Source organism: Acanthopagrus latus, chromosome 20 (assembly GCF_904848185.1).
Source record: "Acanthopagrus latus isolate v.2019 chromosome 20, fAcaLat1.1, whole genome shotgun sequence".
NCBI classification, from domain to species: Eukaryota; Metazoa; Chordata; class Actinopteri; order Spariformes; family Sparidae; genus Acanthopagrus; species Acanthopagrus latus.
In genome coordinates, this window is record NC_051058.1 from 17,930,145 (window position 1) to 18,193,637 (window position 263,493).

At 40.4% G+C, this 263,493-nt stretch overlaps 23 protein-coding genes, 7 non-coding genes and 2 pseudogenes across 45 annotated transcripts; 15 read left to right on the top strand and 17 right to left on the bottom strand.

Annotated features, from left to right (window-relative positions):
• Positions 1 to 3,192: 3,192 nt before the first annotated feature.
• LOC119010470 lies at positions 3,193 to 3,306 on the bottom strand. The gene has a single exon (XR_005071980.1). It is a non-coding gene; the product is annotated as a U5 spliceosomal RNA (small nuclear RNA).
• A 668-nt stretch (positions 3,307 to 3,974) lies between these two features.
• On the bottom strand, positions 3,975 to 4,090 carry LOC119010462. Its single transcript, XR_005071972.1, has one exon. It is a non-coding gene; the product is annotated as a U5 spliceosomal RNA (small nuclear RNA).
• Positions 4,091 to 4,626: 536 nt separating this feature from the next.
• Positions 4,627 to 4,742, bottom strand: LOC119010468. The gene has a single exon (XR_005071978.1). It is a non-coding gene; the product is annotated as a U5 spliceosomal RNA (small nuclear RNA).
• Positions 4,743 to 5,365: 623 nt separating this feature from the next.
• LOC119010463 lies at positions 5,366 to 5,481 on the bottom strand. The gene has a single exon (XR_005071973.1). It is a non-coding gene; the product is annotated as a U5 spliceosomal RNA (small nuclear RNA).
• A 648-nt stretch (positions 5,482 to 6,129) lies between these two features.
• LOC119010467 lies at positions 6,130 to 6,244 on the bottom strand. Its single transcript, XR_005071977.1, has one exon. It is a non-coding gene; the product is annotated as a U5 spliceosomal RNA (small nuclear RNA).
• A 647-nt stretch (positions 6,245 to 6,891) lies between these two features.
• LOC119010464 lies at positions 6,892 to 7,007 on the bottom strand. The gene has a single exon (XR_005071974.1). It is a non-coding gene; the product is annotated as a U5 spliceosomal RNA (small nuclear RNA).
• Positions 7,008 to 7,598: 591 nt separating this feature from the next.
• Positions 7,599 to 7,714, bottom strand: LOC119010469. The gene has a single exon (XR_005071979.1). It is a non-coding gene; the product is annotated as a U5 spliceosomal RNA (small nuclear RNA).
• Positions 7,715 to 9,881: 2,167 nt separating this feature from the next.
• On the bottom strand, positions 9,882 to 16,258 carry LOC119009478 (alpha-N-acetylgalactosaminide alpha-2,6-sialyltransferase 1-like). Its single transcript, XM_037080795.1, has 10 exons — positions 16,068 to 16,258; positions 15,901 to 15,935; positions 15,666 to 15,817; positions 15,241 to 15,403; positions 14,254 to 14,416; positions 12,952 to 13,090; positions 12,760 to 12,863; positions 11,377 to 11,460; positions 11,026 to 11,125; positions 9,882 to 10,510 (listed from the first exon to the last, which is right to left on the bottom strand). Exons 1-10 carry the CDS (start codon positions 16,166 to 16,168, stop codon positions 10,301 to 10,303), a joined length of 1,251 nt encoding a protein of 416 aa, XP_036936690.1. The 5' UTR covers positions 16,169 to 16,258; the 3' UTR covers positions 9,882 to 10,300.
• A 66-nt stretch (positions 16,259 to 16,324) lies between these two features.
• On the bottom strand, positions 16,325 to 22,303 carry LOC119009481. Of its 2 annotated transcripts, none has more exons than XM_037080797.1 (4): positions 21,871 to 22,303; positions 19,976 to 20,189; positions 19,766 to 19,871; positions 16,325 to 16,879 (listed from the first exon to the last, which is right to left on the bottom strand). In XM_037080797.1, exons 1-4 carry the CDS (start codon positions 22,135 to 22,137, stop codon positions 16,765 to 16,767), a joined length of 702 nt encoding a protein of 233 aa, XP_036936692.1. In that variant the 5' UTR covers positions 22,138 to 22,303; the 3' UTR covers positions 16,325 to 16,764. The 2 variants fall into 2 exon arrangements, with proteins under 2 accessions (XP_036936692.1, XP_036936693.1); XM_037080798.1 differs by having other exon boundaries at positions 19,976 to 20,009; positions 21,871 to 22,296.
• Positions 22,304 to 23,441: 1,138 nt separating this feature from the next.
• srsf2a (serine and arginine rich splicing factor 2a) lies at positions 23,442 to 27,037 on the bottom strand. 4 transcript variants are annotated; one of them, XR_005071740.1, is made up of 4 exons: positions 26,303 to 27,032; positions 25,479 to 25,827; positions 24,445 to 24,534; positions 23,442 to 23,908 (listed from the first exon to the last, which is right to left on the bottom strand). XR_005071740.1 is itself a non-coding variant. In XM_037080802.1 (3 exons), exons 1-2 carry the CDS (start codon positions 26,656 to 26,658, stop codon positions 25,503 to 25,505), a joined length of 660 nt encoding a protein of 219 aa, XP_036936697.1. In that variant the 5' UTR covers positions 26,659 to 27,037; the 3' UTR covers positions 23,442 to 25,070; positions 25,479 to 25,502. The 4 variants fall into 4 exon arrangements, 3 of the variants coding, with proteins under 3 accessions (XP_036936697.1, XP_036936695.1, XP_036936696.1); XM_037080802.1 differs by having other exon boundaries at positions 23,442 to 25,070; positions 26,324 to 27,037; XM_037080800.1 differs by having other exon boundaries at positions 23,442 to 25,070; positions 26,303 to 27,035.
• Positions 27,038 to 28,602: 1,565 nt separating this feature from the next.
• On the top strand, positions 28,603 to 54,957 carry rnf157 (ring finger protein 157). Of its 5 annotated transcripts, XM_037080792.1 has the most exons (20): positions 28,604 to 29,181; positions 33,244 to 33,362; positions 35,685 to 35,773; positions 36,518 to 36,667; positions 38,534 to 38,651; positions 38,737 to 38,803; positions 38,900 to 38,943; positions 39,785 to 39,832; positions 39,991 to 40,062; positions 40,187 to 40,346; positions 42,378 to 42,490; positions 42,581 to 42,813; positions 43,275 to 43,377; positions 43,516 to 43,624; positions 45,577 to 45,791; positions 45,876 to 45,938; positions 46,031 to 46,079; positions 50,311 to 50,421; positions 51,428 to 51,462; positions 52,776 to 52,902. In XM_037080792.1, exons 1-19 carry the CDS (start codon positions 29,094 to 29,096, stop codon positions 51,460 to 51,462), a joined length of 1,986 nt encoding a protein of 661 aa, XP_036936687.1. In that variant the 5' UTR covers positions 28,604 to 29,093; the 3' UTR covers positions 52,776 to 52,902. The 5 variants fall into 5 exon arrangements, with proteins under 5 accessions (XP_036936685.1, XP_036936687.1, XP_036936684.1 ...); XM_037080790.1 differs by lacking the exon at positions 51,428 to 51,462 and having other exon boundaries at positions 28,603 to 29,181; positions 45,676 to 45,791; positions 52,776 to 54,957; XM_037080789.1 differs by lacking the exon at positions 51,428 to 51,462 and having other exon boundaries at positions 52,776 to 54,957.
• Positions 54,958 to 57,028: 2,071 nt separating this feature from the next.
• Positions 57,029 to 61,525, top strand: LOC119009901 (annotated as a pseudogene).
• Positions 61,526 to 64,193: 2,668 nt separating this feature from the next.
• LOC119009958 (5-hydroxytryptamine receptor 3A-like) lies at positions 64,194 to 69,814 on the top strand. The gene is made up of 10 exons (XM_037081719.1): positions 64,194 to 64,259; positions 64,982 to 65,142; positions 65,864 to 65,908; positions 66,064 to 66,173; positions 66,971 to 67,140; positions 67,247 to 67,404; positions 67,774 to 67,984; positions 68,088 to 68,255; positions 68,604 to 68,689; positions 68,784 to 69,814. The coding sequence occupies exons 1-10, from the start codon at positions 64,211 to 64,213 to the stop codon at positions 69,024 to 69,026; spliced, it is 1,401 nt and encodes a 466-aa protein (XP_036937614.1). The 5' UTR covers positions 64,194 to 64,210; the 3' UTR covers positions 69,027 to 69,814.
• A 2,490-nt stretch (positions 69,815 to 72,304) lies between these two features.
• On the top strand, positions 72,305 to 76,162 carry LOC119010222 (5-hydroxytryptamine receptor 3A-like; the record flags this gene model as incomplete). Its single annotated transcript, XM_037082196.1, has 9 exons — positions 72,305 to 72,475; positions 73,206 to 73,250; positions 73,377 to 73,486; positions 74,096 to 74,273; positions 74,368 to 74,505; positions 74,878 to 75,088; positions 75,315 to 75,461; positions 75,633 to 75,706; positions 75,926 to 76,162. Coding segments are annotated over 9 exons (1,311 nt in total), but the record flags the coding sequence as incomplete, so codon positions are not given.
• Positions 76,163 to 79,590: 3,428 nt separating this feature from the next.
• Positions 79,591 to 86,099, top strand: LOC119010223 (5-hydroxytryptamine receptor 3A-like). Its single transcript, XM_037082197.1, has 9 exons — positions 79,591 to 79,794; positions 81,282 to 81,326; positions 81,440 to 81,549; positions 82,222 to 82,391; positions 83,013 to 83,173; positions 83,957 to 84,167; positions 84,273 to 84,446; positions 84,642 to 84,697; positions 85,875 to 86,099. Exons 1-9 carry the CDS (start codon positions 79,591 to 79,593, stop codon positions 86,097 to 86,099), a joined length of 1,356 nt encoding a protein of 451 aa, XP_036938092.1.
• A 2,170-nt stretch (positions 86,100 to 88,269) lies between these two features.
• Positions 88,270 to 101,043, top strand: LOC119009323 (5-hydroxytryptamine receptor 3A-like). The gene is made up of 10 exons (XM_037080444.1): positions 88,270 to 88,370; positions 89,721 to 89,875; positions 90,054 to 90,098; positions 91,267 to 91,376; positions 91,827 to 91,996; positions 92,143 to 92,303; positions 97,943 to 98,153; positions 98,258 to 98,431; positions 98,974 to 99,059; positions 99,422 to 101,043. The coding sequence occupies exons 1-10, from the start codon at positions 88,331 to 88,333 to the stop codon at positions 99,653 to 99,655; spliced, it is 1,386 nt and encodes a 461-aa protein (XP_036936339.1). The 5' UTR covers positions 88,270 to 88,330; the 3' UTR covers positions 99,656 to 101,043.
• A 2,217-nt stretch (positions 101,044 to 103,260) lies between these two features.
• On the top strand, positions 103,261 to 114,009 carry LOC119010227 (5-hydroxytryptamine receptor 3A-like). Its single transcript, XM_037082201.1, has 10 exons — positions 103,261 to 103,305; positions 106,067 to 106,226; positions 107,266 to 107,306; positions 107,407 to 107,516; positions 108,210 to 108,379; positions 110,014 to 110,174; positions 111,580 to 111,790; positions 111,896 to 112,066; positions 112,283 to 112,320; positions 113,433 to 114,009. The coding sequence occupies exons 1-10, from the start codon at positions 103,261 to 103,263 to the stop codon at positions 113,655 to 113,657; spliced, it is 1,332 nt and encodes a 443-aa protein (XP_036938096.1). The 3' UTR covers positions 113,658 to 114,009.
• An 8,062-nt stretch (positions 114,010 to 122,071) lies between these two features.
• LOC119010229 lies at positions 122,072 to 133,211 on the top strand. Its single transcript, XM_037082203.1, has 14 exons — positions 122,072 to 122,149; positions 123,608 to 123,652; positions 124,892 to 125,001; positions 125,108 to 125,277; positions 125,445 to 125,605; positions 126,195 to 126,405; positions 126,510 to 126,683; positions 127,220 to 127,305; positions 127,597 to 127,719; positions 130,376 to 130,444; positions 130,543 to 130,810; positions 130,918 to 131,097; positions 131,213 to 131,304; positions 132,987 to 133,211. The coding sequence occupies exons 1-14, from the start codon at positions 122,072 to 122,074 to the stop codon at positions 133,209 to 133,211; spliced, it is 1,992 nt and encodes a 663-aa protein (XP_036938098.1).
• A 2,042-nt stretch (positions 133,212 to 135,253) lies between these two features.
• On the top strand, positions 135,254 to 140,468 carry LOC119010230 (5-hydroxytryptamine receptor 3A-like). Its single transcript, XM_037082204.1, has 10 exons — positions 135,254 to 135,290; positions 135,991 to 136,142; positions 136,815 to 136,859; positions 138,343 to 138,452; positions 138,635 to 138,804; positions 138,971 to 139,131; positions 139,211 to 139,421; positions 139,526 to 139,699; positions 140,233 to 140,318; positions 140,400 to 140,468. Exons 1-10 carry the CDS (start codon positions 135,254 to 135,256, stop codon positions 140,466 to 140,468), a joined length of 1,215 nt encoding a protein of 404 aa, XP_036938099.1.
• Positions 140,469 to 145,181: 4,713 nt separating this feature from the next.
• On the top strand, positions 145,182 to 154,983 carry LOC119010231 (annotated as a pseudogene).
• On the top strand, positions 154,387 to 159,480 carry LOC119009468 (5-hydroxytryptamine receptor 3A-like). 2 transcript variants are annotated; one of them, XM_037080767.1, is made up of 6 exons: positions 154,387 to 154,424; positions 155,453 to 155,595; positions 156,947 to 157,104; positions 157,914 to 157,958; positions 158,514 to 158,599; positions 159,006 to 159,480. In XM_037080767.1, the coding sequence occupies exons 2-6, from the start codon at positions 155,556 to 155,558 to the stop codon at positions 159,022 to 159,024; spliced, it is 348 nt and encodes a 115-aa protein (XP_036936662.1). In that variant the 5' UTR covers positions 154,387 to 154,424; positions 155,453 to 155,555; the 3' UTR covers positions 159,025 to 159,480. The 2 variants fall into 2 exon arrangements, 1 of the variants encoding a protein (XP_036936662.1); XR_005071739.1 differs by lacking the exons at positions 154,387 to 154,424; positions 155,453 to 155,595 and adding an exon at positions 156,101 to 156,375.
• Positions 159,481 to 161,055: 1,575 nt separating this feature from the next.
• On the bottom strand, positions 161,056 to 164,089 carry LOC119009465 (gastrula zinc finger protein XlCGF57.1-like). 2 transcript variants are annotated; one of them, XM_037080764.1, is made up of 2 exons: positions 163,748 to 164,089; positions 161,056 to 163,032 (listed from the first exon to the last, which is right to left on the bottom strand). In XM_037080764.1, exons 1-2 carry the CDS (start codon positions 163,839 to 163,841, stop codon positions 161,633 to 161,635), a joined length of 1,494 nt encoding a protein of 497 aa, XP_036936659.1. In that variant the 5' UTR covers positions 163,842 to 164,089; the 3' UTR covers positions 161,056 to 161,632. The 2 variants fall into 2 exon arrangements, with proteins under 2 accessions (XP_036936659.1, XP_036936658.1); XM_037080763.1 differs by lacking the exon at positions 163,748 to 164,089 and adding an exon at positions 163,504 to 163,712.
• Positions 164,090 to 164,268: 179 nt separating this feature from the next.
• Positions 164,269 to 169,262, bottom strand: LOC119009462 (zinc finger protein 540-like). The gene is made up of 4 exons (XM_037080759.1): positions 168,936 to 169,262; positions 167,543 to 168,735; positions 167,259 to 167,418; positions 164,269 to 166,324 (listed from the first exon to the last, which is right to left on the bottom strand). The coding sequence occupies exons 2-4, from the start codon at positions 168,692 to 168,694 to the stop codon at positions 165,270 to 165,272; spliced, it is 2,367 nt and encodes a 788-aa protein (XP_036936654.1). The 5' UTR covers positions 168,695 to 168,735; positions 168,936 to 169,262; the 3' UTR covers positions 164,269 to 165,269.
• A 14,704-nt stretch (positions 169,263 to 183,966) lies between these two features.
• LOC119009460 (zinc finger protein 260-like) lies at positions 183,967 to 188,153 on the bottom strand. Its single transcript, XM_037080755.1, has 2 exons — positions 187,868 to 188,153; positions 183,967 to 186,265 (listed from the first exon to the last, which is right to left on the bottom strand). Exons 1-2 carry the CDS (start codon positions 187,929 to 187,931, stop codon positions 184,110 to 184,112), a joined length of 2,220 nt encoding a protein of 739 aa, XP_036936650.1. The 5' UTR covers positions 187,932 to 188,153; the 3' UTR covers positions 183,967 to 184,109.
• A 1,225-nt stretch (positions 188,154 to 189,378) lies between these two features.
• On the bottom strand, positions 189,379 to 203,344 carry LOC119010232. Its single transcript, XM_037082205.1, has 7 exons — positions 202,732 to 203,344; positions 201,228 to 201,521; positions 199,129 to 200,607; positions 197,230 to 197,430; positions 196,306 to 196,548; positions 191,451 to 192,632; positions 189,379 to 190,770 (listed from the first exon to the last, which is right to left on the bottom strand). The coding sequence occupies exons 1-7, from the start codon at positions 203,132 to 203,134 to the stop codon at positions 189,737 to 189,739; spliced, it is 4,836 nt and encodes a 1,611-aa protein (XP_036938100.1). The 5' UTR covers positions 203,135 to 203,344; the 3' UTR covers positions 189,379 to 189,736.
• Positions 194,428 to 197,566, bottom strand: LOC119009467 (gastrula zinc finger protein XlCGF26.1-like). 2 transcript variants are annotated; one of them, XR_005071738.1, is made up of 3 exons: positions 197,274 to 197,566; positions 194,928 to 196,548; positions 194,428 to 194,844 (listed from the first exon to the last, which is right to left on the bottom strand). XR_005071738.1 is itself a non-coding variant. In XM_037080766.1 (2 exons), the coding sequence occupies exons 1-2, from the start codon at positions 197,353 to 197,355 to the stop codon at positions 195,392 to 195,394; spliced, it is 1,239 nt and encodes a 412-aa protein (XP_036936661.1). In that variant the 5' UTR covers positions 197,356 to 197,566; the 3' UTR covers positions 194,428 to 195,391. The 2 variants fall into 2 exon arrangements, 1 of the variants encoding a protein (XP_036936661.1); XM_037080766.1 differs by having other exon boundaries at positions 194,428 to 196,548.
• A 1,247-nt stretch (positions 203,345 to 204,591) lies between the features above and the next one.
• Positions 204,592 to 208,166, top strand: LOC119009461 (zinc finger protein 260-like). 3 transcript variants are annotated; one of them, XM_037080758.1, is made up of 3 exons: positions 204,592 to 204,906; positions 205,583 to 205,831; positions 206,127 to 208,166. In XM_037080758.1, the coding sequence occupies exons 1-3, from the start codon at positions 204,702 to 204,704 to the stop codon at positions 207,842 to 207,844; spliced, it is 2,172 nt and encodes a 723-aa protein (XP_036936653.1). In that variant the 5' UTR covers positions 204,592 to 204,701; the 3' UTR covers positions 207,845 to 208,166. The 3 variants fall into 3 exon arrangements, with proteins under 3 accessions (XP_036936653.1, XP_036936651.1, XP_036936652.1); XM_037080756.1 differs by having other exon boundaries at positions 204,600 to 204,906; positions 205,538 to 205,831; XM_037080757.1 differs by having other exon boundaries at positions 204,600 to 204,906; positions 205,571 to 205,831.
• Positions 208,167 to 209,391: 1,225 nt separating this feature from the next.
• Positions 209,392 to 212,217, top strand: LOC119009466 (zinc finger protein OZF-like). Its single transcript, XM_037080765.1, has 2 exons — positions 209,392 to 209,692; positions 210,259 to 212,217. Exons 1-2 carry the CDS (start codon positions 209,398 to 209,400, stop codon positions 211,404 to 211,406), a joined length of 1,443 nt encoding a protein of 480 aa, XP_036936660.1. The 5' UTR covers positions 209,392 to 209,397; the 3' UTR covers positions 211,407 to 212,217.
• A 784-nt stretch (positions 212,218 to 213,001) lies between these two features.
• LOC119009459 (zinc finger protein 2 homolog) lies at positions 213,002 to 228,494 on the top strand. 3 transcript variants are annotated; one of them, XM_037080753.1, is made up of 5 exons: positions 213,009 to 213,283; positions 215,315 to 215,686; positions 219,454 to 219,837; positions 222,958 to 223,128; positions 227,372 to 228,494. In XM_037080753.1, the coding sequence occupies exons 1-5, from the start codon at positions 213,193 to 213,195 to the stop codon at positions 228,400 to 228,402; spliced, it is 2,049 nt and encodes a 682-aa protein (XP_036936648.1). In that variant the 5' UTR covers positions 213,009 to 213,192; the 3' UTR covers positions 228,403 to 228,494. The 3 variants fall into 3 exon arrangements, with proteins under 3 accessions (XP_036936649.1, XP_036936647.1, XP_036936648.1); XM_037080752.1 differs by lacking the exon at positions 227,372 to 228,494 and having other exon boundaries at positions 213,003 to 213,283; positions 222,958 to 225,666; XM_037080754.1 differs by lacking the exons at positions 219,454 to 219,837; positions 227,372 to 228,494 and having other exon boundaries at positions 213,002 to 213,283; positions 222,958 to 225,666.
• A 6,775-nt stretch (positions 228,495 to 235,269) lies between these two features.
• Positions 235,270 to 240,411, top strand: LOC119009464 (zinc finger protein 84-like). Its single transcript, XM_037080762.1, has 2 exons — positions 235,270 to 235,980; positions 236,095 to 240,411. The coding sequence occupies exons 1-2, from the start codon at positions 235,509 to 235,511 to the stop codon at positions 237,120 to 237,122; spliced, it is 1,500 nt and encodes a 499-aa protein (XP_036936657.1). The 5' UTR covers positions 235,270 to 235,508; the 3' UTR covers positions 237,123 to 240,411.
• Positions 239,548 to 243,459, bottom strand: LOC119009463 (oocyte zinc finger protein XlCOF6-like). The gene is made up of 2 exons (XM_037080761.1): positions 242,716 to 243,459; positions 239,548 to 241,848 (listed from the first exon to the last, which is right to left on the bottom strand). Exons 1-2 carry the CDS (start codon positions 243,254 to 243,256, stop codon positions 240,473 to 240,475), a joined length of 1,917 nt encoding a protein of 638 aa, XP_036936656.1. The 5' UTR covers positions 243,257 to 243,459; the 3' UTR covers positions 239,548 to 240,472.
• A 3,194-nt stretch (positions 243,460 to 246,653) lies between these two features.
• Positions 246,654 to 262,050, bottom strand: st6galnac (ST6 (alpha-N-acetyl-neuraminyl-2,3-beta-galactosyl-1,3)-N-acetylgalactosaminide alpha-2,6-sialyltransferase). The gene is made up of 10 exons (XM_037082317.1): positions 261,576 to 262,050; positions 260,082 to 260,467; positions 255,781 to 256,135; positions 253,206 to 253,371; positions 251,435 to 251,609; positions 250,827 to 250,965; positions 250,637 to 250,740; positions 249,497 to 249,580; positions 249,185 to 249,284; positions 246,654 to 248,749 (listed from the first exon to the last, which is right to left on the bottom strand). Exons 2-10 carry the CDS (start codon positions 260,228 to 260,230, stop codon positions 248,579 to 248,581), a joined length of 1,443 nt encoding a protein of 480 aa, XP_036938212.1. The 5' UTR covers positions 260,231 to 260,467; positions 261,576 to 262,050; the 3' UTR covers positions 246,654 to 248,578.
• Between the last annotated feature and the right edge of the window lie 1,443 nt (positions 262,051 to 263,493).

Below are 263,493 nucleotides of genomic sequence, written 5' to 3' on the forward strand. Positions count from 1 at the left end.
GACTTAAGGTGCATTCCATATTACTTTGGTCAAGACTGGATAAAAACTAGCAGAGGGCTGGGTCACTTTATGATGGCAACAAAACAAACAACATGATATTTCATTCTGGCAGTGCTGGAGGAAGTGTTCAGACCCTTTACTGAAGTAAAAGTGGCAATGACACATCATGAAAATACTCCATTACAGGTACTGCATTAGAAATGTAGCTTCAAATGCAAGGTAGAAAAGTGTCGTTAGTGAAAAAGTAGGAAAAGTATGTATTAAACAGAATAACAGTGAAATATAATGAATTAGCTGACTGACAAGAAAAATAATTTAGCAACTACTTTGATGATCAATTAATGGCTTTATCATGTTATTTTCAAAGCAATAATGTCTCAAAATAAAATTGATTTGATCAACTCCAATGTGATCATTTACTGATTTTCTGTGCTTTTATGATTTCAAACTAAATATTGCTCACGCTTGGTGAAACAAAACAAGACAGTTGATGACACATTTTATGAGAGACTGACTGATATAGTTTTGTCAGGGTGTATACTGATACTGATTATTATTAATCAGGAAGACTGATGGCTGATATTGGGAACAGTGCAACTTTATTTCCTCTTAATTTTGTTGAAACTTCAGTTACTAGTGACTTTGCAGATTCTGATTATTCAGTGTTGATACGCTCGTGACATGTCACCAATCAGACAGTCGTGGGCAGATGCTGAGTGAGGCCACAGAGTGGGAACTACCGACACAGACAGACGGCTGCATCAGAGCCAAAGTACTGCATTTTTTATTTAATTAATAACTTTCTCGATTATAAGACACAAAAAATATTTGCCTATACCTTCTTTTCACTATTTTCTGACATTTTATAGACTTTATTAATGGATATACCTAGAAAATAATCAGCAGATTAACTGACAATGACAAAAGTGTTAGTTGGAGCCCTGCACATAATGTTTCCTCTCAGAGCATTTCTAATACTGCAGCTGGTTGAGGTGAAGCTTTGTTCTATCACCTTTATCTATTTACAGCTGGATAGTTTAATCAGCATCATAACGATGTTTCTTATTTTGGAGTATGATCACAGTTGTGTTTTGTATGTAAAATAATAATCTGCAATACAACTGTAGCTGTCAATATGATGTTCAGAGAACAATATTCCCCTCTGATATGTACAGGAATTAGAAATAAAACTTGGAATACTGTATTTTAGTAATGCATTAGGTTACTTTATACCACTGGATACTAATTTAGTGGTTGAAAAATAATAAAGTAAAAGTACTAATTCCAATGTAATAGATCTTAGTAAGAGTCCTTCATTGAAGACATGTCTTATGTAAAATATGTCAGTATTATGAGCTAAATTTACTTAAAGGATTTATATTAGGGCTGCATTAATGTGTATGTTACATTTTCCTGCTGTAGATGTTGAAGGTTGAGTTCATTTAAACTACTTCATCTACTGTTGGGTAGTTAAATCCACAGCAATGCATCATATTTAATAAGATCATCATATATTTGTAGGACACATGACTTGTGAGAACCACTTATCTCTCCAAAGTCAACTTTTCAAAAACCTGTTTTCAGAGGGTTTTTAAATTGTTAATTTAGCTTTATTAAGAGCAGGAACATTTTCTAGGAGAAAACACTCCATGCTTCAACACTTCAACACTGTGGTTTTCACAGGATGGGAACGGCATGAACTACCGATACTCATGACTGCCTTCCTTATAACTGACAGGTAAATCTTTAAAAAAAAGAACGTGATAAATACAGAACAGTAGTTTAATTATCCTTTTACATTAGTCATTGTTTACATGGATGAAGAATAACACACTCATTTACACTGTTGCTTCACTCACTCACTGACTGTTACTAACTGTATTCAGCTCAAAAGCAGTGACTTTGACTGTAGTCCAACAGATGTTCCAACAAATTCAGAAGGGTTGACTAAACTGTGATAAAATTAGTTGACTGGGAAACTCCTTGAACTCCAAAATGAATTCCTTGAACTCCTTGAATTTCCTACGGGATCAATAAAGTAGCTATCTATCTATCTATCTAAAATGTAACTGTTAGATTACGGAAGCTGTGGTGGAAGAAATATTCACTTCCTTTGCATAAACTGGCAGTAAACAAGTTTTTTTTGTTTAAAATTTCACTTTTAAGTACATGCTAAGTAAAATAGAAGCACAAATACAGAGTTTATAAATATTTCCATTTTGATATATTATTATTGATGCATTAACATATAAGCATCCTTGTAATGTCAGAGCAGTTTGAAACAGACCTATGTATAACTTTTTTATACAATTATATTGTTGGGTAGTTTAATCTGGTGGGTTTAAATTGTTTTGTTTTAATCTTACTGTATGTGTTTAACATTTGCTATGCACCTATATATGGAGAATTAACTGATGTGCTGCACTGTGTTTATAGCTATTGTTAAATTTCAACTCTTGTCTCTAGTTGGGGTTTTATATGTAAGACGTAAAACATACAGCTTTCAATGGTCAGCATCATAAAATCACAATACAACTAAAGACACATAGCACACTACAGCAACACACATATAAGCTACATCAAAGCACAAGAGGGCAAAAATGGGCACAGCTTTGGTTTGCTTTTAGCCAGTGGTGAAAGGTTTAATATCTGAGTTAGTCTGATTGCAGTTGATTCCAGAGTTAACAGATTTTTATGTAGAAAACTGATCATCTGAATTTACATATACGATTGGGTTTAACAGTTGCCACTCAATGTGCTCCTCTGTTACTGTCTCATCTTTGAATATATCCGGAAAGAGGCTCCGAGGTAAGACTACTGGTACACTGATGTGTACAGTTCTCAAAGCTAAGTAGATTGTGTCTTTTGAGTATCTGATGGTAAAGCGACCAGATGGACTTCTTATCCATTATTTTCAGTGCTGGATTATATAAAGATTTAATGAATCTCATTGTGGATGGTGATGCTTAAGCCCCGCTGTCATGCAATATAAAAAATTTGAAATATAATTGAGTGCATAAACATAGGTCCTGTCTGTCTAGGAGTATATGTAGTCTGAAATATGCAAAAACAACCTACATTGACTTGTGTTCACATGTGCAACTGATGTATAATAGCTATATATCAATCACCATACATTTCTGATATCTTTCTACTTCATAAGCTTTAGTTTTGATTTTCACAGTCATAGGAAGCCCCACAAACGCAGGGCATCAAAAAATTGAGCTAAACTCTTGTTGCTCCACTCCACGGAAATCTTTAGTAAAAGGCGAAAGATTTATACGATCTGAAGTGAAGCAAGAGTGATCTACTCTACTGTCGGCAGACAGACGGACCACATTTGCGACAACAACACTTTAAGTGCTGGTTGAATGTAACATGTACACTGACTCATCCCAGAAACACAATATCTAACTTAAAACACGGGGATAAACCACTTTCGGATTCCGATGTAAAGGAAACATTACGGTTTAAAACGTTACATTAGATGACAATTCGTACTGCGGCGAAAGGCACGACGGGAATGCGTTTTTACTTCCGGGCTTCGTAGAATAAACTCTTAGTTTTAACACGTTTCAGTGACTTACACTGAGATAATTTTAATCCTGCGAACAAAAAGCAACATTGCACCGCTCAATATCGTCAAGTCGGTCGTGTTAGTATTCTAACTTTCAGATAAATCTTTTATTAAGTTTCGGAAAGTGCCGCCCCCGACCTGCCCCCCCTTCACACACACACACACACACACACACACACACACACACACACACACACACACATCGTGCACCTATTGTTGAGGTTTGAAGAGCATATCGGAGCATGTAGAAAAACAGTAAATAAGGGAATTAAAAATATATATATATTGCAGACGTGTATGGTCGTTCGGATGACACGCATAATGCGATGCGATTTCACTCATACGGCGTATTCGATTTAGTAAATCACTTGAAAATTTACATTTTAACACAGCAGCAAGCCCCGCAGTAAAGCAGGGCATCAAAAAATTGAGTATAACTCTTAATGATCCTCTCCACGGAAATCTTTAGTAAAAGGCGAAAGATTTATACGCTTTGAAGAGAAATCAGAGTAATCTACCCATACAGCGACAAAGTGGCCGACCACTTTCAAGGAGACATGTACTTTATCACTGGTGCATTGTTGGTATCACAGCAAAAAGACATTGTCATGTTGTGGATACAAACAGTGCTGATTTATGTTCAGCACAAAATGCGTGTGTTTCTAATGCTGTGATACTAGGCATGCTGGGAGTAAAGCACTTCGTGTGCGAGCTGGGTATTATTGAGCACTTTGGCGACAACTAAGAACAGATTAAACGGCGCAAGGCATGACGGGAATGTAGTTCCGGGTCACGTAGAATAAAATCGATTTCACAATGACATTATTTAAAGGTGTGATCAATAAAGCAAGACTGCACTGCTAAATATTTCGCAGTCACACACAAATGGGATGGAACCGAAAAAAGTCAATATGACGGAACGCGTAGTATTGGTTTATAAGAGGACAATCGCAGATATGTGCATCATCATTCAGATATAAAGCAGTGCGTGACCTGGTTTATCATATAAACCAGACTCAAGTTAGTTATTTCACTTGTACATATCAAGAAGCCCCGCAATGAAGCAGGGCATCAAAAAATTAAGTATAACTCTTAATGATCCTCCCCACGGAAATCTTTAGTAAAAGGCGAAAGATTTGTACGATCTGAAGAGAAATCAGAGTAATCTGCTTTTTCACAGACAAAGAGGACGACCACTTTGACGGAGACATGTACTTTATCACTGGTGTATTGTTGGTACCAAGGCAAGAAAAACAAACAAAACAACACAACACAAACTCATGTGGTAGACACAAACAATGCAGATTTGTGTTTGACCGTGACGCTTGAAATGCAGCTGTTTTTTATCCAGTTTTAATGTTGTGACACAAAGCATGCTGGGAGTAAAGCACTTCGTGTGCGACCACTTTTGGCGACAGCGCAAAGCATGATGGGAATGCGTTGGCACTTCCGGGTCGCGTAGAATAAAAGCTTAACATCGCTGTTTTAGTAACCTACAATTAAAGAATATCAATCCTGCGAAGAAGAAGCAAGACTGTACTGCTAAATATGGTAAACTAGTCCGTGTTGGTATTCTCACTTTCAGATAGATCTTACATTAAAGTGCCGGCCTCCACCAACCCCTCTTCACACGCACACACGGGATCAAGCAGACCACTAGTCAATGAGAGGTATTGATAACAATAATTAGAGATAAATTACAGACGTACATACGATCATATAGGTGAGACAAGCACTCGTATGTAATTTAATAACCACGCTGGCACTTTGTATTTATACATATCAGAAAGCCCCGCAATGAAGCAGGGCATCAAAAAATTGAGTATGACTCTTAGTGATCCTCTCCACGGAAATCTTTAGTAAAAGGCGAAAGATTTGTACGATCTGAAGAGAAGTCAGAGCAATCTAGCCTCTAAGACTCAAACAGGACGACCACTTTGACGAAGACATGTACTTTATCACTGGTGTATTGTTGGTACCAAGGCAAAAAAACAAAAACAAAACACAACACAACACAAACTCATGTGGTAGACACAAACAGTGCAGATTTGTGTTTGACTGTGACGCTTGAAATGCAGCTATTTTTGTATCCAGTTTTAATGTTGTGACACAAAGCATGCTGGGAGTAAAGCACTTCGTGTGCGACCACTTTCGACGACAGCGCAAGGCATGACGGGAATGCGTTGGCACTTCCGGGTCGTGTGGAATAAAATCTTAACATCGCTCCCGCAGCTGTTTTAGTAATTTACAATTAAATAATTTCAATCCTGCGAAGAAGAAGCAAGACTGTACTGCTAAATATGGGAAACTAGTTCGTGTTGGTATTCTCACTTTCAGATAGATCTTACATTAATGTGCCGGCCTCCACCCGCACACACACGGGATCAAGCAGACCACTAGTCAATAAGAGGTAGTGACAACAATAATCAGAGATAAATCACAGACGTAAATACGATCACATAGGTGAGACACGCGGTACAACAGGTTTCCACATCCTACTCGTATGTAACTAAACAGCTACGGTGGCAATTTGTATTTATACATATCAGGAAGCCCCGCAATGAAGCAGGGTATCAAAAATTTGAGTATGACTCTTAGTGATCCTCTCCACGGAAATCTTTAGTAAAAGGCGAAAGATTTGTACGATCTGAAGAGAAGTCAGAGTAATCTAGCCTCTAAGACCCAAACAGGACGACCACTTTGACGAAGACATGTACTTTATCACTGGTGTATTGTTGGTACCAAGGCAAAAAAACAAAAACAAAACACAACACAACACAAACTCATGTGGTAGACACAAACAGTGCAGATTTGTGTTTGACTGTGACGCTTGAAATGCAGCTATTTTTGTATCCAGTTTTAATGTTGTGACACAAAGCATGCTGGGAGTAAAGCACTTCGTGTGCGACCACTTTCGACGATAGCGCAAGGCATGACGGGAATGCGTTGGCACTTCCGGGTCGTGTGGAATAAAATTTTAACACCGCTCCCGCAGCTGTTTTAGTAATTTACAATTAAATAATTTCAATCCTGCGAAGAAGAAGCAAGACTGTACTGCTAAATATGGGAAACTAGGCCGTGTTGGTATTTTCACTTTCAGATAGATCTTACATTAAAATGCCGGCCTCCACCCGCACACACACGGGATCAAGCAGACTAATAGTCAATAGGAGGTAGTGATAACAATAATTACAGGTAAATCGCAGACATGGACACGACCACATAAATGAGACGTGAGGTACAATCGGTTTTCACGTTCTACAGACACATGACTTCATAATTTCGCTGATATTTTGCACTTAAACATATTAGGAAGCCCCGCAATGAAGCAGGGCATCAAAAAAATTAGTATAACTCTTTGTGATCCTCTCCACGGAAATCTTTAGTAAAAGGCGAAAGATTTGTACGATCTGAAGAGAAGTCAGAGTAATCTACCCCTTCAAAGACAAAGAGGACGACCACTTTGACGGAGACATGCACTTTATCACTGGTGTATTGTTGATACAAGAGCAAACAACAAAAACAAAAAACAAGACAATCTCACATTGTGAACACAAACAGTACTGATCAGTGATTTGCGTTAAAGTATTTGACTTTGACGCTTGAACGCAACTTTTTATCCAGTTTTAATGGGGTGATGCAAGGCATGCTGGGAGTTAAGGACTTCATGTGCGACAACTACACTCTGGGGGCTGGTTAAACGGTGCAAGGCATGACGGGAATGTATTTTTACTTCCGGATCATGTAGAATACAATCTTATCATCAGTGCCTCAGCTGTTTTAGTGATTCACAATTAATTCATTTCAATCGTGTGATCAAAAACCAAGACTGCGCTGCTATGGTGAAGACCCACACACACTCTAAGCAGAACAATAGTCAAGTAAGGACACACAACAAATTAAGATTTTTAAGGAAAGTTACTGATTTTCACATACAGAAGTTGATACCCACAGACATACCTGGATGTATCCATACATCACATACTTCAGATTTTAATCTTGTTTTTTTGACATTTCAGGGAGCCCCACAACAAAGCAGGGCATCAAAAAATTGAGTATAACTCTTTGTGATCCTCTCCACGGAAATCTTTAGTAAAAGGCGAAAGATTTGTACGATCTGAAGAGAAGTCAGAGTAATCTACCTTCACATAGACACAGAGGACGACCACTTTCACGGAGACATGTACTTTATCACTGGTTTATTGTAATATATTGTTAACGCCACATCAGAAAACGCAACACAATCACATGTTGTGGACGAAAACAGTGCAGATCAATGTTTACGTTGCAGTGTTTAACTGTGACGCTTGAAACGCAACTTTCTATCCACTTTTCACGCTGTTACGCAAGGCATGCTGGGAGTTCAGGACTTCGTGAGCATATGATTGATTTTATTTTTATGGTCCAGTATGATTTATTTAATTTTAACGACATTTTATCTTAAGTTGTACACCTGGCACACATGCTTGCAGCAGCGAAGGTAACCTACTTTATAAGGTGTTTTTTTTAAGAAAAAAAAAATAATAATATGATTCGTATACTGGCTGTTGATGGACGAGAACCTGCAGATTTCATGCAGAACAACGACGCCCTGTGGTGACTGCTGAACTTAACCTGAGGAAAAATCAGATGGGGGGATGAAACTACAACCACATACGAGTTCTATACTGTTTCTACTTCTTTTATATAGCTTTTATCTTTCCATCTTTCTTTTACTGCTCTTAGTCTATTTGTCTGTTTTTAATCCCTCCCTTATTATTCCTTTTACTTGTAATGGCTGTAATGGTGTAGTCTCACCTTAGACTACACTTCTTTATGTTTGGCCTGACTGTTGAGTGTTTTATTCTGTAATATTGTCTTCTTGAGTTTCCTGATTTTGAAAGAAACACTGTTTTTAAAGGTGCTATATGATTAACGTTTATTATTATCATGATTTCTATTGCCTCCATTAAATTTCAAGGATGTTTAGAACTACATAAAAACACCAGGCGTCACAAAAGCACAATTAAAAGCGAAGCATGTCCGGAGCACTTTTTTTTATACCCGTTTTCTCGAGTTTTACCCAAACGAGGATGACAGAAATATGAGTAGTGTCAGTAGACTAAAACCACAATAACAACTCAGGTAAACTTGCTAGCCCACTCTACATTAACGTTTAACAATAACACAAACAGTACAGATGAAATAACTCTACATCAAGTAGGACAGGGAGACGTAACGTTACCTGTGGGGAAGGTATGTGACGCAGAAAAGCTGACAAAAGGTGAGTAAAATCCTCTTTCCAAACGCAGGACGAGTTAGATAATTGCACTTAGATAAGTTATTTTAAACGGTCTTCTTCTTGAATGACAGCAGTTGAAGCGTTGTGTTCCTCTCACGGTCCTTCAATTTGTTAAGTTTCCCTCCTGCTCTCCATGACAGTTCTCCTTAAATCCGCCATGATGATAGTAACCGTTAGCTAACTAACTCACTCACCTCTGACCCCTGCTTGACCTTTGGCCTCACCCCAAAACGGTCAAAAACACACCAAAACGTAAAATTACGTCACTTAAAAACACCGCTTTCGAATGAGTTGTTAAAAATTCTCGCTATGGATATTTAATCAATCATTTTAATTTATTTCTGTGCTCCCGAGAGCTCGTAGCCGCTTGCAGCACAGGTGTTACACCGTGTTTTGTTACCCTTAAGGATTCTGTGCCCTAAACAGTAATTATGACCCTTCCGGAACCCCGTAACTTCGTTTATCGTATCATAGGCTTTATTTCAAGACGTATTTCTTTTGGTTCACCAAAAATAGTGAATCTTTACTTTCAGATATTAAATACAGAGTCAGACTATTTGTATATCACCAATTTAGCACTGACTTAGCTTAGCATACAGAGTGAGAGCAGGAGCAAACAGCTTACAAGAGCTCTGTCTGAACACAACATATTCGGCCTTCCAGTAACTTTAAAGCTTTAGAGGAGCTGTGGCTAGATATTTGTAATTCCTGCGTCAAAGAATCATAATGTCATTATGATAAAGTTATTTGTAGTAGCTCTAATAAGTCAGCAGATGGTGCTGTTTGATTAAATAACTTTAAGGGAAAGCTCTTAAAAATCCACATTTCTAAGTTTCCTTCTCACTATGTTGCCGATCCTGACGTCCAGAATCCAGTTAATAATTTGGGGTTTGAAGATTGTTGGGAGACTATATTATGTCTCAAAGGTTTCTGTGGTAAACTTTAAGGTAATCCAACCAGTAGGTATGGAGACACGTCATTCAAAACCAACAAACAACAAAGAATTGTATAACAGAGAAAGAATTGTGAAGCTGAATTTCTTAAAAAAACAAACACCAAAGAGAAGGAACTATTTTTAGCCGATTTAAAACATAAATAATAAACTCCATAAGAAGAATAGAAAAAGAATAATAGAAAACATTCAAAATCCCATTTTAAAATGGCTTATTAAGGTTAAAAAACACCTTAGCAAGAGAGTCAGACACACCCCATCCCTTTAAGTAGTTGAACAGAACCGTAAAAAAACTGGTATAAACCATATCAAGCCCTTTATCACAAACCTAATCAGGGCAGCGTCACGTAAACTGGGTTTGGTTTTTGTTAATAAATAAATTTACCTCATCTGGTTTTCCAAAAAAGGAAAATAAAAATAACAAAGATATATGTTCTTCTAATATAAAATGACCTAGATTCTTGATGCCGTTACTACCATCCTCAGTGTATCAGTGTGGCTTCAGCTCTTCTGTCCCTGTTTCTGAGTCCGCTCTTTGATAAAGCCGTATTATTTTGCTGTTGTGGAGTTTTGTCCACAGATTCTTCTCCAGGATATAGTCGTGGTTGAGGTAGAAAACAACACTTGTTTTAGCAGTCCTTTCAAAATAGTAGTTAGAGTATTTCTTGTAGTCCTCAGTCATGAATCCATACGCTGACACCTGCAGTGAGAAAGACAATTAAGAACAGCTTTGAATACAAGTTCAACATTTAGAGAAATAAATGTATTCAGTGTCTTTTCGAGAATTAGATGGTACCACTTGAGTGTCTGTCTGAAAAATTGGAAGCAATAGCCAGCAAGTGATTAGCCTAGCTTAGCATAAAGACTGGAAATAGGGGAAAACAGTTAGCATGGCTCGGTCTAAAGGTAACAAAATCTTCCAATCGGCACATAAAGCTCACTAATTTACACATTAAATCTCAAAGGCTGAAATCGCAATGACAGTGTGTGGTGTTTGGAACTATTTGAAAAATCCCTGCACCCGTCCCAAAAGATAACACGACACATAACCCCAAGTAAAACACGTAAACAAGCAAGATATAATATGCTAATTAGTGAGCTTTAGAGCAGCTATGTTCCCTTGTTTCCAGTTTTTATGCTAAGCTAAGCTAATCGCCTGCTGGCTCTAGATGTGGATACCTCCTGATAACATGTTGACAAGTCATATTAACTTACAATGTCACAGGTGTGCAGAGCCAGGAACAGAGTGAACGCCCCGTTGGTCGGTCTGACCATTGCCCAGGATGAAGTGTTCAGAGTAGCAGACATTAAGAACCTGAATGACATCAAACAATGAGAAACACACATTAAAAAAGTCTTTTACCAATGTGACAAGTCAAACTACAGACTCCAAAGTGATTCAATTTAAATGACCACAGCTTTATTAAAGATTGTAAACGACCTGAGAATTTAATTTGCCTCACTTAGGGATTTATCTGTGCATGACAATCGCTATAAAAGTAAAGTTATTATCATTATTATCATTATCTGTCTTAATAAGTAAAAAAAAATTAAAAAGAGGACGACCTGTTCCGTACGTATCTGAGGAAATCCTGGTGCAGAACATAGAAGCGGCTCTCATTGTATTGCCCGCCGTAGTACATCCTCGGCCTGGAGGGTTAAACACGTGAGTCAGTATAATGATTATGAAAGAATGTTGTGATGAAAAGTGGGCTTTGTTAGTTCTTGTCTGTGCTGCACCTTGTGGCAAAATGAGGATGAAGTTTGCCACTGAAGTTACAATTTGGTTGGGATGACTCAGGACTTAATCTGCTCTTGTTATTGTTGGCAGCTATGAGCATGTGGGAGGTTGTCAGCACTTAAATACACAGTTTTGTCTGAAGATGTCAGGTAATGATCCACTTTATTGAGTTTTGAGGGGACCACTTACATTTTTTATCCTCCATTTACCCTCTTTTAAAAGTAAATTAAACACGGCTATTATCTTCTTTTCTGTGCTAAAACACTGACATTTTACTACATACATACATGTTTTAAATCAGTCCAAACACATAGTATCAAATGTATTCAGGTTTTTCAAAATGTATTATTCAGATACAAATGTTAACAATACAAATGTATGATGGTTTTTATAATATGTATCAATTTCTTAGTTTATTGTAATTCAACAACAGAAATGGCTCTTATTGTTGCAGTGGCACATTACAGACTCCACACACCACCACCACGAGCGGTAACATGATGAGGGAAGTCCCTCTTAAAGTTCACCCAAAAATATAAATTCAGTCATGGGTGATGTTTTGTAGAGATTTTATTTACATCCTCAATATGTGGTTAATCTTCAGACGGGATTTTGTCTTAAAGAAGGGGGTAAAGAATGTCTTTCCAAATCAATATGAGGGTACTGGGCTTAAGGGGGCTTGGATGATGCCTGACGAGCTCTTTTTCTGTTGGTTTTTGTTTTTGTTTTTTTTGTTTTTTTTAAATTTCTGAAACAAGTCCCCATCTACTTCAGCTGTGTCTTAGAATGCTGCAGCTCTGTTTTGCTGCGAAGCTCCTGAAATGTTTTGTGGACTATGAAACTTCACCTGACTTTCCATTGGCCTGGGGTTGAGTAGCTGAGGACAGAATTTGTGGTTTTGGGTGAACTTTTCCTTTAAGAAGGTGAAGTGTGCACAAGGAACAACGTTATCAAACTTCCACACACAGTATGAGTTTAAATTGCCTGATTTTTGAGTGAACCACAAAGGAGCGGACATTGTATCTTAAACTCCATGTAATGTACAACCTGATGCCTGCTTGTCATCCTCCTAATATAGTAATCAACAGGTAAAATGATTGGACTGAAAATAAATATATTAGTTTTTTAGACATTCTGTATAAGTGTATCTCTGTGTGCATTTTACCCTCTTATCATAATATATATGGAGAGAGTGAGTTGATATTCACTGTTTGTTGTGATATTGTCCAGCTGAGACTTTTTCTCCTTTGAAAAGACCCTCGAGCCAATAGAAATCCCTCATTCCCTCTGGAATCATCACGTATTTTATACCCTGCAGGAACAGGCAGATGACAGATGAGTGGAGTTTGTATGCGTGGGGTTTAAACATTACTTCATTACTGCCGGCTGAGTTTGAGTACCTCGTCATTGGGGGTGGATGTGTATCCATACTTCTTGAGCAGACTCAGCGACCTGGTGATGGCGTGGGCCGTGTGAACGTACACAGATGTTCTGTTTCCTACGTCCTCCTCATAACCCTTAGTGACCGCACCGTTCATCCTGCAGCACAAACACATCATAAAACTGGCTCATAGAATCGACATGTGGTTGAATAATCATTAACTTCAAGACTAACTGATATGATACAAACAGTCAGAGTCAGGTTTATGATGGAGGACTCTGACTGTCAAACAGCCATTGATCAAAAGACAGGTTATCCAAGCACATCTGTATTGAGTGTTGTCAAAAGATATGGTGTTATAATATGGGGAATATAATACTTAGTATGGTATAGTTATTATTGAGGTGTGTGGAAGTGGACTCATAGCTCCGGGTTGGTTAAAACTCATCTGCAGCATCAACGTCAGTCAGTCTGTGTTTACTGTTCACTTCACCAAGTCATTTGATTACAGTACGCAGCGCCAGACAGTTAAAGACGGATTGAGTAAAGTGTTTGTGTGAGACGATGCAGCAACTCTCAGAAGCTGGGTCTGAAAAAATCCCCTCTGACAGAGGAGAAAAACATAAAGTAAAAATGGTACATTCGTTAATTGACAAAATGCTTCATAAACCATTTATGAAACTATCTTAATAATGGCCAATATCCTTAACACATATGATAATATTGTATGTATGCAGGAAAATTTGGCCCTGTGAAACTTTGGTGTCTTTATGAGTTCATCAGGTTGCCTTTTTAACTTGTGCCCTCTTTCTCGACCTCCTTATACTTGTCATTAGTTCAAATGTATGAATTTCTTTATGTATTATTTACACAATTTATTTTAGTATTTTTAAAAATGTATTAATTTGTTTTTTATGTTTCTTTAAGCATTTCTGCTGTCAATACTTCATAATACAACATCAGAGGGAATAGATCAATGATATTTATTTCTTTTACATGCTTTATAAGTTAAAGACATGGGGACTTCTTCGAACAGTTTTAGATTGTGAAGCCTGTGGGTGACACTGAGGGAGCTACTGTAGCTTTGGTCAACATGTTATGACAAGAAAGCATCTGTGCACATACGCAACACTTTGTTCCTTTCCAACATTCAGCATTTCATGGTTCACCTGATGTTAAAGGCTCCTGAGAACACAGAAAGTGTAGCAATGGACTGTGTAGAGTACACTGACGATTAAAGTAAATATTTTTAAATACACAGAAAAGTTAAACTAACAGCAGAAAGACACGTCGACAGGCTTGTTCTCGCCTCCTTTCTCACCTAAACACGTAATCGTGAGCGTCGATTTCTTTCCCCATTCGAGAGCCATTGAGGATCCCCGCAGTGCCCACCACAGCACAGCGCACACACCCGTCACCGCCTGGCTTTGTGTCCAGCAGGGGCTCCTTTGGCTTTGGGATCAACTTCACTGAAGCCATCACGTCTGCAGACCAACGTAGGAAAACAAAACACAAGATGCAAAATAGTTTATGACAAATATATGTGTTTGTAGAAGTGTTTTGTATTCTCAAATTAACAATATATCAAGTCTGAATATGATTGGTGGGCGTAACATTAACATATTGTCACTCATAAAGTGTTAGCAGTCTGCCTGAGTCCAATATGTGAGCTCTGTTTTGGTCTCCACTTTTTTTTAGGTGCTCAAAGCTCTGCTCTGTTCACCAGCCTGTAAGTAAGCCCGTCTGTCTGCTCTTTGGCAGTAGCTACAGTGGGTTTAGGCACAGCAGCCTGCTGCATCTGGACACAACGCTGATCAGAGTGTTGAGGGTGAAACAAAACTATACAATTGTGGGCATGGGACCAAAACAGTGAGCTGAAGGATGCCAGAAAAGCTCTGTAAACTGCTGATATTCAAGTGAGGGTTCTCTGTGGGCTTATCGCTCTCTTTCACGTGTTAAAGATATTATGTGTAAGACATGGCCAGGATTCAAAGGTATAACTTAAAATGTATTCTTACACTTTGCTATCTTTGACTTCAGCTAATGAACTCCCTCGGCCGTGGCTGTGGCCTTCCATCTCATGATTTTGACTTTTTATCTCATAACTTAGACCCTTTTCCTCATAATTATGACTTCTATCTTATAATTCTTCTTCAAGCATAGTTTGCATCACATTGTTTTTCTTCACACGACAGAAACAGACTCCCCTAACACTGTGCACAGCAACCACACAACCACACTGATTACCACATACTGAAACAGTCTTGACTCACTTGGTGTCTGTCTCACACAGACAAACATCACCCACCGTCATGCTTGAATCCCATAAATCCAAAAGGGTTGTTGAAGTGTGAAAGTCGGTTCCACTCGCTCATGTTGATGTCGTCTTTGTGCATAAACAGGCGAATGTTGGGAAGAAATGCCTTCCTGAAGCTCTCGTCCTCAGAGTTTTGTACAGACTGAGCACACGCCTGAGAACGTGGGACAGAATATGGAATGGTTTTATAGAAAATGTGATTTTCATCCTGTTCATCTGTCTGATGAAGATAAAATAAGGTCTTCTGAATGAAATGTAAGGAAGATAAAGACAGTGATGAGCAAAAGCACTAAAGCTGAAGGCAAACAGACTTAACACACAACTGAATATGCTGACACAAGCCACAAATACCCACTCCCACTAAACTAACACATTTCTTTTGAGACCAGACTTAAATCTTGCCATCACATGCTTACAGTGTGTCTGGGTGGAGCATCCCTGTTATAAACATCCTCAAAGTCCCACTGAGGAAACTTGCTGAAGGATTCTCTGGAGAGGATGGGCATGGGAGTCTCACCCGCGGCGGCGTGCGTGGCCGCTGTCGTTTGGTCAGTTTTTGCTTTTTGTGCTGTTGTAAACACAGATGAAGTTGGAGCTGAATTTCCCTTTATATTCCCAAATGTGTTATCACAGTCAAGCAAACTGTCTCACCTCTGTGTGTAGCTTCTCTTGCCAAAGTGGTCCAGCTGACATGGAAAGAATTCGACAAAAAAGCAGCAGAAGCAACACAAATGAACTGTGCTGATATACAGGAAAAATCAACAGAATCAGCAACTGATTAAAAATGTTAACATTTCCCTGGAATAAATACAACTTACCTGATGTTTCTTGACAAACGTCCCCATGATAAAACTAAAAATACAGTAGCAACTATGCTCACAAGCAGCAAAGTAAAAATCCTGGAGGTCTGGAGCACCATCCCCAAGAACTGGAGGTGTGAGCGGATCAATGAAACAGAGTGTGTTTGCGGTTTGTGCTCCGGCTGAAAAGCCACATGAGATTCTTGTCATAAAGAGTGAATGGGCTGGGCTGTTACATTTACTGACACAGAAGTACACAATGAAACACACACGCCTTTTACAATGGTGCATTAGTGGTTTATTACACAACCCTGGAGACGTTTTGCAGATGAAGCTTTACAGGATTTTGTCCCTGTTACAGATTCAATGATAACAATGTTGAATTTTTTATAAAAGTTACATAATAAATTAACATTTTCTTCTTTTATTATAATATAAAACTAATGTAATCCCTCTTAGTCCTTTTTCTGCAGCTAGAATAATCCTGCTCTGTGCTGGGAAAAGTCCAGCTTCTTTGGTCTTCATGTAGACGGGACGGCAACAAAACAACACAAAACAACAAACGAAGGAAGTCATATTAAAAAGGATGCTTGTTGAGTGGACTGTAGAGCCGTGTGGAACACTGTGAACGAGTTTATTAAAGTCTTTCAGTAGCGCTCGGGGTAAAGAGTGCGATCGGAGGCTGGATGGCAATGCGGCGAGTCAGAGAGGAGACTCAGATGGAGTAGAGCCGGAGCTGCTCCTCCATGTCTCCCTCCGACAGGTCCCCGAACGTCTCCTTGTTTTCTTTCAGCAGCTGGAAGATGGCGGCCAGCTGCTCGCGTTGCACCCTGGGAAGACAGAGCAAAGATAAAAAAAAAAAAATGATTTGAACAATGTCCTTTAATGATTTAATCTGATGTCTGATGTGCTTTTCCTTCTATGGTAAAATAAAAGTAGCCAGCCATGACCTACACCTGTACAAAGAGTAGCCATGAGTTGTGTTTGACAATGAATGATTGGACTTTGTACAATTATAAAACAAGCCAGCCGCCAGCAACCAGTAGCGGACCCCCCTCACCTCCCCCCGAGCAGTATTATTACCAACATCATCAGAGCTCCTCTGTGAGTTAACAAGTTGGGTGAAATATAGAGAATGCAACCAATCAGAGGCAGAGCTGGGCGGGTCTGAGAAGTATGATTTCATCTTCTGCTGTTCAAATAGAGATACAGAGATACTGCGACGTTCGGTTTATCATTGCATCCCTGATAGTCTCTCAGTTAAGATTTAGTTACAACTCTGGACTAATAAAAGATGTATAGAAATGGACTGTCATTGACGACTGATTACATATTTGATTAAAATGAGTATTAACTGGACATAGGGCAATACGGATGCACATCTGTCAGTAAATGATAACAAGCAACTTTTGGATTTGATCTTGATAATGGTGTCAATCTTTTGGCCGAGCTGCCCTCCAGAAAGCAAATGAGCATAATTCTCAAAATGTCAAACCATTTCTTTAAATGTGGAGTTTTCAAAGTGTTTACCTGACGAAGGCCCCAGGAGGAAAAAGTCCAGCGATCAAGTGATCAAGACTGTGCAGGATTTTTGTCTCTTCAGAGTTTCTGATCTCATTCAATTTTCAAAAAGACTCAACATCGCGCAGGAACATGTTTAGAAGCACAAAAGCAGCAAAACGCCATCTTTACTGTCACACTATGACTAAAAGACGAGGGAGGCAACAAGAAAGAGACTGACATGACAAAGTGTGTCCTCAGACACTGTTTACACCTGACATCAACATGCAGCTTACGTGGTCCAACCACAGGCTTCTTCTTTGTTGTCTACAGAGAAGTCCCCAGACTCCCTTTATAAAACCTGAGATTTCATGAGTTTTTGGGTTTAAAGAAACTTTATAAACTTTGTGAAACCGTGTCCATGACAAATTCTTAATTTTTTTGGTATTCTTATAAATTCTGCATCAAATGCAATACATTAAGTTGTTTCCTTTCCTGTGAAATGTGTCAGTTTTTAAGTATGTTTCTGACAGATTTTGAAATTTCAGCAACAAATATAGGTTTATTCTATGTCCCAAGACTCCATTTAAATATCTCTAAAGTTTGTGAGTTGCCGGGTTCAGAGAAACTTCATGAACTCCATGAAACACTGTCTACAACAAACTTCTAATTTTTTGAGCCTTCTTGTAAATTCGGCAAATGTTATACAATAAACTCTTTCTTTATTACAGTAAAAACCATTGTGCCTGTTGTCCAAGCTCTGCAAGTGTTTACTTGCATATAGAGTGGGGAAGTGAGATTGGATCACGAGCGGTCCTTGTGTGATTGGATAACCAAAGTCGGATGTTAACGTCAGGTGTAAACATCACCTGAGAGACCTGACATGTAAAAGTTAATCATTCTCCCCTGTGCAGAACAACACACGATTCCACACCCAGCAGAAACAGCTAATAGATACGGGCCACACATCCAGCAGGAATCTGATGGAATTGAGGGGCCTGTTTAATATTTATTAATAAACAGTTTTGTTGATTATTAGTCAGCTCACCTCCACATTAAATATGAGGAATATCGAACCTCTAGCAGTGCTGCCCAGATCAAATCACAACTGTCTATCATCCTGACATCAGTTACAACAAAGCTCCAACTCTCCCGTCACCCTCTCTATTCCTGAACCGTTCTGGAGGCGCCTGCCTTCATCAGCTCAGGTCCCACTGGTGCATTACACCGACTCCTCCTTGTGGCAGGACAGAAGAGAGTCCTCAGAGGATTAACTAACACTATCACAGAGGTGACGACAATCAACACCTGCTGTGACACCTGAGAATCACACATCTAATGTGGAATAATGGGGGCAGCAGGGGGTGGGTATCAGGTAAGCAACACTGCACAGTTTACATCGGTCGCTTCACGGCTAAAAGCGTATAGTTTTCGCACAACGGCCAGAAAGTGATCCCATTTTGATAAAGAGGGGGGATAACTCATATAGACAGTAAAAGTCGGACAGTACCCTGCGATGATAAGAGCACATTTCTGTTCTTCGTATTCCATTTTTGTCACCCAGCAGCCACCAAACGTTCCGAGTGGTTTCCTTAAGTCTCGTGTCATTCATCCTGCAGCTAATGCCTGGCACAGAATCAATCTGGCCTTACTCAGTCTAGCCCGAAGAGAACGGATGACACAGCGGCTAAACGTGGAGGACGGCTCTGAGTGAAACGCTAACAGCACACGAACACACGTGAAGACAGTGTTGGGGAGATTAGACGGAGCAAGAACAGGTCAGAGGTTAGAGCAGCTACGTGGGAACACTCAGAACTTCATTTAAATTTTGATTGATTAAATAGAAACTTTCGATTTTCAGGGAAGCTTTGGCAAAGGAAACATTTTTGTTCTGTCTTGGGAGAACGGAGGGGGACATCGAGCAGATCAGGGAGCAAAATAACCACGAGTACTATCTTGCTGTGCATTAGAGGGACATGTACCAACAAATTGGTCAAAATTAAATTATTTAAAAGTAAATTAAAATGTGTTATTGGGTGCATCTGCATGAAAAAATGAGGTGCAACCAGTGTAAAAAGTCAGTCTGAAACCCTGTTATAAATCATGTTCAACACGTCATTTGTTAAGAGCAGGTTTTAGGTTGCCAGGTTGTTGAAAATCCTCCTCCAGCCTAACACTTGTGGAAAGTGGCCGCCAAATTTGTAGTTTTCACTGACCTCTGCTCCTCCTCCAGCTCCTCTGTGGACATCATCATCTCCAAGTGGTGGGATCGCGCCTTTCCAGGGATGTACTTCAAGCAGTCGTTATCTGGCTCCAGTTTGTCTGATGAAACAGAACAAACGCTGATTAGAAATCTGCGTGAACCAACAAATCTGCAGCGTATATATTTCAGAAGTTTAACTCACTACTCTTTCAATCATGCTCACCGTTGATGTCTGGGCTCTCTGTGGCTCCTTCAGTCTGGGGGTGAGAGAAAGCACACTTTAGGAGTTCCTTATCAGAGAGCCCGATGAAAGACCGACGGCTCCGCACCGAGGAGGCATCGGACGACGAGTCTACGTCTAAGCTCATGGAGGTGGAGGAGGAGTGCTCCCCTGGTGTCTCCTGCTCTTCGGAGTGATCGTGGGGCTGCGCCTCCTCCTGTCAGAGAACGAAGCGGTCAGGTGACGACACATTAAACCATCAGTGCGACTAAACATTTCCAGTGGTTGCACCTGTGAGCCTCATATTTAGCAGGTCAGATTAGGAAATTAATGATTTTTATGTATTTCAGTTTGTCCAGCACTTTGTAACTTTTAAATAATCGAGGTTATCTCAATTGGTGTGCTGTGAATCGTCAGGGAAATGAGTTATAATGAAGAAAAACATTCATCTGCACCTTTATTTCTGTTAAAAATTCAATCAAATTAAATTTAAATGTAGGATACTATAGGATGCAGGTGAAAAAGGTGTAAAAAGTTAGTCTGGAGCCCCCGACTGTCACTCATCTTACAGGTCTGAAATATGTGTTTGTCCTTAGATAATCATTTAACTCCTCATGTTACCTGTGTTTCTCACCTCTCCTGGATGCTGATCTGGCCTACGCTTGGCGCAGCTGTGCTGTAGAAAGACCGAGGTTATCTTTTCACACTTTGCTCCCCTGGGTGCTGATTTGATCTCCCTGTCCCTGGCTTGTTTTGTTCAATTTTAAAGACCCTCTTCATGCATCCTCAACCGGCCTTTAAGAAGCTAAAAACAGGTCAAGGAGGGTCAAGCTGACAGCTGCCTGAGTGGAGAAGAGGTCGCTCCTCCAAAGCCCCCCTTTTCAAAATAAGGGTAAAGCTGCATTGCTGCTTTTCTATTCATTGACAACAGAGTAAAGATGCTTAATTCCTCCTCGCTGCTCTCAGTTATTTCTGTGCACGCCTACACAGCTGAGTGGGACGTTGATCTTTGGGGTACTTCACTCAAGCAGCTCCATTTTATGCTATTTTACACTTCTACTCCACAACACTTATTCAGCAGGTAAAGGTTGAACCTTTGGTTCGACAGCAACAGTTACCAGTTATTATTTATGCCACTGATCGATCAGCTGACAGGGAATCAAAATCCCTGTGAGACGTCTTCAGATATCTTGATCTGTGGCATCCAAACAGTCCAAAACCAACCAAAATGTACAAACTTTATAGTGGAGTGAGATAAATGAGGAAAAAGAACTGCAACCTGTGAATTTTCTTCCATTTTGGCTTCAAAAAAACAACTTTTATCGAAAGTCTTGCTGACTAACTTCTATTTTGATCATCTTATTAATTAACCTGCATATAAAAAATATGATGAAATTTTGAAAACAGTAGCTTGAGAGTAACATGTAATAACAATAATACGTATGATCAAATATAGGAGCACTTCTGCTATGTACTTTTAAATACAGGACTTGAGTATTTTATTGTGGAATTTCTACTGTTACTTCCTGTTTAGGTACAATTTTGAGATATTTCACTTGTTTTTCCTCCAATAAATGAACTTCCTCCTACACTAAATGTACCATATCATCAGTATGCATATTCAGATGTTGGTTTACATAAGATTAACACATTACAACACACATGTTCATGATTCCTCTGCAGGTTTTTTTTTTTCCTCCATTCCAGCCCTGCAGCTTTTCCTCGAGGATTACTTGCTTCCTCTTTGCTCTGACTGGACATGCAAACTGTCTCTGAGTGGGGAGGGAGAGCCAGTAAACGCAGATTAAGACAGATTTAGCTGGTCAAACAGTGAAACAAACACACGTTAACCCTTCTCAATGGCTGTGTGTGTGTGTGTGTAAACAGACTTGACTTACTGACTGCACAGATTTCACCACATCCCAGTGGTCGTGTGAGCTGCCGCTGAGGTCGCACCAGTCGTCCTGCACCTTCTGCTTCGTCTTCGTCTTCTTGCTGGTGTCGGGTACATGGCCGTTCTGCTTCGGCTGCTCCGATCCGGAACCGAAGTACCGCCGCGCGCTGCTGAAGTCCGCCGAGGACGTGGACCCGTTCAGGAGCGATGTGGCGACCACGATGGCGAGCAGCGTGAAGATGGCAGCGGAGAGAATGAAGGTGAGCTCCATGGCTGGTGTCCGGGGCTCCGCTCGTCTTCACTGTGTCCTGGCTCACACGCTGTCCATCCCCGCCGCCCTGTGATAATCCTCGTTAAACATCAGCGTTAACGAGCAGCACTTACGGGATATGGACGAGTCTCCCGGCGCGTGACGTCACATCCTCCGGCCCCGCCCCCTCCCTCCTCCTCCCTCTCCTCTCACAGGACTGCCAGACACGTCAGGTGTGGCGGCCACGGCTTCCTGCAACGTGCCTGGCTCCTCACTTTTCCTGTTAATCCCATCAGAGGAGCGTTGGCCGCCTCTGAGATTAAGATGGTTTGTGACATGACTCGTGGCCCGCAGCTGCAGGGACGACAGAGTCAAATCAGGATTTTCACAATCACAGGGAAGTTGTTATCACCTGAGGACGCCCCCTTCCGGTCAGTCTGAAAGCCTGCAGGAGGGGTTAAGGAACGCTGTGTAGTTTCAGGAGAGAGAGCTCTTCATTGAGCTAAACAAACTAAATAAACTCAAACTGACCTTAAAGAACAACAAGATCTCATACTGCTTTACTTCATTTATGTGGCGGACCCTGCCACCCTTCTAGCTTCAGTCATGCAGGGACTTGTTTTGGGGGACCCACTTTTTCAACTGTCATCTAACTTTTTTCTTCATTATTTGAATTTTTGATGAAAAAAAAAATGTCCCCAGAGCCCAATGTGACAACTTGAGATTCTTTGTTTTGTCTGACCAACAGTCCAAAACAAAAGTATTTAATTATCAGAAATTCACATTTCAAACCAGAAGGGAGGCTGAAAACCTGTTTTTTTTTTTTTTGCATTTTTGCTTCAACATTTTTTGTCCATCACTCTTATTAATATATGTCTACAAATGAAAGCTTGGACAGATTCTTTGATCTGTGATTCTTTGACTAAAATCATAATTTTGCTAAATGTACATGGTGTAATACGATTCTAGAGATGCACTATTAAGTTCTGAAATTCTTCAAAACATCATAACACTATTACTGGAGTAATATTAACCCAGTCTTAATCTACTAAAACAGTCAAACTTTACTGCAGAATGAAGACTTTTACTCCTCAAACTTTAAGTACATTTTGCCGATAGCAATACTGTTATTTACATGAGTCTTTTTATACCACTTTCTGCTTCTACTTCTAAGTACGATTTTACTTTTAGGACTCACCCCGAACAAAAACCACTTAACAATCGTCTAACTAACAATTACCCCCTGAGAAACACAGTCTCTGCTGAATAGCCTCACTGCAGATTACATAGTGTAAGAAAATGAAGACAAAATTCACATCAACAACTTCTTTAGAACAAAGATGTTTATTCGCATTCACCTGAAGCAATTACAAGACAATTGAGAGATTCACAGGAATGCAATACACAGAAATTATTCATTTGGCAGTCTGGACTGCCTTTAAACCCTTCACTAGGAGTCACACTGGACCCAATTTTCAAAAAGCGAGCAAAACCAATTATCAACAGTGGATAAACCACAGAGGGGGGTAAGAAGGAGAGGAGGGAGAATAAAGAGAAAAAGGAAGGAGGAGAGAATCTGTACAGCACATGGAGGGAAGGAGAGGTCACAAGACAGGAGAGGATGGTTGATCTGCCACACCTGTGAGCTTACAAACCGGCAAACGGCAGCGGAGGGTCGAGCCCCGGAACAGCGCCGGGCACTCAGCACCGCAACACGCCACACCATGTCACCACCGCACTGCACCGCATCTTAACAGCTAACCAGCATTACTCAACTGCTACACAACTGCGCCTAGTGCACAAAAGATACACAAGAAAGAGGGTTAGAGTCATAGGAAAGCAACTTTTACTAGACAGAAAAAAAGAGATTTGACAGAAAAGAAAATTGCTATACTGCTGGATTAGCAAGTCACAAATTAAGTGGCACTACGATACTTTAATTTGTTTTTTTTAATGTAACTGTACAGTAAGCCATTTTCCCCCCATGAGTGGTATTAACATAGCTCTAACGGTCTGAACATCCCAACATGACGCCCTTTTCTACATCAAATCAAACTCTTTCATATCCATCTAGAAAGAGTAAACACGGGATTTTGTTAAATCTATTTTAATCCCCAAAAATAATTTATGAACGTGTACAAATTTAATCAGAATGGAAAAAAACCCAATTTAAAAAAAGGGAGGAAAAACAAAACAAAAACAACCTTACAAATCCCTTTCAGTATGCTCAGCTTTACAAACAATGACCACATAAAAAGTTACAGAATTTGTTTAGGCAAATTAAGTCAAATGAAACATTAAAAACACTTTAGACCAAGCTCCAATAACCTTTCAGTCTGCATTCAGTGGTAATAGTGGAGTCCACTTGCTCAATGTGAGACTCTTCCTGATGTCCTCAAAGGCTCAATCATCTGAGATCTGGAAGGAAAGAGAGAGCAGAGTTGACAAGAGCAAAACAAAAACAGCTACCAACTCCTGCAGCTCACACTGGATATTTAATGTAGTACTGGTCTGATCTTTTCCCCTGACGCTAACATTTATGGACAACCATCTTATTGTAATATACCTAACATTTCTAGAAATTTTCACAATTGTTTACAAACCTCTCTTGGTCCCCTCTCCCCAAAAAGCTAGGTCTAAACAGACTCTTACACTCGGGCATATGTGAAAAACAAACCTCGGGGTCCATACCCTTTGTGAGAGGCGGAGGAAAACCACAGGCACAGGTGGGAACAGTGCTCAGTGCATCTGCCTGTGATCCCCGTGAACGTACCTCACCACACCACCTCATACACCAACTGACAGCCCGAACCACCGCTGCCTTTGGTGACCTGCTCCTTAGCAACTGCCATCGCTCTCAGCAACAGGCAGGTCACATGGGTGGGTCACACACTAACTGCTCTCACACTGCCACACCCCCATCTCCTCCTCCCTTTGCAAACAGGACTCCGCAGCTTGGAGGAAAGAATTCCACATTTAGGTGAACGTTTTGAAGGAAGCACTCCCCCACGTCCCTCCCATGCACACTCACATTGAGTACAAATGTGATTACAAGCCCCCTATTTTTTAAAATTTATGACAAAAATAGGCCACATCAACCCAAATCTGCTGTTGCCTGTGTGTGCTTTAGTTTAGCCATAAAGGTAGGCAAAGTAAAGCACACACAGAAGTTAAATAACATCCGTCCAAATGTTATTTTAATTTCTAAAACAATTTCAGGATTCTGCAGAGTTTGTTGCTTGAGAGCAAAGGACTGAAATGTAGCAACAAAACTACAGAATACCAACCCTAGTGATGACAGACTGCCATCTCAGACATAATACTTAAAGTAAATAACATAATCCACCCGTTCCCGTGAATACCGTCATATTGTGTCCAAGTTTGGGTTAACACTCTGCTCCGTTGTCCTCTGGGGATTTAGGCCTACTCTTGGATTTGGACCTGGACCTGGATTTGGATCCTCTGTTGGATTGTGGGGTTCGACTCCTCGACTTGGACCTGGAGCGGGACCGTGACCTGGAGGGAGACTTCGACTTGCTTCGCCTGGGGGTTCTGGACTTGGACTTAGACTTGGACCTGGACCGCGACCTGGATCTGGAGTAGGAGCGGGACCTGGATCGGCTGTAGTGGCGGTGGCTCCTGGACCGGGAGCGGCTTCGGCTCCTGGAGCGACTGCGGCTCCGTCTGCGGCGGCGTGGACTGGCTGAGCGGCTGTGGATGAAGAGAAACACTTCAGTGAAACAGTAAACAAAAACTAGATGGAAAACAAACAGATGTACAGATCCATAACTTCCTTATTAAACTGCATCTGACGAACCACCCACATAAACATCAGCTCAAAGACACATAGCTGCACTGTAGATGGAAAAATACTAATCAATAGATTAAAGTCTGCAGTTTAAATATTAACAGACCTATAAATAATCAACCCTGACTTGTTATACAACCACAGAATTCACTGCAAAGTTTTGTAGGCCTGCAGTTCAAGATAAATAGCTGGGTTATAATGATTTACGTGTAGCTTTTACCTGAACGTGTTGGTACACTGAGAAAAATGTTATTGTTTACACAATGGCATACGGGGGAATGAGCGGGAATAAATTTCAAGCTACTTTAATCTTGTAGCTGCTAGCGTACACCATGTGCTCGGCTACCCTGACAAGTCCCTCAACTACACTAAAATTACCTCCTGCTTCTGCGCCCATACCCTCCATATCTGCGTTGCGGAGCCCCTCTCCGGCTGTACATGGAGTCCGGAGGTCGTCCGTATCGGGCCATCTGCACCCGGAGCTCCCGCCCGTCGAGCAGCGCGCCGTCCATAGCGTCCATCGCGTCCTCGGCGTCGCGCTTGTCGAGGAACCGCACGAAAGCGAACCCGCGGCTCTCCTTGGTGTACCTATCCCGGGGGATATACACATCGCCCACACGGCCGTACTTCTCGAAAACGCGGCGCAGAGTCTCCGGCGAGGTTCGGTACGTGAGGTTGTCCACTTTCAGGGAGGTCATCCCCTCCACGTCTGGCGGCGGCCTTCCGTAGCTCATTTTCTTCGTCTCCGAGCAACAGAGCAGGCCGGTAAAGACGAAAACCCGTAAGCCCTTCTGTTAGCTAAACGGGTTAATGCTAGTTTACAAATCTCCGGCTAGTGTGGTTCACTCAAAGTCAGGTTTATTTTTTAATTGTTTGGCCCTGGACGTCGTACCAACCGCGCTACATTCACGTGAAATGGCGGCAATAACGCTTCCTTTTCCCCTCTCTTTGCGCCCCTCGCTGGCCTCCGCTGATTGGCTGCTTGGCTGTTCGCCTTTCTCCACATGAGCACGTCACACTGCCCCCTAACGGCGGGGAGTCGCTACTGACGGCAGGTTGCATCAGTTATTCTGCTATTGTTTCACTAAAAGTCATAATACAAGATATTTCTCAAGAATTAAAGCTCATGTGTCGAGTTTAAAGTCGTTGTTTTAATCACTATCACCCTGCTTATGATATGATTCGTTTTAGGACGATGAAAACCAGCAAATGTTTTGATGTTTTCTTCCATGTTTGCTTCTGAAAATTCTGTAAATTATTTATTTATATATTTATTTATAGCCCTTATAAAAACCCACCTGGAATGGACTGCTTGGTCAGATTCTTTGATCACTGTGTTCTTGACCTAAATCTTAAGGCAACACTCACTGTAAAAACTTCACTGTTTTGTTCTGATCCTGTGTTTATTTAAAAATTGTATGTTTCAAGTATAAGTGTAATAAAGTATAATGTGTCTGTAGGATACATGACACAAGACAGCAGTAGGCTAGTATGAAGTGGTATTAAAGGTATTTCAACAGATAAAAAGGAGTGAGTGGGCTATAATCTGTCAAATATAACCACCAAGAGTGAAATCAATCCAATGTCATGCAGAAACAACCTTTCAGTCACAAGGTAGGACATGCAATCCCTTTTTGGCAGGTGAAATACAGCCTTTTATGAGTTGTATTGGCCCTTTAAAGGTATTTCAACAGGTAGAAAAAGGACTGGATTGGTTATAATCTAGGGCACAGGGCAGGTAAATTAATGGACAGTCATACGAATAATTGCAGTAGAGATCAATTTATTATTATTTAACTTAATTTATTATTATTTAACTTCATGTTATATATAACCCATCAGCAAATCATGTTTATAACAGTCTAGATTCCTAATATATGGCCTAATTAATATTAGACATACAAACACATAATAACACTGTAAATATTGCTATTGATTGAAATTATTCAGTTCCAAGAGACATTAAAGACATATCTTTATTATAACCACGGACATAAAGTTATTCTGTAAGTGTAGTTATGACTGTTTGACTAAGATAAAAGCAGCTGTAGACCCCGCGGACGGAATTCAGTTTCTGGCGGACGGACACTTTTTGGCAGCCCACCAGCCTCCTCTGATTGGCTGCCTGTTCCTGCACACGATCACGTCACACTGCCCCCTCTCGGCGGGAGGACGCTACTGACGGCAAAATAGAACCGCTATTCTGCCTTTGTTTGGTTTATTTTCACTAAAAAAATACCCCGCAACCTGTTTATTATGAGTTAACACTGATTTTTCTGTTTCAAAGTCGTTTTTTGAGTCATGTGTGGTTGTACAGCTCACACAGAGTGATTTCTATCACCCTACTTGTTGCAAAAAAAAGAGCTTCAGTTCGCTTTTTATGTCGTCTGTTGTTTTAGGCTAGAAAATGGTTGAAGTTGGACTTTAATCTGGTTGCTGTTGGGGGCGGGTGACCGGTGCCTCTGCTCCACACGGCCGTCCCCTCTCTGCACTGCAGTCAGCGCCACTCGCACATTTGGTGGAGGAAGGTCACGTTACAAAGCGGGTCGGCACTGAGAGGACTGCGCAAAAAAAAAAAAAAAAACACGGCCCGGATTTGTGCCTGGCTGACGTCATGTGGAGCCACAGACCTCTTTGACAGGAACGAAAAGCACCAGGGGGGTGAGGAGTGGAGGTGGTGGGCGGGCGGGGGGGGACATGATCGACATCCAGCGGGGCCGGGAGATGTCGACGGCAGCCGCGTACTCGTAGCCCGTGAGGCGAAGAGAAGCCGGGGCACGGAGAGATTTTTCACCCGGGGCTCGGACGGGGAGCGATGAGAGCGCTTAACGGTCATTGAAGCGACTCGGACGGCTGTTTTCTTTCTGTTTAGAAAAAACAAAAACAAAAAAACAAAAACGAGCTGTTGACAAGGGAGGGATAAGCAGAGAACAACCACTAATCCCCCTCCTCCTCCTTCTCCTCCTCCTCCTCCTCCTCCCCCTGCTGCTGCCGCTGCTGCTGCTCCACGGACGGTCACATTCACGGCGGGGCTCGGAGCCGACAGAAAATGGACAGGGCAGCACGAACTGGATTAAATGGTCGGACTCGGGAGTGAAGGAGACGCCGCGAACAAAGCCGAGCTCCAGTGTTATGCCCGTTGACCCGCGTGCTCTTCACTCGGCTGGAAATGGGCGCTTTAACGAGCAGACAGAACATAGGCGTGGAAGAAGTGGACATCCCGTCCAACTCGGTGTACCGTTATCCACCGAAATCTGGTAAGTCACCCGACAACAGGTCACAACTGGTGGGGGAGGGAGAGGGAGAGGGGAGGTGGGGATGGGGGGGCGGGAGAGAGAGAGAAGGGCTGCGGGCACCACATCCATGTCTCCCTGCAGATGATTGATTGTGTGATTTATGAGGGGAACCATCAGAACCAACAGATTACAGTCAGGCCTGCAGGGCATCAGAGCCTGTAACCTGGAGGAGCTACCTGTGGAGAGAGAGAGAGAGGAGGAAGAAGAAGAGGAGGAGGAGGAGGAGGAGGGCCCTACATGATTTTTCCTTTTCCCCCCTTAGAGGATAACTTTGCCTTTACTCCATGTTTATTCATCATATTTATCACGTATTCTAGTGTATTTCTGGCACTGCAGCACCTGTCTAGTCCATGTAGGTACATGCCAACACATCTGCACTGTGGCTCCACAGCTTTATATTCATCTGATGGCTGCTGCTTAGATTTTTGCATGCCTTATATTGGTGCATCCACTAGGAGCATCTAGTTGCAGGGAAGCCAGACTGCCTCAGTCTGTCTGTAAGATAAATAAGTCATGGTGGATCCCAAGAGGACGCGAATAAAAAGACCATCATCACCATCAGCAGTAGCAGCAGCAGGAGAAAAGTTCCATCACATCTAGAAGACATTTGGTTGCAGTCCTATTTGAAATCCAAAAAAAGCAAAACAAAATTTGTTGATGAAATTGTCAAAATAGTAGCAAAGTAAATTAATAGTTTTCCAGATTTGAGGCCGATGTCCTGAAAGCTGTTATTTTGTCTGACGATGAGTCCCGAAGCCAAAGATATTCAATTCATAATGATAAAAAAAAACAAGAAAATGTAAAAAATATTATATTATTATAATAATATTATAATATTTTAGACGCTGGAATGAAAATATTTGCTTGAAATCAATTAAATGACTGTGTCATTTGTGTTTAATTTAAAAACTAAAAAAACACACTGGCAGCAACAAATGCAGGGAAATATTATCTGCATTGTGAATCGTCATATATATTCATTTTATTATTTTATTATTTATGACTATGATCATCTATTAGCAGGGAGCCTTGTGTTGACGGCATCAGTATGCTTCATTCTGTCTGTCAGATAAATAAGTCATGGTGGATCTCAAGAGGATGCAAATAAAAAGCGTGATCACATTCATATCTGAGAAGCTAGAAAATATTTGGTGCATTTGCCTAAAAATGATTGAAATGCTTAGTCATTAGTCAAAAATGTTGATAAATTCTTTGTTAAGTGTGTTTAATTTAAAAACAGAACACACAGTTCTTATTTTACTTGATTATTTACTCATTTGGTCATTTAAACTGTAGAAAAATAATGAAAAATGTTCTAATGTTTTGTCTGACCAACAGTCCAGAACAGAAAAATATTAATATTATTATCAGAGGTTATTTTAGATTAAAAACATGCAAAATCTCTCATTTGGAATCAGAAAGGAGGCAGAAACCTGTGATTTCTGGACATTTGTGCGTCAACATTTTTCACCCATCAGCTCTTCCTAAAATCTGTCCACAAACGAGCACTTGGTCAGACTCTTGGAATAGTGATTTTTTAAATAAACTCATAATTCTGCTAAATGTACACATTGCATTATTGGGTCAAACAAATATACACATGCATTTGAGAGGTTTTGCTCATTTTATGAACATGTTAAAGGTGCACAAGGAAAAATTTAACCTGAAGAGAAAGATCTTCACAATCTCATACTGTTTTGACTTTGTTTATATGTGGCGGACTCTGCCACCTTTCTTGCTTCAAGCAGTGTTCAGGGGACTTTATTTTCCTCCGAGAACAACTTGCTTAATCACTTATGGAAAATGTTTGATACATGATTTCAGGTATCGTTCCGGCACCTGTTTCAAAACCCAAACCTGACTCAGTTTCACGTGACTCACACTCCGCACCTCAGACTGACCCGTGTGTTTTCAATCCGTCTTGTTATTGTCCCTCTGTGAGACATTTCATGATTGCAGCGCCGTGCTCGGGGGGTGGGGGTGGGGCTTAGCGGTAATCCAATATTACGTCAAAAAAAAATTGCATCGAGGAGAGACAGGGCTGTTGCTTTTCAATCACATGGCCAGCAGACACATAAAGTAAATTAAAAATCTGTGACAAAATGCGAGTGGGAACAGAATCAGCACATGTAAGTGCAGTTTTATGACAATCAGACCAGATATGTTAGGATATATTCTGATCTCCTGATAATATTTGAGATTTATAGTGATATTACGTGCTGAAGGAAGGATGGAAGGGAAGAGTAATTGTTGACTTATGGCTGCCATCAGCACCCCTCTCGACACAATTCAGGCTGTGTGAATTTATGATAACAGTCCTGGTTGCAGCCTGCAGGAGTGGCGATGGTGGTGTCGGTGGCGATGGCTGCTGGTGAAACCGATCTGTCAGTCCCCAGTTCCTGTTTCTGGGATCTGGTGACAAAGCCTCATCACCAGCTCTCCTCTCCCACCTGCTGTAAATAATAATAAGGTGATGAAGAGTGAGAGAAAGAGGAGGGGAGCGTCAATAACGGGGGGCTTTTTTTTAGCTTGTGATTTGTCGTGTCATGGAGGTTTTCTAAAGCGTGAGCGGCTTTCAGGTCACAGCATCCGAACCGATCCTTGTCTCCGGCATTAATACGTGCGAGAGGAGACGGAGCAGGCCGGCTGATACGTGACCAGCCTCTCCAGCGTGTATTTAAAGACCATGAGCCACCATTACAGTCTTATGATAACCGCTCACCCTGTGATTAAAAGGTGGAACGTCTATTTAGCCTTGTTGTCATCTACCCAAGGTCTTGGTAAACAGGTGGACAAGCTGCAGGCCGATTACAAACCCAGGAAGTTTGTCCTTTTGGAATAAGTGAAGAAAACAGCTTGCTTTGTGATGTAATTTAGTGTCATAAATTACATTTTTTCTTGACAATTTGAGGATAAATCTTGTTGCTTTTGGTGGTTGAGATCAGGCAGTTTGAGATTATTTGGCTGTTGCAGAGACTGGAGGTATTTTGGGTGATGGTGCAGCTAAATAATTCAGTTTCTTTTAGGGAAAATAAATGTTTTATGCCAGGTGGGTAAAATAAGCTGCACAAAATTTCAGGTTTTAACAGTGTTTTTCGCTGTTATTGGGCCCTAAAAGCCAAATAATTTACTGCCAGGGATGCACGATTTTGGATTTTTTTAAGTCGATAACGATAATCAACGATCACCTGCTTCTCAGGGCTCAGGGTCGATACGATCATCTGAAACTGTGAAAACAAAAGTCCACCTTTCGACAACATGTTTGGCTCTCTGCTTTAAACCTTGTGGCTCCTCCCAGCTTCTTCATCTTCTTCTGCTCCCTCTGTGCGTAAATGCAGCACTTGCTAAATCAGTGACATCAGTTTGGCTTCATATCATTGGATATCATTGGCTCCATTCCTCAGCTATAATATCACTGATAATGATATACATATGGTCATTGATAGAAATTGGGCTGATCATTTATGGGACCATTATTTATTGTGCATAGCAACTCATATCAACTGAAACAGAGTAAGATACTTGCAGCATAATAAGGCCGTGTTGCCATTTTGTTAACTTCTCTTTTTGAATCGCTGAAAAACGTTGGTTAAAGGTGTAAGAGTTTGGATTTAGAATAATACAAATGAACCGATTTTATTGAATATTCTGGACACATGATACTTTTACATTCATTTCCAACAAAGAAATTAACGTAAATGTAAAAAAACAAAAAAACAAACAAACACCATATCTTGCAGTGTTAAAGAAAGTGATAAGAAATTCCTCAATCCGTTCGAAAACTGACTTGGGTCTATTCTGGACAGAAATCCATCCTCCATTAAAGTTTCGTGGAAATCGATTGTGTAGTTTTTGCGCAGTCCTGCTCACAAACCAACAACCAAACAAAACCTCCTCAATGCTGGTTCAGATACGCCAAATTAACCACGTTCTGCTCACCTTTAATCTTTTATCCTAATCTCGGCCGATGTGAGGTATTTTCAAGTTAAGTGTGTCTGAAAAAGTGTGTCTGTCTTCGTGCAGGGAGTTACTTCGCCAGCCATTTCATCATGGGGGGAGAGAAGTTTGACTCAACCCATCCGGAGGGTTACCTGTTCGGGGAAAACACGGACCTTAACTTCCTGGGGACCAGACCTGTGGCGGTAGGTGTCCTCACACACAAACAAGCTCTGCCGTTCAGGAGCTTTTGGTCCCGTCACATGATCTTCCACAGTGGATGGAGATTGGCCAGTTGATGCTCAGATTTGAATTTCTGATATAAAACAGAAAAAGCAGCAAACCCTCTCATTTAACAAGAAAAAGAACAGCGCACTTTTTGACAGTTTTGCTCGATAGATGTCTTGGTTGTGCAGTTTTGCTTCGATCGACCGACTGATGAACCGTTCCGGCATCACAGAGGTGTCAGATGTCTCGTCCTCGTCGAACAGGAGTTGATACATCTCAGCTGCTCTGACTCCTGCAGTGGCAATTAACAGGCTCTCAGACTGTGACTGATTTCTTTCAGTGTCTCATCCTGTCAAACTAATTAAAAGTGAAATGACAGTCTGCTCGCTCCTCGCTTGGAGAGGATGATAAGTGGCGTTTCCTCCCGGAGGGTTCGTTTGTTCAACCGATTCGCGAACCTGAAGGTCAAACTAATGAGAGCCGCGGATCAAAAAAGAGCTCAAGTCCGGAGAGGAAAGACAGAATTTGACACAGACCAAAAAGGCTTGAAGGGAGCCAAAGTATTTGGCTAAGAGGAGCTGATATGGAGGAAACTCTGCTCCATCCCTGTGCTAATCTCAGTCGCACTGCTGTTTCTGTCTAGACTGGGGCTAAAATTAGGAGTGCAGTTTTTCTGCCGATTATGTGGGTGTTTAAAATCCTCCTGTGGGGACAGAATTCAGCTGGTGATGTTTTTTTTTTCTTTTTTTTTTTTTTCTCTCACATGTGTGACCGAGCTTTACCAGCATTATATAATGTTTGGTGGTTTCCAAGCAGATGGTGCCATTGAATCCGACCGCAATTGTTGTTCTCGGTCTCCTGCTGCTGCTCGACAAATATGATAATGGTGGAAGCTATATTTAGGGGTTTTCAGAAGCTCCTGCGTGAAGCAGATGGATATACCGAATGGATTTTAGCCAGGCTAGTGCCTCTGTGGACGGAAGTGCCAGTCGGTCCACCATATTGGTCTGGACTGAAATATCACAACAGCTTTTTCTGCAGATATTTATGAAGTCCACTGACACTGACCCAAAACGCTACTGCAAGATCGAATTTCTTCTTTGGATGTGGGATTGTATGAGGTACTTATTCCTAGTCAGTGACCATCAACTCTCCGGCTGTGTGGAGAAGCAGCACGTAGAACCAACAGGGAAGCATAACATTTTACTGCAAAGTGGTACCGACAGCAAGACGTAATTTAGCCCACCTTCAATAAGGCCCAATTAAAAAAAACAACACATCTATACATTTAAATGTATGCTAGATTTGATTAGATTAGACTATATTACAGCCTCACATGGCTAGCGCTAACATCAGTCGTCCCCGAAGTGATGTTTTCAGAAAACATCTACTCACGCTCGCCTGCATTTAAAAATGGAAAAAAAGGAAAAAAAACATTTTATTTTAGTGCGAGCATGTGAGAAGAAACACGGACTGCTGCTCTGATGTTTCATGGTTCTTAATGTGTTACCAGACCTGCAGTGCTGCCTGTGAGTTTCCCTAATGAATGGTTCTTTTCAGCATCCCTGTGTGTGTTTGCGCAGTTTACAGGCGTGACTCCCGCTGAGCCCAGATGTGTAATGGCGCTGAATATGGTGCCATTCACCGCCACACAAACATACTTACACATTACAGACAGATGAGGGGTTGTAGTGTGGAGGTATCTGACCACATCCTGCGTGTTTCTCCTCCACTGATCCTCAGACCAGCTCGGCTCTCCCTTTACGCTCAGTCAGCAGCTTCACAACAAGCTGAGCAGTGAACCGCACGTTGGGTCGAGTTTAAAGGTTACGTCTCAAATTTTTTAAACCGGGTTTATATCGCTGAATAATGATGAAGCCAATCACAGAAGGTGTGTCACATCCTTATCAAAAATTCTCCTGATGCGGTAAAAATTCACCCATCTGGTCTTTTAACCAGCTTCAAATAAAGTCAGTGACTGTTTGACCCTGAACTGTTTCACACTCCTGCGGTCCCTGTGTGTGCATAAATGTGCCAAAACACTGTCTGAAGTGTCAGCCTCGTCCCTGGAAAGACACAATCTGAGCAGATTTTTTGCCCCGGCTCAGCACTTGTCAGCACGGATCTCGCTGGTTGCTGACCCAATCGAAACGCTGCTAAGGTTAAACTTTCTGTAACCCTGAACGCTCTGTGGTGAGGAGAGGAATGTAGGGGCGGCCGAGGGGAAGATGAATGCCGCTACTCTTCATGTCTCATAACATGTATTTTACATCCATAAGTTGTTTTCTTTTTGTTTTCAGTTCCCGTACGCAGCCCCTCCACCTCAGGAACCAGTCAAGACGTTACGAAGCCTTATAAACATCCGCAAGGACACGCTGCGGCTCGTACGGTACGCACCTCTCATATACATACATAACCCCTCATTACATTACTGCTGTCTAATGTTATGTCCACTGGGCTATTTTTAGGGAATGTGCCACAACAGCCAATTTAAGGTGTGGCGTCAAATCATGCATGTTTTTCTCTGGTGTGATTCAAACTTCCATTTTCTTGAGGCACAGTCGTGGAAAAAAAACACAACAAAGTATAGAAATGGAAAATGGAAAAACAAAATAAAAGCACAAATTGTCCCTTACTCCTGAAAACGTGACAAACACATACAAGAAATATGCTCACACTTAAATGCTTAAAGGTGTAATATGTAAGAAATTTAGTTGAAAACATTAAAAGAAGATGTCTGTGTATCGAGTTGCAGCGCTATCAGCTGAAGTTAGCATGCTAACAAGCCAGCAGCAGCCTGTTCCGTTACAACATTCCTGTGTTAGTCGTGCAGACACCAACACTCCCCTGGTTCTCCGAGATCCAGGCTGGACCACTAGATGCACAGCTAATTGAGCTAACTTGCTAACAGCAGCTACAGATAGCAGCAGTTAGTGCATAGCTACTCTAGGGATAGGCACACTTGCTGCCTCCTGTTTTTACATATTTCCCCTTTAAAGCACTTTATAAATACTCTCTATGATTCAAACACTTCAGTTTGGCTCTTGCTCAGATTTCTGTTCTCTTCTTAAAGAACATTCTCCCTCGTCCTTGTCTCCTCGACCCCCGCCACCCCTCCTCTTCCCCCTCACAGGTGCAGCGAGGACCTGAAGCTGCCAGGTGACGAGGCGGCGGTGAAGAACAGGGCCTGCTACAACATAGAGTTCACCTTCGACGCTGACACGCAGGTGGCCATAACCATCTACTACCAGGCCATAGAGGAGTTTCACAATGGAGTGCCAGTGTGAGTTTTAATGATCCCCGAGTCTTTTCCTCTGTGTCTGTGAAGGTTGTGAAGCCTCCTGAAATCACAGCCTCATTACCGCTGATTTGTTGCTGAACACTGAAGTGCCTGCAATCAAGAGTCTGCAATCACTGCGGATGAGCACGAACGTTTAATTTGGTTAATTTAATTCAAAATATTTTCGCACCAGCAATTTGTATGCGGCAGGCGCATCCTTCGAGGCTACCCTGCAAGACATCTGCCATCACACTCTTTCTGTAAAAGACAGCAAGGGATGCCTCGGTTGATGGTGACCTTTGTCAAAGCGGCGCTGCGCAGATTCTACGCATCAATGTTGAGTCGTTTGAAGCCTTTTGAGGCTCCGGAGGGAGCTGAGCCAAGTGTGATCAGTTGTCTCAGGGTTGATTATTGCTGAAGATGAGTATAAGTAGATGAAAAAACATCTGTTGTTGTGCGGTTAGAAGAAGAAGTGATCCCATCAGACGTCTGTAGCTTGCTCCTCATCTCTGCTTGAGACTACATTAGCTGCAGCTTTCATAACGCGTCTACTGCTGCATTCCAGACAACACGGAGTTGAAAAATCTCCGATCTCCTACGAGAAAAAACGATCAAAGTCGATGGTTCTACTCGTTAACTTCCCTCAACTTCACGAGGGAGCAGTTGTCAGATGTCACACAACAATGGCAGCACCTGAGGGGACGGGGTGGGATGAATTTTTAGATGACAGCATTAGTGTAAGTTCAGTGAATGGAATATCTAGAAGGATTTCCATGCATAGAAGTGATGTAGAATAAAATGTTTATTGGCATCTGTCTTTTTTCTTTTGTCTCTTGTCCTGCTACATCCATTTTGATCTTCAAACTGTCTATGGTGAATCTGACAATGTTGTCAGAGTGCAGTACTTACTCGTTTAAGCTGATTTGGTATCAGACAGACATAACTGATGCAGATTAAATTCACATCAACAAATTAATAGATTTTGTTCGGAGGCTATCAGCAGAATTAATTCGGTCACAGCGGGCTGATGACTCAGTGTTTAGTGCCACAGCGATTCTTCGCCTCCAGTCATGTCACAAATAATGATCCCGATGAGTTCTGTGGCACACGTATTCCAAATCTGGAAAAAGGGAGTGAGTTCGTGTCTGTAGAGAAAAGGTTGAATCATGCCCCTTCTTGTGGATCATCATGGGACCTGATTTCAGAAAATATGTATGGAAGTGAACGACAAAATCATTTTTCGATCCCGTTTGAACTGTGCCACGACCATTTTCTGAGAAAGTGTCAGTTTAACACAAAACTAAACGATTTTTAATCTTTGCAATTCACGGCACTCTTCAAACGGTATCAAGAAACGATATGTCTCTCTCTGTTTAACCACTCCTTTTTCTTTTCTGACACACGGCCCCACGAGGGGAAGCCAGAAAGGCAGGGACTATCACTCAGTATTACACTCCTAGTGAATATCAAAAGAGGGACATCTGCTACCTTCAGAGGGGAGAAAAAGAAATACAGACTGGTCTGGAAGAGAATAACCTTTTCATAAATATTCATGCTGACATTCACGAGTCATGCCAACTGCATATCTCACACATATCTTGCGTTACATGTCAGTATTTGCATATCTTGCATAAAGAGATGTGTGTGATTGTAGTGCTGTTCAGACACGATGCATGCTGCAAGCTGTTGCTCATTCTCTGCTTCAGAAAATCACTGGTATCTGCCCCTTTTAAACAGAAATAGGCTGTTATGGTTTATGCAAGCTTCTGCAGCCATATGTTAAACAATCTCCTGATACCGATAAGCCAACTGGTCTGTCGTTCACCTCCATCATGTGTAATAGTGTGACTGTGCGTGTGTTTCCTGCAGTTACCTTCCCCAGGACAGCTCTCTGCAGTCCGAGACGGTGCACTTCAAGAGGGGAGTGTGCCAGCAGTTCTGTCTGCCCTCGCACACCGTCAACCTCAGCGAGTGGGCTGATGAGGAGGTGGGCCCAAAACTGTTTTTTTTATACACACCGCTGATGGATGTCTAGTTTGTTCCTCTCCTCACCTTCTTGCGTTTCTCCTCAGCTGCTGTTTGACATGGACAAAGAGATTTTCCCCATGGTGGTGCAGGCCGTCGTCGACGAGGGGGAAGGTGAGTTACCGTGTTTACCACTCCTGATGGTCTGACGCGAAGGCAGAGCTGCAGAATTTTAAAATAAAAGGTGTGTCTGCTGTCTTTTCTCTGCAGAACATTTGGGCCATTCTCACATTCTGCTGGCGACATTTGAAAAGGTAAGAGAGGCTCTGTATGAGAGTAAGAGCCAGTGAAACATGGCAGGCGCCATATGTTTGCAGGGATCTGCTCTTAATATTGCTGTTATTAACTTTTCAAGCTAAAATGCCCAAAAAACACTGATACCAGCTTCCAAAAATGTGGATATTTTCTTCTTTTCTCTGTTTTATATTACTCTAAATTTGATATACTTGATATACTATATAATGTTGTGGATAATTGATGACAGTGTAAAGACTTGCACAGACCACTATTACAAGATTTTTTTGATGCTGAAGAAAACTTAAAAATGTGACAACAACAAGTTCTGCTGTTATACGAAGCAAACTAAATGTTTTGCCTCTGTGCCACTGCTGCAGCTCCAAACGGGCCAAATCAGTTTGACAAACTACAGAAACCAGCCTCTGATTGTTTTTAGCCTAGTTTTTTTTTTCTCCTCCCACATTATTCTTACCTCATATCTCTCCGTATGTGCCTCGCCTCATTGAAATCTCTTTGATTTAAGCTAGCTTCATAACACAAAGGACGGTTAATAGTAAAAAAAAATGTTGGTTTTATTAAGTCATCTCTTTATCTTATGTTGCCCATTTGCGAGGGCTCTAGTCCCTCACGTCTTTTAAGTTGCGGCAGCAGAGACAAAACTGATTTATTACCTCAAACATGAAAATGTAGGAACATCAGAAATTAAATATAGACAGTGCAAAAGAATAAAAAGATGAAGATCCCCCCGGCCCCTGAGCATAAATATGAAGGGCTTCATGTGTATGAAATGATGTTAATGAATACAAACTTCGGTTCATTCAGGGTGAATTAATATCCAACTGTTGCTTTCTTTGTCAGCACATGGACGGGAGCTACTGTGTGAAGCCTCTGAAGCAGAAACAAGTGGTGAGTACTCCTGCCTTGTCCTCTCTTTCTTACTTCCTCCTTTTGTGTAACATCTTGAAAGACAAAGATACACCAAAGCTTGATTTCCCTCTTGAACACGACGCCCGCCACATGAGACCGCCACCGCCTTTATTCTTCTCTGTGTTCCTTTTCCTCAGGTGGATGGAGTGAGTTATCTGCTGCAGGAGATCTATGGGATTGAGAACAAATACAACAGCCAAGAATCAAAGGTAAACATCAGACGGCACGAGAGTGTTTTTCTCTCCGCGTCTCTGTGACGGCATCAGATGTGACGTGACAGTTTGGTAAAAAATGAATCACGGACTTGGAAATCGTTCCTCCTTTTATCTCCAGGTTGCAGACGATGAGATCAGCGACAACAGCGCTGAGTGTGTGGTGTGTTTGTCGGATGTGCGGGACACACTCATCCTACCGTGCAGACACCTGTGTCTCTGCAACGCCTGCGCAGACACTCTGCGCTACCAGGCCAACTGCTGCCCCATCTGCAGACTGCGTGAGTTCACATCAGTGATGAACACTGCAAAGTATTTTTGTCTTATTTCTGGTCAAAAAAAGGAAAGATCAAATCAACTTAAGGCATTTATTGTGTCTATGTCTTTGTAAATATATTGTGTATGCGTTTGTCTGTCGGGACTACTTACCCACTTAGGAATTGATAGATATAAAAGATAATACAAGTAAATTATTTTCTGTTCTGTCCTTGAGTGAGATCAATGGGACTTAGACAATGTAGACAATGTGCAATTGTTCCACTGGCAGATTTTTTTGTGCTTATTACAAGCTGATATTTTACTTATTTTTGAAGTGCCATTCTTTCCAATAAAAGATAAAGGAAAAACACTCATAAGTGGTTCCCTGTGCTCTAAAAGGATTGTTATGTTGGTGAAAGCTGACGCTTATAATGGAGTATTCAAGCCACTGTAGCTTAAAAGACAAATCTCAAACAAACAATACTCCGGAGCCAGAGGAGTGTGGTAATATTCTGATTAAAAACACAGAATTTCTAAGATTGAAATAGTACATTTATGAAGAAATCTCTCAATTTATGGAGAAAAAAACTGAAATACTATCTGAAATTACAAGGTCATAGCTTTGGGCGGAAAAAAACCCAAGAGTCTCTGTGATTATAAAGTCAAACATCTACGAGAAAATACTCAGAAATTCTCTCAACATATTATAATAAGCATCTGAACTTTAAAGACACGTGTCTTTGAACTGGGCCTGTTCAGAAGAATCTGGTCTGGATGAGGTGAAAGCTTTCAGGGGCCACTACACGTAACGATATCACTGTTATATAGCTAGAGGCAAAGTCTGGATGCTTATGATAACCTGGCATCAGTGCAAAGTACAGTTTGATAAAGCGATCAACACGAGGCAAGCGGTGCCGTCTGTGATGCAATGAGGTTGGTCCGACCTGTGAAGTGAAGTGATGTGGCAACTTGAAAGAAAACAAAAAACCCCACACATTTGCATATTTTTCACCAGGGTTGTTACAGTATCACTGTATTTAGGATAACAGTTATATGCAATTGTTAGATATTGATATCATCTGAGTTTTTTTCTCTGAATATTATCCACCAGGTTTTTTAAACCCCACAATGGTCCTAATGACGTTTATGTCCACCCTTTTAAATTATTATTTTTTTACAGTAGTAATAGTACAATGGTTAATTGGCTCTTCATTAGGTTCAGAGGAATTGAAATGAGACTCAGGTGTGTCACCATTTAATCTGCAAACTCTCTAAAATTGTTACCAGACAGGAATCACAGTCGCAGCTTTGCAACACAAAAAAAGAAGCACATTTTTGTTGCACATTCTGGGTGATTTTTAGGAGCTAAACCAGCAATTTGCACTCGTTTTGATTTGCCAAAAGACAGTACTGATGTTCAGAAAAAGAACTGAAGTGGCGCCGTCTCATGCAAGACGTAGCTCAAAGCGGCAGAGAGAACTGCATCTGAAATCTAACATTTGGGAGGCGCAGGTGTAAAACCTGCAGCACTGTTTTAACGAGTACACAGAGGCTATTAGAGCGAGTAAGAGAATCCAGATTATTAGCCAGTGATGTTTTAAAATGGACATGATATATTATTTCTTGTCTTTTTACAGTACTCCAGTTAAATTGGTTCAAATGTTTTACCTGAAACTCTCCCAGTCATTATTAGATAAGACGAGCTCTTCTGCGTTCCCTCACATATGGCCCTGACATATGTTCAACAGCAGGAAACTTGTTCTTTTATGCTCCAGTTCTTTTCATTTCTGTACAACATGTCACAAAACCGATTATCTTACGCAACAGCACTTAATTCTTTTAGCCTCATTTGACTCTGTGGTCTTCACAAAAATCCAGCTTAATTGAGGAATATGACTGATGTAAAATGTTTAATCCTCATTTTTCATTTTTAATTAATTGTGTCCTTGAAATATGTCTGGTTTGCTCCGTAAGTATGAATGTCATTGTCAGTGTGATTGATGTTGGATATCTCTGGTTTGTTTTAAATCTCCTATATGATTTCTGTCTTTCAGCGTTCAGGGCTCTGCTGCAGATCCGAGCCATGAGGAAGAAACTCAGTCCTCTCTCACCCACCAGCTTTAACCCCGTCATCACTTCACAGACGTCTGACTCAGAGGAACACTCGGTGAGACACAAAAAAACACACCAGAAAATATAAGAATGATACCCTTTCCCAGTCCCAGTAGACTCAACAGTGTCCTCCCCTCGTCTGCAGGCGTCTGAGCACATCCCTCCAGGCTACGAGGCCGTGTCTCTCCTGGAGGCGTTGAACGGCCCCCTCAACACCTCCTCCCTGGCCCCTCCTCCTCTGCACTCCGGTCCAAGCCACGTCACGGGAGCACTGCCGCCGTACAGCAGCGAGCCGCACCCGGCGCCAGCCCGCTCCCTCTCCCCTCTGGACCACTCCAACTCCAGTCAGGGACTCAAGCTCAAGAAGAGTGGTTCAAAGTGAGTCTGCCGGACATCATTACATTGTTTTATTATTAATGATTATTTAATGATGCTGCTTGGATTAGCAGATGTCTCAGGGAGATAATTGAGAAATCAGAGGGATGTTTTGGTTTTTGCTGGTTTTGGTCTTGTTTATTTTAACCAAACAATAAAAATAGAGCAGCTTAGGTTTAATATAAAGTGTAATATTATTTTTTTTTAAATGAAAGTATTTTTTCTGAATTCTACAACTTCATTAATATAAACATGAACATTTAAATGTGATATTTGCTCAGTAAATGTTATAGGAAATTGATAATAACCTGTTGTTAGTGCAGCAGCATTGTTCTAAAACTAAACTCTCTCTTAACATGTCAGAAGCTTCCAGTCGTGTGTCTCTGTGCTTCTCAACCCGCTGCAGATAAGATGATGCACGATCTTCACAAACCAACTAATCAAATGTCAATCATTTATTTTAGGTCACTTTCCCAGAATTCCTCTGTGCTTCCCGAGGAGGAGGATGAGAAGTCTTGCAGTGAATCGGAGGCCTGTCGCCACAAACTCGCAGTGGACCAGCAGGAGGTGTGTGTGTGTGTGTTTGTATCTGTGTGTGTGTGAAACAGAGACAATACATTTTCTTGTATCTGATATCTCAGATTCTGGGTTTGTATATGTTTGTTTGCGAGCTTCTCTCTCACTGCTGCTCTCGTTGTTTCACAGAACGGAGTGACTCCAGACAGCGAGAATCTGACTCTCTCCTCTTCTGGAGCCATCGACCACTCATCCTGCACCGGGACCCCGCTCTCCTCCACCATCACCTCGCCTGAAGGTACACACACTCACACTCACACACATACATACACACACACACGTTTGTCTTCCTGTACTTGTCAGGACCGTTGTTGACACACTGCATTCCTTTCACCATTGCACATTATCACAAGTAAATCCTGAATGCCCAAATGTACTCATTACCAGGGCCTGAACAAACAATTATATCTATGATCAAATATTCTCTTGATTATTTTCATGATTAATTGATTCATCTCGTTGTCAATAAAATGTCCCAAAAACTATGAAAAATGATCATCACATTTTTCAAGAGCCCAATGTGACATCCTAAAATTGCTTCCTTTGTCCAACCAACAGTCTAAAACTCAAAACCTTTTATTTACTATTTTAAGCCTGTAAAAGCCTCACATTATCCAAAATGGATTCAACAATATTCAAACCTAGAGATATAATTGACTTTTATTCATGGTAACAGGGTGCTTCATTTACTCAGCTCTTACTGTAAAATAGGAGGAAACATCAGACGATGCATCAGAGCTTGAGGAAGGAAGTTGGGGAACATGACTATGCATCACTTCAGTAAAATGAGTCACTTCAGATAGATTTTCAGTAGCGCTTGATCACAATGAGAACAACTACAACAAACACAAATAGGAAGTTTAGATAAAAATGAAATCAAAATGAATTAGAAATGAGCACAGTAAGAATGTCTATTATACACAAGAACAAGAATTGTGTTTTTTGGGGTGTTGGTTTATTGTCTTTTGTAAATTCAAAGTGCGTCATTGAGGTCAAAATCTCCTCCGCAAATGTGCATTGCCCTGCAGCGATCCCACCGCATCTCACACACAAGGTGATAAATATCACATGAGCATGTGGCCCTTATCCCAAAAGGAATAAATAAATAAAACAAAGCCATCACTGTAACTACTCGAAGAAGCCTGTCTTTAGTGTTCTCATTTGTTTTAAAGTCATCTGTAGTACGCAGCTGTTCTAGTACCTCATTTTTCTTTGTGAAGTTATTTCCCTTAAAGGGATAAATACAGTTATCTCACTTTAATTTGAGACAACAGCTCTCATGCTGTTTGTTTCTCCTTGTTTCAGGGTCTTTTCAAAAATGAATTTGTGGAAGAAAGTGGATGAAAGTGTGGTGTGCAGTATCTCTGAAGATTGGCTACAAAGCTTAAAGCAAAGAGCTCCAGGTGCTGCATGCAGCATTTTAATATAAATAAATCATAAGCTTGAGCCACCTCAGTGTTTTATGTTGGTGCCAGTGGGTCTGATTTTATGGGAAATCTCCTGGCTGGCTTTTCCGCTCAAAACAGGAAGAGAGGACTGTTTTTCCAGCTGGAATGAAAGACTTAATGAAATAATGACTTCAAACATGTTTATCCTCCCCTACAAAGCTAATCCCCGCGTAGTCTGACTTCAGCTAGTGTTGCTGACAGAAGTCTGGAGAGAACTGTTACACAAACAACTCTTGAGCTTTAGAAATATTTAGTCAGTAATGACATTGAAAAGAGTTGGATGAAAACCACTCTTATGTGTCCATGTTTCACTGGAAGTTGTAGTCAGGAGGCAATTTTAGCTTAGCATAAAGACTAAAAGTAAGAAACATGTGTCATGACACCGTTCGAGTAAAAAAGGTACAGCCACCAATACCGTTAAACTCACAAATTAACTGCACTGGTTTCCAAAATAAGCCTGCTTGTATGTAAGCTTATGAGAAAATGACCCCACTTCTCACTTAATTTATTACCTCAGTAAACAGTTTTCTAATAATTTTTTGAGTTTCTTTACTCATCATTCATCCAAAAGGCCAACAATTTGTTCAGTTCAGTTGTTCAGTTCCCTACTGTTCAGTTCTCTGCCAGTAGGGATCACATTTTTTTTTTTTAATGTAAACATTGGAAATCTCCCCTGGCAACAAACAAAACAATCCCCCGACCCCGAGCCGGACCGTGATGTGTGTCTCCGTCTGTCTGCCAGACCCAGTGAGCAGCAGCCTGGTCCAGTCAGTGATGTCCATGGCCTCGTCCCACTCGCAGCACTCCCACATCAGCACTGACACCATGTCCTCCATGTCAGGGTCCTACCTGGCCGGGGCTGAAGGCGAGCCCGGGGGCGACGACGGTGGAGACGTGGAGGGCGAGGAGAACCAGGACGCCCCCATGGAGAGCCGAGGACCGTCGCAGCAAGATGGGGTAAGGAATCGGGTGATGGACGGAGGAAAAACTATTTTTAAATGTGTTCTTAACTCCTAATTATACCGTCTCTGTTTCTTTCAGGAGCTTTCCCAGGAGCCAAAGGAACAAAACTACTCAGTGGCTGTAGAGGAGCAGGACTCAGAGGTGACTGTTAACACCCTGATGTTTCCATAACAGGCAGTGATTAATGCTCATTTTGTGTGTTTATCTCATTCATCGTTTTCCTGTTTCTCCAGGGTAATGATGTCACTGAAGAGGACTGCTCCTCCCCATCTAATGGGAAAGGTAACTATGGCAACCATTCCTCACCTTTTACCGCTGACCCCTCACCTCCCTTTGCATTGTTGCTCTCAGGCCATGTGAAAAAGACCTTTCATACAAACTTTATAGTATGGATTGATAATTTGTTGCTGTCCATAAATCTTTTTGAATCATGGCTGAGTGATGACACCCAAAATAAAAGGAATAAATGTCAGATATTGTCCTCTAGATGGGGCAGTCCCTTTTGAAATGCACGTTGGCTGAAACACGGCAACATGCAATATCTGAACTGGAATGAATGGCTTCTCATGCAGTGTGTGTGCACTGGAACCTCAGTCTACTTCACAGTGAGGACTTCTTCCTCTGTAGTCTTCTTTTGTGGGCACGATACAGAACTGGATGTGAGAGATCTGGCTCCTTGACCCTGACCCCGAAGTTGAAAACTCTTAAGACACCAGCAGCCCAAAGAAACTACAGCGGTTCTTGTCTTGAAGTTGTGAAGTGATAGATTGGAACATAAACTGCCTCAAGCTGTGACACAATTCAGAGATGAGATTCTCCAGAGTCTGTAGTTCCAGACGGAAAGAACAAAAACGATTCTATTTTTCCTCCAAGTATAGCAGAGCGATCCAAGTTTTATTTTGTCCAAACTTCAAGGACAAAACCGTTGTATCCTCTAAACTTACGTTAGACACATTATATTAATTTCCAGCACATTGTTTCGATGTCTCATCCATAACTTTACTGTTGTGGTTTGCTTTCACCACTCTCGTAGTTTTCAGCTGCAGCTGTTTTCAGAGAAAAAGTGTTGTGAATCACGTTGCAGCGAAGATATTTCCCTTCATGAATTGGTACAGTGGCCAGAAACACTCATGTTAATTAACTATAATGTTGCTTCATAACTGCTGCATGTGTGAATAAGCTGAATGTAACTTGCTAATTTGCGAAGTTCACCATATCAATTTAAAAGCAATGTCAGTGTACTACACTCCTTGCTTTAGTTACCCAGGAAAGCTTTGGAAGTATTTTCTGACTGCCAACATCTATCTTAACTTCATCCCACATGCCGAAATTAAAGGGGGGTTAACCCTAACCCCTTAGAAATAGAAGAGAGCTGTCCCCCTCCATAGCCTATATAATTGTATATATTTTTGATTATTATAACAATATGCATTGAAAACACGAAACTTTTTAAAGATTGGGTTCATTCATATTCCTCACAGTGGTTTGCTCCGCTGGCTACCAATCTGCACCTCCACACACATTAGCAACACATTTACTGACATTTTTATTTACTTATGTCTGAATAGAACAAAACACACTCACAGTCATAACCAGACTGCATTTTTCTTCCATTATCTCACAGTGAAATCTTATGGAATCTTTTAACATGATGGTGCATCGCTTAATTTAGTTCAACTTTCATTCATCCAGTAAAGTTAATATTAGTCATCAGCAGTTATTCCATATACATTTGATACAACAGGGCTGAAAAAAAACCCCCCAAAAAAACCCTCTTTCATCCCTTTGTCCTTCAGATGATCCGGCCTCTGAATTGATCCACAGCTGACCGGTCAGGCAGTGAAACGTCTGTTTGAGTGAATCTTATTTATGTGCCTCCTCTGTTTTACAATCAGTGTTTCCTCATTGGTGAATTTAATGACCGGTAATCAAGCAAATTAGCAATAAATATCGACTGATTCCAATTGATAGGAGCGTCCTTTTCGTTCACAACAGGAAACGAGCACATACAGGCATCCTGTGTTGTATAGACCCGGTTCTGCTGCACACCCAGGCTCCTGGCTTGCATTTGCATGATTTGCACCTCTATTTAAACGTTTGTGTGGTTGTGTATCTACTGTTTGTGTACGAGGAGTGTCATTTTACGTGTGCTCACTCAGAAAAAAAGCTCTGCACGGTGAATTTGCTTGTTTTTTTTTTAGCTGCTGCATCATGAAGTGCAAGCTCTCTCATGCTCCATCTGTGTGTGAGTGTCTGAGTGTGTGTGTATGTGTTTGTGAGTCACCGAGCGCTAAATAAAGTGTTGTGGCGTACTGAGAGTGTGAGTCAATGAACAGTAGGGCAAAAAACAACAAGGTCACCCTCAGCAGACAGTTCAAAGCTTGTAAATGTAAATTAGTTTCTCTGTGGATTGTGTGTGTGTGTGTGTGTGTGTGTGTGTGTTTGGACACCTCGGGCCAGACTGAAACGATACTCTGAGCACCTGTGAGTTTACTGAATGACCTTTCAGTTCTTTAGGGGACGAGCAGACCTGTGCCTGCTGACAGACTGTGAATGTGCACACGCGCTGTATGTTTGCACGCACATGTGTGTGCGCGTCTGAACCGGCGCTGCCAGGCAGCTTCTGTATGTGGCCTGTCCGTGTCTCTGTGCTCAGCTGCCAGTCATCCAGTCATCTCTGCCAGTTTTCTCCTCATTAGCGCACGCACACATGCACACACACACACTTACAGGCTTGCTGGAGGCATGAGGCACTTGCACATTTAAAAACATGCCAGTATCTGTTTTCTGGCCATGCTGGAAAAAGGCAGGAAGACGTAGATCTGGAGAGTTTATAAATATATAAACATATATATATATATATATATATATATATATATATATATATATATATATATATATATATATATATATATATATATATATATATATATATATATATATATATATGTATTTCAGTCTTGTTTGTCAGTTTTTCTGATAAATGTGAAATAGACACCAAAATCAATGATTATTCCCTCCAGTGCGTCTTGCCAGAGTATCAGCAAACACTGTGTTGAGTGTTAGCTAAGAAATTAAGGGAACAAGAGTGGCGGCTGTAAAACAAAATAGGAGGTCAAGTCTGGTGGTTTGGTGTAAAGTAAGTCAGTAAAATTCAGATCATGTAGTATATCATAGCTTATCTGATTGTGCTTTATATATTATATTGTATATTACTTTAATTTATTTAACATTCAGACAGTTAGTATTACTAGTTTAGCTTCCATATAGAGTGAACGTAGTGAGCTACCAAAGCTAAATTGCAGAGAATCGATGTAGTTTGTGTTGCAAATATTAGAATGTCAAATGTTTTTAGAAGAAGTGAGCAGTAGAGTAAAAACCCAATCAAGATATTATTATGAAGATATCAGTAAAAGAAAAATATCAGTAAATTTAATCACCTCTTTTCTCCGTTAAGTGCTGCTTTAAATTGAATTAGTGCAGACTTATACATAAACCTTATGAGTTTATCCAATTGTTAAATATAAAGTTTTAATTCCAGTTTTCTACATAACTGACTGCATTTTAAATAGTTGTTTTATTGTCACCATTAATAAATCTCATATGCAGTTATTTCATTTATATACATTGAATCAACCTGACAGAAAAACTTTGAATGTGACCCTTTATATTAAACTTATATAACAGAATTAGATCACTGTTTAGGCTATTTTTGTATAGTGCTGTTTCTACTGTTAGATTTCATTATGAGTTGTTCTCAAACTTGCCTCGTTTTTGGAGGCAAAAAATATCGTCATCTGATAAATCAATGTAAAAAATAAACTTTTTCAGACTGAGAAAACACAAATCCCGCCTGCTGTATTAATAGCGAACAAGAGAGTGAGACAGGCTGACGCGATCTCTAAATTAGCATCATTTTCTTCCCTGTACATTTTGTACACGTTGTTCTATCTGATTAAATCTTGCAGATAAAGCCCTGTGAGCATCGGAGCACACATGTAGAGTTTGTGAGTCAGATTCCTGGATTTCAGATGCTCAGCTCAAAATGTTATATATCCCACACGTGAAATATATAATTCTACTAAAGACACTGAGTATGAGAGCAAAATAGGTGGCAGTGATTGCTCAGATTTTGGTGTCAAAAAATCTTACATTTGAGTCAGATACATGTTGGCAAAACGTACTTTAACTATAAATTTACATTTTATTATTGATAGCTAAACTTAAAAATAGTCGTTATTTCACTGTACAGTATGAAGCATTTCATTTTTGTGAAATAACTATTGACTAAGTTAACCATTTATTAAAGATGGGACACAAGACTTAGCTGCAAATTGAATTTATGATTTATTATTTTATTATTGCCGTTCCAGCATGGCCGACCTCACCCCTCCACCTCTGACACCCTCCTCCTCCCCTCCCCTCACCCCGCCTGCCCCGCTCCACTCCCCCCACCCTCCCCCACCCCTGCTGTGCCTGGCTGCTCTTGTTTGACCTTTGCCCTCGCTTGCAGGTGGGCGGAGCAGGTGTCCAGAGTTGGCCAATAACAATCAGGGCGTCGCCCTCTGTGACACGCCCTCTTTGGGGTTGGATAATGAGCAGGCTCCCGACAGCCGATTCGCCGGTGAGTGGCAACCTCTCGAACACGGACCAATGAGAGCTGAGGACTTGGCATGAGAGTGAAGGGGGGGTGGGGAGGGGAGGGGAGGGGTGAGGAAGACGAGGTGGGGTGACGGAGGCAGAGTGCATGAGTTGGCTTACATTAGCTTGCTGTGCTAACATGCTAATACAAATTAAAGCTGTAAAAGAAACAAGAAAACAAATTGAATTTGTTATTTCAGTGTCAGTTTTAGTGAGCAGAGAGGAGGTTTTGTTTGCCCAGCATGAAGATCTGGCGCCCTCCTTCTTCTCTTCATTCCTAACCCTTTGGTGTTGTGGTGCCTCATCGCTTTTTCTTCAGTAGCGGTTAGCTGTGCACTCTCTCCCTCCTCTCCCCCTTGTAGCTGAAGCCCTGGTGTGTGTGTGTGTGTGTGTGTGTGTGTGTGTGTGTGTGTGTGTGTGAGTGCATCCTTACCGTTTGCGTGTGTGCACGTTTTTCTGTTTGTGTGAATGTGACAGAGACGAAGAGTCTGGTCCTTCCCAGAGCTCATGTTCAGCTTCTGCCAGCTCCGAAGCTGCTTTGCCAAAAACATCCTGCAGCTCATCCTCACGCCCCTCCATCCTCCCTCCTGTCCTCCACCCCTGCTTCCGAACATTTGGTTTACTGCGATGAGGGCTAAAGCTGTGTGTTTATCAAAGTTGCGGCTGTCTAATCGGTAATCGATCACAGCCTTTAGCTCGGCATCACCCCCCCTCCCCTCTTAACACCCTGATTTACCTTCCCTCCCTCGACTCACCCCTTTGGTCTGTTATGGTGGATGTTGTGACATGTTTTTCTCTTTCTGTGTCGTAAAAGTGTTCTGTTATCTCTCTTGTTTCTCTCCTTTCCCTTTCCCCGTCATTCTTCACATCTTCTGCTGTCGTTTTCCGGACATTTTCCTTCCTGCCTCTTTCTTTCTTTCTTTCTTTCTTTCTTTCTTTCTTCCTCCCTCCGTGTCTCTTTCTTCTCTCGCCTTCTTTCGGATGGACAGATGAGGAGTCGTGCCCAGTGCACATTGAGGACTAGGTATGAAGTTATGGCGAGATGTTAAAAACAGTCACCAGGGTCAAATATAATATGGTTTATTGTTATATAATTTTTTTTCTCTTTTCATCTGTTCAGTATTATTCAATTTAATGTAAGATCACACCGCACAGTATTTTTCGTTTCTCAATAACAGCACAGACTCTTCCTCTATATTTTTTTTTCCAATATGCACATGAGGTTAGGTAGCTTTGATTGCTGATGTTATCCATTATTTATATGCTCTCTGCGGTATTATTTTGTCTATTCAATACACGAGACATTCCCTTTGAACTAAGTATAAGGTCATTTAAGAGGAGTTGAGCCTCATTGCAGCAGTGGAACAACTCAAGCAAGTCTGTTTGGTTTTTTTACCCAGATATAGATATTGATGTTTGTCTAGCACCTGCAGTGTCCCAGTTTCTCGTCTCCTGTCCAAACCAGACTGCAGCATGAGTCATCAGAAATATTTGACTGATTTACTGGAAGAAAATAAAGAGAGATTTTGATTTATGAATACTAAACTAAAATGCTTTTCCATACATAGATTCTGCACATGCAAAGAAATAACCAAAAAGTTCATTTAGGGACACGAGATAGGAGTGTGCCAAATGTGTTTTACATTTTAAAATGTCCTTGGTGTGTGTGCAGCCTGGTAGCAGCGCATGTTGATTAATTAATTTGCTTTGCATTAAGAGTAGCACTCAAGTCCATTAAAGCAGTGAAGGCACGCTTAACAGCATCAGACCACAAGCTGTGCCAATATGTCATATTACATAATATCTGCGATCTGTGTGTCTAAATTCAGGTCAACTCTCAACATACCCAGCACTCATTACAGACTCTGGTCCTCCCCTCTTTTCCCCTCTCTCCTATCTGTAATGTAAAGTAACATTTCCCCTTCAGCAGCACTTCACAGTCAAAATTACAGAACTTACAATAATAGGGGGTCACCTCCACAGATTGCTGCTGTAGTCAGGATGATAAACAGGAGTGAAGATGAATATGTTTTTCTCACAACATATTTCGTTTTGATAGACAGACCCCAGTGGCAAGCTGGAAACACAGTTATTGCCGTGTACGTTGCTCATTATTTATTTGCTACGTGTGTTTCCAGTCCATTTTGTCACATTTTGATTTTATTGATGCTCCAACTTATCCACCTTAGCTGAGCGAAAACACCCTTTTTTAAAAAAAAAAAAAAAAATACATATCAACTTCTCTTTTACTCTGGTGAGAAGATTTCCTCCGGATGATAAATGTTGCAAGATGACCCTTCTCTCTCTCTCTCTTCTCTCTGTCTTCCTCCCCTTCAGGTATGATGTACCTTGGGGGCTACAGGCCTGTTTTGGAGCCCCTCCCCCACCACACCTCCACCAGCAATATCAACCTGGAGGAGCAAGGGGCTGAGAACAGGGACGGCCAGAGTCCTAAACATCCTCGCTGCGGACCACTCATTGTGTAACACACTCAAGCAAACACACACAACAAAGAAAAAACAACACAGACTTCTCCGTCCAGAGTCAGCTCTTCTTACCCTGCCATAGTGCTGCATCGCTGGATACTGTCCTCACTGAACAGGGAAACCCTCCTCGTCGTCCTCCTCATCCTCCTCTTCCTCCCCCTTCATCTTCCTCCCCCTTCATCTGTCTGGATTGCCTTTGCTGGCGCTGAAACTCCTCTGGAGCGGAAAGAGGAAGGAAGAGGAACAGAATCACCTGTCTGTTTGTCATCTGTGCACTTTTTATCTCACAGCAGTTTCTTTGTTTTTTTTGTCTGTGACCTATAACTTGTTGTGGGAATGATCCGCCGACTGCTACATTATTATTTATTACCTGTAGGTCTAACCAACGAGAGCTGTATATTGTGACACTATCTTTAGAAAAAAGAAAAAAAAATTACATGCTGCTCCTCTCCTTTCCTCTCCTCTATTACCAGCCAAACAGTCAGGGGCTACTGTGATCGGCAATCGGATTTATTACTAATTATTCTTCTCTGTTGTAAACTGTATGTTGAACGAGAGGTCGGACACTCTTTCAAAGTCAAGCCTAGCGACAAGCTACCGAGCTAAAACGTGCCGACTCCTCTCCTCGGATCAGGGAGCTCCCGTCTTCGCATGCAGCTTTCGACTTCCGCTAATGTCTCCTCCTGTCATTCCCGCCCATGATTTATCAAACACCTCTGCTGAATGTGAACACAGAAGAAGTGGTCGGACTCATAAGGTGGCGGACGAGCCAAGAAATGGCGGCCAAAATGAACAGAAATGGACTGAAAATGTAAAAAAAAAAAAAAAAAAAAAGACACTACTCGCAGAATGTAGGACGACGATCTCTTTAGAAGGGGAATGTAAGTGACATTTGAATTGTCACCGAAACTGGAAATAAACTGGTTCTTCAATAACACACACACACACTCACATGCTCACCACGCCACCCTCTCCTTCTGCAGCTCCATCTCAGCATGTCAGTATTATCAACTGGAAATCAACACCGAGCAATAAAGACGCCGAAGCTGCATCTCCTCCTGAGGATGCTCATTCTCAGTTCAAGCAAAAACTGCGTTTGCACTGGCTTGTTACATCCAGATCCAGACATCTCGATGTGTTTAAATGTTATTTTTAATTTTTAATTTTGCCATTGTAAAGGGATTTATTGTGAGAAAAATATACAGTGAATTTGAGCTTTAGGCCACGTTGTGGTTAGCTGGCATTTTTTTCACCATCATATTTCCTGTTAATAGACCTTATTTCAAACGGTGACCATTTTCCTCCAACATTGCTCTCAGGGTGGAAAGCTTGAAGGCTGCTGTATTGTAATTTTACAGATCAGCGACTGAAAAGATAATGGATAGTGAAAATCTGGAGGCACATTTTGGCCTTAACTTAAGGTAAAACAATTTATTTGATGACCCATCAGCTGAAGTTGGCATTAAAACACTTCTTAGCTAACAATAGCGTTTGATTACATCCTGTGTGTTTTACTTTCAGTTTTAGACAAACATCACCAAGATGCATGTTGGTATTTCAGATTTTTTTTTTTACACCATTTGTATTGTATTGTGTCTAACAGTACTGTTAGCTAGAATGTGGTTGAATGCTAACATTAGCTGTCGTCTAACGGAAACTAATCAGTTATTAAATGTGTTGTTTTACCTTTAAATATGATCAGTAGAATGATATCAATTGTTCAGATTGCTTACATTTATACGACTCAGAACGCAGCAGCACGACTTTTGAGCACCATGTCAGAGGAAAATGGCGGCAGTGTGAATACACGGCCTATTATCACCCCGATGGGCCCCTTTTTCTCCTCATTTGTGAAGCTTTTAGTTGTTTCGGTTTCGTATAACTCCAGTGTATAGCTCACCTCGTTGTTGATGTTCTCCGTTTCTGTGTTTTAATTTGTTGCAAAACACTGTGTCGTTTAATAGAATGTGGATGAAAAATATGTGAAAAATTTGTAAAGGTTTACACATGCGCTCACGTTAAAAAAAAAAAAACAAAACAACTGAAAAGGGACGATATCAACATTTTAATGCACTATTAGCTGTTTCCTAGACAACACACTTTGCGGTGCATGAGGCGATAGTAGAGTAAGCATGTTAGTCTAGGTCAGCCTGCACCCTCCTGTAGAAATACTTGATGATGGATCACTGCACACACGTAAAGATGTTCCATATCCTTCTGCAGTGTTATGTATCGGTTGCTGGCTCCCTATTCCCTTGGCCCGAACTGTTACGGTCAAGAGTACTGCACTACTATATCCAAGCTGCAAACAGTCACATGATCACAGTCCGAAGGTGTCGATGAAGCCGCTCTCTGGCACCAGTCGCAGTATGATATCAAAAGGAAAGGGTCCCGACCCCACTTTTCTAGAATTACGAGTTAAAATGTCAAAGAAAACATCAAACGGACAATAAAGTTTTTGCATCTAAACAGCCTCTGAGTGATTTGCTGTTGACATGAGAGGGAAAGGTTCATTAATCAGAGCAGTGTTGTGTTTTGGTCAGTGTCTCTGGCATGTTTCCTAACATGGTCTCCCTCTCTCTCCTCTCTGCGCCGTACAAACATTCCCACCACATAGCTCAATTTGTATTTTTGTCACCAGTAAAAATAACCTCTCAGAGCTCCTTCTCTCCAGATGCATCAGTTCTGTTCCCACTTTGAGTTAAGAGTAAGAAATCTAATTCAAAGAACGTAAAAGGAAAAAAAAAAACTTTATTAAAAGCTGCACCAACTAATCTAATTGTGTCTTTAACTGATCAACTGACTGTAATATTTAAAGGGAACAACAAAGAGGGACTTACCGTTGACACTATAGTCCTCTCTTCACTTTACTGACTCTTTTAGCCTCTTGCAGCTAATTGTTTTGGTTTCACAGCCGTCACTTTAATGTTTTTCATTAAGTCTCACCGCCAATACCATTATCAGTGCCTGTTAAAGAGCCAGATCCTTTTAGCAGAGACCAAAAACAGAGCTAACCACATCATTTATAATGGGTAAATGTTTTCCAGATTCCCAGACACCCAGTTTACCCTTTTAGTTTTCTCCAGTTCCCATGTACTGTTTCATTTCATAACTCAAGTATCAGTGTAAGGTTTATTCTCCAGTTGGGTTTGCTTGCAATATAGATTTTGTACTCTTTTAAGACGGGACAAGTAGACTCAATGTGCAGAGTGGCAGTCACAGTATAGTTGAGTAAGATGTGGTGACCAGAATGCTAAAACTACTGAGTTGACTTTAGCGCTGCAACAATTAATCAAGTACTTGAGTCTCTCAGCTAATGGACAGCTAAAGGAAGAGTTCATCCAAAAATGAAAATTCAGACCCTCATGTTTTACTGTGATTTTGTGTGTTTCAGTTGTTTTTTGCATTTCAAGAACTGCTAATATTTCATTAGGAGAGCGCTACAACGCCGTTTCACTGTGAAGCTCCAGGAAAGATTTGCTGACTACGAGACATCACTCGACTTTCAATAATGAGTAAGAATAATCGTAAGCTGCAGCCCCACCTAACCGTTCACAAACTCCAGCGTGATCGAAGGAGTAAATTAAAACATAGTTTGATGAATTCAAACCAGCATTAGTGAAGCCACTTACTGCACAAAAAGAAACATAATCTTTAATTTGTAAACATAAATGATATGAAATTATCTGTGATGCTCGGCTGTGAGATGGGCAGGGGAGGAGAATGAGTGGGTTTAAATGGCATCATTGTTCATAATGTCATTACTGCGTTACTACATTACCACCTAATTGAATTTAACCTACTCATTTGTCGTGTGCTGTGCACTCACATGTGCAGGCTCACACCCACTATCAATCTGTCACCAGTGTCAAATAAGTTGTGAGCACGCTGTAAATCCACGTTATCTCTCCCTGGAGACACCTAAATCCTCACCACCTGCCTTTCCCAACAGTTTTATTATTTGTTACTCGATCAGCTTCAATCTCACCTGAAGGTCTTATGTGTTCCCCTTCCTCTGATAACAAATTACGTCAATCCGTGGCGTCCACTGTGGGATGGGTTTCTTATTTCAGCCGGTTGACAGAGGTCATTTGTTCTGCCCAGCCCTCCTTGTCTCAAATCCGAGGACAGCAACACACTGTTGGTTCTGGTCTCACAGCAGGGACACACACTGGACTAGAAGCTGTGAGCACACACACGCACGTAACATCTTCACATCTGCAGATATGATGCACGTTGCCTTTTTACTCCTCATCGCCTTCACAGGTAAGACTTTGTGCTGTAGGAGCATGTTTTTTTCTTTCCTTTTTCAGAGTCAGAGACAGAAAAGTGTTGGTGATAACTTCCATCGTACTTCACAGTGTTTATATCTGATGTGTAAACTGTTTGACTGCGTGTAGGTGTTGTCACAGAGTTACTTCAGAGCAAATCTTAAACCAAAAATGGTCAAATCTGTCTGTCTCAAAACCATGACTGCTGTTTTTATCTTTTATTGTTCTCAGTGAGGCAGAAGAGAAACCAGTGGTTCAATCAAAGGTAGAAAAACCGAAGCTGTTCTCTTATTGTGGCATCTACACTTGACGTCTGTCAGTCAGATGAGAATATAACAGTGCTACTGTTTTATAAACTTGATTTTTTGAAAAAAAAAAAAAAAAAAAAAAGGTAAATCAACAACAACAAAAAATACTCTATAAAAAACATTTACTGTACACTGACTGACTTTTCTTTATGTCAAAATTTTACTTAAGGTTTAATTTTCTGCTTCATTTTGTGGCAACACTGTACTTAAGATCTGGTCAGGTTTAGGCACTTATAAATACTTAGAGTAGAAAGAGTTAGGAAAATATCCTATTTTGGTTTGAAGGTCCTAAATCCTCACCACCTGCTGTTCCCAAAGTTTTATTATTTGTTACCCTCCTCTGATAACAAATTACATCAATCTGTGGGATGGGTTTCTTATTTCATTAATTAATTAAACAGGATTTGGTTGCCCTATTAAAGGTGGTAAAGTTAGCTGCAAAGTTCAAGAGCTGTCAGAACAAGATGTGTTTGACAGAATGGAGCTTTATTTTACTTCTGGAGGAGGTGGGGCATCAAACAATGAGTACCAAAACTGTTTCAAATATTCAGAAGCAACACACGGATATTTCTGACAACACTAATACTCACCGATCTGACATCACAGCTGTTGTGATCCCAACGTTAGATAGTCTCTCTTTTTTTTCTTTTTTAAGAAAACAAAAACTTCTGTCTGGTAACTGTTTCTATGTACAGTAGCTGGAGCTCCGTCTAAGAAAGTGTGCAGCTACCAGGACATCCTGGACTACCTGAACCTCACCAAAGAAAACAGTGTGTTCAAAGTGACCCGGCCCGTTCTGGACTACACACAACCCACCATTGTAGAGCTGGACATCATCCTCTATGCCATCCTGGCTGTGGTGGGTGCTGATTACTGTGTTGGTGTGTGATTCATCGCCTGAACGCTGCCATGCAGAGTGATCAGCTCTTATGTGTGTGTGTGTGTGTGTGTGTGTGTTTGTTGCCAGATTGAGAAAACACAGACTTTCATTCCCTTCATCTGGGCGACGATGGTGAGTAAATCTTTGTAGCTTTCATTCTGACGATTGAAAAACAACATTTTCTTATAACAGTAGACACTAATGCTCTGTTTATTTCAAATATTATTTTTCCTGGTAATTCACCTTTAATTGGCTGCAGATTTGGAAAAATGAACGCATCTCATGGGACCCCGATCAGTTTTGTGGAATTACCCAGATTTCGGTTCCTACGGACATGCTCTGGAAACCAGACCTCTTCATCTATGAGATGTGAGCCTGCAGCACACACAGACACTAAACTTTGTAAGCTTTGGTAGAGAATAGGTGGCAATTATTTATTGTAAATGTGAAGTTTTTAGCTAGCATTTAGTAGGCTAATTAACTGGCTTGATATTTGCTGATGCCACACACCCTGTGTTTGTTTAGAAGCTAAATGACTTTACCACACGCTCATGTTTATGTGTAGTTCACATAAGAGGTTTTTATTCTATTGTTAAGTGAAATAAAGTGCAAATACACGACCCAGGAAGAGCGCCATCGTTTACTGATTCAGTTTGAATGCTCCCCAAACAAGACGTTGTGTGATGTCTCAGGATACAAAAGGACGACTCCCCTCATAATCCCTACATGTACGTGTCGAGCGATGGGGAGGTCATTCTTGAAGAGGACATGAAGGTGGTCAGCACCTGTCGGATGGACGTCCACAAGTTCCCCTTTGACACGCAGCGATGCAACATCACCATCGGATCCGCGATACACTGCGGTGAGGGGAGGGAGTGTGTGCGCTGTGCGACTGCCTGTACTGACGCTGCTACCTCCACCTCATTTTTCCCACTCTCTCCTCAGCTGATGAAATCCAGCTCCACGCTTTCTCCAACTCTTCTCGGGCCACGCAGTTCTCCAGAGAGATGATGAAGACGCAGGGGGAGTGGGAGTTCCTCCAACTGTCCGTGTCCAGCTCCAACTTCACCTACCATGACAGACTGTGGGAGCAGCTCGTATATACTGTATGCATCAAACAGACGGGTGACAAAATAAAGGAAAAACTTGAATGTATGCATGGAGAAACATAAGAGCTGATACTTTTATACAGCGCACCACATGAGGTAATATCTCGATATTCATTTCTCCAGTTGAGTCAAGACAATTGTAAAATCTGTGCTGAGAGCTGTTCTGGAGGCTCCTGGTGTCCCAACATCTTAACAAAACACCACACGTTTTTTTTCCCTTTAATAAGTCACCCATCTGTATATTCTTCTCCCAGTTCTGGGGAGCACACAGACTTTATACACAAGGTGAACACAAAGGGAAATCACACAAAGGGAAGAAATGAAAAGCAAAACATGACACATGAGGGCAGAACTTCAAAATAAAACAGGAAATCACCACAAACGCAAACTATGCTTCATCCTTTGTTTGCACCTTTTTTCCCCCCAGTTCACCATGAGGAGGCGGCCCCTCCTCCATGTCATCAACTTCCTGGTCCCCATCCTCTTCTTCCTGACCCTCGACCTCGCCTCCTACTTCATTGCAGACCACCGAGGAGAGAAGCTGGGCTTCAAAGTCACCGTGCTGCTCGCCATTTCCGTCCTGCTGCTCATCCTGAACGAAATCCTGCCCTCCATGTCCAACAAGACTCCACTCATAGGTACACACTCCTGCAGAGAGATCCTGGTTCGTACAGTCAGGAGGGTCACGTTCAGAAACAAAACGTAGTGACAGCCTGTTTTTCTCCTCTCAGCGACCTACTGCATTGTGATTTTTGCTCTGATGCTGCTCAGTCTGCTGGAGACCATCTTGGTTACGTATCTTATGGAGAAAAGCTCCCCGACCCAGGAGAAGTTCAGGCTGAGGGGCGACCACGAGGACACACAGGAAAAAGCAAAAAACGATAATTCTAAAAAAGGTGAGACCCAGATTACAGGCAAGTTTGCACAGAAACTTATCAGATACTTTATGAAGACAAACAGTGGCTGCTGATTCTTGTTTATAATCTTGACGGCCTTAAAACTTAATTTCCCAATCAGCTATTCTCATGCATGAGTCGTTGTTCAAGATATTTTAGAATTACACGCAAGCACAACTGTGCTCATTTTGTCTGTGCAGTCACTCTTGTAACAAGCCTGCTGTGTGCTTTCAGAGGAGAAAAGACGGAGCTGCTGTTCCTGCTTCTGTGAAACGTCTGATGGTGAGAGACAGCACGAACTGCTGCCTTTGGCTGAAGAGGTACACAGAAAGTTCTAATGCATAACAATTATGGCAAGTCAGGTGGACAAAAGTAGCAGTGGAAACATAAGATCTTCAACCTCCATCCTTTGCGGACATGTCGCTCTTTATACAGAATTCCTCTTTTGTTGATGTAATTATTACTGCAGCCACTAGAGGTCGCAGTCTAACCAGAAACATACACGTGTCGCGATAACTTGCTTTCACAGTTGACCTCTGTGGTCTTGACAGCCTGGAGTCAACCAATTAAAAAGTGATTAGTTCAGTGAGAAACATAACAGTTTTGTCCACCTGGTTTGTAACCCATCATCGGTGTCAGCAGACCATCTGTAACGCGACTCTGACTCCTGATGTGTGCAGGTTCACAACAGCGTTCAGTCAGTGGAGTCTCGCGTGTTGCTGTTGATACTGGACGAGCTGAAGGAGCTGCAGAAAACTCTGAACCTGCACTTCAGCTGCAGAGTGGGAGAGGGGAGGTCCGTCCAGTGGGCGGCACGGATCAACAGAGCCTTCTTCATCTTCTACGTCACCACCGTGTCGCTGTTTCTACCCCTCATCTTCGTGGAGTGGAACACTTAGAAATTGCTTGGAAACTGTGTTGTGTTTGGTTGTGAATCTGTGTTATGTGGTCAAAGTGTGATGAACTACAATAAAGTGAATAGCTAAATGTTGAATTTGAAAAAAAAAAAAAAGAAAACAGTGTCTGCCAGAAACCTGGAAAAAAATGTATGACACCAGCAAAAAACGAATTAATTATTCCTAAAAATGTGTTGAAATTGAATAAAAACACTGGAGACTTAGAGAGCCACAGTAAACAAAGCCCTAAAAAGGTTTGGATTATTGCAGATTTAAAGGTGCAGCTTTGTCTGGTGGTTTATGATGTAGGAGATAAATATCGACCCCGAGCTGAACCTCAATATTCTCACAACCACCTCCTAAAATCATCATGAAAAATCTGCTCTGATGTAATGCAGTCAGGACAATCAATTGTCAAAGAGGAAACTTTCCTGCTTCATGTTTTAACACAACAGTATTTCACATTATCTCTCAGTCCTTCCTCTTGTCATCTCATCTGTCACTCAAAAGCTTTTAAACCAATCACGTCCATCCTCCCTGGCCTCAATAACCCTGGATGATATAAACTCATCATCCAAAGGGAGGAGGAGGCGTCTCATCACTCGGGCTGCTGCAGAGCCTTTAAAATGTCCCCACAGGACTTTTACATGTTTTATCGTTTGACCACATTGACTCACACTTGATTCGATTTGCTGCAGATGTGCCGGATGGAGTGGCTCTACGGACGGCATCGTTGATCTCTTGAATATCATATCTCAACGACTTCTGGATGGATTGCAAGACAAAATATATGTGGCCTCCACATAATGAATCTTTATAACCTCAGTTTATTCCTTAAATTATCCCTACATTTTACACACATTTAAGGATTGGAGTCCATTTCTGGGGCAGATGGAAGGATTGTCACAGGTTTGAACCTCTGACAGTGTCTCTGTGCCGCCACAAGATGGTGTGCTTTACACTTTTCAGCTTTGAATTTTATTCTTATAATTACAAATTTAGTCAAAAAGCAATGATTTCACTTTATGGGCAGCTCAAATGGCTTTGCCTACAAATTCCAAGTTTGATCTAACCACCCTATATTACCCATCACTCTACAAGTATAGAAGAATAATTTGCATCAACATGATTTAAATGTCACTGTATATTTAAAAATAGGTGATTACTGTCACATAATTCTCTCCGTTGTCTCTCCGTTGGACCGATTTCTAGTTTGTACTTTTGAGTTAACTGCACTTTGTATTTGTATTTTTACCTCATATTCTTTCAATCACAACTTTTAATAACTTTTCTCTATACCTGAATTTGTCCTCTGAGGAGGAATAACTAGCCGAAAACTCTAACTTTAATTATTAGAATTACTTTTAGATTTGAATTTTCAGTGTAAAGGGACACATGTAATCATGTGACTCAATGTTAAATCAATAAGTAACTTAGTCTGATTAGTTTAAATAACACAGGCGTACATTTTTTATTTAATCATTACAAGTACATTTTAGGGGGACTTCTATACAAACATAATATGTTATTCCAGTATAACTGAATCAAGTGTAAGTAAATTAAAATACTTAAAGTGAGACTCTCGCCAAAATGCAACTTAGGCCTTTTTTTGTGAATGTCCATGAGTCAAACCTTCGCGTAAAAGCATAATTACGACAAAAGAGGCACTTTTAAGATTTACCCTATTTTCGTTTTCAGATCAAGCTCATTTTCAGTGGAAGTGCTACGGGCACTTTTACAATAGCGTCAAAATCGCTATTTTTAGAACAATAAGAAGGCTCAACACAACATGAAACTTTGCTCGTAGTATCACCAAGGTCTCCACACATGAACACGAGTGTTGAGAACATTGTGTACAAAGAAATTACTAAAAAGAAAGATTTTGATCAACTCACCTTAACAGTTGTTTGCTCTGCTTGCTGTTGTCATGGCAGTGGAGAAGTGTCGGAATGTGATGTGACATGGAGGACAGTTAAGGTAGAACATTCCTAAAGCTTAGTTCTATATAATTGCACGTATAATTTGTTGTTTTGTCGTTAGCGAAAAACAATATTGAACTTGAAGTTGAAAAAGGAACCTCATATAAGAAACAATACTAAAATTAAAAGCTGGAAAAGTCACATGGGATATCACGTGGATAGTTGTTGCCAGAAGACAGTAGAGTTCCACCTGAATTGTCCTCCATGTTATGTCGCATTCGGAGATCGATACTTCTCGGCTGCCATGACGGCAGCGAGCAGAGAAAACAACTGCTAATGTGAGTTGTTCAAAATCCTTTTTTGTAAACTCTGTGTACACAAACAATGTTCTCAACGCTCATGTTCATGTGTGGAGACCCTGGTGATATTACGAGCAAATTTTAATTTTGTGTCCAGCCTTCTTAGTGTTTTAAAAATAGCAATTTTGATGCTATTGTAAAAGTGCCCCTTGCACTGAGAAAATGAGCTTGACCCGAAAACGAAAATATGGTAAATCTTAAAAGAGCCTCTTTCATCGTAATAATGCTTTTACATGAAGGTTTGACTGATATACATTCACAAAAAAAAAAAAAAGGCCTAGGTTGCAAGTTGGCGAGAGTTTCACTTTAATGTCACCCTTGAGTGTTCTGACTGATGTATCTTTCGCCTGGATATGTCGGGTTTATGAGAAAAACGCTTCTTGCTGTACTTACTTTCACCATTAAACAATCATTACAGCCCATTTCTGCCTCGAGGGGCCTTCCCGCATCTCTGAGAGATGCTGTGGGAGTGACCACAGCGTCCGGATGGCTGTCAGACTAATGCCTGTATCAAAATTAAAATGGTCATTCAGTTCGCCTGGCCCTCTTCCAGTATGTGGCAGTGGGCACATTACCGCTCCTGGTGATATTTACAGACACGGTGGAGAGGGCAGGGATTCACACAGACTTTTGGATTCTCACTTTCTCATGGCAGTCACAATGCTGTCTGGTGTCATCCTGCTGCTCCTCCTCACAGGTAAGCTTGGGCAAATTATTTCCTGGAAACTCTTGTGGGCTTGATAATTAAATCAAACTTCTTTCCAACTTAAAGGACAAAATATTACTTTCACATTTTCTCTCACATGTTTTTTTAATTTTATGCATCTGTCTGGTGTTGATATTGAAGGGATTAATATGTGTAATTATTTCTTGTTTACAAATGAGAGTTCCCGAGTAAAACAAAAATGTACAAAAGAAGAAAAAGGAGCAATGAGACAAGAAAAGCACACTTTTAACAGTATTATTATTATTATTTTTTAAAAAGTGTCCAGGGAGAACTTTTGCTGATATAATCATGTTTTTAAACACAGACTTGCTCGCCTTGTTGGGTAGCATAAATAGCAAATATGTATCTCATACAGCAATTCCCTTTCTAAACTTGAATGACCTCAAAGACGCTCACAAAAAATAAATAAATAAAAAAAATCATTAGTGAACTGGTGAGATAAAACCAAAAAGTCAACGCCCATCTCATAATGGCCTTTCAGCGACCACAACCACTGGGTATTACTGCAGAGATCTGCGAGCTGGTGCTTTTTTGTGGTTTGATTACCTATGCCAGAAGCAGTGGATACCAAACCACCATGTTTGTCTCGTTTTATCTAATTATAAGTAATTAAGAGAACACACAGTAAATCTGATTTCCCGTCAAGAGGTATTTCTTGTCATACAGGATGTGTCCTGATGTTTCTGCTGTAGATGTGGTGAACACTGAGGGCAACTGCAGCTATCAGGATGTTTTAAATCACTTGAATGTGAAGAAGGACAATGAGCTGTTCTTCATGACCCGACCTGTGAAAAACTTCAGACGGCCCACGCAGGTGTCCCTGGAGGTTCTGCTCTATGCTATTCTGGATGTGGTGAGTGATTGTCACGTTGTCACTTCTTTTGCAAACACTTTTTTGGGCAAAAGTAAGCAAAGTACGTTTTTCTGCAAAACCACAGTTACATTGAAACCTTATTTTTCAATACGTTGTAGGTCCAAAATGTTGAACATCAGTTCACAGTTTTGCTCATCCAGTTCTCTTGTCTTTGAGTTTTTTAAAATCGATCTCCAGTTAAATGCCTGAAATAAGCTCTGTGGTAACAACAGGCTGAAGATACATACATGTTTTGCTCTATGCCATAAATACCTCATTAATGTCCAACAATTTAATAATAAATGATTACGTGTCTTAAAAACGGTGGTTGCTAACAAGTGGCTGATTGAGACTACAGAGCTTGTTGGGGACATTAAACGCCATTACACATCATCTACTCACCTGTCTGTCTATACAGGCTGACTTTAGTTACAAACTATTCTAACTTTAATTTCACAATTTCGATCAAAGTATAGAAACAAGCATGACTGTGTAATATGACACTTCGTGGTGGTGACGTTTAAGCCTTTTGACTGCAGTGTCGTTAGCTTTTCACTCCTAGCAATTTTTATTTAAGCTTAATAAATCTGACAAGTGGTGTTCATATGTGAAGATTATGTTGTTTATTGTTCTGCACATGCAGTTTATTTCATAAGCTCTGTGCAGATGATGTGGAAGTATGTGTTCTATGATATTTTCAGGTGTATTTCTTTGTTTACAGGTTGAGAAAGACCAGAAATTCATTCCTTATGTTTGGACCGTCACTGTGAGTTTTGAGGACTAAACTTTTTTGACAAATCTCCAAAGTCTTTCAAAGTCTTTTAATCTGTGTCACTCTCTCCTTCTTCCCTTTTATTTTCTGTCTATATTATTTTTTTTGCTGGTTATGTTTGTTGGTTGACTCCTTGTATTCCTCTGTAGAGGTGGAACAATGAATACATTTCCTGGGATCCAGATCAGTTTTGTGGAATTAATAATGTTTCTCTTCCCACTGAAGTTTTGTGGAAGCCAGATCTCACTATTGAAGAAATGTAAGTGCAAATGTGCCCACATCACCACACACACACACACACACACACACACACACACACACACACACACACAGCACAGTGCTTATAATGAGTTTTTAAAATTAGAGCTAATAACAGCTAATTGAAAGAGCATAATTCAGATGTCTAGACTGTCATAATGGCTCTCAGACTCAAATGCAAAAGCCACCATTAGTATCAAATGTCCTTATTTTTTGTGGCTCAACACTTTTGATGCTATTACATCCATGCTATTTTGATGGCAATTCACAGATTAAAATTCAGTCACTATCCACTCAGCCCCAAGTCAATATAAAGCCTGGTGACGTTTCATAGTCAACAAAACATGTCTAGAGCTTCACGGCAAAATAGTGTTCGCCATTCTCCCCAAAACAACTGAAGAAGGTGGCGACATAAAAAGAAAAAGAAAAAAAAAAAAATCCTAAAAACTTAAAATGGCTCCAGCTCTTACAGTGTAAACTCGGTCAGTGGAAGCCCTGCAATCTCAAATTGATTTGAAAACATATTTACACCCTTTTTAAAGCTGAAATCATCATTGTAGCCGCTAAGCTAAAAGCACACACCTCATGTGACATGGATGAAGCTCAACTGTGTGTTGTGGATTAAAACAATAAATAATTAGTAGTATTTTCAAATACATCTTAGATCTACATTATTCTCCTTTAAGTTGTTTTTTCTTTGTATGTCAGAACAGTGAAAAAACTAGACTGAGTGTATGTTTTTATAAGGTGTCCTGTAGTAATCACCAGCATGTGGGTTTCACATATTTTCTCATACAGGACAGAGAAGGACAAAGCTCCTCCGAGTCCTTATCTCACCATCAACAATAAAGGTGACGTTGAAGTCCAGAATGACCAGGTGCTGGTCAGCACCTGCAGGATGCACATTTACCAATTTCCCTTCGACACTCAGAGCTGCAACCTGTCCTTCAAGTCTGTCATTCATGCTGGTGATTGATGCATGAGCTGAATATTAACATCATGAGGAAAACATATCATATTTCAATACATGTGTGTATACTTCCTCAGTACCTCTTCTTTTACCTCCCACCTCAGCCAAAGACATCCGTCTCCAGGCAAGCGACAACTCCTCAGAGGCCACCGAGTGGTCTCGTGAGGTGATGAGGACTCAGTACGAATGGCTGTTCATCAACATGACAGTTACCACCAGAAACGCCACTGATTTAGAGGACCAAGACATCATTGTTTACACTGTATGTTTAACTAGATACAGAGAGACACTGTGTCATCAGGCACTTTATCTCACTACAGATTGGCTGTGTTTGAGTATTGCCATTTTGAAAAAAAAAACCTGTCCTCATTAGCATTTTGGAGGAAAAAATCCCACTTTTAAACTACAGTGAACATACTGCTAATATGTGCATATATGCAGCGTATTGCAGACCATTTACAGGGAAATGGTACAATATGTAAACACTGCTGTAGTGACAACAATGGAACAAAAATAGTGTAAAATATACACATTGCTGCCCTCTACTGCTTGTTATTAATGCAGTTATTTAGATATTTTTTGTCCAATCCTGTGCTGACTCTACACTTGACCCTTTAACAATATTTCTCAGATCAACATGAAGAGGCGGTCCATCCTCTACATTGTCAACTTCTTGCTGCCCGTCCTGTTCTTCTTGGGTCTGGACTTGGCTTCCTTCCTGATATCAGACAGCGGCGGTGAGAAGCTCAGCTTCAAGGTCACTGTGCTGCTTGCTGTCACTGTGTTGCAGCTTATTCTGAATGAAATTCTGCCAGCCTCGTCCAACAGGATCCCTCTTATAGGTAAAGAAGCTCCTTTAATGATCTATAGTTAAGATGAGTAGAAACAAATGTACTCAATGTTTAAGTATTGCTCTGTATTAATGAAGCGCCTTGTCCCACTCAGCGGTCTACTGTATTGGGATTTTTGGTCTGATGCTGCTGAGCCTCCTGGAGACAATTTTCGTGATGTACCTGATGGAAAGAGACTCCCAGGACAACGAGGCAAACAGAGACCAAAGCGGGAGTGAGGACTGTGACAGGCAGGATAAAGCACTCAACAACTGTGACAGAGGTGAGACCAGGAGACCGTTTCACCACGAAAAACTACGACTCCTTAGTGGTGTAGAGCTGACCACCAGTCATAATTAACCTTGTAAATATACTGTAGGACCCATTTACTTTTAGGTTGAAGAGAATAGAAGGAAGCTAAGGGAATATGGTCCACAGTGTTACCCAACACTTTATAACCATGTAACCTTGATAGAGTTCATTTACCTGAAATTACAAAACAAAGATTTTACCCAACAGGGTATAACCCAGAATAACAGAAAAGCTGCTCTTTTAGTTATTTTTCTATTTCATACATATTTGCTAATTCTTTGGTTTTGACGCCGTCTTTGTGTCAAACTTATCCTTGCAGAGGTAAACAAATGGACCCGATGTGCCTGCATCTATGATGTGTCTACTGGCGAGACTCCAACTGAACAGCTGCCTGTGGCCAAAGAGGTTAGAACTAGGCTGTCCTTTAAATTTTCATCGCTATGGGCACACAATGATGAATGTCAGATGTTTCAACCCAATCAATATTTGTATAAACCAGGTGCAGGGCAGCAGCAGCACCAAGCTGAACGAGGAGTACCAGACCTTGGATAAGCTCTCACATGAGCTTAAGGAGATGGAGAAAACACTTTCTCAGTTCCTCATCAACAGCAAGGTTGAGGAGAAGCCCGGCTACTGGACCAGAATGGCTAAAAGAGTCAACAAATTCTTCTTTATCACCTATATAACACTGATTTTTGTTTTTTTAATTGTCATCTTTTTAAAATGGCAGAATGTATTATGATGATCATCGCTGCATGATGAAAACATGATTTTCTTAAGCTTTACTGAATACATAGCTGGTTAGCACTTGGGATACAGTAACTTACACTGGCCAAAAAAAGTATTGTAACTTAAATATAATATTGAAACATTAAAACATAAACTAAACTTAACAAAATGTGAAAAATAACAGTTCTGAAGTTAAGTCGAAGTGAGCTATGTATTGTGTTGCAGAGACAAAACCCTCTTTACTCCAGCACTCAAACACTGCTCTGTTAGCAATGTTATCACACCTATTCCCACCTGGACTAGAATAACAGTGTTTTTGATTTAAAATCTTTCTCTGCTGGAAGATTTGCACTCATGATATCTTTGTTTTCCACACTTTGGTTTTAGTCAGACTGAAGAGGAAATGTTACCTATACAATCGATCTGTGTATTACAGCTACTGAGGTGCTGTTTTTGCATGTACACTATGCTACAATGATCTGCTTATATTGTAGAATTATAGTGCAGTAATATGGCATCTTATATGTCTGTAGCATGTAATATACACAAACTCTAAGTGTTGTAGGTGCCAGTTGTCTAGATTCTTATTGAAAATTTCCTGATCTTTAAATATTTGCATCAAGTTTTGTTCTGGGGAAATGCAGTCTAGCTAATATTATGGGATTTACCCAATATGTCATGATGTATTCATTTGATGAATGAAAAGTCCTATGATCTGTTGGATGTTATGTACTGGCTTTAAAAAACATGTATCAGTATGTTTGTATTGCACAAATAAACATCTGAATAATAAATATTCTTGCCCGAAAAACACACTGATACTTGTTTGTGTACATTTCGGGGACCACCATTTTCACCACTTGTGAGGACCACCTTTTTTTAATGGACACAATGTAACTTAACATTTCTGGCATGCTTGTAAGATATGGCCTGAATAAACACAAAAAACAACTTTATTTACAGAGTGTGAAGAAACAACAGTGCTGATATTTTGTCAAAGAAATGTATTGTGTACTTTGTACCTTCAACAGGCGATAGTCTAAGTTATACATGACTTAAACAGACTCACAAAATGTCAACAAATTTAATACTGTCACTTCCATTTCCTTCTCCAATTTTTTGTTTACCAAACCAAGACACATTAATTCATGAAACACATCATTCAAACTCAACATTAATGAAATAAACTCACTAACACAGTTGTAACATGCCTTTCTGTTAAATTCAACTTCAACTCAACTTTTATCAACTTTATTTAACATTTATCTTGAGTGTGCATAACCATGCTCTCTGTCGCTGAGCACTTAAATGACAGCAAAAATGCTCACATTTTAAAATTGTTAGTGGACTAATGAGATAAAACCCTGCAATTCTGCCAACGCCCATCTCATAATGGCCTTTCAGTGACCACAATCACTGGAAATTACTGCACATATTTGTGAGTTGGTGCTTTTCATGGTCTGAAAAAAATTAGGAAGCGTAACAAACCACAGAGACTAATGTCCTTCATTTTGCCTGAATTATGTGCAATTAGGAGCTCCTATCAGAAAAACACAAGAGCCCTGACCGGGATGCAAAAATAAGTGCGTGGAAGTCAGTATCTCTCAATTTTACCCCTTTGCCTTGACAGGCAACGTGTCTTGATATTTTTGCAGTACACTGGGAGCACACTAGGGGTAACTGCAGTTATGAGGATCTGTTTAGATACTTGCACCTGACCACAAGCAATGAGCTGTTCACCATGATCCAGAATGTTAAACACTACAATGTGATAATGTGTGTGAGAGCTTTAGAGAGAGGTAACCATGTGTGCTGGTCTGGACTATTCACCCCAATAGTATTAACTTGGATAAACTGATCATTTCATTCTCATTGTGATGGACATACATTTACAATCATATGTGGTCCACAAAAAACTTGCGCATGGAGGCAGCAGCCAACTGATAGAGCAATCCCACACCTTAGAGAAGGTCTCAGATGTGCTGAGGGAGGTGGAGAAAACACTGTCTATGGTCCTCAAAAGCAGGAAGGAAGATTGGAAGCCTGCTGGCTACTGAACCAGAGTGCTACTGCATTATAAAATAATTATATCTAGTCTGTCTTAGAAATTCAAATTTACAAATATAAAAGATAGAAGGCAACTACACCACGAGAAAATACCTACAAGCTACTCAGTTTATGCCTTTACTCAATAGCACCAGTAGTCAAATGACAGGAAACAAGGGACAGAGTTGCATCAAGGGTCCTTACCCAGGCTTGGGGACATTTGTTACATATGGTTGGCGTCTTAATCCAGAGGCCTAAGTCTTGATTACCAGGCTTAAATCTACAACATTGTAAGCACACTGTAAATTGCATTTATTGTGACAGTAAAGTCAATCTGCTGACAGTGTGGCAGACATTAGTGGCTCCTGGTGTTTCCTGCATTCGATGTGTCACCAGTTGAAAAAAAAAAAAACAAAGACACAAAGGGTTGGTCACCCAGTTTGCCCAACCCTCTCTCAGAGTGAGGAAATGGTTTTTTTTTTTTTTTACTGCAACGTAATATTATTAGACAGTAAGAAGACTGCAGGGATGCTCATTTGCTGGGTGGATCTCGTTAAGATTTTTAACTCATGATGCTTGTTGGTTTCCTCATTTTACTCCTCACAGGTAAAGTCTCCTATGTCTTTAAGAGAGCTTTCATTGGAAATACTTCTACCTATGGCTAATCAAGAGTAAATGTTTTAATTTTTTAATTTTCATGCTTCATGCCACAAAAAAAAAAAAAAGATACACCTCAGTTGAATTCACATAGAAGTAGAAATGAAACCTATCTGCATGGCTGATGCTGTGAGTTTAAAATTCGCAATGCATGTCATTATTTAATCAAAGATGGACATACGCTTGATAAGTCCTGGGAGAGCTGTTGCCATCACCTCTTTAAGTTGCTGCAAATGAGTCATATTTTCAGACACTATTCTGAGTGCTGCTGGCAATGATTTTATTAGCATGCATTTGGTAGTATGTATATATAAATATATAGCGGATGGATCTGAAATGGAGAGCCTATTTGGACTCAGATGATGTTAAAAATCATTTAGTGGTTGAGTGGATGAGCTGGTACTCACACAGCCTGCCAGCATCCATCTGAGACCACAAGCATCGGATATTACTGCTGCTGGTTTTTGATTATGGACACTAAAGTGCTCAGTTCAGAAGCTGTGGATAACCAGATATTCATGCAATAGCTCAGAAGAGGTATAATCCTGTATTTCTTCTTTTTCTCATCGTGCATGTGTCTTGGTGTTTTTGGCAGTGGATGGAGAGTCCTCTGAGAAAATGTGCAGTTATCAGGATGTTTTAAACTATATGAACTTGAGCAAAAGCAATGAGCTGTTCTTCATGACCCGGCCTGTTAAAGACCACAAACAGCCAACACGAGTATCCCTGGAAGTGCTGCTGTATGCCATTCTTGATGTGGTAAGTTGTAAAAGCTTGCATTGTGTATCATGTATCTGCTGACTGGCAAGAGATTTCAATGAATGTTGAATGAACGTTGCAGTCTTGGCATTTATAAAGCACTGAGCATCTTACTGAGATCTGTGGCATCTGAAAGGTTGATGGGAAAACTATGACACTGGCACCATTTGATTCTTTTCTGACTGTCGACAAAAAAAACTTTCCACAGAAAATCTGAAAAAGTCTGTCTAGCTCTTATCTTTAAAATCTATTTAAAGATAAATTCATTAAAAAATAATAGCTCACAAACTTTTTCAATGGAGCCACTTTTGAGACACAGCCAGAGTTATGGTTTAAAACACTCTAAAAATTATATTTTATGTTGCAGAGATGTCCACGGAAATTAGCATGCTGACCAGCTATCCTCTTTTTGTCCTGTCTTGTAATACCACTTTGTACTGAGGTCTGATAGCCCCCACAGCTGTTAGAAGCAACCTTTGAAGCTTTGCCATATATTACAAATTATACCTTTAAAGTAGAATGTGGTTCTGTATTAATACAAATTCCAGGTCACTTCACTCCGCATCAATGTTTTTTTCGATTATATGACTCCTGTGGGTAATGTACAAATATTGTCTTTAGAAAGTTGATTTGAGATTTTAGGAAAGTTCTGCTGTGATGGGTCAGCAGTGTTGGTGTCATGTTCTGTGGTTGGAAAGATTTTCATGCAAATTTCTTTGCTCGCTCATAGAGAGAGATCGACCAGATGTTCATTCCTTATGTTTGGATTATCACGGTGAGTTCAGCAGTTGAATTAGTCATCACTTTGCTCTCTGTTAGGGCACTCAGCATCTTTTTGTTCCTACCTAGATGTTTATTTTCAAACAGTGTCTCCTGATCTCTCCTTCATTTGCCTCTGTAGAGCTGGCAGAATCAACACATTGGATGGAAACCAGATGACTTTTGTGGCATTAAGACGGTTTCCCTTCCTTTTGAAGTTTTGTGGAAACCAGATATAACTATTGAAGAAATGTATGTATGTATGAATGTACATTCATGTGCCAACATTTGCAAAACCACAACAGTAATTAGAGTAATTGGTGTTATAGGGATTCATGTTACGGCTGGGGCATTAGGCTTGGACTGTTAGAAAAGTAATGATTATAAAATGGCTTCTTGCTCCTACCGAACCGTAACATAAGCACTCCATATTTACAGCAGATTATAGAAAACTATTTCACAAAGAATTTGAAACAAAACCAGTCAGTCACGATTCCTGACACAATTCTAAGACTTTCCTGTTTAGGGTAATAAAGCTGTTGCACAATTTACGGAAACGCTCACTGGAGTACTCATAAAAACTGAATATATGTAACTTATTTTTCTGTCGACTGACTTATCAATTAATAGCCTAATTTTTTCAGCTATATACTCAAACTAATCTGTTTGAGAAGGGCCTGTGTGTCCATATGTCTCATAACTGAGGGCAGTTTGAATGACAGGGTACATCAGTAAGAGAGAATATTCCAGGAAATGACAATTAAATTATGCCCAAAAGTTCATCTTTGAAGAATATGTACACATCATTTTCACAATTGACTTTTTCTGTTGTTGTGTATAATTCATGTGTGTTTCATACAGGACAGAAAAAGATAAAGCCCCTCCGAGTCCCCTTCTCACCATCCACAGTAACGGTTTAGTCAAGATTCAGAATGACCAGGTGCTGGTCAGCACCTGCAGGATGCACGTTTACAAATTCCCCTTTGACATCCAGAGCTGCAACCTCACCTTCAAGTCTGTCGTACACTCTGGTGAGCTTGTAATATGAAACTAACTTTTCTCATCACATGAACAGGCGCCACCAGAAACCTCACAGTCTGTCTTTATCTCCCCCATCAGTCGATGAAATACAGCTTGTTCACAATGTCCAGTCTTCAGAGGACACACACACAATGATGCGAACCCAGTATGAGTGGCTGTTCATCAACATGACTGTCATCAACAAAACTGTTAACATGTTCGGCCTCAAGCAAGATGTGCTTATCTACACTGTAAGTGTTACTGGATACAGAACAGTGTTTGAAGCTGGAATGGTGGCTACTTTAAAAAAAAAAATATATTATTGTATATTAGATGGTCCTGCAAATATAAACAAAGCAAAAACATTTACAATTAAAATGTGTTCCCTCTCTCTGAGTCAACTGTGTGCATATTCAAAGGACAGGTTGAGCACTGTCCACAGTACAGAACTTTATCACAGGAAATGTTGACATTTCACAGTAGAAACATGTCAAAAACACTAGAAACACTTCTGATTTTCCAGTCTTTTATAAGCAGATCGATTGATTATGTTGTTGCTACAAGCTGTGTATTGTGTGGTTGCAGTCATAGGACAATCTATCATGTGACACATAATTCAACAGATTTCCATGAAGAGGCGTTCTGTCCTCTACATCGCCAACTTCATGCTGCCCATCCTGTTCTTCTTGGCTCTGGACTTGGCCTCCTTCATGATCTCAGACAACGGGGGCGAGAAGCTCGGCTTCCAGGTCACTGTGCTGCTTGCCGTCACTGTGATGCAACTTATTCTGAATGATATACTGCCTTCTTCTTCAGACAGGATTCCACTCATAGGTAAAGAAGAGTCTACAGCCATGCTAACACTCTGTGGGGCTGTACAGGCAGAGTGGTGCTTTGAGCTAAATGCTAATGTTAGCACACCAACATGCTTACTATGCTAGCACTCTCATGTTTTAAAGGTTTGATGCTTTACACTGATTCCCAAAAAGTTATCACCCCTGGTCGCTTCGCGTTTGAAGCAGTCCAAACTGATTCAGCACAATTATTCTCTCTCCTTTAGTGGTCTACTGTATTGGGATTTTTGGTTTGATGATGCTGAGCCTCCTGGAGACGATTCTGGTGCTGTATCTAATGGCGAAAGACTCCCAAGACAATGAGATGGATAAAGAGGACTATAACCAACAGGATGAAGCTGCCTGTGAAGGGGGTGAGGCTCATTGCAGCCAAGAGGGATGTTTATACCTGAATTTGAACTGACACAATAGTGTAATGCTACTGTGTTATAATTGTACTAATATTGTGCACATCAATGAATTCTAATACTGGTTTTATAATAATTCAGTATACGCTGCAACCGCCCTTTGTGTCTAATGTGTCCTTCCAGACAAGAAGAAATGGACTGCGTGCATCTGTGATGTTTCAACAGATGAAACGCCAAATGAGCCGCTGAAGGTTGGGTTTACTTTTTACTTTAAAGGGATAGTTTAGCTGAAATTATAAAGAAAAAAAAGGTAGTTTTCTCACAGAAGTAGTCTATCTAGCCATGGAAATAGCTTCAGATTTACTCATTTAGAATTTGAGATTTACTTTTCGGTCAATGCACTACAACAAGAAAACATTTGCAAATCATAATTACTCTAATTAAATACTATCTTCTACCCCCCTCTGCAGGGGAGCAGCAGCCAGCTGACGGAGGAGTCCCAGGCCTTTGTTAAGCTCTCAGATGAGCTGAGGGAGGTGGTGAAAGCACTGACACTGCTCCTCAACAGCAAGAGGGAAGGAGGGAAGCCCGGCTACTGGACCAGAGTGACCAAAACAATCAACAAAGTTTTCTTCATTTTCTATGTCATAGCTGCTGGCGTGTTTTTACTCTGTATGTCTCTCAGTTGGAATAACACACTAGACTAATGGTGCTTCATAATGACACAGAGTGCACTTTTTGATAACCTATCCTTCATCATCACAAATTTTAAAAAGGTAGAAAGAAGTCCTTCAATAGTGATGTTTGCATGTCCTACACATAGCTACATCCCATATCTAACACATACTCGGTATGACACTGGTCGGCATGTGCAATGCTAATGTTCAGTGAACCCACCAGATGCGTAATAAAAATAGACAAAATAAAGCATGCAAGTCATTCATTTCTGGTGTTTAATTGACTGATTCAACGGTTACATTGTCCAGGTCAGAAGGTTGTCGATAAGAAACATAGTGATGCTCATCCTGTTTAGCCAGCTGCAGCAGTGTTTCATAGATAGGTTGCTTAATATATATCATGTCACATGTTTTACTGCTGCACATAAAATGTCTCCTCCGTCAATCCATTTCCAGTGTGTGTGCGCTGGAGGCTGTGCGTTTCCGCATCACACTTGTGTATGCTGAATATCAGACAATAATTGGCTGTAAACCATCTGAGATGTCACAAATCATGCTTTTTGTCCCGCCTCTTACAATCTGATTTTCAGTGAGAACAGAGGAAGTGTAGACTTTCAGCAGTGAATGAGAGCACAGCCCTCTAGTGTCGACACAGTGAACCTAAAATTCAACTGCAGGAACAAGAAGAAAAAAACATTTTCAACTAAAAACAATTAGAAAATATGCAAACAAGGAAATTTATGTTAAAAATCACTAGACAAAACCAAAATACGATGAAACAATTACAAGACAATTAAAAGGCTGTTTACTATCTAGACATTGTTAATTATTTCACACAAATTCAATCCACTGCTCAAAATAGTCCCACATAAACTTAACAGCTAACATTTGATAAAAGCTACTTTGGCCAGTTGTTGATTTATTTAAAAGTATTGATACTAATTATGAATTCATGACTCAATCGGTTGGAACCAGTGTGCTTGATGAGAGGAAGGGAAGGACAGTAATAAGAGATGGACTGGGTGGATGGAAGACATTTTTGAGTCACCAGCCGCTACTGGTAAAAACCCTCTTGATTGGAGAATGCACTCACACCACTGAAAACTCAGCCATTAAATCTTTCCACTTCCTTGCAGAAGTGCACTCTGGAGTACAGCTACATGTGGTTGGAAATCACTTCCTAGATTACGGAGATGAAAACAAGTAAAAAACAAGGATTGGTCACTGAGTTTGCCCAACCCTCTTCCAGTGTTGGATTGTATTTCAGTGCAGAGTGGACAGCGATGCACATTTGCTGTACAAACCTCTCACTGACTGGATTCTTGCTGGTCCTGCACTCATGATTCCTGCCGGCTTCTTCTTCCTGCTCCTCCTCACAGGTGAGGTTTCTCTCGTCCTCACAGCTCTGGATAATTCACAAACCTCAGTATGAACAGCTTTATTTTAGATTCAAGGCTGCTGATTTTAGATACCATTTGGGTTTCCAGTTTATTTGGCATGGTTGCTAAAACTAATGCAGTCAAATACAACATTGCTGTAATAAATCCAGCCCTCATGAATCTTATGATGTTCAGTTTTGGAGAATATTGTAGCTCATGTCTGTATGGTTGTTGTTTCTAATATTTTACCTGCCCTGACTTACCAGGACATGGTGGACACAGTATTTAGAAATGCCTTTCATTATAATTTAAAGATAACAACAATGACCAAACTGCTGTTAGATTGTAGAAAGTGCTCTTTGCATCTCCATGTTATTTAAATGAAGGATTTGCAAAAATAAGTAAAGACCCATAAGAGCAACAGTTATGTTAGTTATTTATGCTTGTTTTTTTATGCTTTTCTGGACTGGATTTAAAATTGAAAGATGTTTGGAGGTGAAATATCTTCTCCCTTATCACACAACACTGTGGCAACATGGAGTTACTTAAAGTTTTACTCAATTAATTATTCTTCCTTTTGGGCCCAACTTTAAGATATTAGAAAATACATTTGGTTTCTGCCTTGTATATATATTTTTTGATGCTGAAAATAAATAAAAAGTGTAAACATTCAAACCACAAATGGTCTTTAGTTTCTTTTGTATCAACATTTCCAGCTCCTCTCAGATCAACGTTTTTGTTGTGCTAAAAGAGGAGCTGGAGGATTTGATGGGCCCTCCTGTCTCATAATCTAAAAGCAATTGACTGGTGAAAGGCCACATAGTGCCTCATGAACTAACAAAGTAAAACAGCCTCGGTATACGTCATGTATAATGATGAGAGAGTTTTTGTTAAAGGTTTTCTAAATGGCTGGAAGTGAATTTTGGTTCAGACACAATGTGCTCCTGGCCATGATATTATCAACACGCATTTGGTGGTGGACCACAGATGCATCTCAAGTTGAAAATTAGACTCAGTGTACTGTAACAATCATTCAGTGGTTGAGCAGAGCTAGTCCGTATGTCTGCCAGCTCCGATCTCATGATGACATTTGTGTGACCACAACCATATGACTGCTTATATTCATGAGCTGGCTTTATGAGCTTGATATTAATGATTGTTATTACTATTATTATACATCAGTCATGTTCAAAAACAAGAGAAAGATAAACACACATCATAAACTGCCAATATTTAGTTGCACAAATAAGTAGTATGATAAGTACTAGGGGCGCAGCTTAAGGTACACCGGTCTAATCAGCATCTTGATATGCCACACCAGTGAGGTGGGATGGATTATCTCAGCAAAGGAGAAGTGCTCCCTAACACAGATTTAGACTGATTTGCGAACAATATTTGAAAGAAATGGTTCTTTTGTGTATATAGAAAATGTTTTAAATCTTCAAGTTCAGCTCATTAAAAATGGGGGCAAAAACAAAAGTGTTGCGTTTTATGTTTTTTTTCCAAAAACAAAGACATTTCAAACACACTCATCTAGATTTTTGCCCAAACGTATATACAGAGAGCCAACTGATGGTATTGACTCCCTGAAGACACACAACCAACTGAGCACAGGAACTGCAACCCCCTTATATAATCTCCCAGCTGACTGATTGCAGCCAGCTGTAGGAGAAACATCACAGGTGCATCCAATAGCTTCTGATTACCTGTGACCTACATCTTGAGAGATCCCTGTTCACATCAGGACCTTGGGGAATCTCTGATCTGTCCATGGCAGGTAGTGAATGGTGAGAGATAAATATATTTACATCTTCTGAATCACACGTGATGTCTGTCAGTGAACCACATCATCTCACTCAACATGCTAGCATGGCTAAAAATCCCAATACATCTGGCCATATTGACAGCCACAGTGTTTTCGTGAACAAGCTTACATACAGGATCGGTTCTACAAGTCACAGGTTTTGGTGGCAACTATTTATTTAGTTTTATGATGTTCGGAGGCGGTAGATGCACATAACAACTCTAACTAGCTGAGATGACGATAATCAAACATGTTGAAGGAGCTCAGAATTGCAAATGATTTGTTGGTGTTTGTGTCTCTTTGTTTCTGCTGCAGATGTTCAGACATCTGATGAACATAACTGCACTTATCTGGATGTTTTACAGCACTTGAACTTGACCAAAAACAAAGAGAAGTTCACCATGATCCGGCCTGTTAAAAACTACAAAGAGCCAGTAACAGTAACACTGGATGTGCTACTCTATGCTATGCTAGACGTGGTAAGTGGTTGCTTATATAACTTTATTATAGGTTATATTGGTTTAATTTCTCTCTTGTCCAGTGACATAACAGGATGTCAAATTCATGTTGTATTGGCTTTAAAATCAGGACATGAAACATTCTACGTGAGGTGTCAGCTGCCTAGCTCTGATTGTACTCAGCCCCTAATATTCCCGGAGACCAGATTTTGTCATGATTATGAAAGGAGGACGTAAATGCAAAACACTCAAGGCAGGTAGGTAGAAAACAAAAGCAAGCGTTAATAAGCTGGCCAAAAGAAAAAAAAAAAAAAACACAGGCAGGAGCAAACCAAAGTAGCATGGGGAAGACTTGCAGGAACACAAGAAGCACTACAGACACGTTCGAGACAAGGGATGGACATGACAAAGAGTGAGTGGACAACACAGGCTTGAATACAAACTGAAGTAATGAGGGGATATGTGCAGGGTGACACACACTGGGAACAGGTCGGTGTTAACGAAGCTGATGTGAGACGTGAGGCGTGTCGGAACAATCAGACTGGGGAGGGGCACAGGAACACAGGAGGGAAATAGGACCCTGGGAGCACAGGTGAGAATGAAGCAGAAAAGTATCGAGAAACGACATAAAACAGGATATCACCACAAATTAAAACAGGAAATCAACAAACCAAGAAGCCCAAACCATGACAGATATTCTTTTTAAAGCATGGCAGCCATCAGACATTGACAGCTGATCCAAATCCAGTTTAAGAATGCAGAATAGTTGATTAAAAAAAATTAAAAATCTAACGTAGATATCAGAGGTGGTGAAAAAAAAAAAGATTATTGATTAATTGTGATTACAATATTGACGATTGTGAGTCGATTATTAAATTTCCAAAGATTGATTTCTTTTTTTTGAAATTGCAATACAAACCGCCTCATATGTGACCATTACAGCTCATTATGTCAGCAGTTAATGGAAGCTAATATCCTATGTACTTCAGACGAAAGCTATGGATGATAGCCACACAGGCAGAAATATCTGTGAGTTTCTCAAAGCAATGGCAGACGAGTGGGGAATAGAGAAACACGACCTGCTGAGCTTGGCAACTTTCTTCATTTAAAACAAATTAAATAATGATTTTGATATTACAGTTACACTATAACATACCGGAGGTGCTGTGACGTGTTACTCAAAAGAGAAGTAAAATAATTCAGCAGTTGACTGATGTTAAATGGAAGATCATTAATTGTTAATAATCGAAAATCGAATTGATAATTGTTAATAATCGAAAATCGAATTGATAATCGTTAATAATCGAAAATTGATTTGTAATGGAATCGAATCGAATTGGGAAATTGGGCTGATTAACCAGCCTTAGTAGATATACTTGGCGGAGTTTTTGTGCCCTGAGTGCTTTTTGGTTTGATTTGCATAACTGAAGTTCTGTTGATTACTCATGTTGGTGATTCTAGTGTGTCTGTTTAAAACTGTGTCAATTAAACGTCTTCTTTGCTCTTAGAGAGAGAAGGACCAGCAAGTGATTCCTTACGTTTGGATTGATATGGTAAGTTGTGTCTGAAAGAATAAGGCCATGAATACATTTCCACTCTAACTCACTTGGAAAACTCAAAGTGCAATTGTTTGAAAAAACATTTCTTTCCTTGTTTTTATCCACAGTGGTGGAAAAATGAATTCCTTTCTTGGGATCCTAATGATTTCTGCAACATTACCAATATGTCTCTCCCCACTGAACTGTTGTGGAAGCCGGATATAACTATTGAAGAGATGTAAGTTTGAGCGTACGTTCGTGTTCTGACACTCACAACTGTAACCTGTTACTCGTCATCATGTTATCATTAAGAAATGACACAGAAACCGAATCATCTAGATGCCAAAACATTCGTCAGTTTAGCAACAGGATTGAAACATGTCTTGGTTATTACTCATCAGGATCAAACTAATATATCTGAGCTGGGCAGATTTGGACAAAACATTTAGAAACTATATCCATGTTTGAGTTGGTTTTGATCACGATCATCTGCCTTTTTTCTGTGCTGCTTAATAGTGAGAACCCCAAAACTGAGACAACTGCCACTTTAACAGCAGAATTAAACATCATAAAGACAGAAAACAACACAGAGATGTACAAACAATATGAAGTAGAGCAGCTGCAGCCACAATCTTATGTTAGGATGTGAACATTGACTTAGGAACTGTTCATCTGTGATGACGTTGTGAACACTGTTTGACCTGAAGATCCAAGTGAGAATCAAAATGTTGTGTTTATTAACGTTATGTGGCATGAAGTTTACAGGTGCTATTCTCTTTACATTCACACATCCAGCATTTAACCAGAGACATTGTTGTTACATTTATGTCATAAACCTTTGTAACTCCCAGTGTTTAATGGTATAATAAACTATGTGAAATTTAAAGTATACCACCGTGATTCCCCACAGGACAGAGAAGGACAGACCCCCTCCAAATCCGTTTCTCATCATTCACAGTGATGGTGAAATTGAAATAACGGACGACCAGGTGTTGGTCAGCGCCTGCAGGATGCGTGTTTACAAATTCCCCTTCGACATTCAGACCTGCAACCTCTCTTTCAAGTCTGTCGTACACTCTGGTGAGTCTGTTGCATTTGACAGTTTCATACGTCCCAGAGGGGAAGTAGCACCATAATTTATGGCACAACATGTGTTATCAAAACCCATTTTCAAACAGAATGGAGGCTTTCAACAAACTGCATCATACTACATCATTTTCTAAACCACTGCTCACTTTGTCTTGTAAAATACACCAAACACACACATAATACCAATAAACAAACACATACTGGAAGTTGAATATCCTACAGCAAAATGAAAAGCATTCTGGTCACATTTGAACCTTTGAAGAGCTCATCACTGATGACATCAGGTGAAAGGTCATCATGTGACTTAAACTCTACAGTCAGTTCATTTAATTCATAAATAAAACTACTCTGTGACCTATTTCAAACTGATCTGCTACAGCAACAAAAAAGCCCAAACTATTTTTTCGCTCTGTAAACACATTTCTGATGAATGAAATGCTAAACTCTCTCAACACACAGCCTACGTCACAATAAAAGTCAAAGTGAGTTTGAATGAATGTGTGCTTTAATGACTTTTACAGTTTTTCCATCAGCTGATCGTTCATATTATACGGTCCTTATTTGTTAACCTGTAAGGAAATGTCACATTTTTATTTTTATTTCTCACCTCAGACAGGGAAATAGTGCTCAATGAGCATTTAAACTCTTCAGAGATTGTCGAGGGGACTCTCAAGTTGATGCACAACCAGTACGAGTGGCTGTTCGTCAACATGACGGTTCACAGAAAAAACATCAATGTCTTTGACTTCCACCAAAGTGTGATCATTTACACGGTGAGTATTCCCAGACACAGACACACAGGCGGAAAGTAAATATTTTCCATGTACTTTTCCACCTCTTTTTCTCAAGTGATCTAAGTATTAACATTTTGTAAGTCTTTATACGGTTTACCATGTCAATACATTTCTAAGGGGAGCACTGATTCATTTATTATTTCCCCTTGACTTTTCTGATGACAGGCTTGAAGTGCAAATGCAAAACTAATTTCAGTTTTTCTATTTAAGGAGTTAAATAGGGATTTCCACTCCCCATTTTGAGTTTCACATTTGATGTTTTGCTTATATTCTTGTTTCCATTTCCCTTTTTGGATTCATCTCATTTAAGCCTCCAGTTTCTATCTATTCATTTCTATTTAAGATTTTTAAAATCTCACTTGTAAGTTGCTTGTGTTTTTGCGCTTATATGCAAAAGACTTTGTTGCACATTTGAGCGCACTGTCATCAAATCAGGGTCTCTGTGTCTGTGTGAAGTGTGAGGCAGCTTTCATGCCTCTTGCACATCGCACAGATGACAAGAACATGAGAGAAAGTGATCTATGATTTGAATTAGCAATGAAAGACAATGATTTATTAATCACATCTTAACTTCTCCAGCACTCACCAGAATGATGATCCCCTTCATAACTCAGGTGCACCACTGTAGATGTGGACAGATTAGGAGTGACTAGCTGGATTCCACCTGCTGCCTTTATACCTGTAACACCTGTTGCTTTAGTTCAGCCTCTGCCAGATGTGCAGTACAGGTCAACCACTTGACCCTTGAACATCATTTCACAGATCTCCATCAAGAGGAGAGCTGGCCTCTACATCATCAACTTCATGCTGCCCATCCTGTTCTTTGTGGGTCTGGACTTGGCCTCCTTCATGATCTCAGACAGCAGTGGTGAGAAGCTCAGCTTCAAGGTCACTGTGCTGCTCGCCGTCACTGTGATGCAGCTTATTCTGAACGATATACTGCCTTCTTCTTCAAACAGGATTCCACTCATAGGTAAAGAAACCCATTCTTGAGTCTTATATGACAGCACTTTATATGGGATTTTCTGACACTGTGTAGTTATTTGTCCACATTAATGATGATGCCTTCCCCCTTTAGCATCCTACTGTATTGGGATTTTTGGTTTGATGATGCTCAGCCTCCTGGAGACGGTTTTGGTGATGTTTCTGTTGCACAAAGACACGAAAGAATTGGCAGAAAAAGAACAAAGCATGATTGAAGACTTTGGGTATAAAGAGAGCGATGTCAGCATAAAAAATTACTACACAGGTGAGATTCATGACCATAGGAAAGTCACACATCTGGTGAAGTTGCAAAGCAGCATATAAATTGTTCCAGATGTTCATTTCTTTGGAAACAGTCACGTATGCAATGTCTCATACAAAGCACTTGTGTTATTTTGAATATGCACTAACCATGTTTTGTGTGCATCTTTTTCAAAGTTGATAAATGTATTCACTGTGCCTCTCTGTGATGTTTCTCCAGGTCAAACACCATCTGAAGTGCTGCCGGTGGTCAAAGAGGTCAGGGTTAAGTTTCCCCTTTTTTAAATCTAGAGGGTTATTTTACACATGATTAGAAAAAAATTGTTGTTTTTTTTTCATCAGGACTGCTTCTTCCTGCAGAGAGCGTGCATTTAAAAAAGGTGTTTATATGGTGTTTTAAGTGAAAAACAGTGAATCAAAGATGACTTTATTTTTTAAGTGTTGTACCACCAGGCTACCAGAGTGTCTTCTATCCTCAGGCGGTGAGACTCCACATTGTCCTCAGCATGCTGCCATAAAAAATAGACTCAGTGACAGATATTAAGAAGAACTTACCAGAAGTCATAAAAGTAGAGATATCATACAAAAATGTTACTTTCGTAAAACTTTAAGTTACCCATATGAGTTGTACTGAGTCTTAAAGTATCTGATATTCAGTGTAATGAAGTATCAAAATCTAAAGATAAATTATCCCTGTATTTACATGCAAGTAGATACTTTATTATGTGGGTGTCCTGGATCTGATCGGATCTGATATTCAGCATTTATCAGCAATTATCACAATCAGTCGGGTTTTATAGTTGTTGTTTTTATTGTAAATTACAATGTGCTGATTTGGCTCTGATGCAGCATACAATCTGCAAAGTAACTTCTAGCTAAAATTATCAAATAAAAGTAGCAGTGTAGAAAATACAATATTTGCCACCAAAGTGTAGTGAGGACTGTGGTGAGTGTGCAGAATGCAGAGGCCAGTTCAGGTCTGACTAAGGTGTGTACATGAAAGAGTAAATAAACCAACATGTTTGCATGAACTTCAAAGTCTGGATTAAGTCGGACTAACACAGTAGTCCAATCATTTAAATGCACTGACTGTTGAGCTGTGTTCAAACATGTTCCCTCCTGTCTACTCTCAGTCCAGTTCTCCCTTAGGGTGTGATTTTTACAGTTCAAAGCACAAAGCATGGAGCAAACAGCACAAAGCATGCAGGAAACAACACAAAACACACAGCAAACAACACAAAACACAACACACAAAGCGCTCAGCACACAGCACAAAGCACACAGCACACACATTTATCAAAACATTTATATGATGTCTGGGGTTGAAACAAGCGCAAACATTACATCTGAAACAAAAATGGGTATGTGTGTCAAATGTAGCAGCTTAATTTACAAAAATCACATACTTTAATCAAAGTTTATTAAACCTTTTCAGGAAAGCAGCAGCCAGCTGATGGAGGAGTCCCATGATGTTGAAAAACTGTTATATGAGCTGAGGGAGTTGGTGAAAATGCTTCTGAACAGCAGGATGGAAGAAGCAAGGCCTGCTGGCTACTGGAAGGGAGTTTGTAATAAACTCAACAAAGGGTTCTTCATCTTCTATATCATCGCTTTAGCTCTGTTTTTAGTCTACATGTTTTACAGGTGGAATGCAGAATAATCACAGTACAATAATTTAGTGATAGTTACCAGAAGTTGTAAACGGTCACTGGGTCACATTCATCACATGTTGTACCATCCCTGTGCACTACCTTGAGTAGTATGTTGTTAATCACAGTCCTTATGTAATCCACCTCTACAGACATTAAAAAAAGTATAAAGTGCATGCAGGTGTTTTGGTGTCAAAATATGCATGTTATTCTACACAAGTGTATCTTTAACATGTAATGTGGGTAATTCTTATAATCCGACCAAAAAAAAAACTTGACAACATTTACTTTAGTACAAGCAATTAACAGCATAACATCAGCCACTCGATGCAGCAATATATCACCACACCGCGCTTAAAATGTTGGCAGCCATAGCTAACAACGCTAACCTGTGTACACTGACAATACTGAAATTTTGATGTGATTTTGTGGTAGTCCTTCCAAAGGTTTGCCAGACATTCTACACACGTAGCAGTCCCATTGGGTAAGACTTGCGGTCTGTTTTTGTTTTGGGCTGACTTTTACAATCCCTCTGGACAGATTCATACATTTTATTTCCTCCATTTTCCCTTGATAATGAGTTAATTTCATTTGTTTTCCTGAGATAACAGAATAATTTCCTTGAGATCTTGAGATAACAAAACTTTGTTTTCTCGAGATAATTATATAATTCATTTGAGATCTTGAGATAATGACTGTGATATGATAGGCCTGAGATTTCCATCACACACAAGTGGCACGGCATGCTGACTGATGGGTTTACAGATAATACACACACTGGTGTGCATAATCTAAAAAGACGTAGGAAGGTTAGGAAGGCTTCAGCTATATTGGCGGTGCAATCTAAGTAAGCCTGATGTCGTCTTTAACAACATAGCTGACCAGCTATGAGGTCCCAGGCACTTGTTTATTATCCAGTTAGTTGACATTGGGCATTCCCCTGTAGATACATTCCCTTGAAACACATAATATTCTAAAATACATAAAATGTGTCCTTCTAAAGAAGTTATGGAGAGATGTATGAGACTCTTTTTAATGCAGAAATAAACAAAAACAAAAATATTCTGTCTGTTTTGTCCATATATGTGTTTGTAAGAGTGATGAGAGTGAACCGAAACGGTAAAGATGCTGCTAAAAAACCAACATAATGAACTAAAAGTGATAAATTGCTCCCCAGAGCCGAGGAGAGCTGCAGAGTTTCTCTCCGTTCATCAGTCTGAACAAGCACCTTCACATAAGTAACCATAACTGACTTGATATTGGAACACACTTGTTTATTTTACAATTCATTCTGAAGTCTTTGTTCTTTGTGTTGTTGGTTTAATCACAGCATTTCATAACTGTGTGAAGTACACTGCGTTTAAGCCATATAGCCAAATATCGCTAAATTTGTTGCATCATTGAATGAAAATTGGCCAGGTTAGGTTAATTGTGAAAGACATTAACTATAAATGAGCCAGAAACAATTATTTTGTATCAGTTTAATTTGGATACAGGAGTTGGTTTAAATTGTTCAAGTCCAATAGGTGTTTAACCTTAATGATTTCTGTAACAAAACAGAGGTGTGTTTCCACAACTGAATGGAACACATGAAAAATTATTGTTCTACTGACAGGAAATAAGAGTACTAAAAGAGTATAAAAGTACTTTATCTTTACTATAATATAAAATTCTGGTTGTTGGTGTGAGTTATTCTTAAAGTAGGGATTAAGAAGTGTCAATCTGTACATCACTGTTTCATCATGGACAAGGACAAGGAATATTATCTGGACCAGCAGCTTTATTAATATTCACGCTCAGCAGGATTTTTCTCACCTCTGCTCTGTTTACTGACAGCAGCTGGTCCACTGGACCCAGACCAGGAGTAGTCATACTTTCTTTCTTTCCCGCTGAAATTAAAGTAGAAGAAGCAGCAAACTCTATTAATATAAAATATTTTCCTCTCACTATAATATAATATTCTGGAATTTAATGGAAGTGATTGCACTCACTACAGTTTGTGCATCAACCAAAAATGGCTCTCTAATATTTCCACAAACTCCATTAAAACCTCTGTGATTCAATTATGGAGAACGATTGCCGTAGATTACTATCATGGACAAAGTAACACGAAGGGGGTTGGTCATTCTGTTTGTCCAGCCCTCTTCCAGTTTTAGCTGATATTTACAGACAGCACTGAGGTGACAGGGATGCACAGCAGTTGTACTCTGACGGACTTTGGGTTCTCACTGGTCCTGTAGTCATGATGCTTGCTGGCTTCCTCTTTCTGCTCCTCCTCACAGGTAAGGTTTCTCTCATCCTCACAGTGTCTCTGATGCTCTGGATAATCCATAAACCTCGCTGCGAACAGCTTTCAGTGGAATCAAGTTTTACCAAAGAAAACTGACTGAATGAAGAGAGGTCTGGCTAATCAAGAGTTACAAGGATGCAGTTTCTGAAAAGAGGTGTTGTGTAATTTTTCAAACATAATGCTTCATGCTGTAAGCAACAGCAAAATACTGAATAATTATATAATTATATAATTTATTATACACTTATTTTACCATTCACGGACTGTATGTCCTGTGTTGTGTAATGTTCCTGTGTAATCTTGGAGCTTCCTGAGGATGTGTGTAGGGCCGTACCCCACATATCTCAAACAAGGAGAAGCCTGTAGGGAAAATCAAAAGCCTAAATACTAGGGCCTTATCAACCTGAGGAATTTAGGTCTGGCAAACTGTAATTTGAGTTACTGTCCATCCACCCATCCTGCAGCTTACTCAGTGCTCACATCCAAAATGAGTTGGAGTTTCGACTAGGATGAGACACATGCTTGTCACAACGAGTGACACAAGTCAAGGGCTTCTGTTTAGGCAGAGACAGATAGTATATAGCGTGTTTTTATTTTGCTTATATTTGTGGTGAATACTTTTATGCTTATTTTGTTAGTGTTGTGTTGTGTTATGCTAATTATGCTCTCTAGGAGCTCACTCATGCTGATCCACTCAGTGGATAGCTTGTATGGTTTGGCCACTGTGTGTGATTACAGTACTTCTTATTCCGGCTCAATCAGTGGACGATAAACAAAGCTCTCTCTTAGCTTCTTTCCTTTTACTAACTCACACACCCACACACACACTTCCATACATATACATCCTGGGTAAAATACGCACATAGTCTTATGAGTGAACTATATACTTAGTTAGTCTATAGACTATAGTTAACGACCCCGCTATAACATAAGATACGTGTGTCTAGTGATATTCCCTCTTATTGACTTCAGAGGCAGACACCTCTCGGTAGCATGACTACCCTTTTTGGAACTGTGGGTATTATCCCACCAAGTTCAACTTGTATGCAAGCGACGACGCAACCATCATCTTTGTTCAAATTTTGTGTGTTCGTGTAGTGATGAGAATAGATTATGAACATTTTCAGCAGGTGTGACATATATTCCAAGTTTGATGAGTTTTGGGGTATGTTGAGGCAGTGAAAAATACGATCATTTGCGACAAAAAATCGTCATTACAAAAACAACAGGGACCTCGCCAGTCAGGACCTATAACTTCACCCAAACATCACATTTTTCTGATTGCTTTTTGTTTAGAATGAACCTCTCTCGCAGTTAACATGCCTCGATGCTTTCTCTGCAGGAGAATCGTCCAATGACAGCTGCAGCTATAGAAACCTTTTTATGCATTTGTACCCTGAAGGTAAGGTGCAGAACACCATGACCCGGCCTGTTAAAAACCACACAACACCCACTCAAGTAACTCTGGATGTACTCATCTATGCCATCCTAGATATGGTAAGTTGTATATTTAGAAACTACTCCCAGTGCCGACTAGTACCGACCACCTTAAATTTGTTTGACTGTTGTTGAGTCACAACAAAGTCTTCAGGCCAATATACAGAGTTTGGCTCAGTGTATATTTCCATAACACTATATATTAACACTGAATGTGGACATGTTTCTTTACTTGCAGAACGAGAAAGATCAGAAATTTATTTCGTACGTTTGGATTGACATGGTGAGTTCTCTCTGGGAAAGAAAAAAATGTTTGACTGATGTGAAAATCAAATGTTCTTTTTTGTGTAACAATTTAGATAAAAAAAAGTATCTATTTAAATATATTTTTACAGTGTACCTTATTATTACATGTAATGTATGTCTCTTGGGCAATAATCTAGACATTTGAGATTTACAGAGAATTTACAATGAAATTACTACTGGGAACTTATTCCAATGTCTGGACATGGAGTGATGACTTCTGCATCACTCAAAGGCCTAAATCTTATGTGATTTTATGTCAAACAAGCAAGGTAAATTAAACTTGGGTTACTAAAATGAATGGGGTGGTGTTTACTTCATAGTAAATGTCCAAAAGACACAGTGTTGTCATTGATACTGTCAGCATCTTTAAACTGTCTCACCTCAGCTTCATTCATGGTTGTTTGTTTATGGCCACTCAGCCTACATCTTGTAGTTACCATATAACTAAATGTAATAAAGACTTACTTACACTTACTCTGTAACTAAAGAGAACAGTAGGAGAACATTTTATTTAGACATTACTTGCCTCAATACATGGAGAACAAACTATATCAACAGAACAGTTTGCTGTCAGGAGAGTATGTAAAACACACATGAGAGATATGATTCATATTTAGTGTTTCACCTTGGGCTATAGTTGTATTCACTTCCTGGGATGAACACATGGGTGGGAGGCCATAGACCCAAGTGACAGTGAGACGGGCTAAAGACACTGATGGTATCCATGACAATACCGTGTCCACTGGACATTTATTGTGAAGTAAATACACAGATGTTACCCTCTAGTTTCCTCAAAGTTTTACTTTGGATGAATGACATAAAATCTGGGCAATTGAGTGATGCAGAAGTCTTCACTCCATCTTCACTGAAACATCAGTTTAATGGAATAGGTACCCAGTGATAAAAAGTTTTGGAATAAATTCCCTGTAAATGAATCACAGATTACTGCTCAGTAGAAATACAAACCTTGTAATAATAAAAATGGGCACCCAGTTTTTACATCTTGTTCCCAAGTAGCTACATACATGTGTTAGAACATACAGTACTAGTACACCATGAGTACAAAAGATTACATCTTATATCTCTGAAGTACTTTACAGTTCGCTGTTATGCAAATCCAAATTTCTCCCTGTTTTCCTCTGTAGCTTTGGCACGATGAGTACATTTCTTGGAATCCTGAGGATTTCTGTGGTATTGAGAACATTACAATCCCTACTAAACAATTGTGGACACCAGACCTAACCATTGAAGAGATGTAAGTCTGAATGTGTGTACTCTCATGCTCACAAATATATATATATATATATATATATATATATATATATATATATATATATATATATATATATACACACTCACAACAGTTATCGGCCTTTATTACCGTTGAGAAATACCACAATATTACAGTGTCTACATCCTCTCAAAACCTTGTTCTGCTGACAGTTTGTTTAAAACCATTATTAACAAATTTGATGTGTAATATTATCATACACATGTGTATAGTGTTTTTTATACTTAAAGAAATAATTGTAAATTGCAACAAATTTTCCAAACCAGTATTAAACAGAGATCTTGCAGTTATACAGAATGTGTTGTAGTTTATTTTATACTTTCAGTGTATTTTACATGAAGTTATTGTGTTTAATATATTTGGTGATACACAATGAAAATTCAGTGTAAAGGACACATGTTTGTTCTCATTCAGGACAGGGAAGGACAAGGCCTCTGCGAGTCCTTATGCAATTGTTTACAACTATAGTGAAGTCTGGCTTAGGAATGACATGATGGTGGTCAGCATCTGCAAGATGAATGTTTACAAATTCCCCTTTGACATTCAGAGCTGCGACCTCTCCTTCAAGTCTACCATATACAGCAGTGAGTCATTCAGATGTTTCATTTAAAAGTTTAATAAAATTCCTATTAGTTGTTCATATTTTCTTATTTTCTTACACACATATACATTCCTTCTTTATTTTCTTGCAAGGAAACCTCAGCTAATTTTTTTTAATCTCCCACTTCAGACAAGGAAATGCAGTTTCTTCCATGGGTGAACTCTTCACGGAGCACTAATTGGACTCTTACAATGATTCGTTCCCAGTCTGAGTGGCTGCTCATCAACATGACCATCACCAACAAAACTGTCGACAATTTTGAACTCAAGCAGAGCATGTTGGTTTACACTGTAAGTTTTTATGGTTACAGACACACAGAGATGGACAGTGAAGTTTTTCCATTCCACCTCTATGTCTCAAGGCAGTACAAGTACTTTCTTTAAAGGTCCCATATTGGCTAACTAGTTAGCTCCGCTTCGGTCCACTATGCAGTGGTGTGTGAAGCAAGTTTGATCTTAATAATATTACGATGGAGCTTGGTTATCACATTAAAAAGTCTGAAAATGTGCAGACTGGAGACAGAGATTATGCGAACAGTGTCCAAGAGTTTGGAGACTGTGTTGGAGACAAACACAAGCTGTTGTAATACTGGGCCACCAATTGGCTGTCCTTTTTGCGGCTACGTCTTTGGATTTAGACAGAAGGCAGCAAATTGGGGGTCTGTTTTGGTCTGCCAATTTGACGCCTTGGAGGGAACACTTATTTCCGCCTCCATTGCTATCTAAATCCAAGACGTCAGTGTGCCGGCAATTGCGTGAGATGGGCGGAGGTGTCGATGACCTGCACTGTTGTGCAACCCACAGCTGGGAGTTTTAAAACCCGGAAACAGCTGATCACAGCAGTCAGTTCATCACTTCATCCGCGGGCCTCAAGATGAGCAACTGGAAAGCCACTGAGATCCAGAGGATGCTAGTGTCTCCTCTGTCTCTGTAGCTGTTTGGTTGTGTCCGCTTGTTGTGTAGCGGCAAGCTACAAATGGTTGCTACTTTCAAATTAAAAGCTGAGAACCCAGTTCTAACCTCCAGTAGGGTGCAAGGTAAAGCCCTTATTTTGAAGACAAATTTGTTGTCACTGTTCACTGCCCAACTTCATACTTCACATCATGTAACATTATTCAGACACACTAACCATTCTGAAACATCCTGCTGCAGCCACAGAGTCTGTACTTCTTCAGGAGCCTCTCCTTCTGGGTCCGATTCTGGGTCAAATTGGTATGGTTGAAGCATCTCAGTGAGCCATACCTATACATCCACCGTAAAACATTAGTGCATGTAGCACCGTGTCCCTGAGAGGGTCGTGTAGCAGGCAAGGCAGGTGTTGACAGATGGAGCTCATTAGCATTTAAAGGTGAAACAGCCTACTCTCAGTAGAGCTCACCCGAGCGACAACTGAAATTCAGGACCACGGAAGGGTTTGGGGCAATGCATTCCGAATACAGTGTTGTTGGACCTCTGACAGACGTGAAATTGATGAAAAATAGTATAATATGGGACCTTTAAATATTTCCATTTAGTGATTCTTTATATTCTATTTCATTACATTTCAGAGGGAAGCATTGTTTTGTCTCTCCACAAAAAATACCTGAGGTCAATAATTTGCAGGTCAAAATATTACTGGTTGAGCACAAAGGGTTCTTACATTTTAACATTTTGTGTTCATAAGCACCAGTGTTGATAACTGTACCTGCTGTAACTGTCTGACTTCATGACTCAATGCGCAGTGTGGAAGTAAACACAGTTCAGCTCTATGCTCGTGCGGTTCGTTCAGCAATACATTACATGGTGTCAGAAGTCTGAAGTGCAGATGCAAATAAACATCAGTGATGGCTACAACCTCACGCTGTCCAGAGCACAGCTTTCAGAGTGCACCCCAGAGATCAATGGACTAGAGTGTGTCTCCATGCTCAGCTTTGTCTCAGTCAGCAACCAAAAATACACAGAACTGATGGAGCACCCACAAGAGGATCTAAGCTGTCTCCTACAGACTATTCAAAGTGGCTGGCCTGAATGCAGACGAGATGCACCCGTGCCTGTGCAGCCGTACTGGGACTCAAGAAGTCAACTTGTTTCGTCTGATGGACTAATTTACAAAGGATTATGCATTGTGGTTTCCCCCACCGGAGCACATGCTGAAACTCATTCACCAGTCTCATTTGGGGATAGTGAAAAGCAAACAGCGAGCACGTGAAGTGCTTTACTTGTGAGGCACGAGTGCAGAAATTGAGGAGGCGGTCAAAAATTGCAGCAACTGTGCTGACTTTCAAAACAAACTCAGACATCCCCTCAAACCGACAGAGACACCAGAGATGCCATTTGAAAAGGTGGCATCAGATCTGTTTGAGTTTGATGGAAAACAGTACATTCTGCTTGTGGACTACTACTCAAAGTTCATGGGAGTGCATGAACTAAAGGACACGAGAAGCTGCACCATCATAGAGACTCTGAAAGCTCATACATGGTATCCCATCCTGGCTCCGGTCAGATAATGGCCATCAGTACTCCTCAGAGGAGTTCAAAGACTTCTGTGAAAGCTACGGAATAGCATACAAAACATCTTCACCCCACACGCTGCACTCAAATGGTGAAGCAGAGGGAGCAATGCAAATAGTGCAGAGACATTGGAGTGGAGCAGCAGACAAACACCTTGCACTGATGGACTACAGAACTACTCCACTTGAGTCAGTAGGGCTGTCACCTGCACAACTGTTAATGGACAGGAGACCTCGCAATAAGCTGCCAGCTGCTCGAGCCTTGCTCACACCAACAGCTTACAATCCCCTCAAAGTTAAGCGCCTGCTAGACAAGACAAAAGACACTCAATAGTTCTACTATGACTCCAAGAGAGTTACAAAGTAACGCGTTACTAATCACATTACTTTTTTCAGGCATTACTGTTCTGAATGTAGTAATCACATTACAGTTCGCCAAGCTCGTTGCTTATGTTACATTGCTAGGTTATCAATTTCAACAGCATAGTCGCACACGTCACACACAACGGGCTGGGGGGGAGGGTTTGGCACAAGGTATCTTTCACCATAACTGATAGCTGCATAAAGCCACTTTTGATGGTTGGAGATACAAACATTACTTTGGATTTGTTGAACTAAGGTATATAAGTTGACTGTAAGGTGCACACTTTGCCTGTTTTGGAAACTTCTCTCCATCGCTGCTAACACTACCTCAAACTTAACGAAGCACCTACAGAGACAGCATGCACACACAAAGCTTGTTGCTAAAGAACCGTGGAGCAACATGAATGAGACACCAAGCAAGCATGAATGAGAATGTAACGAGTAATGTAACTAATTACTTTCTTCGAGGAGTAATCAGGTGACAGGTCAGACTAAGATCGGTTCAAAAGCCCCTAATGATAGACACAAAATCAAGGACCCTTACGTCGCCCGGATTGGCGTTACCGGCGCCCCACCCTGGAGCCAGGCCTGGGGTTGGGGCTCGCAGGCGAGCGCCTGGTGGCCGGGTCTTTGCCCACGAGACCCGGCCAGGCACAGCCCGAAGGAGTGACGTGGGCCCAACCTCCAGTGAGCTCACCACTCGCAGGAGGGTTCAGAAGGGGCGGGTGCGGTGTGATTTTGGTGGCGGTCGTGGGCGGGGGCCACAGCGACCCAATCCCCGGACAGTGACTCTAGCCATGGGGACATGGAATGTCACCTCACTGGGGGGGAAAGAGCCTGAGCTGGTGCGAGAGGTTGAGCGGTACCGGCTAGAGATAGTCGGGCTCTCCTCTATGCAGAGGGAGGCTGGACTCTCTTCTATTCTGGGAGAGAGGCGGCAAGCTGGTGTGGGCTTGCTTATAGCTCGTCGGCTCAGCTGCCATGTGTTGGAGTTTACCCCAGTGAACGAGAGGGTCGTTTCCCTGCGCCTTTGGGTCGGAGATAGGTCTCTCACTGTTGTTTCGACTTATGGGCTGAACAGCAGTGTAGAGTACCCGGCCTTCTTGGAGTCCCTGGGAGGGGTACTGGAGAGAGCTTGGACCTGATACCAAGGGAGGCTGGGGACATTGAGTCCGAATGGACCATGTTCTCCACTTCTATTGTTGACGCGGCTGTCCGGAGCTGTGGCTGTAAGGTCTCCGGTGCCTGTCGTTGCGGCAATCCCCGAACCCGGTGGTGGACTCCGGAAGTAAGGGATGCTGTCAAGCTGAAGAAGGAGTCCTACCGAGCCTGGCTGGCCCGGGGGACTCCTGAAGCTGCTGATGGGTACCAGCAGGCCAGGTGGGCGGCAGCACGGGCAGTCGCAGAAGCAAAACCTCGGTCAGCCTCGAGGAAATTCTTGCAAACCATCCGGCGCCTCAGGAGGGGGAAGCAGTCCTCCACCAACACTGTTTACGGTGGAGGTGGTGAGCTGTTGACCTCGACTGGGGACATTGTCGGGCGGTGGAAGGAATACTTCGAGGATCTCCTCAATTCCATAGAGGAAGTAGAGGCTGAGGACTCAGAGGTTGACTCATTCATCACCCAAGCCGAAGTCACTGAGGTAATCGGGAAGCTCCTCGGTGGATGAGATTCGCCCTGAGTACCTCAAGTGTCTGGAAGTTGTAGGGCTGTCTTGTTTGACACGTCTCTGTAACATTGCATGGCAGTGTCCCTCGTGGCATTCTGTGGGAGGTGCTCCGGGAGTACGGGGTCGGAGGCCCTCTGTTAAGGGCCGTACGGTCCCTGTACGAGCGGAGCAGGAGCTTGGTTCGCATTGCCGGCAGTAAGTCAGACCTGTTCCCGGTGCATGTTGGACTCCGGCAGGGCTGCCCTTTGTCACCGGTTCTGTTCATTATTTTTATGGACAGAATTTCTAGGCGCAGCCACGGGCCGGAGGGGATCTTGTTCAGGAGCCACAGGATTTCATCTCTGCTTTTTGCGGATGATGTGGTCTTGTTGGCTCCTTCGAGCCGGGACCTCCAGCATGTCCTGGGACGGTTTGCAGCCGAGTGTGAAGCGGCTGGGATGAGAATCAGCACCTCCAAATCCGAGGCCATGGTTCTCGACCGGAAAAAGGTGGCTTGTCCCCTCTGGGTTGGGGGAGAGCTACTGCCTCAGGTGGAGGAGTTTAAGTATCTTGGGGTCTTGTTCACGAGTGAGGGAAGGGTGGAGCGTGAGATTGACAGGCGGATCGGTGCGGCGGCCGCAGTAATACGGTCGTTGTACCGGTCTGTCGTGGTGAAGAGAGAGCTGAGTCGAAAGACGAAGCTCTCGATTTACAGGTCAATCTACGTTCCTACCCTCACCTATGGTCATGAACTTTGGGTCATGACTGAAAGAATAAGAACCCAGATACAAGTGGCTGAAATGAGTTTCCTCCGCAGGGTGGCAGGGCGCTCCCTTAGAGATAGGGTGAGGAGCTCTGTCACCTGGGAGGAGCTCGGAGCAGAGCCGCTGCTCCTCCACATTGAGAGGAGCCAGTTGAGGTGGCTCGGGCATCTGTTTCAGATGCCCCTGTGACGCCTTCCTCGGGAAGTGTTCCTGGCATGTCCCGCCGGGAGGAGACCCCGGAGAAGAACCAGGACACGCTGGAGTGACTATGTCACCCAGCTGGCCTGGGACCGCCTTGGGATCTTCCCAGAAGAGCTGGAGGAAGTGTCCGGGGTGAGGGAAGTCTGGGTGTCCCTGCTCAGACAGCTGCCCCCGCGACCCGGCCCTGGATAAGTGGAAGAAGATGGATGGATGGATGGATGGATGGATGGAGGAGTAATCATGTAATGTAAGGCATTACTATTTTTGAGAGTAATATGTAATGTGTGATATATTACTTTTATGAGCAATGAGCCCCGACACTGCTACAGAGTGATTTGAATTTTTCCATGCACCAGTGTATATGTAGGGGATTACCATGTTGTTGCAACTTGTGTGCGGCCATATACCTTTCACACCTGTAGTTGCTTCAGTTCCGCCTTGAATCAACCACCTGACCCTTCACAGATCCACATGAAAAGGCGCTCTGTCCTCTACGTTGTCAACTTCTTGCTGCCCATCCTGTTCTTCTTGGGTCTGGACTTGGTCTCCTTCCTAATCTCAGACAGCAGCGGTGAGAAGCTGGGCTTCAAGGTCACTGTGCTGCTTGCTGTAACTGTGATGCAACTTATTCTGAATGAAATCCTGCCTTCTTCTTCAGACAGGATTCCACTTATAGGTAAAGTAGCTCAGAGTCACTGAACTTCATATGAGCCAGAACAGCACATGCTGAATCAGTGTGTAGTTATTTGTCCACATTAACGATGATGTTCTCCCCTTTAGCGACCTACATTGTTGGGATTTTTGGTTTGATGATGCTCAGCCTCATGGAGACAATTTTGGTGATGTACCTGTTGGAGAAAGACTCCAAAGAAAATGAGCCAAATGGAGACCAAAACCTGAGTGAGGACTGTGGAGACAAACAAGGCAAAATCAGCCTTGATAACTGTTTCAGGGGTGAGATTTACAACAACTATTATGGAAGTTTGAATGAAATTCATGATCTCAGAACTAGTTTAAAACATTCAAAAATAAACAAATTTTATCAACAGAATGTGAAGAAGGAAAATAAGAAATATTAACATTACATGTTTATCCAAAGCTGCTCCTCATCAGTGTTGTCCTCCAGTGCCCCGGGTCTGAAAACCTCCTTCCAGCGGTCTAAAGCTCCTGTGCTAGCATCGTAAACACCAACAGTCCCTCTGAGCTCTGAGCTCCCAGTCTGGGCAGAGTCAGCTAAGAACCACAAGCTGCACAGCTAACTCAGCTAACTAGCTAAGGGCAGCTCCATTTAGCTGCAGCTATCAGTTACTCTAGTGATATACTGTCCCCTAATTGTCTGTATGATTTCCACAGGTGGTCAGTTCTTACGTTGTGCACCTTTGTGTTACCTTATGGTTTCTCTGAAACAGCAATATGTAAAATATCGGTACAAATGAGATAGCTGTGTTATTTTAAATATACACTTACCATCTTTTGTGTCTAATTCATCATTTCAGGCATAAATACATGGATTCACTCTGCCTGTGTCTGTGATGTGTCTGCTGGTAAAACACCACCTGAAGTGCTGCCATTGCCCCAAGAGGTCAGGATAAAGTTTTACCTTTTAATATTTTACACAAATTGACTACCTTATCCTGCTGAAATATTGTGGCTTTGTTATTAGGCCAACATTTTGCAATTACATTCAGAGGAAGTGCCCCAGGAAATGTATTTGAGGATATAAAAACCTAAAAATATAATAACTAATTCAAAGCTTTGTGGCACATGCTCATGATATACCTTCTTTTTTTAAAAAGACATTGAAGAAAAGCTGAATTATATGGGAAGTTAATTAGTATGACTTGTGCAGTTTAAAACACAAAAATACCAATTGCCACAAAAATGTGAATGTCAAACTTGATAGCAGATAATAATAGCAGTATTATCATGTTTTTTAAACCACAGTTATTAAGTCATCAGGGAAGCAGCAGCCAGGTGATGGAGGAGTCCAATGACTCCAAGTTGGGGGAGTTGGTGAAACCGCCGTCTCTGCTCCTCAACAGCAAGAAGGAAGAAGCAAAGCCTGCTGGCTACTGGAGGAGAGTGTGTAAAAGAATCAACACAGTTTTCTTCATTTTCTATATCATAGCTGCCAGTGTGTTTTTAGTCTATATTGCTGTCTGTTGGAATGAAGACTAGTGCTAAAAAATGGCACATCAAGAGGGTGTTGGTTTTACTCTGAACCCACAGGGGAATATCAAAACAAAATGTCTTCAGATGAGTAACAATGTGTCACCCTGCAGCTCAATGTGAAGCTGTTGTGATTATAAAGTCTCTGCCCCGAACTTTGGTGTCTGAACTTACGTCACTAACCAAACATGTTGCGCTCACTCCAGCCAGTCCAAGTACACATCCCTCATAATCCCAAATAATAAAACTTGTAGACTTGTATGTCTTTGCTATGTGGTAATCATAATCATTTTAGGAATCCACCAATACACATATTAAATAAAAAATGAATCTTGCAGGTGTAAACAAAATTGCATGTTGACCTACTTAAGTATGTATTTACTGTTTGATATGGGCAATCTTTATAATCCACCAAAAAGCATGTTAACATATAAAACTTAAAGTTAATAAGGTCATAATATGCTCAGTTCAGGTTCGTACTTTTCTTTGGGGGGTCCTAATAGAATAGAAAAAAAAACATAATTTTTCTCATATGGTGCTTTGCTGCAGAATCCCTTTTCCCACTGTGTCTTGAATGCTCCATTTTAGCTGCTGAGTGACACATCTTACCTGTTTAATCTTTGTAAGAGCTGCACAAGCACATTAGTTAACGGGCAGATGTAGCCAATCAGAGGCAGAGAAGAGCAGGTCATGTCGAGCGAGGTAGTGTGATCTAAAATAACGCCGCTACAGCAGTTGCAACTGTATGTCTGCTGACCGACTGGAGGATGTTGTTACATAGTGACACACGTAAGTTACAGAAGTAAAGGCTCGACTCTAAACTGGGCGTTCCAGGCAGTGCAGGAGAAGTGTTTTCTTTTGGAGAGAGTGACTTCCTTTTGTGTGGACTTAGAAACTTTTTCACTCTCCAGACCTTTTACATGCACAAAAATGTTACATAACAAAATAAAGGAAAGGCAAAAACCTAAAAAGCATAATACGACCTCTATGACCTCTCAGCAAAAGCTATCATAACTTTTTTGACCTCGTACAGTATAAATCAAGCCACCTAGTTTGTGAAACAGGTTAAAAGGTTGTAGTCTACAAGTCAGGCTAAGATAATAGGTGATGCACTGGAGTAATGTATAATATGAGAAGAAAAAATGACTTTGATATGTACAAATTGTTCAACTGACCCTTCAACAATCCTGAAACACATCTATTCTATGCTGAAAGTATTATACATATTTTTGTATATGTATTTAACAATATCATTATGCATTTCTGTTCTGTTCACGTTTGCATTTTTCAACTTAATGTGTTAATATTCACCTAAAAGTCCTAATATGTGATTTCTATACTGGCTCTGAGGAGATGTTTGAGACCCCTTTTAATCCTGAATGAACAATAAAAACAAATAAAACCTACTCTGTCCATGTTTCAAGATGCATGAGTATATTAGAATTATCTGTAATCATCTTGAAATGTAAAATCTCAAAAACAAATTCATGATAGGCTAGAACAGGTTTGAATTATATGCTTAAAGGTTGGTTTTCATTTCAATGCATTTATAGGCAGCATTGTAGGCCACTTAAAAGTCATACTTGAATAAAACTAAATATATTGCAGAATAACATTGGTAAAGTCCCCCATACAAATAGTGTGACATGAATATCTTGATTTACTGGAATTAACAGGAAGTTATTTACTGTAGTTTGACCTGCGAAGTCCACCGATTCATCAATCACAATTCAAGGCAGCAATAGTTGACACACAGCTTATGGAGTCAACTGAGGTAATGAATGAATGAATGAATGAATGAATGAATGAATGAATAAATAAATAAATGAATAAAAACCGTAACAGTCAATTATTATAACTCAAAAATCTAAACAAACAGACATGATACACATTATTTCAAATAGGATCCATAAATTCACATAGAAATAAAAAAGGAGCTTTTAATAAGTGCAGAACTTGGATGAAAATCATCATGTTTTTAAGTTTTCTTCAATATTAATCTATTGATCTATTCAGGAGTACATTACAAACATAATAGCAGTCGTGGGTGTACAGCAGACCTGTTAAACTAGCAGCCCGTGGGCCACATGCCAAATTTGACTGCAGGAGGAAACCTGGAGGGGGGCAATGAAAACTGGGAGTCTACTGGGAAAACGGGAGGTTTGACAAGTTTTACAGATTTTGTTGTGGTTTCTTTCTGTACTTTGCTTCATCCATTCTGGACACAGGGTAACAAAGAAGTGAAAAGTTTTTGGCATTTCCTTTTTCTTGTTGTGTAAACCCTGGCACTGCAGAAACAGAATGCATTGTATGTGTACTGTTTACTGGATAATATATATGGAGAGAATGATGATAAATTCTAGCTGCAAGTGCAAAAGAGTGCAGTGGCCATACAGGAATAATGAAGTTCATGATGTCGCTAGTCAAGATCGTTTCTATTGCTAGCTGACAAGAATTTGAGAATCTGGAATTTAGCCTTCTCGAAATTACTCTGAAGGCTAAATCTCATTCCACAGTCATCACAACCAGATGGTTTCTCTCCTGTGTGACGATCTGGATCGAGGTTCCTTGCAGGTTCAGATCCTCCACAGTCGTCTCGTTCAGTTGTTGTCTGCTGGCTGAAGGCTCTGCCTCACTGTTATCATCAGTTTGGCATCGATGAAGTTGTGAAGACTGAGGTTTCTGTTCATCCCAACTCTTCTTAGTGACAGCAGTGAATGGGGACCTGATGAAACTGCTCTCCATCCTGACTGGTCCAGAGTTCCTCCTGTTTCTCTTATGTGTTGTGGCTGATGGTCCTTCTGGTCCAGGCTCCTCTTCTTTAAACACCAGTTTAGACATCTGCTGGAACAAACAATAAAAACAACTATGATGTAAGACATATTCATCCGAGTAGCTCACAGACGAACACACTCTCCTTTAACTTTTTTGTTTATGACAAAATTAGATGACATTTTAATTCAGTTATGACAAACTGTACCTTTCTAATCTTTTAGATTGTCTTGAAATTGTTTTGCATCTGGGCCTTTAAACACATACGCTTTCATTTATGTTGCTTTGAACTGACATACAACATTCTGCTGCTAGAAATACTCACTTGAGTGTCCAGTGTTGATCAATCTACTGCTCAAGATAGTCCCGCATGAATTTAGCAGCTAACATTTGATAGAAACATTTGATAGAAACAACATTGGCCAGCTGTTGATTTATTTAAAAGTATTGATAATAATTATGAATTCATGACGGTTGGAACCAGTGTGCTTGATGCGAGGAGGGGAGGAACAGTAACAACAGATGGACTAAGACATTTCTGAGTAGCCAGCCGCTACTGTTAAAAACCGTCTTGGTTGGAAAATCCACTCACACAGCAGAAAACTCGGCCATTAAATCTTTTCCGCATACCACATTCCGAAGTGCTCTCTGGAGTACAGCTACATGTGGTTAGAAATCACTTCCTAGATTAAGGAGATAAAACAAGAAAAAAAACAAAGATTGGTCACTGAGTTTGCCCAACCCTCTTCCAGTGTTGGATTGTATTTCAGTGCAGAGTGGACAGCGATGCACATTTGCTGTACAAACCTCTTACTGACTGGATTTTTGCTGGTCCTGCACTCATGATTCCTGCCGGCTTCTTCTTCCTACTCCTCCTCACAGGTGAGGTTTCTCTCGTCCTCACAGCTCTGGATAATTCACAAACCTCACTATGAACAGCTTTATTTTAGATTCGAGGCTGTTGTTTTTAGATACCATTAGGGATTAAATGTGAAATGGGCTTTCATTATTATCATCTTCTAACCATGTGTCCACTCAGTTTCCATTTGGCATGGTCGCTAAAACTAATGCAGTCAAATATAAGAATGCTGTAATAAATCCAGCCTTCATGAAGCTTATGATGCTCAGTTTTGGAGAATATTGTAGTTCATGTCTATATGTTGGAGGTTTCTGATATTATGCCTACCGATCAAGACATGGTGGACACAATATTAGAAATGCTTCTCCGTATGATTTTATGGCAACAACTGTCATGGTTCGAGATTCTTTGTCTTCTTGTTCTGTCTTGTGTTTTGAATTCATGCCCTTTTTGTGTCTCTTTTGTCTTTTCAGTGTGTCCTCCATGTTGTTTTCCTCTGTGCTTTCCCCTCTGTGTTTCCCTTCATTACCTAACCTGTCCTCTTCCCTCCCCACTCTCTTCACCTGTTCCTGATACTCTTGTTAGCATCTGTATATTTAGTCTTCATTCTCCCTGCACTCCTTGCCTTGTCTGTTTTGATTTATGATATCCTCCTTGAAGACTGTGTTTCCTCCTATGTCCCGTATTGTATGTTTATTATTTTAGCTTCTGGTTCTATGTTGATTTGAACCTGCTTGTCTGATGCACTTTGTTTAGCTGTTTTATTTACTACTTTATTTTTGGTCTTTGGATGCATTTTCGTTTGTTCTCCTGGTTTTTTGTATATCTCAACTTTTTAAAAAATAAAAGCTCACCTTTTGTTTCCCCAATTTCCTGCCTCCTATGTTTGGTCTGCATTTTGGGTCCTAAATTACAACTTCACCCTAACAAACAACAAAGAATGAACTGGTGTTGGATTGTAAAACATGCTTTTCTCATCTCCATGTTATTTAAATGAAGGGTTTGCAAAAATAAGTACAGACACCTCTGAGCAACAGTTAAATAAGAATATAACAAATCTCCAGTCATTTTGAAAAAAAGGAAAAGCTTAACATCAATATATTTGCAGACTGACACAGGAACAGGTTGCTGTTGTGTTCAAATGCACAGTAATGCCTATAACAAGCTTGAATTAACAGACCTGTTAGAGTTAGTACGACTGGATTTAGATCACAGAATATCAGATTAATGTACTATGAACTGTCAAATCCCACTTTGAACCAGTTCAGTGAACCACAGGCAGACAGGTCCCCAAAATTTTTAAGAGCCCAAATGCAACATTGTTTTGTTTTTGTTTTTTTAATGCTTTTCTGGACTGGATTTAAAAATTGAAAGATATTTGGGAGGTGAAATGTTACAACAGTCTACTACCTTATCATACAACATGGAGTTAAAGTTTTTCTCAATTATTCTTCCCTTTGGGCCCAGTCTATTTAAAATATATTAAAAACTACAGTTGGTTTCTGCCGCATGTGTATATTTTTAAATCAAACTTTATTCATATACCACCTTTCAAACTAATCGAAGTGCTTTACAAGTGACTTTAGAGAATTTAGAGACTAGTGCACACCAAAAATAAATATCAACATTCAAACCATAAAAGGTCTTTAGTTAATTTTGGTATAAACATTTCCAGCTCCTCTCAGATCAACGTTTCTGTTGTGCTTAGAGGAGCTGGAGGATTTGATGGGCCCTCCTGACTAACAATCTAAAAGCATTTGTGGGATGAAGCCTGGTGAAAGGCCATGTAGTGCCTCATGAACTAATAAACTAAAGCAGCCTCGGTATACATCATGTATTATGATAAGAGAACTTCTGTTAAAAGCTTTTCTTGATGGCTTGAAGTGAATTTGGTTTCAGACACAGGGTGCTGCTGACCAACATGCGTGTTATATCAGAGATGAATCTTCTGTGTGACCACAACCATAAAACCGCTTATTTGTTAGCTGGCTTGATATGAATCATCATCATCATCATCAAGAAACAAGAGAAAGATAAACACACAGAAACTGACAGGAATGCCAAGCAATATTCACCATGTCCATCTTTGTTAAATGGGCTAGCATGCTAACATTTGAAACATTTTCATATAAATACATAAACCGAAGCACTAGATAAATTAACAGAGAAAGTGGAAGTCACACCCTTTCGGTGGACCCCATGGGATATTATTTCAGGCAAAATATGTACATTTCCCCAGAAAACAAAACCTGAAATGAACGAAGCATTGTACAAATCAAAATGACAGATGAACAAACAACAATGGACCCAAAAACCGAGGGTGAATTACTTTGTATAGAAATAGAATAGAAATACATAGAATAGAAAGACATCTCAAACACATGCAAAGCAGACTGATGGTGTTGATTCCCTGAAGAAACACAACCAACTAAGCACAGGAACTGCAACCCCCTTATATAATCTCCCAGCTGACTGATTACAGCCAGCTGTAGGAGAAACATCACAGGTGCATCCAATAGCTTCTGATTACCAGTGACCTAGATCTTGAGAGATCCCTGTTCACATCAGGACCTTGGGGGATCTCTAATCTGTCCATGGCAGGTAGTGATTGGAGAGAGATATATGGCCTTTCAATTTATGATGTTTGGAGGCGGTAGATGCACATAACAACTCTAACTAGCTGAGATGATGATAGTCAAACATGTTGAAGGAGCTCAGAATTTCAAATGGCATCACAATTCCTGATTTGTTGGTGTTTGTGTCTCTTTGTTTCTGCTGCAGATGTTCAGACATCCGATGAACGTAACTGCAGTTATCTGGATGTTTTACAGTACTTGAACTTAACCAAAAACAAAGAGAAGTTCACCATGATCCGGCCTGTTAAAAACTACAAAGAGCCAACAATTGTAACACTGGATTTGCTACTCTATGCTATTCTAGACGTGGTAAGTGGTTGCTTATAATAACTTTATTATAGGTTGTATTAGTTTAATTTCTCTATAGTCCTGTGACATAACAGGATATCAAAGTCATATTGTATCGGCTGTGAATTCAGGACATGAAACATTTTACTTGAGGTGTCAGCTGCCTGGCTCTGATTGTACTCAGCCCCTAATATTCCCGGAGACCAGATTTTGTCATGATTATAAAAGTAGGACCCAAATGGAAAACACTCAAGGCAGACAGGTAGAAAACAAAAGCAAGCGTTAATAAGCTGGCCAAAACAAACAAACAAAAAAAAAAACAGGAAGGAGCAAACCAAAGTAGCATGGGGAAGACTTGCAGGAACACAAGGAACACTACAGACACGTTCGAGACAAGGGATGGACGTGACAAAGAGTGAGTGGACAACACAGGCTTAAATACAAACTGAAGTAATGAGTGTATGACGTGCAGGCTGAGACACATTGCGAACAGGGAAGTGTTAAGGGGATATTCTGGTGTAAATTTAATCCATGGTCTAACACACCTTGACATCGAGTACGACCCCCCCACCCCCCCGAGAGATAAAGTTTGCGGACCGCTAGCTTACGTAGTTTTAGCTCTTCTCACCACACGAGAAGCCTCCTTGTTGTGGGGAAGCCCTGCGAGTCGATTACCAAGTGCAGTAGAGTCCCGCAGCAATGATATTCACTGAGCTGCAGAACTGTACTGCAAGTAACAAGAGACGACATAAAACAGAATATCACAAAAAATAAAACAGGAAATTAACTAAGAGAGCCAACAGCCCAAACCATGACAGATATTCTTTTTAAAGCATGGCAGCCATCAGACATTGACAGCTGATCCAAATCCAGTTTAAGAATGCAGAATAGTTGATAAAAACACCCAAACAAACGTAGATATGGGCTACTTGGTGGAGGTTTGTGCCCTGAGTGCTTTTTGGTTTGGTTTGTGTAACTGAAGTTCTGTTGATTACTCATGTTGGTGATTCTGGTGTGTCTGTTTAAAACTGTGTCAGTTAAACAACTTCTTTGCTCTTAGAAAGAGAAGGACCAGCAATGGGTTCCTTACGTTTGGATTGATATGGTGAGTTGTGTCTGAAAGAATAAGGCCATGAATACATTTCCACTCTCACTCAAAGTGCATTTGTTTTAAAAAGCATTTCTTTCCTTGTTTTTATCCACAGTGGTGGAAAAATGAATTCCTTTCTTGGGATCCTAATGATTTCTGCAACATTACCAGAATATCTCTCCCCAATGAACTGTTGTGGAAGCCGGATGTAACTATTGAAGAGATGTAAGTTTGAATGTACGTGCGTGTTCTGACACATACAACTGTAACCTGTTACTCACCATCATGTTATCATTAAGAAATGACACAGAAACCGAAGCATCTAGATGCCAAAATATGTGAGAGTTTTGCAACAGGACTGAAACATGTTTCGGTTATTACTCATCAGGATCAAACTAATATATCTGAGCTGGGCAAGTTTGGACAAAACATTTAGAAACTATATCCATGTTTGAGTTAGTTTTGATCATGAGCATCTGCCTTTTTTCTGTGTAGCTCAATAGCTTAATAGAGATAACTTAGACAATAAGAAAACTGAGACAACTGCCAGTTGAACAGCAGAATTAAACATCATAAAGACAGAAAACAACACAGAGATGTACAAACAATATGAAGTAGAGCAGCTGCAGCCACAATCTTATGTTAGGATATGAACATTGACTTAGGAACTGTTCATCTATGGTGACATTTTGAACACAGTTTGACCTGATGATCCAAGTGAAAATAAAAATTTTGTAATTATTAACATCATGTTGCATGGAGTAAGTTTACAGGTGCTATCCTTTTTACATTCACACATTCAGTATTTAACCAGAGACATTGTTGTTACATATATGTCATAAACCTTTGTAACTCCCAGTGTTTAATGGTATAATACACTATGTGAAATTTTAAGTATACCCCTGTGGTCTCACACAGGTCAGAGACGGACAGAGCCCCTCCAAACCCGTTTCTCATCATCAGAAATAATGGTGAAATTGAAATAACGGATGACCAGGTGCTGGTCAGCGCCTGCAGGATGCTCGTTTACAAATTCCCCTTCGACATTCAGACCTGCAACCTCTCCTTCAAGTCTGTCGTACACAATGGTGAGTCTGTTGCATTTGACAATTTCATATGTCCCAGAGGGGAAGTAACAAAATAATTTACAAACACAATATGCAGAGTTATCACAACCCGTTTTCAAACAGAATGGAGACTTTCAACAAACTCAGATTTCTCAGATTTTAAAGCGGTCTGAATCTGAAACTGCATCATACTACACCATTTTCTAACCACTGCTCACTTCGTCTTGTAAAATACACCAAACACATGCATGATACCAACAAATAAACACATACTAGAAGTTGAATTTCCTACAGCAAAATGAAAAACATCCTGGTCACATTTGAACCTTTGAAGAGCTCATCACTGATGACGTCATGCACGAGATCATGTCATGCAGACTGTTCTACAAACATTTGTGAAAGAATGGGTCGCTCTCAGGAGCTCAGTGAATTCCAGCATGGTACTATGATAGGATGCCACCTGTGAAATTTCCTTGTTCCTAAATATTCCACACACAACTGTCAGTGGTATCATAACAAAGTGGAAGTGACTGGGAATGACAGCAACTCGACCACGAAGTGTTAGGCCGTGTAAAGTGACGGAGCAGGGTCAGCAGATGCTGAGGCGCATAGTGTGGTTGCCAGCTTTCTGCAGAGTCAGTCACTACAGACCTCCAAACTTCATGTGGCCTTCAGATTAACTCAAGAACAGTGTGTAGAGAGCTTCATGGAAGGGGTTTCCATGGCCGAGCAGCTGCATCCAAGCCATACATCATCAAGTGCGATGCAGTGGTGTAAAGCACGCCACCACTGGACTCTAGAGCAGTGGAGACATGTTCTTTGGAGAGACAAATTGTGCTTCTCCATCTGGCAATCTGATGGACTTGTCTGGGTTTGGAGGTTGCCAGGAGAACAGTACTTACTTACAGTACTACAGTCTGACTGCATTGTGCCAAGTGTAAAGTTTGGTGGACCGGGGATTATGGTGTGGGGTTGCTTTTCAGGAGCTGGGCTTGGCCCATAGTTCCAGTGAAAGGAACTCTGAATGCTCCAGCATACCAAGAGATGTTGAACAGTTACATGATTCCATGCTCCCAAATCTGTGGGAACAGTTTGGGGATAGCCCCTTTCTGTTCCAACATGACTGTGGACCAGTGCGCAAAGCAAGGTCATTCATAAAGACATTCATGAGAGAGTTTGGTGTGGATGAACTTGACTGGCCTGCACAGAGTCCTGACCTCAACCTAATAGAACACCTTTGAGATGTATTAGAGTGGAGGCTGAGAGCCAGGCCTTCCTGTCCCACATCAGTGTGTGACCTCACAAATGCACCTCTGGAAGAATGGTCAAAAATTCCCCCAAAACACACTCCTAAACCATGGAAAGCCTTTCCAGAAGAGTTGAAGCTGTTATGTTATGCAAAGGGTGGACCGACGTCATATTAAACCCTATGGATTAAGGATGGGATGTCGCTTAAGATAAAATGCGAGTCAAGGCAGGTGAGCGAATAATTTGGGCAATATAGTGTGCGTCACAATAAAAGTCATAGTGAGTTTGAATGAATGTGTGCTTTAACGACTATGACAGTTTCTCGTCAGCTGATCACTCATATCATACAGTCCTTCTTTGTTAACCTGAAACGAAACGTCAGTTGTTTTTTTCATCTCCCACCTCAGACAAGGAAATACTGCTCACTGAGTATTTCAACTCTTCAAAGATCGTTGAGGAGACTCGCAAGTTGATGCACAACCAATTCGAGTGGCTGTTCGTCAACCTGACGGTTCACACAAACAACATCACTTACTTAGACTTCAACCAAAGTGTGATCACTTACACTGTGAGTATTTCCGTACACAAACACACACAGGTGGAAAGTAAACATTTTCCAACTAATCATATCTAAGTATTAATAGTTTGTGAGTCTTTATATGGTTTATCCTGTCAATACATTTCAGAGGGAAGCACTGATTCATTTATTATCTCCCCTTGATTTTTTTTTAAAGACAGGCTTGAAATGAAACCGTAAAACTAATTTCAATTTTGCTATTTAGGGGATTTCCACTCCCCACATTGAGTTTCACACTTGATGTTTTCCTTATATTCTTGTTTCCATTTCTATTTTTGGCCTCATCTCACCAGTTCAAGCCTCCAAATCGAGCATTTGCATTCAAGCATTTTTTAAAAATCTCACTTTACAATTTCAAATGGTCATTTTACATTGTAAATTTGCATTTTCAATTTCCCCTTTCTCTTTTTAAGTTTAATTATGGATTGTTTGTTCTTACTGGTACAGTAAAATATCATTCTTCTTAATTTTCTATATGACCAAAAATAACCTCTGTTCAGATGCCAGAAGCGCTCTAAAAATAGAACTCCAGAACAGCCATTTCTGGATTTAAGAATGCACCCTTGTTTTTGCAAAACCATTAGTGGGCTAATGGTTACTTTTAATCATTTACTCATGTTTGTACACTTTACTCTGTGTGGGCTCCAGCCTACATAACATACATGAGGTAGATGGCAGGGGCAGTTCTAGGGGGGCCAACAGGTGCCAGTGCCACCGTAACTCTGAGTCTGGACCCCCCTGTGGCCCCCCCTACAGGGAGTCTGCATTAATAACACATTGATAGATTTCTTGCAATGATTTTGTTCTGAAGGGAAAGGCGGAAATAAAGTGTCTCAGCAGTTTACTACCCAATGAAAAATGTTGAAACACTGTTTTAAGTCCAATTTATTCCTTGTCTGAATGAGGGATTTGTCTTTTTTGGTTGTATGTGCCCCCTAACAAAAACACCAGCCCCAACCTGGCGCCCCTATTAAAACTGGTCTAGAACTTCCCCTGGTGGATGGGGAAATGAGAGCTGAGCAATGAGCATTCTGTGCATTTTTTTCTAGATGTTTGGAATAGTTGCTTGTGTTTTTGCTCTTATATGCGCAAGACTTTGTTGCATATTGTCATCAGACCAGGATTTCTGTGTCTGTGTAAAGCATGAGGCAGCTTTCATGCCTCTTGCACATCAGTACCAGCAGTACCCTATGTTCATTCCCAACTTCTACCCCAGAATGGTGATCCCCTTCATGAATCACTTGCACCACAGTAGATGTGGACAAATTAGGAGAGACTAGCTGGATCCCGCCTGCTCCCACCCTGCTTTATACTCGTAAAACCTGTTGCTTTAGTTCAGCCTTTGCCAGATGTAGAGTATAGGTCAACCACCTGACCCTTGAACATCATTTCACAGATCTCCATCAAGAGGAGAGCTGGCCTCTACATCATCAACTTCATACTGCCCATCCTGTTCTTTGTGGGTCTGGACTTGGCCTCCTTCATGATCTCAGACAGCAGTGGCGAGAAGCTCAGCTTCAAGGTCACTGTGCTGCTCGCCGTCACTGTGATGCAGCTTATTCTGAACGATATACTGCCTTCTTCTTCAAACAGGATTCCACTCATAGGTAAAGAAACTCATTCTTGAGTCTTATATGACAGCACTTTACATGGGATTTTCTGACACTGTGTAGTTATTTGTCCACATTAATGATGATGCCTTCCCCCTTTAGCATCCTACTGTATTGGGATTTTTGGTATGATGATGCTCAGCCTCCTGGAGACGGTTTTGGTGATGTTTCTGTTGCATAAAGACATGAAAGAAGTGGCACGAAAAGAACAAAGCGTGATTGAGGACTTTGGGTATAAAGAGAGCGACGTCAGCATCAAAGTTCATTACACAGGTGAGATTCATGACCATAGGAAAGTCACACATCTGGTGAAGTTGCAAAGCAACATATAAATTATTCCAGATGTTCATTTCTTTGAAAACAGTCACGTATGTAATGTCTCATACAAAGCACTTGTGTTATTTTGAATATGCACTAACCATGTTGTGTGTACATCTTTTTCAAAGTTGATAAATGTATTCACTGTGCCTCTCTGTGATGTTTCTTCAGGTCAAACACCATCTGAAGTGCTGCCGGTGGTCAAAGAGGTCAGGGTTAAGTCTCACTTTTTTCACTTTTTTAAATCTTACATCTCCTGCAGAGATAGTCCATGTAAAAAATGTTGACATTGTGTTCTGATTGAAAAACAGTGAATCAAAGATTACTTTGACGCCGCCATAAAAATAGACTCAGTGACAGATATTAAGAAGAACTTACCAGAAGTCATAAAAGTAGATATTTCATGCAAAAATGTTACTTTTGTAACATGAGTTGTACTGAGTCTTAAAGTATCTGATATTCAATGTAATGAAGTATCAAAAGAAATTTTCTGGCAAAAAAAGTAATGTATGATAGTATCTGAAGTACAAGTAACAGTAAATTATACCTATATTTACATGTAAGTAGATACTTTATACTATGGGTGTCCTGGATCTGATCGGGTCTGATATTCAGCATTGTCCTAATTATCAGAATCAGTGGGGTTTCATAGTTGTTTTTTTATATTGTAAATTAAAATGTGCTAAGTTAACTCTGATGCAGCATACAATCTGCAAGGTAACTTCCAATAAAAGTTCTCAAATAAATGTAGCAGAGTAGAAAATATGATATTTGCCACCAAAATGTAGTGGGGACTGTGGTGCATGTGCAGAATGCCGACTGACTAAGAATGACTGAGGCATATACATGTAAGAGTAAACTGACTCTGCATTAGCTGGGTGTGTTTGTTCGATTTTGAGAAATTCGACCAACACGTTTGCATGGACTTCAAAGTCTGGATTAAGTCGGACTAACACAGTAGTCAAATCATGTAAACATACTGACTGTTGAGCTGTGTTCAAACATGTTCCCTCCTGTCTACTCTCAGTCCAGTTCTCTCTTAGGATGTGATTTTTACAGTTCAAAGCACAAAGCATGGAGCAAACAGCACAAAGCACGCAGCAAACAGCAAACAACACAAAACCCAAAGCACAAAGCACACAACAAACAGCAAACAACACACAGCAAACAGCACACACATTTATCAAAACATTTATATGAAGTCTGGCTTTGAAACAAGCACAAACATTACAACTGAAACAAAAATGGGTATATCAAATGTAGCAACTGAATTTACAAAAATCACATACTTTAACCAAAGTTTATTAAACTACTTTTTCAGGAAAGCAGCAGTCAGCTGATGGAGGAGTCCCCTGACTTTGAAAAGCTGTCATATGAGCTGAAGGAGTTGGTGAAAATGCTTCTGAACAGCAGGACTGAAGAAGCAAGACCTTCTGGCTACTGGAAGGGAGTTTGTAATAAAATCAACAGAGGGTTCTTCATCTTCTATATCATCACATTAGCTCTGTTTTTAGTCAACATGTTTTACAGGTGGAGTGCAGAATAATCACAGTACAAAATTAAGTGATACTTAACAGAAGTTGTAAACGGTCACTGGGTCACATTAATCACATGTTGTACTATTCCATTGCACTCATATAACCTGAGGCAGTATATTGTTAATCACAGCCCTTATGTACAAGAAATCCACCTCCACAGACATTGAAAAACACAAGTAAAAAGAGCATGCAGGTGTTTTGGTGTTGAAATATGCATGTTATTCTACATAAGTGTATCTTTAACATGGAATATGGGCAATTCTTATTATCCAACCTAAAAAAATATTGACAACATTTACTTAAGTACAAGCAATAAACAGCAGACCATCAGAAGCTCTACATGGCAATCACGCTTATGCCATTTTGTGAGAGAAGGAGAAACTCTGGACTGTTTAGGCCCCTCTTGAGATTTCTTTGTTTCCCCATTTCATTGTAGCCACCAATAAACTAAGCTTCTTGCATCAAGTTTGTCAACTGTGGATTTTCTTTTGTTTGTTCATACTAGTGCATTGCCCGTAGGAAGTATGTATTCCTGTAGACAAGTGGGAGGTTAAGTAGCTTCCTCATGGATGGCCAAATGAGGCTGTGTTTGAAGGTGGGACGTCAGGGATATAATTGGCCGTTTTTTACTGCTTTTGATTTTACCATTATATTTCATTATATTTACCTTGCATTGTTTGGTGTTATTATTTTCAGCACAACCTCACATGTGTGACTGAACAGTTGTTTTTTCATTTTGACATACTGCATGAACACTATGGACCTAAAATCACAAAAAAACATAAAAATCCGAGTAGGGAAAAGTTAATTTTTTTCTGTGAAAACCACAAAAATGTTTAACAAACCATTTTTTATTACATATAATACAAATATAAATTGTTTGCTAAATTTGAGTTTTTGAAATATACAAAGTTTTTTGTAACTATTTACATTTAAATGCAGACAATGCCTCAGGCTCAGGCCTCCCTCAGCTCCTCCCTGCCTGCTCAACATTCAGCCATCTCCTCATTGTTTTGACTCACAAAACAAATGAACGACTACACTACACACTAAACACACTACACTACAACGCACTAACTATACACACTTTAAGTCACAAATCTCTCAACTCTCAAAACTCGTTGTCTCTGTCACGTCATTGCTGCTGTCAATCTTCCACCGACGTCCCTCCCACAACTTCCCCTGTTCCTCAGCAACCAAATCATGTGGTTTGCCATACAATTTTGTCTATTTGTCTTTTGTCTTTTGCCTTTTTCCACCAATAGGAATGTGTTTTTTTGCTTGCGGACATTATTTTTCGTAAAGTCCGGTTTTGGACACGGCGGCGCGTCCATCCATTCAGGAGGTGCGCTGTAGGGGGTGGGCTAGCAGCTAGCAGCTAGCTACACACGAACATCCGCAGATTCTGATTCCAATTGTTGTCCTTGCATATCCGGACCTCCTCAGACCAGGTCAATCTGATCCTGATCTGCAGAGATATTTGAGGCACACACACAGACACATAGACAGACACAGACTCCTTGTTTTCATAGAGCGATTATCTCAACTGAACCACTTGAAACCCAAGTCCCTATTCACCCCTACAGTTTATAAAATTTTATTTCATTGGAGACTTTGGAGCTTGTAAATATGGAGGAGTAAAATTAAATAAATACATACACCATTAGATAATTAATTACATGTGTCATTAAGTCATTACATGTGTCATTAATTTGTTGAAATACCAATTCAATTCATGTAAAAATATATAAAATTATTTCACTATTTAATTAATCATACCATGGCCCTGTGTTGCAGTGCTTCATGAATGTATTTTATCTGTCAAACTCGCCCATCAACGTCAGTGGGCAGGGTTAAAGCAAATTTAGTCTAATCCATTGCTTTGGTCTGATGTCTTGAAATTGAAAGAAGAAGAAGAATTCTTTCAAAACATGGCGGCTACATTGATTGAGGATCCCCATGAACTTTCTAGTGAGGGCAAGCTTTTGACATTTTGTCCTGGACCTAGCACGCTGTATCAACATTGGGGCTAGCAGGAGACCGAGCCTTCCACTTGATTTTTAGTGGTTGCCAATAAAGTTTTGATTGCATCAATCCATTCTCTGGAATCTATTTGCCTTGACTTGATGTGCAGGGTAACCATTCAGGTATTAGGATCCGCCCACCACCTTTGATGGACAAGTTTGTCAGATTAAATAAATTCGTAAAGCGCTGCAACACAGGACCATGAAATAATTAATTAAATAAATAGTGAAATAATTATGTTTTGTTTTTTTTTACATAAAATGAATTGGTATTTTAATGAATTAATGACATTTAATAACACATGCATGTATTTAATTCCAATTTTGATAAATTAATGACACATTTAATTACTTATTGTATGGTGTATTTATCTACTTATTTATGGAACTTTTAGTTCTACATATGTAAAAGCACATTTCAGTTTGATTGTCCCTGAAGGAGCACTTGTTTATTATCCAATTATATGAAATTGGGCATTCCCCTGTAGATACATTCCCTTGAAACACATAATATTCTAAAATACATAAAATGCATCCTTCTAAAGAAGTTATGAAGAGATGTATGTATATTTCTAAAGCAGAAATAAACAAAAACAAAAACATTCTGTCTTTTTTGTCGATGTATGTGTTGGTAAGAGTGATGAAAGTGAACTGAAACAGTAAAGATGCTGCCAGAAAACCAACACAATGAGCTGAAAGTAATAAATTGCTCCCCAGAGCCAAGAAGAATAGAAGAATAGAATAGAAGAATCTCTCTGTGTGTTTGATTTTTGTAGTGATGATTGTGGCTGTCTAAAAGCAGGTGGGGACAATCTCCTGTAAGATGATGCTATTCATTTATGGCAAATATACCATCAAATCAATATGTAAAGAGTTTATCTCATCACTGTCTGTGAGCCAATAAGTAAGCACTTTTCTTTTGAGCCAAGATCTATTAGTGCTTGTGATTGGTTGTCTCAAGGCACACAGGAAAAAAAACCCTGTCACACAAAGAGAAGTGCTGGTATAAAAACTGGTATAAAGATTCAAGATTCAAGATTCAAGAAAACTTTATTTATCCCGAGGGAAATTGTCGTGCAACAGTAGTAAAACAAAGTGAGAAAGGAATACAAAAGTAATAAATAATGGTAAAGTAATAAATAAACAAGTTACTAAGTACACCTAATGCAATCCAACAGTGAGCAGCATAAAATAAAATAAAAAGTACACAATAAGATTGAATAAAGTGACAAGTGGTATAAAGTGAAAAAAATAGTAAATTTAGCAGCAGCATGAAATAGCAGCAATTTACTAAGTCCAGTGCAGGAGATTTACAAGGTCCAGTGCACACTCAATAAGTGATGGAAGTGATAGGGAATGATATTGATTTGATTTGGCTCAGGTGACAGTGTCTCCACTGTCCCTCCCGCGACCAGAGGTGGATGCATTAAACAGTCTGATGGCCTGAGGGAGAAAAGACTTCCTCAGGCGCTCCGTGTTACATCGGGGTGGGATGAGTCTGCTGCTGAAGGTGCTGGTGTGTTAGTTTAGCACCTGATTGAGAGGGTGAATGTTGTTGTCCAGGATACTATGCAGTTTGCACAGCATCCTCCTTTCAGACACCACCACCAAAGAGTCCAGTTGGACCCCCAGGACGGAGCCAGCCTTCCTGATGATCCTACTGATCTTGTTGGCGTCTGCTGCCCTCAGCCTGCTGCCCCAGCACACAACCCCAAAAAAGATGGCACTGGCTACCACCGACTGGTAGAACATCCTCAGCATGATGCAGACATTGAAGGACCTGAGTCTCCTCAGGAAATAGAGTCAGCTCTGGCCCCTCTTGTACACAGCCTCTGTGTTCTTGGCCTAGTCCAGTTTGTTATCCAGGTGGACTCCAAGGTATTTGTAATCCTGGACCACCTCAACAGTCACACCGTTGATGGAGACAGGTGTGTGTGCGGCTTTCCTCCTGCGGAAGTCCACCACCAGCTCCTTTGTCTTAGTGGTGTTAAGATGCAGATGGTTATTCTCACACCAATCGACGAAGGAGTCCACAACGCCCCTGTACTCCTCCTTCTCCTCACTGATACAGCCAACAATTGCAGAGTCGTCCGAGAACTTCGGCAGGTGGCAGGTCTCAGAGCGGAACTGAAAGTCTGAGGTGTACAGGGTGAACAGAAATGGTGAGAGAACAGTTCCCTGTGGTGCCCCGGTGCTGCTGACCACAGTGTCAGACACACCGTCCTGCAGTCTTACATACTGTGGTCGACCTGTCAAATAGTCCGTGATCCAAGAAACCAGGTGAGGGTCCATCCGCATCGCCGTCAGTTTGCTCCCGAGCAGGGCAGGCCGGATGGTGTTGAACGCACTGGAGAAGTCAAAAACATGATTCTCACAGTGCTTCCTGATCTGTCCAGATGGGTGCTGGCGCGGTGGAGCAGGAAGATGATGGCGTCCTCCACTCCTAGTTTCTGCTGGTAGGCGAATTGAAGAGGGTCCAGTGACGAGCTGACCAGGGGCCGAAGAAGTGAGAGGATCAGCCTCTCCAAAGACTTCATCAGGTGGGACGTCAGTGCCACCGGTCTGTAGTCGTTGGGGGTGCTGGGACGCGTCTTCTTCGGTACCGGAACCAGGCAAGATGTCTTCCACAGCACAGGGACCCTCTGCAGAGTCAGGCTCAGGTTGAAGATGTGCTGCAGGACTCCACTCAGCTGGGATGCACACGCTTTGAGGACCCTCGGGCTGACACCGTCGGGACCTGCTGCCTTGCCTGGGCGGAGTCTGCACAGCTCCTTCCTCACCAGCTCTGCTGTGAACGTCAGTGTGCCATGTGTGTTGGTGGGGGTGGGGGGAGATGATGGTGGGGTAGAGAGGACAGGTAGGGTAGCAGGGCCAGGGGTTTGGAGGTGGGTGGATGTGGAGAAGCTGGGGGAGGGGTAGTTCGGAGCCCTCTCGTCAAATCTATTGAAGAACAGATTCAGCTCGTTGGCACGTTCAATCCCCCCCCCCCGTTGTCTGGCTTCCAGGTGGTTTGTAAAAGTGTTGTTTAGGAACTGGTATTGAAATCAAGGTATTGAATATTTTTGAGCAAAATGGACAAGATATATTATCTGGACCAGCAGCCTTATTAATATTCACTTTCAGCAGGATTCTTCTCACATGCGCTCTGTTTACTGACAGCAGCTGGTCCACTGGAACCAGAGCAGGAGTAGTCATACTTCCTGTTCACATCCTGACTCTCTAATCTTTCCACAAACTCCATTAAATCTTCTGTGGTTCAATTATAGAGAACCACTGCCTTAGACTACTAAGATCAAGGACAGATTAACACAAAGGGGGTTGGTCATTCTGTTTGTCCAGCCCTCTTCCAGTTTGAACTGATATTTACAGACAGCACTGAGTTGACTGAGATGCACAAGAGCTGTACTCTGACAGACTTTGGGTTCTCACTGATCCTGCAGTCATGATGTTTGCTGGCTTCCTCTTTCTGCTCCTAATCACAGGTAAGGTTTCTCTTATCCTCACGGTGTCTCTGATGCTCTGGATAATCCACTAACCTTGCTGTGAACAGCTTTCAGTGGATTCAAGTTTTACCAAAGAAAAGAGAGAGCTCTGGATAATTAAGACTAATATGAATACAGTTTTCGTTGCTTCATGCAAAAACTGAATCTCTTGATAGCCTTGTAAAATACTTACCTTTTTGTTGTTGAGCCACACCTGAGGTGTTTTTGACCTTATGCTAGGTGTTACTGTGCTGCTGAAGGTGAGGTAGGTTTCAGTTTTTTTATAGGCTAAGGCCATACTTGCCAAACCTGACTTGAAAATACGAAGGTTTTGGGGGACTGACCTGCAAATATTTGCAATTCAAGGACTGTAATTCCTGTGTTCTGGTTCCTTTAGAGAATGAAAATGACAAAATAAAAAGGTAAAATGAAACAGTATTTTTTGTCAATTAAAATTTTACTTAATTCTCTGAAAACAGCGAAGAATAACTCGTAAGAGTAAAAATGCTTAAATCTGAGGCTTAAAGTGATACTTTCATCACTTTTAATTCATTTACTCATTATTGCCCTTGCATCTTTGCATTAGATTTACAGTCGGACCAAAAGGTATTTAATGTTTCACAGCTGGAGGCCAATTGTTTCCTCATTAAGGCAATGTACCATTGTCAAAATAATCTACCATTGTCAAAATAGCACCCTGTGTTATAATGTCTTAAAATGCCTGAAAATGTATTAAAATGTGCACTTAAGGAGCTATAACCTAGGCCAACGTGTTTTTTGCCTATAACTCCCACACCGAGCTGAATCACTTTGCCATTGGCCACGCCCACTTCCACCTAGAGAGTTTGTTTGCAAAACCGCAAAAAACTGGAAAACCTACTTTTTCGAACTCCTCCTTGGGATTTTGTCCGATCTGGGTGAAACTTGGCATGTATGCTCTTCAGCTGGACCTGATCTAAAGTTATCAAAGAATTTTGGTCAAAAAAAGCACAAATTATTAACGAACAAATTTCTGTAGCTAGCTATAGAAATGTAAACTATTTGATGTCTCGGTCAAACTAAATGCTATTAACACCAAATATGAGATCCAACCAATCCTTGGTTGCCATGACACTGGGAAGGGATGAGGCAAATTTGGCGAATTTTGGCCACTAGGGGGCGCTGAAAGTATGGGAAGTTTATATCTCTTGAACGGCTACACTGATTTTTTACGAAATTTGGTCGGTATGATGTAGGGCCAATCCTGAGGCCACATCTTGAAGGTGGTCATGACTGGTTAATGTGGGCATGGCTTATTACAAGATAAACAACAAACATTAATTTCAGCCAAACTATTAATGCTGAGAGCTTTGAAATTTATATGGTCCATGTAGAATAGAACACAGTTCCTCCATACCAAAAATTGCATATGTACTCCACTAGGTGGCTCTATAATTGATGCAATCGCATTTTTGCCTGTAACTTCCACATTTTAAATAACACATTCGTAAAACCTTTTATCCATATGTTCCCTGAATAGAGCTGGGTTTTCTGACATAAGACACGCCCACTTCTGATGCACATTTTGTTTGCTAAATTGCCACATATGCAAAACCTACTTTTTCGAACTCCTCCTACAACTTATGTGCCATCTGCCTGCAACTTTGCACATAGAGTCTCCAGATGTGTCTGATGAAAAGTTGTCAAAAGGATTTTGGCACTCCAAAAAATCTGCTTATCATGACCAAACAATCTTTTTTGCTAGCTAAAAAACACATATTGTTTCATCTTTCGGTCAAACTAAATGCTTTCAACATCAAAGTTAAGTCAATTGTTCCTGAAGTCATCCAGAGGCTCTGTGCAAATTGGCCTATAGGTGGCACTATAATGGATGTAAATGCGTTTTGGACTTTAACTTCCACATTTTAAAGAACACATTCATAAATATCATGTTCATGTATTTCCCAAATATAACTAGGTTTTCTAACATAGGCCCTGCCCACTTCTGCTCCACTTATTCTTTGTTAAGTCACCACACACTAATCAACATAAATGCATTTTTCCTTGTCACTCTCATTTTTGGTTGCAATAATAGAAATGTAATGAAACAGTACTGATGTGGGGTCACTCCTGAGGCCAGCCATATAGTTAAATAACGATTGGTCAAAGTGGGCATGATTTAGTACAACAAATTCAAATAGGCACAGTTTCAGCCTTTTGCACTTCCATTGCACTTCCCATTACAGCGAATACCATGGCTCAGATTCATAACTGCTTGCAGTTCTAGTTTTAGATTGATGTGATCCCCATTTTGAAATGTCATAAGTCAAAAGAGGCAAAGGAGACATTTCATTCAATTCAGAAAGAATCACTGTTGATTCAGATAAACAAAAACATCTGATAGGGTTGAACTAAGTGTTTTGCTTTCATCCCTCATCTTCTGGAGTTTTTTGTCATCTCTAATGGTGTCTAATTTAATATAACTTGATATGCTCTCTGGTCTAATGGACGATCCTTGCACAAGCAATCAGCAGGGATACATGTGGGTTAATTTCCCACTGAAAGGGATTTTAGTTTAATGCATCTTGCCGCCTGTTAAATTACATTATGTTTACAGTAAGTGTTACATATATTTATGAAAATGTTTCCAGTTAGAAAAGGTAATACATATGAGTTTTATAACATTTGCTCTTGCATGAAATTCATATGATGGATGAATGATAAATTAATCAGTCATATGAACAATGATGTTTTCAATGAGAGGTCAGCGATATAAGCACACCCAAACATCATATTTTACTTTTTGTTTAAAATAAACCTCTCTCGCAGTTAACGCACCTTAATGCTTTCTCTGCAGATGGAGAATCATCCAATGGTAGCTGCAGCTATCGGGAACTTTTTATGGAATTGAACCCTAAAGGTAAGGTACAGAACACCATGACCCGGCCTGTTAAAAACCACACAGCACCCACTCAGGTACTCCTGGATGTGCTCATCTATGCCATTCTAGATTTGGTAAGTTGTATATTTAAAAACTACTTATTATTTCTTCTCCCCAGTGCCGACAAGTACCGGCTGCCTTAAATTTGCATTCATGTCATCCGATATTTGTATTGCTCATTTACACAAAGGTGAAGGCTGAAGGTGAGGTTCACTCAGGGCTTCATGCAAGCTAGGACCACAATTATTACAGGATATTACGAAATCACATGGCATCTGCTGAAAAGTCAGGACATCAGCAACAAAGAAGTGAATAGTTTTTGGTGTTTGCCTCTTTTCTTGCTGTGTAAACATGGGTACTGAAGATACATATTGTCTACTGGAAATCATATACGTGGGATAAAGACAATAAAGTCTACCTGACCCAGCTTAAATCAATCACAATATGAAAAGGCATCTATGTATGGCATTACAGTGATGTCTGCTAAAGTTATCATGTTAATCAGCTAGCCCCAGCCTGTCCTCATAATGCAAATCTTATAGGCCACAAAGTTTTAATTTGCAGATATATGCCAGGTGTGATTATTGTCAAGTCTTGTCCCGCAAGTAAAGTTACCTTTTTTTTCATGTGTTTTCCTCCTGTTTGATTACCTGCCTTCACTAATGTGTCGTACCTGTATCTAATATTCTCCCCTCCCCTACAAAATATAGTTTTGCCCTGCGTTCTAGTACCCATAGTACCACACAATATAAATATTTTATATGTCCCAATACAATGTATGTGAAATGCAGTTTGTCAAAGATACCAGGATGTCCTGAATCACTACACTGCAACAAAGGTGTAGTGATTTAGGACATGCTGGTGACCAGCATATGTTGTGTTTTGGTGCTGGTTTTGGTACTGGTCCATGCTGTTTTTTCAGAAGGGTAGAAGATACATCACACTCTGTGTCACTGTGTGTCATACAAATATAAAACAAAGCTGAGGGAGCACAAACATTTGACAGCTCACTGACATATAACAGCTCATTCAAGTACAGTGTTCTTCGCACTCCCTAATTTTGTGCTCGGGCTGCAACAAATATAGGATCAACAAGATCAAAGTTCTAAGGCACACCAAAGTGGTTTGTCCTAATTGAATGCAGACTGCAGGGCAGCTGAATTATGTGGACAGTAGGTGATTTGAAACTCACCCTCAATGTTCTTTTCTCTCTGTCAGCTTAATACTGATGTGGTTGAAAAGATCAGTTCAGCCTAAGTCTACTTGCTAGTCACAGTATTTATTTTATTTTTATTTTATTTTATTGTAACAAGCATATTAAGAGACAGCCACTATTTGGGACAGATGGAAAGGCGCTACAAAGCAAATATCTGGGCACCAGTAAGCCTCAGGCAGTCCTGGGAGGTGAAGTCATCCAGACACTTATTTTCTGTTTGTTCAGCCTACTGCCTGTTCTAAACTGTCTAATAAATTTTGTAGTGACTTGTATAAACACTGAATGTGGATTTCAACACGTGTTTCTTTACTTGCAGAATGAGAAGGACCAGAAATTTGTTTCGTATGTTTGGGTTGACATGGTGAGTTCTCTCTGGGGAAAAAACATTATATATATATATATATATATATATATATATATATATATATATATATATATATATATATATATATATATATATATATATATATATATATATATATATATATATATATATATATATATACATATACATATATACACACACACACACACACACACACACACACACACACACACACACACACACACGTAACAGGCAATTGGGATTTACAGAGAATTTACACTGAAATGAATTTTTAACTATTGGGAATTTATTCCAATGTCTGGACATTTCAGGGACAATGGAGTGACGACTTCTGCATCACTCAAAGGCCTAAATATTACATGATTTTATGTCAAACAAGCAAAGTAAATTAAACTTCGGTTGAGCATCCATTAAGCTTTGTTAATGGATGCTTGTTTGTGACCACTCACCCTATATCATGTAATAAGGACTTACTTACTCTGTAACTAAGAGAACGGTAGGAGAACATTTTATATACTACTTTATATACCATACTAACAGAACAGTTTGCTGTCAGGAGAGTATGTAAAACATACATGAGAAATATGATTCACATGTCGTGTTTCACCTTGGGGTGTTGTGTTGTAGTTGTATTCACTTCCAGTGATGAATGGAGGCTGTTTACAGGGCTGAAACAAGGTACGCTTGCACTTTCAGGAGCTGCAGGTTGAACACAAGCACTATGGACAACATTTTTACATGACTTCAAACCTGTCAGCATGTGGTTACACTGAAACACATATCGAATACATGGGAGGCCATAGACCCAAGTGACAGTGAGACAGACTAGGACGCTGACGATATCCATGACAATACAGCGTCCACAGGACATTTATTGTGTAAACGTAAAAAGTTAATACACAGATGTTCCCTCTAGTATCCTTAACGTTTTACATTAAATGACATAAAATCTTAAGATTTGGGCTATTGAGTGATGCAGAAGTCCTCACTCCATCTTCACTGAAACATCAGTATAATGGAATAGGTACACAGTGATAAATAGCTTCAGAATAAATTCCTTGTACACCCTGTAATAATAAAAATAGGCACCCAGGTTTTACATCTTGCTCCCCAGTAGCTCCATACATGTATCGGAACATACAATGCTAGTACACCATGAGTGCAAAAGATAACACTGTATCTCTGGACTACTATACAGTTCGCTGTTATGCAAATCATAACCAAATCAAAATTTCTCCCTGTTTTCCTCTGTAGCTTTGGTTCGATGAGTTCATTTCTTGGTATCCTCCGGATTTCTGTGATATTGACAAAATTATAATCCCTTCTAAACAATTGTGGATACCAGACCTAACCATTGAAGAGATGTAAGTCTCAATGTGTGTACTTTATATGAAGTTATAGTGTTTAATATATTTAATGATACACTAATCAAATTCAGTTTAAAAGTCACATGTGTTTGTTCTCATTCAGGACAGAGAAAGACAAGACCTCTGCGAGTCCTCATGTAATTGTTTTGAGCAGTGGTCGAATCAGTCTTAGGAATGACATGATGGTGATCAGCACCTGCAAGATGAATGTTTACAAATTCCCCTTTGACAATCAGAGCTGCAACCTCACCTTCAAATCTGCCATATACAGCAGTGAGTCATTCAGATGTTTCATTTGAAAGTTTAATATAATTTCTATCAGTTGTTCATGTTTTCCTGTGTCTCAAATGACATAGACTCTATCTGAACAAATATACATTAAATCTTAATTATCCTGCAAGGAAACCTCAGTTAATTCTTTTTTTTATCTCCCACTTCAGATGAGGAAATTCATTTTTCTCAGATTGGTAACTCTTCACGGAGCACTAATTGGACTCTTTCGATGATTCGTTCCCAGTCTGAGTGGCTGCTCATCAACATGGACTTCACCAACAAAACTGTCGACAATTTTGGAATCAACCAGAGCATGTTGGTCTACACTGTAAGTTTTTATGGATAAAGACACACAGAGTTGGAAAGTTAAGTTTTTCCATGCCACCTCTGTGTCTTGAGGTGGTGCAAGTACTTTCCTTAAATATATCTGGTTAGTGATTATTTATATTTCATTTCATTACATTTCAGAGGGAAGCATTGTTTTGTCTCTCCACAAAAAATACTTGACAGCAGTAACTTGCAGGTCCAAATATCGCTAGTTAAGCACAAAGTGTTCTATTTTGATCAACAATAAGTGTTACAGCAAGTGCAAAGACTGTCAGACTGCATGGCCAGACAGTCAGAGTGCTCAACTCAATGGCTTTCAGTCGCATATTAGGATCATGAGTGTCCCAACACCTGTCCAACTCTTTAAACCCCAGAAATCTTTTCTAGAGAAGGATCCAGTCCCTATCCAGGAGTTTGGTTGCTAAGCCAGTGCTATGTGCTAAACTATCATGTTGGTGTTTCACCACCTCTAGCAGGAGCTCTGGCCACCAGTATACGTAGGGGATTGTTGTTGCAACTTGTGTGTGACCACATACCTGTAGTTGCTTCAGTTCAGCTTTTATTTGAATCAACCACCTGACCCTTCACAGATTCACATGAAGAGGCGCTCTGTCCTCTACGTTGTCAACTTCATGCTGCCCATCCTGTTCTTCTTGGGTCTGGATTTGGCCTCCTTCCTGATCTCAGACAGCAGCGGAGAGAAACTGGGCTTCAAGGTCACTGTGCTGCTTGCTGTCACTGTGATGCAACTTATTCTGAATGAAATCCTGCCTAATTCTTCAGACAGGATCCCACTCATCGGTAAAGTAGCTCAGAATCACTGCACTTCATATGAGCAGGAACAGCACACGTTAAATCAATGAGTAGTTATTTGTCCACACTTACGATGATGTTCTCCCCTTTAGCGACCTACATTGTTGGAATTTTTGGTTTGATGATGCTCAGCCTCACAGAGACGATTGTGGTGATGTATCTGTTGGAGAAAGACTCGAAAGAAAACGAGCCAAATGCAGACCAAAACCTGAGTGAGGACTGTGGAGACAAACGAGGCAAAATCAGCCTTGATGACTGTTTCAGGGGTGAGATTTACAACTTATATGGAAGTTTGAATGATATTCATGATCTCAGAACTAGTTTAAAACATTCAAAAATAAACTAAAAGTATCAACAAAATGTGAAGGAAAATAAGAAGTTTTAACATTACATGTTTGTCCAAAGCCGCTCCTCATCAGTGTTGTCCTCCACTGCCCTGAGTCTGAAAACCTCCTTCCAGCGGTCTAAAGCTCCTGTGCTAGCATCGTAAACACCAACAGTCCTCCTGAACTCTGAGCTCCCAGTCTGGGCAGAGTCAGCTAAGAACCACTAACTGCACAGCTAACTCAGCTGACTAGCTAAGGGCAGCTCCATTTACCTCCAGCTATCAGTTACCCTATTGATATACTGTCCCCTAATTGTCTGTATGATTTCCACAGGCGGTCAGTTCTCACGTTGTGCACCTTTGTGTTACTTTATGGTTTCTCTGAAACAGCGATATGTAGAAAATCAGTACAAATGAGGTAACTGTGTTATTTTGAATATACACTTACCACGTTTTGTGTCTTATTAATCATTTCAGGCATTAATACATGGATTCACTCTGCCTGTGTCTGTGATGTGTCTGCTGGTAAAACACCACCCGAAGTGCTGCCATTGCCCCAAGAGGTCAGGATAAAGTTTTACTTTTTAATATTTTACAAAATGTATTGCTTCACTAACTAATTCAAAGCTTTGTGGCACATGCTCATGATATACTGTCCTTTTTTTAAAAGACATTGAAGAAAAGCTGAATTACATGGAAAGTTAATGAGTATGACTTGTGCAGTTTAAAGCACAAAAATAACAACTGACACAAAAATGTGAATGTCAACCTTGATAGCAATTGATAATAGCAGTATTATCATGTTTTTGGTTTTTTTTGTTTCTTTTACCACGGTTATTAAATCACTTTTTCAGGGAAGCAGCAGCCAGCTGATGGAGGAGTCCAATGACTCCAAGTTGGGGGAGTTGGTGAAACCACCGTTTCTGCTCCTCAGCAGCAAGAAGGAAGAAGCAAAGCCTGCTGGCTACTGGAAGAGAGTGTGTAAAAGAATCAACACAGTTTTCTTCATTTTCTATATCATAGCTGCCAGTGTGTTTTTAGTCTATATGGCTGTCTGTTGGAATGAAGAATAGTTCTAGAAAATGACACGTCAAGAAGCTGTTGGTTTTACTCTGAACCCACAGGGGAATATCAAAACAAAATGTCTTCAGATGAGTAACAATGTGTCACCCTGCAGCTCAAGGTGAAGCTGTTTTTTGCTGTGATTATAAAGTCTCTGCCCCGAACTTTGGTGTCTGAACTTACGTCACTAACCAAACATGTTTCGCTCACTCAAAGCAGTCTAAGTACACATCCCTCATAATTTGCATGTTGCGCAGAAGTTGTAGACTGATGGATATGTAGTGATCATAATCATTTTGTACAAGGAATCCACCAATACACATATTAAATAAAAAAATGAAGCTTGCAGGTGTGAACAAAATTTCATGTTGACCTACTTAAATATATATTTACTGTTTAATATGGACAATCTTTCTTAATCCACCAAAAAGCATGTTAACATATCTAAAACTTAAAGTTAATAAGTTCATAACATGCTTAGTTCAGGATCATACTTTTATTTGGGGGTCCTAGTAGAATAGAAAAAAATATTTTATTTTATTTTTCTCATGTGGTGCTTTGCTGCAGAATCCCTTTTCCCACTGTGTCTTGAATGCTCCGTTTTAGCTGCTGAGTGACACATCTTGCCTGTTTAATCTTTGTAAGAGCTGCACAAGCACATTAGTTAACGGGCAGATGTAGCCAATCAGAGGCAGAGAAGAGCAGGGCATGCCGAGCGAGGTAGTGTGATCTAAAATAACGCCACTACAGCTGTTGCAACTGTATGTCTGCTGACTGACTGGAGGATGTTGTTACAAAGTGATGCACATAAGTTATAGAAGTAAAGGCTCAACTCTAAACTGGGCATTCCAGGCAGTGCAAAAGTGTTTTCTTTTGGAGAGAGTGACTTCCTTTGGTGTGGACTTTGGGCTTTTTCACTCTCTAGACCTTTAACATACATGTAAATGCTACATAACACATTAAAGGAAAGGGAAAAACCTAAAAAGCATAATATGACCTCTGTGACCTCTCAGCAAAAGCTATCTTTTTTCACCTCGTACAGTATAAATCAAGTCTCCTAGTTTGTGAAATAGGTTACAAGGTTGTAGTCTACAAGTCAGGCTTAGATACCAGGTGATGCACTGGAGTAATGTATAATATGACAGGAAAATTGACTTTGGTATGTAAAAATTGTTTCAATGTCCCTTCAGCTACCCTGAAACAAATCTGTTCTAAGTATTGTTACACTTTTTGTATCTGTATTAAACAATATCATTATGCATTTCTGTGCTGTTCACATTTGTATTTTTTGACTTTATGTGTTCATATTCACATAAAAGTAGTAACATGTGATTTCTATACTGGCTCTGAGGAGATATGAGATTTTTTGTAATCTCTGAATGAACAACAATATCAAATAAAACCCTCTGTGTCCAGGTGTCAAGATGCATGGGCACTCCATGTATAACTTTTGTGATGTATATTAGAACTATCTGTTACATCCATGATAGCAAAATGTGAGATTTCATGTCAAATTTAAAATCTCAAAAACAAATTTCACAACAAAATGTTTTTTCACCAGTGTGGACTCTACTGTGTATCTTAACATGTGCTGTCCAATAAAATCTTTTCCCGCCTATCACAACAAAGTCTGAGTGGACTCACATGTGTCTCTCGAAATTACTCTGAAGGCTAAATCTTGTCCCACAATCATCACAATCAAATGGTTTCTCTCCTGTGTGATGATCTGGATCGAGGTTCCTTGCAGGTTCAGATCCTCCACAGTCGTCTCCAGCAGTTTCTGGATCGTCTGCATTGTTGAGCTGCTGCCTGAAGGCTCTGCCTCCCTGTTGTCATCAGTTTGGCATCCATGAAGTTGTGAAGACTGAGGTTTCTGTTCATCCAAACTCTTTGTAGTGACAGCAGTGAATGGGGACCTGATGAAAATGCTCTCCATCCTGACTGGTCCAGAGTTCCTCCTGTTCCTCTCATGTGTTGTGGCAGATGGACTAAGACATTTTTGACTGGCCAGCCGCTACCGTTGGTTGGAAAATTCACTCACACAGCAGAAAACTCGGCCATTAAATCTTTTCCGCATACCGCATTACAAAGTGCACTCTGGAGTACAGCTACATGTGGTTAGAAATCAGCCATGCAGGCTCGAAAACTGTAACTCCAGAACAGCCATTTCTGATTTAAGAACACACCCTTGTTTTTGCTAAACCATCAGTGGGCTAATGGTTACTTTTAATCATTTACTCATGTTTGTACACTTTACTCTGTGTGGGCTCCAGCCTACATAACATACCTGAGGTGGAAGGGGAAACAAGAGCTGAATGATGAGCATTCTGTCCATTTCTTGCTAGATGTTTGGAAAAATTGCTTGTCTTTTTGCCCTTACATGCGAAAGACTGTTGCATATTTGAGCGTACGTCATCAGAGCAGGGTTTCTGTGTCTGTGTGAAGCATGAGGCAGCTTTCATGCCTCTTGCACATCACACAGAAGGCAAGATCATGAGAGAGAGTGATCTCTAATTTGAATTTGAAGGAACGAAATGCGTACATTTCTTAATCATGTCTTAACTTCTCTAGCACCAACAGCAGTACCCTACGTTCATTCCCAACTTCTACCCCAGAATGGTGATCCCCTTCATGACTCAGGTGCACCACAGTAGATGTGGACAAATTAGGAGAGACTAGCTGGATCCCGCCTGCTCCCACCCTGCTTTATACTCGTAAAACCTGTTGCTTTAGTTCAGCCTTTGCCAGATGTAGAGTATAGGTCAACCACCCAACCCTTGAATATCATTTCACAGATCTCCATCAAGAGGAGAGCTGGCCTCTACATCATCAACTTCATGCTGCCCATCCTGTTCTTCGTGGGTCTGGACTTGGCCTCCTTCATGATCTCAGACAGCAGTGGCGAGAAGCTCAGCTTCAAGGTCACTGTGCTGCTCGCCGTCACTGTGATGCAGCTTATTCTGAACGATATACTGCCTTCTTCTTCAAACAGGATTCCACTCATAGGTAAAGAAACTCATTCTTGAGTCTTATATGACCGGACTTTATTTGGGATTTTCTGACACACTGTGTAGTTATTTGTCCACATTAATGATGATGCCTTCCCCCTTTAGCATCCTACTGTATCGGGATTTTTGGTATGATGATGCTCAGCCTCCTGGAGACGGTTTTGGTGATGTTTCTGTTGCACAAAGACACGAAAGAAGTGGCAGAAAAAGAACAAAGCATGATTGAGGACTGTGAGTATAAAGAGGGCAATGTCAGCATAAAAAAATATTACACAGGTGAGATTCATGACCATAGGAAAGTCACACATCTGATGAATTTGTGAAGCAGCATTTAAATTACTCCAGATGTTCATGAGTTATTTTGAATATTGCACTAACCATGTTGTGTGTACATCTTTTTCAAAGTTGATAATTGTATTCACTGTGCCTCTCTGTGATGTTTCTCCAGGTCAAACACCATCTGAAGTGCTGCTGGTGGTCAAAGAGGTCAGGGTTAAGTTTAACTTTTTTTAATCTAGAAGGTTATTTTTTCACGTAACTAGAAAAAAAGTTGTTTTTTTATCAGGACTGCTTCTTCCTGCAGACATAGTCCATGTAAAAAGTGTTGACATTGTGTTATCATTGAAAAACAGTGAATCAAAGATTACTTTATTTTGTTTAAGTGTTGTGCCACCAGGCTACCACCAGAGTGTCTTCTTTCCTCAGGTGGTGAGACTCCACAATGTCCTCAGCACACCCCCATAAAAAAAGACTCAGTGACAGACATCAAGAAGAACTTACCAGAAGTCACAAAAGTAGAGATATCATGCAAAAATGTTACATTTGTAAAACTTTAAGTTACCCATATGAGTTGTACTGAGTCCTAAAGTATCTGATATTCAATGTAATGAAGTATCAAAAGAATTTTTCTGGCAAAAAAAAGCAATTTATGATATTGTATTACATTTAAAGTACAAGTAACAGTAAATTATACCTATATTTACATGTAAGTAGATACTTTATACTATCGGTGTCCTGGATCTCATCAGATCTGATATTCAGCATTGTCCTAATGATCAGAATTGGTGGGGTTTTATGGCTGTTGTTTTTAGTGTAAATTAAAATGTGCTAATTTGGCTCTGATGCAGCATACAATCTGCAAAGTAACCTCTAACTAAAATTATCAAATAAACGTAGCAGAGTTAAAAAATATGATATTTGCCACCAAAATGTAGTGGGGACTGTGGTGCATGTGCAGAATGCCGACTGACCAAGAATGACTGAGGCATATACATGAAAGAGTAAATCGATTATGCATTAGCTGGATGTGTTTGTCCGATTTTGAGAAATTCAACCAACACGTTTGCATGGACTTCAAAGTCTGGATTAAGTCGGACTAACACAGTAGTCAAATCATGTACTCATACTTTGTGCTGTGTTCAAACATGTTCCCTCCTGTCTACTCTCAGTCCAGTTCTCCCTTAGGGTGTGATTTTTACAGTTCAAAGCACAAAGCATGGAGCGAACAGCACAAAGCACACAACAAACAACACAAAACACAACACGGAAGGTGCTTAGCACACAGCACAAAGCAAACAGCACACAGCATGCAGCAAACTGCACAAGACAGACAGCAAACAACACAAAGCACATAGCAAATAGCACACAGCACAAGGCACACAGCAAACAGCACACAGCAAACAACACACAGCTCAAAGTATGCAGCACACATCAATCAGCACCAGCAAACAGCACAAAGCACACAGCACAAAGCACACAGCAACCAACACAAAGCACAAAGCACACAGCAACCAACACAAAACACAAAGCACAAAGCACACAACAAACAGCACACAGCAAACAGCACAAAGCACACAGGAAACAGCACAAGGCACACAACAAACAGCACGAAGCACAGAGCAAACAGCGCAAAACACAAAGCACACAGCACAAAGCACACAGCAAACAACGCAAAACACAAAGCACACAGCACAAACCACACAGCAAACAACACAAAACACAAAGCACACGGCAAACAGCACAGACATTTATCAAAACATTCATATTCAGTCTGGGGTTGAAACAAGCATACAACTGAGTATTACAACTGAAACAAAAATGGGTATTGTAAATGTAGCAGCTTGACTTACAAAAATCACATACGTTAACCAAAGCTTATTAAACTACTTTTTCAGGAAAGCAGCAGCCAGCTGATGGAGGAGTCCTGTGACTTTGAAAAGCTGTCATATGAGCTGAGGGAGTTGGTGAAAATGCTTCTGAACAGCAGGACGGAAGAAGCAAGGCCTTCTGGCTACTGGAAGGAAGTGTGTAAAAAACTCAACAAAGAGTTCTTCATCTTCTATATCATCGCTTTAGCTCTGTTTTTAGTCTACATGTTTTACAGGTGGAGTGCAGAATAATCACAGTACAAAATTAAGTGATAGTTAACAGAAGTTGTAAACGGTCACTGGGTCACATTAATCACATGTTGTACTATCCCATTGCACTAATATGACTTGAGGCGGTATATTGTTAATCACAGTCCTTATGTACAAGAAATCCACCTCTACAGACATTGAAAAACACAGGTATGCAGGTGTTTTGGTGTTGAAATATGCATGTTATTCTACATAAGTGTATCTTTAACATGTAATATGGGTAACTATTATTATCCAACCTAAATAATACTGACAACATACAAGCAATGAACAGCATACCATCAGCCGCTCTATGTGGCAATATACCTCACACCACGCTTAAATTAAAATGTTGGCGGCCATAGCTAACACTATACACTGTATACACTCAGGGTGTAACACTGCTCTTTTGAGAGGGATTAAGAGAAACTCTGGACTGTTTAGGCCCCTACTGAGATTTCTTTGTTTCCCCATTTCATTGTAGCCACCAATAAACTAGGCTTCTTGCATCAAGTTTGTCAACTGTGGATTTTCTTTTGTTTGTTCACATTATCTAAACTGAACTACCTGAAACCCAAGCCCCTATACCCCCCTACAGTTTATAACATTTTATTTCATTGGAGACTTGGGAGCTTGTAAAAGCACATTTCAGTGTGATTATCCCTGAAGGAGCTTATTATCCAATTGTTTGACATTGGGCATTCCCTGTATATGCATTACCTTGAAACACATAATATTCTAAAATACATTAAATGTGTCCTTCTAAAGAAGTTGTGAAGAGATGTATGAGACTCTTTCTAATGCAGAAATAAACAAAAACATTCTGTCTGTTTTGTCCATGTATGTGTTTGTAAGAGTGACAGTAAAGATGCTGCCAGAAAATCAACACAATGAACTGAAAGTGATAAATTGCTCCCCAGAGCCAAGGAGAGCTGCAGAGTTGAGTCAAACTTCTCTCTGTTCATCAGTCAGAGTGAACACTTTCACATAAGTAACCACAAGATCCATCGTTGACATGACGATATTGATCAGAGCCACTTCAAATAAAACAGAAGTGCAGAAACTGCAGCTGATCTGGAAAGCTCTTATCTCTTTTGTGGTTTTGAAGTGATGATTCTTATGAACATGGATTTGAGGCAATAAATCAATTCATACATTGGAAATTACATTTTTTAACATCATAATAGAAGAATCTCTGTGTGTGTTTGATTTTTGTAGTGATGATTGTGGCTGTCTAAAAGCAGGTGGGGACAATCGCCTGTAAGATGATGCTATTCATTTATGGCAACTATACCATCAAATCAATATGTAAAGAGTTTATCTCATCACTGTCTGTGAGCCAATAAGTAAGCACTTTTCTTTTTGAGCCAAGATCTATTAGTGCTTGTGAATGGCTGTCCCAAGGCACACATGAAAAAAAAATTAAAAAAGTCACACAAAGAGAAGTGCTAATCACACTGTGGTAAATACGTTCATGTTTACTGTGATATGAAACTGCCTTGAGTCTGTAAAAATCTCAAGGAGCAAAAATTAAACAAAATATTTTTATCATAACATGTAGTGTAATCTTTGTTAAGATTTGATAAAATTGGTATAAAAAAGTGTTGGTCAGGAACTGGTATTGAAATCAAGGTATTGATATTGTTATCACTATTGAATATTTTTGAGCAAAATGGACAAGATATATTATCTGGACCAGCAGCCTTATTAATATTCACTCTCAGCAGGATTCTTCTCACATCCGCTCTGTTCACTGACAGCAGCTGATCCACTTGAACCAGAGCAGGAGAAGTCATACTTCCTGTTCACATCCTGACTCTTTATCTTTCCACAATCTCCATTAAAACTTCTGTGGTTCAATTATGGAGAACCACTGCCTTAGACTACTGAGATCAAGGACAAAGTAACACAAAGGGGGTTGGTCATTCTGTTTGTCCAGCCCTCTTCCAGTTTGAGCTGATATTTACAGACAGCACTGAGGTGACAGGGATGCACAGCAGTTGTACTCTGACAGACTTTGGGTTCTCACTGATCCTGCAGTCATGATGCTTGCTGGCTTCATCTTCCTGCTCCTACTCACAGGTAAGGTTTCTCTCATCCTCACAGTGTCTCTGATGCTCTGGATAATCCACAAACCTCACTACAAACAGCTTTCAGTGGAACTAAGTTTTACCAAAGAAAACTGGATGAATGAAGAGAGGTCTGGCTAATCAAGAGTAAAAATGTACTTTTCATTATTTTAAATTGATTTTAACCCCTATTTTGAAATGTCAGACGTCACAAAAGGCAAAGGAGACATTTCATTCGATTCAGAAAGAATCACTCTTGACTCAGATAAACAAAAACCTCTGATGGGGTCACTCATCTTCTGCAATTGTTGTCATCTTATAATAGTGTCTAATTTCATATGCTTTCTGGTCTAATGGACGATCCTTGCACAAGTAATCAGAAGGGATACATGTGGGTTAATTTCCCACTGAAAGGGATTTTAGTTTAATGCATCGTGCTGTCTGTTACATTACATTACATTAACATTGTTACATTATTTATGAAAATATTCTCAGAAAAAGTAACATATATTTGATATTTATAACATTTGCCCTTGCATGAAATTCATATGATGGATGAATGATTAATGAATCAATGAATGAACAATGATGTTTTCAATTGGAAGTCAGCAATATATATCTTTACCCAAACATCATATTTTTCTGATTACTTTTTGTTTAAAATGAACCTCTCTTGCAGTTAACGCACCTTGATGCTTTCTCTGCAGATGGAGAATTAATCAATGGTAGCTGCAACTATTTGGACCTTTTCACGAATTTGTACCCTAAAGGTAAGGCGCAGAACACCATGACCCGGCCTGTTAAAAACTACACAACAACCACTGAAGCACTCCTGGCTGTACTCATCTATGCCATTCTAGATTTGGTAAGTTGTGTATATTTCGCAACTACTTATTATTTCTTCTGTTGGGAGGATTATTTTCATCTCTTTGTTTGTGACATGGCAGGACAGGACAGGGGTGGTTCTTCATATGGGTAATATGGGCAGCCGCCCAGAGCGGCATGTGGGGAGGGGCAGCATGAGCGTAAACACACAGAAAAAGATAGCGGCCAGTCATCTACACTGACTGGCTCTCTAGCAGCTGCCTGTTATGACTCAGTGTCTTTTTTTTTTAACGTTTTCTGTTTATTTTGAATCCATGCCCTTTTGTGCCTCTTCTGGCTACCTTTACTTTCGAGAAAAACAAAACTTAACAGAAAGTCGAACCTCCGTATCCCTACGCATTAGCGCAACTGCGTAGGGATACGGAGATTCTACGGTTGACAAAAATGTAGTGCCAAAAGAATGGGTTTGGGAATAGTGCTGGGAGCTGCAGTCATCCAGACACTGCTCCAGACGGGGCAATTCACCAAGCTGGGTGCCACAAGAGTAATGTGAATAAAAACGAATGATCCTGCCATCAAGGCAAATATTTTCTTACGTGCTGTTTGTTCAACCTACTGCCTGTTCAAAATGGTCTAATCGATTTAGATGTTTGCAAACCTGTAATAACTTGTATTAACACTGAATGTGGACTTCATGTTTCTTTACTTGCAGAACGAGAAGGACCAGAAATTTGTATCATACATCTGGATTGACATGGTGAGTTCTCTCTGAGGAAGAAAACATTTTTGACTGATGCGAAATTTGTATTATCATTTTTCTATTTTTTGAAGTGTATGTATGTATGTATGTATGTATGTATGTATGTATGTATGTATGTATGTATGTATGTATGTATTTATATATGTATGAAACTTGTATTATTTTGTATGTGTGTGTGTGTGTGTGTGTGTGTTTATTTAACCAGGAAAGGTTCAAAATCATTGAGATTAAAAATCTTTTACAAGAGTATCTTGGCCAAGACAGGCAGCAGCATAGTCAAACATAGCTATGCACAAACACAAGGTGGACACAAACATCAACACTAAAGTTGTTTCTGGTCATCCAATTTCCCCTTAAAAGTGTTCAATGAGACCAACTCATTTTGTTCCAAAGCTGCTTGCTAGGAGATGTGTATTAGCTTTATTTTATTTTAAATAGCGTTGCTTATATACTGCTGGTTTGAAGTGGGCCACATGACATGGACACTATTGACAAAAAAATATAATTTCTGCACATTAATATTCATATAAAATAGAGGAACCACTAATATTAAATAGAAAACGATGTGTCTTATTTCTCCAGTGTACTGATACAATCTGCTGCCGGTTTGGAGTCACTGGATCAAATGACATGGAAGATATTGAAAAAACCAGTGTTGTTTTCGTCGACAATGACAATGAAAAAATTGTTTTGCTGACGCCCCTTTTTTCGTGACGGTAACGAGACAGTAACGAGATAAACATGGCTCTCTTAAATTCTCTCTAAATCCCAAATGTCTAGATTATTGCTCAGTAGACGTACATTAACTATAATAATAGAGATATGAACAAGATGAACTGGCAAAGACAAATACTAAGCGCAAGACTTAAATACACAAGGGAAGGGTGAGACCCAGGTGAAAACAATCAGGACTGACTTTATGTCAAACAAGCAAAGTAAATTAAACTTGGGCTACTTAAATGAACAGGATGGTACATCTAGTTATTTACTTCACAATAAATGTCCAGTAGACACTGTGTTGTCATACTGTCATACTGACACTGTCAGCGTCTTTAAACTGTCTCACCTCAGCTTCATTCGTGGTTGCTTGTTTATGGCCACTCACCCTACATCTTGTAGTTACCATATAACTAAATGTAATAAGGACGTACTTACTCTTACTCTGTAAAGAGAACAGTAGGAGAACATTTTATTTAGACATTACTTGCCTCAATACATGGAGAACAAACTACAGTTTCAGGAGTTATCAGGATAGTATGTAAAACATACATGAGAGATATGATTCATATTTAGTGTCTCACCTTGGGCTATAGTTGTATTCACTTCCTGGGATGAACGGAGACTGTGTACAGAGCTGAAACACAGTACGCTTGCACTTTGAAGAGCTGCAGGTTGAACACAAGCACTATGGAGAACATTTTTACATGACTTCAAACCTGTCAGCATAACCAAATCAAAATGTTTCTCTTTTCCTCTGTAGCTTTGGCGCGATGAGCACATTTCTTGGAATCCTATGGATTTCTGTGATATTGAGAACATTACAATCCCTTCTAAACAATTGTGGACACCAGACCTAACCATTGAAGAGATGTAAGTTTGAATGTGTGTACTCTGATGCTCACAAATATAAAGTGCCTGGCCATAAAGAAGTCACCACCTGGATTTGATTAAGTACTTTCAGTGTACTTTACATGAAGTTATAGTGTTTAATATATTCAGTGATACACTATAAAAATTCAGCTTAAAGGACACGTGTGTTTGTTCTCATTCAGGACAGAGAAAGACAAGGCCTCTGCGAGTCCTTATGTAATTGTTTTCAGCAGTGGTCGAATCTGGCTTAGGAATGACATGATGGTGATCAGCACCTGCAAGATGAATGTTTACAAATTCCCCTTTGACAATCAGAGCTGCAACCTCTCCTTCAAGTCTGCCATGTTCACCAGTGAGTCATTCAGCTATGTCATTTAAAAGTTTAATACAATTCCTATTAGTTGTTCAAGTTTTCTTGTGTCTTAAATGACATTGAGTCTGGCTGAACACATACATACATTCCTGATTTATTATCCTGCAAGGATACAGTTATTTATTTTTTTTATCTCTCACTTCAGACAAGGAAATTCGGTTTCTTCCATGGGATAACTCTTCACGGAGCACTAATTGGACTCTTTCGATGATTCGTTCCCAGTCTGAGTGGCTGTTCATCAATACAGACATCACCAACAAAACTGTCAACAATTTTGGACTCAACCAGAGCATGATGGTTTTCACTGTAAGTATTTATGGATATAGACAAACAGAGACTTTAGAGAGACAAACTTTATTTGAATCAACCACCTGACCCTTCACAGATCCACATGAAGAGGCGCTCTGTCCTCTATGTTGTCAACTTCATGCTGCCCATCCTGTTCTTCTTGGGTCTGGACTTGGCCTCCTTCCTCATCTCAGACAGCGGCGGAGAGAAACTGGGCTTCAAGGTCACTGTGCTGCTTGCTGTCACTGTGATGCAACTTATTCTGAATGAAATTCTGCCTTCTTCTTCAGACAGGATCCCACTCATCGGTAAAGTAGCTCAGAGTCACTGCACTTCACATGAGCCGGAACAGCACACGTTAAATCAATGTGTAGTTATTTGTCCACACTAATGATGATGTTCTCCCCTTTAGCAAACTACATTGTTGGGATTTTTGGTTTGATGATGCTCAGCCTCACAGAGACGATTGTGGTGATGTACCTGTTGGAGAAAGACTTGAAAGAAAACGAGCCAAATGGAGACCAAAACCTGAGTGAGGACTGTGGAGACAAACAAGGCAAAACCAGCCTTGATGACTGTTTCAGGGGTGAGATTTGCAACAACTTATATGGAAGTTTGAATGATATTCATGATCTCAGAACTAGTTTAAAACATTCAAAAATAAACTAACCAGAATGTGAAGAAGGAAAATAAGAAGTTTTAACGTTACATGTTTGTCCAAAGCCGCTCCTCATCAGTGTTGTCCTCCACTGCCCTGAGTCTGAAAACCTCCTTCCAGCGGTCTAAAGCTCCTGTGCTAGCATCGTAAACACCAACAGTCCCTCTGAGCTCTGAGCTCCCAGTCTGGGCAGAGTCAGCAAAGAACCACTAGCTGCACAGCTAACTCAGCTAACTAGCTAAGGGCAGCTCCATTTAACTGCAGCTATCAGTTACCCTATTGATATACTGTCCCCTAATTGTCTGTATGATTTCCACAGGTGGTCAGTTCTCACGTTGTGCACCTTTGTGTTACTTTATGGTTTCTCTGAAACAGCGATATGCAAATGTCAGTATAAATGAGGTAACTGTGTTATTTTAAATATACACTTACCATCTTTTGTGTCTAATTCATCATTTCAGGCATAAATACATGGATTCACTCTGCCTGTGTCTGTGATGTGTCTGCTGGTAAAACACCACCCGAAGTGCTGCCATTGCCCCAAGAGGTCAGGATAAAGTTTTACTTTTTAATATTTTACACAAATTGACTACCTTATCCTGCTGAAATATTGTGGCTGTGTTATTAGGTCAACATTTTGCAATTCCGTCCAGAAGAAGTGCCCCAGGAAAACGCATTTGAAGATATAAAAAGCTAAAAATATATAAATTGATTCAATGACTAATTCAAAGCTTTGTGGCACATGCTCATGATATACTTTTCTTTTTTGTAAAGACATTGAAGAAATGCTGAATTATATGAAAAGTTAATGAGTATGACTTGATAACCTTGATAGCTGTTAATAATAGCAGTATTATCATGTTTTGTTTTACCACGGTTATTAAATCACTTTTTCAGGGAAGCAGCAGCCAGCTGATGGAGGAGTCCAATGACTCCAAGTTGGGGGAGTTGGTGAACCCACCGTTTCTGCTCCTCAGCAGCAAGAAGGAAGAAGCGAAGCCTGCTGGCTACTGGAAGAGAGTGTGTAAAAGAATCAACACAGTTTTCTTCATTTTCTATATCATAGCTGCCAGTGTGTTTTTAGTCTATATGGCTGCCTGTTGGAATGAAGAATAGTTCTAGAAAATGACACATCAAGAAGGTGTTGGTTTTACTCTGAACCCACAGGGGAATATCAAAACAAAATGTCTTCAGATGAGTAACAATGTGTCACCCTGCAGCTCAAGATGAAGCTGTTGCGAACTTTGGTGTCTGAAATTACGTCACTAACCAAACATGTTTCGCTCACTCAAACCCGTCTAAGTACACATCCCTCATAATTTGCATGTTTCACACAAGTTGTAGACTGATGTCTTTGCTACGTAGTAATCATAATCATTTTGTACAAGGAATCCACCAATACACATATTAGATAAAAATTGAAGCTTGCAGGTATAAACAAAATTGCATGTTGACCTACTTAAATATATGGGCAATCTTTATCCACCAAAAAGCATGTTAAAATATATAACATTTCAAGTAAATAAAATTAAAAGGTAATAAGGTCATGATATGCTTAGTGTATGTTCATACTTTTATTTGGGGGGTCCTAGTAGAAGAGAAAAAAACATTTTTATCATATGGTGCTTTGCTGCAGAATCCCTTTTCCCACTGTGTCTTGAATGCTTTGTTTTAGCGACTGAGTGACACATCTCGCCTGTTTAATCTTTGTTAAGAGCTGCACAAGCACATTAGTTAACAGGCAGATGCAGCCAATCAGAGGCAGAGAAGAGCAGGTCATGCCAAGCAAGGTAGTGTGATCTAAAATAGCACCGCTACAGCAGTCGCAACCGTATGTCTGCTAACTGACTGGAGGATGGTATTACATAGTGACACACGTAAGTTAGAGAAGTAAAGGCTGGACTCTAAACCAGGCGTTCCAGGCAGTGCAGGAGAAGTTCTTTTGGAGAGAGTAACTCCCTTTGGTGTGGACTTAGGGCTTTTTCACTCTCCAGACCTTTTGCAGACATGCACAAAAATGCTACCCAACAAAATAAAGGAAAGTCAAAAACCTAAAAAGCATAATAGGGCCTCTATGACCTCTCAGCAAAAGCAATCATGACTTTGTCTTTTCACCTACAGTATAAATCAAGCCTCCTAGTTTGTGAAACAGGTTACAAGGTTGTAGTCTACGAGTCAGGCTTAGATACCAGGTGATGCACTGGAGTAATGTATAATATGAGAAGAAAATTGACTTTGGTATGTAAAAATTGTTCATCTGTCCCTTCAACAATCCTGAAATCAACCTGGTCTATTCTGAAAAAATCTTTACATGTTTTTGTATATGTATTTAACGATATCATCATGTATTTCAGTGCTGTTCACATTTGCATTTTATATTTACATAAAAGTCCTAATATGTAATTCTATACTGGCTCTGAGGAGATGTATGAGACTCTTTTTAATCTCTGAATGGACAATAAAGATTTCAAGACACATTTGCACTTCATATATAATTTTTGTGTGTGTGTGTGACTCAAATATCTCTGCAGATCAGGGTCAGACTGACCTGAGACCTGCGCACACCAGAGGCTATCACTGCAGAGCCCACCCCCACGACTCACCTTAAGAAACAAGTGGTTATATACTTGCAGCGGCGCAAGCTGGACCAGGAATTTGCCGGCGGTTTGGTCCCGTTCTGTCGATCTAAATGATCTAAATGGACTATTGTGGATTACTGCGACTGAACGACTTTGTACCAAGTCTGTTCCGGTCTGAGGAGATCTGGATATGCAAGAACAACAAGCAGAATCTGTAGGTTCCTGTGGATGTTCCTGTGTAGCTATAGTCAATTAGCATAACTCAGTGAAATGTAAAGAAACAGACATGATACATATTATCTCAAATAGGATCCATAAATTCAGATAAATAAAAAAGGAGCTTATTATAAGTGCAGAACTTGGATGAAAATCATCATGTAAGTTTTCTTCAATATTAAAGTAATCTATTGATCTATTGATCGATTCAGTGGCACATTACAAACATAATAGCAATTTTAAATGATGCAAGTTCTCTGGATGTCTGGGACTGCAGTCATGGGTGTACAGCAGACTTGTTAAACAGGCAGCCCATAGGCCACATGCCAAAAAACAATACAAAACAAAACAAAACAAAACAAAACAAAACACAGTGCTCATGTCCCAGTGCCAAGTTGAAATATATAAGTACATATGTTACTAAAAAAAAAAAAAACATATAATTTTGTATAAATCTGAGCAAATCAGTAGAAAATTAAACATCCAGACTAAGACTAAAGTTTCAAGTCATAGCCCATAGCTCAAGTGCAACAGCATCAAGTGCAACCTTATAAAGTGCCATAAAGGGAATGGACATAATAACCATGCAGCGGTCAAGGTTGCGGCATTGTTGAGCTGTTTACCAGCCTGACAGCATTGGGGAAGAAGCTGTTTTTCATTCTGGTGGTTCTCGACAGGATGCTGAGCAGCCTCCTGTCTGAGGGGAGGGGGCAAAACAGTCCATGTGCGGGGTGGGTGGTGTCTCGCATGATGCAGGTAGCTCTGTCAGTGCATCGGCTGATGTAGATGTTTGAGAGGGGTGGAAAGCTGCATCCGGTGATCTTTTGTGAAGACTTTACTACCCTCTGCTGTGCCTTCTTCTCTGCCTCGGTGCAGCTGCAGTACCAGACTGTGATGTAGGAGGTCAGTACACTCTCCACCACACATCTGCAGAAGGAGCTGAAGATGTTGCCCCCTTCAACTTCCTCAGGAAAAACATGCGCTGACAAGGCTCATAGTATTTTCACGCCAGGTGAGGGTGTTGGAACACCAAGGTACTTAATGCAGGGGACCACCTCCACAGCTGTGCCGTTGATGTGAAGAGGAGGGGGAGTGGCAGTGCTTTTCTTCCAGAAGTCCACAATCATCTTGTTTGTTTTGTTGCTGTTGAGAGTGTGGTTGTTCTCCCTGCACCACAGTCCCAATCCATCCACCTCCTGCCTGTATGCTGACTCATCTCCGTTGGTGATAAGCCCCACCACAGCTGTATCATCTGTGAACTTCACTATAAGGTTACTGTCACAGAGTGCTCTGCAGTCATGAATGAGCAGCGTGTAGAGCAGAGGGCTGAGGACGCAGCCCTGGGGAGAGGCAGTGCTGAGGATGATGGTGGAGGATATGGTGTTGTTAATCCTTCCAGACTGGGGTCTATTTGTCAGGTTGCTTCGAACTGACATACAACATCCTGCTGCTAGAATACTCACTTGAGCATCCAATGGGGATCAATCCACTGCTCAAAATAGTCCCACATAAATTTCAGAATCAGACTCAGAAATCCTTTAATGTCCCGCAGATGGGGATTTGTTTGTCACAGCAGTGTCAGAATGTTACAAGAACAGAGCAATAGCAAAACAAATTAGACAAAATAATTAAAAAGGAAAGAAAATAGAATTGACGTATATACATATTTTCTATGGAAGCTAATCTGTACCATAATTCAAATTAAAATGGATTAACAGAAATGCTTTTTCATTTTCAAAATATAGCTGCATTTTTTGTCAAATTACACAGCTATGACTTTGAAATGAAAAAACCTTTCTGCTAATGCATATTAATTTTCAAATTTGACATTTCAAATTGAATTTTGGTAACTATTTGCTGGGGTATCTTTTGAAAATTAGATCTTAACCATCCTTTTCTTTTTCATTTTAATTAAGTTACAAAATAAGCAGCCCCGAAGAAGAAAATGAAAATGCAATTTGGATGATTTATTACTCATACACTCAATACAGCTGTATTCTGAAAATGAAAAAGCATTTCTGTTAATCCATTTTAATTTGAATTATGGTACAGATTAGCTTACATATCAAATATGTATATATGTCAATTCTATTTTCTATTTTGTACTTAATAATAATAATAATAATACCACTTTATAATACTTTTTAAGTCTGTTAGTTTTTAGCAGCTAGCATTTGATAGAAACAACATTGGCCAGCTGCTGATTTATTTAAAAGTATTGATAATAATTATGAATTCATGACGGTTGGAACCAGTGTGCTTGATGCGAGGAGGGGAGGAACAGTAACAACAGATGGACTAAGACATTTCTGAGTAGCCAGCCGCTACTGTTAAAAACCGTCTTGGTTGGAAAATTCACTCACACAGCAGAAAACTTGGCCATTAAATCTTTTCCGCATACCACATTACAAAGTGCACTCTGGAGTACAGCTACATGTGGTTAGAAATCACTTCCTAGATTAAGGAGATAAAACAAGAAAAAAAAACCAAGGATTGGTCATATAGTTTGCCCAACCCTCTTCCAGTGTTGGACTGTATTTCAGCGCAGAGTGGACAGCAATGCACATTTGCTGTACAAACCTCTCACTGACTGGATTTTTGCTGGTCCTGCACTCATGATTCCTGCCGGCTTCTTCTTCCTGCTCCTCCTCACAGGTGAGGTTTCTCTCGTCCTCACAGCTCTGGATAATTCACAAACCTCACTATGAGCAGCTGTTTTTTAGATTCAAGGCTGTTGATTTTAGATACCATTAGGGGTGAAATGTAAAATGGGCTTTCATTATTATCATCTTCTAACCATGTGTCCACTCAGTTTCCATTTGGCATGGTCGCTAAAACTAATGTAGTCAAATACAAGAGTGCTGTAATAAATCCAGCCCTCATGAAGCTTATGATGCTCAGTTTTAGAGAATATTGTAGTTCATGTCTGTATGGTTGGTGTTTCTAATATGTTGCCTACTGATCAAGACATGGTGGGCACAATATTAGAAATGCTTCTCTTTATAATTTTGATTCTTTTTAATTTTAACTTTCATGGTTCGAGATTCTTTGTCTGCTTGTTCTGTCTTGTGTTTTGAATTCATGCCCTTTTTGTGTCTCCTCTGTCTTTTCAGTGTGTCCTCCATGTTGTTTCCCCTCCCTCACCTGTCCTCTTCCCTCCCCACTCTCTTCACCTGTTCCTGATCCTCTCGTTCGCGTCTGTGTAGTAAGTCTTTGTTCTCCCTGCACTCCTTGCCTTGTCACTTTGACTTGTGATATCCTCCTCAAAGTAAGTTGTGTCTCCTCCTGTGTCCCATATGGTATGTTTATTATTTTGGCTTCTGGTTCTATGTTGATTTGAACTTGCTTGTCTGTTGCACTTTGTTTAGCTCTTTTGTTTACTACTTTGTTTTGGTCCATGAACGCATTTTGGTTTGTTCTCCTGGTTTTTTGTATATCTCAGCTTTTTTGTTTTTCAATTAAAACAACAAATGAACTGCTGTTAGATTGTAGAAAGAGCTCATCTCCATGTTATTTAAATGAAGGGTTTGCAAAAATAAGTACATACATCTCTGAGCAACAGTTAGATAAGAATATAACAAATCACCAGTCATTGGGGGAAAAAAGGAAAAGCTTAACATCAATATATTTGCAGATTGAGACAGGAACAGGTTTCTGTTGAGTATCAAGTACACAATAATGCCTATAACAAGCTTGAATTAACAGACCTGTTAGAGTACGATTGGATTTAGTTCACAGGATATCAGATTAATGTACTATGAACTGTCAAATCCCACTTTAAACCAGTTCTGCCTTGTGACTTTAGAGACTAGTGCACACCAAATATATTGTTTAAAAGATTATATGATTATTGTATGTAAAAGTTGATGTAATGTTAAAAACAAAATGGAATAGAATAACAGAATGAAGATAAGACAGAATATAGGGATATGGTAAAAACAAATAAAATAAGTGTAAACATTCAAACCGTAAAAGGTCTTTAGTTAACTTTGGTATAAACATATCCAGCTCCTCTCAGATCAACGTTTCTGTTGTGCTTAGTGGAGCTGGAGGATTTGATGGGCCCTCCTGACTCATAATCTAAAAGCATTTGTGGGATGAAGCCTAGTGAAAGGCCATGTAGTGCCTCATGAACTAATAAACTAAAGCAGCCTCGGTTTACATCATGTATAATGATAAGAGAACTTCTGTTAAAAGCTTTTCTTGATGGCTTGAAGTGAATTTGGTTCAGACACAGGGTGCTGCTGACCATGATATTATCAACATGCACATTATATGATCAAATATCAGAGATGGATCTTCTGTGTGACCACAACCATGTATCTGCTTATATTTGTGAGCTGGCTTGATATGAGTCGTCATCATCATCATCATCATGATGCAACAAAAGAAAGACAAACACACAGAAACTGCCAATACTGACAGGAATGCCAAGCAATATGCACCATGTCCATCTTTGTTAAATGGGCTAGCTAGCATGCTAACATTTTAAACATTTTCATATAAACACATAAACCAAAGTACTAGATTAATTAACAGAGAGTGGAAGTCACACCCTTTCGGTGGACCCCATGGGACATTATTTCAGGCAAAATATGTACATTTCCCCAGAAAACAAAACCTGAAATGAACAAAGCATTGTACAAATCAAAATGACAGATGAACAAAAAACACTGGACCCAAACTGAAAATGCAGAGAGCCAACTAATGGTGTTGATTCCCTCAAGAAACACAACCAACTGAGCACGGGAACTGCAACCCCCTTATATAATCTCCCAGCTGACTGATTGCAGCCAGCTGTAGGAGAAACATCACAGGTGCATCCAATAGCTTCTGATTACCTGTGACCTACATCTTGAGAGATCCCTGTTCACGTCAGGACCTTGGGGGATCTCTAATCTGTCCATAACAGGTAGTGATTGGAGAGAGATATAAATATTTTCCATCTTCCTTGAATTGTGCCATGAATCACACATGTGATGTCTGTCAGTGAACCACATCATCTCACTCAACGCGCTAGCATACGACGTTCGGAGGCGGTAGATGTACATAACAACTCTAACTAGCTGAGATGATGATAGTCAAATATATTGAAGGAGCTCAGAAATTCAGATGGTATCACAATTCCTGATTTGTTGGTGTTTGTGTCTCTTTGTTTCTGCTGCAGATGTTCAGACGTCTGATGAACATAACTGCAGTTATCTGGATGTTTTACAGTACTTGAACTTGACCAAAAACAAAGAGAAGTTCACCATGATCCGGCCTGTTAAAAACTACAAAGAGCCAACAATTGTAACACTGGATTTGCTACTCTATGCTATTCTAGACGTGGTAAGTGGTTGCTTATAATAATTTTATTATAGGTTATATTGGTTTAATTTCTCTCTTGTCCAGTGACATAACAGGATGTCAAAGTCCCGTTCACAGGTCAGCCATGAAATCAGGACATGAAACATTCTACATGAGGTGTCAGCTGCCTGGCTCTGATTGGACTCAGCCCCTAATATTCCCAGAGACCAGATTTTGTCATAATTATGAAAGTAGGACCCAAACATAAAACACTCAAGGCAGACAGGTAGAAAACAAAAGCAAGCGTTAATAGGCTGGCCAAAAAGCAGGAGCAAACCAAGAAAGCATAGGGAAGACTTGCAAGAACACAAGGAACACTACAAACACATTCGATATATGGGATAGATGTGACAAAGAGTGAGTGGACAACACAGGCTTAAATACAAACTGAAGTAATGAGGGGATATGTGCAGTCTGAGACACTGGGAACAAGGAAGTGTTAATGAGGCTGATGTGACACCTGAGGCGTGTTGGAAGGATCAGACTGGGGAGGGGCACAGGAACACAGGAGGGAAACACAACACTGGGAGCACAGGTGAGAATGAAGCAGAAAAGTATCGAGAGACGACACATAACAGGATATCACCACAAAATAAAACAGGAAATCAACAAACCAAGAAGCCCAAACCATGACAGATATTCTTTTTAAAGCATGGCAGCCATCAGACATTGACAGCTGATCCAAATCCAGTTTAAGAATGCAGAATAGCTGATAAAAACAAGCAAACAAACGTAGATATAGGCTACTTGGTGGAGGTTTGTGCCCTGAGTGCTTTTTTGGTTTGGTTTGTGTAACTGAAGTTCTGTTGATTACTCATGTTGGTGATTCTGGTGTGTCTGTTTAAAACTGTGTCAGTTAAACGTCTTCTTTGCTCTTAGAGAGAGAAGGACCAACAATTTATTCCTTACATTTGGATTGATTTGGTGAGTTGTGTCTGAAAGAATGAGGCCATGAATACATTTCCACTCTCACTCACTTGGAAAACTCAAAGTGCGTTTGTTTTAAAAAACATTTCTTTCCTTGTTTTTATCCACAGTGGTGGAAAAATGAATTCCTTTCTTGGGATCCTAATGAGTTCTGCAACATTACCAGAATATCTCTCCCCAATGAACTGTTATGGAAGCCGGACATAACTATTGAAGAGATGTAAGTTTGAATGTACGTGCGTGTTCTGACACATACAACTGTAACCTGTTACTCACCATCATGTTATCATTAAGAAATGACACAGAAACCGAAGCATCTAGATGCCAAAACAGAGTGAGAGTTTTGCAACAGGACTGAAACATGTTTCGGTTTTTACTCATCAGGATCAAACTAATATAGCTGAGCAGGGCAGGTTTTGACAGAACATTTAGAAATTATATCCGTGTTTGAGTTGGTTTTTATCACGATCATCTACTTTTTTTCCTGGTAGACAACTGCCACTTTAACAGCAGAATTAAACATCATAAGATCAGAAAACAACACAGAGACGTACAAACAATATGAAGTAGAGCAGCTGCAGCCACAATCTTATGTTAGGATATGAACATTGACTTAGTAAATGTTCATCTGTGGTGACTTTTGAACAAAGTTTGACCTGATGATCCAAGTGAGAATAAAAATGTTGTGTTTATTTACGTTATGTTGCATGGAGTAAGTTTACAGGTGCTATCCTCTTTACATTCACACATCCAGTATTTAACCAGAGACATTGTGGTTACATATATGTCATAAACCTTTGTAACTTCCAGTCTGTAATGGGACGATATACCATGTGAAATTTAAAGTATACCCCTGTGGTCTCACACAGGTCAGAGACGGACAGAGCCCCTCCAAACCCGTTTCTCATCATCAGAAATAATGGTGAAATTGAAATAACGGATGACCAGGTGCTGGTCAGCGCCTGCAGGATGCGCGTTTACAAATTCCCCTTCGACATTCAGACCTGCAACCTCTCCTTCAAGTCTGTCGTACACAATGGTGAGTCTGTTGCATTTGACAATTTCATACGTCCCAGAGGGGAAGTAACAAAATAATTTACAAACACAACATGCAGAGTTATCACAACCCGTTTTCAAACAGAATGGAGACTTTCAACAAAGTCAGATTTCAGATTAAGACCACCATATTTGGGATAGATAAAGTGGTCTGAATCTGAAACTGCATGATACCACATCATTTTCTGTTGGGGCCTACTGAGTGTTGGACCCCGAAGCAGAGACAGACAGGCATGTAGGTGCAAAAAAGTATTTATGCTCACAAAACTCCACAAGTGAAGGAACAGAAGGTGTCTGGCAAGGCAGGCTGGGAAACTCCAGTGCCAGGAAGGCTCTCAGGCACAGGAACTCAGGTACGAGGCAGCAAGGTACACGAAACTGAAAAAACACATGACGAAAAGAACATGTCAGTACAAATTGGCAAAACACAGGCAGCAAAAAACTCACAAGGGGACGATAGTCAGCTCTACCGACAAGACGGAATTATCTGGCAGGGGAGAAAGGCGAAGACCAGGGGTAGTCATAGAGGTGGTGACGAGTGAGTGGCTGCAGGTGTGCCTCGTCAACCAAGGGGGAAGAACAAAGAAGCGTGGAAAACAGACAGGGGAGAGACACACAAAACACAGAATGAATGAACTGAATGAATGTGTGCTTTAATGACTATGTCAGTTTCTCGTTAGCTGATCACTCATATCATACAGTCCTTCTTTGTTAACCTGAAAGGAAATGTCAGTTGTTGTTTTTTTCATCCCCCACCTCAGACAAGGAAATACTGCTCACTGAGCATTTCAACTCTTCAAAGATCGTCGAGGAGACTCGCAAGTTGATGCACAACCAGTACGAGTGGCTGTTCGTCAACCTGACGGTTCACACAAACAACATCACTTACTTAGACTTCAACCAAAGTGTGATCACTTACAGTGTGAGTATTTCCGGACACAAACACACATAGATGGAAAGTAAACATTTTCCAACTAATCATATCTAAGTATTAATAGTTTGTGAGTCTTTATATGGTTTATCCTGTCAATACATTTCAGAGGGAAGCACTGATTCATTTATTATCTCCCCTTGATTTTTTTTTTAAGACAGGCTTGAAGTGCAAACGCAAAACTAATTTCAGCTTTTCTATTTAAGGGATTTCCATTCCCCATTTTGAGTTTCACACTTGATGTTTTCCTTATCTTCTTGTTTCCGTTTCTATTTTTGGACTCATCTCACCAGTTCAAGCCTCAAATTTGAGCATTTCCATTCAAGCATTTTTTTTTAAATCTCACTTTTTTCACTTGCTCGCTTTACAATTTCAAATGGTCATTTTACATTATACATTTACATTTTCAATTTCCCCTTTCTCTTTTTAAGGTTAATTATGGAGTGTTTGTTCTTACTGGTGCAGTAAAATATTACTCTTCTTAATTTTCTATAAGACCAAAAATAACCTCTGTTCAGAGGATGCCAGAAGTGCTCTAAAACTGGAACTCAAGAACAGCCATTTCTGATTTCTGCATTTAAGAACACACCCTTGTTTTTTTCAGTGGGCTAATGGTTACTTTTAATCATTTACTCATGTTTGTACACTTTACTCTGTGTGGGCTCCAGCCTACATAACATACCTGAGGTGGAAGGGGAAACAAGAGCTGAATGATGAGCATTCTGTGCATTTCTTGCTAGATGTTTGGAAAAATTGCTTGTGTTTTTGCCCTTACATGCGAACGACTTTGTTGCATATTTGAGCGTACGTCATCAGAGCAGGGTTTCTGTGTCTGTGTGAAGCATGAGGCAGCTTTTACACGTCTTGCACATCACACAGAAGGCAAGATCATGAGAGAGAGTGATCTCTAATTTGAATTAGAAGGAACAAAATGCGTACATTTCTTAATCACATCTTAACTTCTCCAGCACTGACAGCAGTACCCTACATTAATTCTCAGCTTCTATCCCAGAATGATGATCCCCTTCATGACTCAGGTGCACCACTGTAGATGTGGACAGATTAGGGAAGATTAGCCAGATCCCGCCTGCTGCCTTTATACTTATTCATACTATACCAGATGTACAGTGCAGGTCAACCATCCGACCCTTGAACAACATTTCACAGATCTCCATCAAGAGGAGAGCTGGCCTCTACATCATCAACTTCATGCTGCCCATCCTGTTCTTTGTGGGTCTGGACTTGGCCTCCTTCATGATCTCAGACAGCAGTGGTGAGAAGCTCGGCTTCAAGGTCACTGTGCTGCTCGCCATCACTGTGATGCAGCTTATTCTGAACGATATACTGCCTTCTTCTTCAAACAGGATTCCACTCATAGGTGAAGAAACCCATTCTTGAGTCTTATATGACAGCACTTTACATGGGATTTTCTGACACTGTGTAGTTATTTGTCCACATTAATGATGATGCCTTCCCCCTTTAGCATCCTACTGTATTGGGATTTTTGGTATGATGATGCTCAGCCTCCTGGAGACGGTTTTGGTGATGTTTCTGTTGCATAAAGACATGAAAGAAGTGGCACGAAAAGAACAAAGCATGATTGAGGACTGTGGGTATAAAGAGAGCGATGTCAGCATCAAAGTTCATTACACAGGTGAGATTCATGACATAGGAAAGTCACACATCTGGTGAATTTGCAAAGCAACATATAAATGATTCCAAATGTTAATTTCTTTGAAAACAGTCACGTATGTAATGTCTCATACAAAGCACTTGTGTTATTTTGAATATGCACTAACCATGTTTTGTGTACATCTTTTTCAAAGTTGATAAATGTATTCACTGTGCCTCTCTGTGATGTTTCTCCAGGTCAAACACCATCTGAAGTGCTGCCGGTGGTCAAAGAGGTCAGGGTTAAGTTTCACTTTTTTAAATCTAGAAGGTTATTTTTTCACATAATGAGAAAAATTGTTGTTTTTTATCAGGACTGCTACTTCTTGCAGAGATAGTCCATGGCTTAAATTATCTGATATTCAATGTAACGAAGTATCAAAAGAAATTTTCAGGCAAAAAAAAGGAATTTATGATAGTATTTAATGTACAAGTAACAGTAAATTATACCTATATTTACATGTAAATAGATACTTTATACTATGGGTGTCCTGGATCTGATCGGATCTGATATTCAGCATTTTCCTAATTATCAGAATCAGTGGGGTTTCATAGTTGTTTTTATTGTAAACTAAAATGTGCTAATTTGGCTCTGATGCAGCATACAATCTGCAAAGTAACCTCTAACTAAAATTATCAAATAAACGTAGCAGAGTAGAAAATACGATATTTGCCACCAAAATGTAGTGGGGACTGTGGTGCATGTGCAGAATGCTGACTGACCAAGAATGACTGAGGCATATACATGAAAGAGTAAACTGACTCTGCATTAGCTGGGTGTGTTTGTCCGATTTTGAGAAATTCGACCAACATGTTTGCATGGACTTCAAAGTCTGGATTAAGTCAGACTAACACAGTAGTCAAATCATGTAAACATACTGACTGTTGAGCTGTGTTCAAACATGTTTCCTCCTGTCTACTCTCAGTCACGTCAAGCACACAGCAAACAACACAAAACACAAAGCACATAGCAGACAGCACAAAGCACACAGCAAAAAACACAACACACAAAACACATGGTAAACAGCACAAAGCACACAGCACACAGCAAATAGCACACACATTTATATGAAATCTGGGGTTGAAACAAGCACAAACATTACAACTGAAACAAAAATGGGTACTTCAAATGTGGCAGCTGAATTTACAAAAATCACATACTTTAACCAAGGTTTATGAAACTACTTTTTCAGGAAAGCAGCAGTCAGCTGATGGAGGAGTCCCCTGACTTTGAAAGGCTGTCATATGAGCTGAGGGAGTTGGTGAAAATGCTCCTGAACAGTAGGACTGAAGAAACAAGGCCTTCTGGCTACTGGAAAGGAGTTTGTAATAAAATCAACAGAGCGTTCTTCATCCTCTATATCATCACTTTAGCTGTGTTTTTAGCCTACATGTCTTACAGGTGGAGTGCAGAATAATCACAGTACAATAACTGAGTGATAATTACCAGAAGTTGTAAACGGTCACTGGGTCGCATTAATCACATGTTGTACTATCCCATTGCACCAATATGACCTGAGGTGGTATATTATTAATCAAAGTCCTTATGTACAAGAAATCCACCTCTACAGACATTTGATAAAAGTAAAAAAGAGCATGCAGGTGTTTTGGTGCCAAAATATGCATGTTATTCTACATAAGTGTATCTTTAACATGTAATATGGGTAATTCTTATAATCCAGCTAAGTGTATACACTGACAGTACTGAAATTTTGATGTGATTTTGTGGTAGTCCTTCAAAAGGTTTTCCAGACATTCTACATATGTAACAGCCCCATTCGGTAAGACTTGCTGTCTTTTTTTGTTTTGACTTTTACAATCTCTCTGGACAGATTGCAGTGGATTCAGATCACCTGTGCGCAGAGTGGAGAGACTGACTCCTTATTAATGAGTTGAAGCAGTTCGTGACAAGGAGAGCTGCAGAGTTGAGTCAAACTTCTCTCCGTTCATCAGTCAGAGCGAACACTTTCACATAAGTAACCACAAGATCCATCATTGACATGATGATATTGATCAGAGCCACTTCAAATAAAACCGCAGCGGAGAAACTGCAGCTGATGTGGAAAGCTCTTATCTCTTTTCTGGTTTTGAAGTGATAATTCTTATGCACATGGATTTAAAGCAAAAAATGTATTCATAAGCTGGATGAACTTCTTTAACATTATAATGGAAGAATCTGAGTGTGTGACCTTTTGTAGTGATGATTGTGGCTGTCTTGAAGCAAGTAGGGACAATCTCCTGTAAGATGATGCTATTCATTTATGGCAACTACACCATAAATTATTGAATCATGTTTTCGAATTGGTGGCAAATTTCCTCATCAATATCTGTGAGCCAGTAAGCAAGCACTTTTCTCTTTGAGCTAAGATCTATGAGTGCTGGTGATGGTTGTCTCAAGGCACACAGGAAAAAATAGCCTGTCACACCCTGAGAAGGGCTAATCACACTGTGATAAATAGGTTCATTACTGTGATATGAAACTGTCTGAGTCTGTAAAAAAGTCAATGAGCTGAAAAATTAAACAAAATATTTATACCATAATGTGTAGTGTAATCTTTTGTTAAGACAGATTTGATAAAATTGGTATCAAAAAAAGCGTTGTTCAGGAACTGGTATTGAAATCAAGGTATTGGTATCATTAACGCTATCGAATATATTTGAAGAAAACTACATGGACAGTATATATTATCTGGACCAGCAGCCTTATTAATAAGCACTTTCAGCAGGATTCTTCTCACATCTGCTCAGTTTACTGACAGCAGCCGCTCTGTTTACTGACAGCAACTGGAACCAGAGCAGGAGGAGTCATACTTTCTGTTCACATCCTGACTCTTTATCTTTCCACAAACTCCATTAAAACTTCTGTGGTTCAATTATGGAGAACCACTGCCTTATACTACTAAGATCAAGGACAGAGTAACACAAAGGGGGTTGGTCATTCTGTTTGTCCAGACCTCTTCCAGTTTGAGCTGATATTTACAGACAGCACTGAGTTGACTGGGATGCACAGCAGTTGTACTCTGACAGACTTTGGGTTCATACTGGTCCTGCAGTCATGATGCTTGCTGGCTTCCTCTTTCTGCTCCTCCTCACAGGTAAGGTTTCTCTCATCCTCACAGTGTCTCTGATGCTCTGGATAATCCACAAACCTCGCTGTGAACAGCTTTCAGTGGAATCACGTTTTACAAAAAAAAAAAAGAAACACTGAATGAATGAAGAGAGGTCCGGGTAATCAAGAATAACATGGATACAGTTATGGATGCAGAGGTGTTATGTATTTTTTAAAAACGCAATGCTCCATGCTGCGAGCAACAGCAAAAACTGAATCACTTGATACTACTAGATGTTTAGTAAGATTTAGTGAGGGCAACACAGTATCTAAACAAACATGAGCAAAATAAAGTTTAATCAAATATATCAACTAATAATCGTTCATCTTCTGCAGTTTTTATCATCTATTATTACACAGCTCTTCTTAATTCTGTAGAATGCTCCATGCGATTGAATGAGGCTTCCCAACGTTCGGCAGTCAATTATTTTCATATAACTGACCGCTCTTAAGCATATCTGGCCATTGTCAAGGAAAGTGACTTTTTTGCCTCTGGTGCACGTATTTCGTAGCACTCTGCGCTCTAAACTCTTTGCTCCGCAAGTGGTCCGGTTGCTTATCACCCCAGCGTCTTCGGTTGCTAAGCGACGTCAGCTGATCTGTAGTCTACTTCATATCGCCACTAGTACGGATGAGTTTCACATTAACTTTATTTTTTTTTGGTATATATGGTGCTTTCGAGTCTTGGCAAATGGCTGAGTGAAGAAGGAATAGCGAAACGGCGTCAGTTTGGCGAACTACTTCTCTGCTGAAAACGCTGTGAACGGTAACAGATAAATTGTAAAAGGACACACTGTGTGACGTTTTTTGTTTTTTGTTTTTTCATGTTGGCAAGTAGCCGTGTAATAAGCGGGATAATGTATAGAACGGCGGTCATTATAGGGAAAATAAGTCCCCAGGACTGATCAGACCGGGTCATCCTGTCGGGACTTATTTTACTGATAATGACCCTTAAATAACGGTGTCTAATTTAATATGCTCTCTGGTCTAATGGACGATCCTTGCACAAGAAATCAGCAGAGATACATCTGGGTTAATTTCCCACTGAAAGGGATTTTAGTTTCATGCATCTTGTCTCCTGTTACATTACATTATGTTAACATTGTTACATTATTTATGAAAATGTTCTCAGTTAGACATATGAGTTTTATAAAATGTTCCCTTGCATGGAATTCATATGATGGATGAATGATTAATGAATCCATCACATGAACAATGATGTTTTTTCAATTAGAAATCAGTGATATAACTTCACCCAAACTTCATATTTTTCTGATTACTTTTTGTTTAAAATGAACTTCTCTCGCAGTTAAAGCGCCTTGATGTTTTCCCTGCAGATGGAGAATCGTCCAACGGTAACTGCACCTATCGGCAACTTTTTATGCGTTTGTACCCTAAAGGTAAGGGGCAGAACACCATGACCCGGCCTGTTACAAACCACACAACACCCACTGAAGTACGCCTGGATGTACTCATCTATGCCATTCTAGATTTGGTAAGTATATCTAGAAACTACTTATTTCTTCTGTTGGGAAGATTATTTTCATCTCTTTGTTTGTGACAGGACAAGACAGGACAGGGGCAGTTCCTCATATGGGCAATATGGGCAGCGGCCCTGGGGGGCATTTGTGAAGGGGAAGCATAAGCGCGCACACACAATAAAAGAGAGCAGCCAGTCGCCCACACTGACCGGCTCTCTAGCAACTGCCTCTCTGTTATGATTCAGTGACTTTTTGTTATGTTTTGTGTTTTATTTTGAATCCATGCTCTTTTGTGTCTCTTCTGCCTTTTCAGTTTGTGTGTGTGTGTGTGTGCGTGTGTGTGTGTGTGTGTGTGTGTGTGTGTGTGTGTGTGTGTGTGTGTGTGTGTGTGTGTGTGTGTGTGTGTGTGCGTGCGTGTGTGTGTGTGTGTGTGTGTGAGAATAGTTTTTGGTGTTTGCTTCTTTCTTGTTGTATTAACATGGGTACTGAAGAAACACGATATTTACTGTCTTTATATTGTTCTTCTTGAGACTATGTATTGGGAGAAAGACAATTAAGTCTACCTGACCTGGTCTAAATCCAGTCATCCAGACACTGCTCCAGACGGGGCAATTCACTGAACTGGGTGCCACAAGATTAATGCAAATAAAAATGAATGATCCTGCAATCAGACTTGCACATGTAATGCAAGGCCAATACTTTCTTACGTGCTATTTGTGCAGCCTACTGACTGTTCAAAACTGTCTAATAGATTTAGATGTTTGCAAACTTGTAATAAGTTGTATTGACACTGAATGTGGAATTAATTTTTCTTTACTTACAGAACGAGAAGGACCAGAAATTTGTTTCATACGTTTGGATTGACATGGTGAGTTCTCTCTGGGAAAGAAAAAAATGTGTGTGTGTGTGTGTGTACATATATATATGTATATATATATATATATATATATATAACAAGGACCAAGGACCCCTGCAAGGACCCCTGCTACCCTATAAAAGGGATAAGCGGTTACAGACAATGGATGGATGGATGTGTTGTCCTCCAGTGCCCCAGGTCTGAGAAGCTCCTGTGCTAGCATTTAGAGCTAGCACTCTAAACGTCAACAGTCCCCCCCTATGCTCTGAAAACCCATTCTGGGCAGAATCAGCTTAGCTAGCTGCACAGCTATCTCAACTAACTAGCTAAGGGCAGCTCCATTTAGCTGCAGTTATCAGTTACTGTCCCATACTGATATACTGTCCCCTAATTGTCTTCACCAGTTCTTACATAGTGCACCTTTAAGTTACTTTATGGTTTCTCTGAAATAGCTATAATAGCTATATGAATAGCTATTATAGTTATATATATATAAAAAATGTCTGGTAAAAATGTGTTATTTTAACTATACACTAACCATGTTTTGTATCTAATTCATCATTTCAGGCATTAATACATGGATTCACTCTGCCTGTGTCTGTGATGTGTCTGCTGGTAAAACATCACCCGAAATGCTGCCATTGCCCCAAGAGGTCAGGATAAAGTTTTACTTTTTAATATTTTTAATCTTTTATACCTTATCCTGCTGAAATATTGTGGCTGTGTTAGTTGGCCAACACTTTGCAATTACATTCAGAGGCAGTGCCAGAGTCAATGTATTTGAAGATACAAAGCTTTGTGTCACATGCTCATGATATACCATCCTTTTTTAAAAAGGCATTGAAGAAAAGCTGAATTTTATGCTAAATGAATGAGTAGGACTTGTGCAATCTAAATGACAAACATAACAGTTGACACAAAAATGTGAATGTCAAACTTGATAGCAGTTAATAATAGCAGTATTATCTTTTCTTTTTCTTTCTTTTTTTTCTTCTTTTTTTCTTTTTTTTTTTTTTTTTTACATTTTTTTAAACCACAGTTGTTAAATCACTTTTCCAGGGAAGCAGCAGCCAGCTGATGGAGGAGTCCAATGACTCTGAAAAGTTGGGGGAGTTGGTGAAACCACCATTTCTGCCCCTCAACCTCAAGAAGGAAGAAGCGAAGCCTGCTGGCTACTGGAGGAGAGTGTGTAAAAGAATCAACACGGTTTTCTTCATTTTCTATATCATAGCTGCCAGTGTGTTTTTAGTTTATATGGCTGTCTGTTGGAATGAAGAATAGTTCTAGAAAATGACACGTCAAGAAGGTGTTGGTTTTACTCTGAACCCACAGGGGAATATCAAAACAAAATGTCTTCAGATGAGTAACAATGTGTCACCCTGCAGCTCAAGATGAAACTGTTGTGATTATAAAGTCTCTGCCCCGAACTTTGGTGTCTGAACATACGTTACTAACCAAACATGTAACACTCACTCATCCAGCCTAAATACGCATCCCTCATAATCCCAAATAATAAAAGTTGTAGACTAATGTCTTTGCTATGTAGTAATCATAATCATTTTGTACAAGGAATCCACCAATACATGTAAGCAGGTATAAACAAAAGTGTGTGTTGATGTACTTAAATACATATTTACTGTTTAATATGGGTAGTCTTCATAATCCACCATAAAGCATGCTAACTTAAAAAAACAACAACTTTAAATGTAATGTAATGAGGTCATAATATGCTTAGTTCAGGTTCATACTTTTATTTGGGGGTCCTAGTAGAACAGATAAACAAGTTTTTCTCATATGGTGTTTCACTGCAGTATCCTTTTCTGACTGTGTCTTGAATGCTCCATTTTAGCTACAGAGTGAGACATCGCACCTCTGTTCAATCTCTCAAGAGCTGCACAACCAGACCTTTTACATGCATATAAATGTTACATAACACAATAAAGGAAAGGCAAAAACCTAAAAAGCCAAGGCGATGCACTGGAGTAATGTACGAGAAGAAAAAAATATTTTGATGTGTAAAAATTATTCCACTGTCGCTTTAACAATCCTTAAACACATCTATTCTATTCTGAAAGTATCGTTACATGTTTTTGTATATGTATTAAACAATATCATTATGTATTTCTGTGCTGTTCACATCTGCATTTTTCAACTTTATGTGTTCATATTCACATAAAAGCCCTAAGATTTGATTTCCATACTAGCTCTGAGTAGATGTATGAGACTCATTTTTAATCTCTGAATGAACAATAAAAACAAATAAAACCTGATGTGTTCAGGTTTCAAGACACATCAGCACTCCATGTATAATTTTTGTAACGTATATTAGAATTATCTGTCCCGGTGGAATATTACATCCATTGACAGCAAATGTGAGATTTCTTATCATTTGTCATATTGTGAGAAAATTTTAAATCTCTAAAACAAATTCATGACATTTTTTTTGCATTTTCATGTTTTGGCATTTATAGGCACTTTTAACTAAAGGCAGACTTAAAAGTCATACTTGGATAAAACTAAATATATTGTGGAAATACATCGGTAAAGTCACCCATACAAATAATGTGATGTGAATATCTTGATTCACTGGAATTAAAAGTAAATGATTTATTGTAGTTTGACCTGCTGAGCCCACCAATTCATGTCTCTAATCAAGATGTTTTCTATTGCTACTGTGTAAAAGCTGACAAGAAAAAGTATCCTGAAAAAGTTTTTTTTTTTAAACCAGGGAAGTAACATGCAAAGTACAGTTTCTATCCTGAGTGAACTTATTATGTAACCTCAGACTTCCGTGTTGTTTAAATCTCACTCCAAACAAATGGTTTCCCCCTTGTGTGGACCATCCCGTGTGACTTCAGATTTTCATGATGAGTACATTTTTTACCTCAAGTTTCACAACAAAAAGGTTTTTCACCCAAAACAACCAGGCCCAAAATTTCTTATAAAACATGGACTTGGTAGCCAGTGCAGTGGTCTCGTTTTGAGACTAAGTGCACCTCACCTGGAAAGCAGGTAAGAGCAGGCTTCAGCAGCAGTGGGCAGGGACAAATATATAGTACTTTAGCAGCCTTAAGTCTGTACAGGATGTCACAGAAAAGCTCACATTGTGTTAGATCTGATTCTGATTTATTAAAATAAACACAATATGTATTCTGTTAACTGAAAAGACTTCAGGATCAGAAAAACAAATCAGAACCTCAAAATTCAGCCACATCAAAGACTTATATTGAGTCAAATCAAAACAGTCAGCTCTATGATCAGGAGACAGCCAGCTGTTTCCCATCATGCCCCAGGTTTTGCAGTTGGTGGAGAGCAACTGCGTCACTCTAATGCTGTGATCCTGTTTAATGTCAGAAGTCAATATATCCAAGTCAGCATTCTTAACTTCCCATCTTTCTGGGGTAACATGGGGATACCTGCAGCAAACTGACATTTGACTGGCAGGTTTTTGAAATTCGAAAGGACAGCATCTGACTTAAGAGATTAGTACATGTAAAAAGAGACAGGAGGAGAAGGCTCAAACTGCATGTTCAGAAAGACATCAAGCATAAATCAACTGAACGCCAGTGATTAGTTGATTTGTGCAAAATTGATAGATGTCTTTGTGAAGATTCAGTTTTTGCCTCAAAATGACAAACTCATTAATGAGGATCAAATTGGACCAAAAGTTCATCTTAGTAGTCATTTTATTCAGAGTGAACTTTCATATGTGACTTCAGACTTCCCTGTTGTTTGAATCTCTTACTACAAACACCACAACCAAATGATTTCCCCCCAATGTGGACCGTCAAGTGTACTTTTAGACTTGCCTGATGCGTAAATCTTTTACCACAAGTTTCACAAGCATATGGTTTTTCGCCCGTGTGGCCTCGCATGTGTGCCTTGAGACTTCCGTGATGAGTAAATCTTTTGGCACAAACATTGCAACCAAATGGTTTCTCTCCTGTGTGAACTCGCATGTGTCTCTCAAAATTATTCTTAAGGCTAAATCTTGTCCCACAATAGTCACAGACAAATGGTTTCTCTCCTGTGTGGACTTTCATGTGTGTGTTAAGGTATCCCTGTTGTGTAAATCTTTTACCACAAACATCACAACCAACGGGTTTCTCTCCTGTGTGGACTCTCATGTGTGTCTTTAGATTTCCTTGTTGTGTAAATCTTTTGCCACAAACATCACAACCAAATGGTTTCTCTCCTGTGTGGACTCTCATGTGTGTTGTGAGAGCTCCCTGTCGTATACATGTTTTACCACAAATGTCACAAGCAAATGGCTTCTCTCCTGAGTGGACTTGCATGTGTCTTTCAAGATTTCTCTTTAGGCTAAATCTTGTCCCACAATCACTACAATCAAATGTTTTTTCTCCTATCTTTACTCTTAACGGTGAATCTTCCTTTTCCTTCACTCTACAACATTTCTTATTCACCAGATGGCTTGAGGACCTTTTTCCTATATGACATATCATGTGCTTCTGAAGAGACCCCTTGCTGTGAAACCCTCGACCACTATCAGAGCAGCTTAGGGTTTTTGCCACAACATTACATCCATCATCACTCACAGGGCTTTCCTTATACTTCAAATAATTTACTCCTGACTCATGTGGACTGGTCTCCTCACAACCATTGTTACTGTCCTCAGTTTCAGGTCCAGAATCTAACACAGGTTCTTGCCAGTCACCAGAACTGACATCAGTGTCAGAGCAGTCTGAAGCCTTTTCATCAGTATTTAGGTGTGGATGACTAGGACTAGGTTCAGATCCTCCACAGTCCTCTCCATCAGTTTCTGTTTTTATCTGTGTTGCTGAGCTGCTGGCTGGAGGCTCTGCCTCTCCGTTGTCCTCAGTTAGGCTTTGATGAAGCTGTGAAGTCTGAGGTTTCTCTTCATCATCTTCACTCTTCACAGTGACAACAGTGAATGGGAACCTGGTGATATCAGCCTCCATAAGCCCATGATGCTGCTCTCCCCCCTGGCCGGACCAGAGTTCCTGCTGTTCCTCTTTTATGCATTGGGTTTCTGGGTTCTCCTGGTCCAGACTTGGGCTCCACTCAGAGGAATCCTCTTCTTTGATCACCAACAGCTGTTGGACATCTGGAGGGAACATTAAAACACACACAAAAAATGTTGGCAGCCATTTTCAAGGAAATTAATTGTACTAAAAAATGAAAATTGTCTTCATTGTTAAACAACCACCATTGCTGAAAAAAAAGGGAAACTAACATGACATGGAAGCTAAAAGAAATGTTGAATTTTCACAATAAATATTCATATAAAACAAAAGAAGTTGTACAATCCAATACATAGAAGTGTGCTGTTTTTTGTCCCATTTAGTGATACTATTCAGCATTGGTTTGGAGTCACTGGGTTACGTGACATGGAAGCTATAAGGGAAAAAAGCCATTATCTTATAAAAATATATTTGCAAAATAAAAACCTAACAAATTAACAATCAAAATACATGCGCTATATGAACTCGGTTTGATATTTTATCATAATTTTCACTAATATCATCAAATCAGCAATTGTTTTTAGGTAAATCAAACAAACAATAGGGCCATTTACTGATGGTCCCTAAATCAGCATCCAGCGAGGTTCTGGGGTGGCGAGCTAACCGTCCTGCTGCTGCCAACACTGGGTGAAACTGAGGAAGACACACCGCTGGGAGTCTCCGCAGTGAATGTTTGTCCAATATACAACCTAAAACTAACTGTGAGTAACAGACAGTCCGAACATTTGGAGGCAGCATGTGTCGCTCCCTTCTGTACAACACGGTGGTTGCAGGAGATGTGGATGGTGGTGGGCGTACCTGAGCTGGAGGATGAACTCTGTCGCAGTATTTTGTTGCTTGAAGTGGAGCTGGCTTGATCCGTTTTCACACCGACTGTATCCACCGTGCTCATGATACAGACTCTGTAAACACACTCGTCGATATAATGTTCCAGGTGGTTCGGGTGGTTTGGTGGTGTAGTCCGGTTTCGGAGCCAAAAGTGGAAACGTCAGATGAAGAAAAATAGAAAGAAACAACAAGGTTTTATGTACGAGTAGAGAAGTTTGTTTAGGCAGTAGTCGAGCCGACGGGGGCCGCCATCTTGAGTCTCGCACTGTCTTGCGAGAGTTGCGTTCACAGTTGCACACTGTTGCCAGATCTCGCGAGAGAAACTAGCAACCAAGCCTATGCAAAGAAGCCCCAAACAGGCACCTTAGCTGATGTGTAAGAGGTTTGTACTGTAGTGTCTTCAGATCCATACATCAGTTTGTACGCAGTCACTAGTTGTTTCAGTTATGACAGGGTAGCCTATTAAAATGCTCTGTAGACTATCAGTGATGTTTATTCATGGTTCAACCTCCATTTTACAAGAAAAGTTTGCTACTTTATAGGTGTGTGACGATGCCATGCCATGGCTTGGCCTTTTAAGCTCCCACTCAGAGACAGCTGCATGTAAAAACTTTGACTATGTTTGCCCCTGTGTTGGACTCGGAGAATGGGCAAGTCTGCAGTACAACATTTGAATTTTCCCAGACATTTGCCAGCATTGCCCAGCCTTTCAGTGTGTCATTCACCGGCACAGTTGATTTTTAATAGAGAGCTATGGTTCTCAGTGTACACGCAGTGTACAGCGTTTCTTACAGTGCTTGCATATTGTTCCTGACGTGTTAGTGTGTGTGTATATATAATCAAACAAAGAATGGAAATACAAGACATGAGCTTCATTATTGATCTGTTAGATATAGACTTAGAATTCTCACATACCACTCACCAGAATTTTTTGTGCTGCTGAATACTTTAATGATGTCAGTCAATTGTTAAACAGCAGAGTTTGTAGTATGTACTTTACAATCTGTAAACATCACCACTAGCAGCACAATATGTTCTCTGTTAACCAACCAGACCTCACAAGTCAAACAAAATCAAAATATCTCTTTTCAGCAAAATTCAAAACTAAAAAAACATCATTGTGGAGGTCCTACCATGTCACACCTCCTACATCTTGACTGAGAGGTTGTTTCCGCCTCAAAATAACTTACATTAATTCATGAAGATCATGATTGAAATACTAATGCTACTAAAGTTCAAAGGTTCATCGTAGTGGTGATTTTACAACACCAGGGTTTTAGAACAAAATCTGAATTATAGTCTCTTTATGCCATATAAAAAAATATATTTTTGTGTTGAGTGTTTAGGAAGAGTTCAGGAGTATCACAGCCTGAGGAAAGAAGCTGCTTCATAGTCTGGTGGTAAGGCATTTGTATCTTTTGTCAGATGGCAACATGGTGAACAGGGAGGTGACAGGATTTTATTCATAACAATCCCTGACACTGTACCGTTTCTATCCTGAGTGAACTTTTGCATGTGACTTCAAACTTCGTGCCTGTTTAAATCTCTTACTGCAAACACCACAACCAAATGGTTTGTCTCCTGAGTGGACTCGTATGTGTGCCTTGAGACTTCCCTGACGAGTAAATCTGTTACCACAAACATCACAACCATATGGTTTCTGTCGTGTGTGGGCTTGCATGTGTCTCTCAAGATTACTCTTGAGGCTAAATACCATCCCACAATCACCACAGGCGAATTTTTTCTCTCCTGTGTGGGCTTTCACGTGTCTGTCAAGGTTTCTCTTAAGGCTAAATCTTGTCCCACAATCACTGCAATCAAATGGTTTTCCTCCCATCTCAACTCTTATCTGTGAATCTTCCTTTTCCTTCGCTCTACAACATTTCTTATGGACCACGCAAGTGAGGGACCTGTTGCCTAAATGACACCTCGCTTGTCCCTGAAGAGACCCCTTGTAGTGAAATACTTGACCCCAATCAAGGCAGCTACAGGTTTTTTTCCCAGCAATACATCCAACATCACTCACAGGGCCTTCATTATATTTCAGATTATTTACTCCTGACTCATGTGCCCTGGTCTCCTCACAGCCACAGTCACTGTCCTCAGTTTCAGGTCCAGAATCCAACAAAGGTTCTTGCCAATTACCAAAACTGACATCAGTCTCAGAGCAGTCTGAAGCCTTTTCATCAGTATTTAGTTGTGGATGACTAGGACTAGGTTCAGATCCTCCACAGTCCTCTCCATCAGTTTCTGTTTTTATCTGTGTTGCTGAGCTGCTGACTGGAGGCTCTGCCTCTCTTTTGTCCTCAGTTTGACTTTGATGAAGCTGTGAAGTCTGAGGTTTCTCTTCATCATCTTCACTCTTCACAGTGAATGGGAGCCTGGTGATATCAGCCTCCATCAGCCCATGAAGCTGCTCTCCCTCCTGACTGGTCCAGAGTTCCTCCTGTTCCCCTTTTATGTGTCGGGGCTCTAGTTTCTTCTGGTCCAGACTGGGACTCCACTCTGAGGAATCCTCTACTTTGATCACCGACAGCTGTTGGACATCTGGAGGGAAATTAAAACACAGACAAATGTATCAATGTGATAGCATAACAAGTTTACACTAAATAAATGCACTGAAGTTCTTTAGCTGAGGACATTTAGGAAGGACTTTGAGTTTGGAATTACAGACACTTTATATCTGTGTACATTTTACCAATCTAAGGTAACCAGGTACAAGCAATGACCAGGTGGTGGAGTAGTGGCTTCAGGGCACAAAGACCTCATTACCAAGACTGAGGGACAGATTTTCTCTTAAATTCTGTGTGCTATTTTCATTTTCTGTGTCATTCAGCCTGTTTTATAGAACTTACAAGAACACTTTCAGTTTGTTGCAATGTGCGGTTCAGGAACATTTTTAGGTCTTTAGAAATCAAAGTACCAAATAATAGCCTTGGGCGTTTATTTGTTTCAATCACCTAACAGACCAGGCGTTTATTTCGGACCAGGCAGCAATTTGGGACAGGCATTTAATTCCTTCCTCACAAAAATCTTGCCCAGCAAAACTGGGAAAATATGGCAATTTACTCAGAATCTTAAATTAAACCAGTATGACTATATATTTTTTTCCATTTTTTATAAGTCAGATTACAGTACTGTAGTTATTTTTTTTCTTCTTTTGTCAACACAAAATCCTCATGAAAACTCAATTAAACCTCAAACCAGTTAAAGATTGCTGAATGTATCAGTTTTTCAGGAAGGGAAGGTAGACAATATAAGGCCAAATACTGAACAACAATGGCCTGTATATCAGCAACTTGTTCTCTGAAACACACAGAAGAAAATAACATGTACACGAATTTAAAAAAATGTGAAGGAAGGCAACATGAGTAAGACAACAAGAAGAAAACTGTAAGACCAAGTCCATGTCTATCCTCTCACTCATCCACCTCATCATCATCATCATCCTCAACTACCAGTTAATTTTCAAACTCTTCACCCTCTTGTTCCTCCGGCTGCTCAGCTTCTCCATCATCCTCCTGCTCTCCTCGTCTGGCCTGAGCCAACTTCTCTCTCCCGGCTGCACATGACTCCCCTTCTTTGAAACAGTGGATCAAATGGTCCTCACTGCCATCAGCTGCCACTGTCAGGCCACACACCTTAAAGCACAATATCCCAAAAACATGTCAAAATGATTAGAACATTTACTGTTATACTCTATCTCTCTCTCTCGCTCACAAGCACACAGACACTCTCTCTCTTTTTCCACACACGCACAATCACCTTGAAAGATTTTTTCACCAGCTCCGTATCCAACTCCTCCCAAGCTTTAAGCACCCAGGCGACAAGTAGGCGACGAGCTGGGGCTCTCACGTTTCCTCCAGCAGTGAAGGTTTTGTCCACGTTACCGGCCATCCAGCGCTCACATGACTCGTGCAGACTGGCTTTGAACGGCTGATTCCAAACAACCTCAGGTGCCTCGATGTATTTTGTACATCCTTCCGGTATCACAGCCGTCGTTATCTTGTAGCCTCGCTTGAGCTCCTCTTTAGTGGCCTGGCCGATGTGGCATCGGTCGGAATCCCAGACGAGGAGACGAGGGCCAAATGTGGTTTTCCCCACAACTTTCTGCAGCCAATCTGCAGTGAGGTCGTCATTCATACAGCCGTTTTTAGAGGAGGCTATCACCACTCCACCAATGCTTTGCATCGCCTTGACTTCCTTCACACCTCCTTTGAAAACCACAAAAGGTTTCAGTTTGGTCCCGTCCGCTTTTGCTGCCAGAACCACAGTCATGTGGCTCTTCTCCTGGCCTGTAGTTTCCAAAGGGACACTGCGGGCCCCACGTGTCTCCACAGTAGTGGACCCGACCGTGTCCAACGACACCGCCGTTTCGACCATTGCTATGATGTCTCTGTCCGGTATCTTCTTTGTTTCAATCATCCGGGATGAAAATGTCACAAATTTTACCAACTTCTCGATGAATTCTCTGGCATCGTCTTGGGCAGAAGCTGTGTGTCTTCTGCCAGTGAAGTTGTTGCGGGGGAGAAAACGATTCAGCCAACCAGCACTGGCGGCAAACTCCTCATCCCTGCTGTCACTCACTGTGGCGTACATTTTTTTCGCCATCGTCCTGATCATTTTGCGGGACACTCTCTCCTGGCGTGCCCGTTTGCCGATAACCCAGTCCCGCATGTTTTTCTCGAGCTCCTCGCTCGCCTTCTTCCTGCCTCCACCAGGCAGCCTGGCCCTGTTGCTGTCCTCCTCGGACAGACGCTGAAGCTCCGTTTTACTTTTTCGCCAATCTCTCACTCTCTTGGGGTCTACAGAGAAACGCCTTGCGGCTGCTTCTCCTGAGTTTTCCTCGGCATATTTTACGACTGAAAGTTTGAATTTCAAGTCGTATTTTTTGTATTTTTTCTGCACCGGTGCCATGGCGATCCTACGTGTGATGACTGACAGAAAGCAAGCACACTCTGTGAAAAAAGGCGAAGAAGAAAAACGTGCAGTGTGTCAATTTTCACGTCTTCTTCCTCAGTGTTTTTTAAAATACATTAGACTCGGCTTATTTATCAAAATATACATCTGCACTCGGCGTTTAAAGGGGACCCGGCTATTATGTGGTAAGTTATGGTAAGTGCGAGGAGAATTCAGTGTAATGATTTAACAATCTTACTCCAGTTCAGAAGGTAGCGATGTCTGGACCCTCTGCACTCACTGACTGCCCGCGAACGTGCCCGTAAAGACCGCGAGTCTGTAAGAACCTGGAAGTCTGGACGTGTGGAGGCAGTCTTGGGTCGCTCACCTCTGTACAACACAGGGGTGCAGGAGATGTTGAAGGTGGTGTGCCTGAGCTGGAGGGTGAAATCTGTAGGAGTCCTTTGTTGCTTTAAGTGGAGCTGGCTTGGTCTGTTTTCGCGCCGACTGGATCGTCCGTGTTCATGATCCAGATTCTGCAAAAAATAAAATCGATCTATTGTTCCAGGTGGTTCAGGACGTTTTGATATTGTACTTCAGTCTGGGAGTGAAAATGGGAAACAAAAAATGAAGAAAACTAGAAATAAACAACAATAGTTTAAGTCCGAGGAGAGAAGTGTGTTGTCGATGGTCTGGTGCAGGGGGCCGCCATCTTGATTCTCGCGCTGTCTCGTGAGAGTTGGGAACGGAAGAGGAAGTGCGCCTTGGCTGCGGGGGGCGGAGCCAAAGGGCTGCGGTGTAGTCGGACAGTTTTATTTTTGAGGTTTTATTTTATTTCTTTAGTTTCATTATTAGGGCCTGAGCAGGGAACCTGCAAGGACCCTATTGTTTTTGAAGCGATTCTTAATTTTTTTATTTATTTATTTATTTTATTTTTTCTTCGGACGAAATGATTGCATTTTTCACTGCCTGAACATACCCGAAAACTCACCAAACTTGGAATTTAAGTCCCACTGGGCGAAAAATTTTATAATCTATTGTCGTCCTGAATTTTCACCACTAGGTGGCGCTGTTATTAAGCACAGCGCGTTTTGGCTAATAACTCCCATATACTTATATGGTATAGGCCACGCCCATTTCCGCCTACCGTTTTTTTTTGCTACGTTGCAAAATGTCGAAAACCTACTTTTTCGAACTCCTCCCAGGCGATTTTACCGATTTGCACGAAACTTGGCACACAGTATCTGTGGACGCTCCTGACAAAAAGTTATTAAAAGAATTTTGATAGGCCAAACAATACTCATGATATTAAATAACAACTTCCTGCAGATTTCCTGACAAACAGGAAGTGTTGGATATCTCCACAACGGTGTGTCCAAATGACATGAAACTTAAGATAATACTTTGACATGACTAAATGAGCATGTGTCCAAAAGTTTAGGCGATGACCACAAGGTGGCGCTCTTTAAATTCAAATAGTTGATATCTCTACATTGGTTGGGCGGATTGACACGAAACTTGGTATAGGCATTGCCACTGCCCTCTTGAGGATATCTAACAAAGGACTTATCAATCGGCCACTAGGTGGCGCTCTGGTGCCAGTTTAATTTTGTTTTTGGCCTTGTGACCACACCATAACGCTTATGGGAATGAAATTCATAGGGGTGGTATAGACTAGCCCCTGCAACTTACACATCAAAAATCACCAGCAGGTGGCGCTATTTTCCACGTGAAAGCATTTTTGACCCATAAGTCACACATATTGTGTCACACATTGTAAAACCTTATATCTACATGTTTGCTCAATTCAGCTGAATTATTTGGTGTAGGCCACGCCCACTTTCGAGTTAACTTTCAGTTCGCAAAATTGCGACAAATGCAAAAGCTACTTTTTTGAACTCGTCCCAGGCAATTTAACCGATTTGCACGAAACTTGGCATACAGCATCTGTGGACCCTCCTGACAAAAAGTTATTAAAAGAATTTTGATAGGCCAAACAATACTCGTTATTAAATAACAACTTCCTGCAGATTTCCTTCCAAACAGGAAGTGTTGGATATCTCTACAATGGTATGTCCAAATGACATGAAACTTAAGATAATACTTTGACATGAGTTCCTGAGGATGTGTCCAAAATTTCAGGCGATGACCACAAGATGGCGCTCTTTAAATTCAAATAGTTTATATCTCCACATCGGTTGGGCGGATTGACACCAAACTTGGTATAGTCATTGCCACTGCCCTCTTGAGGATATCAGACAAAGGACGTGTGGCCCTGTGCCCACACCATAACACTTATGGAAATGAAATTCATAGGGGTGGTATAGACTAGCCCCTGCAACTCACATACCAAAAATGACCAGCAGGTGGCGCTATTTTCCACGTGAAAGAGTTTTTGGCCCATAAGTCACACATATTGTGTCACACATTGTTAAACCTTATATCTACATGTTCCGTCAATTCAGCTGAATTATTTGGTGTAGGCCACGCCCACTTTTGAACTAAGTTTCCATTTGCAAAATTGCGACAAATGCAAAACCTACTTTTTCGAACTCCTCCTAGGCAATTTGACCAATTTGCACTAAACTTTGTGTGAAGCATCTGTGGACCCTCCTGACAAAAAGTTATCAAAAGAATTTTGATAGTACATAAAATGGCCGAACTATAAAACAACAAATTCCTGCATATTGTGTTGAACGCAGACAATCGTGTACATCTTGACAAAATACTGTCTGATTATCACGTAAATGTTCATAATTGTGTTCCATGGACTGATGAGGCTTTGTGTAAAATTTGGTGCAAATCAGCCAATAGGTGGCGATGTGGTTGCAGTCTAATTGGTTTGAATGGAAAGTAAATGGGAAAATCTTAAAATCCTCTTCAAAACTCATCGCCTTTCAACCTCTTGTTGTGCTTCATGCTTTGAGCTACAGATACCACTCCACCTTTTAAAGAGTCAGAAGACCTTGAACTGTTGGGCATGTATTCAGTTTCTAAAAATCTTTTACGGTTTCCAAATCATCACAGTTTTAGTTTTAAGGATTTTTAGGCCTTCTCCTGATTTTGTAATGGGTGTGTATTGCGCGAGCTAGATGGCGTGACATCATCGCTGGTGTGTAGAGCAGCTGGAAGAACTGGAGAAGAAATTCTCTTCAGCTACTGGACGATGATACTTTCAGCTTCTTCCTTAAACTATTTCGTTGCATTATGCCTCATGTGGACAAGTAATTAAATTAAATGTGAACGATGACTTCATGGGGTGATGTCACAGAAAGGGGCGGGACACTTGTACATATTATGTTTATAGGAATCTTTCTTACCTTTTTATTATGTTGTTCATTTTGTACTATGATTATTCTTTATTGTTAAATTGAACTGTCCTTATGCTGCTGTGACACACAGATATCCCCATTTGCAGGATGAATAAAAGAGTTCTGATTCTGATTCTGATCACGATCCATGGGAACTGCATGAGAAAGCCAGTGATGTAATATTCCAATCAGCCATAAATAAGAAAATGTTTCTAATATTTTATCACATTATGTTTGTGTTGGAGGCTGGACAAGCTGCAAGGAGCCATTTTATCTTATTTTCTGTGGGGTTTTTTTGAAGTTTTTATTTCAGTTTTTTAGGAGAATGCTGCCACATTGTCTTGCATTTGAAGCTCCAGAAATGTTTTGTGGACCACAAAACTTCACCTGACTTTCAGTCAGCTTGGGGGTGAGTAGATAAAGAGTGAACTTTCCTTTTTGGTTGAACTTTTAACTTACTTAGTTTCACTGTTGCAGAGACATTATTTCCTGATAAACTTCAGTGGGAGAACACATTGCTTGATCACCACAGTCCTCATCATCAGCACAGTTATCATCACAGACAAACAGTGGAGGAGTTCTGGATGAGCAGAGTTCAGATCCAGAATGACAGCAGTGTAGGAGACCGTGTCCCTCATCTTATTCCAGATGTTGAAGCTCAGGTTGCCCAGATGTTTGGCCTGGTCTATCGGAGCTCCTGAGACCAGCTGTGGATCCTCCAGCAGGAGGCGCTGCTCGACTCTCTTCACTTCAGCCTTGTAGTTCTGCAGGATTGAGACGTCTTCAGCTGTCTGATCCTCCTCTGTGGCTCTGACTGTGAAAGTGCCGCTATTTCTCTGCCCAGAGCAGAGATCCTGGCCTCCTCTTCCTCTTGTAGAAACTGATGAAGCTCTTAAACTGCTCTTTGATCTGCGCCTCTGTGTGTCGGGCCTGGACCTTGATGCCTTCTGCTGTTTGATCTCAGTTTCCTTTAACTTGTTCAAAGACGTTTAGGTTCTCCTGTAAGGGCTTCAGGGACTTCTGGAGCTCTTATTTAAGACCCTGTGCAGCTTCATCGATGGGTCTGAATCTGTGGTTGCTGTGCTGATGGTACAGATAATAATGCAAATTATACCTACAGAGTTCATTGTACATATTTATTATGTTGTGAGAGTGTTTCTTACATTTTTGCTGTCATATAACCTGTCAGGTAGTTTTTAATTTCTTTTTTCTTTGCAGTGTTTCTGAAGCAGTTAAAAGACAAACGTATCTGTACATATCTTTAATGTGAGGCTTCTGAGGAATGTGGACATTTTTACAATCTCATACCATTAAACACTAAAGAACACACTGTCCTCCGTCCCTCCTCCATTTCTTCTCCTTTGTTTTCAGGTGTTTCACCTTTTGTTTTGTGATTCGTATCTCAGCAGGCTGGACTGAACTTTACTGTGACTCTCAACTGCCTGTGTGGTAAATCATCAAAATCATAATGAAACTAAATATGTAAACTGTTTTTAAAGGTGCTCTAAAAATAAATACATTATTATATATATTATTATTTTATAAATAAGGTCAATAAGACATCCTGGTCATGTGCCGCCCTCATCACCTCAAATGTTGACCGACAAACAGAGATGACATCATGTCAGCTCTGTCACTTAAATCCTGTCCTAGCAGCTGAACATTTAAGGTCAAAGAACCACACACTAGATTATTTAAAATATTGCTCCTTACAAAAATAAATATTAACATAATAAATTAAAAGTAAACCACTGTCAAGGTTTATATGTTAACTGTGAGAGCAGTTTAGATGTTGTACGTTTGTCCCCCTTGTAAAGTTTAATAAAACAGCTAAATAATAATAATAACAATCACTTAATAATTGAGAATGATATGACGTAACTTCCTGTGACTGTCTCCAGTCATTGCCGTTATTTTGCAACTCTTTCTCGGTGGGTGGGGCTGCAGTTCTGTACAGTAATGACATCACATGTTGGGAACAAAAACAACGTTTAGAGGTAAAATAAGACTTGAAGACTTTAACATGTGGCCCACACTTAAGTCAGACCCACACAAGTGAAACTGTCACAGGCAGAGGGAAGCAGATGATGAGGCTTGTCAGCAGCACATCGACTCTGTAACATCAGACAGGATCTGATGATGACTAAAGTCCAGAGGAAGTCGACACTCGTCCAGAATGTCAAAGATGAACACAACCTGCACATTCCTGCTTAAGTTTCAATAAAAGAAGTGATGAACAAGTTCCAACAAGCTGTACTGTTTCCCTTTCAGCACATTCAGCTCTCTGAAAGTGAATGGAAATGTGAACTGTATGTTCTGGTTCACTTTGTCTGCAGTTATTCTGCAACACTTTCTCCATGGGCGAGGATGCGATTCTGTATACAATAACATAACACAGTTGGAATAAAAACAAAGTTGAGAGGTGAAATAAGACTTTAAACAACATTTAGATGTGAAGGTGTGAACATGTGGCCTACATTTAAGACATTAAATGTCCCACACAAGAGCTAAACGGTGTTGACAAGAAGCACCAGTCACATAAGTCATTTCAGTCACACAGTTACAAAGAAAATGTCTTTATTTTGATTCCATTTGGTTACAAAGAAAAAAATATCGAAAATATTCTTCATTACATATTTTAAATGTTTTCTCATTTGATTTTTTTTCAAATTAGTACATTTCTGCTCACCAGGTCTCATCTTCTATTTGTTATTAGTAAGTACTCAGTTTAAAAAACCAAGCTTCTCGTACAGGATGAGTAGGTCAGTAGCTGCCTAATTGTTTCCATCTTCTCTGCTTTAATAAAAGCAAAATGCCAATAAAAAACAGGAGAGTTTGTAGAAAGATGATGTGAATTAAGTGAACAAACTGAACCAGGTCTGTTTCACAAGAGACTCATTTGATGCTTCATCACAGACGGACAGAAACCAAAGAGTCTATTTTGATGAGGATGTTCGGGAGTCTCACAGTCTGAGAACAACATGTCAGTCCAAAAAACTTGATTTACAGGAAATCAGGATTCATTTCAGGAAACCGTCGTCCAACTCGTCCTCAGCAGCCTGTTCCTCTGCCCACAACTTTCAGCTCCTGGCTGCTCAAGTTCTGGAGAAACGAGCAGTGAACTGCAGATATATCAGCCATGTTTGATCCCCCTCGTGAAGTACAGGTTCAGGCTCCTGTGGCGGCTCGTCTCCATTGATTGGCTCATCTTGGTGATTCGTCCTTTCAACTGTCCATCACCTGCAAGATGAGAAAGAAGAGCAGTGGTAGTTTCACGTCTCTTGTGCAGGTTTTGTGTCTATTTGTGGAAGTTTTTAGTGAATTTGTGGAGGTTTGAGTATATTTGTGGAGGTTTTGTGTATATTTGTGGAAGTTTTAGTGAATTTATGGACTTTTTGTGTATTTGTGGAGGTTTGAGTGTATTTGTGGAGGTTTTGTGTCGATTTGTGGAAGTTTTTAGTGAATTAATGGAAATTTTCAATGAATTTGTATAAGTTTTTTGTGGATTTGTGGAGGTTTGAGTGTATTTGTGGAGGTTTTGTGTATATTTGTGGAAGTTTTTAGTGAATTTATGGAAATTTTTTGTGAATTTGTTTAAGTTTTTTCTGTATTTGTGGAGGTTTGAGTGTATTTGTGGAGGTTTTGTGTATATTTGTGGAAGTTTTAGTGAATTTATGGACTTTTTGTGTATTTGTGGAGGTTTGAGTGTATTTGTGGAGGTTTTGTGTCTATTTGTAGAAGTTTTTTGTGAATTTATGGAAATTTTTAGTGAATTTGTTTAAGTTTTTTCTGGATTTGTGGAGGTTTGAGTGTATTTGTGGAGGTTTTGTGTATAATTGTGGAAGTTTTAGTGACTTTATGGACGTTTTGTGGATTTGTGGAGGTTTGACTGTATTTGTGGAGGTATTGTGTATATTTGTGGAAGTTTTTAGTGAATTTATGGAAATTTTTAGTGAATTTGTTAAAGTCTTTTGTGGAGGTTTGAGTATATTTGAGAATGTTTTGTGTATTTGTGGAGGTTTTGTTTGTATTTGTGGAAGTTTTTAGCCTTTTTTGGGAGGTTTTGAGTGTGTCTGTAAAAAGCAGTTAACACGTGTAAACACTGAGAGCCACAACATTAGAACCAGTGACAGGTGAAATAAATAACATGGATCATTGTGTTCCAATGTCATGTTCGGCTGTGAAACTATGGGTCCCAGCATTCGTGTGGATGTCTCTTTGACAAACACCAGTCACCCAAACACAGCTGCAGACCAAGTACACCCTCTCATGGCAGCAGCACTCCTTGGTGGCAGTGCGCCCCCTGCAGGACAACGCGCCTGCAACGCTGCAAAAACTGCTCAGGAACGACCCGAGGAACGTGGGAAAGAGCTCAAGGTGTCAATATGACCTCCAGATTCCCCAGATCTCAATCCAGCTGAGCTTCCACTGGATGCAGTCAGAGCCAAGAACAATCCATGGGGGCCCCAACATGGATGGCAGTTGGTTCTGGCGCATCCAGCAGATGCTCAGCTGAAGTGGGATCTGGACAATGAGGAGACCAGTTTGAGGCCTTGGGTTCTTTGCCATGAGGGGGTGCAGTTGGTTTGAACGGTGTTTGGGTGGCTGTGTTTGTCAAAGAGAATCCACAGAAATGACAGAACTCAAAGTTTCCCAGCAGAACATTTGATTGTAACAAGATGATCAATGCTCACTTCACTTGTCAGTTGTTTTAATGTTTCAACTGAACAGTGTATATATATATATATATATATATATATATATATATGTTAAATAATTTTCATATTTTGCATAAATTTAGTTTTAACTATATTATTCATACTTTCACAGTACTTTGTCTGACAGCTTTAGTTACTAGTTACTTTGTCGATTCATATCAATATTAAACATTTGCTGATGAAACATGATATATTATTATAGATTAAGTTAATCAGCATTAAAAGCAGAAAGTTGAGATCTTAGAGAGGCCATGTGAGACAAGCCAGTGTCCTGCATTATGGAGGACAATTATTAATTAATTGATATATTGCATGATGCCGGCATACTTATAAAGCAATTCTGTACAAAGACAGCTGCTTTTTGAGTCTCATTCTCAGGTCGTCAAATAACGCACTTTGTGAGCTATTAACAGGACTCATAGAGAGTCAAGTTGTTAACAGTGAGAAGACATGTATTTTCAATTACATTTTATTTCAAGATACATTTTTTATATACATTTTTTGTGATTATCCAATGGCTGTAAAAACTCTCCTTGAATCCTATGGGTTTTGAGGTGGGACTTAAGTCTGGTCTGGTTGGTCAGTTCACACAAGCCTGACCACAAACAACTGGATTGCTATTACTGAACTTTGGTGCCTGGAACTCTAAAGTGGCAAACTGGCTATTGTAGCTTACGGCACTCAACATTGTTTAGCTAACAATGTTAGCCTGAAAAGCTTCATACCACAATGTTTTCGCCAGCAGAACAACAACTTCCGAGGGTTCATAAAGCTCATCAAGCACTCTCTGAGCACACAGTTGCGCACTCAAGTGCAGATGTACAAGAACTAAAAACAAACCTTCAATACACTCCGAAGGGTGCAAAATAACTAACAACCGCTCAAGCTGTTTGCAGCTATCAGTTCACAAGACAACTCCAAAGGTTTCATAAAGCTTAACAAGCACTCTCTGAGCACACAGTTGCGCGCTCAAGTGCATATGTACAAGAACTAAAAACAAACCTTCAATACACTAAGAAGGGTGCAAAATAACTAACAACCACTCAAGCTGTTTGTAGCTATCAGTTCACAAGACAACAACTCCAAAGACTTCATAAAGCTTATCAAGCACTCTCTGAGCACACAGTTGCGCGCTCAAGTGCACATGTACAAGAACTAAAAACAAACCTTCAATACACTCCGAAGGGTGCAAAATAACTAACAACCGCTCAAGCTGTTCCTAGCTATCAGTTCACAAGACAACAACTCCAAAGGCTTCATAAAGCTTATCAAGCACTCTCTGAGCACACAGTTGCGCGCTCAAGTGCACATGTACAAGAACTAAAAACAAACCTTCAATACACTCCGAAGGGTGCAAAATAACTAACAACCGCTCAAGCTGTTTGTAGCTATCAGTTCACAAGACAACAACTCCAAAGGCTTCATAAAGCTTATCAAGCACTCTCTGAGCACACAGTTGCGCGCTCAAGTGCACATGTACAAGAACTAAAAACAAACCTTCAATACACTCAGAAGTTCTCAGACAAATTAACAACCACTCAAAGTATCTGTAGCTATCATTTCACTACATCTCTACCATTAACATGACAACAACAACTGCTTCCAAAGAAAAAATGTCACCACAACACATTCAGATCGTTATCAGTGGTCTGCTGGGCATTAAGGCCGAGGGCCCTGTAACAGCTTTGCAATGATCTCTGCTTGGTGTTATCAAGCAGGATGCTGTTGCACACAGTTGCAAAGAAAATGAATTCCTGCAATTGTTTTCATTTAGTTTTATCACAGAGGTTCAACATTATCTTCAAGCAAAGGCATCGCGCCCATACACACTGAACTCGCGAGGGAAATCGTCATGGACAGTTGAGGGCAGAGATCCAAGCCGCTTTAGTGGCGTCAGGCTAGCTTCTACCGTGGCCCTGAGCATGTCCCTAGCCAGGCCGAGGCCCAAGCTAAACACGCACACTTTGTGCACGCTTCTACCATACCATAGGTTTCTGGACATGAGGGACCTGTAAGTTGGCGGGATCGCACGAGGGCTCGTAAGATACGCTATTACCAATACCAGCAACTGATCAAAGGCCTGACTACTGCCATTCATGGAAAACACTGCTTACAGCTCCGATGGACTGCACTCGGGCATTTGCCATTGAAGATAGCTGAAGTCTGGCCAAGTTAAACTATAAATTACAATAACACCAGGTAAGCCCGGCAGACCACTAACAACGGGACTGCTCTTACTGAACTTTTGTCCCCAGAAAGCTCTACACCACAAGGCCTCCAAAACAACACGTCTCAGCTCAGTTCTGCTGGTGTCGTAGCTCTCAATCCGCTGCACTTCTACCATGAATAAGAATGCTACTGCTAACAAACCTTACACAAGCCACCAAAAATTAACATGTCTCCGGTCATTCTGCTGGTGTTTACAGCTCAGTTTGCTGCACCTCTACCATGAATGTGACCACAAGAACCGCTTCTAAACCAAAAACTTCACCACCACAGAGCTGCACGTCAGAAACTGAATAGGATCCTTATTAGTGGCCTGCTAGGGGAATACGCCGAGGCTAATGTTAGTGTTGAATCTACATAAATTAAGCTGTCCATTTAAATGTAAAAGTCCCAGCTCAAAACCAACAGAGTTCAAAGGAAGTACAAGTATTTCAAACAGGTTTTGCTTTATCAAATCAAATCAGGTCAATCAGATTTTGATTTACTGAGAGGAAATATAGACATATAGATATTTTAGACATATATAGAGTATTTAACATGTGTATACACTGAGAGTCATATCATTATAACAGTGACAGGTAAAATAAATAACATGGATGATTTTGTTCCAATGCCATGTTCGGCTGTGAAGCCATGGGTCCCAGCATTCGTGTGGATGTCTCTTTGACAAACACCAGTCACCCAAACACAGCTGCAGACCAAGTACACGCCCTCATGGCAGCAGCACTCCTTGGTGGCAGTGCGCCCCCTGCAGGACAACGCGCCTGCAACGCTGCAAAAACTGCTCAGGAACGACCCGAGGAACGTGGGAAAGAGCTCAAGGTGTCAACATGACCTCCAGATTCCCCAGATCTCAATCCAGCTGAGCTTCCACTGGATGCAGTCAGAGCCAAGACCGATCCATGGGGGCCCCAACATGGATTGGAGTTGGTTCTGGCGCATCCAGCAGATGCTCAGCTGAAGTGGGATCTGGACAATGAGAAGACCAGTTTGAGGCCTTGGGTTCTTTGCCATGAGGGGGTGCAGTTGGTTTGAACGGTGTTTGGGTGGCTGTGTTTGTCAAAGAGAATCCACAGAAATGACAGAACTCAAAGTTTCCCAGCAGAACATTTGATTGTAACAAGATGATCAATGCTCACTTCACTTGACAGTTGTTTTAATGTTGTGGCTGAACAGTGGAGATATACATGTTAAATAAAATATAATTATATAATTCATAACATATATATAAATGCAGGTGTTCGTTAAACTGAAACAATGCCAGCTGGCTACAATATCGCACTTAGTAAATATTAAAATACTATGACTTCCTTCTTTTATTCCCCATTGAACTAACCTGTACATTGCTTGCTTGCAAATTTGTTTGCCTTTTTAATTAGCTTTTTTAAAGACAAACAGAAAAAGAGGGAGAGAGACTAGTGTCCCAACAGTGACACTGTCATGGCTTCTGCCAACCCAAACTGTCGGTATTCAACGACCTGTGAATGAGACTCGACTATCCTCTAAAATCATTTACTGATCATAGAGTATTAATGAGCAGAAATTGACAAAACTCACACTTTCTGCCTCTAATTTTTGCACCTATATTGCACTGACCTGGTTGGACCAGGTGTGTCTCCTCTCCGGGTCTGATCACCATACAGGTCAGAGCTGTTCCACCTGAAGCTGAAGACAAGTCCCACTGTTCACCTGGAGAGAGGAGGAGGCACTTTAGTATAACATGATGACTACATGCATATATGTCTGTGTGTATACACATATTCTGATTGTAAGCAGAAAAAAGATGTATGGACAGAGTATAGACACATCTGGCAAAATGGGATTTCTTACAGGATTATCATTTCATAATAAAGAATGATATAGCGGTCTGTGACCACGTGCATGACATCACCTCAGGAGTCTCACATCACTCTGCACTATAAGATCTACTTTCATCTGATTTAATAAATGTGTTTTTTAAAGGTAAAACAAATGTAAACCAAATGTAATAAGTTCTGAGAACATTAAGAGCTTTATACACGAGTAATATGATTTCAAAGTCTATCTTTTGACACACAGTGCAGTGATTGCAGTAACACATTAAACCAAAACTGAGACAAACACACTGAATACATGCTGTGCAGCTACAATGAGGCTGCTTATTTTGTGTATAAACTACTTTAGCTGCTCAAAATGACCTTCTAGATGCTGACATACTAACATACTGAGACATTATTGAGCACCTGGAGCCTGTTAGCTAACTGTGCTGTACTCAGATATTCAGCTGTAAAGATGATAGTATTAACAAGCTAACATTACACAGCACGATAATGGCGTCATGCTAACACTCTCCAACAGACACACACCTTAGCTAACATGCAAACCCGTCTGTAAAAACACAACGATGAAATGACCCAGACGTCTTTATAAGCTCATTATAGTGTCAGTAGCCCGTTAATAAAGCAGCTGAGCCGCTGGTAACATGTTTCCAAACCTTGCATTGCATCTCCAACAAATTTAAACTCAGCTAGCTAACATAACCACTGACTTAAACTGACCAGTAAACGTTAGCTAACCAGCTTTCATGCCGTTTAAAATAATAAATAAATAAATAATACTTCAAGCCGAATTTAACGAAACTAGCGACTTGTTCTGAGACAGTGACCCAAATTTACTTAACTGTGCAGTGTTCATGTAATAAACACCGCAGATATAAAACGGCCAAAATCACAATGGAGTTTGGTGCATTGGGCAAAACATACAGTCCGCGGCGCGTTTAAATGGATGTAATTACAGAATTATGTTCCAGCCGAATTTATCTCAACACTAAACAGTTACACGAGACGTCTACAGTTTCGTGTTCAGAGTTATTTCAGAAACATTTAAGGCAAAAACAAATCTGACCGACATGAGAGGGAGGCTGGCTCCATTTTAACCGGCACTAGGCTGAGACAACATGGAGGTTACTTTGCAATGTGGAGCTCTTTGATATAAAGGAACATCACCTGGGCTAATCACCTGAGATCTATACAACTCCCACACAGACATGAACACACCTGAACTGAGCAGGTAAGCACACACATGAAGCAGATTCGTACAGAAGAGTTTACTGACCGTATTCGTGTCCTCAGAGTAGAGCCGCTGGAACCAGATTGACGATCCAACAGCTATTTAAATACACATCTACAGTTTTGGAGGGAAATCCACTAATTTCACGCGGGAAACGAGCGAGACCGCCCCTTTTCGGCGCGCTCCACCTGCATTCGTCAGAAAGTCTGTGGGCGGGACTCATTGTGTTTATTCATCCAGTGTGAACTCATAATGGTGTTTAGCTCAGGTGGTAGAGCAGGATGTGAATGGAGGCTTTGCTTCTGCTCTGGGTTTGAGTCCCGCCATGGATCCTTAATTATCCTTAATTATTGTTTTTGAAGCGATTCTTTATTAGGGCCCGAGCAGGGAACCTGCAACAAAATTCCTGCATATTGTGTTGAAAGCAGACAATCTTGCACATCTAAACAAAATACGGTCTGATTATCGTAAATGTTCATAATTGTGTTCCATGGACTGATGAGGCTCTGTGTAAAATTTGGTGCAAATCGGCCTATAGATGGCGATCTGGTCGCAGGCTGATTAGTTTGAATGGAAAGTAAATGGGAAAATCTTAAAATCCTCTTCAAAACTCATCGACTTTCAACCTCTTCTTGTGCTTCATGCTTTGAGCTACAGATACCATTCCACCTTTTAAAGAGTGAGAAGACCTTGAACTGTTGGGCATGTATTCAGTTTTTAAAAATCTCTTACGGTTTCCAAATCATCACAGTTTTAGTTTTACGGATTTTTAGGCCTTCTTCTGATTTTATAATGGGTGTGTATTGCGTGAGCTAGAGTGCGTGACATCATCGCTGGTGTGTAGAGCAGCTGGAAGACCTGGAGAAAAAATTCTCTTCAGCTACTGGACGATGATACTTTCAGCTTCTTCCTTGAACTATTTCATTGCATTATGCCTCATGTGGACATTTTCATCAGTCAGCTCCAGAAGCGGACCGTCAACTCAGTCTTTGTCTGGGGAATCATGCAGCAGTACACACACTGTTTTTTTAATTCAGTGTACATTACTTAATACCAGCGGGAGCAGGCCACCAAATTATTAAGAAACAGCTTCTTCAAGGCGTTGCATGCGGAAGCCCTGACGGCAGCATGCCCCGAGGTGCGTGGACTGCGAGGGCCTGTCCAACGCTGCTCGCAGCTTTAATTTTTAGTAAAATTGTAGAGATGGGCAGACCTGTTGCGCACTTGTGTAAAATATCAGGATGATTGAGATGTACAAGGAAAGACGTGGGAACAGACATGCATGGGATCTTATCATGTGGTGAAGAGACTGCATCTGCATGTTTCCTGGTTTTAATGTTCACAGATTTCTACATCTGAATATATGGAGAGTTTTGTACATCTGGCCCCTGGTGTACTTGTGCTTTAAGCTTGAGATAAAATTCCAGTAAGACAGAGTGTTTCGAAAGGCATGAGCTTCTTTAAATTGGCTGACCTGCTTCATTGCTGAATTTTGCTTTTTCCTCTCCGCAGACAAGTCGGCTGCAAAGCTGCCTCCTTTCACTCCACAACAATCTGTTTGCCTTTTTCTTTGCTTTTCCCCGCTGTTGATGCAACTGTCTTTTAGGTCTCCAATGAGTGGATCCATAGCTATTTCTGATTGACAGACATAAGTAGCACTATTGCTCTGTATATCCTCTCCTTTGCTTGATTTTAAATGCTGCACTGCACCATTTTGCCCTAATTTTGTATGGCAAATTCTGACTCCACTGTCCTCATGTTTGTCTGGTAATCGGTTTTCTCCATAAACATTTACTGTGTCACAAGTGTTCGGGTGCCTTACCATCTAGACTTGATTTGTGGCCACGTCAATTCTGCATTTTAATGGTGCTATGAACTCAACTTGCTTTGCTTAAACAAACGAAATATCTCATTCTCCAGACTTATGGGACTCCCCACCCGCTTTCATGATTGGAACCCTTACAGAAAAGGAAGACGGTGCAACTGCTTTAGACTTTTAAAATATGATTTTGAAATCTTGTATTTTGAAAACACATTTTATGGTTAACACAGAGGAAACACATACACCAGTTACAGTGACTTAATAACAGACATAGCATACTGCTGCTGCTCTGACAGTCTGAAAAGTTATTACCCCGTGTGAGCTCTCATGTGTGTCTTTAGATTTCCTTGTCGTATAAATTTTTTACCACAAACATCACAACCAAATGGTTTCTCTTCCGTGTGGTCTCTCATGTGTCTGTTAAGATTTGCTGGCTGGCTAAATTTTCCCCCACAGACATCACAATCAAATGGCTTTTCTCTTGTGTGGACACTCCTGTGTTTCTGTAGTTTTCCCCGATCATTAAATTTTTTCCCACAAGCATCACAACCAAATGGTTTTTCTCCCGTGTGGATTCTCATATGTCTATGATAATGTGACAACTGGGAATATTTTTTCCCACAAGGCTCACAACCAAATGGCTTCTCTCCTGTGTGGACTCTCTGGTGTTTTTTGAGACCAGACCGTTCTGAGAATTTTTTCCCACAAACATCACAACAGAATGGTCTATTTCCTGTGTGGGCTTTTTTGTGTGTATGAAGAGAGCCCTGTCTTTTGAATCTTTTCCCACAAACATCACAAAAAAATGGTTTCTCTTCTGTGTGGACTCTCCTGTGTTGCAGTAGATTTCCCCGATCATTAAATTTTTTACCACAAACATCACAACCAAATGGTTTTTCTCCTGTGTGGACTCTCATGTGCCTGCTAAAGTGTGACAACATAAAAAATCTTTTCCCACAATGCTCACAACCAAAGGGCTTCTCTTCTGTGTGGACTCGCTTGTGCTTTTTGAGATCATACCGTTCAGCGAATTTTTTCCCACACACATCACAACCAAATGGTTTATCTCCTATGTGAATTCTCTTGTGTGTATGGAGAGTGCCCTGTCTTTTGAATTGTTTCCCACAAACATCACAACCAAATGGTTTCTCTCCTGTATGAACTCTCATGTGCTGCTGAAGATTTCCCCGATCATTAAATTTTCTCGCACAAACATCACAACCAAATGGTTTTTCTCCTGTGTGGATTCTCATGTGTCTGTTAAAATGCGACTGTCTTGAAAAATGTTTCCCACAAGGCTCACAAGCAAATGGCTTTTCTCCTGTGTGGACTCGCTTGTGTGTTTTGAGAAGACACTGTTTTGAGAATTTTTTCCCACAAGCATCACAATCAAATGGTTTCTCGTCTATGTGGACTTTCCTGTGTTGCTGGAGATTTCCCCGGTCAATAAATTTTTTTCCACAAACATCACAAATAAATGTTTTTTCTCCTGTGTGGATTCTGAGGTGTCGGTTAAGATGTGACAGCTGTGAAAATTTTTTCCCACAAATCTCACAACCAAATGGTTTCTCTCCTGTGTGAACTCGCTTGTGTGCACTGAGAACACACTGTCTTGAGAATTTTTTCCCACAAACATCACAACCAAATGGATTCTCTCCAGTGTGGACTCGAATGTGTACTGTGAGACTACCCTTATGTGTAAATCGCTTACCACAAACATCACAAACAAATGTTTTTTCTCCAGTGTTGACACTCATTTTGGAATCTAACTTTTGATTTACTCTACATTCCATATTCACCAAACAAGTGGAGGATCTGTTGCCCAAATTACACATTACCTGTTCCTCAAGAGAGGCCTTACAGTGAAATCCTTTATCACACTCAAAGCAGCTACAGGATTTTTTTGCACTGTTACATTCCACATCGCTTACATGGGCCTCATGGGCATTTACACCTGACTCAAGTGCCCTTGTCTCTTTCCATCCATTGTCATTGTTTTTTGCTTCAGGTCCAGAATCAGACAAAGATTCTTGCCAGTCACCAGAACTGACATCAGTTTCAGAACAGTCTGAAGCATTTTCATCTGTATCAAGTGACGGAAAACTATCTGGATCTCGGTTCCTTGCAGGTTCAGATCCTCCACAGTCCTCTCCTTCAGTTTCTGTTTTTATCTGTGTTGCTGAGCTGGTTGGAGGCTCTGCCTCTCTGTTGTCCTCAGTTAGGCTTTGATGAAGCTGTGAAGTCTGAGGATTCTCTTCATCATCTTCACTCTTAACAGTGACAGCAGTGAATGCGAATCTGCTGATATCAGCCCCCTCAACCCCATGACGCTGCTCTCCATCCTGACTGGTCCAGAGTTCCTCCTGTTCTTCTTTTATTTCTTGGGGTTCTGGGTTTTTCTGGTCCAGGCTGGGGTTCCACTCAGAGGAATCCTCTTCTTTGATCACCAACAGCTGCTGGACACCTGCAGTGAAACACAGACAAGGACAATTTGGTGGCCATTTTCTCAGATATTAATGAAAACAATAAAAACCACCACATTGCTAACATAAAAGATGGACTTCCCTTGGGAAATGTTAGGATATCGGAGAAAAAACATCAGTAATTGGTGAAGGAGAACATAATTAAATGGACTTTATGTCTTAAAAATGAATGAGCAGATAATAATTGAATAAATGCCTGCATCCTATATGTATGTCTGTGTGTGCTGGCTTGTTGGAAAGAGATACTCACTGCATACTATTGTCCGTGTGGTCATATATGAGCATGCTTGCATGTGCATTTTTTGGTTGTGTATGTGTTAGTGAGCGCAAGCTTGTGTATGCATGCTTGACTGTGCCTGTGTGTGGGTACACTTGTTTAATTCTGTACATGTTTGTCTGTCAACCCTCATAATTTAGTAAATCATTCTTAATTGTCTTATCCCAGTCGTAATCAGATGTGGGCGATGGTGACTTCTTTTGGTAGAGGAAGACTGAGTGAATTTCATGTAGAGTTTAGCTGAGGCTAAGCGGAAAGTCAGTTCATGCCCTCAATCTGTTTGAGAAAGAATACTGACCATTAGGTGGAAAAAAAAACACTGACTGGAGGGGGGCAGACATTTGTGTCAGGTACACACTTTCTGTCTTCATAAATACTAACACAAGTGCGAGAAATAGCATGGGCATGGATTTATATAGCCCTGTAGATCTGGCTGCTGGTGTGCTCCTGCAAAGCTGGGGTCTAATTCTGCAGAGGTGTAAAGAATTAATCCATAATTCCCCAAAGCCAGATCCTTACAACTGTGTACAGTGTTTACTTCGTTGAAGGCTTTTTCTGCATCTAAGGAGACTATGATAGTTCCTGCGTGTTCTAGTAATAAATAATCCATTCAGTCTGGAGAGTTTATCGGCAATTGAAAAAAAATCTGGCTGGATTCAAACGTCAACTTCTTTGGACTTGAGCAGTACATTCTTTGACCTGCTCACTGTCATCGCGTCAGGTCTGCCACAGTACCAGACTGCAAAGCTATTGTAAACCACTGGCAGGCAGGCTTACAGGCTGTGTGAACCAGAAACAGACCAGAGAACGACCTGCAGACAGTAGAGGTGTGGAAATTGCTCGATTGTAAGATGCATCGCGGTGTGGACGTGGATGCTTCTGCATCAATGCAGAGGACAGAGCCTCATCGAGAGTCTGCAGCTTGTGTTGAATGTTAATTGTCCGGCCTCAGCTGGATAATGAGGTTACTCCCATGTTTTGAATGGGGGGCAGACATTAGGCTAACGTTAGTATGTAGGAGGGATGTAGGAGGGAGGCAGAGATCATCTGAGACTGACAAAACAAGTTACCTGGTAGATTCTTGAAACGGAGATCTTGAGTCACATGTCGGATTTTAAGAATAAGCTGTAAAGCGCGAACTCGACCAAACTTCTGCCTCACAACAATTATTAATCACTTTAGCTAACGTCTGCAGCCAAAAATGATTACAATTACAGCAAGCCCAGCAAATCGACCAAGAGCCGAGGAGGAATGTAGCTAACTTCTGTACAACAGGGCGGTGTAGCAGGTGTGGATGGTGGCGTACCTGAGCTGGAGGGTGATGTGAGTGTTGTGATGCTCGGAGTGCGGACGTTATCTCCCGTGTTCATGATGCCGATTCGGTACAAAAAGTCGCTGATCTATTGCTCCAGGCGGTCCTGGTCGTTAAGTGTTGTAGTCCGATTTATAAAAGGAAACATCTGATTAAGAAAATCAGCTTTTACGTCCGAAGGGAGAAGTTTGTTTGGGTAGTAGTTTGATTGCAGTGGGCCGCCATCATGTGTCTCGCGCCGTCTCGTGAGAGTTGTGTTCACAGTGGCACAGTATCGCGGGATATCGCGAGAGAAGCATGCAACAGGTCCGTGGAAACCAGCGATGCATTTTGAGAGTTAAAATTACTCAAGCCACAACACATAGAGGAAAACTGAACTAGCAGGAGATGAGTGACAGCTATGGATCGTTTCAATTATTTAATTAATTTAATTCAATTTTCAGTTGAGTTTACTGTTACATTTAAATCACATCTGAGCTGAGGCTGTTCAAGTTGGGGCCAGCACAACTCCTACCTGATTAACTGGAGCGTACCGGCTATTACTGCCGCATTTTGATTTGTACTTGAAATTGCTTCGTGTTCCATATCATATAAAACTGTTGAAAGTTTACAGTGCCCTGATATGTCTACCAATACATGTATGTATACCAATAATGTGCCCTTGATATTAAGCGGATGCTGTGAATGTAATTTCTATTAATAATACAATACAAAGAAAATGAATTTCTCATAGTTATAATGATGTCAATGTGAGATTTGGTAATAATCACTGACGTGCGGGTGATGTTTTTTTAATAACTGGCACCCGGCCAATCTGTAATGAGACCCAACAACTTAAAATGTGCTCCAATCAACTACCGGTACCTGGCCAGACCCTTAAAATACATGATGCACCATATTAGTGCCAGATTGATGAATGAGACAGACAAACAGGAGAGCAGCTGCTGTCCGTGGTGCTGATTCTGCTGCTGGGAGCAGAAGAGACCAAAACAAAGATGTCTCCCTTTACCTCTTTTTCACTGTCTCTGAGAAGAGGGAGGATCTAGGCTAAACAAATGAAATAAAACATTTTTAAAAAAGAAACAGGAGAATAAACTTAAGGTTCCTAACTTTGGTATTTAATGTTGAATAACGGAGTGAAAGAGGTCTGAACATTTGCCTCTTTTTCCTCTCTCACGTTTAAACTTGTAAACTTTTACAAAATAGAAGCCTTATCTGTTGGACTACTTAGTGTTTTATCCTATGGTCTGACTGCACTATGCAAAAATATATGAGCCCACAATTTCAAGAATTGAAGTGTTTCAGCACCCCCATGCTTGGAGTACAGGACCATGAGAGTGAAGCCACAGTGATTGGAGATTTCATTCACCTGGTCACTTACCTGGTACACCGCAAACAGGATTGTACACACTGATGAAGTCCAGATGGCTGAAAACATTTTGTGAATTTGCCACATTCTTAAGTTCTTAAGTAAATTCATCAAAGGATATTTCTAAGTGCAACAATCTCTTCTGTATATGTTTAATCAGAATTATAACACAAGTCACCTTTAATTATTCAACCACCACTCAGCCTTAAATAATACATTTTTAATCCTGCTTTCTTTGATTTAGTACTTTAAGTAATCAAACAAAAAATATATGGAAATTAGTTATTGACAAATAAAAAAAATAGACAAAGACCAACCAAGAAAAGGTTTCTTTTACATGTTTCATAATTTACACAAGGGATAGTCAACAATGAAACTAAAGCCAAACTGATGCAATATAACAATACATTTATGTGGTTCTTACCAATAATTATTTGCAAAAAAAAAAAACGCTCTAAGAAATCAGAAACACTTCAACTATCAAGTTTCTATCCTCAGTGAAGTTTCATGTGTTTGCTCAAGTGTCCCCGTTGTGTGAATCTTTTCCCGCAAACTTCACAACCAAATGGTCTCTCTCCCGTGTGGACTCTCATGTGTGTCCTAAGGACTGTCTTCTGTCTAAATCGTTTCCCACAATCGGCACAGCCAAACGGTTTTTCTCCTGTGTGTACTCTCATGTGTTTCGCAAGATTTGTCTTAAATGTAAATCTTACACCACAAAGATCACAACCAAAAGGTTTATCTCCTGTGTGGACTCTCATATGTGCCTTCAGATTTGTCTGCTGAGAAAATCTTTTCCCACAGTCACCACAGCCAAATGGCTTCTCTCCTGTGTGGACTCTCATGTGGTTCTGAAAATTTCCCCGATCATTAAATTTTCTCCCACAAACATCACAACCAAATGGTTTTTCTCCCGTGTGGATTCTCTTGTGTCTGTTTAAATGTGACAGCTTGGAAAAACTTTTCCCACAAGGTTCACAAGCAAATGGCTTCTCTTCTGTGTGGACTCGCTGGTGTTTTTTGAGATCATACCGTTCTGAGAATTTTTTCCCACAAACATCACAACCAGATCCAGAATCTGACAAAGATTCTTGCCAGTCACCAGAACTGACATCAGTCTCAGAACAGTCTGAAGCATTTTCATCTGGATTGAGTGGTGAAAGACTATCTGGATCTCGGTTCCTTGCAGGTTCAGATCCTCCACAGTCCTCTCCATCAGTTTCTGTTTTTATCTGTGTTGCTGAGCTGCTGATTGGAGGCTCTGCCTCTCTTTTGTCCTCAGTTAGGCTTTGATGAAGCTGTGAAGTCTGAGGATTCTCTTCATCATCTTCACTCTTCACAGTGACAGCAGTGAATGCAAACCTGGTGATATCAGCCTCGTCAACCCCATGAAGCTGCTCTCCATCCTGACTGGTCCAGAGTTCCTCCTGTTCCTCTTTTATTTCTCGGGGTTCTGGGTTTTTCTGGTCCAGGCTGGGGTTCCACTCAGAGGAATCCTCTTCTTTGATCACCAACAGCTGCTGGACACCTGCAGGGAACAGTGAAACACAGACAAAGGCAATTTGGTGGCCATTTTCTCAGATATTAATGAAAAATAATTAAAAAAAACCCCATCACACTGCTAACATAAAAGATGGACCTCCCTTGGGAAATGTTTGGATACTGAAGAAAAAATATCAGTAACTAGTGAAGGGGAACATAATTACGTTATTGACCCGAATATGGGACGACCCTGATTTTAAGACAACCCCTCTTTTCAAGACTAATCTTCAGAAAAAGACTCTGATAACCAAAATGGACTTGGTTTAAACAAATTCTTCATTGAAATTCTGACAAAATCATTGAAATAATAATTACACACTGCTTTCATTTTTGGCTACAAATGCAAACACTAAGATCTGTATTTTAAATTCAATACATGTAAATGAACCACTCACTTAGCAATTTAGAAATTTGAATATTAGTTATTCATTAACTATAACAGTGAGATCAATTTGTCAAGCAGTTTGATGAAAAAAGCAAAACAAACAGAAAACACAATATTGCATTAAACAGCTGTGCGATTAAACAATACTGATTTTAACAGGAGCAGAAAATACCACCACACAGATTTCATTTAGAAGTCTTGCAACACTGCAACGAGGATGCAAACTGTTAGCACCTTGCTCATGAGCTGTCTGCTTAAGTCTGCATGAGGCTTTTACTCACAGACGTCCTCTGCCTCGCTGCGCTCACAGTCACTCCCACTCTCACTCTGCGGTCCCGTCTCCTCCCACAGAACGTCATCCTCGCTACCATCCAATGCATTTGATATGCAGCACTTTTTAAATCCACTGATGATGCTCTCTGGTGTCACTTCGTCCCAAGCCTGGAGGATCCATTCACAAAGCCGACGTACAGCTGGCTTTTGAATTTTTCCAGACGGTGTGAGTGCGTGATCACCGGACAGGAGCCATTCGGTGTACCTCTTGCGCAGATTGTCCTCGAAATGCGTGTTAACCACAGCATCCAACACCTGTAGCTGGCTGGTCATCCCCCCTGGTATGATTACTAAGTCGCCATTCATCCTACTCACCTGAGTTTTGACAGCATCAGTCAAGTGTCCGCGGAAGGCATCCATAATGAGCATGTTTCTCTTTTTTCTGAGAGCCCCGTGTCGTGATCCCCACACCACTTTCAGCCAGTCTACCACAAGTTCACTCTCCATCCAGCCCTTTTCCTGGGCACGTACAACAATGCCAGCTGGCATTGCCTCTTTCGGCGCTGTTTTGCGTTTTAAAATCACATATGGGGGCAACTTTGTCCCGTCTGCCAGGCACGCCAACATGACAGTGACGCGACTCTTTTCAATTCCAGCTGACTTCACAATAACAGACTTCTCACCTTTCATGTGCACAGTCACAGGTGTAGGCATGTCAAAAAACACGGGGGTTTGATCAGCATGGCCGATCTGATCAAGGGGGTATGAGTGTTTTTTCCTCAAGCCAGTCACATAGCGCTGAAAAGACAGCAGCTTCTCTCCAAAGCCCGAGGGCAGGTGCGGTGCAGGGCTGCTTCTGCGCCGCAATGCCAGGCCGCTCCGGCGCATCATCCTTCTGCACCAGCCGATGCTGGCTTTAAACTCGGTGGTGGGTATGTCTAAGTCCTTGGCACTGTCCAGTGCTTTCCGCTGGATGATAGCTCTGGTAATGGGCATGCCTTCGTTTCTTTTCTCACTAACAAACTCACATACCCTCCTGTCAATCTCCCGGAAGCAGCCGCTTTGAGGACCACGATAAGCTTTTCTCTTACTGTTGGTGTTTTTCAGGCGGTCTTTTTGGACCCGCCATCTTCGGACGTTACACTCCGTTACTCCATATTTCTTGGCTGCCTGACAGTTGTTTGACGCCTCTGCAGCATCGGCCACCATTATCTTAAAGTTAGCATCATAGCTCCGCCTCAGATGTCTGTTAACTTGCCCCACTTTTGATCCACGACCACCGCGCCTCTCCATCGTTCATCTCCTGTCACTTCTTCTCCGCTGTGATTGACAGATGACCCCAGCCACAGTGTCAGTGACGTCTCTACAATAAGATGGCGCCCTCTGCCGTTGCGGTCGTGTAGCGACCCGAGACAACTAGCAGCACCCCGGTTATAAGACGACCCCACTTTTTTCACATTATTTTCATCGAGAAAAAAATTTTAAAAAAATAAATCGGTCAATTTCCGGTCAATACGGTAAATACTTATGGTCATGTGTGCATTTTTTGTTGTGTGTGTGTGTAAGTGAACGCAATCTCGTGAATGCATGCTTGACTGCGTCTGTGTGTGTGGGTGCGCTTGTTTGACTCTGTACATGTTAGTCTGTCAAGTTTCACACTTTAGTAAATCATTCTTAATTATCTTATCCCCCATTTTAAGAACTTGCTTTGAATCGCGAACTGGACGAGACTAATCACTAATCTAACGTTAGCTAACCTCTACAGCCGAAATTGTTTATAGTTACAGCAGGTCCAGCAAATCGACCAAGAGCTGAGGAGGAATGTAGCTAACTTCTGTACAACACGGCGGTGTAGCAGGTGTGGATGGTGGTGTACCTGAGCTGGAGGGTGAACTCTTTCGGAGTATTGTGATGCTCGGAGTAGAGCTGGCTTTATCCGTTTTCGCGCCGACGTTATCTCCCGTGTTCATGATGCCGATTCGGTACAAAAAGTCGCTGATCTATTGCTCCAGGCGGTCCTGGTCGTTAGGTGTTGTAGTCCGATTTATAAAAAGAAACATCCGATCGAGAAAAACAGTTTTTACGTCTGAGGAGGGAAGTTTGTTTGGGTAGTAGTCTGTTTGCAGTGGGCCGCCATCTTGTGTCTCGCGCCGTCTCGTGAGAGTTGCGTTCACAGCGGCACAGTATCGCGGGATATCGCGAGAGAAACATGCAACAGGTCCGTGGAAACCAGCGATGCATTTTGAGAGTTAAAATTACTCAAGCCACAACACATAGAGGAAAACTGAACTAGCAGGAGATAAGTGACAGCTATGGATCGTTTCAATTATTTAATTAATTTTATTTAATTTTCAGTTGAGTTTACTGTTGCACTGAAATCACATCTGAGCTGAGGCTGTTCAATTTGGGGCCAGCACAACTCCTACCTGATTAACTGGAGCGTACCGGCTATTACTGCCGCATTTTGAGTTGTACTTAAAATTGCTTCGTGTTCCATATCAAATAAAATGGTTGAAAATACACAATGGCCTAATATGCCTACCAATACATTTATGCATACCAATAATGTGCCCTTGATATGAAGAAGATGCTGTGAATGTAATTTCTATTAACAATACAATATCAAGAAAATGAATTTCTCATAGTTATAATGATGTCAGTGTGAGATTTGGTAATAATCACTGATGTGCGGGTGATGTTTTTTTAATAACTGGCACCCGGCCAATCTGTAATGAGACCCAACAACTTAAAATGTGCTCCAATCAACTACCGGTACCTGGCCAGACCCTTAAAATACATGATGCACCATATTAGTGCCAGATTGATGAATGAGACAGACAAACAGGAGAGCAGCTGCTGTCCGTGGTGCTGATTCTGCTGCTGGGAGCAGAAGAGACCAAAACAGACCTCTTTCTCACTGTCTCTAAGAGGAGGGAGGATCTAGGCTAAATAAATTAAATTAAAAAAAGAAACAGGAGAATAAACTAAATGTTCATAACTTTGGTATTTAATGTTGAATGACAGAGCGAAAGAGGTCTGAACATTTGCCTCTTTTTCCTTTCTCACATTTAAACAAAACTTTCATCACATCGTAACGGTAAACTTTTACAAAATCGAAGCTTTATGTGTTGGACTGCTCAGTGTTTTAGCTTACTGTCTGGCTGCACAACACAAAAGTCCACAGTCCCAGGTTTTGATCTGTTTCGATGCACACTTGCTTCAAGTACAGGACCATAACCAAATGAGGGTGCTCAATGGATCTGCTTGTTGCTGGAATTCAGAGCAGCGCTCAGGTCCCCCTGCGTCCTCCTGGCACTCGTCCACAGTGAAGTAAGTCTGCAGTAACGTTGTAATTCATCGGGCTTGGTTTCATCCAGGGTTTCTTCCCATTCTGTGAACATTCTGTCGGTGGTGTAAATAAAAGTACAGATACGTTTTACTTTGTGACAATAAATCTGTGGAATTTCATTCACTTGTTCACTCACCTGGCACACCGAAAACGGGATTGTTTATTCCTGCATTTGTACAAGGTGATGAGGACCTGATGGCTGAAAACATTCTGTGTATTTGCAAGACAAGTTCTTAAGGAAATTCATCAAGGGATATTTCTAAGTGCAACAAGTCACCTTTAATTATTTAACCAGCACTCAGTCTTAAATAATACATCATTAATCCTGCTTTCTTTGATTTAGTACTTTTAGTTATCAAACAACATGGATGACGAAAAACATATGGAAATTAGTTATTGACAAATACAAAAATAGACAAAGAACAACAAAGAAAAGGTTTCTTTTACATATTTCATAATTTACAGAAGGGATAGCCAGTGATGAAACTGAAGCTAAACTGGTGCAATGTAACAATACATTTATGTGGTTCTTACCAATATTTTTTTTGCAAAAAGCCCCACCAAGAAATCAAAAACACTTCAATTATCAAGTTTCTATCCTCAGTGAAGTTTCATGTGTTTCTTCAAGTTTCCCCGTTGAGTGAATCTTTTACCGCAGACTTCACAACCAAATGGTCTCTCTCCCGTGTGGACTCTCATGTGTGTCTTAAGGATTGTCTTCTGTCTAAATCTTTTCCCACAATCGGCACAGCCGAACGGTTTTTCTCCCGTGTGTACTCTCATGTGTTTCTCAAGATTTGTCTTAAACGTAAATCTTACGCTACAATGATCGCAACCAAAAGGTTTATCTCCTGTGTGCACTCTCATGTGTGCCTTAAGATTTGTCTGCTGGGAGAATCTTTTCCCACAATCATCACAGCCAAATGGTTTCTCTCCGGTGTGGACTCTCATGTGGTTCTGAAAATTTCCTAGAAAGGTAAATCTTTTTCCACAAACATCACAACCATGTGGTTTTAATCCTGCGTTGACTCTCGTCAGTGAATCATCCGTTCTAGTCACTCCACAACATTTATCGTCCTCCAAACAGCCAGAAGACCTTTTTTCTAAATGACTTGTGTGTCTCTGAAGAGACCCCTTGTAGCAAAGTCCTTTACTAGACTCAAAGCAGCTTAAGGAGTTTTTTCCAGTGTGACAACCTGTTTCATTCACAGGGGCTTCGTTATATTTCAATGCATTTACTCCTGACTCAGGTGCCCTGGTCTCCTCCCAACCATTGTCTGTCTCTTCAGTTTCAGATCCAGAATCTGACAATGGTTCTTGCCAATCATCAGAGCTGACATCAGTCTCAGAACAGTCTACAGCCTTTTTGCTAGTGTTTAGTTGTGGATGACTATCTGGATCTTGGTTCCTTGCAGGTTCAGATCCTCCGCAGTCCTCCCCATCACTTTCTGTTTTCATCTGTGTTTCTGAGCTGCTGGTTGGAGGCTTTGCCTCTCTGTTGGTCTCAGTTTGACTTTGATGAAGCTGTGAAGGCTGAGGTTTGTCTTCATCATCTTCACTCTTCACAGTGACGACAGTGAATTCGAAGCTAGTGCTATCAGCCTCCTCCAGTCCGTTAAGCTGTTCTCCCTCCTTACTGTTGATCAACAGCTCCTCCTGTTCCTCTTTTATGTGTAGTGGCTCTGGGTCCTCCTGGTCCAGGCTGGTGCTCCACGCAGGGGAAACCTCTTCTTTAATCACCAGCAGCTCCTGGACATCTGCAGGGAACATCGCAACACACACAGAAATGTTTGCAGCTGTTTTCTTGTAAATCAATAAAATGATCACCTCAAAAATGTGAAAGGTGGAAAAGTTAGAAGAAAATGTGAAATTGCTGTGATGACAAGCAGTGAGCAACTAGGTTTGGTCTATTATTTTCCCCACAGGCTGGGTCAAAGTTTTTGACAAAATTATTTTACACTACTCAAACTGAGTAAGGGATACCATGGGGTCCACCGACCCACCAACAGAGTGGAGTGACTTCTGCTCTCTCAAGTTGTTTCAGTCCATTTTAACACAGAATAAAACTTATTTTCTAGTGCAGGTGTTAAAAAAACACCATACAGTCCTTAAATGTCACACTGTGCGTGTGTAAAAACGCAAAAAGATATTAAACTCTTTCCTTCCGGTACATCTGTTATCCAATGATGGCCACCAGGAACACACCTGAGGCCAGATGCATTAAGCTCTGTGTAGATTCACCACTAAATTCTTCAAACATTACCTACAAGAACAGAAATAGGCACATGCGTATTTTTTCTGTCAGATTTACACAGCTGTACATGATTCAGTTTTAAAAGCATCTTGGAAACGGACGTACATGACTTTCATTTCCGCTTCCACATTCATTCATAAATAGATGTAGAAACGCCACCTGAAAGCAGCGCATGAATATTAACCTCTGAACAACACGGTGGTGAAGCAGATGTGGATGGTGGTGTACCTGAGGCGGAGGTGGAACTCTGTCGGAGTCTTTTGTTGCTCGGAGTGGAGCTGGCTTCGGCTCTTTTCACGTCCTCGTTCATGACGCAGATTCTGTGAAAACACCCGTCGTTCCAGGTGGTCCAGGTTTAGTACGTGGTCCGGGTTTGGACTGAAAACTGGAAAATCAGCAGGTGAAGACAAATGCGACATGAACAAGAAGGTTTTATGCCCGAGGAGGGAAGTTTGTTTAGTAGTCGTAGGGGGCCGCCATCTTGGGTCTCGCAGTGTCTCGTGAGAGTTGCGTTTTACAGTGGCGCATTGTTGACAGATCTCGCGAGAAAAATAAGGAAAAGGGTCCATGGAAACAAGCTCAAAAGAGGTGACAGCCCGTAGTCTGTACAACTAGTCTTGATTCACCCCATAAACTTCATTTATTTTTTGTCAAATGTATGCACACATGCTTGGAACATTCCTCAGGTTTATTTGTAACAGTTTAAATTCTTCATAGGCTGGGAAAAAAACATAGTAAAGATAGTGTGATAGTAAAGATATAAACGTAAAAAGGCCCCTTAACTACAGGAGAGCTGATCTTAAGTACTTTTAAAATACATCCTCCTGCAGCGCAACTGCAAGCTTTAGGGCCCTGGCTTCAAAGATAAAACAAATTTCCAACCTGCAAAACAGTTGGTTAAATCCTTTCTCCTAAAGGTCAATTCCATTCACAGGCTTATTAAAGAATTTGCTCTAGCTGAGAAAAAAACTGCTTGTGTGCTATATGTTTCAATGTTGGCAGGGATGCATAGAATAAAAGGACTACAAACTGTACCAACAGTATACAAGGCTTAGAACAGTGAAAGGAAAAGCAACTTTGCGTTGCATTAACATAAATGGAATAAGATGTTTGATATGATTATTTACTGAGAGGAAATACTCTGCTCAACTAAAATGTCTGCAGTTAAATATGTATATTAAATCTATAATACTGTCTGTACTACACCCCACGAAGGCTACAGCAGATCAACCATGTGTTTCTCCTTAATGCCCAAGATTCAACTCTGATAATGGGGATATCATATGTATGAGGCTGCACACACTTGAGCTGTTTCTGAAACAATACTCACAAACATGTGTATTACAATACGTACAATACTTACACTGGACCACATTTATAGTAGAAGGTGCAGAAATACTGGAAGAAATTACAGTACAGAAGTACACTTTTGTGTGTGAAACATGGATATCATAGTCATTGTTGGTAGCAATAACTATTTAAGAGAATGCATAATATGTATATGTGCCCTGTGGTGAAGGTGTGGGGTTATGGAATTTATAAATTTATTTTTAACGACCATAAAAAATTAAATTACATAAAAATTCAAAGATGGTATCATGATGGGGTGGGAAAGGGACGTCTTCAAAAGACCTTGACAGCCACAAGCAAGGATGGAGGATGTTTGAGAAACACAATTATGTAAAGGATATAACTACATTGGCTTGTGAAAACTGCAGTGAGTAAACAATGACTGCATGTTTGCAAATGAAAATATTTTATTAATTTTATAGGCACTGGCCTTAACGCACTTGTGTGACAACCCAATGAGGAATGGAAATGAAAATATGCCCCTAGAAAAAACAAATGGATGAATGACTAGCTGCTGTATTGAGTCTGGTAAGTAGTTCTAATGATCTAGTCATGATTCATGATTTCTAGGACTCTGAAGAGACCTTTTGAGTGGAGTCTGGAATCTTAATACTTGGAGGAGGAATAAGTATAGAGAAAGTAAACAGAAAAACAAACAAGAAAGGTAGTTTTGGTGTGTTTTAGAAAAGCAGAAAAGAAAAACAAAACAAATTGCAATGAAACAATGCCGTTCATTTAAATATTTTATCAACAACATCTGCAACTCCAGAGTGGACTTTCATATGTATCTTCAGACTTCCCTGTTGTGTAAATTTCTTACCACAAACATCACAACCAAAAGGTTTTTCACCTGTGTGGACTCTCTCATGTGTAGTAAGATGTGACTGCCGTTGGAATCTTTTCCCACAAACATCACAGCCAAAGGATTTCTCCACTGTGTGGACTCTCAGGTGTTTCTTGAGACTTTCCTGTTGTATAAATCTTTTCCCACAAACTTCACAACCAAATGGTTTTTCACCTGTGTGGACTCTCTTGTGTGCATTAAGATGTGTCTGCCGATTAAATCTTTTCCCACAAACATCACAATCAAATGGTTTATCCCCAGTGTGGATTCTCATGTGTGTCTTGAGATCTCCCTGATGTGAGAACCTTTTCCCACAAACATCACAAACAAATGGTTTCTCTCCTGTGTGGACTTTCATATGAGTCTTCAAAATTCCTGGCTGTGTAAACCTTTTCCCACAAACATCACAGCCAAATGGTTTCTCTCCTGTGTGGATTCTCGTGTGTTTTTTCAGATCACCCTGTTCGGTAAATCTTTTACCACAAACACCACAACAAAACGGCTTCTCTCCTGTGTGGACTCGCATGTGTTTCTTCAGATGCCCATTTTCTGAAAACCGTTTTCCACAATCAGCACAACCAAATGGTTTTTCTCTTGTGTGGACTCTCATGTGCGTGTTTAGATTTCCCTGTTCTGAAAACCTTTTACCACAATCAACACAGCAAAATGGTTTCTCTCCTGTGTGAACTCGCATGTGTGTCTTCAAATGGCCCTTTTCTGAAAACCTTTTCCCACAATCGCCACAGAGAAATGGTTTCTCTCCTGTGTGAACTCTCATGTGTGTCTTCAGATTCCCCTGTTGTGTAAATCTATTACCACAAACATCACAGGCAAATGGTTTCTCTCCTGTGTGGACTCGCATGTGTGTCTTTAGATGATGTTGCTGATTATACCTTTTCCCACAAACATCACAACCAAATGGTCTCTCTCCTCCCTCAGCTCTATTCTCAGAATCTGACAAAGGTTCTTGCCAATCATCAGAACTGACATCAGTGTCGGAACAGTCTGAAGCCTTTTCATCAGTATTTAGTTGTGGATGACTATCTGGACCTCTGTTTCTGGCAGGCTCAGATCCTCCACAGTCCTCTCCATCAGTTTCTGAGCTGCTCATTGGAGGCTCTGTTTCTCTGTTTTGTTTGGTTTGACTTTGATGAAGCTCTGAAGTCTGAGGTTCCTCCTCATCATCTTCACTCTTCACAATGACAACAGTGAATGGAAAGCTGGTAGTGTCAGCCTCCTCCAGCCCAGAGTCGTTGCAGTGTTCATCCTGTTCCTCTTTTATGTGTAGGGGCCCTGGATCCTCCTGGTCCAGGCTGGGGCCCCACTCACAGGAAACCTCTTCTTTGATTACCAACAGCTGACGGACACCTGGAAGGAACAATGAAACACAGAAATGTCAGCAGCCATTATCTAGGGAATTGATTATAAAAAAAATGAAAATGAATCAGAACTCATCAATAATGTGAAAGTGAAAGATAAACTTCACCTACAAAATGTTAGGATTCAGACCAAGTAAATGTGTATTTTTTAAAGTGATGACAGTGACCAGTGAGGTAGTTTAAAATAAACTGTACTCTCAAATTTCCAATATTATCACCAACTCTTCCAAATTCAATAAACTACATAATTTTTAACAGCACTCTGGAATGACTGACAGAAATGTAGTCTGATCTGATGACAACAGTTACAAATCTCATGAATCTTTTTCATTCCTAATTTTATATAGCTATGGTTAAATCCACAACATTTAATTACTTTCACTGTGCATCGTCACACACATCACATAGTTTCCATGCCTGTGGTTCTGTACCATGAACAACATATATAAATACTAATTAGATACATAGGATTACATGAACACAAACACTGCAGCTATACTCTCAGTATAAAAGCAGAATCTGATGAAGGCGCTTGCCAATCATCACAACTGACTATAGTCTCAGAAGAGTCTGAAGCCTTTTCATCAGTATTTGGTTGTGAATGTCTACCTGGATCTCGGTTCCTGGCAGGTTCAGATCCTCCACAGTCCTCTCTGTCAGTTACTGTTTTTATCTGTGTTGGTGAGCTGCGGCCTGGAAACTTTTCCTCAGTTTGGCTTTGATGAAGCTGTGAGGCCTGAGGTTCCATTTCATCATCCTCACTCTTCACAGTGACAACAGTGAACGGGAACCTGGTGATAGCAGCATCTCCCTCCTGACCGGTCCAGTGTTCTTCCTGCTCCTCTTTTATGCGTGGGGGCTCTGGGTCTGTCTGGTGCAGCTGCTGGACACCTGCAGGAAACGCTGAAACACACAAATACATATATTAGCAGACCATTTTCTAGGAAACTATCAAAAATTTTAAAATAACATAAACTAATCAATAATGTGAAAGATGGAGTTCTCCTTATAAATGGTAGATCCAAACAAGAGCATGTGTAATTTTATTGATAGCAGTGAGGTAGTATTGACATTTTCAACTCCAAATGTATACCCAAAGTAACAACGTCCAACGGCAACCTGCAAAAGATTTACAGGAGTGCCGTCTGATCTGATGTCAACAACAGGATTACATCATTTTTCTAGTGACCCTAAAAAGTTACAAATCTCAAAAAAGGTTGCAGTGCGACACCAGCGTCTGCTGTTGTAAAGATCTTTGCTAGAGCGTGCTTGTTTTGGGAGCAAATGACAGAGAGACTGCAGGATGGAACGTGATGAGGTAATGTGTTTATATATGATTCTAAATGTGACATATGTGATTGGACCCAAGCGCAGCCAATAATAATAACAATATAAAAATTGTTGTCTTTTTGTTGATGGTCTCCTTTGCTGTTACAGGTCATTTATAACCATCAGAGGAATCTCATGACTGTTTTATAAACACCTAAAAGTTCCTTGTAGTCATTTTAAAAAGAACTAGACTATTGAATTGTTCTATACAGGTTAATTGGGCATTTGGTTTAAAGTAACGTATAAGTATAAAATAGTGCAGGCTTTAAACTACCGTACATTAATGATGTACAATCTAACATACACTGTATATTTCTGTGTCATGACTCACTCGATAGTGTTTCTGGCCGACATGATTCAAGTGACGCTTTAGTCAACTCATAAGACGTTATTCTATAGATATCAGTCGTAAGTTGGACAAATAACAACGGAGTGAAGTGTGGCAGGTGTGGGTGGTGGTGTACCTGAGCTGGAGGGTGAACTCTGTCGGAGTATTTTGTTGCTCGGTGTGAGCTGGTTTCGCACCGACTATTCACCTTATTCCTGACTTCGCCAGAACAGATTTGCCATTTCAGAAATAATGTTCAACTTGCTCGTAGGCTGCTAATCAACGCAACAGTAACGAAAAAATAATCAACAAATACGAGGCAAAAATAGGATGATATACATATTAATACTGTAGCCAAATAGCTAACGTTAATGCTAATAAGCACAAATGCTACCAGCTGGGGAAAAAAAGCCGATGCATAAAACAGGAAGTAACAGCAATTACAGTTAAACTTACTAAGTCCATCCTCAGCGTCTTGGTTAATGTTGACGCTGCAGCTGGAGGTAATGTTAGCCGTCTGAGCCACCGGCGCACGGACTAGCTTTCGCCTCTTCTTTGGAGGAGGTCGGTCGTAGCCCAGATAGAGCTCCGGATCAGGGTGCAGATCCGTGGGCTTTTTATCGACGAAGTGGAAGGAGCAGACAAACACTCTCTTCGGGGGATATTTAAGTCTCAAAGCCGCGAGCCACGCTAGTCTCCGCTCCTCCTTCCTCGGCATGCCGTGCAGGGCGTAGGGCGCAGCGCACGGACATGTTCGTCGAAGTTGTGAATGTTCCAGACAAGAAGTTTCTGAAAAATCCTTCAGTTTTCTTGAATTGTTGTGGCAACCCGCAACGGCACATGTTGTACCTGAGCTCATGTTAAAAACAATTTAGCTTGGCGGCGGCGCAGCGGACAGTCGTGCAGTTGCAAGGCACCCGGAAACAGAAAGCCGCCGGCGGAAGTAGTTATCTGTCACGGCAGCACCCACAGGCTCCTGGAGAAACGGGCGAACATCGTCCGTGTTCATGATGCAGATTCAATTTAAATCGTTTGGTGTAGTAGTCAGTACTACATCTCTGCAGATTCAGACCCGCAGTTCTAGGCTCCTCATATCTTTGCTACAGTGCCACCTACTGGGGGGAGTATGTGCCTGCAGTACCGGAGGCTGCAGCTTCAGGACAGCAAAATACTACTGCTGAAATAATTGTGATTCATTATTAAAGGTTTATTCCACCCAAGTGTCAACACAATTGTGATACATGATATTATGCCAATATCAACAACATATATAACTATATTATTGAAGGTTAATTCCACCCGAATGCCAAAATTATTGTGTTTTATTATTAAATGTTAATTCCACCCAAATGCCTTAACAATTCTGTTTAATATTATCCCCTTTTCATGAAAATATGCAGATTCAGACCCACATTTCCTAGGCCCCTTATGTTTTTGTGACTGCTGCAGTTTCAGCACAGCATTTCTAGGACCTTAAGTTTTATAATTTTGAAGGTCAAGGTAAACTTTATTATCCCCAACGGGGCAATTTGTTGCACAGCCAGCAGTACATCAGTAAATTGTAAAGCTTTATTCCACCCAAATGCCACAGCAATTCTGCTTAATATTATCCCGTTATCATCAAAATATGCTTAAACCTCTTAAAAATGACTCTAAAACATACCAGAATCATTTTACCTTATTTTGTTCAGAGACATAGGACACAACTTTTGTGAATATCCTCTTTATTAAAAAAAACACAACTTTTGATGCATCCGTCACACTTTAACAACAAAGTCCCTGAAAGTTCCTGGAAGAGAGAAAGATAGAGAGATGCAAGAAAACAGTGCAAAAATAACACAACATAATAACATGTTATACATTTGCTGAGTTGGGGCAAGGTCCGATCTTCCTGTATTAACATGTGCACCTTAAAAAGAGAGTGCCTTATTAGTCAAATTTATTACAAAAATACATTTCTGATCTTACCTGGATGCAAAAAAGGTAATGTCCACACCATGGTCTGCACACTGTTTAAAAGCAGGTCAGACAATATAAAGGCAGGCAAACATATTAGCTGCACAGGGGATTGTGTAAATACAAAATTAAATGGCAAAATGTGCACATCAACAAAAACATTCAAATAATTTAGAAAATGAAACATTCAAAATCAAGGAAAAATAAACTGTAAATAGAACATTTCTTACTGATACATGAACTTCCTAAGAAGTCTGTAGTACAAAAACATTTGACACTGCATGAAATATATGTATATATGTCGATGCAACAACGGCCCCTGGTCGCTTGTTTTCTCTCGCGAGATCAGACAACAACGTGCGACTGTGAACGTAACTTTCACGAGACGGTACGTGACCCAAGATGGCGCCCCCCCTACTTCTAACAACAAACTTTGCTCCTCGGACAGAAAACCTTGTTGTTTCTTTTCCATGTGTCGTCGTCTGCGCGTTAACGTCATTTCTCCCTTAAATCGCATTACAATACGAAATGAACCGAACCATCTGGAACAATCCACCCACGACTGTTTTCACAGTTTCTGCATCATGACGGAGGAAGATACAATCGATGCAATCGGCGCGAGAACGGATAAAGCCAGCTCCACTCCTAGCGACAAAATACTCCAACAGAGTTCAGGTACACCATCATCCACATCACCTACACCACCATGATGGACAGAGGTGGGCGGCACAGGTTACCTCCAGGTGTCCAGAGTCGCGGACTGTCCAAGCAGCACCTTACGCTCAGCTTCCACCAGCCTTCTTTAAACTATTATTACTTTACTGATTTACAATACCATTGTATCAAGCTGCACTGCTAAATTTAGCTAATTAGGCTAATGCTGAGTAACGTGAAGGAGAAAAAACACACACACACAAGCTAACCAGAACTGTGATACACCCACAAACTTTAAAACATAGCCAACAGTTTTCCAGTCTTCTCTCGCTCCTCAAGCAAAACAACATGTGTAATACCTCCATGTGCCCTCCTTTCCGTTCTTACTCCTTCTACATAAAGATATCTTGTACTGAGCTTGATCTGGTCAACAAACAGATCAGCAAAGCGTGTAATTAGTTATCTATGTTGCATAAAACCACAAGTGTTGTGTCAATTGATTGAGCACTGGCTTAAATGAAAGGTGCTTATTGTATTTTTTTTTAGAACATATGTTCTTGTCTTGGATCCGAACATTTCTGATGGGAGTGCAGTCTTTCACATTAATTATCGGTTCTTAATTAGTTTCAATTTTCAATAAATCTTTTCTTAGAGAATAGCTGCAGACACGTTTTGTGTGTGTCAGTGTTCTCTGCAGGTGTCCAGCAGCTGATGAAAGAAGAGGTTTCCCCTGAGTGGAGCCCCAGTCTGGACCAGAAGGACCCAGAGCCCCTACACATAAAAGAGGAACAGGAGGAACTCTTGACCAGTCAGGAGGGCAGCCAGGTTAATGGACCGGAAGAGGCTGATATCACCATGTACCCATTAACCGCTGTCACCGTGAAGAGTGAAGATGATGAAGATGATGAAGAGAAACCTCCAACTTCACAACTTCCCCCAAGGCAAAGTGAGTAGAATAGAAAGGAAGAGCCTCCAGTCAGCTGCTGGAATAAAGGATTGAATGTTGAAGCGAGTTGTAGTAAAAACATGCAAAGACTACCTCACAGTTTCCTGCTTGTCATCAGTGGTGTGCACCATCATTATAATTACACACGTTCTAGTTCTGTATCCTAAGATTTCTTAAGGGAACTCCATCTTTTGACATTTTAATTAAGTTATTGATGTGACCTTTTTTATTCATTTGTTACTTTTTCCCATTAAATTCCTAGCAAATAGTAACCATTGTTTCATGTGTGTTTCAGGCTTTCATGTAGATGTCCAGCAGCTGTTGGTGATTAAAGAAGAGGTTTCCTCTGAGTGGAGCCCCAGTCTGGACCAGGAGGACTCAAAGCCCCTACACATTAAAGAGGAACAGGAGGAACTCTGGACTAGTCAGGAGGGCAAACAGGTTAATGGGTTGGAGGGGGCTGATATCACCAGGTACACATTCACTGCTGTCATTATAAAAAGTGAAGATGTGGAAGAGAAACCGCAGACTTCACAGCTTAATCAAAGCAAGACTGAGAAAAACGGAGGGGCAGAGCCTTCAGCCAGCAGCTGGGCAACACAGATAAAAAGAGAAAATGATGGAGAGGACCGTGGAGGATCTGAACCGGACAGGAACCGAGACCAAGGTAGTCATCCACAGTCAAATACTGCAGACTGTCCTGAGACAGAAGTCAATTCTGATTGGAAACCTTTGTCAGATACTGGATCTATAACTGAAGACAGTGATGGTAACATCTGGCTGCCAGAGCCAGGTGTAAATGCTGTAAAATATAAGGAAGCCCTTGAAAGTAATGTGGGATGCACTGCTGCAAAAAAAAAGTTTAGCTGCTTTGAGTGTAGGAAAGGATTTCTCTGCAAGTTGTCTCTTCAGAGACACATGAAGTCATCCACCTGTTTGGTTGATAAGAAATCCTATCCAGAAACGCAAAGCGTAGATTCACAGATCAGAGTAGAAATAGGAAAAAGATCAGTTAGTTGTGATGATTGTGGGAAAAGATTTGAAACACCTGGTAATTTGAGGAAACACATGAGATTCCACACAAGAGATAAACCATTTGGTTGTGTAGTTTGTGGTAAAGGATTTACACAAAAGGGAGATCTCAATGCACACAAGATTCTCCACACAGGACAGAAACCATTTGCTTGTGATGTTTGTGGGAAAAGATTCCCCCTAAACAAATATCTGAAGACCCATATGATTGTCCATACAAGAGAGAAACAGTTTGGCTGTGATGTGTGTGGAACACAATTTTCTCTTATGCAGACCCTGAAAAGACACATGCTTGTCCACAATGAAGGAAGACCATTTGGTTGTGATGTTTGTGGGAAAAGATTTCCCCGTAAGAAACATGTGACCATCCACATGAGAGTTCACACAGGAGAGAGACCATTTGGCTGTGCTGATTGTGACAAAAGATTTGCAGAAGAAGGAAATCTGAAGAGACACATGAGAGTCCACACAGGAGAAAAGACATTTTGTTGTACTGTTTGTGGGATAAAATTTAAAAAAACAGCACATCTTAGGAAACATATGAAAGTCCACACAGGAGAAAAACCATTTGCCTGTGGTGATTGTGGGAGAGGATATAACTTCAAGCAAGCCCTTGACAAACACATGCAAGTCCACACAGGAGAGACACCATTTTTTTGTAATGTTTGTGGGAAAATATTTCATGGACCAGCATGGCTTAAGTCACACATGAGAATACACTCAGAAGAGAAACCATATGATTGTCATGTTTGTGGTAAAAGCTGTTCACAACCTGGAAATCTTAAGAAGCACATGCGAGTGCACACAGAAGCAAAAACATATACTTGTGATGTTTGCAGTAAAACATTTAGACAATTGTATACACTTAAGCGACACATGACAGTCCACACAGGAGAGAAACCATATAGTTGTGATCAATGCAGTAAAAGATTTAGGCTACAGGAAAGTCTCAAGAAACACATGAGAGTCCACTCGGGATAGAAACCAGTTACATGAGATGTTTGCGGTGAGAGATCCAAAGACCAAAGAAGTCTGAAGACAAACTTGTGTAGAGGACTAAATTGGTTTAAAGTGGGTTGGAGTGCACACAGACACACACACACATCCAGACCCAGTGACCTCAAGGAGGAAGGATGTCAGGGAACAGACCTAAGAAATCTCACTTCATCCCACCAAACACGGAGGAATAATGACTGTTTTATATATGTGTCAGAATTGCCTATTAAAATGTGTAAAAATCTGTAACTGTGTTTGAGAATGAAATCATTTACATGCAATAAAAAGACAACAATGCTTCAAATTCTGTAAATTCACAGGATAATGTTTTCTAATGAGTTTTGGTCATATGAAACGAACGGGTGAGCATCCAATTTGCAAAGCTTTTGGCCCTTCATTTCTTTTTAGAGGTTCTTTTACTATATCTTATTCTTTTTTTCACCAGAACATATACGTAATGAATGCTACAGAAGATAAGTCAACCCCAAAATCATTTTTACCAGTGTTCCACTGTGATCATACTGACTGATTGTTTTTTTCTGGGGTGGAATTTCACCACATGTGAATAGTTCTCTCCACAGTTGTTTTATTAAAGGTGTGTGCTTGGATTTCCATTTGACAAATATACTTCTCTAAGCATTTCTGCATTTCCTGATGTAAATTAGTGCTGATCTGGGCTTGTGTTTCTGTGATTTCCTGTACAGAAAGAAGGTTGCTAAAAACTTTCCCATTCATTAGAACCAACTTTGGGCTTGTTTTAATATTAAGCCACTTGAAAATATTAGTTGTCGGCTGTTGCAATTTTTTGGCCTTGCTTCTCAAGTGTAGTTTTTTGTTTGGGCTTGGGCTCCCATGGCTTCTGTGTCTCCTGTCTCATAAAGCAAAATGCCTCTTTTGTCTAGTTGCGAAAATTGTCACAACTACCACTATCAGAATTTCCTTTATTTGACCCGAAAACTGGGAAATTTTCTTCATCACAGCAGCCAAAGGACAGGGTATTGTAATAAAACAATAACAATAGTAATAGAATAAACAATACAATAACAAAAATTAAGAAATACAAAATAGAATTCTCATATACATAGTACATGAATAATGTTTTACACTGTTAACAGTGTAATTGTAGCAGATATGCATATGTGAAATTGAAGATGTGCTGTTGAGATGCTGCTGCTCCAGCAGACTACTCCTACTACTTCTTATAGACTTAGACTTTATTGTCGTTTAGTGTGCAACAGGTGAACACAGAACACAGTTTTGTTTCAGCGGCTCAGCATAGGATTAAAATATGAAAGTGTATCAAAAAAATGCCACAATAAGAATAATAAATATCAAAAACGTCTTTCCAGATTAGAGATTATTGGGCAAGTTATTCAATTTCAGTTGATTGAAAAAAATAATGCAAAATCACAAGATTTAGTGTCTTTTCTAATGAAATGTAAAATAAGTCAATGATATAAACAGAACAACGTGGCCTTATTTTGTGCTTGCTTCCTTAGACCCGTTTGCTTCATTCTCTCGTGAGATTTGGCACAGCTATGAACGCAACTCTCACGAGACGAAGCGAGATCCAAGATGGCGGCCCCCTGCGACTAGAATTAAATAAACAAACTTCTGTCATACGACAGAAAACCTTTGTTTCTTTTCTGTTTTTCGTCACCTGCTGGTTCACATTCACGCTCCGAAACCGGAACACAATACAAAACTACATCGACGACTGTTTTCAAGGAGTCTGCATCATGAACACGAATGATGCAGCCGACGCGAAAAAGAATAAAACCAGCTCCACTACGAGCAACAGACGACTCCGACAGAGATCTCCCTCCAGCTCAGGTACACCACCATCCACACCGGTGTAGGAGGAGCGACACAGGCTGCCAGACTCGCGGACTTTGCGGCCCGTTTGCGAGATGTCTGTCAGTGCTACAGAAGTGACGTTAGTTTTAGGTTGTACACATTAGACAGACATTCACTCAGGAGACTCCAGCTCGTCAGTTTCACCCGGTGTTGACAGCAGGAGGACGGTTAGCTCGCCTCCCAGATCCTCGCTGGAGGCTGACTTAGGGACCATCAATAAGTTACCGAATTGTTGTTTGATTTACACAAAAAACATGTTTCTTCATGCTGATTTGATGATATTAGTGAAAGTCATGTTACAATGTTAAACAGATTTCATGTAGCCCACATATTTTGTTTGCTAATGTGTCGTGTATTTATTTGCATTTTTTTTATTTTGATAACTTTGATGTCATGTGACCCAGTGACTCAAATTCACTGCAGAAATGTATTCCTATACTGGTTGAATGAGATATGCCTATTGTTAATGGATTTTAATGGAATTTACATTTTCGGGAAAATCTGCTGACTGGCCACCCCATGTGTTTTAATGTTCCCTTCAGATGTCCAGCAGCTGTTGGTGATTAAAAAAGAGGTTTTCTCTGAGTGGAGCCCCAGCATGGACCAGAGGAACCCAGAGCTCCGACATATAAAAGAGGAACAGGAGGAACTCTGGACCAGTCAGGAGGGAGACCAGCTTCATGAGATGAAGGAGGATACTATTACCAGGTTCCCATTCACTGCTGTCACTGTGAAGAGTGAAGATGATGAAGAGAAACCTCAGTCATCACCACTTCTTCAAAGTCAAACTGAGGACATCAGAAAGACAGCGTCTCCAATCAGCAGCTCAGCAACACAGATAAAAACAGAGACTAACAGAGAGGACTGTGGAGGATCTGAACCTGCCAGGAACCAAGATCCAGTTAGTCATCCACCAGCAAATACTGATGAAAAGGCTTCAGACTGTTCGGAGACTGAAGTCAGTTATGACTGGCAAGAGCCTTTGTCAGATTCTGAGTCTGAAAGTGGATCACAGAAGAGAGAAAAGCCATTTGTTTGTGATGATTGTGGGAAAAGATTTACCCTGAAGAAATACCTGACACTGCACATAAGAATCCACACAGGAGAGAAACCATTTGGTTGTGATATATGTGGGAAAAAATTCAACCAACTGACTCATCTGAAGACACACCTGACAATCCACACAGGAGATAAACCATTTGTTTGTGTTGATTGTGGAAAAAGCTTTAGCCTAAAGAAAAATTTTAACAGGCACATGCGAATCCACACAGGAGAGACATTGTGTTGTGATGTTTGTGGTAACAGATTTCAATGTCAGGCTCATCTTACAACACACATGATAGTCCACACAGGAGAGAAACCATTTGAATGTGGTGATTGTGGGAAAACATTTAGCCTCAAGAAAAATCTCGACCGGCACATGCGAGTCCACACAGGAGAGACGCCATTTAGTTGTGATGTTTGTGGTAATATATTTCAGTGTCAGGCACATCTTGTGGCACACTTGAGAGTCCACACAGGGGAGAGACCATTTGGCTGTGTTGATTGTGGGAAAAGATTCAGCCTTAAAAAAAATCTTGACAGACACATGAGAGTCCATTCAGTAGATAAACCATTTCGTTGTGATGTTTGTGGAAAACAATACAAAGACCCAAGTAGTCTGAAGACACACATGAAGGTACACTCTTGACAGAAACATGTCAGCTGCATATTATCTTGTACTGAATCCTTGTATTTTGTGTGTGTCTTTTCTTGTGTTTAATACCTTAACAACATGATGCGGGTCTGTCAAGATTTTGAGGGTTTTTTAAAATGTGGCAGCTTACTTGTGTTTACACACGTGTGCCTTGGTCAAAAAACTGTCAGTAAAGGTTATATATCATCCAAGTTTCAGATTTCTAGTACTAAATCAAAGACAACTGGACAATGCTTCTTACAGACTCCACTTGTAAAATGTCCACTCAGTCCTCAAGACTTGTGCCAAATCCCGCAAATTAGCTTGGAGTGAAGCATTATAACTGTCAACCAGGCTTTAGATGACAGGCAACCATATGAATAAATGTTGCTAACTGGGTGCATATTTCCATTGTAATTCACTACACAGATCTGTGCAGGAAGTAATCGAAATGTCATGGGTACCAACAGAATCCAGTTTTGTCTCTGACAACCCTTACATAAAAGATAATCATAAAGTTTACTGCAGCAATTCCACTACCTGCTGTGTGATTATCAGACAACAGTGTCAGTTCTATATTTTCTGCCTCATATGACACCTGCACTCTATTTAAAATCACACTCAATATTGTTTTGAAGTAGTGAACCAGGGGTACTCGTGATGGTCTGAGTCTCTCCTTTAATGACAATAAGACCATTTTAATACCTGCAAGGCATAACTCTTGTTATTGTGTGTTAAAATGGAAAGAAGCAAAAATACTCAAAGATCCTCTTATCTTTGTCTCTTCCCCCAAGTCAAAGAATAAACTTTTCTGACTGGAACCGTTCACTTTTGGTGTTGCACCCTTTGAAACATGCATAACATCTGGTAGCTACCTAAGCGCCAGGTAAAGAAAACACTGTGACACTTAAAGGTTAACAGGTCACTGCACCAGAGAGGACCAAATGTAAGATGTAATGTAAGAAGGCTCCTCATCTCTGTAGTCAGACAGATCACACAGATTTGTTTATGGCCCTGACGTCTTCCTCATAGAGGGAAGTAACCTACAAAATGCAAGTTATTAATAGCTTTAATTATACATATGAAATTATCACACTTCTTCAAAACAGAACTACACAATTAACAAGACTTAGACTTTATTATCCCCAGGGAAAATTCTTTTTCACAGCACTGTACTCATCAGACAGAAGATCCATTCAACAGACATTACACAAAAACAGTACATATAACAACACACCATTAAAAGTACAATACCCACACTCAGGTCTGTTCAGTGAGGCATTTTATTTATGGCAGTTATGGCCGAGGGGATCAGACTCTTCGGCTGGATGATACTCTGGTACAACAGCAGGATGAGACAAGTACATCAAAGCAAATAATTAAAGGTGAATGCTCTTAAATTTTTCTGGATGTCTGCAAATCTGATGTGTGATACCACTGATGAGTTAGACCATTTCTAACCACTGTCTTACAACATCTGCTGAGAGCATAAGTGCAAGAGCGATTGGATGTGATATATTTGGGCTGTATTGCTTCTTTTGGGGCTTGTTTCCATATAGCTGCTTGCTTTTTTCTCTCGCGAGATCTGGTAACACTGTGCCACTGTGAACGCAACTCTCACGAGAAGACGCGAGATGCAAGATGGCGCCCCCCTTTCTGACTGCTAACTAAACAAACTTCTCTCCTCAGACGTTGAACCTCTCCGTTTAATTTGATTTTTCTTCATCCGCTGATTCTTTGTTTTCACCACTAAACGAACTGGACCATCTGGAACATTACATGTCGTCAAAGAATCTGCATCATGAACAACGACAATGATGTCGGCACGAAAACGGGCAAAGCTAGCTCCACATCGAGCAACAAAAGGCGGCCTGGTCCACTCCCCAGCTCAGGTAAACCACCGTCCACGTCTCCCACATATCTGCAAACCCGTCGTGGTTTTTTTTAGGTTTGATCAGGGCCCTCAGTTAAATCGTGCAGATCCGAAGAGTTCGGTCTCTATCGTGGGACGACAACGCTCGACAATAAGTTTCCCTTTTCATAGTAGAATTAAAGCTCTAAAACGTTTTGCAACGTTGCTCGAGCAAGACTTGATAGGAAACTGCGTGACAGAGGTGGAGGAGGAAAGGTTAATCTATGATTACAGACACTGCACATGCATTACTCCAAGCATTTTTTAAAGATAAAATACCAACCTGAGGCAAGCATGGGAATCTGTTAGCTAGTATTTACCAGAGCAAACTCCAAATGTTATGGATTGGAGAGTAGAGTAAGAAAGAAACAGATGACTGAAACGAAAGGCTGTTCAGATTTGACTGGTGTGTCTGCTCTGTGGTGTTTGTGTCACAGTGTGCCTGTAAGTCTTTGGTGGATTTTACTTTTGTAAGTACATGTGTTTTGAACGACTTTACTCTAATATTTGCATTTTGTGAGATGTTATCAGAATGATCCCTGGTGGAAATTGTTTTTGTTCCAGATGCTCCGTGCAAAGTAGAAATTGAATATAGCCTGAATAATTAGTTATAGGCTACTTTCTACTTCACTGCATCTCAGAGGCAAATGTGGTAAGCTTTAAGCTTTAAATTGAAGCATGTGTTGAGAAAATTCCATTGCCTCTTCAAGCTGAATAAACCCCCCTTGAATCAGTTGGAAAATGCACCATCACAAAGCTGAAAATAGGTTGTTTGTCTGACTTTTTAAAAGATGATTAGAGATTATATGATGCAGTGCTGTAGATTAAACGTTAGTCAACAGTGTGTAGCTAAATTAAAATAGGCAGTAATATTAATCCTCAAACGTCAGATATTAATTGCAACAATACAATAGTGGAAAGTGACAAAGATCTGAGTTTTTAGCGTTAAATTGTGTCACATAATCACCGTCATTCAGCTGCTCTTGCTACCTGTGACAGATGCTGTTTTTTGGGCAATAATGTGACAAAGAGTCGGTAGGAGACAGCTCATAAGATGCTTGAGACACTACCTTCTACCCCATTACTCTTTAAATGGAGTCTTGTGGGTTTAAGTGTCAGACATTTCTCTTCTATTTGATGAGTAAAGGACCTGTTTGGTAGTCAGACTGTGAACTCACAGATGTTGTCTCGCCTCTGTTGCTGCTCTGCTCTTACACTGGCAGATCAGAAGCCGAATGAAACTGTCTCCCCCTTCCGCCCTCTGTAATTTAAAACTGAATTTAACTTGAAATGTTGCCAAATAGGCACATTTGGATGGTGGGCAAGCAGTGCAATCGGTGTATGCTGGACCACCATGTAACACTCGGGACTACCTCTGCAAGCCTTATGGTAGAATAGAATAGAATAGAATAGATCTTTATTGTCATTGTACATTGTACAACGAAATTGCAAAGCAAACCTGTTATTAGTGTAAATTATGGATAAAAAAACATAAGAACATTGATACTAGGATAAAATAAATATAAAACATAAATACCAAGCACTCAACTCACATGTCATACTCATAGTCAAAGAAGTTCAGGTCAGCTGTAGATGTTATTCGCTCGGCTTAATGTGAATAAACACACACACTATACAAGCAAAAGTATCAAAAACTTGTACCAAAGAAGAGAGCTCTGAACCGCTGTGTCTGTGCGTGCTGCCATCTTTGCCTCATTTATCTTATTTGAGATGTGTAACTCTTTCAGATCATTAAAAAAAATTATGTCGTCCTGCTGCTGTCATTAGATCATACTACTTCTGTAGGTCATTCTAGTCTGCCATTTAAAACACTGTTGTTGACTGTATTTGGAAGATTTTGAAGGATCTTGAAGTAAAATATTGTAGTTACACCTGCTCTTGTTTTGCTGTTCTCAATCTTTCACATTATTGATTAGTTCTTAATCATTTTCAATTTTGAATGATTTATTTCCTAGAAATGGCTGCCAACATTTTTTTGTGTGTTTTTCAGTGTTCCCTGCAGGCGTCCAGCAGCTTTTGGTGAATAAAGAAGAGGTTTCCTCTGAGCGGAGCCCCAGCCTGGACCAAGAGTACCCAAAGCCCATACACATAAAAGAGGAACAGGAGGAATTCTGGACCAATCAGGAGGGAGAGCAGCGTCATGGGGATGAGGGGGCTGATATTCACAGGTTCCCATTCACTGCTGTCATTGTCAAGACTGAAGATCATGAAGAGAAACCTGAGACTTCACAGCTTTATCAAAGTCAAACTGAGGGCAACACAGAGGCAGAGCCTCCAGCCAGCAGCTCAACAACACAGATAAAAACAGAAACCGATGATGAGGACTATGGAGGATGTGAACCTGCCAGGAATCGAGATCCAGGTAGTAATCCACAATCAAATACTGATGAAAAGGCTTCAGACTGTTCTGAGACTGACATCAGTTCTGGTGATTGGCAAGAACCTTTGTCAGATTCTGGATCTGAAACTCAAGACAGTGACATTGATTGGAAAAGGACTAGGGCATCTGAGTCAGGTGTAGATGCAATGAAACATGAGGAGGTCTCGGCGGGTGATGTGGGATGTCATGGTGGAAAAAAATCCTGTAGCTGCTTTGAGTGTGGTAAAGGATTTCACAACAAGGGGTCTCTTCAGAGCCACACGATGTGTCATTTAGGAAAAAGAGCCACTGGCTTTTTGGTTAGCAAGAAATGTATTACAGTAAAGGGAAAGGTAGATTCAACACAGAGGAGTGTCAACATTGGACAGAAACCATTTGGGAGCGATGTTTATGGAGAAAGATTTGCAGAAAAGGAAAGCCTAAAGACACATGTGACAGTCCACACAGGAGAAAAAACTTTTGGTTGTGATGTTTGTGGTAAAAGATTTAAGCGACAGGCACATATTGAGACACACATGAGAGTCCACACCGGAGAGAAACCGTTTGGCTGTGGTGATTGTGGGACAAGATTTAATCTTAAGCAAAATCTTAAGCGACATATGCGAGTCCACACCGGAGAAAAACCATTTGGTTGTGATGTTTGTGGTAATAGATTTAAGCTCCACGCACATCTTAGCAGACATATGAGAGTCCACACAGGCGAAAAACCATTTGGTTGTGATGTTTGTGGTAATAGATTTAAGCAGCAGGCACATCTTAACAGACACATAAGAGTCCACACAGGAGAGAAACCATTTGGTTGTGATTTTTGTGGTAAAAGATTTATCGAACAGGGAAATCTGAAGAAACACATGAAAGTCCATTCTGGATAGATACTTTTGAGTTGGTGGGACTGTTCTGAAACATTTGCATTGTGTTTTTGTCATGCCTCCGAGCTGGTGATATATGTGGCCTATTTTTGAGATGGTTCTAAGTTATGGAGGTTTGGTAGAGTATTAATTGAATAGTGTTTAAACGCACTCCTTTGGGAGAGAAAGAAGGAGAGGGAAAGAGAAAGAGAGGCAGCTCTCATGTGGACGAGGGAGGGCACGTACAAAGTTATCGTAGACTTTCCGTAACTCTAGAGACCTCTGGTTATTCAATTATCTGCACAGCAGACTATATTCTCTACAGGCAAACACAGTGACAGCTGACTCAATAACAGGTTCAGGGTTAAATTTGTGTAGGCAGGTCCCTCTTATACTGTACATCTTGAGTATGAAATGACTGTATCCTCAATATTCTGCATATTTATTAGAGACTGCTTGATAACGATACTGATATTGACATTGATAAGATAACATTGAGGATCTGCCGATACTGATATTAATCTAATATGACCTTTCCTGCTCTCTTAAACAATAAAAGCTATAGATAATACATCTGAATGGAAGCACTTTGGTTAACCTAGCCATTTAAAAATATGCTTAAAATGTAGAACAAATTGTCTGCTTCTCTGAAGCTAACACTACTGCTGGTGTTAATACAATGATGATAATAAAAAACAAAATTAACTTGGGGGACATACTTGAAGTTGCACTGGTTTTTCTAGTTCTAAACTGTAGTTGTTCTGTCTCCAAAAATTGCTGCAACATGTGATTACATAGTCATAGTATGGATCCCTGATCAATGCCATAGCTCAGGAACAGCATCTTAACTTGATCGCAGTGGCATGCAACTGCCAGACGGCAGTTCTACTTCATTGTATCTTGTTTTTGTCTCTTTTGTGTTCATTTTAAAATATGTAAGAAAAACATTTGCACTTGTTTGCACTTGATTTGATTGTGTGTCTTTCCCACAAAAATTGTCTATTAAGGCTGTCACTTCCATCCAAGTTGTAGGATTTCTAAAAGTATATGGTCAGCGACAGCTTGACATTATATTTTATTCTCAAAGAGTCCTCCGAACAAAGGTCTCCTGGGTGATCTTGACAATTGGGGAGTCTCAGGACGGAATAGACCATGAGAACTTGTAATGAGACTCAAGAAGGTGGCCATTTATTATAATAAAAGTTGCTCACTGGATGTACACTTTTATTGTCTTTTCTATTTGTGTGGTCTGAGTTATAAAATCTGACTCGTCTAGTGCCGGTTTGAGCCAGATGGACAGGCTTTTCAGTCCATTTCCATCCAGCATGCAAAAGTGATTGATTCAATGGCTCTGTGCGGAGCTAAATTTGCCAGTTACCAAAAGCATTAAAAACAGCACAGACTATCCATCTGTCTTCTTGCACTTATCTCGGGTTTGGTATTTGTGGCAGAAGGCTAAACAAGGTATTCCTGATGTACTTCTCCCCAAAAAAGGCTTTTTAAACTCCTCCTGAGAGATCCCTAGCACAGGTGAGCAATATATCCCTCCAGCAAGTCCTTGGTCTACCCTCGGGTCTCTTCCTAGTTGGTCCTGCCTGGAAAACCTCCAAATGGAGGAAGTTATTCTAACCAGATGCCAGAGCCACCTCAGCTGGCTTCTTTCGATGCAAAGGAGCAGCAGCTTTATTCCAAGCTCCTGCCAGTCTGAGCTATTCACCCCATCTCTGAGGCTGAACCCAACCATCCAATGGAGGAAACTCATTTCGGCTGCTTGTATCTCATTCTTTTGGTGACTATCCAAAGCTCATGACTGAAGATAAGAGTTGGAATGTTAATTGACTGATAAATCAAAAGCTTGGGTTCCAATACTACATCCACATCACTGCTGACACTGCACCAAGCTGCTAAGTTTATTCCAGAGAGCAGTAAAGAGGAGGATTCAACTGATTGCTGAACCTCAGATCCAGGGGTAACAAAGCAAATTCTGTCCTAGTTGTGGAAAAGTGGACCAGATCGTGGGCATGCTGGAAGAGTTTGGGACTTTGCTTGTCCAATCCTCTTGTGATTGTGGACTTGGAGTAGGCTTAAGGCCACATAGTGCGTTGTGGATGTTACTGTTGGAGTACGGGGTACTATGGCCATTGGTGTGAGCCATTCAGTCCCTATATTATCAAAAATGAGACCTGTGTTCCACTACGCGGCTCAAAATCAAACAAAGTTTCCAGTGGGTGTTGGACCCAGCTAGGGTTGTCCCTTGTTCCCATGGTCAGCAGGGTATGGTTTTGGGAACCTCATGCATTGCACTTGTGTGAAGCAGTTGGGATAAGACCAGTACCTCCATGTTTGAGGCCATGGATGGCTGCCAGAAAATGGCGGATTGCCCCTTACTGGCTGAGGGATGAGCTCCTGTCTCAAGCAAAGGAGTTCAAGTATCTTGGTTTCTTGCTCACAAGTGACATGAATATGGAGCGAGAAATGGACAACACAGTCTAATAAACATATTTGTCATTGCTTGCCATAGTTTGAACCAAATGGAAAAGGAACTGCCCTGTTTCTGCCAACATGTAAGCTACACCAGCTACAGTGCTGTTTTTATTGTCAGCCAATAGGGACTTAACCTCCTACTTGCTGTTTCAAGTAGGATGTTGAGCCACCCACTCCAGATTTAAGACTGCACCCCAAATAAATTGCAGCAGCTTTATCCTGCAGCCTTGAAGCCTAACACCAGGTGTACTGCTAGTGGCCTTATTTGGCTAATACTTGTAACTTGATGATACAAGGATGTGAAAGTTGAAAGAAAAGTAAAAGATTGACACAAAACATTAGGTTTTTTAATTACTTACAAATGTTTTTAAATAATCTCCCAGAAAATGGCTGCCTACATTTCTGTGTGTGTTTCAGTGTTGCCTGCAGATGTCCTGCAGCTGTTGGTGGTTAAAGAAGAGGTTTCCCCTGACTGGAACACCAGCCTGGACAAGGCTGACCCAGAACTCCTACACATAATAGAGGAAGAACTCTGGACCAGTCAGGAGGGAGAGGATCTTAATGGGCGGGAGGAGGGTGATATCACTAGGATCACCTTCACTACTGTCACTTTGAAGTGTGAAGATGATGAGAAGCCTCAGCTTCCACAGCTACATCAAAATCAAACTGAGGAAAACAGAGAGACAGAAACTCCAACTAGCGGTTTAGCAACAGAAATTAGAACAGCTGATGGAGAGGACTGTGGAGGATCTGAATCTGCCAGGAACCAAGATCTGGATTGTTATCCACAACCAAATACTGGTGAGAAGGCTTCAGACTGTTCTGAAATTGAAGTCAGTTGTGATGATTGGCAAGAACCTTTGTCAGATTCTGGACCTGTACATGATGAGAGATGTAGCACCGGAAAAAAGTCCTTGCACTGCTTTGAATGTGGTAAAGGATTAAAAGACAAGTGGTCCCTTCAGAGCAATATTATATGTAATTTAGGTCAAAAAAGGTCCTCCAGCTGTTTAGTTAATAAGCATTGTAGAGTGAGCCCAATGGTAGATTCACAGCTGAGAATCAACACAGGAGAAAAAACATTTGGTTGTAAGATTTGTCATAAAAAATTTACTGAGCAGGGAAATCTGAAGACACACATGAGAGTCCACACAGGAGAAAAACCATTTGGTTGTGATGTTTGTAGTAAGAGATTCACACAACAGGAAAGTCTGAAGAAACACACGAGAACTCACACGGGAGAGAAACCATTTGGCTGTGACGATTGTGGTAGAAGATTTGCAGAACAGGGAAACCTGAAGAGACACATAAGAGTTCACACAGGAGAAAAACCATTTGGCTGTGATGTTTGTGGTAAAAGATTTACGCAACAAGAAAGTTTAAAGAAACACATGAGAACACACACAGGAGAGAAACCATTTGGCTGCAATGTTTGTGGTAATACATTCAAGCAGCAGGCAAACCTCAGCAAACACATGAAAGTTCATACAGGAGAGAGACCATTTGGTTGTGATGTTTGTGGTAAAACGTTTACAGAACGGGGAAAACTCAAGAGACATATTAAAGTCCACACAGTAGAGAAACCATTTGGATGTGAAAAGAGTAACATTGAAGAAACATCTTAAAAGCCAGAGTCCACACAAGAGAGAACATACTTTTTGTGGTTTTTGTTTGTTGTAAAAACTTACGTACGACAGGGAAATTTAAACACATCTAAGTCCACTCAGCAAAGTAACTTATCAGTTCCAAAGTTGTTTTTTTATATTAAAAATGATGACTGATTTAGAGTGTCAGAACTACAGCAGTTTACATTGTAATTGTTTCCTAGAATTTTGTTTTTCTTGTGTGTGTTTATTTGTAATATGTAACTTGGACTGGAAAAACTCTATCTCTTCCACATTGTAGACTGTTTTATAGTGCTTAGTCAAAGGCAGCTGGATTTTTTATTCATAAAGATTTCACTCATGAAAGGTCTTTTAAGTTTTCCTAACCAGAGCAAAACCCACGAATTTAGCAGCATGAGGTCATGTTACGTGACGTGAAGATGGCATCTTTTCTAATAAAAGTTGCTTATTAAATACACAATTTCATTGTCATCCCTCATTGGGTGGGCTTGCTTTTCACTGGGTACACTTTTTTTTTTTTTTTTTACACATTTTGCCCTGCAGATCTGAAGCTGTACTGCTGGGGACCCCAGTTGGATAACAAGTTTACCTTGATGAAAAAATTAGTTAAAAGGAAAGTAAATGGTTGTAATGACAAACCTTTTAAATACCTGCTAATGAAAATGAATGCGTCAAAATTGGGTACATCAAAATACACAGGGATAGTTAAAGATAATCTATATCTATATCTACACCTATACCCTATATATTTTTACATCTTCCCTTAAGCCAATCAATAAACCATTCTAATGAGTTCAAATGCTGCCTATTATTGAAACACAGTTTACTGTGACTCATGAACAAATAGCAAATCAAAGCATTTCCTACAACGGTAGGGTCAGCACTGACCTGTAAATGTTTGCCAGCATTATTTAATAGTAAGGAATAAACTATTGGCTTAAACCAGCATTGGCTCATTGTGATTGATGACTTGAATAGCATAGCCAAATATGGCCACAAGATGTCAATGCCCTTTTGATAAATAGGTTTTAACCAGCAGTGACCTGAAAAGCTTAAAGGCAGCCTGAAGGCAGCAATGCCATGCTTTCAACATGTAAGTTGTAGTCAGCAATGGCAAATACTATGTAAGGTCCAACAACCAAACTGAAAATAACATAAGTGATGTATGAAGTTGTCTCCTCCATTCTTTCATGTTGACTCAGTTGGCCACATGATCTCTACTTCCAGGGTTTCCTCATCTTCAGTATGTCTGATAATGTTTTCCATTTCTATAAATATAAAAATAAGTGATTCCAAGTTGGAAAGCCTGAAGTGAGGGAATATGGTTTCCCTCATGAATGAAAAGTTAAGTGTGGCCTTAGTGGTGAAAACAGGCTCGTGCACCAGAGCATGTGGTAAGTAAAAAACATCGTTGCTGTAGTTAAAGTTGATTCCTGATCATGCTTTGCCAGCAGAAAACAGCTATATTGATTAAAAATACTAATAGATACCCAGATCATAGAAGATACAAGGTTCATTATTCAATTAAAACATACAGGTTGAATAGTTTAGAATCATGGACTTAAACTCACCAGATGGTATTTGAATAAAAAAAATGTGGGTGCTTCATAGTTAGTTACTCTTAGCCCACTGACAAAACATCTCGCAAGTTTTAATGAGAAATGGAATTAGTCATGGGCGGAGCATGAGAAGCCGATACCACAATCAAAATGGCCGACTTCCTTATTCCATGGTCATTAACACATATGATTGATCCTTTGTCATGTTTCACAAAGGGGTAAATCTCGCCAATCCTAACTTGTGAATGACTGAGCCTTTCAAGGATGCCCCTTTCAATACCCAATCATGATAACTGTATGGTCATCACTTTACATGTGAGGAATGTTTCAAGCAGGTGTGCATATATTTAGAAAAATAATTTAGGTTTGAGGTTAAAAGTCACATTTACTGCCCCATGTAATTTATGTCCCATGTTTCCCCAATATTGATGATATTTTTCCTGATATTTTGATAAATGAATCCCTAGAGGAAAGTCTTTATCGTAAAATGTGGGAGACTTTCTCTGCATAAAGGATGGAATGTTGAAGCACATTGGAGTGAAAACATGTAGGGACTATCTTACTTCTTACTACTTGTCAACGATGTGTACGGTGTACACCATCACAATAGTTGCACCTGTTATTGTCTTGAATTTAAACATAATTGACTGAATTAAGTTATTAATGCGCTTTTTAAATCCATTCCCTACTTTCAATCTCCCCCAAAATTATGATGAAATGTTTTTTATGTGTTTCAGTGATCCATGCAGATTTCCAGCAGCTGTTGGTGATTAACAAAGTGGCTTCCCCTGAGTGGAGCCCCAAGCTGGACCAGGAGGATGCAGACACTGTACACATAAAAGAGGAACTCTGGAACAGTTCGGAGGGAGAAACTCAGAAACTTCATGGACTGGAAGATGCTAATATGAGTAGGTTCCCATTCTTTGCTGTCACTGTAAAGTGTGAAGATGATGGCGAGAAACCTCAGTCCTCACAACTTCATCTAAGTCAAGTTGAGGAAAACACAGAGGCAGAGCCTCCAGCCAGCAGCTCAACAACACAGATAAAAACAGAAACCGATAGAGAGGACTGCGGAAGATCTGAACCTGCCAGGAACAGAGATCAAGATAGTCATTCACAACCAAATACTGATGAAAAGGCTTCAGATTGTTCTGGGACTGGAGTAGGTTATAATGACTGGCAGGAGCCTTTGTCTAATTCTGGAACTGAAACTGAAGACAGTGACAGTAGTTGGGAGGAGGCCAGGGCACCGGGGTCAGATGTAAATGCTCTTGTGGGATGTGACACTGGAAAAAAACGCTACAGCTGCTTTGAATGTGGTGATGGATTTCAGTACAAGGGGTCTCTTCAGAGACATATGTTGTGTCACTTAGGCAACGGGTCCTCCAGCAGTTTGGCTAATAAGAAATGTTATGGAATTAAGCAAAAAGCAGATTCAGAGATCATAGTCCACACAGGAAAGACACCATTTGCCTGTGTCCTTTGTAGGAAAAAATTTACCCATCAGCAAAGTCTGAAGAGACACATTAGAGTCCACACGGGAGAAAAACCATATGGGTGTGATGTTTGTGTTAAAACATTTAAACATCAAGAAAGTCTGAAGAGACACATGAGAGTCCACACGGGAGAGAAACCATTTGGTTGTGATGTTTGTAGGAAAACATTTGATAATCAGCAAAGTCTGAAGAGACACATGAGAGTTCACACAGGAGAGAAACCATTTGGTTGTGACATTTGTGGTAACAGCTTCAAAGAACAAGGAAAATTAAAAAGACACATGCGAGTCCACACAGGTGAAAAACCATTTGGTTGTGATGTTTGCAGTAAAAGATTTACACATCAGGAAAGTCTGAAGAAACACACCAGAATCCATACAGGAGAGAAACCATTTAATTGTAATGTTTGTGGGAAAAGATTTACACATCAGGAAAGTCTGAAGAAACACATGAGAATCCACACAGGCGAGAAACCATTTGGCTGTGATGTTTGTAATAAAACATTTACACTGCAGGATAGTCTGAAGAAACACATCAGAGTCCACACAGGAGAGAAACCATTTGGTTGCAATGTTTGTGGTAAAAGATTTACAGAACAGGGAAATCTGAACAAACACACAAGAATCCACTTGGGTGAGAAACCATTTCGTTGTAGTGTTTGTAGTAAAAGATTTACAGAACAGGGACGTCTGAAAAAACATGTCAGAGTCCACACAGGCAAGAAAAAATCAGATATTCTGAAAAATGTGTGATCTTTTTGGTCAAAGATTTACACAACAGGGTGAAGACACGTGAAAATTTAGGTTTTAAATGTTTCAGTTGCAGGGATGTTGTAAAATATTATGTGGTCTTCTGTAGTTTCATTGTAGTTTTGATTAGGCTTTATCTGTTTCTCAAATGCTTACTTTCTGTTTTTCCTTTGACAAAAAAATGTCCCAAAAGGTTTTTCCTCATCCAAGTTGTAGGATTTCTGAGACTCAACTCATAGAACCTCACAACTTACCACATGTTATCGATTGTGTGCACCATCACATTCTAAATGTCCATCAGTAGCTTCATTCACACTGCCGTTTGGATGTGGGGATCCTGTGCCAGTCCTATCGACTCTTCCTCACATTTTGGCCCGAAAAACAGCGCCTGTCATGGGCAAAAAACTTTAACTCACCAAGTGTTTGTGTTGAAAGAAATCTCTGCGACGGTCAGGCCTCACAACCGAGACTTAAGTGAACTAACCCCCAGAAAACAGCCTCCGTCCCCATGAGTGAGAGAATCAGACATGATCTCATTGCTGATTGAAAATATGTAATTATGTAGTTTAGAGGAAAAATATAACTTTTGTCACTTTCCAGGATGTTTGGTGGGTCAGGATTTCACAACACATCCGCGGAACTATCCGTGGGTTTAGATTGACAGGAGGACACCGGTGAAACATCTTGAACACACACAGCTGTCATCATAGTGATATGTGCAATCATGCCTCTTTAGGAGCCACAGTGCCAGCTTTCTGTGTGAATTACACGTTGGTTAATCTTTAAGGCAGCGAGGCTTTGCTCTGTGTTAATCACCGACAGTGGAGAATTGACAAACTGCTGCTATGGCATTAATGTGTCTTCTCTGTGTGAAAGGGGCTACTGTTGATGCAAGTTGGCCCTGTTTCCTAGTGGTCCGATCCCACATTGTCTGCACTCAACATCAACATCTGCACCGAATCTTCATGCCATTTATGGTGTGCCACTGCTTATGTTTTGGATGCTGCCAATTCAACTCACCAGTTGAGCAAATAAGTCTAGAGTTCCTTTTTTACTAACTTGCTGTAACATCAACGTCCTTAAGAGCCAAATATAATTTCTTATCTTAACTGAAATTTAAAGGTGGGTAGATCCTCTTTTACAATGACTGACAAGTTTATGAATATAAAAATTCTAGTCAAAATGGAGTTCATAGAAGATACAAGATTTAAAAAAAAAATGTATGAAGACAGATACAAAAAAAATGTTGATTTAAATTCACCAAAGACTCCACTGAGAAACCATTCCACTGATAAAAGGTATCTTCTATGGTTTACATTATTACATATTAACGTAATTAATTCATGCTGGAGCATGAAAACTAGTTACCAGACTCAAGATGGCAGCTGTTGATTACTGGAGGCATGTTTTCATTGTAATTCCTTAGTAAGTGGTCCTTCCTTTTTGAATCAGAGATGTATTTGCATAATATGCCCACAACAATCAAGGTGGTTATCTAGACTGGGCAAAATTCTTTGTTATCAGTACTGCATCAAAACAATATTTCCAGAAAACTGTCAACAAAATATGACAGCTACTATTTTCGAGAGAGCCAGCAATGGCTTATGGTCAGCAGGGACCTACCTAAAAAGCTTAGCCAACAGTTTGTGAAATGCTGGACATATTTGAACAAGAACACTGAAACATGCTCAAACTATAAAGTAGGTGTGAAACAACTTATGGCAATAAGAGACAGGGCTCCACATAGGTTGCTAATAGTCCAAATGAATGAAAGCTGTTTTAAAAATGGATTAAATGGAAGTTAAATGGAAAATGGAAGTCTTATTTTTTTTTTCACTCAAAATGCCACCAATGTTTGTCGTTACATTTATTATTGTTTGATATGTACATTGGGTTTTCTTTACTATGTTCAAAGTAGGTATCATTCAATAACTAAATGCTGCAAAATAAACAAAAATTAAGATTAGTATTAGTACTATTTCAGAAACCCACGCAGACACATGTTCATTTTACTAATCTGAGCATAAAAATGTAAGTTACTTAGCCATCGCTGTTTTTTAGTAAAAGGATACTGTCATTAAAAATATTGTCCCAAAAGTTCAAGCCAATACATGTGGCCTCCAACACCTGGGACTGGGGTTGACCATGGGCACCATAGCTTGTCCCTGGATCGAACAGACACACTTCGTCAGTAAATACATATGGAACTTCCATGTTTACGAGTCATGGGTTGCCATTCGGCCTATGTTTTTAACTTTGACCCTGAATCTTCCCTTGATGCCATTTCTTCTGTGCCAGACCAACATACAGACTCAACTGGATCGCTCGTCAGTGTTCGACATCATTGAGCAAACTCACAAGCCAAACAAGTAAAGGTTTACATGCCTGCCACATTGATGGCCAATTATATCCAGATTAAGTTATTCCTTCCTTTGTGTTTATTGTGTTGCTGAGTTGCCTGTTTAGTTGGCCTAATATGTATACACTATTTAGCAATGATTTCTGGGGTTTGCTCAGTGCAGTTTTGTTTGACTGCCATATTTACCCAATATAGAGCTAATTTTCCCCCAAAGTGTGTCCATTTTTATGAGCATTTTATGATACAGGTTGTCTCTAAAGCCAAATACTGCTCACCACTTGGCACCAATGATGTCCCCATCATTGTATTTACTGGGGCTGTTTCCTAACATTTCTTTAAAAGGAACTTCACATTTTACATTATTAATGTATAAAGGTTTTCATTCATTTGCTTTTTTTCCATTGTGAGTCAGAAGTCCATATTTCTGGATCAGCTTTCCCATCTTCCAATCCACATGTTTAAAGAATAGTATTTTGATTATTTTGTTTTGTTTGGAGTACAATAGAATGCAGCATTACACTACATTTATTTCTTTTTTCTTTTTCAGTGTCCACTGACAGGAGCCAGGAGGAGTCAGAGTCCCCAAAAATAAAAGAGGAACAGGAAAGAGAGCAGCTTAATGGGCTGGAGGGGGCTGATATCAACAGGTTCCCATTCACTGCTGTCACTGTGATGACTGAGGATGATGAAGAGAAACCTAAGTATTTACAGTTTGATGAATGCCAAACTCAGGAAAAAAGAAAGACAGAGCCTCCAGCCAGCAGCGTAGCAACACAGATGAAAACAGAAACTGATGGAGAGGATTGTGGAGGATGTGAACCTGCCAGGATCCAAGATCCACTCAGTTATGATGACTGGCAAAAACCATTGACTCATTCTGAGTTAAGGGTCCACACAGGAGAGAGACGCTTTGCTTGTGACATTTGTAGTAATAGCTTTAAACAGCAGGGACATCTCAGGACACACACGCGACTCCACAGGGGGCAGGATAAACCATTTTGCTGTGCTCATTGTGGAAGGAGATTTTTAGAACAGGAAAATTGTAAGGCACATATGAGACTCCACGCAGGCGAGAAACCATTTGGCTGTGATGTTTGTGGAAGAAGTTTTGCAAGAGATTTATGTCTGAAGAGACACATGAGAACCCACACTGGAGAGAAACCATTTGGCTGTGATATTTGTAGTAAAAGATTTACACAACAAGGAAATTTAAAGAAACACATGATAACACACACAGGGGAGAAACCATTTTGCTGTGACGATTGTGGAAAAAGATTTGTGGAACCAAGAAGCCTGAGGAGACACATGAGAACCCACACAGGAGAAAAACCATTTGGCTGTGATGTTTGTAGTAAAATATTTGCACAACAAGGAAATTTAAAGATACACATGAGAACTCACACAGGAGAGAAACCATTTGGCTGCAGTGTTTGTGAAAAAAGATTTAAACATAAGTCAGCTCTTAACAGACACATGAGAGTCCACACAGGAGAGAAACCATTCGGTTGTGATTTTTGTAGCAAAAGATTTATCGAACAGGGAAATCTAAAGAAACATATGAAAGTCCATTCTAGATAGATACCTTTGAGTTGGATAAAATGTTTGGGGTAATACATCTAAACAGAAGGCATATCTTAAGTCACACATGAAAGTCCACACAGTAGAGAAACCATTCAGTTGTGATCTTTGTGAGAAACAATTTAAACATAAGGCAGCTCTTAATAAACACATGATAGTCCACATAGGATGGACACCATTTGGTTCTGATCTTTGTGGGAAAAAAAAAACAAACAAACAAAAAAAACAGTGAGTCTTAAGAAACTCGCTGTCTTGATAAGAAATGTGCATTCTGGATAGAAGTTTTCCTGTTGCACTGGTCATATGTGAATCATGTAAGTGTGTTGGTAACACCCCTAAAATAAAGATAGAAGAAAAAAAAAAACCCTCCTTGGAAGCTATGTTGTCTTTTTGTTTCATTGTTTCAATGTCTTTTAAATTTAGAGTTCAAAATGTAGAGGGCTTGGAGAGATGTGAAGAACTCTTTGGAAGAGGTATTTCCTGCAAAAATACTGTGTGAATTTTCACAGATGGTAGGTAACTGTAATACTGACAAAGCTTGACATTGAAATTCTTTCTAATTACTATTTAGAGTTTAAAAGAACAACAAAAATTCAGCTTTGTAAGAAGTGAAGAGAGACCATCTCTTCTCTTGGAATAGAATAGAATTTATTAATAGTTAATAACTGCTGTTCCTTAGTGACTGTGTTGCAGATTGTATGTAACAGAAAAAAGTAACCCATATCTAGGTAAAGTATTAAGTTTGAAAAAGGACAATTTATTTTTTCCTCATTATAGTTATTGTTTGTCTTTATAGGATGCAGCCCATAAGACATAAAGAGGAACACAGACAGGAGATGCAGGTGCTTGTATGAGTGGGTTGAGTGTTATTTATTCATTTTTACAGAAGATCTATTCCTTTTGTGAAGCTACAGAACTTGTTTGACTCATCAACGTTTTGTAAGTTTGAGCCATATGTTTATTAAGGTCTGAAAAAAACAAGATGAGAACTTAAATATTCCCAGCACTTTCTGTGATGTAGTATGCTTGCTTATCATAGGAAGTTATGGGAAATGACTCTTTACATAGTAGCCTAGTGAGAACAGGGTGTTGAGGGAATCACTTTTTCATCAAACAGCAGTTTCTGCCAGTTCCTGCAATTTTTGCAAGTTCCTGCAGTTTTTGCAAGTTCCCACAATTTCATCGCATAAAATTGCATAAATATCCCGCATATTCCATAGCATTTTTTTAAGAAAATGTGCCACATAATCAAGCATTTTTGCCCACAACAATCACAATAAAACATTTTTCTGGAAGGACTGATAAAGCACTGTAACCTTGAGAACACATTTGCAACACATATATTTCACTGGTCTATTGTTTAATTTTTTTTGGCTAATTTAGATGAGTAAAGCTAGCACGTGTAGATTGCAGAGCTGCATATCCATCCTCACCATTGGAGCTAGTCACTGTTCATTTTTTATATGTAGTGGTAATCTTGAGACTGACTATGTTTGTTCTGTTCCCCCTGTTTAACAGCCTTTGTGGAACCATATTGTCTCTCCTTCGATTAAGTATTAATCATCACAAATATAAATGCAAATCTTTGTTTGGCCAGATGTTTTAAACCTACTTTACAGCTGATGCTGTATTCAGAGGTGTTGTTCAAATATAACCACAATGCGCTAACCTGTAGTTGTGCCTTTAAACAAGGGGAACAGTTGTCATCTTTATTGTGAAAAAAGTCAAACAAAGCTTACACATTACCAAGCACGGAAACATTCGGTCTCGAGGCCACAAATACCACCACAGATGTAGTTTTCTTTACTCTCTCTAAATGATAAAAACATAACAGTGACTAGCTTCAATGGCGGGGACGGATATGCAGGTATGGGAACTCCAGTGCTAATTTTAAACAGTCTGAATTAGCCAAAACATATTCAACAATAAACCAGTGCAAAATATATGTTTATAAAACTATTGCAAACATGTGTTCTCAAGTTTACAGTGCTGTATGTAGAAAAGTGACCTGAAGCTGGGGAATAGTAGTTGGAGAGGAACGTGGAAATCTACATGTGGCTCTGGCTTTGACTTGTCTGTAATGAGTGGAGTAGAGCTCAATCCTTCATACTGGAGCCCCGAGGCATTACCAACAGATAAAGAACAATAAAGCAACTCATACAAAGATCTATATAACCTGTCTGTGTTGATCTCCTTTTCTTTTGGACTGCATTTCATAAAAAAAACCATATAACTGTAATGAGGAAAAAATAAATTTACTTTTACAAACTAAATATTAAATTATAATTATTCACAGATGACCAGTGCAACAGGAAAGCTTCTATCCAGAATGCACATTCATGTGTTTCTTAAGACTCGCTGTTTTTTGGATTTTTTTCCCACAAAGATCAGAACCAAATTGTGTCCTATGTGGACTCTCATGTGTTTATTAAGCGCTGTCTCATATTTAAATCTTTTCTCACAAAGGTTAAACTGAATGGTTTCTCTACTGTTTGGACTTTAATGTGTGACTTGAGATATGCCTTCTGCTTAGATGCTTTACCACAAACATTTCAACCAACTAAAAAGTATCTATCCAGAATGGACTTTCATTTGTTTCTTCAGATTTCCCTGGTCAGTAAATCTTTTACCACAAACATCACAACCAAATGGTTTCTCTCCTGTGTGGATTCTCATGTGTCTGTTAAGAGTTGACTTTAGATTAAATCTTTTCTCACAAACATTGCAATCAAATGGTTTCTCTTCTGTGTGTGTTCTCATGTGTACCTTTAAATTTCCTTGTTGTGAAAATATTTTACTACAAACATCACAGCCAAATGGTTTTTCTCCTGTGTGGATTCTCATGTGTCTCTGCAGACATAAATCTCTTGCAAAACTTCTTCCACAAACATCACAACCAAATGGTTTCTTGCCTGCATGGAGCCTCATATGTGTTGTGAGATTTCCCTGCTGCTTGAAGCTACTACCACAGATGTCACGCGCAAATGGTTTCTCTCCTGTGTGGACTCTTAACTCAGAATCTGACAATGGTCCTCTCCATCAGTTTCTGTTTTTAACTGTGTTGCTAAGCTGCTGGCTAGAGACTCTGTCTTTATGTTTTTCTGAGTTTGGCATTCATAAAGCTGTGAATACTTCGGTTTTAGCCCATTAAGCTGCTCTCCCTCCTGTTCCTTTTTTATTTGTGGGTTCTCTGACTCCTCCTGGCTCCACTCAGGAAACACTGAAAAAGGAAAAAATGGTTTCTCTCCTGTGAGTATTATCATGTGTTTCTGTAAATGTCCTTGTTGGATAAAACTTTTACTACAAAAATCACTGCAGAATGTTTTTTTTCCCCGTGTGGGTTCTCATGTGTGTCTTCAGACACCCCTCTCTTGCAAAACGTCTTCTGCTAACATCACAACCAAATGGTTTCTCACCTGTGTGGCGTCTCTTATGTGCCGTTATATTTCCCTGCTGCTTAAAGCTATTACCACAAATGTCCGAAGCAAAGGCTCTTTCTCCTGGTTGGACCCTTAACTCAGAATCCAACAGCGGTTCTTGCCAGTCATCATAACTGACAGGATCCCAGTTCCTGGCAGGTTCACATACTCCACAGTCCTCTCCATCCATTGTTAAGCTGCTGGCTAGAGACTCTGTCTTTATGTTTTCCTGAGTCTGGCATTCATAAAGCTGTGAATACTTAGGTTTCTCTTCATCATCATTATACATTAATAATGTAAAATGTGAAGTTCCCTTCAAATAATGGAAGAATACAGGCCCAGAAAATGCAGTGATTTGTGTTGGATTCTCAAATATTGCTACTACTAATTTTAACATTTGCTTATATTGCAGCATTTAGTTATTGAATGATAAGTACTCCAGGGAATGGATCCACATGCGCAACGGGGGCATCCCAAAATTCCTGTTGAGGCCTGTTTTCAGACATGTACTTGAAATATAACAAAATATAGCAATTCAGTTTTCCTGATTTGTATGTTCAGCAGTGATTTTTTTAAAACTTCCATTTTAATCCTTTTTTAAAAACATCTTTGATTCCTCTGTGTAGAATTCCCTATGGGTTTTCAACCGTTCACACCTATGTCTGTCTCATGCTTTGGGAAGGGTCATTCCGGACCATTAACAGCCTTTGTGGGGCCAAATTGTCTCTCCTTCATTTAAGTATTCATCATCGCAGATGTAAATGCAAATCTTTGTTTGGCCAGATGTTTCAAACCTACTTTACAGCTTGTTGTATTCAGTGATCTTGTGGTGCGTTGTGTGAGTTGTGCCCTTAATGGTCCTGAACAAGTCCCTTTCCCAAACAGGAGTAACCAGTTGAAAACCCACAGGGAATTCTACACAGAGGAATGAAAGATGTTTATAAGAAGGATTAAAATTGGAGTTTAACAAAAAATGCAGCTGAACATACAGATCAGGAATTTATGAATGCCAAACTCAGGAAAACATAAAGACAGAGCCTCCAGCCAGCATCTCAGCAACACAGATAAAAACAGAAACTGATGGAGTGGACTGTGGAGGATGTGAACCTGTCAGGAACTGGAATCCAACAGTTTATGATGATAAATATTTATGATTAAGAACCATTGTCAGATTCTGAGTTAAGGGTCCACACAGGTGAGAAACGACTTGGTTGTAATATTTGTGGGAAAAGACTTGCACAACAGAAAAGTCTGAAGTCACACATGAGAACCCACACAGAAGAGAAACCATTTGGCTGTGACGTTTGTAGTAAAAGATTTACACAACAAGAAAATGTAAAGAAACACATGAGAACACACACAGGAGAAAAAACATTTGGCTGCAATGTTTGTGCTAATACATTTAAGCAGAAGGCAAATCTCATGTCACACATGAAAAGCCACACAGGAGAGAAACCATTTGGTTGTGATATTTGTGGGAACAGAATTAAACATAAGACAGCCTTTAACCGGCACATGAGAGACTAAACAGGAGATAAACCACTTAGTCGTGATGTGTGTGCAAATGTTTTTCACAACAAGGAAATGTCAAGTCACACATGCAAGTCCACACAGGAGAGAAACCATCTGAATTCTGACAGATGATAGGTAACTGTGATACTGACAGAGCTGGAAGTAGACATGAGGTATGTCGCAAAAGTTGAATGAGGATTTTTTTGAGTTGTAGGTTGTATGGTCATATTGGTAAACTGACTTCACTACCAGCATCACCAGACCTCGCCGCACATGTAGATGTGAAATTTGTTTGACTGAAGTTTAAAAAATGGCAGAGTAATCACAGTTTAAACTATGAGAGATGACACTGGAGGGCTCTCTCTGTGATTTCATGCAGATCTTTTCTTGAAATAGCATAGAAGGTAGTCACTGTTATGTTTTTATTATTTAGAGAAAGTAAAGAAAGCTACATCTGTAGTGGTATCTGTGGTCTTGAGACTGAATATGTTCATGCTTTTAAATATGTAAGCTTGACTTATTTAACAATAAAGATGAGTAAAAAGTTGCATATTGTTAACGTCATTCCTGTCCCACTACTGTTCCCCCTGTTTAAGGGCACAACTACAGGCCTGTGCACCAGAGCAAGTAAAAAAAGACATTCATGTCTGTAGTTGTAGTCAGTTCCTGTTTAGGCTTTAGCTGTATTGGGGAGGAATGTTGGATATATTTGAACATGGCCATTGAAAACAGCACAAGCTGTAAAGTAGATGTGAAACATCTGGCCAAACAAAGATTTGCATTTACACTTGTGATGATGAATACTTAATCGATGGACCGACAATATGGCCCCACAAAGGTTGTTAATGGTCCTGAATGAGTCATGCTAAACCACACCCAGACCCTTCCCAAAGCATTAGACAGACACTCAGGTGTAAACAGTTGAAAACCCACATGGAATTCTGCATAGAGGAATGAAACATGTCCTTGAAAAGGATTGAAATGGAAGTAAAAAAAAAAAACTTCTGAACATACAGATCAGTATATCTGAGTTGTTATGTTTTTACCATCAGCTTTCAATTTTCCTAGATAAAGAACTTAAAAAATCCCACCAATGCTTGTGCTGGGTTACTTTTATTATTTGATATATACATGTGGTTTTCTTTACTGTGTTAGGAGTGGTTATCATTCAATAACTAAATGCTACAATATAAACAAATGATAAAATTAGTATAAGTAATATTTCCGAAACTGACACAGACACATTGTCTGGTGTCATTTTACTCATCTGAGCATAAAATCCTTCAGATATTTAGCCATCACTATTTTAAGTAACAGGATACAGTTATTCAAAATATTGTCCTGAAAGTTAAAGCCAACCACATGTGGCCTCCAACACCTGGAACATGGCCATGGGCACTGCCCCCCTGGAGGACTAGCCTGGATTGGTCAGGCACACTTCCTCTTTTCCAGCTCTGTGTATAAAATGCAGTCAGTGCAGTAAATACAAATAGAATTTCCTTGGCTTTTTAACTTCAACCCTGAATCTTCCCTTGATGCCATTTCTTCTGCGCCTGACAAACATAGAGACTCAACTGGATCTCTCTTCAGTGTTGGACATCATTTAGCCAACTCACAAGACAAACAAGTAAAACTTTACCAGCTTCTACACTGATGGCCAATTATATCTCTATTTAGTCATTCCTTCATTTATTGTGTTTGTTTGTTGTATTCTGAGTTGCCTGTTTATTTGGCCTAATATATATATACAGTAAATGGCAATCATTTCTGCACATGAATGGAATTGCTCAGTGAAGTTTTGTTTTATTTCCATATTAACCAGATATTGAGGTAATTTTTCACCAAAGCATGTCCATACCTATGATTATTTATGATGCAATTCATCTCTAAAGCTAAATACTGCTCTCTAATTGGCATCAATGATGTGCCCCGTCACTGTATTTTCTGGGCTTGTATGCTTACATTTCCTTGAAGGGAACCTCACATATTACATTGTAAATGTATAATGTTTTTCATTAATTTCCTGTTTTTTTTTTTCATGAATGCTACAATCCATTGCAAGTCAGAAATTTTTTGGATGCGTTTTCCAGTCTTCCACTCTAAATGTCTGAAAAAATTTGATTTTGTTTTTCTTTAGTTTGGAGTACAATGGAATGCAGCATTGGTTCTTAGAAAATGATTACGATTAATTGGGATTTTTTTTCTGTGTCAGTGTCTGCTGACAGGAGCCAGGAGGAGTCAGAGTCCCCAAAAATAAAAGACGAACAGGAAAGAGAGCAGCTTACTGGGCTGGAGGAGGCTGCTATCACCAGGTTCCCATTCACTGCTGTCACTGTGATGACTGAAGATGAAGAAGAGAAACCTAAGCATTTACAGCTTTATGAATGCCAAACTCAGGAAAACATAAAGACAGAGCCTCCTGCTAACAGATTAGCAACACTCATAAAAACAGAAACTGGTGGAGAGGACTGTGGAGGATGTAAAACTGCAGGGAACCAGGATACACTCAGTTATGATGGTTGGCGAGAACCGTTGTTGGATTCTGAGTTGAGTGTCCAAAAAGAAGAGAGAGCCTTTGCTTCTGATATTTGTGGTGATAGCTTTAAACAGCAGGGAAGTCTCACGACACATATGAGACGCCACACAGGTGAGAAACCATTTGGTTGTGATGTTTGTAGTAAAAGATTTATCCAACAAGGACATTTAAAGATGCACATGAGAACACACACAGCAGAGAAACCATTTTTTTTTTCTATTTCAGTGTTCCCTGAGTGGAGCCAGGACAAGTCAGAGTCCCCACAAATAAAAGAGGAACAGGAGGAACAGCAGCTTAATGGGCTGCAGGAGGCTGACATGACCAGGTTCCCATTCACTGCTGTCACTATGATGACTGAAGATGAAGAAGAGAAACCAAAGTATTTACAGCTTTATGAATGCCAAACTCAAGAAAACATAAAGACAGAGTCTCCAGCCAGCAGCTTAGCAACACAGATTAAAACAGAAACTGATGGAAAGGACTGTGGAGGATGTGAACCTGTCAGGAAGCGGGATCCAGTCAGTTATAGTGATTGGCAAGAACCATTGTCAGATTCTGAGTTAAGGGTCCAAACAGGTGAGAAACCATTTGTTTGTGATATTTGTGGGAGAAGATTTGCACAACAGAAACATCTGAAGTCACACATTAGAACCCACACAGGAGAGAAACCATTTGATTGTGATGTTTGTGGAAAAAGTTTTGCAAGACTGGAAAGTCTGAAGACACATGTGAGAACCCATACAGGAGAGAAACCATTTGGCTGTGACCATTGTGGAAGAAGATTTGTGGAACCGAGGAGCCTGAAGAGACACGTGAGAACCCACACAGGAGAAAAACCATTTGGCTGTGATGTTTGTAGTAAAAGATTTATACAACAAGGACATTTAAAGTTACACATGATAACGCACAAAGGAGAGAAACCCTTTGGCTGTGACCATTGTGGAAGAAGATTTGTGGAACTGAGGAGCCTGAAGAGACACATGAGAACCCACACAGGAGAAAAACCATTTGGCTGTGATGTTTGTAGTAGAATATTTGCACAACAAGGAAGTTTAAAGATACACATGAGAACACACACGGGAGAGAAACCATTTGACTGCAATGCTTGTGAGAAAAGATTTAAACATAAGTCAGCTCTTAACAGACACATGAGAACCCACACAGGAGAGAAACCATTTGGTTGTGATTGTTGTGGTAAGAGATTTATCGAACAGGGAAATCTGAAGAAACACATGAAAGTCCATTCTGGATAGATACTTTTATGTTGGTTGAAATGTTTGTGGTAATACATTTAAGCAGAATGCATATCTTATGTCACACATGATAGTCCAACAAAGTAGAGAAACTATTCGGTTGTGATCTTGTGAGAAAATAATTAAACACAAGGTAGCTCTTAACAAACACATGAGAATCCACATAGGATGGACACCATTTAGTTTTGATTTTTTTTTTTTTTGTGGGAAAAAAATCCAAAAAACAGTGAGTCTTAAGAAACACATGAATGTGCATTCTAGATAGAAGTTTTTATGTTGCAACCAACAAACATGTACATTTGGTTTTATGGTTTCACTGCATCTAATTTTGTCTTACTCTTGTGTTTACTTTCCCAGAAACATAAGAAAACAACTCTTTAGAAGCCTATGTTGTCTTTTTGTGACATTGTCTCCATGTTGTCTATTCAGGTTAGAGTTCAAAATGTAGAGGGCTTGGAATGATGTGAAGATATTTATAGAAGAGGTATTTCCTGCAAGAATACAGTGTCACTTATGAAACTGAAATACTTTTAATTACTATTTTGATTTTTTTTTTTTTTTTTATCTGTCTGGCTTTATAAAAACTGAAGTGAATAGAATAGAATTCATGAATAGTTAATGACTTCTGGTCCTTAGTGGTGACTATGTTGCAGACAGTATGTGGTAGAAAAAAAGTAATCCATACAAAGGTGAAATATTAAATTTTGAAAAGTTTTTATTTTTCCTCACTACAGTTATTGGTTACTTTTATGGGATGCATTCCATAAGACAAAGAGAGAAACACAGATAGGTGATGTGGACCCATGTATGAGTGGGTGGAGTGTTCTTGATCTGTTGGATAATGCCTCGGGGCTCCAGTAGGAAGGATCGAGTGCTGTACAGACAACTCAGCACAGACAAATCAAGGCCAGAGCCACATGTAGATTTCCACGTTCCTCTCCCCCTACTATTCCCCCATTTCAGGTCACTTCTTCACATAGAGCATTGTCAACTTGAAAACACGTTTGCGATAGTTTTATAAATATATATGTTGTACTTGTTTATTGTTGAATATTTTTTGGCTAATTCAGATAATGTGTAAAGCTAGCACATGGAGAACGCATACCTGCATGTCTGTCCCCACCATTGAAGCTAGTCACTATTATGTTTTTAGTATTTTAAGCAAGTAAAGAAAGCTACATCTGTGTATCTGTGGTCTTGAGACTAAATGTTTCCGTGCTTGGAAATGTGTTAGCTTTGTTTGACTTTTTTCATAATAAAGATGAGTGAAAGGAAGAGCTGTGTATTGTTAACTTTATTCCTGTCTCATTACTGTCCCCCGTTAAAATGCACAATTACTGACCAGTGCCAGTGGCTTAAGTATCAGCGGTGCAACTGGTGCAGCTGCACCGGGGCCCAGACGCCATCAGGGGCCAATGAAGGAAGAAGAAGAAAAAAAAAACTGCTGTCCAGAATTGCCACAGGCCCGTTTTGTGAATGAAATAGGTGGGGGGCGGGTTGGTAAGGTAACACTGAGTGGCCTTGATGCCTGTCAGTCATGATTAGTCTCGTCTCGTCACCTCTCTGCTGTGTCTGCAGCTGAGCGCTGTGGGCCAGTCCGATGCATGTCTCTCTCCCTGGGCCAGGAAAGTTATCATACCGTAACATATCAAATAATAGCCGGGGCATTTATTTGTTTCAATAACTTAACAGACCAGGAGTTTATTTGGGACCAGGCAGCAATTTGGGACAGGCAATATGATTATGTTTGAATAATCCTTTCAACCACTATTTTTATTGAAGGCACATGCTTAGATTTCTATGTTTTCCTTCGCTCCGGTCTGGACCCTCATGTGTGACTTTAGATGTCCCTGATCTGAATATGTAATCTCGCAGAAGTCACAACCAAACGTTTTTTCTCCTGTGTGGATTCACGTGTGTAGTGAGACTTCCCTGCTGTGTAAATCTTTTACCACAAACTTCACAACCAAATGGTTTCCTCCCTGTGTGGACGAGCTGGTGTCTTTCAAGAATACTCTCACGACCAAATCTTGGCCCACAATTGGCACAGCTAAAAGGTTTCTCTCCTGTATGGATTGACATGTGGATGATCAGATATTTCTTTAAGATAAATCTTTTCCCACAGTCCCCACAGCCAAATGGTCTCGTTCCTGTGTGAACTCTCTTTTCCCAAAAATATCACACCCAAATGTTTCTTTTCCAGTGTTAACTTGTATCTGTATCTGCTCTATATGCAAATAAACCTGTACATCATTGGAACATACGTACAACATTTTATAAGCAAAGAGGGAGATATCTCCATGTTTAAAGTTTGCCGAATTAACACATAGGTCTAAATAGTAAGTAGCCTTTAACAAAGTTTGAGAGGTCTGGAGTCATGCTCAATCAATGGCTAATTCCTTAGACTTCCCACTAGTCAAGAAAACTGAGTTGACCTTTTATTAGTGAATCTTTAAGAAAACATTTGTCCAACTTCCTTTAACTTTGACCATACTTGTACAGTTCTATTGAGAAAGGACCTTTATAAACGATTTGTGATAAAGACACATAATGACACATTAAGCAACCAAAGAACAGTTCTGTTATATACTTTGAAACAAACACAAGAGAAAGACAATAAAAACTGCCTTTGTTCAAACCATCTGCCTCCTCAAGTGATTGTCAGTTTGATGAACAAAGTAACATAACTTACATTAGCTGGCTCACATTAACATTGCAAATATTAGCATTGTTTATGCTAACATGTCGCCAAACATAACTAATGTTATAATTGCTGACACTAGCTGATGCTTCCTTGCTGACATTTGGCACTACAGTAGGCTGGGCACTTACCATAAAACCCAATGATTTCACCACCACTTGATCGACATTGTTATACACAAATATTTTTAAATTATAAATACAATATCATAACAATGTTTTACAGGAAAATTATCCTTTCATTCTGCACCTTACTTTAAGTCCAGAGATGCAGCATTATGTAAAAAAAACAAGATTTGTTAACATTTTATCATCATGATCACTGCAGGAACATGGAACTTGTGTCTCCCCCTTGTGGCTGTCTGCCATAAAGTTTACATAGTTACTCGTGCAGTAACTGAAGAGAGGTCTCCAGTTCTAGAATTTGGATGAAACATGCAGCCACAGGTGTGGCAGTGCAGGTTGTACACTCAGAACCATTAAAAAACTCTGGTATACTGCAACTTATACCCTCGTCTGGAGGGTATAGGTTACATGAGCAATGTTTGAACTTGCATGACAATGGTTGATTGTAATTACAACAAAAATCTTTCATTTGAATGTATAAGTGCTACACTCAAGTTTTATTTCAACAAACCTTGGAACAGTGTCTAACCTGAGTGGACTTTCATGTGAGTGTTCAGACTTCTTTGTTCTGCATATTTCTTCCCACAAAAACCACATCCAAATGGTTTCTCTCCTGTGTGGACTCTCATGTGTGTCTTCACATTTCCCTGTTGCGTAAATCTTTTACCACAAACATCACAACCAAACGGTTTTTCTCCTGCATGGACTATCATGTGTCTCTTCAGAATTCCCTGTTGTATAAATCTTTTTCCACATTCATCACAGCCAAATGGTTTCTCTCCTGTGTGGACCCTCATGTGTGTTTTCAGTATCCCCTGTTCTGTAAATTTTCTCCCACAAACGCCGCAGCCAAATGGTCTTTCTCCTGTGTGCACTCGCATGTGTGACTTTAGATTTCTCTTTTGGCTAAATGTTTTCCCACAAACATCACAACTAAATGGTTTCTCTCCTGTGTGGATTTTCATGTGTGCCTCGAGATATTTTTTATCCGTAAATGAGTGCATACAGACTTCACAAACAAATGGTTTCTCCCCTGTGTGTAGTCTTGTGTGTGCCTTGAGACTTCCCTGTTTTGTAAATCTTTTACCACACACATCACAACCAAATGGTTTATCTACTGCATGGACAAGCATGTGACTCTCAAGGCTACGTTTAAAGCTAAATGTTATCCCGCACTCACGACAGTCAAACGTTTTCTCTCCTGTATTTAGTCTCATCTGTAAAACTACCTTTTTCTCAGCTCTACATTTCTTTTTAACCAAACAGCTGGAGGACCTTTTTCCCAAATGACACATCATGTGTCTCTGAAGAGGCCCCTTGTCATGAAATCCTTTACCACAATCAAAGCAACTTAAGGTTTTTTTTTCAGCATTACCTCCAACATCACACACATTCTTGTATTTCAGGGCATTAACCCTGGACTCAGCTGCCCTGGTTCCCTCCCTATCACTCTCTGTTTTGGGTTCAGTTTCTGATAAAGGTTCTTGCCAATCATAACTGAGTTCAGTCTCAGAACAGTCAGAAGTCTTTTCATCAGTATCTAGTTGTGGAAGATCATCTGGATCTTGGATTCTAATGGTTTCAGATCCTCCACAGTCCTCTCCATCAGTTTCTGTTTTTATCTGTGTTGTTGAGCTGCTGGCTTGAGGCTCTGCCTCTCCGTTGTCCTCAGGTTGTCTTTGATGAAACTGCGAAAAAGGTTTCTCTTCATCATCTTCACTCTTCACAGTGACTGTAGTGAATGGGAAGTTGGTGATATGAGTCTCCACCAGTTCATTCAGTTGCTGTCCCTCCTGTTCCTCTTTTATGTGTAGGGGGTCCTTCTGGTCCAGGCTGGGGCTCCACTCAAGGGAATCTTCTTCTTTAATCACCAACAGCTCATGGACACCATCATGGAGATCTGAAAAACATATCAAAAATGTTCGCAGACATTACAGGAGATGCCTGGGACTTAAATCCCAAGAAAAGTATTGTGTCGAATCGTAATCTCCTTTCTACCCACAAACTTTCCTACAGTAAAACTAATATACCGATTGGGGGCAATCAAAGACCACAAATTACCTCAACAAAAGTTTTTTTGCCTGTAAAAGAAATAGCTGGGAAATCTAGCCCACTATTGCAGTGGATACCAAGTCCACCACATGAAAAATAAGCATAGGACTACATGTCAGAAATGCTGATCTAAGTATACAATGACTCAAATACTGAAAACAGACAATATGTACATTTATTGCTGACAATTGCAGCTAGTAGAAACCTAACATTGCATTGCCCTAATTAAGCAGTGACATGCAGACTTGACTTGCATCCCTAGTTTTTTGCCCCGGGGTAAAAGATGGTATGAATGTCAAAACCTCAAAGACATTTTTGGTCATGGTCTTTCGATTGGAATTTATTATTTTTTTTGTAACTTTGTAACTTTTTAAAAGAAGTGCCCAGCTCCAGACCTGTTTTGTGAACTACAAAACTTCACCCAACTATCCATCAGCAGTTATGATGGAAACTTAGAGCTAAAGGTGAGAAGATAATGACTAACTTTTAATTTATTGGTGAACTTACCCTGTAAGAAACTTAATGCACAACTAATGCAACGAGCAGTGAAACAACCCCCTTTCCACAGGCAGAAAATAAGCAGTAATACATTACTTATTTGATTATTTATTTTAAAAGTATTGCATGTTCCTGATCAACTCCCCTACAGTGCTAATAGAAGATAGACTAGCTTTCCATATTCTGGACCAACACTGCATGTTCATGGACTTCTTACCTGGTTTGGATGATCCCGATTGAGTCTCAGAACATTTGAGGGGACGGACGGGTTCGGTGTTATTCGCGGTCCGGCCTGTGGTTTCTTCAGGAATGGCGCTGGAGAGCACGCTGTCATTAATGCTCCGTGCTCGTAAGTCCCGTATGGTTTCCTTCATACGCTTGTTCTCGGCGGTGACAGATGTTAGCTGGGCGCTGAGGGTGCTGACAGAGTCTTGCAGGGTTGTATTTTCCTCGGTGAGGGTTTCTGTCCGTGCCTGACTCTGTTCCAGACTTTGGCGCAGCGCCTTAAACTCCCCGCGCAGCACTTCAATGACAGTGAGTCCAGCTTCAAGCCCGGAGAGTTTTTTCTCCATTGAATTAAGTATGTCACCCACCTCCGTATCGCATGGCGGATTAGACGTGGATGGTGGTGTAGCTGAGCTGCAGGGTGAACCCAGTAAGAATGGGTCGTTGCTTGGAGAGGAGCTGTCTTTGCCCCTGCTCGTACAGACTGTGTTTTCCTTCTTCATGCTGCAGTTTCTGTTTAAACACTCGTCCATGTTTTGGTTCCAGATGATCCAGATCGTTTCTAGCCAGTCTGTAGTCCCGTTTAGATTGAAAGGAATCAAAACAGGAGATGATGAAAAATGTAAAACGCTTGTTTCTCTGAGGAGAGAAGTTGTTTGGCTAATGTTTAGCAGCACGGGGACGCCATTTTGGCTCTCGTACTGTCTCGCGAGAGTTGAGTTACAGACAGCGAAGTCACGCCACTTCCGGGATCCTATATTAGAAAAACTTTTTTCACCTAAAAATGTAAATGGTTAGGAGATAAATTATAAAGTCGATATTACTATTCAACTCACTGAACACAAAATATAACATAACATCAAATACATTAAATTACATTAGTACGCGTGTTTCAATTTGTATCCATGTCTTTCACATCAGTACAGAATAAATGTGGATGTTCACTGTGAAAAACACATGAAAAATAATTTCCATCTCTGACTTGAAAAAACAACAAACCCAGTGGAATTATCGGATTTTTTAACAGGGTAAATTCGATGTAAGCTCTTGAAGGGCACTGCTGTCATTTTGTTATCAATATAATATTTATTTAGAATACAGCAAGCCTTTCTCCACTGTCAACCACCCATGACAGACGACCAGAAGACTTTTTACTGCAGGAGAATCACAGACCAAAGCATTCAGCTTATTCTAGATATCATATCTCTAATACAGGTTAGTCAACAGCTAATAATGTCACTTTCTGTGAGATAAGAAATCACTTAAGACCTTTGACTGGAAGTTTGTTTAAAAGCAAAATTACAAAAAAGATATCAGTGCCACCAGTCACCTGTACTTCGCCAGCAACAAGTCTAGCCACAGTTTAGTGAGGTAGCTTATATAAGAGAGTGGCTCTACATAGTTTTAATTATGGTGTTCATTGAGTGTCAAATGAGATTTAGTCACTTAAATTACTGTTGGGTGTGTAGTCTTTCTAATGACTAATTACTAAGTATTAAACTCAAACAGCTCAAAGACTTTCTTGAGTTTAGTAATTATTTTTAAACTGACAAACATCGTATGTGACATTCAGTACATGGTGGTGGTCCTCTGGCAGGGAAGGGAATTTAATAGCTGAGGACCCTTTATTATATTTTCCCCTCTCAGGTGCACTGACCTGTTATCACCACTAAGGGTCAGTACCTCATAACACTCCATGTTACTACCTGCAGCAGATCACCTCCTAGATGTTTCAGACAGCTGGTGTAATTCATGTGAAGAGAGATGCAGTCATGAATGCTGCTTTGTTTGCCACGTTAAGTTTTGTTTATTTGGTTTAAACTCTGATAACAGAGGATGAGTTTAGCAAGATGCAAATGCGCAATAATCATGATCTAAAGACAAGCTGCAGCTGTTTTGTACAACATGTTTTTGAATAAGAGAAGGGCTGCAGGGTATTGAAAAAGAAACTGGTATATATTTTGGTTTTCTGCAATAATATTACGATATGAAACTAAACAAAAATTGACTTGAATGCTATTAATAGACTATGTGTGTGATGTCACAGTGGGTGGAAGTCAACATGGTTAAAATCACTGAGTGGCAGAAAAATGAGTTTGGCAAAAATTAATGACATTCATTAAGAGTTAGTGTTAGTGTTAATTCTAATTAAAATAAGTGTTAAATAGTTCTCTTTGTTCAGTAACCCATGTCTCTTCTGGTGTTTTCTGGTATCCCTGCCCACTGTCTGCTCAGGGAACAGGAAAATTATCCTGTTATTATGTTAATGCTTGGTTATCGACAACGCTGGAAAAGGAAAAATTACAAATTCCAGCGCTACCGGTGACGGCTCATACTACCAATCAGACCAAGCAATGGAAAATGTTTGAAGAGAAAAAAAGGAAAGGAGCTGAGAACGCGTGGTGATGTAAAGAGGAGGGCAGGAAGTTAGCTAAAACAATGATACTGCTTACAGCAGCTTTACGTTCCTCATTGTGGAGCAAAAACATTTTGATCAAGCTGAGTAAGTTTAAAAAGTGTCCAATCCCTCAGAATCATCCACTAGAAACTCTTTGTTTTGAACCTGCTTTCGTCAGAAATTTTTGCAACAGTTTGTTTATTCCTCACTGATAATCCGTAACTATTTAATCATGCATTTGTTAATATTCCAGTCTGAAAAATGGGCCTTGTCTCTCAGGCTGGTGACTGCACTCTACCAACTGCAGTATGTAATTGTAACATCCTACTGCCAGACATTTTGGCAACACGGCAAATCCTGACTCATGGCTTCGGTAATGCAGCCCCCACCCCAATCATACCACATGCACATCTGGCTCTATATAGGTCTCCCTCTCTGTCTCCCAGACTTCTCTGACAAGGGGAAAAATGGAGAAGGAACTGAAGATGGCATGTGGTCAATCTGCGCTCCAGAGTGTCAGAGAGAGAATGTGAAAGAAAAGGAGGAGAGGAAGACGGAGAGGCCCTGCGTACCAGATATACCCTTCCTAAAGTATGCTCTTCCTCTTTCAAGAGACTCTTGTCATTGGTACAGTTTGTAAATAAAATCATAAATGAAGTAAAACAAAATGATTTGTGGAGCATACAAGGTTTTAAAACACGCTTACTTGAGTACCTTGTGTCCAAAACTAATGATTAACCCCTGATCTCAGTGTGTTTGTCTGCTCAAATTATAGTGTTAGGAACTGCACACAGCTTTCCTCTGACGATATATTCTCACTGAAGCAGCAGCCTGCTCTAACAGGACACAAACATCAACTCTGGAATTACAGTCCTTTGCATAGTACGTGTTCCTGTTTCCTATTGGATATTTCCTTGCAGGTTTCCTGGAAAAAGTTATGCAATGGCACTAAAGATAGGGAGAATAAAGACCCAGTACTGAGACACATTTTTGAGTTTGGTTTGTTGCATTGAGTTTATAAGAAGCTGCTGATCTCAATTTTGGGACCTGGGGGCTTCTAGAGTCCGCAGCTATGTCAACTCGTTAGGAGAACGCTGCAACACTGTTCTGCTGTGAAGCTCCGGAAATGTTTTTTTTTTGTTGTTTTTTTTTGTTTTTTTTGGAGCAGATAATGACTGAATTTTCATTTTTGAGTGAAGGCATCCCTTGAGGGTCTGCTCCATTGAAACTGAAACAAAAAATCATCTATTATTTAGTACTGTAAACTTTATTCTCCACATAAAATCTATTCTAAGTTTCCTGTGGGCAATTTTTGTATTTTTATACACTGAACTGATCTCTAGGTTTTGGAAGTGTGCATTCAATCTAATTTTTTTATTTTAATTTTTTTTTACCAAATAATAGAATACTTCCCAGGAGTACTTTTAAGAATGTACGACTACATATTAGTCACTCTCAGGGAAACTATACAAAACTATGGGACCTGTACATTTTGGTGACCAACCAAGAAAGAATCACAAAACACACTCAGATTAAATCACAGTTTCCTTTTATACAGATTTTGAAAAAGGCCAGAATCAGTCAGAATTTGCACCATGAAAGTTCTCCCCTTAGTGTAAAAATACAGATACAGTATTTCAGATGTCAGGATCAGATTGTATGAATATGTATTGATTCAATATTATACAAAAACAAGAAAAATTTAAATATACATATTCCCTGATTCGTATTCAGTCTTTGGTTTCTCATCCCTCCCTCTCAAACCTACAGTATTTTATCACTGATGACAGTATAAAAAATGTATCTAATCTGTTTATGTCAGTGCATCTGTGTCACTGAGGATTGTGATGCCTCAGTTCAGTTTGAGATGAGTGGCCACAATAACTGCTGGCGAACTTTGACCCTTCATGGTCACAGCTCATGCGGCTGAATGAGCAGATTTCAGGAGACGAGTCCTCTGACTTCCTCATTTGTGTTGCTGTGGAAACGTCCTGGGTCAACCTCAGAAATTCCCACCTCAGTCACAATGCTTCATCCGAGTTACTGATTCACATTAAAAGGCACTAAAAGTCCAGTAGAGTCCACACAGTGTTATTATTATCACAGTGTGGCACCATGTAAAAAAACAAAAGTACACTTGTTGGCTTAAAAGAATTGAAAACAAATAAAAAAAAAAAATAAGTTAAGTCCCTTAAACTAAAGTCAAATACCTGTTCCAATGAGTTCTGGGGCTTTGTGTTACCTTCTACAGTAGAATATAAATACACAGACAGGCTCAGAGAGCAAACATAATCTGGGTCTACTGACTAAATGTCAGAATAGACCTTGGCCACTGCCAGCAGTGTTCTGGCTGTCTATTTAGGGTGGGGAGACAGGATATTTAAAGCAAGTGGCCAACTCAATTGCAGTCTTGTCCCTTGTGAACACACTGTAGCACACTAACAGGAATCTCAGGGACTGATTGTATGATACGCTCCACATGGTTCTGGTGATTTGCAGGTCAAAAACAAGTAAAGCCGACATTTTTTCAAGCCTTCCTATCTGTTGTTGGGCTCAAACGATGGACAGATCAAACAAAATCTCTCCTCAGTTGTATTAAGGCACTGCTTTTAGCTAATGCTGAATTCACACGATGTCAACATAACCTACTTTAGCTTCTTTAGCTACTGTTGCCAATCAAGTTAAATCTGATATATGCAGACTGTATGGTTCTTCTAAAAACTAGCCAAGTCAATTAAAGTTGTCTTAATATTGTATTTATTTTGAAACTGCTCGCTATTTTAGCTCTTCAGTGTTTTTGTTTTTTTCTCAAAGCAGGAGACATTGTCACTGAGTAAGAATCAAAACTCAGAGATGTATGTTTAGTGATTTTCATACTCGATTGTTCATCAGTTTAGTCAATTAAAAGGTAACATTCACAGCGCTGACACGCTGGTGTTTAGCAGGCAAAATATTTACTGTATTCACCATCTTAGGTTAGTGTGTTAGCATGCAACATGTGCTCACTGGCATTTAGCAGAGGCTGAGGGGAAAGGTTTTAAGTTTTGATATTCCAAAAGTCCATCCAATATTTGTCAAAATATTTCAGTCTGAATCAAAGTTAACTGCCGACCAACCAACCAAAATCTTTTAAACAACATTTAGTCTGTTTTTTAACCTCAGTGTCTGGATCCGTTCTGACTCACAAATCACCAAAGACATGCTTCCTGGGGGAATTAAATGCCATTTAAAAAGAAAAAAAAAAAGATAAATAAAACTTAATCTCCAAGCTGAGCCACCACAGCAACTGTCATTTAAAAAAAATGAATCCTTGGGAAAAAAACACTAACCCTGCTACTTTTTTGCTCCGTTCATGAGAGTCATTTTGAGACCGGGCGGGGGGGAGGAGTCGTCATTTTCCCTTACAACGTTCCCTTCGCGTGCAGTTATGATGATGTCATTTCTGGTCGACATGACTTCACTTGTGCATGTAGAGTCGTATGAGACCCGCCTGGTGCAGCTGCTGCCACAGATTCATTTCCATGCGCAGGTCGTGGTTGATGTAGAAGCCCACCGAGTGGTAGGTGCTGTCGTAGTAGTGGTCAGAGTAGTTCTTATAGTCTGGGGTCATGAAGCCGTACGCGCTCACCTTCAGTAGCACAAGGAAACACAACACTCAAAATATAAATCAAACTCTGTCATCTGAGGAGAGATTTTATCAGCCTCTTTGATTCATGTTTTGACTTGAACCCCTCAACCTGAATCTTTTTCAACTTATTTTCATTTTTCCAACTCAAGCAGGTTGAAAAACCGGTTTTGACAGCAGTGACATGCAGCAAATCTGTGGCAATGTGAGAGTGATCTAATATAAATCATAAATTTGGCTCGGCACAGAACAGGTTGACATTTGCTACAGAGCACAGTGAGTCACAAGTCAGGGCCACATGGATGTCGGGCATACGTGCATTTTTCGAGGCCAACTGCTCACAATCAGAACATTCTCACACAATCTGGCAAGTGTAGCCTTGTATCATAGTTACAAAACAGATGACTGAAAGTAATATGCAGCACAGTAATTGTTTACCTTGTCACAGGTGTGCAGCGCAGCCAACAGCATCACAGCTCCTGTGGATGGACGGTAAATGTTCTTGTATTTTGTATTCAGAGTGCGAGATCGAAGGAATCTGAAAGAAAAAGATCAAACATCTAGTATCAGTGGTTTCAGGGACACAGAAGCTTGAATTAGTTGGACCTCACATCCCCCGTTTTGCCCTCTCTCACTGTGTGGGAACGCTCTGCTTTCAGCGCCTGCGTCTCTTTTAATCTCATTTCCAACTATTTGAAATGTGAGCCGTGCTTCCATTCTGTTCGCCCGCTCGGCAGATCTTTCCCTCACCTGTTTCTGAGGTAACGGATGAAGTCCGGGTGGTACATCTTCAACTTCTCTGCTGACACGTCCTTCCCAAAGTATCTGGATGGACTGTTGAGGGAAAATGAAATTACTTAAGAAATAAGAACTTCAAAAAGGAGTCAAAGAAAGTATCAGGAAATAAAATTCCCACGTGCTTTACAATGATAACAAATGGAATCGGAATGGAAATGTGTCCCTGTTAAAACCCCACACACCATTTATTTTTCATGTGAATTAAATTCAAAGTACATTTATATTCAAATTGTTGTGTTGACAGTGAGTGCCATTTGACCTTGATACCTAGTAAACCTGAAGTGGTAAAGATAAGACAGCGTTTCTCAGCACTAATCAGTGATCTTCTGTTTGATCACATAGTTTGAGAAATGCTGTGTCTCTACCAGCTGTGCTGCTGAAGTCACGTATCACTCTTTAAACAGTGAGAGCCAGATCAGGAGAAGCAAAACATGGTCATATAAAAAATGTGTACACATCTGAAATGTAAAAAAATGTGGACGTCCACAAAGACTTCAGCCTTCACTCGGGACAGTGTTAGACCGACAGATTCATCTGGCTCACACACAGTGTGGAATGAAAATATTTTCTTAAATTAAGTTACAACAGCATGATCAGCTTCTATGAGGGAATTTTCATCAGAATAGTTAAACCAGCTACAACCAAAAATTGAATAGAGTATCTTTCACCCCTCACACACCAAACTCTGCAATCACACATTCCTCTCGAGGTGTCCAATAATGTGAACTTGTACAAGTTGTACAATACTAATTTCGCATATATCTGCCCTCATGTCATTAGATATAAATGTGGGAATACATGCAGCTTAAATATGCAGCATTTATTGCTGTTTATGGTAGTTTTTGTGTGCCTGCTGACAAACCAGCTAACCAACCAACAAACGGACACAGAGGAATTACCTTCTTTTTGAGGAGGTAAAAATAACTTAATATTAAAGTTCTTCAGCAATAAAAAAAGCATAATATTGTAGTTATTATTGTTCACTTTATTCTTTGATAATGTATGTAACAGTTGTGTTTCTCCCTGAATATATGAAGAAGACAGAATGAATAAAGAGCAAGGACTTTGAATTAATATGATCATTATTCTTACTCTTTGGCCCGTTCCGGTCCTCTTTCTACCGGAGTGTGTGTCGCTGCAGCCTTCATCAGCAGGTAATCACGGTCGTGATCTGGCAGAAAAACGTATCGTGTTTCCTGTTGGAGAGCGGCGAGAGTGTGACTCAGGCCTGATTCTTTTAAGTCAAGATCTTAGCAATTTTATGTAGTTTTTCTGTCCTCACCTGAGACAAAGGGGGTCCTTTGTAACCAGCGCCTGCGTAGCTCCTCATGGAGTTCATCATTGTGTTGGTGGAGAATGTGTAGTGGGTGGTCCGAGAGCCCACGTCCCGCTCAAAGCCCTTAATGATCGCCCCGTTGGTCCTGAAGGTCACAAGAGTCCAGAAAACACAGATGAGAACACACAAACATAAGGACAGAAACTGTCAGTCTGGCTGAGGAACCAGACCAGAACCAGCACGAGCAGCTGTTAATGAACAAAACCAACTGAATACGTAAACTCTCGTGTGAATTTGACGCTCACTTTTAAAATTCAGGGATTTAACATTATATTTAAAAGAAGTTTAACTGCTCCATTCTCAGTGAAAACAGCCTCTAAGTGTGCACAATCATCAGTCTGCACATTAAAGCTAAATCATGCAGCTGCAAGAACAACAACTAAAATATATTTTTGACTGGAGGGACTTTGAAGAAAATATTGCACTGTGTTTTCCATGTTCTGATAGCAAACATGTAGCTTTAGAAACCAACAAACAACAATAGGGATTTGATTGTCAGGGCAGAATGTTGCTCTACAAAGGGAGCTCTTTTCATAGGATTCCCCAGCATCTACCTGAAAACATAGTGATGACTGTCGATCTCCTCCCCTTTCTTTGAATCCTTCAGTATCCCACCGTTCCCCACCACAGCACAGTGGATACAGTCTGATTTATTGCTGTGGTCCTTCCAGTCGTCCAACATCTGCCAGTTAGCAGAAGAGTTGAGGACAGAGAGAGTTTCCACCAGCGCTGTTGACACAGAAAAACAGAATTAATCTGGATGAGACTCATCTAACACAGTCTTTAAAGGTCTTTTACAGAAATCCTCGTATCACGAGAAAGAGATTTAGGTGCTGAAGCGCTTGTTTTCTTTTTTGTGCCTACAGATTCAGTTACTTCTGATTGGACTGAAAGGAAGAGAAAACCCAGAGGCAGCATGTGTGGGCGCACAGACAGGAAGCTGCCCTTCTCAACATGATAAGCATCTTAACTGATGAGACCCACATGTCTTCAATCAAATTATACAAAATACATTGTATCTTCTGTTTGGTTTTATTTAGAAACACAAATCTGTAGACAAAGTGCGCAGCATCAAATTTCAATGACCCTCATTGTCTACACAGCAATTCTAATATGAATGTACTTTGAACTTATTAACATAAAAACATATGGTGTGCGAGGTTTTCACATGGAAACGCCTTCGCTCGGCTTCCCGCTGTTCTCAAAGTGATGCTATAAAAAATGAGAAAACAGACTGCCAGATATATTTATTTAACATCTTGATGACAAGGCTGCCATGTCAGAGACCATGATCCATGAAACCACTGTCCTCATCAGGACGTTTCCAGCCAGGTTTGTGGTTACAAAAAACAAATTTGTTTGCCTGAACATGATCGTTTGAGTGTTTTTTGAGCCTGATGTTGCTTCCATTAATCACAAACTAACACAGATTAAATACGATAAAACTGCCACGTGTTACATGCCTTTGTTCCCCTGTCCATACACAATGTACTGATGAGGTACTTGGGGGTTGATAAAGTTTGTAATGTGGCCCTGATGTGGAGGATTGTTCTCCTTAAATGATTTCTAGACTCAGTTTAATTGAAATCAACAAAGGACTAAGACACAAATTTAACCGTGTCCGATACAATGTCAGCAGTTCACGTTTCTTCGTATGTCATATCAAGTTCTTGCTTTATAATTGCCTCTCACATCAGGAGGTGGAGGCGATGGAGGTGGCCAACCACAGTTCAAGTCACACCAGTGGATACTTTCAGGATCATCTGGGGATTTCCATCCATTTCTGTCTGTTTTTTTAAAGGAGACCTGCACTCATTTCCAGTGGTTTTTGTGGTGACCAAAACCGACTATTTGTCACAGGAAGTCAGACCACCTCCATATGTGATCGTTGCGACCAAAAAAAAGTATTTTAGGTCAAACCATAATGGTTTCCTCACCCCTCTCTAAACAGAGCATAAGCACAGCGCGGTGACAAATGAGAAGTAGAAAATTCAACCTCAGCAAACATAAAGAAAAGCTGAGTTTTAGCTTTTTGCAGACACGTTCTTAGCTGTAGTTTATTCTGATGACTGGGCTGTATTGATTATAATGACAAGTGCAGAACATCTTTCACAGGCCAAAGCATCGATCGTCTCAACAATCTCGACAATCAGTATGGGTGAAAATGAAATCATAAACGAAAATATCCCACTTCAAAAATAATCTTGAAAAATAGCCACAAATAATAAATAAGCAAAAAGTTAAATTTAAAAATAAGAACATCAAGAAGGAACTAAAAATATGAAGGAAAAAAAATGTATTCGACGTTGAAAACTCAAAACTCACTCTTGTAATCGATGCCTCCCCAGCCGTGAGCTCCTGGGTAGCGGCTCAGGCGCTGGTGCTGTTCAGGAGTGACGTGTTGGGCCCACTGCAGGACTGGAATGTGGTGCAGAAATTTCCCGCCAAATTCAGTTTTCGTGACCCGACTTCGGATATTGTCGGGGCAGTCCTGTTCGGAAGCAGACGACACAGCCACGCTGTTATCACACCACGTCCAGAGCGTCTTATCTCCACTCTTGAGGACTTATTAGCAACATGCAGTGACGGTTTGTCCCACATGATCATGACTAAGACAGCATCATTAGCTCCAACATATCAGTATTAACTTACAGACTCTCACTGGAGGTAATTATCTGGTAATCACACACCTATGAGACAAATTCATAATGAAGCTTACATGGATACACTTTAAAAAAAGAAAAAAAACACGTGGGCAGACAAGGAGACATTAAGCACTTCCACACACACAAACACACGGATGACACTGAACCTATTAGCAACTTTACCTCGTTAACTGTGTTATCTGCCCCTGTGGAATCTCTGTGGAATCAATTATCGATGCAGTCTATGTGCCAGTCGTCTTATGTAACAACTCAGAGCATAAACTGCAGTCTAACTGAGGTGACAGTCTCCACTTGAAAAGCTGAGAGGCTGGAGAAAGACTGTGAGTCACCGTATGGATCCCTTAATCCAGTTTTCCTACGAGACGCCCAAGGCAGATCTTGAGGCAGATTTGACTCATGTTTTTCATTCAACCTTGTGCAATTTCTCATCCTCCTTCTATATTCCTCTCAGCGGACCTTCTGACAGCTCAATAAAAAGAGACTCAGTGTCGATGATAGATTCAGAGAACAGGGGGAGTGGAGGAACAGAGCCAAGCTGAGGGAGACATGACTCTGTTTTCTGCAAAACATTTCCTAAAGACAGACCCACCCAATACAACCGTGGCAGCCGCCCTGTGACCACATCTGCAGCCTGATGAGATCCAGAAGTGTGTGATCTGATGCTCCACAGATATGATACACCGCATAAATACATGTAACGCACATGTAAAAGTGATGTAGGTTTTCCAGAAGGGCTGAGTACTCTTCATGGTCCTATTCTCCTGCTCTTTCTTTACTTGAGAATATTTGTGAGCCAGTAACGAACCTTCTCCAGATGCAGGGATTGAGTGTTAGGGTGTGAGTGTGAAAGGAGAACCATTCTGGCCAATCCTCCCAACTTCCCTGGAGAATCCTGCTTTTCTGCATTTATGTATTTAAGCAAGCTAACATGATCTCACATGTTACATGACTGATGTCAAATAGGTCATATGACACAGGTTGCAAAACTTATGTAACATGATTGTATGTCTTATTATAACTTTAAGTATGTTTTTGTTCCCTAACCAAGCAGCTTTATCACCTCAGCCTAACCAAACCACAACCGTTTGACAACATTAATAACATTCAAAACACTGAGCACAGCTTTAGTTCAGGCAGACCACAAAATCAAGCTCAGCGCACAATCCAGCAACATCAGCTGATGGATCAGCTGGTTCATCAGCTGATTCCCCTCTATGCATCCAACTGGCTAATCTCACACATGGCGCTTTTTATAAACTGCTCTAGCTTGCCTACTATTTCTGCTTCCTCTGCAAGCTGCTTTGCAACCCACCTCCACCCCAACTCCTCCTTTTCATGCTGTGTCTGACTAATCAGTGTAATTTCTGTTGTTATTGATGCCTGCTCTGTTCTGTACCCTGTAGGGGGTCTTTCCTGCTGCTCTCCCTGCTTTAGCCTTTCAACATATGCATATGGGAGGAGGTACAAGAACAGAGCCATACATAATATATGTTACTGCAATGGAAATAAGGTTTTGGTCCTGACTGTAGTCATAATACACCATGATATGTGAGCTGTGTGTCAGCAGCAGACATTGTATATAATGGATTAGTGATAAATTGACAGTGGAGGTCAGCTGAAACTAAGAGTATGTCAAGCGTCGTAGTTTACAGTCGACACAGCTGCCAAATTTGAGGAGCCTGGAGTGAGAACATGTTGTCAGGTGAATTATTCTGTAACATTTACTGAGAATTATAAATCAAATTAAAATGTCACATAAAATTGCTGTTGGAGTTATTTTAAAAATTCTTAAAATGTATTTTTATTTGTAAGACACCAGAATGCAGAAAACAGCCCCCGAAACTCAAATTGTTCTTAGGAAGGATTCCGCAGACTCTGGCTTTTGTTTTTGAAATCCTTTCCTATTTACTTAAGTCTCAAATTTGGCAAAATAGGCTACAGGAGAACCTCAACAAACGCAGATGCTAAGTTTGTAGCCACCGCAACAAAAAGAGACATGTCTGTCTTTTCACCACAACTCGATGATCACATAGCTAAATTCAGAACAAGATCATGTAGACAGGAAACAGAAAGAAATTCAACCACCTGACAGCAGCAACATATAAACTGAGCTTTGATCAGGATTTTATCCTTTTGTTCAAATTAAACAATAAGACTACAGAATCATTTAAAATGTGCTGTAAGGACTGTATTTCTTCAGGGTGTGAGTGAAACTCTGCTCAGATGGAACTCACTGTTTGTGGTGGGATGTCTTCACTCATGTAAGTGTCTCCAATGAAGGGAGGCTCTGTTGGCCTGGCTGCCTGTGTGGGCTGCTGAGGCTTCAGCGTGGGGCCTTTGGTGCTGGTCCTGGTTTTGTCCACGCCATCAGCCCTGGGACTGGACTTTGAGGCATCCAGGACGTGTCTCTCTGCTGGTCTTTGCTCAGCGGCTGTGGATGTTTGAGTCTTTAAAGTCGGAGTCTGTGTGGCACGTGTGTGTTCGTGCAGAGCCGTGAGCTCGGGGTGAAGGTTGGAGGCAGGGGGCGGACGGGTACCATGGTCACTGTTGCTCTTTCTGTCAAGAGGCTCCTCGGAGTCTCTTAGGCCGCTGCGGAAGACAGAACAAGATTTTGGCGGTGAGCCCGGCAAGTCACTGCTGTAAATAAATCAGCCAAAACCTTTCTCTCTCACTTTCAGCATGTTACTCATGAGGTGTGGTGCAGTCTCTTAAAGGAACAGTTCAACTGCCTTTTGGTTCACTCGAGGAGCCTGAGATGAGAAGATTGTCTGTCCACTAAATTTGTAGCTAGCAGCCAGTTAGCTTAGCATAAAGAGTGCAAATAGATATTAACATGTTCATTAGTGAGCTCTGAAAAATAAATAAAAATACAGATTAAAAAAATGGACAGACAGCATCTTTGTTGCTTTGAACCCTGTGAAATATGAAAAAATAAAGTCATTTCTTCAAACATACTGGTTAAAGATTAAATTCAGTCATCATGTATGTCAATGGAAAATGGCCAACCAACTCAAGTAGCTGGGGCGAGGTAACCGGGGTTTAAAATGTAAAGAGCAAACCAAAACACAACATAAAATGGCTCCATACAGATCATCTCACCTAATCCAAGGCCCCAGTTTGATTTGAAATTTACATTACATACATTTTACAATTTATTTACATCAATTTACTTCTTCACTGTAGCTGCTAAGCTAAAAGTGTGGGTGAATGAGCTTGACCAAGCAGCGAGGGTGGGGCGAATTTACATTTTTGGGCGAACTAACCCTTTAAAATAAGTATTGGAGGGAATTTTCCTTTCTCTTGTCGCAAAATTCATCTATTGCTTGCTTTTTTTGTTAACATTAGCATTTGTCTAATGTGTAGAGTATTATTGTCTGTGTTTTGTTGAGGGTTAGCTGGTGGTGGTGGTGGTGGTTAACCGTGATGTTTCTGTTCCCTGATCATCTCAAACCAGATGCTGCTGATTTCACTCACAGCTGCGGTTAAACATCATTAAGCCCGGTAACGAGACGCAAATGCAATAAGGCATCTGAAATAATGTGTAACTGGAAATTATTACTGTTGAACAGAGAGCACAGGTTCACCTGCAGAGAGGACAGGAAGCGAGTGAAACATAGCCTGTTTGTATTTTATAGCAGTAAAAAAGTAAAAGTAGTATAATTATTAACTTTATGAATAAGGTATCATGTGTTTTGTTTTGAGGGATGTGTGGCAACATGAAAGGTATTAAGATTTTCTCTCTAATTGCTGTGAAATATGACTTTTTCCTCTTGTTGTTTCCTGTTTGGAACAAATTTCCACAATGAAATGATCCGTCACAAAGATTTATCTGTGTTCTTTAGTTCCTTGTCTATATAAAATGTATTTAATATTGACATAGACCCACTTAATGTATTATAAAATGTGTATTTATTTCAGTATTTACAAAGTTCTTTGACAATGCCTTTGTCAGCCAGGTGGCCAAAAAAGCCCATTTAATTTGAAAACTATTTCATTTTAAAGGCTCCACTGTTAATTAAAAAACATGAGGGGAAAAGAGGAGCCACAGCAGGGAAGGGAAGTGGTTATTTTTACCCGGTGAACAGCTTTTAAATGAAAGACCTGCGAGCTCCACATGCCCAAAGTAACATTTAGTGTTTGAAACAGACCTTTGAGAAACAGCCGTGTTTTCCGTTCCCCCCCGTCCCCCGACTTAATGCATCTTATCTGGACCTGCAAGCTTTTAAACCTGGAGCGCCGCCCGTTACAACAAGGCTTACGTTTCACATACGCGTGTAAGAGACCACCTCCAGTAAAATAACTCCGGGAGCTTTTTTTTTCATTAGTGCAGCCGGAGCGCTGTGTGGCTCCTTTGTTAAAACCACAATGATACAACTGGAGGGGGAGTAAGTGCTGGTTACAAAAAAAAAGAAAACTTCTCATAAGAGTTTAACCCTTCGACTCCATCCCATTATACTGCTGAACCTGAGCTCAGCTGTGTGCTGGATTAAACTGCCAGCTCTCCTCGGCTGTCTGTGATTTACAGAATCAGGAACAACATATGGAGAACATGTACAATGACAGGTGTGTTGTCTTGGTGCTGGAGTGCCTTTCATTTCAAGCAAAACACTGACCTAGTTTCTCAATCAGTTTCTGAAGAAATCAAGTTTTCAGGGGTTCATTCACATCAGATTAACAGAGGAAGTGCAAACCTTTCTTCTAATAAACAATCCCCAAATTAGGTAAAGAGGCTTCAATGCCATGTTTATGTCACGCGCTAAATCAGATTTATTACCAGTCTCTGACTTGGAAATGCTGTTAAAGTCAAGTCAGCCAGGAAACAGGGTTGATATTAATGCCTCTATATGACCTACATAAGCAAACAAGATCATCAGAGAGATGATTGGCTGCTCCCAGTCATTCTTTATCCCTCTCAGGAGGTCATGAGGTGAGGAGTCTCACAGCCTGTGGAAAGCTCCTCCTCTGTAGTCTGGTAGTACGTCATCAGATACATCTGTATTTCCAGACTGCAGAAGAACAACTGACTTATAACGTTTTTCACCTTTCGACTGAACTCTATATCTGTTAGCTGATTACATGTAACCTCTGTGTATTAATGGCGCTAAAACAAAGTTCACAAGCCAGGTCAAGATCAACTTTGAGTGTCCACAAATATATGACACATCGCGTCATGGACATCGTGCCTGTTTGTCGGTTAGTTAGCTCCTCTCAGCCGGTGAAAACATCTGCCTCTGTGTTTCTGGGGGAGCTTTGTCAAGTGTGTGAAAATAACCCTGACGACGCCATGATGTCATCGGGGTTATCTCCGCAGGCCCAGAGACTATAAATGTGTAACAGACATGTGCAAACACCGTCACGTGGACTCGAAGGAAAGACAATATCAGGTGTAGTTATGAGAGGATACTCAAACGTTCTTCCTCAGGTTTCGAGCTGCACTTAGTGAAAAAAAAGATCACAATCATTGCAGCAGGACTAGAGGTATCGTCTTTATTGTTCCTGAAGCCTGCAGCAGAGATGAGGAATAGTTACAGCCGCTGGTAAACTCACGTCCCACCCTAAGTGTCCAACCTGACTGACATCACCTGAGGATATTTATCAGATTCACTCTAGCATCCACCCGATGTGAGCATGGCATCAGTTTGCACTAAACAAAGAACAGAATGCAGCGTCTCGTGGGTCAACCAGGTGTAAACCCACCAAGACGTCACCCAGTGGCTTGTGAACTGCTGATTCTGAAGCCTGTTTGGCCTTCACGTCTCAGAACTGAGAGGGTGGAGCTGAGGAAGACCCAAGGAAATGCCATTGTAGTAATCACAAGGTCAAGCATACCTTGCTTTCTCGTGTCTTTTACTCTAAATGGGACCATAATTTATTCAATGAACATCATGCTGTGTTGAAAAAGACCTAACACTAGCGACTGAGACCATGGACTCATTAGGGAGCTGTTTATTGAGGTCATTATTCAAGTGAGAAGAGGGGTCGATTTCTCATAAGCTTACATCCAATCAGACATATTTGACGCCCCTTGCCAGCTTTTGTGAAATGTATATTTGGCCTCACTATTCAGACCCAGAAAGCTGTATATATTTTATACAGTCCTTGGGTATAGTGTGTTTCTAGCAAGTTGTCCAACTTGTATATTTGGTGTCAGGTCCTTTACATACGCTGCCAATCCTCCATGCCTGTGCTCTCTCGGGTCTGCACTGCAGCCAGCTTCACCTGTTTATTTCTTGTCTTTAGCAGGTTAAATATATGATCGGTTGACCAACAAGGCAAGTAATGTGAGTCCCTGGTTGCCTTGTTGTACTTAAGATCCCTTTCCTGCTGCTTTTTCTAACATTTAAATGAATATGTATTAAATAATGGCTAAAAGCTTGACACAGCTCCACTAATTTAATGTGACTTCCCCTCATATCTAAGCTTAGACACCCTCTTTGAACCTCATAGTTGTTGTTTCCTGTCATAATCATTGTTTTGGAGAAGAACATATCAGTATAACGATCAATATCCATGCGGATTTGTTCGCTTGGCTCACCTGCTCTCTTCCTGTGTGAAGCCATGGAAGTGTTTCAGGGGCTCAGTGGACCAGGACAGAGGCCTCTCCACGAACACACACAGCACGTAGACACACAGCAGGGAGCAGACGGTCACCACGCCGAGCACCAGCCTCCTCTGGAGCGCCATACCCGTCAAGGTGTGTGCGAGCGGCCCGCTGTGTGAGCTCGCCCTGCCCTCCACTCCACCTGGAGGGACATGAGGAGGCAGATGACGGAGGCTGAGGAGGAGGGTGGAGGATGCTGTCCTCCACAGGACAGTTTACTGTCTTTTTCTGGTTGACCAGAGGAGGGGAGGCGGTGATGGTGGGGATTTAATTAGCCCACAACAGGATCTGGGCTCCACACTGGGCTTCTCTCAGCACAACTATAGCAGGACGGAGACAAAAAGGGAGAGAGTTGGAACGAGGGCAAAGGCAAAGAAGGGGAAACTTTATCTTTCAGTGTCAACAGCGTCCCAAATAATCCTTTTTTAATGAAACCTGTCCCTGAGCACAAAGTGAGAGTGCAGAGTCACAAGCTTCACATCCTTTCACTTCCGGATTTTATTTATTTTTTTCCTTCCCTCTTTCCTCTCTGCTCTTGCTGTTCTTGAAAGATAAGAAAGAGAAATGGCTATAAGTGCGCACAATGATTCGCTGAAGAACCACACGTTGAGAAGTAGCTAACAGAAGTTTAAAAAAAACCCCAAAAATCTGAGGTCAGCTGCAACTGACATGCGACAACAAATGCAGGAAGTCAGGCGGCAGGAAGCTTCTTCTTATTCCCCCCGGTCTGCCTGCTCTGGTGAGCTGAACATTGAGAGGCTCTGACGGTCTCACCAGAAGTTGAAGACATTAGCATACACACTGAGCACCACCCCTCTCCACTTATCACCTCTTTGTAAGTGGTGTAATAAACACAGCCTGAGGTCAGGGCTCCGAGATCTGGACCCTGAAACTTCTCTGAAGTCAAGTCTCGAGCTGCAAGCAATCCTTGATAGTAATCACTTAATAACTGGGTGAATAAGGAAAATAATAATAACGGTGGCGATGACAATGTGAGTGATGCAGTGTTCCCAGGCTTGTGTAGATACTCCTGGCTGAGGCTAAATGGGGGGAATGGAAAGAATGTGTTGCAGTGATCCAGTGATAAACTCAGCTGCCATGTCTCTGATAACAGACGGAAGAGGAAAACTCAGGACATTTGTGTTATTCCAAACCAAAAATTAAAGTTAGCAGTTTTTGCTTTAATTTCTGCTTCATTTAAATGTCATAAATGAAAGTGTGTAAATGATCCCTTACACGGCTGACAAAGAATCAGAGTAGAATATGAGAGGGAAGCAGCAGAACACATGCATGAGACTGTGACAAATTATGACTCAGTCTCTTCCTTTACAGTCAGAGGACTCTGGTGTCTCACGTCTAACGGTAAGCAAAGCTCTTTAAACTGTGACACAAACACACCGAACAAAGAGAAAAAACGTGTCCTCTCACCGTTTGAAGATCTCCTGTGTCCTGCGCTCTCAGTCTCTCCTCCATGATGGTCCTAATGTAGACAATATTCCTCTAAGTTCTTCTGCTGCTCATCTAGTGTGGAGCGGCTTCACTGCCAGCCTCGGCACTGTATGGGCGGGACCATTGTGAAATGAGCAACAGCTGCTGGCAAATGGTCAACCCCCTCAACTCCAGAGCATGAGAGAGAGAGAGAGAGAGGGAGGGAGGGGAGAGAGAGAGAGAGAGAGAGAGAGAGGGAGGGGAGAGAGAGAGAGAGAGAGAGAAAGAGGAAGAAGCCCACTCCAGGCTGCAATAAAGTTAGACATGAACAGGCAGCTCTGAGGATCTCTGCTATGCTCACAATGTGTGGAGACCCTGAATCACTTCACAGCAATGACAGACTGGAAAAAGGAGGACACACACACACACACACACACACACACACACACACACACACACACGTACGTATGTATGAATGTATGTACACTTTCATGTGACAAGCAGGAACATGCAGCCTGAATCTCTGCTGCTCAAGCTTTAAAAAAACAAACAAACAAACAAACAAAAAACAAATCAAGACAGGAAGACACTTTCCTCCTCATTCAGTCCATCCATCCCTCCAACAGCCACTCAGTCAGTCGGGGCCCTCCGAGCCAAGTGAGAGTCAATAGTCTGTGCGCCCTCTCCAGCTTCAGTTCCCCTCTCCGTGAAAAGAAAAGGAAATATGCTGAAAGGGGAGACACGTTTTGGTACGCGCCACCGGTTGCTTTGGCAGTCCAGAGGAAGTGAGCTAGCTGGAGGGCGAAGAAGAAAAAGGGGGGATGGAGGAGGAAGAGGAAGAGGAGGAGGAGGAGGAGGAGAAGTGGGTCAGCTATGGACATTATTCCAGATGTATAGGCTGAAACATCCCTGAGGAGGATTTGTCTCCATAAAGGCAGCAAAGAGGACGGACGGACACTGCAATCAGACAACTATTGCGTAAACCAGCATCTTCAAAGGATGAGTTCCCCCAGAGATGAAAATTCAGTCATTATCTGCTCATGACAGGACTTTTAAAATGTAAGAAAACAACCAAAAATAAATGAAATGGCTCCATAGAGATCATCTGTCATAATCCAAGTCTACAGATGCCCGGAGACCCCAAACTGATTTTAAAAGACGTTATTTAAACCTTTTTGAGCCAAAATCTTCACTGTAGCCGCTGAGATAAAAGCGTTAGTGTGCAGCTGTAGTGAAGATATGGATGTGGGGGCTGGAGCTCAACCACGCATCGAGGGTTTAAACATTGTCGTTTCAGATCAATTAAGGATATCATGGCTTCTGGAGACTTGGCTTACGTTGACGAGCTGTTACCTTCGCCAAGAATATTACATTTTTATGAGAGGATGTTTTTTTGACATTTTAGTTGATTTCTCAGGGTTCTTGGTGGAAAAAAAAAAATCTGGGAGTACAATCTGACGAGAATCCAAATAAAAACCCCCCACGCACCTTATTTCTTTGACGAGCCATGCTACTTTTATAACAGATTTAAGACAAGATTAGAGGATGACACATGACTCCCAGATTCTGCTACAATCATACGTCATTCTTTCATTTACACATTTAGGATTTTCAATTTTGTTCCTCTGAGCACAAAAGTTATTTGCCAAGAAAACACAGTATGTGGCCAACAAAGTGGCTCATCATCACTGTCAGGAAAGGACTCGGAAAATGTGAAATATCATAAAAATGCCAAAATACAACTGGAGAGGGCTGTAAGTATGTAAGATTTATTAAACCTTGGATTAGGCTGGATTGAACTGAAGGAAACTGATGGGCCTTGGTGGAGGTATCGCTCTACGACATCCAGTTTTTATGTTGTTTTTGACGTTTTAAAACAAAGCCCCAAATATTTCAGCTGTACACTAATGCTGTTTTG

What these genes read in the sequence shown, in the direction of transcription:
- LOC119009478 (XM_037080795.1), bottom strand. Translation starts at nt 16,168, where the DNA reads ATGGTGCTCCAGACCTCCAGGATTTTTACTTTGCTGCTTGTGAGCATA. An exon ending in ATGCTCCACCCAGACACACT is followed by an intron (nt 15,404 to 15,665) that starts GTAAGCATGTGA and finishes CCACGTTCTCAG; the next exon opens with GCGTGTGCTCAGTCTGTACA. An exon ending in TATGGGATTCAAGCATGACG is followed by an intron (nt 14,417 to 15,240) that starts GTGGGTGATGTT and finishes GTTGGTCTGCAG; the next exon opens with ACGTGATGGCTTCAGTGAAG.
- LOC119009481 (XM_037080797.1), bottom strand. Translation starts at nt 22,137, where the DNA reads ATGGAGCTCACCTTCATTCTCTCCGCTGCCATCTTCACGCTGCTCGCC. An exon ending in AGAGAGCCCAGACATCAACG is followed by an intron (nt 19,872 to 19,975) that starts GTGAGCATGATT and finishes CTGTTTCATCAG; the next exon opens with ACAAACTGGAGCCAGATAAC. An exon ending in GAGCTGGAGGAGGAGCAGAG is followed by an intron (nt 16,880 to 19,765) that starts GTCAGTGAAAAC and finishes CTGTCTTCCCAG; the next exon opens with GGTGCAACGCGAGCAGCTGG.
- srsf2a (XM_037080800.1), bottom strand. Translation starts at nt 26,658, where the DNA reads ATGAGCTACGGAAGGCCGCCGCCAGACGTGGAGGGGATGACCTCCCTG. An exon ending in TATGGGCGCAGAAGCAGGAG is followed by an intron (nt 25,828 to 26,302) that starts GTAATTTTAGTG and finishes CTTCATCCACAG; the next exon opens with CCGCTCAGCCAGTCCACGCC.
- rnf157 (XM_037080789.1), top strand. Translation starts at nt 29,094, where the DNA reads ATGGGCGCTTTAACGAGCAGACAGAACATAGGCGTGGAAGAAGTGGAC. An exon ending in GACCGTCGCAGCAAGATGGG is followed by an intron (nt 45,792 to 45,875) that starts GTAAGGAATCGG and finishes TGTTTCTTTCAG; the next exon opens with GAGCTTTCCCAGGAGCCAAA. An exon ending in TAGAGGAGCAGGACTCAGAG is followed by an intron (nt 45,939 to 46,030) that starts GTGACTGTTAAC and finishes CTGTTTCTCCAG; the next exon opens with GGTAATGATGTCACTGAAGA.
- LOC119009958 (XM_037081719.1), top strand. Translation starts at nt 64,211, where the DNA reads ATGGCAGTCACAATGCTGTCTGGTGTCATCCTGCTGCTCCTCCTCACA. An exon ending in TCTATGCTATTCTGGATGTG is followed by an intron (nt 65,143 to 65,863) that starts GTGAGTGATTGT and finishes CTTTGTTTACAG; the next exon opens with GTTGAGAAAGACCAGAAATT. An exon ending in CAACAGGATCCCTCTTATAG is followed by an intron (nt 67,985 to 68,087) that starts GTAAAGAAGCTC and finishes TGTCCCACTCAG; the next exon opens with CGGTCTACTGTATTGGGATT.
- LOC119010223 (XM_037082197.1), top strand. Translation starts at nt 79,591, where the DNA reads ATGATTTGTTGGTGTTTGTGTCTCTTTGTTTCTGCTGCAGATGTTCAG. An exon ending in CAAGTCTGTCGTACACTCTG is followed by an intron (nt 82,392 to 83,012) that starts GTGAGTCTGTTG and finishes TTCTCACCTCAG; the next exon opens with ACAGGGAAATAGTGCTCAAT. An exon ending in TGCTGCCGGTGGTCAAAGAG is followed by an intron (nt 84,698 to 85,874) that starts GTCAGGGTTAAG and finishes AAACCTTTTCAG; the next exon opens with GAAAGCAGCAGCCAGCTGAT.
- LOC119009323 (XM_037080444.1), top strand. Translation starts at nt 88,331, where the DNA reads ATGATGCTTGCTGGCTTCCTCTTTCTGCTCCTCCTCACAG. An exon ending in CGTACGTTTGGATTGACATG is followed by an intron (nt 90,099 to 91,266) that starts GTGAGTTCTCTC and finishes TTTCCTCTGTAG; the next exon opens with CTTTGGCACGATGAGTACAT. An exon ending in CCTTGATAACTGTTTCAGGG is followed by an intron (nt 98,432 to 98,973) that starts GTGAGATTTACA and finishes TCATCATTTCAG; the next exon opens with GCATAAATACATGGATTCAC.
- LOC119010227 (XM_037082201.1), top strand. Translation starts at nt 103,261, where the DNA reads ATGATTCCTGCCGGCTTCTTCTTCCTACTCCTCCTCACAGGTGAG. An exon ending in AAAGTGTGATCACTTACACT is followed by an intron (nt 110,175 to 111,579) that starts GTGAGTATTTCC and finishes ATCATTTCACAG; the next exon opens with ATCTCCATCAAGAGGAGAGC. An exon ending in CATCAAAGTTCATTACACAG is followed by an intron (nt 112,067 to 112,282) that starts GTGAGATTCATG and finishes ATGTTTCTTCAG; the next exon opens with GTCAAACACCATCTGAAGTG.
- LOC119010229 (XM_037082203.1), top strand. Translation starts at nt 122,072, where the DNA reads ATGACCCGGCCTGTTAAAAACCACACAGCACCCACTCAGGTACTCCTG. An exon ending in GACCTAACCATTGAAGAGAT is followed by an intron (nt 125,002 to 125,107) that starts GTAAGTCTCAAT and finishes GTTCTCATTCAG; the next exon opens with GACAGAGAAAGACAAGACCT. An exon ending in CTGCTGGCTACTGGAAGAGA is followed by an intron (nt 127,720 to 130,375) that starts GTGTGTAAAAGA and finishes TAACTTCTCTAG; the next exon opens with CACCAACAGCAGTACCCTAC.
- LOC119010230 (XM_037082204.1), top strand. Translation starts at nt 135,254, where the DNA reads ATGCTTGCTGGCTTCATCTTCCTGCTCCTACTCACAG. An exon ending in CTTCCTGCTCCTACTCACAG is followed by an intron (nt 135,291 to 135,990) that starts GTAAGGTTTCTC and finishes CTGCAGATGGAG; the next exon opens with AATTAATCAATGGTAGCTGC. An exon ending in TGCTGCCATTGCCCCAAGAG is followed by an intron (nt 140,319 to 140,399) that starts GTCAGGATAAAG and finishes CTGTGTTATTAG; the next exon opens with GTCAACATTTTGCAATTCCG.
- LOC119009468 (XM_037080767.1), top strand. Translation starts at nt 155,556, where the DNA reads ATGATGCTTGCTGGCTTCCTCTTTCTGCTCCTCCTCACAG. An exon ending in CTTTCTGCTCCTCCTCACAG is followed by an intron (nt 155,596 to 156,946) that starts GTAAGGTTTCTC and finishes TTTTCCCTGCAG; the next exon opens with ATGGAGAATCGTCCAACGGT. An exon ending in CATACGTTTGGATTGACATG is followed by an intron (nt 157,959 to 158,513) that starts GTGAGTTCTCTC and finishes TCATCATTTCAG; the next exon opens with GCATTAATACATGGATTCAC.
- LOC119009465 (XM_037080763.1), bottom strand. Translation starts at nt 163,687, where the DNA reads ATGCTGCCTCCAAATGTTCGGACTGTCTGTTACTCACAGTTAGTTTTA. An exon ending in TGCTGATTTAGGGACCATCA is followed by an intron (nt 163,033 to 163,503) that starts GTAAATGGCCCT and finishes TGTTCCCTCCAG; the next exon opens with ATGTCCAACAGCTGTTGGTG.
- LOC119009462 (XM_037080759.1), bottom strand. Translation starts at nt 168,694, where the DNA reads ATGGCACCGGTGCAGAAAAAATACAAAAAATACGACTTGAAATTCAAA. An exon ending in TGGTGAAAAAATCTTTCAAG is followed by an intron (nt 167,419 to 167,542) that starts GTGATTGTGCGT and finishes TTGTGCTTTAAG; the next exon opens with GTGTGTGGCCTGACAGTGGC. An exon ending in GCAGCCGGAGGAACAAGAGG is followed by an intron (nt 166,325 to 167,258) that starts GTGAAGAGTTTG and finishes ATTTCCCTCCAG; the next exon opens with ATGTCCAACAGCTGTCGGTG.
- LOC119009460 (XM_037080755.1), bottom strand. Translation starts at nt 187,931, where the DNA reads ATGAACACGGGAGATAACGTCCGCACTCCGAGCATCACAACACTCACA. An exon ending in CACATCACCCTCCAGCTCAG is followed by an intron (nt 186,266 to 187,867) that starts GTACGCCACCAT and finishes GTTTCACTGCAG; the next exon opens with GTGTCCAGCAGCTGTTGGTG.
- LOC119009467 (XM_037080766.1), bottom strand. Translation starts at nt 197,355, where the DNA reads ATGAACGAGGACGTGAAAAGAGCCGAAGCCAGCTCCACTCCGAGCAAC. An exon ending in GAGTTCCACCTCCGCCTCAG is followed by an intron (nt 196,549 to 197,273) that starts GTACACCACCAT and finishes TGTTCCCTGCAG; the next exon opens with ATGTCCAGGAGCTGCTGGTG.
- LOC119010232 (XM_037082205.1), bottom strand. Translation starts at nt 203,134, where the DNA reads ATGAGCTCAGGTACAACATGTGCCGTTGCGGGTTGCCACAACAATTCA. An exon ending in TGTTGATAAAATATTTAAAT is followed by an intron (nt 197,431 to 199,128) that starts GAACGGCATTGT and finishes CTGATTTTCCAG; the next exon opens with TTTTCAGTCCAAACCCGGAC. An exon ending in CACCACCGTGTTGTTCAGAG is followed by an intron (nt 196,549 to 197,229) that starts GTTAATATTCAT and finishes TGTTCCCTGCAG; the next exon opens with ATGTCCAGGAGCTGCTGGTG.
- LOC119009461 (XM_037080756.1), top strand. Translation starts at nt 204,702, where the DNA reads ATGTGTCGTCGTCTGCGCGTTAACGTCATTTCTCCCTTAAATCGCATT. An exon ending in AATACTCCAACAGAGTTCAG is followed by an intron (nt 204,907 to 205,537) that starts GTACACCATCAT and finishes ATCTTTTCTTAG; the next exon opens with AGAATAGCTGCAGACACGTT. An exon ending in ACAACTTCCCCCAAGGCAAA is followed by an intron (nt 205,832 to 206,126) that starts GTGAGTAGAATA and finishes TGTGTGTTTCAG; the next exon opens with GCTTTCATGTAGATGTCCAG.
- LOC119009466 (XM_037080765.1), top strand. Translation starts at nt 209,398, where the DNA reads ATGAACGCAACTCTCACGAGACGAAGCGAGATCCAAGATGGCGGCCCC. An exon ending in GAGATCTCCCTCCAGCTCAG is followed by an intron (nt 209,693 to 210,258) that starts GTACACCACCAT and finishes TGTTCCCTTCAG; the next exon opens with ATGTCCAGCAGCTGTTGGTG.
- LOC119009459 (XM_037080752.1), top strand. Translation starts at nt 213,193, where the DNA reads ATGAACAACGACAATGATGTCGGCACGAAAACGGGCAAAGCTAGCTCC. An exon ending in TGGTCCACTCCCCAGCTCAG is followed by an intron (nt 213,284 to 215,314) that starts GTAAACCACCGT and finishes TGTGTTTTTCAG; the next exon opens with TGTTCCCTGCAGGCGTCCAG. An exon ending in TTATCCACAACCAAATACTG is followed by an intron (nt 219,838 to 222,957) that starts GTGAGAAGGCTT and finishes TATGTGTTTCAG; the next exon opens with TGATCCATGCAGATTTCCAG.
- LOC119009464 (XM_037080762.1), top strand. Translation starts at nt 235,509, where the DNA reads ATGATTACGATTAATTGGGATTTTTTTTCTGTGTCAGTGTCTGCTGAC. An exon ending in ACATATGAGACGCCACACAG is followed by an intron (nt 235,981 to 236,094) that starts GTGAGAAACCAT and finishes TTTCTATTTCAG; the next exon opens with TGTTCCCTGAGTGGAGCCAG.
- LOC119009463 (XM_037080761.1), bottom strand. Translation starts at nt 243,256, where the DNA reads ATGGACGAGTGTTTAAACAGAAACTGCAGCATGAAGAAGGAAAACACA. An exon ending in ATCGGGATCATCCAAACCAG is followed by an intron (nt 241,849 to 242,715) that starts GTAAGAAGTCCA and finishes TATGTTTTTCAG; the next exon opens with ATCTCCATGATGGTGTCCAT.
- st6galnac (XM_037082317.1), bottom strand. Translation starts at nt 260,230, where the DNA reads ATGGCGCTCCAGAGGAGGCTGGTGCTCGGCGTGGTGACCGTCTGCTCC. An exon ending in TTCACACAGGAAGAGAGCAG is followed by an intron (nt 256,136 to 260,081) that starts GTGAGCCAAGCG and finishes TGTCTTCCGCAG; the next exon opens with CGGCCTAAGAGACTCCGAGG. An exon ending in AGTCATCACTATGTTTTCAG is followed by an intron (nt 250,966 to 251,434) that starts GTAGATGCTGGG and finishes TGTGACCTTCAG; the next exon opens with GACCAACGGGGCGATCATTA.